This window comes from Panthera uncia, assembly GCF_023721935.1.
Source record: "Panthera uncia isolate 11264 chromosome C1 unlocalized genomic scaffold, Puncia_PCG_1.0 HiC_scaffold_3, whole genome shotgun sequence".
NCBI classification, from domain to species: Eukaryota; Metazoa; Chordata; class Mammalia; order Carnivora; family Felidae; genus Panthera; species Panthera uncia.
In genome coordinates this window covers 6,915,320-7,168,373 of record NW_026057584.1, presented here as the reverse complement: position 1 = coordinate 7,168,373, position 253,054 = coordinate 6,915,320, and the positions used below count along the sequence as shown (strand labels likewise).

The 253,054-nt window shown below is 49.9% G+C and overlaps 3 protein-coding genes and 2 non-coding genes across 12 annotated transcripts in view; all 5 read left to right on the top strand.

Moving 5' to 3' along the window:
- Positions 1–9,801: 9,801 nt before the first annotated feature.
- Positions 9,802–12,335, top strand: NEU2 (neuraminidase 2). Its single transcript, XM_049614466.1, is given in 2 exon segments — positions 9,802–10,002; positions 11,325–12,335. Coding segments are annotated over 2 exon segments (1,212 nt in total).
- A 15,544-nt stretch (positions 12,336–27,879) lies between these two features.
- Positions 27,880–149,175, top strand: INPP5D (inositol polyphosphate-5-phosphatase D). Of its 3 annotated transcripts, none has more exons than XM_049614660.1 (27): positions 27,880–28,234; positions 45,339–45,402; positions 81,220–81,370; positions 83,906–84,083; positions 87,526–87,666; positions 97,185–97,272; positions 101,287–101,367; positions 101,536–101,607; positions 102,553–102,676; positions 110,228–110,334; positions 112,490–112,592; positions 114,908–115,104; positions 115,561–115,678; positions 119,066–119,162; positions 119,668–119,806; positions 121,566–121,674; positions 121,861–121,949; positions 125,880–125,961; positions 129,716–129,805; positions 132,246–132,359; positions 133,901–133,983; positions 135,440–135,527; positions 137,909–138,058; positions 140,084–140,183; positions 142,373–142,639; positions 147,015–147,628; positions 148,492–149,175. In XM_049614660.1, the coding sequence occupies exons 1-27, from the start codon at positions 28,101–28,103 to the stop codon at positions 148,590–148,592; spliced, it is 3,681 nt and encodes a 1,226-aa protein (XP_049470617.1). In that variant the 5' UTR covers positions 27,880–28,100; the 3' UTR covers positions 148,593–149,175. The 3 variants fall into 3 exon arrangements, with proteins under 3 accessions (XP_049470617.1, XP_049470620.1, XP_049470618.1); XM_049614661.1 differs by having other exon boundaries at positions 27,881–28,234; positions 147,015–147,615; positions 148,492–148,579; XM_049614663.1 differs by lacking the exons at positions 112,490–112,592; positions 114,908–115,104.
- Positions 149,176–178,524: 29,349 nt separating this feature from the next.
- ATG16L1 (autophagy related 16 like 1) overlaps positions 178,525–253,054 on the top strand; it is a 76,994-nt gene continuing 2,464 nt past the window's right edge. For 2 of the 6 annotated variants that reach the window (XM_049614659.1, XM_049614657.1), the window contains exons 1-14: positions 212,031–212,117; positions 226,201–226,326; positions 230,573–230,633; positions 232,991–233,035; positions 234,695–234,888; positions 236,807–236,866; positions 238,955–239,031; positions 239,467–239,602; positions 240,629–240,713; positions 243,061–243,133; positions 245,278–245,415; positions 248,288–248,365; positions 249,984–250,007; positions 251,765–251,820. In XM_049614659.1, coding sequence (XP_049470616.1) covers positions 226,252–226,326; positions 230,573–230,633; positions 232,991–233,035; positions 234,695–234,888; positions 236,807–236,866; positions 238,955–239,031; positions 239,467–239,602; positions 240,629–240,713; positions 243,061–243,133; positions 245,278–245,415; positions 248,288–248,365; positions 249,984–250,007; positions 251,765–251,820 — 1,102 coding nt within the window. In that variant the 5' untranslated portion in view covers positions 212,031–212,117; positions 226,201–226,251. Of the gene's footprint in view, positions 178,832–182,280; positions 182,375–186,444; positions 186,551–187,280; positions 187,355–188,177; positions 188,430–192,634; positions 192,701–194,726; positions 194,814–195,469; positions 195,527–196,434; positions 196,538–199,609; positions 199,716–202,854; positions 202,926–203,663; positions 203,736–208,827; positions 208,949–209,219; positions 209,326–211,332; positions 211,483–211,622; positions 211,671–212,015; positions 212,118–212,894; positions 214,437–226,200; positions 226,327–230,572; positions 230,634–232,990; positions 233,036–234,694; positions 234,889–236,806; positions 236,867–238,954; positions 239,032–239,466; positions 239,603–240,628; positions 240,714–243,060; positions 243,134–245,277; positions 245,416–248,287; positions 248,366–249,983; positions 250,008–251,764; positions 251,821–253,054 lie in introns of those variants that run through there. The other 4 variants (XR_007454239.1, XM_049614655.1, XM_049614656.1 and 1 more) reach the window with 4 other exon arrangements.
- On the top strand, positions 197,474–197,748 carry LOC125912012 (small Cajal body-specific RNA 6). The gene has a single exon (XR_007454579.1). It is a non-coding gene; the product is annotated as a small Cajal body-specific RNA 6 (non-coding RNA).
- Positions 208,075–208,298, top strand: LOC125912013 (small Cajal body-specific RNA 6). The gene has a single exon (XR_007454581.1). It is a non-coding gene; the product is annotated as a small Cajal body-specific RNA 6 (non-coding RNA).

Genomic DNA, 253,054 nt, shown 5'->3' with positions numbered 1-253,054 from the left:
TGACTTCGGCTCAGGTCATGATCTCCCAGTTCATGGGTTCAAGCCCCACATCAGGCTCTGTGCTGACAGCTCAGAGCCTGGAGCCTGCTTCGGATTCTGTCTCTGCCCCTCCCCCACTAGTGCTCTGTCTCTCTCTTTCTTTCAAAAAAATAAATTTTAAAAAATGTTAAAAATTTTTAAAATACATTTGAAATGTATAAAGTCCTGATCAGGGAAAAGAACTGAGCAGAAGCATGAATAATTACCATGATATCTATTGACCACCTCTGGGCCAGGCTCTGTTCTAAGCACTTTACACGAATTAGTTTGTTTAATCATCACTACAGTCTTACGATGAGAGAGCCAGGTATACAGAAGTTCAGTAGCTTGCCCAAGGTCACATGAAATTTCCTGAACATACAGAAATGCTGGAAAAAAATATATATATTACATATATCATATTTGATCTCAAATACATATTTGATCTCAAAAGTAAGAAAGGTAAATCTCCAGGTGCCATAAATAAATAGGTAATTCTATATTTACCTATTTCTATTTCTATTTCTATTTCTATTTCTATTTCTATTTCTATTTACTAGCTGGTGAGCTAGTTTATTAGGGACTGTACAGACATAGCCAGGGTGTATGCTTGTTTTAAGTTCCCAGCAGTGAGGGCACAAGAATAAATACTCTGGACCTGAATACAGCAGAAAGTTTAGAAAGGAATTATGTCTCAGATGTAAAAAAGAAAAGAAGTCTCAGGCCATGGGTAGAAAGAGAATCGCTGAAAAGAAAATAGAGAACAAGCTGGGTTTGTACATGGGGTTAAAGCTTTTGCCACTTACAAAGTACAGATACTCTAAGACAGAAATTAAGAAAAAGTTGAGAAACTGTGAACCCTTAAGACTTAGGTTGAGACAACTGTGGGGAGGCATCCACAATCTGGGGCAATTCTGGGGGCATCTCCACCGCCACCCCCAAAAGATAATCCCCAATGAGGATGAGCTCATACATAAAAATTATAAAACATTTGGGGAAGACCAATATGAAGGAATAAATGAATATAAATGATTAAAACATTAGTGTAACAAATCATAAAACATTTGAGAAAGTCCAATATGAAGAAAAACGTTCCATAAAAATGAGAGTTGACATAGGAGGAGATGAAAACAATGGAATAATATAAAAAGCGACATTTAAAAAATAAGTCTGTTTCAAGTGCTTAAAGAGGTAAAGTAGTAAACTATATAAAACAAGAATAGGAAATTAATTTTTTTTAAATTAAGACTTCATTTTTTAGAGCAGTTTTAGATTCATAGCAAAATTGAGAGGAAGGTACAGAGATTTCTCATTTACCCCCTGTCCCCACCCGTGCACAGCCTCCCCCACTATCACCAACCCCACCAGAGTGGTATGTTTGTTACAATAAATGAATCTTCACAGACACATCATTATTATTCAAAGTCCATAGTTTACATTGGGGTTCACTCCTAATGGTGTACATTCTATGGGTTTGGATGAATATATAATGACATGTATCTATTATTTTGGTACATTACAGAGCATTTTCACTGCAGGAAAAAAAAATCATTTATGTTTCCCCTACTTACTCACCCCACCTCTACAATCCCTGGCAACCACTGATCTTTTTACTGTCACTATTGTTCTGCCTTTTCCAGAATGTCATAGACTTGGAATCACACAGTGTGGAGCCTTTTCAGATTGCCTTCCTTCACTTAGTAATACGCTTTATGTCTTTTCATGGTTTGATAGCTCATTTGTTTTTAGGGTGGAAGAAAATAATTTTAAAAAAAAGTAGTGTCAAAGAAGAACTAAATAGAAATTGTCGAAATATTAAAATGTTGCATTAAAAAATGCTTAGCTATGGAGAACCTGGCTGGCTCAGTCAGTAGAGCATGTGATTCTTGATCTCAAAGTTGTGAGTTTGAGCCCCATGTTGGGTCTAGAGATTACTTAAAAATAAAATCTTAAAAAAAAAAAACTTAGATAGACACAACTTTAGATTTGGTCATTTGAGCAATATATCTACCTTCTCTGGCCTCTGTAGCTCGTGTGCTTGTCTTTTCCCCCCAGATAGATAATCAGCACTTGGAGCTCTGGGACCTCATCCATGACCTCTCTTCATCTCCTCGGTCAGCATGGTGTTGGCTACATAGGATGTATTCGATGAATACTTTTGAACAGTTAATCAATTGATCCCTTGGAGTCAAATGTAAGTTAAATTTGAATGCTGAATCAAACCCATTTTTAAACTTTTTTAAAAAGTTTATTTATTTGTTTTGGGGGATGTAGGGCAGAGAGAGAGAGAGAGAATGAGAGAATCCCAAGCAGGCTCTGTGCAGTGAGCGCAGAGCCCATCACGGGGCTCAAACTCCCGAATCATGAGATAATGACCTGAGATGAAATCGCGTCGGACACTCAACCGACTGAGCCACCCAGGTGCCCCAAGCTCATTTCTATATGCCCCGGCATTTTCTCATGCATTACCTAATCTTTAAAACATGATTTAAAAAAAAATTTTTTTTAATGTTTATTTATTTTGGAGAGAGACAGAGACAGAGACAGAGTGTGAGTGGGGCAGAGAGAGAGGGAGACTCAGAATCCCAATCTGGGCTGTCAGCAACAGAGCGTAACGCAGGGCTCGAATTCATGAGACACGAGATGACCTGAGCTGCAGTCGGACGCTTAAGTGACTGAGCCACCCAGGTTCCCCTTTAAAACATGATTTTAATTAATTGGTACCTAATATTCCATTGTATGGATGGATAGCAGTTGCATTCACCAGTCACTATGCCTACGCTTATTAACCCACTTTTAAAACACCTCTTCCGTGGCCCAGTGAGTTAGCCAGAACACAAGAAGGACTTAGTAAAGGCATCAGCTTCAAGGTGATTCCCAGACTTCCCACACATGGGGTATGAGTCAGAGCTAGGAGGCTGGGTTTACTGGGCTTTTCACATAGGCTGGCCTTCGGGTGTGGCTCTTTTCAAAGAAAAATTCAAGGTCAGACCACGACTGTCTCTCTGAGAACACTGAGAGGGCTCTAGACCAGAGCAGGACAGGGAGCCCAGAACGTGCCATCCAGGGGACACCTCTGCTGTGAGGCAGCCAGAGAGAGCTGACCCCTGGGAGAGAACGTGCCAAGGTGTGGCTGCACCTGGCTCTGAGCTACCAGACCCGTCTGGAGCTCATGGTACCGTGAAAAGACTTTGTTCCGTGGACGGGAGGGGAACAGATGAGGAAGACCTCCCTCAGCCCCCCGTCCTAGACTGCAACAGAAAGCGCACCTTGAACCAGCTGGACTGCCTTCTGATTTTTCCAGCTCCTTCAGCCTCAGCCACACTGTCTGGTGGTGAGCTGAGGCGAGGTGGGTTATGCAGGTGGTGCCCGATGTACGACGGTTCAGCTTAGGATTTTTCAGCTTCGAGATGGTGTGAAAGCAGTATGCATTCAGTGAAAACCCTACATGGCGCTTGGAATTTGGCTCTTTTCCCGGGCTAGTGATGTGCAGCCAATCCTCTCTCGTGACGGCGGGTCGGCGGGGGCTCCTAGCCAGCCGGCGACCCCCAAGGTCAACGACTGGTACGCTGACAGCTGTTCTGTGCCCACAGAGCCGTCCTGTCACTTTCAGCACAGCATTCGATACATTACATGAGTTAAGCGACAGTTCATCACAAAATAGGCTTTGTGTTAGACGATTTTGCATTAGACGATTAGCCCAACTTGCGGGCTACTGGAAGCATTCTGAGCACGTTTAAGGTGGGCTAGGCCAAGCGAGGATGTTCAGTAGGTTAGGTGTATTAAATGCATTTTCAGTGTGTGGTGTTTTCAACTCCTGATGGGTTTATTGGGATGTAACCCCATTATAAGTTAAAGAAGCTCTGTATTTTCTGGCTGTGCACACGCGGATGACTCATCCTTCTGGGAATGAACTCACGGTCCATGAGTTAGGCTTGGGTATGGTGGGTGCAGAAGAAAAGGGCTCTTTGCCAGGTACTAGCACCTAGTGAGTCCTTGCCACATGCCGGATGCTGGGTTAAGAGATTTAAATGGGTTTATCTTGTATGATCTTCACGGCATTGGCCCTGCCCGGAAAGGTAGCCTCATCCGTTTGCTCAGTTGATGAGCACTGATGGAGCACCGATGGTATACCAGAAACTTCTCTCAATACTGGGTTGTAGTAGCAGATGAGGCATATAGTCTCTGCTCTCATGCAGCTTGGAATCTACTGTGATGTTTTTTCTACCATTTTTCAGAGGAGGAAACTGGGGTCCAAGAGGTCAAGAAAGCTGCCTTCCTTACCCAGCTGGCCCTCCAGAGCCAGAAAAGGAGCCGAGTCCGGCATGGCTCTAGCCTTTGCTCTTGCCCTCCCTGTACTTCCAAAGTGTCCCAGGCCTTGGGAAGCTTGGTTCCTGCTGGGCACACATTTTGCTCGTTGCAGCCATTTCAGAAGCAAGCTTGATTCAGGCTGTCCATGGCTCATTCTGATTCACTATGACTGTGCAGGGACCTGGACAGACTTCCTCCTGGTTAATGAGTACCAGCGTCCTAACTGGGCCAGGGCTGGGCCTGGAAACTGGCATCACCCTGGAGCACATTGGCAGATGAGTGGGTGACAGAAATAGGGCCTCCCTTAGATATATATAGGCACTGGCACAATAGAGGAGGCCCTGAGACTCGAGATGAGCCCAGAGGAACTCAGGAGCCCCACTGTTCTTCTAGAAGCTGGACTGCCACTGCCTCTGCTACATACTCTGACTTCCCACCGAGGCGCCAGGATCTGACTCGGAACACTCTCCAAAAGCTGACCAACAGCTTTTCTTGGAACTGACCTACCTGTTCCTTTGTTAACATAAGCAAGAGCTCTTCTGTGCAAGGTAATTATGAAGTGACAGCGATATGGAAATGTCTTAGACCATGGCAGTTCTAAAGAGCAGGACAGCTCATCACCCTCAACCCCCTGTCTTGGCACCCACTCTGTTCTTGGGGAGCCCAGAGTACCTGCCGGATGGGGGATAGATGTGGAGAAGGCTCTAGTTGGTCAGCTCAGGAAAACTCCTCATTCTGCCCCCAAGTTATATAGCTGGTCTGGACTTCGAGAAGGCAGCTCAGTGGTCCTATACTGGCATGGGAATCAAGAAAGCTCTTCTCAGCCCGGGGTAGGAATCCCAGCAATGCACTGGGCCCAGGCTGAGTTGTTGAACCCATTGGAAACAGAGTTTTCTTGGGAAAAGAAGCTGCTGGAACTTCGGTGTTGTGGTCTCCACATGCTTGCCTTGCTGGTGCTGTGGGCAATCCAGACGCGGGCAGCTTCCTGCTCTTTGGAGAGCTGGTATTTCAACATGGTAGCCGACAGGCAAACATTCCCCCCAAATCTAACCCCCAAGAACAAGGGCTATTCCCCTGGGAAAAGCTGCAGCGAGTGCCTCTTGTCTTGTTCCCAAAATTATTGGTTCTCTCTTATTACTAGAGGTTCCTGGAGGGCAGGGACCAGCACTTATCTGTTGATCTGTTTCCTGGCACCTAGAGGGTGCTCAGTGCACATCTAAGCTGCCAAGGTATCTTCCTGAAGTGGGCACATGGAGGCCTCTGGATGTGAAAGGCACCCATAAGGCTGTCCTCTCAACGAGAGAGAGGAGGCAGGCCGGACTGCTTGCGTTTTCTAGGAAAGCCTTTTCGATCTGAGTCTCAGCTATGGGTCCCATGACAGCAGAGCCCAGTGGTTAGGGGTGTGGGCTCTAGAATCTGGCAGCTCCAGGCTCGTACCTGGGGGGCCACCCACTCCAGGAGGTCACCTCCTGCCCCCCTGACTCCACTTCTCAGTTTCCCTACATCCTAGATGGCAGCACTAAAGCCAGCCTCTCGGGTTGGGTGGGGAGAAGTGAGCTTCCTTATGTAAGATGCTTTGCTCTGGGCCTGGGCCCCACAAGACCACAAGCCATGTCAGCCGCTGGTTCCTTTGTGGGACCATCTGAAATCACTGCAATTCAACCATTTTTGACCTACAGTGTGGTGGTTTCTCATGGCTCAGCCTGACATTGTCACTTCGCTGACTGCCTGGATGGTGGCATCTGAGGCTGGGTTATGCTGAGGCCCCCTCCCCTCCCCTCCCCCGAGGAGTCAGCCCCCGCTGGAGATGGAGGGGCCTGCATGGTCACCTCCTATAGCTCCCTTCTTGTCAAGTGGGGAGATGGAACCCAGGGAGGTAGGTTCTTGCCCAAAGATACACAAGGAGGGAGGGGACCTAGGACTAGAATCTGATTTTTTTACTCCTAATTCAGTTCTCTTCTCTCTATGTTGCTTTCAAGCTGCTGCCATGATATGGGAGCCAGAGCTGGGTCCAGATGGACCAGCTACCAACACGAGGTGCTATAAAACACCAGAAATGTCACGAGGTGCCGGAAGATGGCATTTTCCAGAACCCCTCCCAGAGTCAGTACTGCGGGGAGTTAGAAGTGTCTTTAGTCCCACCTCTGGCACTTAAGTGTTAGTGAGCTCAGTTTCCTCATCTGTACAATGGGATAAAAAAAGTGGCGATTTTGTAAGTGTGTCACGGGTATTAAATAAGTGAATATTTATAAATTGTATTGTAAATACTAAAATTTATAGGGGTGCCTGGGTGGCTCAGACGCTTGAGTGTCCAACTCTTGGTCTCAGTTCAGGTCATGATCCCACAGTTCTTGGGATCGAGCCCCATGTAGGGCTCTGCACCGATTCTCTCTCTCCCTCTCTCTGCTGCTACCCCTTGGCCCCCACCCACGTGCGTGTGCGCGTGAGCTCTCTCTCTTTAAATAAATAAATAAACTTAAAAAAATAAAATACAGTTTATAAATACAATTTACAAAAAAACTTTTTAAAATATAGCAGAACACTTAAAAGAGTGCCGGCCCTTCGTAAAGGCCGTGTAGGTGTTGGTTATGATGATTATGAAGACATTTTTGGATCGGTATTGTCGGTGGGTGTGCCAGTTCGGGCGGGTGCTGAGTTGCCAAAAATGAGACGAGCCCTCCAGATTCTCTTTTTCCTCCGCACCTGCCCTCCTGTGTCTGCTTTCGCTCAAAATACACATGGGGCAAAGACTTAGCCTAGCAGCCCCTAGGGGACAGGGTTAGCACAGGTCCACAGCCTCCCCCTCCATGCCAGGCTCTTTTCCCACAGGGGCGTGGCTTTCAGCCTCACAGGTTTTCAGAGGGCAAGGCATTGGTGGGGGCATTTGTGAGGTCAGGTACGGCCATCCCTGTCGAGTGCTCAGACAGGTCCTGGTCCTAGCGAGCACTATTGGTATTTGGCAATAAAGTTAAACCCTTCGCATCCTCACTAGAACACAAACTCCACCAGTCCACGGATTTATTTATTTATTTGTTTTTATTCACAAAGCATATTCACAAGTTTCTAGAACAATGCAGGGCCCAAGGTAGAAGCACAATAAATATTTGCTATTTGAATGGAAAAATTTGTCCCCACCCTAAAGGAGAGCAGACTCTAAGGAAGGTGTCTGGAAAACAGTGCAAACCTGGAAGCTTGTAACAAATTCATCTTCTGCAACCCCCCCCGCACCCCCCCCCCGCACCCTCAGCAACAGTTCCCTGGGGCCAAAAGAGGGACTTCCTAAAAAATAAATCGGGTTAGATCACTGCCTTGCCTAAACAAATCCGAAATCTTCCCATTGCCTCCAGGCTAAAATCCAACTCCGATGGTCAGTGAGCACCAGCTCAACCTCGTTAGTCATCCCGGAAATGCAAATCAAAACCACAGTGGGATGCTACTTAACCCCGGTAGGATGGCTGTTATCAAAAAGACACAATAACCAGTGTTGCATTGAGAGATTGGAATCTTGACCTGGCTGGTGGGAATGTAAAATGTTGCGGCTGATGTGGAAACAGTCAGGCAGTTAGTGTTACCATATGACCCAGCAATTCCACTCCTAGGTACATTACCCAAGATACACGCCCAATAAACTGTTGATCGGTTTTCTGGAGAACACTGTTTACCCTGCCTCTTTCTCCCCCATTTCATTTTTATTTTTAATCATATTTGATTCTTCCCCATCTACATTTCTTTTTTTTTTTTTAATTTTTTTTTTTAACATTTATTTTTGAGAGATAGAGACAGCGCGTGAGCAGGGGAAGGGCAGAGAGAGAGAGGGAGACACAGAATCTGAAGCGGGCTCCAGGCTCTGAGCTGTTCAGCACAGAGCCCAGACGCTCAAACCCACGAGCCTCGAGATCAGGACCTGAGCCGTGGGATGTCAGAGGCTTACCCAACTGAGCGCCCCGGGCGCCCCTCCCACCTACATTTCATAACAAAGTTTCAACGTAGCCACCCTTCTGTCTATTAAACTCCATGTTCCTGGATGACAGTTTCCAGGTCCAGATTTTACCATGAAGACTTACCTCTTCCGCTCACGTTTAGGCAATCACACATTTTTACCTTGTGCAGTGTTTGCCCTCATTAGTTTTATTTTGTTATTTTGGCCTAGCAATAATATTCATTGTGGATTGAATAGAATACCGGTAGATTGCACCCGTTTCTCAGAAACGTTGAATTAACTTTTAGAGAATCCCCGGACGTGGTAGGAAAGGGTGCAGAGGAGAGGCTGTGTGCTGCTTACTGCTCACCCCACTTTCCAGGCAGGGCTCCCCAGGAAGCAGGCTCCGAAATGGACAGGAGGTTTGTGGGGGCGCCTCCTGGGGTCAGCTTGGTGGAAGGCAAGTAGGAGCAGGCAGGAGAAGGGGGGCTGTGATGCCGTGTCTGGGAAGCCTCAGTGGAGCCCACGGGAGCCCTGGAGCTGGGCTGGTCCTTGAGAGCATCCCAGGTAGGACGAGGGAGCCAAGTCTTTACGTTCTGGGCAGGCTGGCTGGCAGGTGGAGCCCTTCCTGGGGTATGATCTCGGTTCTTTTCAGCTGCTGGCAGTCCTGTCCCTCCCCTGGGCTGACAGCTGAGGCCCATCTGTTCTGCAGCCAGCACTCCCTGAAGCTGGGGGTGAAGTCACCCTGAAGGGGGAACCAGGTGGCCCGGCACAGGGACCACTGTCACCCACCATCACCAAGTTACCTCCAGCTCTCCCTACCCTTTCTGGCCAAATACTTATTTTTTTTTTTTTCTTTTATTTTCTTATATGTCCGGAAGACCCTTCCAGCCCGGGTGGGGTGTCAGGAGCCTCTGTCTTCCATTGCCTGCACCCCCTCCCTGCCCCGGGGGCGGGGCGGGGAGCCCCCATGGTGGGTGCAACTGGGCCTCCCCTCAGGCAGCCTGGGGACGAGAGCCTTGAGAATGGAGCCTGGTTTTTTTCCCCACATTTTTTTTTTCTTTTTGCTAAGGCAACTTTCTAGGGCTCTGCAGTTATAAAAAAAAAACTCCCATGTGTCATTTTCTGGCAGCCGGACAGCTGCGGAGCGCCCCTCGCCAAGCACTCCTTTCCCACTCAAGGTTTAGCATTTGATTGATGAGTTGGGTTTGGGAAAAGCAGTTGAAGGTTATCACGAATCTGTTGTAAGGAGGTTTGTTAACTTATAATAAAAATACGGCACGGAATACTCTTTTCCGAAGACCTCGTCTCCCATGTCTCACGCATACACGGCTGCCAGGCCCTACGAGGGGCATGTGCACAGTTGGCAGAAAGGGTCTTGGAATGTCATAAAGGGGGATGAGCCCCCACTGGGAAGAAGGACAGGCCACCCCAACGTCGGGTGGCTTGCCCGCGGGGTGAGCAGCCCCTGCCTGGGAGGGTGGCCGTGGCCCCGTCTCAGGATGTGAATGCAAGAGACTCACCTGCCTGTCCTGTGCCCTCCCCCAAGCCCCATGGAGTCGTGCCCCATCCTGCAGAAGGAGAGAGTGTTCCAGTCAGGAGCCCATGCCTACAGGATCCCCGCTCTGCTGTATCTGCCTGAGCAGAAGACAGTGCTGGCCTTCGCGGAACAGCGGATAAGCAAGAAGGATGAGCACGCGGAGCTGATCGTCCTGCGCAGAGGAAGCTATGACGCATCCACCCATCAGGTCCAGGTAAGGCAGGGCGAGGCTACACGTGCTGGGAATCCAGGGGCCACGACATCCTTAGATGGCCGGCGTCTGGGGAACAGAGGGACAAGACACGCTGAATCCCAAGAGGGGCCCAGAGGCCCATCAGAGATGGGGCGGAGAAGGTGTCCCCAGTGAGGGTGACCCACATGGGGTCACCGTGAGCAAGTTCAGCTGGCCTGGCTGCTTCTGCTTTCTTGCATAACAGGACAAGTCGGACAGGGAAACTGATGTTCGGACAGCTCCCCGCATCCCTGAAAACCTGAGGGAGGGGTAGTTTAGTATCACATAACATGGGGGGCGGGGGGGGGAGTGTATCCTTTTAGTAAAATTAACCTGGGGAGCAAGGTAAAGGTTGGAACTTGTGTCTAGAGATTGCAGCACGTAGACCAAGTATTTAATTTTGATGAAGACACCCAAGGCTGGCTTATCACATTTGAAGGGGTTAATATACTATTATCATTATTCCATGGTCTTTATGACACAGTACCCAGCCAGAGCGTGGGGTCTGAAGCAGATGGACTTGGGTTCGAGTCCTGGTTCTGCCACCGATCAGAGGCATGGGCTTGGGCAACTCATCCATGCTGTCTAAGCCTCTCATTCCCCGGACGGGAGACGGAGCTGGTAACACCTGTCCCCCAGGAGTCAGGGATTAGTGCTAGACGACATAACAGACATCGTGCTCTGGGCACAGTGTCTACCCCTCGAACCGTTCACTGGTGGAGGGCTATTAATGGACGGAGATAGAGGGCAGAGCTGCTGCGGGTAGGCCACAGACTCAGGAACCGTGGAAACTCCTTGTGAGTCCTCGGTGTTGTGGTGCTATCCCTCCTAGGCTGCATTAATAGACTGTGATGTGTGGAAAGTGGGAGGTGATTGTCACATTCTGCCCCGTCATGGCCAGACTACTGGAGTTACTCTAAGGCTTTATTTTTCAAGAATGGGAAACTGGACCGGGCTGGTGAGTGGAAGGGACCGGGATGAACCTGGGAACGGCTGTGCCCCAATCCTCTTCGTATGCTGCGGTCTGGCACTCTGCGGGGGCTCTGCAACGTCTGTTGCTGGAAACGGCAGCGGTAGCCCCTCGAATGAACAGTGTGCCGCCGCGGAGGGAGTACGGAGGGGCCAGGCTCCCAGCGCTCCGGGGAGACGTTGCGCGGCCGTGGATGCGTGCTGCGTGACCTTTGACGTTTCTCCCGTGGGATGCGCCACCTGCCGGTCTCCCCGCACTGCAGTTCCTGTCACTGCCGCTGTCCCCGGCCATTTCAAAGTCGTTTTTCTCCTCCTTCCTGTCTCCTCACATTCAGTGGCACGCCCAGGAGGTGGTGGCCCAGGCCCAGCTGGAGGGCCACCGGTCCATGAACCCAAGCCCCTTGTACGACGAGAAGACAGGAACCCTCTTCCTCTTCTTCATCGCCATCCCGGGGCAGGTGTCCGAGCACCACCAGCTCCACACCAGGGTCAACGTGACACGGCTGTGCCAGGTCACCAGCCCCGACCACGGGAGGTCCTGGAGCCCCGCCCGAGACCTCACTGACCCCGCCATCGGCACAGCCCACAAGGAGTGGGCCACTTTTGCGGTGGGTCCGGGGCACTGCCTGCAGCTGCGCAACAGGACGCGGAGTCTGGTGGTGCCCGCCTACGCTTACCGGAACCTTCACCCCCACCGGCGGCCTTCGCCGTTTGCCTTCTGCTTGGTCAGCCATGACCACGGGCACACGTGGCAGAGAGGGAACTTCGTGGCCCAGGACACCGTGGAGTGTCAGGTGGCCGAAGTCGGGGGTGCAGAGCAGAGGGTCGTGTATCTGAACGCGAGGAGCCCCCTCAGAGCCAGGGTCCAGGCCGAGAGCACCAACGAGGGCCTCGACTTCAAGGAGGCCCAGCTAGTGGAGAAGCTCGTGGAGCCTCCGCACGGCTGCCAAGGGAGCATCGTCAGCTTTCCCGGCCCCGGGGTGGGGACGGACGCCTCGGACAGATGGCTGCTGTACACTCACCCCACCGACCCACGGCAGAGAGCCCACCTGGGCGCGTACCTCGGCAAGCCGCGCCCGGGCCCCGCGGCCTGGTCGGAGCCCGCCCTGCTGGCCACGGGCAGCTGCGCTTACTCAGACCTCCAGAGCATGGGCACCGGCCCTGACGGGTCACCGCAGTTCGGGTGTCTGTACGAATCGGACGATTACGAGGCGGTCATGTTCCTCGCGTTCACCCTGAAACAAGCCTTCCCAGCTGAGTTTTTGTCTTCGTGAGCCAGCTGTGTGCCATCCAGGAAGGACTCCCGCCGGCCTGGGGCCCCCTTTCCTCCTGAACACCCCGAGTGAGAGGCCCGTGGGTTTCCCTCTGGGCTCTGGGGGCCAGCTCTCGGCTCCCCTCACTGAAACCGTGTGCAGACGTCTGCCTCTTGGCTCTCTTCCTGCTTGGATGTTTCCGTCCTTCCGAGGGATTCGGTTTTCAATCAGAAGTCGAAGGAACTTGGCTTCCCACAGCCCCTCGACAGGGAAGATGGGGAGACGTCGCTCTGCATGGCTCAGCCTGCCTGTTGCCCCCCCAGCCCCGGCTTCCGTGCGGGTCCTGATAAATGGTCGAGTCCAGCCCATTTCTTCTTGGTAAACGCTCATCATGTTCCTGGGAGGAGACGGAGACAAAGATGCAAATTAGCAGAGGGGTGTGTGTGCATGTGAGTGTGCATGTGTGTGTGTGTGTGTGTGTGTGTGTGTGTGTGTGTTTGATGATGCTTTAGAGCAGACAGCATGGGAGACAGCTTTGCAGGGAGGTAAGGGGGGCTAGGAAAATTAAGGTAACTCCTCAAGCTGCCGTAGCAAATCAGTACAAACTTGGTGGCTTAAAACAACAGAAATTCATCCTCTGACCGTTCTGGAGGCCGGAAGTCCAAAATCAAGGTGTCAGCAGGACCTGGGGAGAACCCTTCCTTGCCCCTTCCGGCATCTGGTGACCCCAGGCAGCCCTCGGCTTACGGCTACCTCCCTTTAATGCCTCTGTCTTTGAATGGCTTTCTCCCCTTCCCCTGTGTTTTTCTCTCCATACCTGGGTAACCCAGGATGATCCTTCACTCAATTATATTTGCATAGACTCTTTCCCGAAGGATGCCACTTTCTCCGGTTCTGAGGGTTAGGACGTGGATCTATCTTTTGGAGCCACCACTCAACCTGCTACAGTCATCCATCCTAAGTTATTTTTGTACAGGTGATGTGGCTAAAGGTAGGAATGAAATTCAGACGAATCAGATAATTCAGAAGAGGGAAGTGGGCAAGAGGGGCTGGGCTGTCGGATGTGCGTCTGTGGCACAAAGCTGCTCCGGGGCGTTTAGCCTTTGCCATGACAGGTATGCCACCATGTGGAAAGAGAGAGGGTCAGGGGTGTGCTTGTGCAGATCTTGCTGTGTAGAAAGAGCAGGGAGAAGGCCGCTTCTGGTTGTCATGAGGGTGATAACCTGAGAGGGGGCCCGACCCGGGTGGAGGGGGCTGATGCTTCTTGTCATATGTCCCAAGTCCATTCGCCCCCTCCCCCCATCAGAGCCCCTCCTACTGATTGGATCAGTCTAATAGTTTGATGGCAGGGATCGATGACAACAGTCATGGATTCTTGCAACGGAGCCGAGTCTCCATGTGGCCAGGCAGTGGTTAAATGGAATTTTCACAGGGTAGGGAGCTGGAGGTGTGGCTTTTGTTCTGGGTGTTTCCTGGCCCTGGCCTCCTATCTGGGTGCTACTTCTCTGTGTGGGGTTTTGTGAAATCCGGCTGGAAGGATAAGGAGTTAGGGCCTGCTCGTTGCTGGGGTGGAAGGTAGAGCTCCTCTGCGTTGGGGATGTCACCTGCTGTCTTCTAAACCCTGCAAAGTTAGCTATGCAGAGGCCAGAAGCCTGGTCAGGAGAGCGAGGACAGGGCCACACAGGCCAGGAGCAGTGCACTAAGAGGTTAAGAGGTAGGGTGGTGCCACAGTGTGTTATTCAAATCAGGACACTTTTGAGAGTGAAAGGAGAATGTTATTAATAATTACACCAAGACAGTGGGCATCAGCCAGGACCGTCCCAGATAAACTGAGAGCTTTATTAGAGAAAGACCCACCGAGGATTGTGTCGGGAGCTGGCCTCTGCTAACTCCTCTGGAAAAGTCAATCATCTGCTAAGGGTCTTGAGATGAGTCGGGAATACGATAAGACATCCGGACACTGCCAAGCTCAGAAAATTATTCCCTTAGACTCTCTCCATTCACAGAAGTCAGTGGGTCTCCATTACAACTGCTTTTTAGAATTCCCTGGAAAGCTTATAAACTGTGGTGATGCCTGGGCTCCAGCCCTGACCAACTGATACAGAATCTCTGGTGGTGGCGTCCAGGGATGAGTATTTTTTTCAAAAGCTCCTCAAGTTATCCTAGTGAACATAAGGATCAAGAACTGCTAGCACAGATCTCTAAATTTCCTTCTACTTCTAAATGTATGCAAATATCAAAGTCTTCTGATTTGAGTGAAAAAAAGCAAAAGTTGATTTGGTTAAAGTCGGACTTATCCACTCATTGAAAAACACCACTAAGAGAGTGAAAAGAAAAGCCATAGATGGGGAGAAGATATTTATAACACACATGTCTGGCAAAGCACTTGTATCCAGAATCTATAAAGAGTCCCTACAAACCAATAAGAAAAAGACAATCCAACGAAAATGGGCAAAGGACTTGAACAGGCACTTCACAAAAGAGGATATCACAAAGGCTGCTAAACACGTTTGTCAGAGAAATGCAAATTAAAACTATGAGATACCCACCAGAATGACTATAGTGAAAAAGATGGACAACAGCAGGTATTGGCAAGGACGTGAAGCGACCGGAATTCTCATGCATTTCTGGAGGAAGCGTACCTGGTGTGACCACTTTGGAAAGCTGTTCAGTAGTATCTACTAAAACTGAACATGCAAATACTCTATGACCCAGCACTTCCTCTCTGCAGTACGTCTCTAAAAGACACGAATGCATATAGCTGCCAAGGACACGTGTTAAGAATGTTTCTGGCAGCTTTGTTCGTAAGAGTCCCAAAGGGGAAGCAATCCAAATGTCCGTCGATATCAGAATGGATAACTGAATTGGGCAATATTCGCGCAAAGGAATATTTCACGATAATAGAAGAATGAAGCACTGCTACACACGAGAGTGTAGGTGGTTTTCCAGACATTATATATTTGTGCAAATGAAGCCAGATTCAAGAGACTACATACTTGATGACTCTATTTATATGAAGTTCAGGAACACGCAAAACAAATCCGTGGTGTATAAGTCAGGAAGGTAGCTATTTCTGGAGGAGGATAGCTGTTCATGGGGAGCTAGGAGGAGTCTTCTGGGTGCTGGAAACATTCTACTATTTGATCTGATGCAGCGGAGGAGGGCTAATTCTCATGTGAGAATTCGATGAGCTGTACACACAAGATTTGTGTACCTTAAAAGTTCAACTGAATAGTGGATTTGCTAGTTAAACCTCCAAATCAGTATATTATATTGGGTTGTAATAAAACTTCGGAAATGAATTTTTTTAATTAAAAAAAAATTTTTTAATGCCTATTTTTTAGAGAGAGAGAGAGACAGAGCATGAGCGCCGGAGGGGCAGAGAGAGAGGGAGACACAGAATCCGAAGCAGGCTCCGGGCTCTGAGCTGTCAGCACAGAGCCCGATGCAGGGATCGAACTCACGAGCCATGAGATCATGACCTGAGCCGAAGTCGGACACCCAACCGACTGAGCCACCCAGGCGCCCCAGAAATGAATTTTTGTGATAAACTTTTTTAGGGGGAACCATTTTAGATTTACAGAAAATTTGCAAAGATAGTATGGAGTGTTCCCATATATCCCACACTCAGTTTTCCCTAGTGTTAACATCTTATGTAACTGTGGTACATGTATCAAAACTAAGAGATTAACGTTGATGCACTATTACTAAACTCTAGACTTCATCCGGGTTTCACCAGTGTTTCTACTAATGTCCTTTTTCTGTTCTTGGATCCAATCCAGGATACATTTAGTACATTTAGTGAAACTGAATTTTTACTATAATTTGTGTCCATGGAGACATACACGTATCCACAGACCGATACACAGCCCCTCCCCTTGCCGTGTGCGGCCGAGGAGACGAGAGGGCTTGGGGCACGTCCAGGGCGGTCGCCTCGGAAGGCCCAGAGCCTGGCCCCGCAGAGAGGGCAGGCAGGGTGGTCTGCTCGACCCAGTGGTGCCCGTAGAGAAGATCTGCCCCTCTCAGGAGAGACTCTGTCTCTGCACAGCGCGATGAGCTGGGGGCAGCACGATAGCCACAGAGAATTACTGGAACTTGTCCATTCTTAGAGGTAAGGCCACATGTGGTGAGACACAGCATGTTAGCCTGTAGAGACGGAAGTGAACTTGAAGTCTTTTAAGTCCAGCCTCCTCACTGAGGGACGGGAGGAGGTGACAGCAGGTTCGGTGAGGTCCGATGACTTCCTCAAGACCACACAGCCCGTGGCAGGGCCGGGAAAGCAAGTGGGTTTCTGACCCTTGACCAGTGTCCCCACCTCCGTGCTGAGTTGTCTCCATTGTCCCTGTCTGACCATGCAAGGAGTACAAAGGGGTCTGTGTGTCCAGATTCTGGGATGTGGAGCTCTGCTCGGCCTGTCTCTGGAGCCTGTGCCCTTGGTTAGCCCCGGGCGCAACGCCTCCCTCGCTGGCATTCCCTCGTGGCCTCACCAGGGAGGGCGGAGAGATGCCAGCCCGGGCGTCTGGGAAGGCAGCACCTCCTGCAGAGCCGAGAGGCGGCGGAGAGCTTGGTGCTCCAAGTCCCTGCTCTGCGCTGTGAGATTTTAGAGCCAGCACCACACCACCGCCCACACAAATCCCCATCCCGTGAAGAAGAAAGGAAGAAATCCAGTATTTAAATGTGATACTTTAATCACACTGCTCACAAGGTGAGAAAGCTGACTGTACTTTTGGCAAGGTGTTTCTTTTTCAAATTCCATTTTTGTACTGTTTTTAGGGGAGGATTTCAAGGGAATAGATGCCAACCATTTGGAAGTACAAAGAGGCAGGATAAAACCACCCGTAATCCCACTAGGCAGAGGCACATTTTCTTCTGGTCTTCTGTCTGTGAGATTTGCTGAGCTCGTGCTGCAGAATCAACGTGGGATGCTGCCTTTCCTCCCCACTTGACATTATACCCGAAGCGTTTCCCCCATGTCATATTCTTGCAAAAGACAATATGTCGAAGAAACGTACTGCGAACTATGCAATCATTCTTGGGTATTAGAAATTGAAGGTACTTTTACTTCTTTTCTGTTATAAAAACACTGAGATGAACATCTTTGTGAGTAAACCTCCGTCTTTATCTGTGATCATTCTGTAAACTGAATCCTCTAAGAGGAATTACTGAGTCGAAGATGAACGTGTGAAATCTCTCGAGATGTGTTGTTTGCAAATGTAAAGTGCAACTCTTCATTATGAATTAAAATGTCTTGAAATGGCCTTTTTCTTTTATATTCTTCATATTTTTATATTTGTATTCTGAGCTCCTGGAAAAACTGAATTAAGTCACGTATTTGTTCCTTAATTCGTAAGTCATGGTTCCTACTCTCTCCCTACATGGTCTATGATCTGGCTTAAAGACCAGTGGTAGACACACATACAGAAAATTCTAGAATCACAGAGGTAAGAAAGCCCTTCCCCGAATACTCTCTGGTCTAACTGTGTTCATCTGATGAAGGAAAAAGTCCTGGGAAGGGGGCATGACTTGCTCAGAGGCCCCTGTGTATCCCCCCACCTCCCTCCTGCTCTGGACCAGAAGTTCCAGGGTCCCAGCAAAAGCAGGTGGAATCCTGATGACTGTCAGTTCCTTTACTTTTCTTCGGGCCCAATGGGTCACTGGTTGAGCATGCAGGCCCTCCTTTCTGCCCAAGGACGTGCTAGGTCAGTGGGAGCTCAGTGACGGGTACCTGAGTCATGTTATTTCCCCGTGGGTAGCATTTTTCTCCTTTCTAGATCTTTTAATGAGAGCGTGGCTTTGTAACACCAGGGCTACCTGGTTTCCACCGAGAACCAAACTTCCAATGTGCTGACTACTTCTACTGTTTTCTTCTCTAATCCAGCCAGAAAACATGTATCGAGTACTCATTACTCAGGCACTGAGCTGATGGTAGAAAACAATAGTGAATGTCCCTTGAGGCCTGCCTGTGCACCAGGCATTATTCCAAGCCCTTTGCAGGTGTCCACTCATTTATTCCTCATCCCGATACTATAAGGCAGGTTACTATTATTGTCCCCATTTTACAGAGGAAGAAGCTGAGGCAGAGAAAGATGAAGCCCCTTGACCAGGATCGTACAAGCCGGTAAGTGGCTGAGCCAGGTGGTCAGGTTCCCGAGTCTGCCCTTGTCCTGCGTGGCCGAAGGGGAATGACAGCTGGGAAGGAGTTCAACCATGAACAAGTATCATAGCACAGAGCGAGAAATCCCAATGCAGAGTGCAAGTCCAGGAGGACAGGGGCTGTGTTCCCTGCTACATCGTGGGGTCTAAGATGGTGTCTGGGTGTATGGGAGCTCTCAGTCATTATGTGTTGAATGAGCGAATGAATGAATGAACGAACGAACACATCAAGGTACCAATGTGGTCATGCTGGAGCCCAGAGTGAGTATAGGGGATGAGACGATCAGGCAATTCCATGATGGGTCTTGAATGGCTTGGTACAACCTGCCAGGGAGCTAGCCTTTCATCCTGTGATAACAGAAAGGCATCAGGAGATCTGATCTGGAGGAGACGCAGACTCAGAGGTGCAGTTCAGAAAGAGCTTGGTAGAAATTTGGAGGACAGGGGCACCTGGGTGGCGCAGTCGGTTAAGCATCCGACTTCAGCCAGGTCACGATCTCGCGGTCCGTGAGTTCGAGCCCCGCATCGGGCTCTGGGCTGATGGCTCGGAGCCTGGAGCCTGCTTCAGATTCTGTGTCTCCCTCTCTCTCTGCCCCTCCCCCGTTCATGCTCTGTCTCTCTCTGTCCCAAAAATAAATTAAAAACGTTGAAAAAAAAATTAAAAAAAAAAAATTTGGAGGACAGAGTGAGAGATTGTGTGTGTGTGTGTGTGTGTGTGTGTGTGTTTGGGGGTCGGGGGATCCTGAAGGAGGACAGGCTAGCGACAGTCCTCTGGAAAAGTCCAGGGGGCAAATGATGTCAGGGTGAACGAAGCCAGGACCAGAGAGGCTGCATCGAAGGGAGTGGATATTCCGGAGGGTTCTACAGCTGGGTGATTCATCAGATGTAGGTGGTGAAAGGAGGGGGGGTGAAGACTTGGATTCTGGCTTGGGAGACTGGGTAGTTGGGTGACCACGTGGAAGAACAGGTTTTCACCGTAAAACTGGGAAACTCAGGTGAAGTAGGGCTTTAGTGCCCGTAAGAAAACCACCTGGGCAGCGGGAAGTGTGGACGAGGCTTAGGAATGACGTCAGGTCTGGAAAGGCAGATTTGGAAGCCCTCGTGGGGAAAGGGCCCTGGGAGAGCAGCAGACAGACAAAAGAGAAGGCCAGGAACAAAAGTGGGGAAGCAGCCGTGTATCAGGGGATGGGGATGAGACAGGCTGGGAGGGAGGAGCAGCAAGGCGGGGGGGGGGGGGGGGGGCAGCAGTCAGGGTTCCAGAAAGGCGGCACGCCACAGCGAGAATGTTGGGAGAGGGGAGCGATTGGAATTTGACAAGAGGTTTTCAGTGGGAATACAAGACGCTGTGACAGCAAGGACAGTTTATTCAAAAGGATCACCAGTGAAGGCACAGAATTGGGCAATACCCAGGCACGAAGGAAGCAGGTGGGGACTTGGCTCTCAGTCTCGGCTGCCCACTGGACTCGCCGGGGGTGTCCAGACCCTCCTGAGAGATTTCTTTTTAATTGGGCTGGTGTGGAGCCTTTCAAACGCACAGCCGAGGCTGGGAACCCTTGGCAGGGAGGGTTGTTGTTGATTTAAGATAGAAAAATTTTAAGCTTCCTTGTGGGACGAGGGGGAGGAGAGAGAGAGAAAATCTGGGGCGGGGGGGCAGGGTGCCTTCAGGAGCTGGTGTCCCAGCAAGGTGACACGGGAACCCAGAATGGTGAGGAGAGAGGCGGATGAAGATGCATTTGAAGGTGTCCTGGGAGGCCCAGCTACCTGGGCAGAAAAGTGAGGGGTTTCTTTTTTGATGGCTTCTGGCTTCTGGGTGAGCGGCTCTGAGGAGCGTGGGGAGGTGAGGTAGGCCAACGGGGAAAACGCTGGCTCTGGCCAGTGGGGAAGGCAGAGGGCATGTCTGCAAGAGCCTGGCCGCCATGCAGGTTGGGAGCTGGGCATCTGTCCAGGCCAAGCGGCCTGGTAAGGGGTTGTTCTGGGGAAGGTCAGCACCCCATCCGAGGGAAGAACCTGGCTGGAGGCTTTCAGGGAGGGGTGGCGGGAGGAGGGGGCGGGGAGAGGAGTTGAGGGTGGAGAGAGGCCCGTCATGGGGACAAGGGAAGGGGGGAAGGGTAAGGACTGAGGTCTGTGGAAGACAGAAGGGAGGGAGGCGGTGGTCTGAGGGGTAGAGCAAGGTCTGGAGGTCAAGATCTGGTTGTACACATTCCAGTAGCCACCGCTACAATGGACAGGCGTGGGAGTAGATGCCCCTGCAGACATGGAGTCAGGAGGGCTCCTACCAAGTCCCCAAAGGTGGGGCGGGAAAGAAGAAGGGACGAAGGGACACAGGTTAATTTGGTGAGCCCGCTTAGAGTTTTTGCAAATGCAGGATTTGCAATTGCAGGGGCTTTGTTCTACGGACAGCCAGGAGCCATCGGAGGATTTTCAGTTGGACGTGGCTAGACCAAAGCAAGGCTTTAGGAAGGTGACCCTGGAGGTTGTTTGCAGTCTGGATGGTAGCCCAGGGCTTGGGATTGCAGATTTGGGAGATGAGCTTGGCCACTACTACGAGGAGAACAGGGACCTGCAGACGGGAAGGGATTTGCAGGTCGACAGGTTCAACAAGCAGCCGAGGCCCCAGTGCCCCCTACCAGGTGGTCATCACACCATACTTGAGTTCCCGGGAAGAAATCTGGGGCACCTGGGCACCGGCTGGTTAAGCGTCTTCATTGCAGCTCAGGTCATGATCGCACGGTTCGTGAAATGGAGCCCTGTGCTGGGCTCTGCACAGCACGGAGCCTGCTTAGGATTCTCTCTCTCTCTCTCTCTCTCTCTCTCTCTCTCTTTCTCTCTCTCTCTCTCCTCCTCCTCCTCCTCCGCAATTTGCATGCATGCACTTTCTCTCTCTCAAAATAAATAAATAAACAAAAACAAAAAGAAACCTGGAGTGTTGAGTGTGAACCAAACTTCTGTTCTCCTCAAGGAACCTGTTCTAATTCTGAAACTCTTATGAGCAGGAGACCAGCACCCTTGCCTGGAACCCAGCTACTCCTTCACCTGTGCTACTCCCAACAATGGGGGCCCATGGGGCTTCCACAGACGATGCAGGGAAGCCTTTAGGTGAATGGAGCAAAGGCTCCGACCTAAGGATTCCAGAGTCCACACAGAATTTCAGTCTCATCCAACCCAAAGTGTGCAATGTGCATACTGGTTATGAGGTCAAGCAGACAAGAGCTAGAATCTCCGATCTGCCACTAACTTGCAGATGAATTATTTACTTAATGTCTCTGGTTCTCCATCTCTCTGCCAGTTAAACGGATTATCTCATTATAATGAGACCCCCTATGGGGTATCACGAGGAATGAATGAAGCAATTCATATGCCAAGAGCTTAGCACAGTGTCTCACACATAGTAGCTGGTAGATAGATATTAGCTTTTGTTATAATGCAGCAAATATTTAGTAGGTACTGCTGTGGACCAAATCGTTTCCCTTCTGAATTCACATGTTGGAGCCCTAACCCCTAGTGTGACTGTATTCGGAGATAGGGTTTTTAGGAGGTAAGTAAGGTTACATGAGTTCATCGAGATGGGGTCCAAATCCTAGAGGTTTGGTAGCCTTATAAGAAGAGGAAGAGTGGGGCGCCTGGGTGGCTCAGTCGGTTAAGCCTCTGACTTGGGCTCGGGTCGTGATCTCACAGTCGGTGAGTTAGGAGCCCCGCATCGGGCTCTGTGCTGACAGCTCAGAGCCTGGAGCCTGCTTCAGATTCTGTGTCTCCCTCTCTCTCTGCCCCTCCCCTGCTCTCTCTCTCTCTCAAAAATAAATAAACATTAAAAAATTTAAAAAAAAAATGAGGAAGAGAGAGAAAGTCTCCCACTCTCCCCCGTCTCGTACAGGCCACGTGAGGAGGAAGCGAGAAGGCAGCCATCTGCAAGCCAGGAAGAGGGTCCTCAGAGGGGCATTTCAGAGACGACGTTCACACAGCTTGGGGACCCCCTCGGGGAGCAGGGATACGGTCAAGAAATCCCAGGGCTTCCCAGCCGGGGGCCTCCGCGCAGGAGGAAGTTCACAAGACAAGAGCGGGCAGGAGATGCTGATGGGAATGAAGTTAGAACCAACAGCATGGGTTTGCTTTTGGTTTGGGCATTGGTGAAGAGCTCTGCTGGCCGTGGAGGCAAAGAGGAAGACCGACCGAACACGAAGCCGGGAAGGAGCTGACGTGTAGTCGCCACGGAAAGCTGATGGCTGTTGGCAGAAAATGCATTTGGGAAATGCAGCGACAGGCCCAGGCAAGGGAGGATCGGGAAGCGCTCGGGGCTGGGACAGAGGCTGGAGGTGACGTGGAGATGTCAAAATAGGTAAAAACGTGAAAAAAAATTTAAAGATAGAAGACGATATGGCATAATTAACCCCAAAGAAAAACGTGCACTGCCTTTGGACCCCTCGCCCTTCTGAGGATCTATATCCAGCAGACACACTGACTGGGATTTGTAATAACAAATATTGGAAACACTCTCAGGGGCCACCGGTAGGAGACTGGTACAATGCATGATGCTACGGCATATCATAGTATGCTAGCTTTTTTTCTTTTTTAAGTTTTTTTAAAAATGTATTTCTGGGAGAGCACAAGTGGGGGAGGGGCAGAGAGCGAGGGACAGAGGATCCGAAGCGGGCTCTTCGCTGACAGCAGCGAGCCCAGTGTGGGGCTTGAACTCACGAACCTCGAGATCCTGACCTGAGCCAAAGTCGGACGCTCAACCTACAGCCACCCCGGTGGCCCTAGTATGCTAGCTTTTCAAAGACTATGGTAGATACAAAAAAGCTCCACGAAATGTTCAGAAATATTGTGAAGTGAAAAAAGTAGGCTGTATGACAGGGTTAAAAGAAAAAAAAAAAAAGATGAGGCCTTGGTTCCTCTCTCTTCCTTATGCTTCCAGAGGGACATGTAACTGGGATGCAACCAGCCCAAAGCCAAGTTGTCCAGAAAGATTTCACGCAAAACTTCTGGAACCCTAGTTGTCTTTGTATTTATTTAATTTCTATTTACATAAAAGTAGCATGTGGTCCTAAAGGAAATCTGGGAAACTAGAAGGAGGAAAAAAAATCGCTCGTGGATATGCCACTTAACTCAGCACTCTTCAGATTCGGTGATTTCCCAGGATAAAGTTTTTTCCACAGCTGGATTCATGCTGTATCCTCAACTCGGTTTCCTGATTTTTTTTCCTTTTTTTTTTTTTAACTTACCATTGTATTTTGAATATGTCCCTGTGTCCTTAACAATCTTGGCAAAAGACACAAGTTATTTTTGTAGATGTGATTTTTCTCTCTTACCCAATTCTTCCCCCAAATCGAGCCCTATTCTCCTGGTTGCAGTTCAGGCCTATTTGATCTTCTGGCAAGGGGAGAGCTGCTCGCTGCCAGGCCTTTGGTATTCGAGGGAAATCCTTGAGCACAATGATGAACTCGGCCCCTGGACCCCTTGGGAAATAGCCTCCGTCCCTACGGCGTCGTTACTATGGGAACGGCAGAGGCGGGACTCTTGGAATGGAACAGCTCTCCCCACACAGGAACTCATGGATGGAGGCAAGAGTTGGAGGCTCCCCCTGGTGGTGGGGGGTCGCAAGGCTCAGAATCTGACCTATTTTCGGTTATTTTTAGTTGTAGGTAAAGAGCACTTTTATAGAATCCTCTCTTTCATACCAGGGTTGTTAAATCAGTGGCCAGCGTCAATGGCACTGGCGGCTGGCTGGGGCCCCCCAGGACTCTGTCGTCCAGCCACCGGTCAGGAGGGCCCCCTACGGGAGCCGTCTCATCAGAGAGCACCTGCCTCGCACCAGACCTTTCAGTGACTTCACAGACACTCTGTAGCAGAGGGATCTTGGGGCAGAGCTGGGGCTCAGATCCGGCCTTGCTCCTGGGTGTGTGCCTCGGGGTCTGATTTCCAGCCCTGAAATAGAATTACTCGAGACTGGAGGGGAAAATAGTGTGGGCGCGCCGTGAACGGAGACCCTGCCTTCCCACCCTTCGGGGTGCTCCGGACTCCGGGAGAAGCCCCGCCCAGCACTCAGAGGACTGCTGAGCAGAATTTATGTCTGCAGGGGCCTGGGGGGAGGATCTGGAAAAGCCACCCGAAGATGCCATAGCGGACGCGGAGCCGGGAGTCTGTGAGAAGGCAGGCAGGTGGAGCCAGGCACCCTGATAGTGCTCGAGAACCCACAGACGTGAAGCTGGGAGAGAGAGGGCCCAAGAAGGAGGCACCCTTCCTTCTCTGCAGAGGGTCGGGGGGATGATCCTTGCTATGTTTGGAGGTGTCTCAGCCCTCAGAAGATCTCTGCTGGGTCGTCGTCTTTCACTCTAGTGGAGAGTGAGCCCTTCCCCATCTTGATAAGTGTCCTTGACCTTTGATTTGGGAGGGGCCAATGGGGACAGGGTATATTCTCAGGGCAGAAGAGGGTGTCACTCTTTCCTGATGGGGGCGCTGACCCACTTGCCCTGGGCCCCCTGGCACTGGGAGCAACGCTGCTTGACCACAGGAGGCTCAGGCCTCCTTGTCCTATCCCGGTTTTCTGGGAATGGCTACCCCATCTCCTTCTTCAGCCCAAGATGCCTTTTTCTCAGGTCTGGGGGGGTGAGGGAAGTTCACTCCTGACGGCAGCTTTCAAACAGTTCCTTCTGTATTGGTCAGGGTTTTCCAGAGAAACACCACCAACAGGATGTGTGTGTGTATGTACATATATATGAGAGAGCTTTATTTTTAAGGAATTGTCTCATGTGATTACAGAAACTGACAAGTCCAGAATCTGCAGGGTGGGCTGGCAGGCTGGGGGGGGGGGGACTGCAATTCAAGCTGAAGGCAATCTGCTGACAGAATTCCCTCTTCTTATGGGAGCCTTGGTCTTTTTCTATAAAGGCCTTCAACTGATGAGGCCCACCCACCATATGGAGAGTAATCTGCTTTACTCAGAGTTTACGGATTTAAATACTAACCTTGGGGTGCCTGGCTGGCTCAGTTGGCAGAGCATGCAACTCTTGATCTTGGGGTTGTGGGTTTGAGCCCCACATTAGGTGCAGAGGCTGCTTAAAAAATAGAATCTAAAAAAATGTTTAAATAAAATAAATACTAATCTCATCTAAAAGTATCTTCACAGAGACATCTAGAATAATGGCCCAGCCAAGTTGCAGAAAATTGACTATCACGGCTCCCTCTGTTTTTGGTGACTCAGTGAGTCAACACTTCCTTCACTCCTTCATTCCTTTGCCCTCCAGTAGGAATCAGTGGGTGACTGTCTGCCCAGGCTGGTGGGCCGCGGGGAGCCCTGAGGTACAGCAAAGGGCTTCCGTGAACCCAAGACACTAAAAAACAGGATCTGAACAGGAAGCAAGAGCCTGGACGTCACAAAAGACCCTTCAGTGCACTGACTAGACACTGAACATATAGATAATTACCTCCTCTCTATCCCTTATACTAAATCTTCAATGATAAGTCACTGTACCTCCCGTGGGTGCATGAATTTTATAATACACATTTTTAGTGCATTGTTTATATAGACAGGGGCCCCGCAAAAAATATTCACCCAGGCCCCACCCGCCCGCCAAAAGGGCAGCCCTGGTCTAAGTGTCGTGGTTTTCCGAACAGGGCAGCAGAAGGGCAGGGGGACCAGGAAGCTGACCATGTCAGGTGGCTCAGGCAGCTGGGTTGGATGGAAGTAGAAATGGGATGGGCCTTCAAAATTAGGGAAATGCATGTGTCATGTATGTGTTCTGTGTGTCCAAGGGAAATCACAGGGGTAAAGGGCAAAGGTGGTCCCACTGGCCCCCCGACTCTGCTGAAAGGCAGGACTCGGTAGGGACAGAGGCCTGAGAGAGGGGGTGTGGGAAGCTGGAGAAAGTAGCAGGAAGGCAGTGATAAGTGCGAGTCTTGGACGTGGTGGAGGGTCTGGTCAAGGTACTAAGGGGTCAGGATTGCAGATGGATCCTTCTGATGGGCCCTAAAGAGACCAAGGGGCCTTGAGGCTGAGACCAAGGAGGAGGTTATTGGAGGGTCAGCAGGGAGGCAAGAAGGGTGCTAAATGGTGGTGATGGGAGCGTAGAGCTGGCTTCCAGAAGGCTGGAGTGTGGAGGCCAGCTCTTGTCCCCACGCCTAGCTCGGGGCCTGCCCAGAGGACCCTTGCTTCCTATGTCCTGAGAGTTTGGGAGTTGAGTTCTTAGTCCAGTGGGAGGAGCCGGGCAGGGTCAGAGGTCAGGGGAGAGGAAGCTCAGAGTGGCTTAGGGAGGTGGGAGTGAGGACTGGGGAGTTCACTGAGCTGGAGTTTCCAGAAGGAACGTCACCTGGAGCCCAGAGGCCACACTCTGGCCTCAGAATCAGGACATGCTTGTTCAGAATCACCTGCCGTGTGGAGGTCCATGCAGGTGGAGGTGCTAAGGGCTCATCAGCACAGGCGAGCTCCGTTAGGGGTTATTTCCTCAAGATAGAAAAGAGGAAACCTCAGCTGAGAGAAAGACGTCTGATCAGCTCCTGAAGCTGCGATGTAGAGCTGGGGGGCTCAGACGGAGGCTCACTGAGCTCGGGCCTCTGGAGGGGGTCTCTTGTCATGTCTTGGGGGGTGGGGCGAGGCCTGGGTGTGGGATGGGGGGGCACCACCGCCTTGTGCGATGGGTCAGCAGCGCCCCTTGACCCTGCTGGGCCTGACCCAAGGACGGAGTGCACCCCACGAGCGGACGTCTGCTTTGGAGCCCTCAGAATCTGCTGGTCCGGGATGGCGGCCCCATGGGGGCAGCTCTCCTTTGGGCCACCGGCAAGTGCAACCACGGCAGCCTGGAGGCGCTCCACTGGCCACCCCGACTCTCCTGGGATAAAGGGCACCGGAAGCCATGGTCTTCATCCTTGGCCAGGTGGTCAGCCTGGGGGGAAGTGTCATTTCCGAGCGTCCCGGAAAGACCCAGAGGGGAAAACCCAGCCCGCATTCTCTCTGTGCAGGGTCAACGTCCCCAAGCCCTCCACCCCCTTCGTGCGTGGCTAAGCTGGACCGCCACGGAGAACAGGGTTCCTTCACACCCACCGGCGCTTGGGGACGAGTGTAAACGTGTCACAGAGCTGTCACCTGGGCCCTTGGAGCCCTCCGGTGGTGTCCCTCAAGGTCCGTCCAGCACCCAAGGCTGTGTGGTGTCCTGAGTCTCTCACATTGGGAGGGGGCTCCACTGCGCCCCTCTCCCTCAATCTCGCCTGGCCCTGGGGGGCAGGCGGTGGTCCCAGCTGAGTAGCCCCTGGAGTAGGGTAAAGCCGAAGGCGAGGGATCCGGCCAGGGCGTGGCCATCCCACGTGAGCATCCAGACAGGCCTCCAGTGGCCACTGTCCTGGCCCGTCCACCTGCCGGGCCGCGCTTCTCCGGCAGCCGGCTGTGAGCCTCCTGACCCCGACGACGACCCAGCTGCCGCCCCGGGGAGGCCTTGGGGGGGCAGCGGGAGGGGCGGCCGGCGGGTGGGCGGGGTGGGAAGGTGGAGCGCGGCCTCCCCCGGCCGGTCTCCGCAATGAGGAAGTTCTCTGCCGCTGCTGGCTTCCTTTCCCTCGCTGAGCTCCTGAAACAGGAAGTCGGGCAGGGAGCTGGTGGCAGCAGCGGGGCAACTGAGAGGGGACCGACGGCGGCTCGCGGTGCGGGGGCCTCAGCTCCCCTCGGTGGCGTGTGGGTCCCGGGGTGGCCGCCCGCCCGGCCCGGGGAGGCCCGTGGCCGCCATGGTCCCCTGCTGGAACCATGGCAACATCACCCGCTCCAAGGCCGAGGAGCTGCTGTCCAGGACGGGCAAGGACGGGAGCTTCCTCGTGCGTGCCAGCGAGTCCATCTCCAAGGCCTACGCGCTCTGCGTGCTGTAAGTGCGCCGGGCCCACGGGAGGAGGCGCGGCCCGACGGGGGACAGGGTGGCTTCGGGTCACGGGATGCATGGGCCCGACTTGTGTGCTGCCCGGATTTGTTGATGGGTCCTGCTGAGGCCCCTGTGGGCCTGCGTGGCCTTGGAGCTCAGGTTTTTCAACGCCGGACCCCCCAGAGCCACTCTGGGCCTGGCCACACACGAGCGGCAGGGCCAGGGGCCGGGACGAGGGTCTCCAGGCTCTGGGAGGCAGGCGGGAGCTCGGGGCTCCAAGGTGGTGCCCTTGTTAGACAGCGGCTGGCTCAACTCAGGTGTGGGTCACAGGTGCCCAGCCCGGAGACCCCGGTGCAGACCTCTGGGGAGCAGGCCTGGCGAGCGGGGACCCTTCTGGCGCCTAGGCTTTGGGTCCCCGGAGGACGCCGTTGTTCGGGAGCCAGAATGTGGGGTGGGTTCGCTCAAGAAGGACCTTTCAGTTCACCTAGAAGTTGCATACGGGGCCCTGAGAGCAGAGGAAGTCACCATCACTGATGGGGAGAGCCTCTTCCCTCCTCACCCCGGCACCGGGCTGTGTCCCCCACCCATTTCGGCCACCCTCATCTACCCGCTTCACCTCACTCCCGGCTCCGGGAGATCGCCCAACGCTCCGGTTCTGTTAACAATGGAGGAACCAGCCACTTGCTGGAGGTTCCTTTTTAAAACACCCTTCTTGACCCATGTCTGAAGAAGGCCCTCAGCCCTGCAACCCTGGCATCTAAGCACCCCTGCATGGCCTAGGGCAGCACCAGGGCACAGCAGGGGACGGGCTGTCCCCCTGCACCTCTCAGGCAGCATCCCCGGGCTTGCAGGAAGTTCCCTGTGACCAGGCAGCAGGGAGGCAGGTCACTGAACACAGACCCGTTTTGAGCATTAAGCGTACATACTTGTCGGGGCGTTATCTCATTTCGTCCCCACGGCAACCTGAACCGCAGGTGCTGGTGTCACCCCCCTCCTTTGCAGTTGAGGAAACTGAGGCTCGGACAGGTTAAGCGATGGACGACGGTCGAAGCCAGGGCCATCTGACCCCAGAGGCTGCACCCAGGCCACCCCACTCCTCACCCTGTCAAGCTGTGAGCCTAGGTTCCGGGTGATACGGCAGGAGAAGCCAAGGTGTCTACGAGGATCAGCTGGGAGTATTAGAAAATGCTCCTAAACAGGCCTGAGTGTTGATGGCACCAGAGGCCCACCTCCCAAGGCCAGCTTCCCATGCCCCCCAGTCTCACACTCAGAGGAGGGGACCCAGGACCTCCCCACAGGCAGTGCCCCCGTGGGGACCCACCAACAGGGCCTGGGAAATAGTGGGGAGACTCCAAATTGACTCCGCTGGGCCTGCATGGACCGGTCTCCTGCCCCAGTGGGCGGCCGGTTCTGTTGGGTGTTCGCTGTGTGCTGAGCCCCCGCTGAGACCTTCCAGGGCTAACTGGTGCAGCAGCCCTCTGGTCAAGGGCCTCTGATTGTGCCCCGGCTGCAATGCAATCTCTGACTCCAAATGGGCAGCATGATGGAGGCCAGAGCCGGGGCTGAGTGGAGGCCTTGGGAGGCCTTGGGTCTCGTCCGATGACCCCTGAGTTTGCAAGTGAGCGGAAGGAGCTTTGAGAGGGTGAGGCCTATGTCTCCACTGCCCTTACTAGCTGGTGGCAGGCTGGGATCCAGGCCTGGTTTCCCATAGTCCTTCCTCCACTCCTCCTCCTGTCCCCTCTTCTGCATGGAGTGACTCTCAGAGCTGCAGAGAGTTCGGGGTCTGCATCTTAGGGAGGGCGTCCGTGGTGCCCAGCTGTCCACCGTCCTCTTCACCGAGGCCTGGACTTGTCATCAAGTTCCTGTCCTCGAAACCCTTTCAGGTCTAGACCCCAGGGCTTGGATTCTTCCCTGGGAACCCTGCCCTTCGGCCAGGCCCGGGGCTCCCCGAGCCCCTCTGCTTTTCAAGGGAAGCCATCCTGCCCGCAGGGTCAGGAGCCACTCCAGGCTGTGGGATGCCAGGGACCACCAAACTTTCCCCAAGCCTGTGAGACACAATCCTGCTGCCATCTTTCATTTTGCCAATGGAGGAGATTTAAAAATGAAAAACTGACTAAATGGGTGACAACTAACTGGACCTTCCAAAGGCTCATTTCATGGAAGAAAGCATCCTTTAACACTGAAAAGCAGGAAGAGTGTAGTCTTTAAAACAAAACAAAACAGGGGTGCCTGGGTGGCTCAGTTGGTTAAGCTTAGTCTGACTCTTGATTTCGGCTCAGGTCGTGATCTCATGGTTCGTGGGTTTGAGCCCTGCATCGGGCTCTCTGTGCTGGTAGCACAAAGCCTGCTTGGGATTCTCTGTCTCCCTCTCTGTCTGCCTCTCCCCTGCTCATGTTCTCTCTCTCTCTCTCTCTCTCTCTCTCTCTCTCAAAAATAAATAAACGTTAAAAACAAAACAAAAAACCAACCAAACAAAAAACAAAGCAAACACCAGTCCTTTAAATCGAATAGATTTAACCTCTTGGGAAACAAAGCCCACCATCCTTAGTTTTCTCTGTTCCCCGTGGCCCGGTGCAAACCTTGCCCCATGCCGTCCTGTCCACGGCCTGCGGGGTGAAAAGCAACTGGGCAAAATGTCCTCGGTTTCACAAGCGACAGGCTTCGCCCCTCTGCTGTCTCTCTGGAAGTCAGCTGGGAGTACGGGGACCCAGCTGGTGCAGGTGTGGGGTCAGGGCTCTCAAAGTGAGCCAGGACTGCAGGAGGAGACCACCAAGACTCCCCTCCTGCTCTAGAAATATCCACAGAAAGAGACCTCATGGCCCTGCGTGCGCAGGCCTCATTCTGCCTGTGCCCACTGCCTGGAGCCTGTCCCCAGTCCCCTCTGCTGAGTGAGGGGACAGCAGGGGGCCTCCAGCGGCTGGTTTAGGCAGCTGTGTTCGCAGCACCAGGAACTGGGTACAACCTCCCCAGTGGCCTTGGTGCTGAGGAAAGAGAACAGGATTTGACTATTTAAATGAAACGAAGAGGGGGGTGAGGAAGGCACCAAAAGACAAGGCTGCAATTCAGTGCCACCCACGTGATGAGAGCACACGTTCACCCCAGGCCTTGCAAACCCGCATTTCCTCCAGAGAGGTCAGCCCTACCGCCCACCTGCCACCGGGCAGGAAAGCTCAGGCCTCTCCTCAGCAGCTCAGAGAACCCCGCTTTAGGGAGGCCTGGAGGCCCGTCTTGGGCCCTGAGAGCCGGAGGGGGAAGGCCCCAGGCAGCTCTGCCGTCTTGGGGCAAGGGGGCTTGGAAACACAAGCGACAGTGTGCTCTTCTAGATGGGGCCTCTGTCGTGCTCACCTGACCACACTCAGTCCCACCGCAGGGGAAGCTGGAGGGGGCATCCGGCCCAGCTGGGATGGGCATACTAAGAGGCCATCTAGCTTGTGCCCTCCTCTCCGGCCAGGACAGCACCCCCACGTGGCACCCGTGCACCTGTTAGGTGCTTTATGCTACAGAAAAGAGATACATACCTTGGGGGGTGGGGGTCCCCCCGATGTAAGAGCCAGGAGTCAGCAGGGCCAGCCTCCCCTGGCTCAGGCCACACAGGCAGAACCAGAACAATGGCCCAGCGTGGTTGGGAACACAGTCTGCCCAGTGGGGTGGCGTTCCCACTGTGGCACACTAGAGTTGGCTTCCCTCCTGGAGGAGGGGCAGATGTGCGCTGCCTCGTCCAGCCAGCTGGGGGGCGGGGTGGGGGGGTGGGGAAGTAATCTCGGGTTCCTCAACACACAGCCTTCCCCGAGACGCCCGGGTCCACCCACGGCCTCCTTCCCGGGGACGGCGGCCAGGCAGCCTGGATTGTGGCCTCGTCAGCACAGCCCCAAAGATGAAGAAGCACAGGCAGGACATTCAGTCACCAAAAGCTCCCTCAGAGAAGGCCGCCTTCTCGTTAGGAAGTGTGACAGGCCAGTTGGGGTAGAGCAGGCCCTAAGCCTTGCTCCCCTCACAAAAGGTGGTTGCTAACCTGTTCTGCCTAAAAATGACCACGAGAGATTCACGAAGGCTAACTGTGTGCCAGGCTTTGTTCCAGGCTCTTTACGTGTATTAACTCACCGTCGCCAGCGACCTTCGGAGGAAGTCCTGTTATTATCCCCACTTTAGGGATGAGGAAACTGAGGCCCAGAGAGGTTAGGTAGCATGCCACATTTACCGATAAATGGCAGGGTCAGGACTTGAACTCAGGCCGTTCTCAGGAAGGAGAAACAGAGGGGAGCCAGCAAGCCTGGGGGTGTGTGGGATCGGGTAGGCCCGGAAAGGGGGGACACAGAGAAGGGACTTGGGAGGGCAGAAATGTCCAGGAGAGGCATAAAGCCATTTCCGGTGATGTGATCGCATGGATACAACCCCCTTTCCTCCAATTCGCTTCCAAAGTTTCAGTCAAGTTTGCACTGCTCACTGGTTATTTTTGTGCAATGCGAAGAAATACACTGGTTTTCGTAGCTGGTGTTGACAGAAAGTGGGGACCAATACTGGTCCAAACGGTAGCCTCTAGCCAGGCTGGAGGACCACGGGCTCTTGAAACCCAGTTTACGTCAGAGTTGGTCCAAGTGTTCTTTTTTCTTCTGAGTTTTCTTTCTGTGCGCAAGACGGGAGAGAGTGGAGCGCCTGTGAAGGCCTGTGCGTTCAATGGCTCACTGGTGTCTTCTGTGCACGGTGAGGGACTCACAACGACCTGGTGAAGCTGACGGTCTCCAGGCTTTCTGCGCCCGTGCCCAGCACACCAGGGCAGCTCTTCCAGAACCAGCGTAGGCTCTGGCTTTGGTGTGTTTTGCAAGCTGGCCTGCTTGGCGGGTTAACTTCACCTGGGCACAGACACTGGCGCCTCCCCGTCGAAGGGTCCGCTCTCCTGGAGCGTGAACCCAAACATGGTGGTGAAATGGCTGTGGTGCTCCTGGCCAGGCGTTCCTCGTTGCCCCGGAGATGGGGTCACAGGGGGTCTGCCCTTCCCGCCTCAATCCATGCCGTGCGACACAGTGCTTAGCGGACAGCCCTCCGGGATTGGCTGCGTTCGATGTGAGTTCTAGTGTTTGCGAGATGCTAACCTGCCTGTGCCCACCCAGCGTCCTCGCTGGTGAGGTGCCCACTCCTGGGGTTAATTTGTTTTTATTGAGGTATAATTCACATCCCACAAAATCACCCTTTGCACAGTGTACAATTCAGTGGTGTTTAGGACATCCTTAGCGTTGTGCAATTATCACCAGTGTCTAACTCCATCATCCCAAAAAGAAACCCTGTACCCACTGGCACTCACTCGGGATTTCCCCACCCTCCAACCCTTGGCAACCACTAATAGACTTTCTGACACTTGCCTGATCTGGATATTTTATGTGAATGGAATCATACAATATGCGGCCTTTGTGTCTGGCTTTTTCCACCCAGCATAATGCTTTTGGAGTTCAGCCCTGTTGTAGCATGATTACGGTTAAATAATAGTCTGTTGTGTGGCTAGGCCACATTTTAATCATCCATTTATCAGTTGGTGGACGTTGGGGTCGTTTTGGCTATTATGAGAAATGCTGCTGTGAACATTCATGTACAAGGTTTTTGTGGTTTGGTTTTGTTTTTAAAGTTTATTTATTGGGGCGCCTGGGCGGCTCAGGCGATTAAGCGTCTGACTTCGGCTCAGGTCATGGTCCCACGGTTGGTGGGTTCGAGCCCCGCGTCGGGCTCTGTGCTGACAGCTCCGAGCCTGGAGCCTGCTTCTGATTCTGTGCGTCCCTCGCTCTCTGCCCCTCCCCTTCTCGTGCTCATAAATAAATAAACATTTAAAAAAATTTTTAAGTTTATGTATTTATTTTGAGAGAGACAGAGACAGCACAAGTGAGGGAGGGGCAGAAGGGGGGGGCGGAGAGAGAGAATCACAAGCAGGCTCCACAATGTCAGCGCAGAGCCTGACGTGGGGCTCGAATGCACAAACCGCGCCCATGATCGTGACCTGAGCTGAAACCAAGAGTCAGGCACTTACCTGGGTGAGCCACCCAGGTGCCCCCATGTGCAAGGTTTTGTGTGAACACGTGTTTTCAATGGTCTTGGGTGGGATTGCTGGGTCAAATAGTAATGGTAGCTTTCTGTGGAACGGTCGCACTGTTTTCCACAGGAACTGCACCGTTTTATGTTCCCATCAGCCATGACTGTTCCACATTTTCACCAACCCCCGTTATTATCTTTTTGGTGATAATGATTCTGGTGGCTGTGAAGTGGCATCTTATTGTGACCTGGGGCTGCGTCTCCCTAAATGATTAACGACGTCGAGCTTCTTTTCGTGTTTATTGGCCATTTGTCTATCTTTTTTTTTTTTTTTAATGTTTTTATTTCTTTTTGAGACAGAGAGAGACAAGAGCACAAACGGGGGAGGGGCAGAGAGAGAGGGAGACACAGAATCTGAAGCAGGCTCCAGGGTCTGAGCCATCAGCACAGAGCCCGACATGGGGCTTGAACTCACAGACTGTGAGATCATGACCTGAGCCAAAGTCGGACGCCCGACCCACTGAGCCACCCAGGCGCCCCAGCCATTTGTCTATTTTATTTGGAGAAATGTCTCTTCAGATCCTTTGCCCATTTTAAAAGTCGGCCTATTTGTCTTTCTGTTGTTGTCATTGGATTACTGAGAGGGTAAAAATGGGAGAATGTGGGCAAAATGTGTGACCCAAGGCCAGGCACACATGGTCAACACCCACTAAACCCTGGCCGTTATTTTTTACAACTCATAAAGTGAGTAGTGACATTTCAGATGCAGAGGAGTATAGGGCCCCTCTGTGGAGAAAGTTCCACAGCAGAAGGAAAGAGAGCACCGGCAGAGTGACACTTCTAGAACTTCCTGGAGCCCTGTAGGAGCCTCCGGGAGACAGCGAGCTGTCATGTGGGGCCTCCTCAGAGGAAGTGCTCAAAAAGATAAGGCAGGAAGAGCACTTGAATGGCGCATGAGTGTCCAGTGGCCGCTGGGGCCAGGGTTGAGCTCCCGGAAGCCTGACAGAGAGAAGGGTCTGGGGCATGGATGCCAGGAAGAAGCACCAGGCAGATTGAAGATAAAATCAAGAAGGAATGGAGGCCGTCTTAAGAGGGATTAACTAGTTCCCATTTGGGAGGGAGCTACTGAGGGGACAAAAGTCCTAAGGCTCTGCAGAGGGAGCCAGCCCAGCATGTGGACGGGGTGGGGATCAGTGCAGGTGGCCGAAGCAGGCCCTGCCGGAGCAGAGTGGGTAGAATAAGCCTGCAGCTCTGGGGACCAGATCTTTCCTTTCTCCCGTGCTCATTTCATACCCCCGTTGTCCGTTAATTAGAAAAGCATTGTATCAGGGTGCCTGGGTGGCTCGGTCGGTTAAGCGTCCGACTTCGGCTCGGGTCATGATCTCACGGTCCGTGAGTTCGAGCCCCGCGTCGGGCTCTGTGCGGACAGCTCGGAGCCTGGAGCCTGTTTCAGATTCTGTGTCTCCCTCTCTCTCTGCCCCTCCCCTGTTCATGCTCTGTCTCTCTCTGTCTCAAAAATAAATAAACGTTAAAAAAAAAATTAAAAAAGAAAGAAAGAAAGAAAGAAAGAAAGAAAAGCATTGTATTAACAAGTACCAGGACCCAAACAATTTGGGTTCAACTACGTTTTAAAAATCACCCCAGACAGGGCTGGTCCCCAGAGCATCAGCTGCTCTGGCTTTGCACTCATAGCCAGGACCCTGCCCTCCAGAGTCTCGAGGCTTGTTGAGGCCATCACAGGCGTCAGTGACGATGCAGAAATAGATCTTCTGATAAACAGCGCAGTGTTCTTTCAAGTAACTTAAAAAAAAATAGTGTTAAGGGGAGCCTGGGTGGCTCAGTCATGTAAGCATCAGACTTCAGCTCAGGTCATGATCTGGCGGTTTGTGGGTTTGAGCCCCACATCGGGCTCTGCGCTGATGGTGTGGAGCCTGCTTGGGATTCTCTCTCTCTCTCTCTCTCTCTCTCTCTCTCTCAAAAGAAATAAATAAACTGGAAAAAAATCTTAAAAAAGTAGTATTAAGCATAATGTGCAAAGAGGTATAAAGAAAGAAAGTAATCACCCACCTATTGACAGACAAACGCGAATACTGCTAATTTGTACATGTACCTTCTCATTCTCTTTATTCCTCTTTCTCCAGGGATGTAGAAATCTCTGTAATATTATATCTAGCTATACGCACATAATTTTGGTCTGTGTTACATTAACATTCCTCAGTTGGTTAAAAATTTTCCTAAATATCATGTTTAGCGGGCGCCAAGATTCTAGCACAACATGTGCCACAATTGATGAAATGACTTGTGTGATATGGCATTTAAGTCGCCAGCAGTGTTTTATTGTTATAAATATGATGGTGATGGAGGTCTTTGTGCAGAATTGTGACGTTTCTGGGTATAGATTCCCAGAGGTGGAATTATTGGATCAAAGATAGAAATACTTTTTAGATTCTTGATACAGAAAGACCAACGGCTCTCCAGAATGTGGTTCCACTTTGTGCTCTGGTCGGCTGTACAAGAGAGTGCCTACCTCATTCCAGCGGCCGTGTGCTGAATCTTTGCTCCTAAAAAAACATTATTAGGTTGCAAGGTGAAAGGTGGTTAATACCTGTTCATTTCTCTTTGCATTTCTTGATTGCAGTCGTGGTAAACTTGTTTGACAGGTGCGTTGACCTTCATCATTCCTCTTCCGAGAATGGTCGGTCCATTCTCTCTGACATTTTGCTTTTGAAGCTGCCGTGTGGTTTTTCTGTTATCTGTTTGCATAAAGTCTTTGTATCACATTTGTTGCAAATATTTGCACTGTGGTTTCCCTTTAAACTTTGATTTTCTTGACATTCAGAGACTTTTCCCTTCTTTTTCCTTTGTGATTTTTTCTCTCTTTCTCCTTTGCTTTTAAATGTAGAGAGTCCCTCCGCTCAAGATATTCTGGGTTTTTTCTTTTTTTAGTGGGAGGCAGGAGGGTTAGGACAGGGCCTTTGGAACTTGATAGACTTGGGCTAAGGAGGACTCTGCCTGTCCAACCTCCAGCAAGTTGTCTAATTCCCCGGGCCCTTGGTTTCCTTATCTGAAAACCAGGCTAAGAATACCTTTTGGGGTGCCTGGGTGGCTCAGTCGGTTAAGCGTCCCACTTCAGCTCAGGTCATGATCTCACTTGTGAGTTCGAGCCCCGCATCAGGTTCTGTGCTGACAGCTCAGAGCCTGGGGCCTGCTTCAGATTCTGTGACCCTCTCTCTCTCTCTGCCCCTCCCCTGCTCATGCTCTGTCTCTCTCTGTCTCTCAAAAATTAAACGTTTAAAAAAAATTGTTTAAAGAATACCTATGTAGTAGTGTCATTTGGTGAATTGAATTTAAGTGTACATCACGTGCAAAGTATTTGGGAAAAACAGACGGAGAGATGATAAATTTTTCATTTTTGTATGTTTATTTATTTATTTTGAGAGGGGGGAGGGGCAGAAAGAAAGGGAAAGAGAGAATCCCAAGCAGGCCCCATGCTGTCAACACAGAGCCCAACACAGGGCTCAGTCTCACCGACTGTGAGATCATGACGAGCCGAGATCAAGCGTTGGATGCTAAACCGACTGAGCCACCCAGGTGCCCCCAGTTTTTTGTTTTTTGTTTTGTTTTGTTTTTTACATTTGACACTTCAATCTCTCTGGAATTAATTTAATGAGTAGCGTAAGCCAAGGATGTATGTGTATTTTTTTCAAGTAGCCAATCATCTTTCTCAAGAACTTTCACTGAATGATTTACTTCTTTTCCTTTTCTGATTCATCCTTCACTGTATAGTAAGTCTTATATATCTCTTTCTTGCCTGTTAACCCTGCTCTGCCTATTGTCTGTTTTCTTACATCACTATCATGCCAAATGCATCACCACAATTTTATAAACGATTTTATTTTAGGATTTGCACATCTATCGTTTTCAAGTATCCTTCCAGGCGAACCAGCTAATAATTTTGTCGAGTTGGGAAAAAAGACAGTTGCACCTTCAATTAGAATTCCATGAAATCCATAATATAACTTGCGAAAAGGGACATTTTAGTATTAGTCTTAATGACAAGTATAGCTACCCCTATTTAAAATTGTGTCATTTTCTTCATACAGATCCTTCATATTTCTTGTTATGATTACTTCTGATTACTTTACAATTTTGTTAGTTTTGTAAATGATAGCTTTTCCCCTGCAGTTACCCTTTTGTGGTAACTGAGAACATACAGGAAAGTTACAGTTTTCATGAATTCACCTTTTATTCTGTTACCTTACTCCTCCTGGTTTCAAATTGCTTTTCATTTGCTTCTCTTGGATTTTCTTGATGGACAATCCTGTTGTATGTAAATTGTGATCATTTTGTGGTCTACTGTCCAAATACTTATAACTCTGATTTAGATTTCATAATTTATTACATGGGCCAGTATTTCTAAAACACTGCAGCGGAGGGTATTGGGAAGAGAACATATCTACCTCAGGAAGTTCTGTGAGAATCAAACGTGACAGTTCCTGGAAAGAATTTGGTACAATACCTGCATGGAGTTAGCACTTGATAAAAGTTAGTTGTTGCTCGTTGTCACGTTAAACAAGGACCCATCTTTTCCTAGTTTTGTAAATAGTTTTGAATGACTAAGTATTGAATTTTATCAAGTGCCTTTTTAGTATCTATTGAGATAATACGTTGTTTCCCTTATTTCAGTATAATAGCTTAATTTTATAAAGTCCCTAACATTGGGGCGCCTGGGTGGCTCAGTCGGTTAAACATTTGACTTCGGCTCAGGTCATGATCTCATGGTTTGTGGGTTTGAGCCCCGCATCGGGCTCTGTGCTGACAGCTTGGAGCCTGGAGCCTGCTTTGGATTCTGTGTCTCCTTCTCTCTCTGCCCCTCCCCTGCTCACGTGCTGTCTCTCTCTCTCTCTCTCTCTCTCTCTCTCTCTCTGTCTTGCAAAAATAAATAAAATGTTAAAAAAAAAAACTTTTAATAAATAAATAAATAAGTAAAGTCCCTGACATTAACCATTTTTGCATGATTAAAATTAACTGGTTTTGATCATGACAACTTTTGATTGTATTCTGAATTATTTAGGATTTTTGTGTATATGTGCATAGGTGAGATCGATTTATGTGATTTGGGTCAGGTTGTGGCTTAAGAGTCATGTAAGTTTTATAAAATATGGAGACATTTATGTGGCATCATCATTATTTAAAAAAAGTTGGGCAGAGGTGCTTTTCCTCAGAGCCACTTATAGAGATCATTTTTATTTTTCATTTATTTTTTATTTTAAAAAATTATTTATTTTTTTAAATTTTATTTCTTATTTTTTAAAATTTACATCCAAATTAGTTAGCATATAGTGCAACAATGATTTCAGGAATAGATTCCTTAGTGCCCCTCCCCCATTTAGCCCATCCCCCCCTCCCACAACCCCTCCAGTAACCCTCAGTTTGTTCTCCATATTTATGAGTCTCTTCTGTTTTGTCCCCCTCCCTGTTTTTATATTGTTTTTGCTTCCCTTCCCTTATGTTCATCTGTTTTGTCTCTTAAAGTCCTCAGATGAGTGAAGTCATATAATTTTTGTCTTTCTCTGACTGACTAATTTCTCTTAGCATAATAGCCTCCAGTTCCATCCACGTAGTTGCCAATGGCAAGATTTCATTCTTTTTGCTTGCCGAGTAATACTCCATTGTATCTATATACCACATCTTCTTTATCCATTCATCCATCGATGGACATTTGGGCTCTTTCCATACTTTGGCTATCGTTGATAGTGCTGCTATAAACATGGGGGTGCATGTGTCCCTTTGAAACAGCACACCTGTATCCTGTGGATAAATGCCTAGTAGTGCAATTGCTGGGTTGTAGGATAGTTCTATTTTTAGTTTTTTGAGGAAGCTCCATCCTGTTTTCCAGAGTGGCTGCACCCGCTTGCATGCCCATAAAAAAATTTATTTTTAAGCAATCTCTACACCCAACTTGGGGCTTGAACTCATGATCCCAAGATCAAGAGTCATATGGTCTCCCAACTGAGCCAGCCAGGTGCCCCAGAGATAATTTTTAAATATTTCAGGTGCCTGGGTGGCTCAGTTGGTTAAGCGTCCGACTCGATTTCGGCTCACAGGTCATGGGATCAAGCCCCGCATCAGGATCTGTGCTGATAGCATGGAGCCTGCTTTGGATTCTCTCTCCTCTCTCTGCCCCTCCCCAACTTGCGTGCGTGTACTCTCTCTCTCTCTCAAAATAAATATGTAAACATTTTTTAAAAAAGTTTTTAAAAAAAAGCATCTGTGCTTTCAGAAACCCCTATTTATGCATGTATGAGGACAGAGATCCTTCTTGTCTCTTATCTTTCCTCCCTGTCTTTTCTTTCTGTACTGAATTTCTCGAGCTTTTCTTCCCCGGTAACATTCCCCAGGACACAAGCTGTTGTGGTATTTAGTGCTGACTCGTGAACTCCACGTTTTCCACTTCTGATCACTTTTCCTTTGTCTCCTGCTGCTCAGTTCTCACAACTGAATTTTCCCACACCAGCAATGCAATGGTGTGCTGAGTTCACAATCAGACTTCTCCAGAATGTCTTTTATTCTTTTCGCAGTGATTCTATGAAACATGGCGGTAACGCCTTTGAGTCCTTAGAAAAATGATGCCCTTGAGTGGCGATATGTTTTCATATGTCTGGTGGTTTTTCTTTTCTGACAAAGAACTGTCAGGAAATGTCGAGTCAGATTCTTTTGGAGATCAGAGTGGGTTTTTGCCCAAATCCTCTTACTAGCAAAAAAAAAAAAAAAAAAAAAAAAAAAGGACCAGCAAGGATGGGGGTGGGAGCCCTGATCCGAGATCTAGCTGATGGGGGTAAGTGATGAGGGGTGGTATGGCCTCAAGGATAGGTGGGCTTCCTCCCAGGGGTCTCATATAAGGAACAATTTGCTGGACCCCCAGACTGCTGGGGCAGGGTGCTCAGCAGACCCCCAACAGCACTCTGGCTGCCTCCCCTCTGCCTCTCACCCGGCCACCTGGCCTTCCCTCACCTTCTCTCTTCTGAACTAATGGCTTCTTATAATTCATCCATTTTCTTACTCTCTTTCTCTGGGATTCTTTGAGGTTCTGGTGGTGAACGGTGAACAAACACTGTTGGTTCCTAGGGCTGACACACATTTTCCCTTGTTTCTATACGGGTCCAAGTGGCTTTTTTGAACACAAGGTTTCCACCCCTTGTTCTCCCATCCCATCTTGTCTACAACACTTAAGCAAGAAAAACAAAACATGTACAAACAGCACTAGAAATTGAACTGATATGTAACAAGAGTTACAAAGGGACTTAAAAACAATTATAGGGCATGCTCAGCCAATCAGCAAAGCGGGACAGAGACACTCATGAGGTTCTTGAATTTTAGAGTTTGATTTCTGCCTCTTTCTCTTTCTCTCTCTTTCTCCCCCCATGGGGCTGGCCGTCGCAAAGGATGTTTCTGGGTATGCTCGTCAGTGTTTATTTGGCTAGGAATAGTCATACAGATATAGTCCTGTTTATCTGACAGAATAAAAGTGCTGTGATATTTCTTCCTACTTCTGTTTCCTTGTCCTCTTGCATTAAAAAAAATTTTTTATTTAATGTTTATTTATTTTTGAGAAAGAAAGAGACAGAGTGCGAGCAGGAGAGGGGCAGAGAGAGAGGGAGACACAGAGCCGGAAGCCGGCTCCAGGCTCTGAGCTGTCAGCACAGAGCCCAACGTGGGGCTTGAACTCACCAACCGCGAGATCATGACCTTAGCTGAGTTGGGCCTTCAACCGACTGAGCCACCCAGGTGCCCCTGCTTGTCCTCCTGCATTTACGTATAACTTCCCCAACCATATTGGGATTGATCAGGAAATGCCCTTCCCGGGAAGCATCTTCCCTCTTAGAACAGGATGGGCACCTGCCGTCACCTGGCAGCTGTTGGGAGTCATGCGGGAAATCTGCTGTAAGCCCCACGTCATCTGAGGTGGGACAGCCTCCTCCATACCCAGCCCGGCACCATCCCAACGTGGGTCTCCAGTGGGACTGTTCCTAACACATTCACCTTGAAATGCGACCTGCTCACTGGAAGGAGTAGCAGCCGAGGGCCTGTGTTAGCACCCTAAATTGTTACTGAATCACCCCAAAAGAGCTGGGAAGGGCTGGATGACGCAGCCAAGCACATTGTCTGGATTGCGTTCCCGTGTGGTCGTTGTCAAAGCTGATAGAGTCGTGGAATCTTCACTTGAAACATTTTACATGTGAGATTGTGCGTGTACATGTCGGTTCCACGTCTCTATGTGGAGATACGCTTGTATGTACACGTATATGTGTGTTGTGTGTGTGTACATGTGTGCATTTGTACAACGTTTGTGCATCTGGGACCAGAATGCGGTGTAGCGGCTGAGGAGTGAGGGAGACCAAGGAGTGCCCCCCTCTACCTGCTCGCGGAGCCCCCGGAGCCCCACGGCACGCAGTCTGGAACAACTCATCTCCTGTGGGCTGTGGGTGTGGCATGAGTGGTGGTGGTGGTGACGTTGTACATTTTCCCCACAAAGACCTGAAATGACCCGGCTCCGGGGTTGGCTTGTCTGGCCCTGTGCACTGGGGCTGCTGAGATATCAGTGTCTAAGGGGCAATGTCCTCTCTTCCTATCGGACTAGCTTCTGAATCCTGGTCTCTTTGAACAGCATGGAACTGAGTCTGTCTTTCCTAGAACTTCTCTGAAAAGGCCCTAACGGCTTGTCTGCCACACTTGATTAACTGAAGGGCCGTTCCGGTTCCGTGCAGCTGTCTGCGCCCCTCTCCTTGGGACCCTGTTCTTTTGCTTTAGGGGCTGGTGTTTGGGGCCTGCTGAACTTCTTGCACAAACCAGCTGCCCTCAGCCAAATGAGACTCTTCTGGCCCCGGTGTCATTTGCATATCTACTGGAGGAAGTGTCGCGAGAGAGCCAGCAGTGAAAGATAAGGGGGTAGCAGGGCGGAGCCACTCTTGGCATTTGTTGCTGGCTCTGCACAGGGGGCTGAGGCTGGAGGGGATGGCGACGGGGGGCTTGGACTGGGGTCCTGGGGCCGTCCTCCGTTTCTGGGACCTGTGTGGGAGGTGACGTGGCAGTGGCCTAGAGAGTCATCCCTGACATCTCTGACATAAGCCAGGTGCGCTGTCAGCTCAGGCTCTGGAGACAGGGTGCAGGTTGCTGAGAATTCAGAGATGAGACAAGACAGGAAAAGAAACTTCCCTGTGAGAACTGAACCAGGTGGAAGTGAAATTACGCAAAACAAATTCTCTAAAACTTTCTTGAAATATCCATTGGTTCAAAAGCCAAAAAAGATTGTAAAATTGACCACATAAAATCGTAAAACACAGCTAAAAAAAAAAAAAAAAAGTCCCATGAGCACTGTCAATGACAACTCCAAAATAGGGTAGCATCTATCAAAGTCTGGCAAATAAATAAACAAAAGATGGTCTTAAAAAATGTAATTCGCAGAAAATGTCAGTTTGTAAAAAGAAATTCGCAGAAAAAGAAAGACAACTATGAAACATAAGAGAACGCGTTCAACCTTCCTCATAAAGAAAGGCAGATTAAAGTAAGCGATCATTTTTCTTTCACCTCTCAGATTTGCAAAGATTGAAATGTCTGATAACAGCCAGTTGGCAGGGTGTGGGGAAACAGACATATCCGGTTAGCGGGAGAAAAAAGTGACACAGCCTCACGGGAAGGCAATCGGTAGTCCCTGTCTCAAAATCTAGAGCCCGTGTCCAGCTCTTCTCGTGCCGACCTCCCCACAACCGCTAGTAAATGTCAGCACGTGCAGGGTTTAGCGTGCTCCAGGCATGTTCAAATGCTTTTCAGGGGTGCCAGGTGGCCCAGTCGGCCAAGCATCTGACTCTTGATGTTGGCTCAGGTCATGATCTCACAGTTCGTGAGTTCAAGCCCCACATCGTGCTCCTTGGAGTTCTCTGTCTCTCCCGGCCACGTGCATGTGCTTTCTCGCTCTCCTAAATCAATAGGTAAACATTAAAAAATGAGAAGAAATGGGGTGCCTGGGTGGCTCAGTCGGTTGAGCGTCCGACTTCGGCTCAGGTCACGATCTCGTGGTCTGTGAGTTCGAGCCCCGCGTCGGGCTCTGTGCTGACAGCTCAGAGCCTGGAGCCTGTTTCAGATTCTATGTCTCCCTCTTCCTCTGACCCTCCCCTGTTCATGCTCTCTCTCTCTGTCTCAAAAATAAATAAATGTTAAAAAAAAAAAAATGAGAAGAAATGCTTTTCGTATGTTAACTCACTTAATCGACACAGCAACAGGTAGGTGTTGTTCCTGTCCCCGTTGTACTGACGGGGAGGCTGAATCTGTGACTTCACCAGTGCATGTGAGATATAGGCACAGAGATGATAAAAAGTTAAGAAGCAGCTACTCATCTCTCATCATAGGCTGGTCAAATAAATGATCACACAACCACATGGTAGAACATGAGTTGGGAAGAATTCTAAGATTTTTTTTTTTTTTTTTGGGTGAGAAAAGCAAATTTCAGAACAGCATGTATACTATGATATTATTTGCATTTAAAAAGACAGGGACATATAAGCTTGCATGTATGTTTAAAAGTTCCGGAATGGCTTACAAAAAGGAGTAGTAAATCTAAGAAGTGGGGCTCCACAGGAGCAGGAGAAGGAGACATTTATTTTTCATCCTTTACCTTTCTGCATGGTTTTAAATTTTTAAAAATCGGGGTATAATTTTAAGATCTAGTTACCCAACACGTATAAATGTTGAGCAGAGTGCCAGGCACCCAGGAGGGGCTGAGTAAGTGAAACTCCTGTAACGAAGCTGTGTCTTGATGGCGGATTCCTTTAAATCAGACCACGAAGCTGTCAAGCGCCAACATAAATCACGCGCAAAAGACCCCACTGCCTTTCTTCCTAAAGTGCCTTGGGTGTGGAGGGGGCGGGGAAGGGGGCTTGGTACAGGACTGCTCGATGTCAAGGCCGATCTCCACCTCGGTATGATCAGCTCCAAAGTTCAGAGACATCATGCCCAGATTCCTCCAGCCAGGTCAGGAATTCTCCAGAGAAATGAATTCTCTTGCGTGGGTTCTGATAAAGTCTTTGGTCTATTTCAGGTATCGGAATTGTGTTTACACGTACAGAATTCTGCCCAATGAAGATGATAAATTCACTGTCCAGGTAAGCCCTTTATCAACCTAGACACCTGGCCCTGCGTGGAGCCCGTGTTGGCAGAAGTAGGTGACAAAGAAGAAGAAGAAGAGAAGAAAAGCCTGTGCCCCAGACAGCCTGGACATGAGGGCCCGGCTGAGCCTCTTTCTCCCCCAGAAGTCTGTGGTTGGGGGTGGCTTAGTAGCTAAACTATGGCCCTGCAGAGTAACCCCGCTCCGTGACACGAGGAAGCAGGCCTGACAGACATTAACTTGTGTTCCTGAGTGCAAAGGAGAACGATGGTGAGGAAGGATGCCCAGAGACAGAGGAAGGGGACTGTGGCTTGTCAATTCTTTCCTTCAGGGAGCTCAGCTGAGTGAAGGTCAGTGGGCCAGGGAGGAGAGGAGGGGGAACTTCCAGGAGAACAGACCGTTTTTCCTGAGGGACTAGATGATTGCCCGGCGGGTTAGCGTGAGATGGTAACTTTCACTTCGCAGACGCCTGTTCTGCCCAAGGCTGATGCTCATGGCGCCAGGCTGCACCAGGTAAAGTCCAAGTGTGTAAAATTTGCCGTTAAATGTTAACAAAGAATCAGCTGCACAAGTCTTTCCAAGTCTGGAAAGACCACCCTACACATAGTTTGCATGACAAACACCACGGGCTCTGTGTGACCGCAGTGCATGACAACCAAGTGAGGTGGAGGCCAGGGGAGCTATTTTTATCTGGCTGTGTTAAGAGAGCATGGGGGTGGTCAGAACAAAGGAGGTGATGCTCTCAGTGTCCTCAGCAGGGACAGAGGAGTCACGCTCAGTTCTCGAGAGGCACCAACAAATGGGGTGCACCTGTGTGTGGAGCAGAGCGGAGGAATAGAGCAGGGCTGGGACACCGTGTCATGTAGGAGCAGCAACGGGGTCTGTGGGGTTTAGTTGAAAAGAAAGTAAAAGTGGAGGAAGAGAGGTGGGGCCCTATCGTTGATTCCAGAACGTGAAGGGAAGGATGCATTTTGTCCAGAACTAGATGCAGTTATGGAAACAGGGCTGGACTAGAGGGCAGGACAGCAGGCGAGTCCCTGGGGCACAGGTCACTGGAAATGTGTCAAGAGGGAGAAGCTGTGTGGAGTGGAGCACCTCTGGGGAGAAGCTGTGTGGAGTAGAACGCCTCTGGGGAGAAGCTGTGTGGAGTAGAGCGCCTCTGGGGAGAAGCTGTGTGGAGTAGAGCGCCTCTGGGAGCCTATTTACAGGGTCAAAGGAATCACTTCAATGAGCCACTTGTCAGAGAGTGATGTCCTAAGGGCATGCTTGAACCAACCCAGGGGGTTGTGAAGCTGCCTCCTCAGGCAGCTGGGGCTGTTTGATGCAGGGGCTTCTGGGAGATACAAGTTTGGGCTCACTCGGAATTACTCCACCCGGTAGAGGTCAGGCTGAGAGCCACTTTTGGCTTCTTCGTCCTTTCCACATGTGCACCTACACCAGTATCTGAAGAGTATCCATCTGAAGAGTTCTGGCTAGCCTGGGGTGTCCCCCTGTCTCAGCTTGGTCACCAGGGATGAATAGCACATCTAGTATAAGACTGTCCGTTCATGTCCCCGGCGGCCACTGACCGCTGGTACGGTTGTCTCTCATGTGGGCTCCTCGCCTGCAGGGTGAGGCCTCGGGGAGGCCCGTGTGGGGCGGGCAGTGGGCCTCAGCTGCCTCTACCACTTTACGTATGTCTAGGACCGTGTGAACTTTCCTGGCCGGGTTGGCATCCCTGACAGGTGGTTTGCTGAAAGGAGTCTACACTCTCTTAAGTTAAAAGTTGGTCAATGCTTTTGATCTTTTTTTCCCCTTGTGGTTTCTTCTTTTCCTTCAAAGGGCAGAAGACTTTAAATATGACTAGGCCTTAAGCTGGAAAAGACACAACTTTGTGGCTTCTTGTATATACAGCGCTACCCACGACGTGTAAACACGTATAGACTGCATCTAGTGTGCCCCGCCCCCCCCCCTCCACTCACCTTCACACCCTTGCTGCTGGGTGGCCTGTGTGGCTGTGCGTGGCGGGGTGGCAGGGCACCGAGGGAGAAGGCCTGGACTGGGACCAGAGGGTTTGGGGCCCTGCACCCGGGTGCAGCCTGCCGCGACTCAGCCCTTCTCTGTGGGTCCGCTCTTTCTCCCACCAACAGGTGCACTTCTCAGTTCCAGTCCCCAGAGGTAATCTGGGTGGCTCAGCCACCAACAGCTTTCTCTGCACAGGCCACTCGGGGGCCACGGGCCTGTGTGTGAACGGGCTGCCCGAGCCACTACCTGCCCCACAGTCAGAGTGTGAGGACAGAGGGTTACCTGAGGCCACGCTCAGCCAGGGCGATGGGCGGGCAGGTTCCCTAGAAGAGCTGGGGCCCTGCTGGACACGTGTGCTCCCGACCCCGGCACCGGGCCTGCGACCTCTTTGGTGGCCAACAGCAGGTAACCAGGGTGCGGGGATCTGTGAGGATGGGCAGCCTGTGGAAGCTTCCACGCCTAAGGATACACCTTCCTACAGAAAGACAACACCTTACCGAAATAACGAGAGTAGCTGGCTGCTGAGGAGCTAGTTAAAGCACGTGCCCCATGAGGCCAAGTCAGAGACTCGACGGGGCCTCAGTCCTCGGTCCTCGCCAACTGCCGCTTATTTTAGCTCTGGTTCCTCTTTTTGTGTCGAGGCAAAACCTCATACTCTTTTCTGAGCTGAGCCACAGTTTCTAAATAACTCATTCCTTACACCTGAGTCTGCTCAGTGCCACCAGAATGTGAGGCTCCTAAAATAAGAATCGGGCCTGAAAAACTTGGCCAAGTGAAGCGGCAAAGGCTTTACTGGCTTTCTCATGTTAATTGCGTCCGCTCTTCTCCTGGGGCTTCTGTCTTTTTGGCAAAACCAAAGGGCCACTCCTGGTCCGTCCATCCGTCCGTTCTTTGTAGAGGGACCTCATGATGAGTGCATCGTGACCCGCAGGAGGAAGCAATCCTGGCCCTCTGTGACCTTGCTCTCTCTCCACCTTTCTCAGGCTTCCAGATAATCAGAGAGGGGAGGGAAGGATGTAAACTAACTTCGTTCAACGCCCCCCCCACCCCCACCCCTGCTGTTAAGTACGAATGTGGCTGACGCGTACAGACGGTGGAGCTCAGACCCGGGTCTCCACCCCAACAGTGTGTCCAGACCTGGCTGGGTGTTGGCCCCCTGGGAAGGGTGGACTCTGGCAAGGGAGGATGAGGAGGCAGGGCCATGTGGCCTCTCAGAGAGAGAGGCCTCTCTTCCTTCCCAGTGTTGTTGATGACACTGGTCGTCACTGGCATTTGGGCCTTGTGGCGAATCAATGAGGCACCTGGCACTGAGGCAGGAAAGCATAAAACGTGTAGAACACCCACCCGGGTGACCGGCTGACATGGGGGAGCCATCACCTCCGCCACTGCTGTCTTTATTGGCTGAGAGGAAACCAACGTAAGTCAGTCCTACCTCATGCTCAGGTGAGGGAGGGAAGGAAACATGGAGGAAATGAGATGGAAAGATGGGGGGAGAAAGGCAATGGAGAGACAGGGAAGAAGGAAAGAGAAATGAATGAGAAAAAGAGGAAGAGGAAGAAAAAAGGAAGGAAGGGGGAGGAGTAGAGGTGGGTGAGGGTGGGGGGCTGTTTTGACAGAAGACAGCGTGGAAATAGGTGTGGAGCAGAGCCAGCAGAGAAAGGGGAGGTGGGGAGAAGGGGAGGCGGTATTCTAGAAGATTCTAGGCAAGTGCCTAGGGGTGGTGGGAAGGGGGCAGATCTTGTGGTGACCAGTCTCTCTCTGCTCTGCTCCTTGGGCTGTGGATTTCTGTGTCTCGGTTACCTCAGGGGCCCGTAGAATTGTCACGGAGTTGTTCAACACCGTCTCTGCCCCCCAGGGCCTGAGAACCTTCTGGTCCTCAGGGGTGGGCAGTGCTGAGAGCCCTGTGTGAGGCCAGAGGAAGGCACACCAGCTCAGCCCCTCACGCCTGAGTTTCCCAGGCCCAGAGCTTGGGTTTCCTGTAAAGCCCAAACTCCTTTTCTGACTTGGAAAGGGAAGTGACACTCCTCTGAGGAGCATTGACTCCAGAATGACCTGTCAGGCCCCTGTGGCTTTTAAAATGGCCCTCCTCCGTGGGAGATTACGGACAAGTTTGAAGCAGCACGAGTGGCCCTAATGGGCCAGCCTGAGCGTGAGCAAGGGGAGAGAGGAGGCTCACGACATGGCTCGTAAATGGCTGCCCAAAGCCAGCACCACAGTCGAAGTCCACACAGTCCTTTCAGCTGTGTTCCTACAACCCCTCACCTTTGCCCTTGTTCTGACATCCTTCCTACCGAGAAGAATAAAGCAGAAAATAAAAACGGCCCCTGGTCCCCGTCACATCAGTGTTTGCGGTGAACTTCCTGTCTTTTCTTTTTTTTTTTTTTTTTTAATTTTTTTTTTCAACGTTTTTTATTTATTTTTGGGACAGAGAGAGACAGAGCATGAATGGGGGAGGGGCAGAGAGAGAGGGAGACACAGAATCGGAAACAGGCTCCAGGCTCCGAGCCATCAGCCCAGAGCCTGACGCGGGGCTCGAACTCACGGACCGCGAGATCGTGACCTGGCTGAAGTCGGACGCTTAACCGACTGCGCCACCCAGGCGCCCCGAACTTCCTGTCTTTTCTCATGGTTGAGACTGTATCCAGGATATGGACTGTTTAAGACAGGAACACGCACGAGTTTTAACGCAAGTTTAAGTGAAGACAGAATGAATTTGAAACTCTGCCTCATAGACTCTTTCGGTCTTCTTTCCTGATTTAGAAGAAAAAGCCCAGTGGCTCAAGCCATTCGGGTGAGAGGCTCATGACTCAGTTCCTGGTCCCTGACAGTGGCTGTCATGTTGCTCTGGGCAGTGTGGCTTTTGGAGACAGAAAACAAAACAACTTTCTAAAAGTTGTTCATTCGTCACAGTGTCCCGGAGGGTAAACGGTTGAGCCATTGTTATTAAGTTCAGGAAGAGGGTGGTAGCTGTTATTGTTCTGAGTGGTCACCAAGTGCAGTAAAGATTCCGTCTGAGCTGCTGGGCGAAGGATGTGGCTCTAACACACATTTCCTGACATTGCACAACGAGAGGGAGCAGAGAAGGTGCAGGCAGCAAAAGACACCCCGGGGCCATGCAGAGGGCAGTGGGCCTGGTGGGGGCCCAGCAGTCCCTTCAGGCCTTGAAGGCCACATTCTAGAAGCCTGCATTTCTTTACATTGAATTGAATTGGCTTGAACTGAATCGAATTGAATTTATTTTGTGGATTTTTAAAATTTTGCTTGCTGCAGAACACAGGCCAGTTTTCTAAGCTTCTGAACATCTCAAAACGTCCCCAGTTGCCTTTACACTCAAGAGGAAATTTGATGGAGATAAAATTTTTTGAGGACCAAGGTTTTTTCTCAAAATCCTACAGAGGTACCCTTCCAGTGCCTTCAGAAAATAGCCCCCAGTGCAAAACCCAAGGCCATCCTGGGGCTGGTTCCATTATGGGGAATCCGTTTTTTCTAATTTCTCTGCTTGGAAGCTGGTGTGAATTGTTTTCTACCCTTGTCGTTTTCCTTTCGTCAGTAGTTCCTGGAATGTGTTCAGCCTGTGTGCTCTGCAAATTTGAGTCTGTCTTTGGCTCAGACTTCTCTCCTGTTTGGTCTTTGAATAAGCTTTTTTGCCAGCTCTTCTGACTTCTGTTTGTCACATCTACTTCTACGTGACTGTCTTTATCTTCTTTACGCACCCCCCTCTCCCTGTCCCCAGACATCTTGTCCTGTCCCTGCCTCTCGTGCCCTAAGCCTTCTGGTCCACCTTGCCCCCCGAGATGGGCCCGTTTCCTCTTTGTTGCCCAAAGCAAAGCTCCCACAGGGCCATCCCCAGCTGTGGCTGGCAGGCTTGGGCACGGGGATGGGACGCAATTGTAACCAGTGGAATGTGAAGGGAAGTGTTCTGTGGGGCTTCTGGGAAAGGTTGATTTGTCTTAGAGACACAAAGACGAAATGGTCCCCTTTCTCCTTTCAGAAGCTGTCATAGTGTGTGGTAGCTGGGGCTTTTGCCCCACCCCCCACCCCTTGCACCCAAGAGGCAGCTGGAGAGAGAGGCCAATACGCAGAGGAAAGAGCAGAAAGATGAAATGCACCTGAGGCCACCATCCCCCATGATGCCATTAAATGAACTGAACGCAATTAGCCAACCTGGTCACCGCCCTGCCTCCAGTCTTTCTTTCTGTTCAAGTAACTGAATTAGGGCCTTCCGTCACCTGCAGCCAGAAGTGTCCTAACATGCAAAGGTTCGGGCTCCCTAAGGGGAATTTCAAAGCAGAAAACGAAAATTTTAAATTGAACATCCAGTTTCACTGCCCCAAAAGCCCACAAGCCCACGACATGTCCCATGTGGTCTCTGCCTTTCCGCTGTCCTTAGCTGCCGCCTGCACCGTGTTCCTGGACTCACTCCCCAACCCTCCCCCCAAATATTGCCCGTGACGCACCTCCATGCCAAACATCCTGGCGTTCAGTGTCCCCTTCTCCAGCTGTAACCACAAAAAAAAGCACAGAAACCAATCCGTATCTTAGCAGCTTCTGCCCTGGGAAGGCTCCTCAGTTGCTGCTTACAGCAAATGGGTTAGCCCCTCCTCTGGACTTTGCCTTTCAAGATGAGATCCTGGGTCTAGCTGTGGCATATGCAAGAGGCCACTTAGTGTTACCCAACAGAAGGGAGTCTTTCCTCTAAGAAAATACCTCACCTGAGAGGCCTGCCCTGACGACTCCATAAAAATACCTACCCGCACCCCCGTCCCCATATCTTGCTATATCTTCCATATGGCGCTTGTAACTACCTGACTTTATATACTTCTCACCTGATTCATGTATTGTCTGTCCCAGAACTGTCTCTGCCATGCAGTGGCCACTTGGTAAATATTTATGGAATGAATGAATTCTCTGCCACCCTTGAGAATACAGAAAGAGCTACATACTTCAGTCACAACTTGTTTTGCCCTAGCCGCACTCAGCAGTCCTAAATTGGGTCTCCACGGGATCCGCTTTATCTGTTGACTACTCACTCCTGTTTTTCGTGCCCTGTTTCTCGTTGCCTTCAGAATGCCAATTTCCTCTGCATTCTGGGCAGGGGCCTCTGTCCCACAGTCTCCGTTTGGCTGCCGCTCCCTCCCATGTGGATTAGAAGTTCACCATTGAGTTTTTCATTTTGCTGCAAGCCTGCCTTATCTGGCTCATCTCCCTCTTTTAACTGGCCTTGTCATTTGTTGCTTTTTCCCTTCGTCCTCTTCTTGTGGGTTTTCACTCCTGGGTATTAAAGGCCCCGCCTTCTACATTTGTGTGAGGACATCAGATGCTTCCCAGGGTGTTTTCCTAGTTTCTGCCGCAGCATTTTCAGAGAAGGCTCCTTCCCGTCTTCTTCCCTCTACCCTCTGTTTCTTCTTCTGAAATACTGGGATAAAGGCAGTATGTGTCTCTTAGGCAGATTTCCAGGGTGGAGGGAGATGGTTTATGTGAGGCACGCAGTGCAGTGTTGGATATATGTGTGACTCCATGAATGATCGATTTACAACAACAAGGAACGGGGGAGAGAAGCAAGGAGGCCAGTCAGCTAAGCAACCCCCAGGCAGACACCCAGGCCTGCCAAGGGTTAAGGATGCCAGCTGCAGGGGAGGCAGAAAGTCCAGACATTTGGGGACACAGAAGACTCAGCAGTCCTGGGATTGGTACACGACAGTCAGAGGGGCTTGGGAAGAAGTGTGAGTGGCCAGGCATCCTGACTGGCCAGATTACTGCCCAGGAGCAGAGAGGAGAGGGAGGCACCAAGTTTGGGCTTCTCTGTCCTGTCTGGAAGGGGACCTGTTCGAGAACTGTGATTGGCCTAGGCCTGCTCATTCCCAGCTTTGAAGCAGTAGGGAAGACAGAAGGAGGGGGTCAGGGCAGGGGCTGGTGGCTGGGGTCCCCACTAGGCAGCTCTCAGAGAGCCTTGAGGATACCGGAGAGGTCAGAGGGAGGGTCCTCTCACTCCCCCTGGGTCCTACCTCATCGTCCCTTCTCACCACTGCCCCCCATCGATTGAGCCCTTCTTGAAGCCAGCCACTTGACATACGTTCTTTAGTTTAATCCTGGAAGGGAGTATCATTATCATTATTCTCACTTTAAATACAAGGAAACCAAGGGGCTGATATTATTTGCTTGGTTCACACAAGTAGTCAGCGACAGGATAAGGCTGTTATTTGACCGGCCATGCTCTGGCTCTGGCCAGGCCACCCTCCCTCTCTTCTTAGCTCGGCTCTTAGTCACTAAGGCACCCTGCAGCCTGGGCCTCCGGCTGGAAGGTAAGCGCCAGACTGAGTCTGCTGCTGCCACCATGCTTGACTGTCGGCCTTTGGTTTCCCAACCACTGGAGTTTGGCCCTAGCAATGGAACCAGCTGTGAGTTGTATGGCATCTGAGCCTTTAACCTTCTTGAAGGAGGCTCGAGATGACCCTACTTTTAAGCCGAGTCCAGTCAGCTCTATAGCCATATCTCCTGACCATATTCCTTAATGACTTGTCATTCCAGAATGACTTAGCTCAGAGAGGCCCCATTTGTACATCTGCCTGTTCACGCAGCAACTTCTGGTTGGGCGCTGGGGGTACAATAGTTAGCCAACTTCCTAGGCATTGTTTCTGCCCTTATGGAACAGATGTTCACCCTAGAGACTGATGACAAGCAATCATCAAGATTGTCCCCTGGACCGAGATCTATACCGCTTGAAGTAGAGGTGTTTCAGGTGTTTCTGTAGCAAAAGGAGCCCGCCCCAAATGGGAGGAGATGAACGACCCAACCAATGCCCCTAAAATATCATCACTCCCTCTTCTGTGCTGCCATAGCACTCCCCCTTTTCCCGCTACCGTGCCCTCTCCGTGTGGGTGGTCCTCAGCTCTGTTGTCTGTCCCCCCCCCCCCCCCCCCCCCCCCCCCCCCCGCGGGGGGGGGCCTCCCCTGTGTTGTTGTCCCCCCCCCCCCCCCCCGCTCTGGTGAACCGTGGGTGCCTCACGAACATGTGTGAGGGCTCATTTGGTTCTGTGCTGCCCTAGAGCCTGGCACAAGACAGAAGGTTCATAAGCATTTGTCCAACAAAAGGCCCGTTTGGACTCAGCTTGAAAATGGTGCCTCTGTTTACCACTCAGGGCTCACAAAACCTCTGGAGGTTAATCTTAATCCCCCCATTTCTTGGCAGAGGTGTGCCCTGCTTTGAGCAACCACAAGAAGGAAAAATCCAAATTTCTTCCTAAGTATTGAATGACTTAATAGATAATCCGTTAGTCATTTTTACAAAGAAATTCACCATAAGAGAGTAGGAAGATCTCAAAGTCCCTTCATTTCTTCTCCTCCTGACAGTCCAAGTCAAGAGACCCTCAGTGCCTGCCCATCTCTCCGCCACACTTATGCTCCTTCATGACTTGGGGGGAAAGTTTCTGAAGTTTTGAAATGAAGAAATGTGTTTTCCAAAATCCAGTATCTCTGGCAAATATATATACTCTTAAGACCCTAAGAAGAGGCCTTAGTACCTCATACTGGGACAAGGAGAGGACACAGGGACACAGTCCCAGGCTTTCAGGAGGGAAACCAGACATTCAAACAAGTAGATTTCAAGGTTACTCAGAAGTCTGCAAGAAAAACCATTGACTGCTTGGGAAACCGGACGACAGAATGGCTCTCTCTTTGTGGGAAGGCATCAAGGAGGTAGTAAAGATAGTTACTTCTACCAATACCAAGCTCCTTCCTGCCCCAGGATCTTTGCACTTGCCCTGCCCTCTGCCTGTGACTCTGTCCCTCTAGATTACCATGTAGCTAACTGCCCCAAAGTTACTCCCAGGTCTTCCTGTCTAAAGTCATGCCCTGCCCTGACAATCATTCTATTTATACCCCTTTCTTCATAGCCCTGATCACTGTCAGCAACCGTATTAGTTTCCTTTTGCTGCTGTAACAAAAACTGCAAATGTAGTGATTTAAAAACAACACAAATGTGGGACGCCTGGCTGGCTCAGTCGGTAGGGCATGTGACTCTAAATCTTGGGGTTGTAAGTGGGAGTCCCTCGTTGGGTGTAGAGATTACTTAAAACTAAAATCTTTAGGGGCACCTGGGTGCTCTGGCTCAGTCGGTTAAGCATCTGGCTCTTGATTTCGGCTCAGGTCATGATCTCACAGTTTGTGGGATCAAGCCCTGCATCAGGCTCTGTGCTTACAGCATGGAGCCCGCTTGGGATTTTCTCTCTCCCACTCTCTCTCTGCCCCTCCTCTGCTCACACACACACTCTCTCTCAAAATAAATAAATAAGCATCATAAAAAATAAAATATTAAAAAAAAACATAACACATATGTATTATTTTACAGTTCTAGGGGCTGCTAGCCTGAAATGGGTCTCACTGGGCTAAAATCAAGGTATTGGCTGGACTGTGGTCCTTTCTGGAGACGTAGGGGGAAATCTCTCTTCTTGCCTTTTCCAATTGCTGGGGGCCACCTGCCCTTCTTGGCTCACAGCCCATTTTCCCATCTTCAGCGTCAGCAGCAGCCAGTCAAGCCTTCCTCCCCATGCCATGTCTCTGGTTCTGACTCTCCTACCTCCCTCTGTCCCTTCTGAGGACCCTTGGAATTTGACTGGGCCCACCTGAATAGTTCAGGACACTATCCTTATCTCAAGGTCAGTACATCAGCGACCTTAATTCCTTCTGCATCTTAATCGCCCCCCCCCCCCGCCCCAATGCCATGCAAGAAAAGCTATCTATGGGATTCAGGGGTCCGGGATCCGGACATGGCCTTCTTTGGCGGGTTGTTGTTCAGCCCACCCCAGTGACTGTCTTTGTTATTTACCAACTCCCCTGTTTGTCCTCTGTCTCCACCATGAGGATATGAAACCCACAGGGGAGCTAAGACCTTGGCCAGCTTGCTCACCACTGTATCCCCAGCTCTTAGAAGAGTGCGTAGCACATAGGCGGTTCACCATAAACATTTGCTAAATGGCTGAATGAAGGGGTCAATTTGTAACATGAGTGTGGGAGGAGACGCCTGCATTTCTTCACCTCTCAGTGGAGGGGAGTGGGGTAGGGACCATCAAAGGCCTCTGTGCTCTAAAAGTCTACGATTCCTTCTGTATCAATGACCTCAACCAAGGTTTAGGAGAAGGGGTGCTCGGAGCAGCTGTTTCATAATCTGTTCCGGGGTGTGGCGGCACACCGGGTGTGGCAGGCGGTGGGTCTGGGACAAAGTGAAGGCAGCAGGGGAGTTTGGGGGCGAGCAGCGGAGTTCATTAGGGAGCTGCCCCAGGCGGCGTTTCCCCCAGCCAGCTCCTCTCCAGGCTGAGGACTCAGAGTCTGTCTGCCAGCTGTCATTTCTGTCTCCCCCGGAGCACCTTGAGAGCTTCACAAAGAGAAAATGAAGCAAGCTGGAAAGAAGACCATCTCAGGGACCTGTAATTAAGGATAAAAATATCCCTCCTCGCCTCCCAGGAGCGGAGAAACAGAGAATGCCCCCGTCCCGGGGACCCGGGGAACCATGTGGGGTTTGGAAAGATCATGATTAGCACAGGTTGTGGGTATGGATGAGCTTGTACAATTAGAAACGCCACCTATATCCGAGCAGTGCCGAGCAGTTAACATGTGGTTAACTTCCTGACGGGGAGGACTGAAGCGTGAGGCATGTTAAGTACAGAACCTTTGCTTGAGGAGGAGACAAAAGGGGAACTGGACACAGGGAAGGAGAAGATGGGCTTCCTTCTCTGCAAGCGTCAGAGGGAAATGGCGATTCCGAAGGCGAATGTCGAATACTGGGGGTGGAGGGGGACGAAGAGACCCCCGGCAGCACCCCCACCTTCCCCGGCCTCCCGGCCCATCAGTCTTGAGCTGGACTGAGCCAGGCTGTGGAGCCCATGACTGTCCTGGGCCCGCAGGTGCCCCCACCCCAGCCCCCTGCCCCCCTCAGCCCCACCCATGCTTCCCACCTAAAGGACGTACCCCTGCTGGCGCGGGTGAACACATTTGGACCCCGTGGTGAAAATGGTTATGCAGGCAGGAGCGGAAAGGTAAATCAGGAGCACGTCCTGAGAGCGATGTCTTCCTGTCTTCCTGCTTACACAGCCCGGCTAGGACCACTCGATCACTCTGTCGGCTAACTTTTCTTTCTTTGCATTCAGAAGGATTACTGCGGACCAATGTGTGTTATCTTCTGCTTTTGCTCTTAGCAAAGTAGTAAGTGACGGTGAGGAAGTTCAAACCGAAAATACTAAGCAGAAATGAAATCCCCTGCCCCTGAGCCATGCCTTGCTTCCTGGGAAACTGTCCGTGTAAATGTGTTTCTCTAAAATGTAACTTTAGAAGCTGTGACACATTTGCCGTCTTAAAAATAGTCTTAAAAGTACTTTGAGTGCTCATTAACGCCCTCTTTAAATGGTGACACTCCTCCCATACGTGGGGGAGAGATTTGCAAAAATTTGGCAACGATGGTGTTGTGCCCGGTCAGCTAGAGCAAACACAATTTTAAGTGTGCTCTGATTCCCTTTAAAAGTGGAAGTGGTCAAAAGGTGCACACTTTCGGTTATAAAATAAGTAAGTCGTGGGGAGCGACGTATAGCATAGTAGCTCTAGCTAATAGGACTGTACTGTCCCTTTGAACATTGCAAAAAGTAAGTATATGGCAAAAGCTCTGATTACAGGGGGGGAAATTGTAACTGTGGTGCTGAATGTCAACTAGACACGTGGTGATCATTTTGCAACACATATGCTTATATCGACTCATCATGTTGTACACCTGAGCTAACATGTTGTATGTGAGTTCCAGCTCAATGTTTTTCTTTATTTTTGAGAGAGGGCGCAAGTGAGTGAGGGGCAGAGAGAGAGGGAGAAAGAGAGAAGAACCCCATGAGAGAGAGGGAGAGAGAGAGAGAGGGAAAGAAAGAGAGAGAATCCCATTTAGGCTCCCCACTGTCAGCAAGGAGCCCGATGCGGGGCTCGAACTCGCGAACCGTGTGATCATGACCTGAGCCGAGTCGGATACTTAACTGACTGAGCCACCCGGGCGCCCCTCAATTTTTTTAATGTAAAAAAGAGTTTATTGGAAATGTTGCCTAGGAACAGGTCAGTGATATTGCTGGTAGTAATAAGAGCATCATTGCTTGAAGCCCTTATGCCATCAGGAGCTCCTGCTACTGTCAGTCCTGAGGCAGCCTCAGGCCACACTCCCTTTGGCCAAAGAATGTTCTCACTAGTGCCTCCCGAGTGCCCTTCCTCTGCCTCCGCCCCATTCGCCCTGTGCCGTCCCCTGGTTCCCTCCCTGGTAGAGCCCAAGAGGTTCTCTAGCTCTGGGGAATGAGGCAACCGCTGGCCCCAGGAGGACATAAAGTATTTGGGTTGCAGCTGGTCTGAACGGAGATGTGCAAAGTGAGAAATGCACACCAGATTTCAAACACTTAGTACAAAAAAAGAAAATTGAAAATTTTAAGAGACAAAGAAAAGAATAATATATCTCATAATGATTTTTTTTATTGCAGATTGAAATCCTCCTATTTTGCTCTCTTGGGTTGAATATATGCATCAACTTAATTTTACTTAATTTTTTAAAACCTTTTTTTAACTTTTTTTTTTTTTTTTGTAATCTCTGTGCCCAATGTGGGGCTCAAACTCACAACCCTGAGATCCAGAGTTGCATGCACCACGTAAAATTCTTTTTTTTTTTTTTTTTTTTTTTTTAGAAAGAGAGAGAGAGAATCCCACAAGGGGCAGAGGGAGAGAGATAGAGGGAGGGAGAGAGAGAAGCGTGGCTTACCCAAAGTGGGGCTCCAACTCATGAACTGTGAGATCATGACCTGAGCCAAACTCAGATGCTTAATGACTGAGCCACCCAGGTGCCCTTAAATTTATTTTCAGTGTAAATAAATTCTTTTTAATGTAACTACTAGAAAATTTAAAATCGTATATAAGGCTCGAGTTGTATTTCTATTGGAGAGCCCAGAGCGTGGGCCAAAGACCAGCATCACCTGGGAGCTTATTAGAAATGCAGAGCATCAGGCCCAGAGCTACTGATTCAGAAGCAGCATTTAAACAAGATCCTCAAGCGACAGCCAAGTGTGAAGACCATGTGTGTGGGGGGGAGGGGGGGATGGCAGTTGGTCTCACACGTGACGGGAGGGAGGGCAAATCACCAGTATCTGAGAGCACAGATAGCGCCTGGGCCCATGAGGATGGCTGAACCACCGAGAATGCGTCCAACAGGTCACATGGTCAGAGATACACACAAGGGCGTTCACTGCAGCCATCCCTGCAAGCAGGGGACCAGGGAGAATCGCAGACAACCTGACTGTGATTAATAGGGAACCGATACGTGAATTGTGGCCTGGCCAGTGGAAGATTTTGCAGTTATTTGAAAAATTAAGGCAGAGTTGTGTACAGTAAGCTGGAAATCTCTCCAAAATGTTAAAAAAGTTGCAGGATGATATGTATTCGAGTACAATTGCTTTGTTAGGTGATAGATTATATACACAAAGCTACACATGCATCAGAATAACAGGAAAGATGTCTGAGAAACTGTTAACGGTGGAACGAGAAGGGGGATTTTCGGGCCATGGGGGGGTGGTTACCAACAAGAGAAAGGAATTCTACTTTCCAATTTACACCCGTTAGTACCATTTTAATTTTTTTTTTTTTAACCATGGCTGAGGTGGAACTCCCGTAATCATTATTTTTCTTTTTAATATTTCACTTCTTGCCTTTATTTAAAAATTATTACTACAGGAAATGGGATCGTCTCAGAAAATCTGGGGCTGAGGTTGCTGTAGCTTGGGGTCCCAAACGGGAGTCCCCATAGAGGTTGGGGAAAGACAGCCTGAGACCTGATTGAGGAAGGGCTTGAATGCTGGGCTGGGGAGGTCAGAGACCGTTCTGTGGGTAGGAGGGAGTCATGGAGGGTTGTTTGTAACTGATGTGAAATTCCCATCACGCGAAATTAACTGTTTTGAAATGAACAATCCTGGGGCGCCTGGGTGGCTCAGTCGGTTAAGCGGCCGACTTCGGCCCAGGTCATGATCTCGCGGTCTGTGAGTTCGAGCCCCGCGTCGGGCTCTGTGCTGACAGCTCAGAGCCTGGAGCCTGTTTCAGATTCTGTGTCTTCCTCTCTCTGACCCTCCCCTGTTCATGCTTTGTCTCTCTCTGTCTCAAAAATAATTAAACGCTAAAAAAAAAAAAAAAAAAATTGAAATGAACAATCCTGTGGCATCTGGTACATTCACAATGCTGCATGACCACCACCTCTGTCTAGTTCCTGGACATTTTCATCATTCCAGCATAAAACCCCAGACACATAGAGTAACCATTTGAAAGTGAGTTGTTGTTTTTTAAATTACCATTTATTCCTTACGCCCGTTTCCCCGACATCAAGACCCTTGTAGGGAAGTGCTCCTGTTCTCTTTCCTTCCCGTTCTTTCTCGTTTTCCTGCCCTTTTTTTCTTGTTTTCTTTTTCAACCCAAATGAAATGTGAATATACCTTTTAAAAGTGTTCAGACAAGGGTGCCTGGGTGGCTCAGTCAGTTAAGCGTCTGATGTCGGCTCAGGTTGTGGTCTCATGATTCGTGAGTCCGAGCCCAGCATCGAACTCAGCATCCATGCTGACAGTGCGAAGCCTACTTGGGAGTCTCTCTCTCTCCCTCTCTCTCTGCACCCCCCCCCCATCTCAAAATAAATAATAATTAAAAAAAATACTTAAAATCGTTCAGACAAAACAGAAGCACAGAGAGTAGAAAGCAAAATTCTGCCCTCATCATCGCCATACCCCTCTCTCCTCTGTGGGGGTAACCATTGCCAATGATGTGGTGTGCATTTACATAGAGATATGAGCTTGTACAAATATATAGCTTTTTAAAAAATAAATGGGATGATGTGGGCCGCCTGGGTAGCTCAGTCCGTTAAGCATCCGACTTTGGCTCAGGTCATGATCTCATGGTTCATGGGTTCCAACCCCGCGACAGGCTCTGTGCTGACAGCTTCTCAGAGCCCAGAGCCTGCTTCAGATTCCCTCTGTCCCTCTCTCTCTCTGCTTCTCCCTCACGGTCTCTTTTTCAAAATAAATAAATAAACATTAAAGAAAATAAATGAGGATAAACATTTTTTCCTATGTTCACTGACCATTCATATTTCTTTTCCTGTAATTGCCTATTTATAGTTTGTCAGTTCTTTTTCCTTTTAAAAAATCCTTCTGGTTAAAAAAAAAAAACTCTTTATATGTTTTGCATATTAATTTTTGGGTTAGTTAGTTATGATGTAAATATTTTCTCCCAACCTGTCATGTTTTAAAAACTTTGTTTGCGGTTCATTTGTCATGCGGAATTTTAACCACTTTTATGCAGTCACATGTTTTCACTTATGCATTCTGCATTTTGTGAATTATTCATTTCAATATTATTTATCCAGGGAAAATACTAGTTTTTCCTAACAGTTTCATGATAAGCTTTTTTTAAAAGTTTATTAATTATTTTGAGAAAGAGCGCGCATGTGAGCATGAGTGGGGGAGGGGCAGAGAGAGACAGAGAGAGAGAGAGAGAGAGAGAGAGAGAGAGAATCTCAAGCAGGCTCCACGCTGTCAGCACAGAGCCCAATGCAGGGTTTGAACCCACGAACTCTGAGATCATAACCTGAGCCGAAACCAAGAGTCGGATGCTTCACTGACTGAGCCTCCCAGGTGCCCCCATGATAAACTTTTATGTTTATCTCTTTATTTTTACACTTGATATAAAACAGGGCCAGTAACCCCACCCTCCGAATGGATAGCCGTACCGTATGTTAGACAGTATTCACCCCACCATCTTATTACACACTAAGTCCCACATCCCGCCAAAATGCTTTTGGGCTCTTCCTTCGGATGCGCGGACTGACGAATCTATTCTTGCCCTCGTTCCACCCCGTCCGCGTGACGTGGCTTTGCTGTCTGTGCTCCCATCCGGTGGGCTAAGTTCCTATTTATCGCGCTTGTTTTTATTCCTTGGGGGTTTCCGTACATTTTCTTTCCCAGATGAATTGTCTAATCAGCTTGCAAAGTTCTTTTGAAAAATCCGTTGGCGTTTTCATGTAATTACATTGAGTGTATAGCTTAATTAGAAAATAATTCGTACCTTTCCACTACTGAGTCCTTCTATCTGAGAGCGTAGCCCCTCTTCCGTTTGTTCAGGTTTCCTTTTATGTCCGTTTTGTGCTGTCTTTTATAATTTCTCACTGTAGTTCTTACGCCTTATGTTCTTACATGTAATGTAGTTCGGTTACCTTGGCAGACAGAATCCGTCCTCTTCCGTGATTTCCCGAGTGGGCCTTGTTGATGTCTAGGGAAGTTATGGTGCCTGTAGGGTGCCCTGACCTATGTTTCTGCATTGTCTCGTGGGTTTTCCTTTCTTTAATGTGTCCTTTGGCCCCTCTAGGGACACGATCTTGTTGTCTGCAAATAAGGCTAGACTTGTCTCTCCTTTTCCATGGCTAATTGTGGGGGGAGGGGAACTGTTCTGGTTGCTCTCTGCTGGGGGGACCCGCGGTGCGGTCATAGCCAGCAATGGCAGAGTGGTACTACTCGTCTCGTTTGTGATTTCCGAGGACGTTTTTGCTCCAGATGGAGGGTGCAAATCAAAGACAAGGAATAAAAAGGGGGAGGCGGAGGGGAGGGTATCAGCCACACAGTGCCCAAACCGGAAAAACGCAGCGGATGGGAAGCTCAGCTAAGCAGGGCCGGGTGGTCGGTGCCCAATGGCCTTCCGTCTGACTCGCCCACTGCCTCAGATCACGGAGCTCTGCTTTCACCTGCTTCTGTCTGGCACCCAGCAAATCTGAGAAGCCGGAGGGCTTGGAGGTGGCCACACGTTGGTGAGCCCGCCACGGGGATCCTAATCTGAATCACTGGTGTAAACGAGGAGGAGAGCCCAAGAGCACCAGAGGCCATGCCCAGGCGGATGGGGGTGTGCTCTCACCCCGGTCCGTATTCCTCCACGTAGCTCTCGACAAAACATCATGCAAGAATATCACAATATGTTTTATTGGAACTATGTATGTTATATCGAAGATCACAGACTGGCACACAGCCCCTGCTGTGTTGGATTTAGTGTTCTCCTTGCCTGACGTATGTTTTTAAAAATTATGAACCAGCTAAAAGCAGTTTTAGGAATTCTGAGATTTCATAAAATATTCTGAATTTTTCACTTTCCTTGAAAAACTTGAAGATCTGGTAAGCTTAGACCTGTCTTACCCCACGGTAAGCTTCCGCCTTTTAATGAGGCATTTCTCTTTGACGTGACAAGGTCCCCACCTCTCCCTACTGCCTCACTTCCCAGCCTATTCCACTTGTTTATACCGGCTGCCTGGCCTCAGTAGGCAGCGGAGCTGTGACCTCTATCAGATACAACCAACGATCTAATTCTTTAGGCTAGCAAACCTACATCAGCCTTCTGTGTAAATAAAGTAAGAGGGGCGCCTGGGTGGCGCAGTCGGTTAAGCGTCCGACTTCAGCTCAGGTCACGATCTCGCGGTCCATGAGTTCGAGCCCCGCGTCGGGCTCTGGGCTGACGGCTCGGAGCCTGGAGCCTGCTTCCGATTCTGTGTCTCCTTCTCTCTCTGCCCCTCCCCCCTTCATGCTCTGTCTCTCTCTGTCTCAAAAATAAATAAACGTCAAAAAAAAAAAAATAAAATAAGAAAAACAGGTTCACCTGACCTGGTCTGGTCCCAGCAGACTCCTGCTGGCTCCCAGGATCGCTCCTTGCTCTGGCATGTCTTACCAACCATGCCGATAGTAATCTGATCTAGAATCTTGCCCAAAATGAACACAAAGCTCACTCAACTGTAATCTACAGAAGAACCCGCCTGACCCATTGTGAAAATCACAACTGGCCTGGCCTGCCCGCAGGCATCTGGCCTTCCTCTCTGCCCTTCCCGCCAGCTGGTCAGTACTGTGTGGTTGACTTCCCACCCCGATTGCACTTCCTCCCCTGGGGGAGGCTTGGATTCTGCAGAAGCAGGTATGGCTGTGTTCCCCGTTTCCGTCTGGGGCTTCGGACCCGTGACGTACAGGTGCTCATATCGGTCCCTCAGAGCCAGCGGGAGCCTGCACACGGTGACTTTCGGTTCCTCTGCAGAGCATATGTTTACCCTAGGCTGCCCATTCACTGCTGTTTACCTAACCTGAGCCTCTTACCCCCCAGAAAGGGGGCTCTGGAGGGTTCATTCATCCCTGCATCTGGCCGACCAGAACATTTTGCCACTGTCCTTTGTAGACAGTCTCACCTCCCCAGCAGGCAGGTGGGAAGCTTCCTGATTTGATCTGGATCTCTATCGTCTTTAAGGGAAAAAGTGCTCTTCCTCACTGAAAGGTCACCCCCCACCTCTACATCCCCCTGCACCCAGTGAATCACCAGCCATCTTGTGTCAACGATATTGTTTCCTGATCCAGTGTTGCTTCCAGAGGTTGGGGCCGTGCGGCGCAAAAGGCAGGTGTGTCCGTGAGGCCTCTAGGAATTGAAGGGATGATTTTGCCAAAGCTGTAAATGTCGCCGGGGCCCATGCAGTGGCAAAGACGACAGGTTCTCCAGGGAAGAAGACAAGATGCCGTTTTGCAGTGCTGGCCAATTCCTGTGGTGTAAATACGCTCACCGTGACCTCACCATAGTGGCCACATGTAATACCCAGCTCTTGGGGTTCTGGAAAAATTGGGCTTTGGGCCAGTATGAGTTGGCACAAGCTGGCACGAGATTATAAATGTATACCTGCTCCTGCCCTGGCCGAGTATGCGTGCCTCTGGGACAGTCGACGTCTTTATTAGAGACTCCCGTGGCTTGTTAGGGGTCAGCCAGATTAATAATCACTTCTGCTTTACTTAAAGTCCTTTTAATCCCCAAACCCTTATTTATACGTTATTTTAACTCAGTTTCACCCATTCCTTTTTATCATATTTGGGGAAGATATTTGTTTTTCTTTTTTTTTTTGAGAGAGAGAGACCCACACACACAGACTGTGAGCAGGGGAAGGGCAGAGAGAGAATCCCAAACGGGTTTCATGCTGTTAGCGCAGAGCCCAGGGAGGGGCTCGATCACAACCTGATCTGAGATCAAGAGTAGCACACTTAACTGACTGAGCCACCCAGGCGCCCCACTTCCCTTGAATATTCTGAAGTTCTGGCAACTTTAGGCCCATGTCACCCCACAGGGATGTAATTGGAGCTACACGAAGCTGGTCCCTTCAAAGGGACATTTTTCCATTGTGCCACAGTCCCCACCTCTCCCTAGCGCCTCCCACCCTGCCTGCTTCGCTCACATCAGGCTTCAGATTTTGTGTTTTTACCTACAGGCCATATTGCTTTGTGACTAACAGTTACTTCCCCTTGCCCCTTTCCCTCTCCACTTGACCAAGAGAAAAACAGACACAGAAGGTTTAGGTAATTAATTCAGGTCAAATCAGAAAGGCCACAACACAGCAAAGAACCCATCTTTCGCTATCAGGCGTCACGATCAAAACCGCAGTGCATTCTCGCTATAAAGTAATGTCTTGCCAACGGCTTGGGTCCCTTCTGTCCCCATATGCACCTGCATACCCTTCCTTTAATAGGCATCCACTTGAGTGGGTTGTCTTTTTGTTTGACTATGCTCCTGTGAAACGTATATTGTCGTTCGTGTACAATTTTAATTTGCTGAGACGATATCATAGCGCTCAGTCTATTTTCTACTTTCTTCACCAAAGGATCTTCTTAAGACCCTTCCATGTTGCCTCTGGCTGCTGTGTGACTCCTCACATGCACTGGGACTGCACTTTACCTCGTCTACTCTCCCAATGCTGGGCACCCAGATCTCTGCCGCCGCCGAAGTTGTGATGGCCATCCAAATAGGTGGCCCACGGCGACGCTCGGGGCATATGCCCAGGGGTGAAAATGCTGTGTCATAGACTATACACATGCTTACAGTTGCGTCTGATGGTTCTGCAGAACTGGCGGGCTACCTGGATCCTTTACATAACACAGACGTGGAGGGAGGGGTAGAGGGAGAGGGGGCTGTTAAATATATATTATCCGTTAGTAAATAAGGCCTTTTGGATGGAGTTCAAAACAGACTTGCCTCGGGGCGCCTGGGTGGTTCAGTTGGTTGAGGGCTGACTCTTGATCTCAACTAAGGTCATGATCTCGCGGTTTGTGAGATTGAGCCCCAACCTCTCTTGGGATTCTCTCTCAACCTCTCTCTCTGCCCCTCCCCAACTTGCATGCTTGTGCTCTCTCTCTTTCTGTCTCTCTCTCTCAAAATAAATAAAGAATCTTTAAAAACAAAAAACAACCAGACTTGCCTCCTACCAAAGGTACCAGAACACACAGGCAGAGAAACTGGAGGGTAGCCCCCTTTCGGAGTGCAAGAGCACAGAGCCTGGAGTAAGGGACCTGAGACCTGGTTCAAGTCCTGGTGCTGCCTCTTACGAGCCAAGTCACTTGGCCCTTCTGAGCCTCAGTTTCTTCCTCTGCAAAGTGGGAAGGCCAACAGAAACTTAAGGAAAGTTGTTTGGGTACTTGAAACATAGTCATCCTTCCTTCCTTCATTCTCAGCCCTGAAGTAAATACGTGATGCGTTTTGTCACCCAAATGCTGAGTTTCTGAGTGCGCTCAGTCTCATCAGGGCATTGAGTCTAACTGACTTGGGGACTCACGGGACCAGAGGCCCAGCTACCAAGAGGGTTTTGGACTAGTCTGCGCAGAAGGCAAGGCAGGGTGTACAGGAGAGTGCACTGAGCCCCAGGGAGGGGAGGAGGGAGGGAGCAGGGAGGGATGGTGGTGGTCCTCATGGGCAGCCATGTTTGGGGGGGGAGAGGAAGCTAAGGGCTTCAGGTCTGATCAGTTCCTCCATTAAGTGGTGGGGGAGGGGGCAGGGTTCCAAATTCTTTGCTGTTGGCCGGGGGCCTGGGTGCAGGGCGTGAGGGAGAATCCTTGGATCGGCTGTCGAGGGAGGGCTCAAGATGGACAAGGACCCGGTTAGGGAGTTGAGCCTTACAGGTCACATTCTCCCAGAAGTACACCCTGAGCTTGAGGACCAGTGATGCACTAGAGAAGAGCTCCCAGGAGAAGCCTGGAAGGCAGTGGGAGATGCAGGAGAGAGAAGGGGTGAAGCCAAGTGGTGCGGGTAAAGCCTGAGACCCAGCCTGATCCGCTAAGAGCTCTGGAGTGTGAGTTACATCTTGGGTGTTGTCCCACACGGAGGCGAGGAGCTGGGCTTTTGACACCCACCCCAAGCACATGTCAGCCACCTTGGGTGGGCACAGGGAACACAGAGCTCCCCAGTCTCTCCCGAATCTCCGTGTGAGTGAGGTGGCTCCAGCCCCCAAACGGAATTGTCTGAGGTTGCAGAGTCAGGCCTTCAGCAGCAAAGCACAGAGCCCCCAGGAGAGTGGGGACGGGAGCAGAGTGGTGAAGGGATCCTGGGAGAACGGGGCAGGACACCAATAGCGTTCCGTTTAAGGACCTAGCTGTGATCGGAAACCATAATTTGTATTCACGCAAATACTTTGCGCGAGCCACTCCCTCTGCCTGCCATGATGTCCCCCTCTCTTCGCCTCATCAACTGCCATCCACCCTTTGCACGCCAGCCCAAGTGTTGTTTCTTTGAGAAATAATTCCTGACCCGCCAGACAAAGTCTCTTTGTACGATCCTCCCAGGGCACCATGGTCTTCTCACAGCCTCTGCACCTTGGAATTATTTACTTGTTTATTGTACCATATCTCACTTCTTTGCCAGACTGTGGACAAGACCAGCACTGGGTCTGTGTTGGTCCCTGGTGAAAGCCTGCGGCCAAGTCCTGGGTGGGGCCCATGGCAAGAGGTTAACAAATGTGTGTGAGTGCTGCCTGCTGGCTCCACGAGCTTCCTGGCTCTGGTTTACTCCAGTCGTGCTCAGGTACAGAAGGTGGTTGGGTTGCTGATCCTGGACAGCGGCTTGGATGGGCAGGGCCTGCAGACGTGTGGGGCGGGGGTGGGGGTGGTCCCATGGCGCTAGGAGCTCTCGTGGCCACAGAGGGCTGCAGGCTTGTTGGAAAGATGGTGGAGCCCAGAGGGGCCTGAAGGCCTGCGCAGAGGACAAGCTTGGAGGCTGGAGAGCAGACATTGTGGGAATGAGGGCATGAACTGAAGGAGTCGTCCCTGTGGCAGGTCCTGGTGATAAAATAAGTTGTGTCACAGTGGGCAATTGACCGAATCTCTTGGACGTTCAGCTTCCTCCTGGGTAAGTGGAGATAATTCTGCCCTGAAGTTTCAATAAAAGGAAGACTCTCAGGAAAAGTTCATTCTTCCCTTCAAGCTTGTATCTGTCAGTGTTTGCTGCGTAACAAACTCAGAAAAAAATCTCAGCAGTTCACAACAAGAAACATTTCTTTTCCGGTCCTGGGCCTGCAGGTCAGCTGGTTGGCTGATCTAAGCTGGGATCTCCCGGACTCAGCTACGCTGGGCTGGACTCCACGTTTCTGATCAGCTCCGGGTCTGTTCCTCATGCCTGTATCCTTAGCCCACGCTGAAGGGCCAGAGGCTCCCTAGGGCATGTCATCTCATGGCAGATTGCAGGGGTCCAGGGCGGGCAAGCAGAACCCCACATTGCCCATTAAGCCCTGAGCTTGGAACTGGCACTTTTGCCTACATTGCATTGGCCAAAGCAGGTCATGTGGCCAAATCCAACATCGGTGGGCAAAGAAGTAAATTCTTCCCACTGTAGTGCAAGGTGTTGCAAGATGCCATGATGAGGGGTGTGGCTGTGAAATTCTGTAGCAGGGAAGGGCCATTCAGCCTCAGCCCTCCTTCCCAAGTAGAGTGAAGTCCGGGCTTCGGTTTATGTGAGATCCTAGAGAAAGCATGAAACCTTTCCCACAGGGCCTGGCAGCCTAACTGGGATGTTGGGTATGATGCATAGTTTCTAGCTGTCAACTGTGACTATTGACAAAGGACCCAGCCTTTCCCAGCGTCTGCACTGTGGGCCTGAAGTCCCCAGATGGGGATTCCCCCATCGAAACACCCAGACCACATGCTGGCAGGCAGAGCGTTGTCATTGCCTGACCCCTGGCCCCGACTGTGGTGGCACCTACGGAGACCTCAGACGACGCATCTCAGAACTGTCATTTCAGAACCAGCCAGAGGCACCGCGTTACCATTCAAGCTGCAGCTCCTTTGATGTGAGAGGTTCAAAGCACTTTATAAGCTGTTCGAGTCTGCGAGGAGAGCGTGGGGCTTACTCCCCCTGCACAGATATCAGAGAGCGAGAGGCAGAGATTTGGGACCTCATGATCTCAAATCCCAGTGGGGATGCCAGCTCACGCGCGATAAAGCTGAAAGAGCTGCTGAACGCCTGGTGGGCGAGGGCTGTTGACCCGACACCCGGGGCTTCCCCGGCGGGAGAGTGCAGTGGGCAGGGCCGTTGGCTGTGTCGGTGAGGGCGCGGGGCAGTCTGGGAGGGGGCTGGCTGCTACAGAAGCGGGAGCCGGGAACCGAGAGGCGGAGGGTTCCCAGCCTGAGGAAGGGGCATGGGTTGAGAAATGGAGATGTTGGCTCGGAGCACCGGGGAGGGATGTGGATTTAGAAGTAAGTGCAGACTGGCAGGGAGCAGAACTCATGCCAAGTCGTTCTGGGAAGTCTGCCCAAGACAAGGCAAGAGGAGAGCCAAAGAACCCAGCTTCAGGAAGTGGGGACAGGTTAGAACAAGGTAGATGGGAGACCCCAGCTTGATGGCCGGGAGTGAGACAGAGCCCCCCACCCCATGCAGTTCTGGGCTCACCGGACCCGGTGGGCAGCCTGGTGCCCGCCTGGGAGCTGGGGGTGAGCACGGCGTGAGCTGGGAGCCGTGCGCCCTGCTGGCTGCAGCTGGTGGGTGGGGCTGGGGCAGGCTTGGCCGTCCGCCCTTTTCTTCCTTTGAGCTTCTTGCCTCCTCACAGAGCTGCCACATGTGAGACCGAACCAGCCTCGTGTTGGCTTTCATGCTTTCGGCGCCTTCAGACATGTGATCGGGGGGGGGGGGGGGGTGCCACGGGGCAGGTCCATCGGAGACAGAACCGTGCCCACGGGTTACAGATGCCAGCCTCCCCACCCCCATCGCCGCCCACCACAGCTCGGAGGGCAGGCCCGCTGCCACCCAGGATATGAGCTTCTCCCACCCGCGGGGTTTCATACCACCCAGCCCGCCCATCGCGCCGCTGGGGGCTGAAGTGTGCCAGAGGATCTCCAGCCACCTGGTCCCACCCCGAGTTGGCAGCTCCCTGTGTCTGCTCTCCTCCTTCCTGTCTAGCTAGAAAGTCCGTGACACCCCCCCCCTCCTCTCTCTTGTCTTGAAACTTTCCCTTGGGTGCCGTTCTTCCAACAGCGTCACCCATACAAGTCGCTTACCCACTCTGAGTCTGTTTTCTCAGCTGTCAAATGGGGCAACGGCACCCACCTGTGATATTAGGTATACTGCAAATTAGACAACATACCTAACATAGCTGGCCCGGTTTCGGTTTCTTCCCTTTGGGGAGGGTGGGGTCGTCACCCCAGAGAGGTTCCAGGAGACCCCTCAGAGGGACCCCGCCCCTGCCCCTGGCGTAGGACGACGGCAGGCAACGGTGTTCTTGCTACCACGAACTTACCTTCTGTCTCCCGGGGCCAACGCCTGGACTGTTCACGGCTCCTAAACGAGGAAAGGTGGCGTAGAGCCTCCCTCCCCTCCAAGTGCTCCCACAGCTCCACCCTCCAAGCCCCTTGAACTCACAACACCAGGCTGTTTACAAAACATGGCAGCTCCAGGGGCGCCCGGGTGGCTCAGTCAGTTAAGCAGAGGACTTTGGCTCCGGTCGTGATCTCACGGTTCCGTGGGTTCGGGTCTGTGGGTTCAAGCCCCACGCCGGGCTCTGTGCTGACAGCTCAGAGCCTGGAGCCTGTTTCAGATTCTGAGTGTGTGTCTCTCTCTCTGCTCTTCCCCTGCTTGTGCTCTGTCTCTCTCTCTCTCTCTCTCTCTCTCTCAAAAATAAGTAAACGTTAACAAAAATTAAACAAATAAAACTTGGCGGCTCCAGCTTCTTGCAGCCTGACTGCCAGAAAGTGGCGCCTCTGAAAGGTCCCACAAATAGTTCTGAGACCCTCGAAGACCCCTCAGTGTGCCCTCCGCCGGCACCGAGCATTGTCCCTTTCTCCTTCATGCGCTCCCGCTTGTGAGGGGCTGTGGCAGGGGAGACCCTTGGAGAAGTTTGTGCTGCCCTTTGGGTACCCCGAGGTCACCAGGGTCCCTGCCCCTGCCTCTGTCCGCTCGTGCCGGGTGACCCCCTGTGGTTGTCTTTCTATTCTTGGTATGTTAGTATTATTACAGTTCTGAGCGTCAAAGATGTTTCCAAGATGTAGTTTTTGTACACAAGCCTCCAGAAACGTTTTTATCCAACTTTTTCAAAATCTGGCACTCTTAGACAAGATGCCTTGTAAACCCCTCTCCTCTGTGTGTGTCTGCTTGTGTGCACGTGTGTGTGTTAAATGGGCTAGGTTACAAAAACAGATTTTAAAAACTATTTAATTACTGCATAGAGCTCAAAAAAGCGTTTACAGGTGACCAAGGTGCAGAGTAAGATAAATTAATCTTTTTTTTTAATTTTTTTTTTTTACATTTTATTTATTTTTGAGAGAGAGAGAGAGAGAGAGAGAGAGACAGAGCACAAGTGGGGGAGGGGCAGAGAGAGAGAGAGAGACAGAATCTGAAGCAGGCTCCAGGCTCTGAGCTGTCAGCACAGAGCCCAATGTGGGGCTCGAACCCACGAACCGTGAGATCATGACCTGAGCCGAAGTCAGTTGCTTAACTGACTGAGCCACCCAGGCGCCCCGATAAATTAATCTTAAGATAAGTTGTAAAGTTACCATCCTTCCCTTTATTTATTTTTTTAAGTTTATTTCTTTATTTTGAGAGACTGAGAGAGAGACAGAGAACACCGAGGAGGGGCAGAGACAGAGGGAGAGAGAGAGAGAGAGTCCCAAGCAGGCTCCACACCATCAGCACAGAGCCCGACACGGGGCTCAATCCCAGGAACCGTGGGATCACGACCTGAGCGGAGGTGAAGCGTAGGTAGTGTTATGGACTGAGCCACCCAGGCGCCACACAAAGTTACTATCTTTGCCTTTAAAATTACTCACTATGTTATGAGGGTACATTTTGGGCCACTTGTACACCCCATTCGTCTCCAGATGCTCCCGGCTGGTCTTTAGCGTCTGTGCGTGCTTGCCTGAATCTCCTGTTACTGTGGTGGTTGGCAAACAGTGACGATTTCCATCATTCCTTCAGCAGTTATTAACTGGCATTCTCCTGTGAGGAAGAGCGTTTCCGTCTCATTTGTTTCCATCAGAATAGACTCACCAATTGCGTGTTTATTCCATGAATTATAATTATTGTTAGTGTTCATTTTGCTGCTCAAACGGAGCTCAGATAATCCTCTTTGTTTTCTGAGCATTTCCTTATTTTCTGGGACAACGGATGCCCCAGGTCTATCGCAAACCCTTTCTGCCGGGCCCTGGAATCGGCCTTCTCTCCTGGGAGCCCGGCTCTTTTTAGCGCTGAGTGGTGTTTCGCGACCGAGACCTGAGCTCTGGGTTTACTGACTGCAACTGTGGCATCTGTCGTTGCCTCCAGGCTGCGTCAGCAGACAGAGCTGGGACGCGTGTGGGTACACATGCACACTCACACGGGCATCAGTGTTTACCTGTAAACAGGTGAACTCGCCCGGAGTTCACCCTGATACGTCCCTGTCCAATACGACACTACAGAGTTCATTCTAGCCTGACTCCTTTGACAGTGAGAAGCCCCGCTCCCCTGTCTCTGTATTTCTCGCCCTTTGTCCGTTTCCCCGTGCGTAGCTCTGTGCCCCTGGGCCCCCGTCAGACTTCCTTCTAAGGTCCCAGCCACTTCCTTGTCCCACCTGTGTCTTCTGCCTGCTGATCCCCTCCTTGGCCCCAGGCCCCAAAGCCCTGCTGGCCCTGGCCCCTTGAAAGGGAGAGCAGGGAAAGGAAGCAAACCCATCAATATGGTTTTTTTTAAGTTTCTTCATTTATTTTGAGTGAGAGAGATAACACAAGTAGAGGAGGAACGGGGGGGGGGGGGGGAAAGAAGAGAGAGAGAGAGAGAGAGACTCCCCAAACAGGCTCTACACTGTCAACACGGAGCCCGATGCGGGGCTCAAACTCACGAACTGTGAGATCATGACCTGAGCAGAAATCAAGAGTCAGACGCTTAACCAACTGAGCTGCTCAGGTGCCCTCTGATGATTATGTCTTTTTATTTTATTTTATTTTATTTTATTTTTGTTTTGTTTTAACGTTTATTTATTTTTGAGACAGAGAGAGAGCATGAACAGGGGAGGGGCAGAGAGAGAGGGAGACACAGAACCGGAAGCAGGCTCCAGGCTCTGAGCTGTCAGCACAGAGCCTGACACAGGGCTCGAACTCACAGACCGAGAGATCATGACCTGAGCCGAAGTTGGACGCTCAACCGACTGAGCCACCCAGGCCCCCCTGATGATTATGTCTTAAAGAGAAGAAAAGGGGCACCTGGGTGGCTCAGTGAGTTAAGCCTCCGACTTCAGCTCAGGTCATGATCTCGCGGTCTGTGAGTTCGAGCCCCGCGTCGGGCTCTGTGCTGACAGCTCGGAGCCTGGAGCCTGCTTCGGGTTCTGTGTCTCCCTCTCTCTCTGCCCATTCTCTGCTCATGCTCTGTCTCTCTCTCTCTCTCTCTCTCTCTCTCTCAAAAATAAATAAGCATTAAAAAAAAATTAAAGAGAAGAATAAAAGGGGAGGGAGGGAAGGGCAGGGCTGACTGGTTTTTAAGGAGACACATCCTGGGGTCCCTCCTAGGCCATATAGTTGAAGAGGGATTTCTAGATCTGAAGTTGGCCTCCAAAGCTCTTCCCAAACAGGACTATCCCCTCCTTTTTCCTCATTAAGGGACACTGACATCAACCAAGTTACTAAAACCAGAGATCTGGAGCGTCCTTCCTGGCCCCTTGTCCCTCACCGACCCCTCCCTGGCTGCTCCAGGCACAGCTCTGGCTCCATCCTGGCCCCTGGCCCTCCACCACACCTTCCCCGTTTAAGCACCAGAGTGGGTCTGCTAGGCTCCCCGCCCTGCAGACTCTATCCTGCCCTACACTAACTAGCCAAACTGACATTTTCAAAAATGTGAATCTGATCAAGTACACACACACACACACTTTTAAATGTCTTTAGTGGCTCCAAATCAATTTTAGAACAAAATCCAAACTCTGCAAAGCCCCAAAGGTTTCTCTGCTTCCTCCTTCTTCACCCAAGTTGGGGTCTGCAATTCTTAGGAAGAGGTTTTGAGAGAGAGAAGGTTGTAAAGGATTGAGAACAACCCCGAGGGCAGAAGGAAGCCAAGGAGAGAAAACAGAGGGGAGGCAGAGGCGGTGGCCAAAGGGAGGTGGGTCCCAGCTGCAGCTGGCAGCAGAGGGGACAGCGGTGTCCAGCCCCTGCTGAGCTCCTCTCTGAGTAGACGAAACACTGCTGGACCTCAGAGGTCAGGAGGTGATGCCCCAGAAACGGAGGCTGGGACTGGGCTCCATTGGCATGGTGCCTCAGGGGATGTGCGGGAGCCCCGGGTCTGGGGGGCCACGAGGCCTGGGCTGAATCCAGCCCTGCCCCCACTGCCCCTCTGAGGCCTCCAACGCCTCTCCAGCCTCCAAGGGAAAATGGGGACAACAGTGACACCGGCCTCCCCACAGCCCTCCCGGCCCCTTCTTCACAGCAGCCAAACGGTATCGTCGCCTGCTCAAGAACCTCTAGTGACTTTCTCCCTGAACTTAAATGAAATGCTTTGCTGTAGTGGGATAACGAACACGGCCTGGGGCTTCTTCCCCTGCTCCATAGTACTTTCTCGTCCTCTGCACGGTGACTGCATATGCTTGTTAATTTAAAGCGATTGTATATGCTTGTTAATTGGCGGAAGCTTGAGGAGGGGGCCCCTAGCAGCAGCGGCTTCCTGGCTCCCCGTCGGATCCCACTCTGCTCCCTGTGCTGGCTTCCTCCTGTGTGTTAGGGCTCTTTCGGTTCCCCATTTAGAGATCCCAGACAGTGCTGAAGTTAAAGTTACCCCCTGGGAAAGTTTAGCCCATCCAGCGCTCTGGCCTCCCTGCCCTGCTCGCCCTTCCTCCGGAGGGTGTCTGAAAGTCGCAGTTATTTCTGGACATACCACATTTCTCAGAGTGCACAGCCCTGAGTCTCCAACAGACTGGATGTACAGCTGCCCTTTGTCGTAAAGACCCTGGAGGTGGTCTCTTCCTGAGCCCTGGGGCTGGGGCTGGCCCTCTTCCCTTGCTGTACCTTCCCCAGGAGCACTGTACCTGGGTGAGCTCAGGGGCCAGGTGGTGGGGGAAGAGGCCTTTCCCTGCAAGGCCCAGCCTGGCAACCCGCATCTCTCTTTCCTTCTGCAACTTTTCAAACTTGAGGCCTGTTTTATGCCATGAGCACATCTCCCCAAACAGAGGTGGGGCGGGTCATTACCCTTGAAGGGGCTTCAGGGACTGTTTGAGGCTGAGCCAAGCAGGGTCCCTTTCCTTCTAGGACTTAGAAACTTGTGGGGAGGCAGGCATCGCTGGGTGTGGGGACGAGGGCTTTGTGGAAATGCTAGTGCTGGAAAGTGCCTAGAACATTCCAGAGACGAGATTGTAACGGAGACAGAAGAGACCGGTGTTTTGTTTCACCGTCTGAACTACCCCCTACCATATTTTTTCCTGTGTGACTTTTGTTGATGAACATAAATTCATGTCCGTTCTGTCGATCCCACAAATCCCGAGAGGCGCCTGTCTGCTCTGTGCCCACACGCCGTAAGTTGACAGGCTGACCTAGCGCGGGAGATGCTTCGCTCTTTGCATTTTCAAAGTCAAGCTGGTATGTGCTCTAGGTGTCTGCCGAAGAGAGAAGGAACTCACTCCTGGTGGCAGGGGAGTCGCCACAGAGCGGAAAGCCGGCCATCCATTGGCAGTATCCTGGGGAGGGTCTATAATCACGTGGGGCTCACGCTCTCAGGGCAAGTCTAACGTGGGGCTTCAGGGTTTCTCTGTTTCAAAATGACTCGATAAATCTGCTCAGGAAGGCAGTGGCTGCGGAATGCGGAACGAAGTCTGGAGGCCCCAACAGTCAAGGATGGAGGGCAGCCCCCCTTCCCGGAAAGCGCGGCCGGTTCCCTCTGCCCTTGCGAGCGAGCACTGCCTTCCCACTGCTTCCCTGGGGGCCCACCCCACCGCCTGCATGTGCCGAGGCTCTCCCGGTAGAGCCCACCTTCGCTCCCTCCCCAGCCCTGGTTTCCAGCTGGTGGAGGGGAGGCACAGCCACGTGAGGGTGCAGGACGGCCTGTCCTGGCCACAGAGGGCCGCAGCTCCTGCCGGACAGCCCTCTTGGGGTTCCTACACCTGCCCCACTTCGTGGGTGGTGCCACAGGGCGGCAGCTGCTCCCCTGTTGCTGGCTCCGGAAGGCTGTACCCCTCTCATTGGTATCCCTGAACCCCCATCCACTAAATTCTCCCCCAAGGCCCTGATGTCACGTGACATCCGGCTCCTGCCAGGACCTGAATGATACATACAACAGACTTCTTGTCAGCATTTGTATGTGCAAGTGGTTGGAAAGGCAGCACTTTTGAGGGAGGGCTGTGGTCCTGGGTGGTGAGAGGGGGGAGACCTCTCCACTGCCAACACCGCCCCACCCTGTTTCTTCGCATCCCCCTGCCCCGGACCCACATCGGGTCCTCTCTGACCATCTCTCCTGGCTCCAGATACCCGGCTCCTACCCCGACTCCACCAGAGCAAGTCCACAGGGTACGTGGTAATGTGGATATGAACGTGACCTGGCCTCTATCCCCGAGGGACCTCAGTGTTCCTGCTGGCCCATGGTCAGCGCCCTGTTCACCTGGAAGCCCCGACAGCTGGCTCCCTGCTCCTGTCATTGACTTGACAGTGTTTGCTAGGTGGCCCCCAAGTCTGGCTCTCCTCTGAGCAGCCCCATCCCCTTGCTGGCCACACCACCCCACCCTCTTGGCCACCCTACCTGAGTGGAGAGCCTTTCTAGGTCCGGCTGAGGAGCAGGAAGGCCACAGCTGGGCTGCTCCTTTCTGTGCCTGCCAGGTGGGGACGCCCACCTCCTGTCTGCACTGCACTCCTCACCCCTGCATCCCACCCTCAGCCTGGGCCAGCTCAGGAGCTTATATAATCCTGGGCACCCTGACCTTTTTCTCTTCCTGTTGCTGTTCTAGAATGTGCTTTGAACATAAGTTATTCCAGGAGTCTCTGCGAACCCCTTCAAATCTCAGTGCCAAGAGCAAATACTGATGAGAACAGTTCCTCCTCCGGAGAGACCCTGACTTTGGCCTAATTGGCATCCTGCCATCCACGTTTCCTCCGCGTCTGTGCTGCCTGTTGAGACAGGCTGCTCCCTGTTGACCCACACGTGCACAGCGTGTCTTCACTCCGCGTGGGATCTGCTGCATGTAGACCTGCCCCCTGGCGAGCGCCCCATGCCTTTCCTGGCTGCTTCCCTCTCAGGAGTGGTGGGGGAGGTGCAGGAAGGCATCCCCTCCCCCCAGGAAGCAGTGCCTTTCAGTGACCATTCACTGGCTTGCGCACCGGTCCCCGAAGACAGTCCTTGAGGCCTGGGCTCAACCTTCACCATCTACCTTCCTGGGTTTGCCAGGCCCTGGCTCCCTGGCCTCCGTGAACCGTCCAAACACAGGCAGGGTCCGGCATGTCTCTCCCGCCAACAGCACTCTGCATCTGCTTCTGGCTGCCTGGTCCTCCCGCCTGCCTCCTGCCTCACGGGATCTGTAGGGATTAGATTCATGTTAGGGGGCCCTGTTCCTCTGCATGCTTAAGACACTGTATTTCATCAGTTCTAAGACGCTTATTTTCTCACACTGAACATTTCTGAAATAAAACGTGTCCATGCTTAATGGCGGATCATAGTTTACGCGTTAGCCTTTTTAGGGCTATGTGTAATAACGTGGGTCTTAGCATCGATGCCTCTTAAGTCCCACCTCCAGCGTGCCCCCCTCAGACACACATTCCTGGCAGAGAACCCCCTTCCACACTCAAGTATGAGCCGTTTCCCTTTGGCTTTCTTTGGTGGTTTCATATCCTTGTTCCGTACGCCTAAAAGCTTGTCGTCCATTAGCTGCAAATTCTTTGGCAAGGTGACGCTCACCACGGCTGCTTTAATGGAAGCGAGTTCATCGATCTTGCGTCATGTCAGATTATTGTTGCTATTCTGCTCATTTTTGGTTTTGAACCTATTCTTGTTGCTTTTGAGAAGGTCTGCTGCTCAGAGATCTCTGGTTCCATAATGTTTGAAAGAGACTGCTTAACATGGGGCTTTGTGACAATAGGGAATTTATTGAAGATAATCTTTAAAAAAAAAACCTTTGTTAAACTATAAATTTACTAACTGGCTTAAAAAGCACAGTCACACACACATAGCCTCACGTACAGATTTACACGTGTGTGGTGCAAATGCACAAACGAATACGCTTGGAGAGACAGAGAGGCCAAGTGGAGAGCCGAGGGGAAAATCAGGTGGATTCTTGTTGAAGGCAAATGCATGCACTACGGCATGGGGTTAACCACCAGGAGCAGGGCCTCAGGGACAGGTCTGAGTCCTGGTCTGTTCCCAGAGGTCTGGGTCTTTCCCGGTCTGGGTCATGCTGCTTCGTTTGCTATCCCAATCCCACTTACCTATAGCCCTTCGTGAAGACCTCCAGTCCAAGCAGCCACCCCCAGCCTCCCACGTCAGTCCCAACCATGCTGGAGTAATGGGTACCTGACTTGGAGGTGGGCAAGTCAGGACGGTCCGGCCACGCTAAGCCAGACCCCCTGCGTTCGCCCACCTGGCAGGCTTTCCATCCCCCACCCTATTGTCCTGTTGGCCTTCCTTCCCACCTGTGGTCAGTCCCAGCCCCTTCAGCAAGAAGGCTGCTGGCAGCCCCCAGGGGAGCATTTGGACCTCTGGTTTCAAACTCCAGTGATGGCACCTTCTCAGCTTATTGTAAAATTCCATGACTGCCAGCGGGCGCCTGGGTGGTACAGTCGGTTAAGCACCCGATTCTTGATTTCATCTCAGGTCACGATTTCACGGTTCATGAGATCGAGCCCGACATCAGGCACTGCGCTGACAGCATGAACCCTGCTTGAGATTCTCTCTTTCCCTCTCTCTATGCCCCTCCCCTGCTTGTGTGCACTCTCTGCCAATATAAATAAATAAACATTTTGAAAATAAATAAATAAAATTACATGACTGCCGTGGACAAGATGGGTGTTATGAAAACGCAGGTGAACTTAGTGTTAGGACCCAGATGGCTGTGCTCTGACTCCAGGGAAGCCCCGCCCAGAAAGGGGCGTCCTTTTGTATCATCCCTGTGCCCACCAACAGCCTGGTCCCTTTCCCCTGTCCAGCTGCACCAGGCTCACTGCTCCTCCCCAGAGCCCGGCTACATCTCCCTCTTCCACCCAGGGCAGCAACCCCACTCAACCGCTTCTTGGCTGGATCCGGAACACCCGGCCTCACACTGTCCACGTTTGCTCTCTGTGCCAGAGGGAGGGAGAAGTCCAAGATGCCTCTGGGTTTCTGGCTATGCCAGTGGGGACATGATGCTGCCATTCCTTGAGACAGAGAGCACGAGGAGAGGCAGGCAAGGTACTGGACAGGAAGGGTGGACAGGACTTGGGGACACGGTGGGTTAGGAGGGTAGGGTACTGCATTCAAGAGAAGGTGAGTCTCCTTGTGGTTCTCACATCCAGCCCTGCCGCCTGATAGCTTCTTGGTATGGGCGGGGCCTCAGTGGGTGGGGCCTCCATTAGCCATGCTGGCTGCCCAAGGCCCACCTTGAATTTTTTGCTGGAGCCACTGTAAAAGCAAGAGGAAGGAGACCTGGCCCCAGGGCATTTGAACAGCACTGCAGAATCACCTGCTGGCTCTTCTGTCATCAGCAACAGAGATATAAATCAGGGAAAGATACTGTGCTGCCTCACCATTTTTCTGAGTTTTGATAAAACAGAATTTTAACAAATGAAAATATTAAAATTAAAGCAAAACTTGCCAGAATAGATTGCCTTGTGTTTAAAGATAAATTATCTTGTGGGGGGGGGGGGGGACGGTGAGAGGAAATAAAAAAAATTCCCCCACAAAACACATATACACACAGTCTAGAAAAACTTATTCCCATGTATTAAAAGTAGGTCTCAGGTGCCTGGACATCTCAGTTGGTTGAGCATCCGACTTTGGCTCAGGTCATGATCTCATGGTTTGTGGGTTTGAGCCCCACATTGGGCTCTGTGCTGACAGCTAGGAGCCCGAAGCCTGCTTCAGATTCTGTGTCTCCCTCTCTCTCTGCCCCTCCCTCACTCACACTCTGTCTTTCTCTCTCTCAAAAAAAAAAAAAAAAAAATTAAATTAAATTAAATTTAAAAAAAGTAGGTCTCTTGGGGTTTGGGACTACAGGTGAGTTCTTTTTTTAAAAAAGTCTGTATTTTCTAATTTTGCCATAATGAAAATGTATTACTTGTATAACCAAATGCTTTTTAAAATAAAAGTTAAAAAAAAAACAAAGAAAAAGAATCTTTAAAACTGTCCTATTTGTGCCTTTTGCAGACTGGCTCTTGGGGCTGCTGGTTCCAGGATGTGAGGGTGTGGGCGTGGTGGACAGACACTGCGTGGGAGCCCAGGGCTTTTTCTGGATCGAGGTCACTCCCTCGGCCTTGTTGGTCTCTGCTACAGGTGGCCTTTGTGGTTAGGTGATGTCCCAGCCAGTTCAAATGTGTTTCTGTTTGGGGTTCTGTCCTCAGGCATCCGAAGGTGTCCCCATGAGGTTCTTCACCAAGCTGGACCAGCTCATCGAGTTTTACAAGAAAGAAAACATGGGTCTGGTCACCCACCTGCAGTATCCAGTGCCCCTGGAGGAGGAGGACGCAGGTGATGAGCCAGAGGAGGACACAGGTAGGAAGGGGTGGAAGGGAAGGCAGGAGGGGGACAGGGAGCCTCTAAGCACTATGGGGGGAAAGCCCTGGGATGTTTCTTTCACTACAAAGCCTTGTAGATTAAGTGAGTCTGATTATCAGAAGGGGAGAGGGTGACGTGGTGGCTAAGGACGAGCTAGCAAGGTAGCTCTGGGGTCAGACAGACCTGGGTCAAACTTCCTGTTCCCCAGCTTCATAGCTGTGTGACCTTGGGCAAACTACTTAACCTCTCTGAACCACAGACTTCTCTTAAAGAGACAGTAAAAATAATATGTACCTGTCAGGGTGTCACCAAATGAGTCAATGAATGTAGCACACAGTAAGCACTCAATATATGCAGCTATCATCCTCATCAAAATAACTAGCTGCATTTCACTGTAAAGAGAATGGATGAGGAAATACTTGTAACTAACTGGAAGGCCTGTGAGAGAGGTGTTTCTTTATATCATCTCTAAAAGGAAAAAACAGTAGAGCCCCTAAAAAGTCTGTGAGAGTCAGGCCTCCCCTTAAAACCGTGGAGGGCCACAGACCAGTCAAACAGGAGCCCGGCAGAGGACCCTGCAGCACAGAACCCCACCTGGACGGCACCCTTTTCGCCTCAAAAGTTCGCTTTCTGGGGCGCCTGTTCAGCTTAGTCAGTTAAGCGTCCGACTCTTGATTTCAGCTCAGGTCATGATCTCACGGTTTGTGGGTTTGAGCCCCACACTGGGCTCTGCACTGACAGTGTGGAGCCTGCTTGGGATTCTCAGTCCCTCTCTCTCTGCCCCTCCCCTGCTTGTGCACTCTCTCTCTCTCTCTCTCTCTCTCTCAAAATAAATAAATAAACGTTTAAAAAAAAAAAATTACTTCCTAAAAGAAAACCTGAGGTAAGTAACTGAGCCCCTCAACTGGTCAGGATTCCTCCTAAGTCCCAGGGCCTGGAAACAGGTCCCCTGGACTTGCCCCCCCTAAGAGGGGGTAGGTTAGACCAGAGATGCTGAGGTCCCTGGGCTGGCTCCCACCCTGTCCCTGCAGGCTGCTGCCCGCCATGTGCTGGGCGCCCTTTTCACCCCACTCCCACAGGCTGGCTTGTGGGCCACAGGCCCATCTTCCTCCTGACTTCCTGGGGACCCACTCTGAGTGGTTGCGTAGTTCATAGGCCGCCTCAGCAGAAGATAAACTCTGAGGAGCAGAGTTCTCTGTGGAGGAGGCGAGGGCCAGGCAGAGTGTTGGAAAAGGACCGAAGCTCCGTGGAGACTGAGACGAGGCCCAGGCAGCCCGTGTCCCTTCTCACCTCCCTCCGCTGAGTAAGAGGTGCCCTCATCTGAAATAGCCCCAGATGACGTGTTCCCGGGTGAGTCCAGGGTCACTCACCTGCTCCGTGCCACGGCCACATGTCCCCCCGCTGTCCCCAAGGCCTCGGCCTTGATGCTGAGAAGCCGTCCTGCAGAAATGCCCTTCACACGCTGGTGTCCTCACTCCCCGCACACCTTGATGGCTTTCCGGGGATGGCCGTCTGGAGAAAGACCCCGGCACCCTCACTAGCAGCTGGGAAGAGAAACCCGGTCTCGTGACGGCTGGCTTCACTTCCCCAAAGGAGGCACAGTTGTGGGCTTGAACCCAAGCAGTGTGGCAGTCACCCCCTCCGCCCAGTCCAGGGGTCTGATTTGGCTCAGGTCTCAAGGTGCTGCCAGTCCCCCAGGGCTCAAAACGCACTCATATCACCGCAAGAACCCCAGGCCACGGAGATTGTGACCAGCTCATCCTTTAAAGATAATGTCCCCGGGGCAGCCCTGTGGCAGGGGGCCCTGGTGTGGCCATTCGATGTGGGAGGAGGCCCCAGACAGGAGGTCTTGGACCCAAGGGGCTCGGATCCCTCGTCCATTTGTGCTGTACACAGGAGAGCAGTTCCCCTGAGGGTGAATGTGCAGGAGTCCTTTCTCCCAGGCCAAATTCAAGTTGTTTGTTTTATACTTCAGTTCTCTGGGTGAAGGAGGCCCTCGCTTTCTTTATTTGTCTCCTAGGGCATGGTGGGGAGAGAAGGAGCAGCAGAAGCTGGAGGGAAAGCAGAGGAAGGGAGGCCGGGGTGGGAGAGAGAGGAGCCGGGCCTGCTTGCTCCCCACCCTTGCGCCTCCTGTCTGGGGAACTGGGCCTGTGCCCCATCCAGGGCCCCTGCCTCAGCCCTGAAAGCTGGCCTTCCCGCTGAGGCTGCTGGCTCCACCTGTCCAAGGCCAGCAGCCCTGCCCAGTGCCCAGCTGGCAGGTGTTTGCTGAGCGCCTCAATGGGCCAACCTAGCCGCACGGCCAAAGACTTCTAAGACCGGGCCCCTGCCATCAGCAGGCCCCCCATCTAGTCAGGGAGCAGAGACAGAGGGGACCACGCAGGCACAGATGGGGTCTGTAACTGGGCGCAGCGGCCTGGACCCCCTCCCCGACACGGGAGGGGTCACTACGCCAGAGACCCTCTGTAGCGGGGGGTGACCCTGAGAGAAGCGAGTGCTCAGACCAAATGGCGTTCCTGCTCTTCTCTTGAGTAGAAGGTGTCCTGTCCCCTCCTGAGCTGCCACCGAGAAACATCCCCTTACCTGCCGGGCTATGTGAGGCCAAGGAGGCCCCTGCTTCCAGTGAGAATCCGAGAGCCACCGAGGATTGGAAAAGCTGGTCGAGCCTTTCCGAGCTATTGTTTCAGCGACTGCAGAGCATAGACACTAGTGGGTGAGTCCCTCCACCACGTGGCTCGCGTCTCAGAGGCCCGCCTCTGTCCCCACCACGCCCGGCTGCCTGGCAGGAGCTGGTTATGGACGGACGAGCGGTCCTCCGCTGCAGAGGCCTGGTCCAGATGTCAGGGGCCTATGCTGTGATCCCCTGCCCGGGGCTCGCCGTGAACCTCACGTGGCATCCTCTTGCCTCACAAATATCGCAACTGCCGTGGGGTCCATGGAGTCCGATGGGCCACAGAGGGTTCACTGTAGGCTGGACCTGTGTGAGTGGCCCTTTCCTGCTCTGGGCCCAGCTCCGAGGGGGCCACCTTGGTCACCCGTACATCGGCCAGATCAGTGTCTCTGTGTATGGTATGGGCTGTGATCTACACCGCACGCCTCTCCTTTCTCTGTGGGACATGCAGTCATTCTAATTCTTTAGAATCTCCTTGATCTGAGTCCAGGCTCCCGGGATCTTGTCCCGTATGTAGGCCCACACTGGCTCCTACGGGTCCGTGTCGATGAGATCCTGCAGCTTCCTTGCTGTGTCCTCCTGTGTCTCTCTTAGCAGGCCCAACACTTCCCCTGCTGGATGGTAGCAAGTGGGGGTATCACGTGGGAGGGGTGGGAGTTGTCTTACAGACCACAGGCCCTTGAGTACAAGACCGGCCAGGGCGGGTGGCCTTAACAGGAGGGAGCTCTCTGAGGGGAAAGATGCCCCAGTGCCCAGCACATTGCCTGGCACGGAGGAGGACTGCCCAGGTGGTGCTGAATGAGCTAATAAGTTAGTACGCGGTGACTTCCATGCATTAAGAACCTTAAAAATATGTTTTTTTCTTTGTTTCTTTGTGAGAAAAAGGCCCCCTCGAAGAATATCGAGGGGCTGATGCAGGGCTAATTAGCTTCAGGGCTAATGCAATCTCTCTAGCCTGAAGGATCAGTGAGGACAGCTCTCCCACCATCCGATTTGGCAAAATACAGAGGAAATGCCTGAAAGTACACACGAGCCGCCTGGTTGCTAAGCTACCTGGTGTTGTTATATTTCCACTTTGAATACCCCTGGATTCTTCTGTAGGCCCACCAGGTCACATCCTGTGTGCACTCCTTGAATGACTTGTGTTGCCCCTGAAATAGCTAAATCCCCAATGTTTTCAACCTGTCGAGGTGTTATCACCACTACTCCCTCCTTGTGTGCACATAACAACTACTTAGTAAACCATTCCGTATAGAGCCATCGTGCAGTTTCCACGAGGGTCTGTTTCTCTACAGGGTTAGATGCTAAATGGACTGAGCTCCTTGGGGAAATAGGCTCCCGACTCCCTGGCATGTCCTGGTCAGTCCCTCCTCTCTAGGGACAGGTGCTCTCTGGGGCCGCCCGGCACAGTGACACAGGATGAGGTGTGCAGCCTCGAGAGAGAGGGCAGGGGGCGGCTGGGGGCTTGTGTGCTCTCTGTTTCTGCTCCTCAGCTAACACATGGCAGTGGGGCCCTCCTCACACTTCTGCTGGGAGCTGGGGATGAGTAAACGGAGCACAGTGGTGGGACCATGGAAGCAGTGACACAGGGCTTGTCCTCTGTGCTCTTCTGGGTCGTGGAAGACTGAGATTCTGCCTTGTGTTTTAAAGTCAGTCTGTTTTAGGGCGCTTGGGTGGCTCAGTCGGTTGAGTGTCCGACTTCGGCTCAGGTCATGATCTCGCGGTCCATGAGTTCAAGCCCCGCGCCGGGCTCTGTGCTGACAGCTCAGAGCCTGGAGCCTGCTTCAGATTCTGTGTCTCCTTCTCTCTCTGCTCCTCCCCCACTCTCGCTTTGTCCCTGTCTCTCTCTCAAAAACAAAATAAACATTAAAAAAGTAAATAATAAAGTCAGTTTGTTTTGCATGGAAAATAGCTTTTTACATGAAGGACTGCCTTTTGATTATTCTTCGCTATAAGACAGCCTGCACAGTCTTTTGTGCAAGTTAATTAGATCTAATCAGGCCATAGTTAATAGTTATTATGAGACTGCTGAGTGAAATCAGGCTTCTCTGATAAACAGAGTTCGCATCTTTATGTGAACACTTTCCTACAGCGAACGTCCTAACAAATACAGCTTCCTATAACAAGCACTCGTGGTCTCAGAATTATGAGTCAGTAGTCTTTGGAACCGTTAAAATACGTACCTTACTGCCGTGGGAGTGACTTTGTCCTTTTCAGAGACAGACTCAGGCAGAAACTGGATTTTTATGATGTCAAGACCCAGAATGAGTGTAGATTAACCTTCAATGGGATGACAGCCGGTGTGTAAATAGTTGCTGACTTCTCACTCTCAGTCAGTCCGAATGGCCAATGGGCAAGGGCCTTTCCCGTCTTAAGAGCAACAGCTTTCCAGTCTTTCAAAGATCCTGTGGAAAACACCTGTGACCTCTAGCACCAACCTGATTATATGTCAAGGCTGGAACAAAGATTTTTAAAGCTTGTAATAATTTTTTCACACAGGCAGATCAACAACCTTTAGTCTCAGTTTGCTCATTTGTAAAATAGGAATAATAATAATAATAATAATAATAATAATAATAACTGCCTCCTAACATTGGTTTGGAGACTAACAGGGAAATGGGGCATTAAGTGCTTAGCAGAGTGAGTGCTATGTTACGCCCAGGAAATATTTGCTGTGATTATGATTTTAATCATTACAGGAACAAAGACTCTAAAGTAACCCAGGGCGGGGGCAGGGGGGTGGCAGGAGGGGGAATGTGCTGGGAGAGAGGATACAGAGGGACCATTAGATTCACGTGAAGGACCTGGTGCCACACAGCCTGGGCCCTGCCTCTGCTGGGCCGTCATGCACGGTGAGCGAGTCCTGCCTGCATGTGCGTCGCCCAGAGATTGAGGGGCTTGGAGCCAGACCCGGGAGGGCGAGGGCAGGGCACTGAGCCGGGCACCCTATTCCCAGCCCATCACTCACCACCGCGACTTCCCCTTGGAGCCCAGCACAGCTCAGAACATCCTAAACACAGAGCTCCAGGTGGCCTTTGACCGTGAATTTGGAGTTGGGAGGTGAGCTAGAACCATTTGCCAGCTCTACACTAAGCATCACTCAGCCCCCAGGTGCTGTCTTTAAAGGTAAAGGAGGTAGGGAAACAAGTCAGTTGTACATTTTCCAGTTGTTTTGTCTCCTTTTTAAAGGATAAACATGTTTATGGAAATGTTTATTTCCAACCAGTATCACTTCCTTCCAAGTATGGGCTTGGGAAAAAGCTTTTATGGCAGGGTGAAGAGGCATCCTCCCTTGCCCACCCTTAAACTTGCCCAGACCTGCTTCTCGACCCTTTCCCTGAGACCAGGGGAACCATCCAGGAGCGTACACGTGTTCTGAAGGACGGCATCTCGGCCGAGACGCAGAGAATGATTTCTTCCTTTACGGTTGGTCTTTGCAGCTAAAGGAACAGAAGCAGCATGTTTCTCTTTCTATTATTTTCAGGCTTCCCGAAGAGCATCTTAAAGCCATCCAAGATTATTTAACCACACAGCTCGCCCTGGATTCTGACTTTGTGAAGACAGGCTCCAACAGCCTCCCTCATTTGAAGAAACTGACCATGTTCCTCTGCAAGGAGCTCTATGGGTAATGGTTCCGTGGGTGTGGCCATCCCCCAGGGGCGGGGACAGTGGGGACAGTCCCGGGGGAAGAGGTTCAGCTCATTAGAGTGAGCCGGGCTCTCCGCCTGGCTGTCCAAATACCTCAGCTGTACTCAGAATAATAGGGCAGAGTTGGCAGAGGTTAGAAACCTTTGTGGTTGTTTCAAGGTTTTGTTTTCATGGTATTTAAACTGTGGCTTTTTTTTTTCTTTTTAACTGAAGTTAATTTGAGGCCAGTTGCTGTGGGAAGGGGTGAGTGGGAGCCCTTTCACACTTGCTCAGGATCCAGCAGTAAGACTTTTGCACTGGCCCTCCTTGCTGCAGCCAGCACCTCGGACAAGCACAAAAGGGCTCTGAGAGGAAAGAAATTAAAGTCAGCCAATCTTCTGCATGGGTGGGGACGGCCCAGGGTCGCCAGTTTGTTTTTTTTTTAAGGGAGCCAGGTCTCCAAAGCTTTCATTCTCCAATATTGAATTCATTGAATGACCAATTGGGAAAAATTCTGATTTTTTTTAGATTTTGAAAATTTTATGGTTTAACTTAATGTTAAAATTAACTTCAAGCTTCAGTACATTTTAATTGTTAGAAGCACAAAATTAAGGCTGCTGTGCTATCTGAAGAATTGACAGAGGGCTATTTTAAATACTTGGGGAAAAAAAAACCCCAGAAAATACCATTCACAAGAAATCATAAGGAGCCAAAACAATCCCATTTTAAGTGAAGGGTCAACATTTTGGTGGGAAAAATGGCATTTCATGTGGGTGAGGCTTTTTCGGCCTATACCATTTCCTGTGTATTTTATTATAAACTTACAGCAGCTCCAGAACTCTCTGGTCAATTTCTCTGCTGCCATATCCATCTTAGCTTAGCTAATATGCCAAAAAGAATCTTTCATCATCAGTAATCAAATTGAACTTTCCTCCGAAAGGCTCTTAAAAGCACAGTCAGTACATTCGGGAAATTTAACAAATAATTTTCTTTGACAAATGGAGCACACTCATCAGATCGGCCAGTCGGGTTTTGTTTCAGTGAATTGGCTTTCAACTCATGTAGTTTCAGCCAAGTGGACCTAGAACCATTTTTATAGATTTGCTTGGAGAGGTATTTTTCCACTTGATACTGTTGTTATAAATCATGTCTCACTAGGAAACACACACACGTGCGCGCGCGCACACACACACACACACACACACACACACACACACACACACGGCACTTTTTCTTTGTAAGAGACACAGATTCATGATGACTGGGAACAAGCTTTTATTTCTGTTCCAGAGGAGATCCTGTTCTTTGCTGCTTCCTTGTGTGGGAGGAAGTACATCTCCAAGTCTCTCCGCTGGCTCCCCCACCCCACCCCAGTCACTTCTACACCTTCCCCACCTCACTGCCACCTGCACTTTCCTGGATCTCGGTCGCCTCCCTTTCTGGACACAGCAACTTCCCCGGCGTGCCTGCCTCTCTGTGCTGGTGGGAAAGCTTCCTTGGGCTTCCTGCTTTCCCCGTCTCTCTTCACTGAACACTTAACTTCCAGCTAGAATTAGAGACACTGTGATGTATCTCACTGCACACCTGTCTGTCTTCACCCTCAGAGGCAAAAGCATTGGAAGACTTGGTTAACTGGGGGATGGAATTTTAGAAAATCTTACATAGAAGCAAAGTTATGTTTCCCCTTCCACACCTCTGAATGTGTGGGTTTCAAACTGCTTTGTCTGGAACAGGTCTTCAGTTCATTCATTCTGTCAGTCAATCATTTACTTAACCAATGTGTGTGGAGGGCCCCCCTCTGAACTTCTGGGTACTAGGATCCAGTAAAAACACAGTGCACAAGCCTTCTGTTCTTTGAGACCTTGTTGGAGCTGACGTCTCAGGAGCACCATAGTAGACTAAGTCTGTAAACAAAGATAATTTTAAGAAGCATTGTGACAAAATAAAACAGGTAAAAGTGACAGAGACATTGGGTGGGAGGGTGTCAGTGTCCTTTGGGGGTTAAGGAGGCCTCTCTGAGGTGGTGATAGAGCTGGGACCTTGGTGACAAGGGGCAGTTAGCCACCCAGCAATTTCGTGGAGGGATGTCATGAAGAAAGGTCCCGAGGCAGGAATGAGGCCAGCCTGCGAGGAACAGAAAGTCTGTGTGGCTGGAGCACAATGAGGGAAGGAAAGTGTTAGCGGCAGAGGCTGGGGACAGGCGGGTATGGGGTGGGCCAGACACAGGATGAATTTGAGTTCAGTCTGAATTTTAGATACATCACAAATATGTTTTTAGTGTAAGTATATGCCATGCAGTGCTGGGATATACTTATACTAGTAGATTATCCATTATTTATCTGAAATTCAAATTCAACGGGATCTCCTGCGTCTTATCTGGCGGCGTTAGGCAGGAGCCACAGCAGGTACACCTCACAAGACTCTCGAGGTCTTACAGGATTGTGCCATGATCTGAGTTCCGGCCGCGGAGAATGGATCTCAGGAGGCTGACACGAAGCAGGAGAGCAGTTCCAAGCTCAGGGGCTGTGATGCGAGGGCAGTTCATGAGAAGGGAAGGCGGGGATGTGTCTGGGTTGCTTCCTGCTGAGTCCCGGGGTTTGGGACAATGCCTGGCACATGGAAATGGCTGATAGATGTTAGTTCAGTATGATGACCCTGCACGTGGGGGTGTGCAGGCACTGACAGCAGTGTGACCTGGGGCATGTGTGGATGCTGGGGCTGGTATACATTTGCTGCCTGTTTGGATGCAGGATCGGGGGAGAGGAACGGAGGGCGACCCCTAGATTTTTGGTGTGAGCAGCTGAGTGGGTGGGGATGCCAGTTACTAAAAGTGGAGGTTGAGGAGGAGGGTGTGGAGCTGGCGGGGGCGGGGGGACCTTTCTCAAGCTGCAGTGGGCTTGAAGCACTATTAGGCATCCCGCCAGCTGAACCACCAACCTTGGAGTTATGCCAGAAGCTTAGAACCCGGGAGACCTCAGGGCGGGATCTACATTTGGGACTCATTAGCGTGCAGTTGGCACTTAAAGCCTTAAAGAGACAGGTGGGGTGAGGTCACCACAGGGGGAAGGTGAATGGAGGAGAAGGGGACCCAGGTTGGACGTTTAGATGTGGGGTATAGGAAGGAGGAGCCGGAAGAGGGACTGAGTGAGGGTAGCACCGAAGATGACTGGGTCCATCCACTCAGACGGCCTGGCCCGACAGGAATGTCCCTAAGTGGGAAGGTGACAGAGAACTGAGGAGTGAGAAACAGGGCCAGAGCCTCCCCTGCAAAACGTCATGCTGAGTGTGCGCGTCTGAACGTCAGCGGCACAAGGGCTCGAGGGCGATTTGTGACCCCAAGTTAGATTCCCTAGAACCAGACAGAAACTTTTCCAGAGAAAAAAAGAATAGAGAACAACGTCACCAGAGTCTGGAAATATTTGGTAATGCTTAAAATGGAGAAATGAGAAGAACTCCAAGTGGAATTTTAAAGCAAAATGTCCAAGTGTGGAAGAGGGTATTTTATCTATTAATGAGAGCGGGGTTAAGATTTTAATAGACAAATAAACCCGAAACAAAAATACGTCACCCGCATTACAACTGCTTCATTGGAGGCCTTAAAAATAAACCCATAGTTTTCCAATCAAATCTGAAAATTAAATCACAAAACAGCAGAATGTCAGGGAAGTATATATAGAAAACACGGGAGAGCTAACTAAGCTTATAGAAAGAATGTGTGATAAAAAATTGTGATAGTCTTTGGAAAGAGGGCATTCATAGAGATTCAACTTAGAGCTGGTAGGATGGGCTCTCGAAGAAGCAGGAAAAAACAACGCATAATCAATGGCTAAGTATATAAAAGAAAAAAGTATTCCCAGGCTTATAAAGGACCTAAATCCAGGTATTGAGAAGGCTCATAAAGATCCAATTAGCAGAACAACCAAATAGCACCATCTAAATCTCTCTCTCTCTTTTTTTTTTTTTTTTTAACATTTATTTATTTTTTGAGAGAGACAGACCATGAGCAGGGGAGGGGCAGAGAGGGAGGAAGACACAGAATCCGAAGCAGGCTCCAGGCTCTGAGCTGTCAGCACAGAGCCTGACGTGGGGCTTGAACTCATGGACTGTGAGATCATGACCTGAGCTGAAGTCAGATGCTTAACCGACTAAGCCACCCAGGTGCCTCTCTCTCTCTCTCTCTTTTTTAATGTTTATTTATTTTTGAGAGAGAGACAGAGATAGAGACAGAGCGTGAGCCGAGAAGGGGCAGAGAGAGAGAGAGGGAGACACAGAATCCGAAGCAGGCTCCAGGCTCTGAGGTGTCAGCACAGAGCCTGACGTGGGGATCAAACCCACGAACCGAACCGTGAGATCATGACCTGAGCTGAAGCCCCACACTTAACCGGCTGAGCCACCCAGGCGTCCCTAAATCTCTTCTTACAAAATTTCCAAACTACAAGGGAAGATGAATTCAGAAAGTAAATAATTATAAACAGCACCCTTACTTTAAAAAATGGCAATATGTAATATCATTCCCACTGCCTGATAATACAATATAAATTCTGAAGCAGTATCTCCAAGGAGAAGATCACTGACCTGGAATTAACGGAACATAGATGTCATTCAAGAGCACAGGGAGTCAGGGTGCCTGGGTGGCTCAGTCCGTTGCACGCCCGACTCTTAACTTCGGCTCGGGTCATGGTGTCACAGTTTGTGGGTTTGAGCCCCGTGTCGGGCTCTGCACTGACAGCACGGAGCCTTCTTGGGATTCTCTCTCTCTCTTTCTTTCTCTCTGCCCCTCCCCTGCAAAATAGATAAATAAGCTTAAAAATAAAAAGAGCACGGGGAGTCTTTGCAGATTTTAAAACCTTGTAAAAATGTTCTAATCACATGTGTTTCCTTTAAAAAGGATCTGAGAATTTTTTTCCCAGAAATCTTAGAGTGCTGGTGGTCCTAAAAATAAGAGCCCAGCAGCTTACTGAGCAGCTGGATATGAATACACCCAAAGCAAAAGTGTTCATTCTGTACTCCCAGAACACAACATGACAAAAATAGAAATAAATAAGAAGACTAGCCACAACCACCCAACCATCTGCACACTTTCAGATAGCCTCTTAAATCACAGCCAAATTAAGGAAAGAACCAACACAAGGGGTACCCTTTATGGGTAGTGTGGGGGCACTGAGTAATCAGACCACCGCGTAGGAGAACTCTGTGTGGCACAGCCAAAGCACTACTTGGAGGAAAAGCCATAGCTTTAGATGCTCTGTTAGGAAAAAGGGGGTAGGATGAGTCAAACACACAAACTGAATCCAGACTGTGAGTCTCTTGAAGGTTATCGTGGGTCAAGTCCTAATAGCCTTGCTATTTCCCACATCCAACAAAGTACCAGAAACATGTGTTTACTCGGTGCTCATGAACGGAGATTGAATGAGTGCCGAGTATGTGTCATGCACTGTTCCAGGGATGGAGACACAGCAGTGACCCACACAGAGTCTTTTAAGAGGTCTCTGTCTAGCAAATAAACAATAACAACAACTGTTAGAGGGGGTATGGTCAAAATAAAATCAGAAATAAATTAGGAAAACAGTCAGTTACCATTTTAAATATTAGATGGGCGCCTGGGTGGATCAGTCGGTTGAGCATCCGATTTCAGCTCGTGATCTCCCAGGTCTTGGGTTGGGTTTGAGCCCCACCTTTGTGCTGACAGCTCAGAGCCTGGATCCTGCTTCGGATTGTGTGTCTCCCTCTTTCTCTGCCCCTCCCCCACTCGCTCACGTGCATGCTCTCTCTCTCAAAAGTAAATAAACATTAAACAAATTAAAAAAAAAAATTGGAAGCATAAGAGACTTAGTAATCGGCATTAAAGATTTGCAAATCAAGAATACAGTGCACGGGGATGGGACGCCTGGGCGGCTCAGTCCATTGAGTCCGACTTTGGCACCACTAAACGAGAGAGGGGAAGTGTCCATGAGCTGCAGTGACAGCTCAGATCCTGCTTCAGATTCTGTGTCTCCCCCTCTCTCTGCCCCTCCCCTGCCCACACTGTCTGTCTCTCTCTGTCAAAAATAAATAAACATTAAAAAGGAAAGAAAAAATTTTTTTAATTAAAAAAGAACATGATACACATTGACATGGCTACAGATCTTCATATTATAGTTTAAATGGAACAAATATTTTACATACAATATGAAACATAAAAATTACCATGCGTGCCCTCCTTTGAAATTTCAAGAAGCAAATGATGACCATAATCTATAAATTATTCCTGAATGGCAAAAATCACCTAATTCAGTCTTCAAGAAAAATACAGTAGTCAAGATAGCAGCCTGAAATAAAACAGTATCCATTTATTAATATAAATGTTTAACATTTCAGTAATGTTTTAGTATATATAATTTAGTAATATGAAGAATGGAGGCTTCGATAAAGAGCTCACTTCAAAGAAAAGTCAACATAAAACACCATCATTTAGTAGATTAAAAGATGAAAGAATCATTTGCATAGGTATCCTAACAGATGTGTGATTTTTAAAAAGTCATTTCTGGGGTGCCTGGGTGGCTCAACCCGGTTGAGCATCCAGCTCTTGATTTTGACTCAGGTCACAATCCCAGGGTTGTGGGATCAAGCCCCAAGTCTGCCTCTTCTCTGAGCTTGGGCCTGCTTGAGATTCTCTCCTTCTCTCTCTCTCACTCTCTCTCCCCCTCTGCCCCTCTCCCCCACTCACTCTCTCTGTTAAAAAAAAAAAAAGTCATTTCTAATTTTAAAGCATTTTACAAATGGAATAGAGGGGTACTTCCTTAGTAATGCAATAGGTGTCAATGTAAAACCAATTACACTCGACAGGGAAACAGTAAAATCATTCTATTAAACATTCTAACAAAAGAGAGGCACCTGGGTGGCTCAGTCAGCTAAGCGTCCAACTTTGCTGACTTTGCCGACTTTGGCTCAGGTCATGATCTCACAGTTTGAGTTCAAGCCTCGCATCAGTCTATCAGCCTGTCAGTGCAGAGCCTGCTTTGGATCCTCTGTCCCCCTCTCTCTGCCCCTCCCCTGCTTGTGCTTTCCCCAAAATAAATAAATACTAAAAAAAAAAAAATTTTTTTTAACAGAAGAAAAAGGTGCCCTTTATCATCTGGTTTCATGTTGTATGGGAAATTTTGGCCAAAGTAAGATGAGAAAAAGAAGGGACCCTAACCAACACTCCTAGACACATCTGGGAGCCAGTCAGATTTGTCAAGATTTTACAGTTTAAAAATAGAAGGAAAACCAGCATCATTCTTAGAAAACCCTAAGGATTCAGCTTGTGTATGTGTATTTGTGTTTTTAGGAAAACATTTTTAAAAAGGAGAACCATAAGGGACATCTGTTTGACGTTAAAACATGTTCAGAATTAGTGCCTTGGAAATTTTTTTATTTTAACCCAGAATTCTTGTATGAAAATGATAGTTTAAAGGGAAAGCTGCTGGGGCACCTGGGTGGCTCAGTGGGTTAAGCCTCTTCCTCTTGATTTCTGCTCAGGTCGTGATCTCATGGTGGTGGGAGGTGGGATCCAGCCCCATGTCAGGCTCCACTTGAGATTCTCTCCCTCTGTCTCTGCCCCTCCCCTGCTCACGTGCGCTCTCTCTCAAAACAAATACATAAAGATTAAAGATAAATAAAGGGAAGACTGCTGCATGAACAGATGAATGAACTCTGGCGGAGGGGTTGGGGAAACCCAGAACCTGCCTGCCCAGCCTTCCCCTCTCTCTGCTTTGCTAGTCAGTTCCCTCCACACCCTTCCTGGTCCCTGGAGTAGACCCACTTGTGATGCCTTCGAAACCAGCAGGTTAAAACACCATCCCCGAAACTGTGAGACGTTGTAAATCTGCCACCTTGGCATTGCCTGGTACACATGCGGAGCTCTGGATTTGTAGTTAAATGAATGATACGGAGCCTGGAAACAAATCCTACCATATTCTAGAAGAGCTTATATGCTCGATGAGCCCAAAAGAAGTATGTAAAACAGAGCAAGTGTTGTTGAGTGAAAGTGAATAGTAATACGGAGAAAGATGAACCTAGTTCCACCCCATATTTAAAAAAAAAAAAAAAAATCTAGATGAGGTAAGGAATTAAAAAATATAATATCGACAAGAAAAACCCGTATGTAATGTAACTTAAAAAAAAAGCAAGTAAGAAACCAAATTAAAATGAGCTAATAATTGCTTACTAGTAAATACTGATGATAAATTTTTAACTAAGGGAAGCAAAGAGTTACCAAGGAAAAGATGAAAAATAGAACTACAAAAAATTATAAAGCACTTTGCAATGAAATCCAACCTGCCCAGGATGAAAATAACAGAATGGGGAAAAAAGTGCAACATCCAGATTAAATAAAAAGCAAAGCGGTATGTAACGTTTATACCAACGTCCAAAAATTCTGGCAAAATTCCCAACAGAAAACTGACAAAGGACACAAACAATTTATACAAAAAGAAATACAAAAAGAAAAACCAACTATGTAGAAATATATTTAATGACAATAAATTAAAGGTATACAATCAATGCATCAATATTGAAATGCAGTGTTATATCCACTAAACGAGAGAGGGGAAGAAAATCCTAGAATGAGGACAGCACGTCAAATGGGCAAGCTCAGACAGTGTCCATGGCCCGTGATGGGTACCATCACTCAAAGGCTTAGCAATACTGCTCAAGAGACACAATCTCTGCTTATCATCAAGTTTAATTGAAAATAAGAAAAGAAAGGTTATGGGAACAAAGCTGTTCAGAGCAGCCTTTATTTGTAATCGCCAAGATCTCAAAATAACCCAAGTATCTAGCAATTCATTTTGGCACGTTTACTCGATAGAATATTTCAACACCATTAGAAGTTAAACATGTAAAGACATAAAGTTTGGGGTGAAATAAGGGAGAACTAGAACTCAGAATTGTCTGCCGCTGTGCTTAAAACAATGTGAAAACAATAGAAAAAGACAGGAGCAAAGAATGGGTAGGAGTTGTCAAGGAATTAGACAATGAAAAAAATCTCTCCAGGCGTCCGTCTCGGGGGCGGGGAGGGGATTTGAACTAGAAGGCGCAGAAGACTGCTAGCACCGGAAGCCCCTGGGGCACGCATTTAAAATGCAGATTCGGGACCAAATCGGGTTGGGGCCCAGAAATTTGCATTTTTAACACCCAGGTGTGTTTGCAATTCTTCTAAACACTCGAGGTTGGGAACCAGGGATTACTAAGTGATTTCATAGTAGTTTCGCGATCCTAGATTTGAATTATCCACAGCCTGTGAGTATGGCTAACCAGAGGTAAATCAGATCTACGGATCTACGCATTGCGACTCGGGTTTGGCCCAGGGTGGGAGACAGGATGGGAAGAGTGGGGGTCTTGGTGGGGGGAGGGGGGCCAGCACTGGCAGGCCTGGATCTTTGCCCAGGCTTGTCTTTTGCCAGACTGGGTGTGGCCATGCCTCTGGCTGGATCCTTCCAAGCCTTCCCTGGGTCCTCACTAATCCCTGACCTTCACCTTGTCTCCTGCTCCCAGCGAAATCACCCGGACCCTCCCCTCCCTGGAGTCTCTGCAGAGGCTGTTTGACCAGCAGCTCTCCCCTGGCCTCCGTCCACGGCCTCAGGTAAAGGCTCTGGGGTTGGAAAGAAGAGATTGATAAACTGGGGTGGAGGTGAGGGGTGTGGGGGGGTAAGGTAGCCCGAGTCCCCAGGGCTCAGAAGGGAGCCCCCCATCCACTCACGCCCTGAGTTGGCTGGGGGACCAGAGCATGGGGTGGCCGGTGGGGGTGGGAGATTCAGGACCCTGTACCACCAGTAAGGCATTTCCCTGCTGCCTGATTTTGACTTGAGTGAAGATTCCAAATTACATACTCAGCAGAACTGCCTGTTAGTGTTGAATAAGGGAGCACGGCACGGCCTTTTCTCATCATTGTTCATCGGAAACTATTAGAAAGAAAAACACGGGGTGCCTAGATGCTTGATCCTGCCTCTTGCCCCTTAAGGTGAAGATGCTCCCTGCCCCCATCCACACACAGGCTCACAGACTCGCAGGAGCCAAGGCCAAGTCATCTAGGGAGCAAAGATCTACATATTGAAAGATGTTACCAGCAGAGTTAAAAAGCAAAAGCAGCATCTCCAGAGAAAGGACTTGCAACAAATATAAGGGACAAAGGATTAATATGTTTAAAAAAAAAAAGAAAGAAAGAAAAACTTCTTACAAATAAGTAAAAACAACCCTATTTTTAAAATGGGGAGAGGTTATAAAAAAAGGCTTTCTCACTAAAGAGGGGTGGGAGTGACCAATATATATACAAAAACTTGTTTAGCCTTACCTCATTTGTAACTGGCAAATGACATTCATAACCTTGCCTATCAGATGAGCAAAAAGTTGATTGGTGAAGTCAGGGCTTGGCCGGGCTTTTGGGGTCAGGGACTCATGGGTTCATTGCTGTGCAGTTGGGAGGAGAAATGGGGTTTCTGAAACATTGTTTATCTGCAACGACCATGTTAATTGCATACATCCTTAAAGCACCCCGTTCTATATACAGGCAGCTGTCTTAGGGGAAAAAAGCAAATGGCAAAACAATCTATAAACTCCGAGGTACATCTATATGTGGAAATCAGACCAGAAGGATTTATACCCAAAGGGCTATTCTAGTCACCCCCAGGGGGGATGGACCGAGGGAGAATGGGGTAGGCCAAGAGGGACTTTAGGTTTGACCGTACTGTTTGCTAAGAGGTTTTTTTACTGAGAAAATGTATATGTGCTATTTACACAGCTTAAGAATTCACCAGAAATTTAAAAAGGTGATTTTGCTTTCCTCGAAGTGAAGGATGATACGTTAATTTCTGGGAAAGTAAAAGCAAATCCAGGTAAAACAGGGGCCCTGCCAGACCCTCACATTTACATAGTTCGAACCGAAGACCATGCCCACATTTTTGAAATGGACCAGAAGAGGTAGAGGCCCCCAGGCAGTTAAGGTGACAACAGCCAAGCTGGGGTGCTGCAGGACAGAGCTGGGACAGGATGGAGAGAAACCTCAGATGAGGTTGGAGAGAGGGGTTCTCCTTCCCACTCTCCCTTATGAGACCCTGACCCACAAAGAAATGCAGAGGTGGTTCTTGCCTTCAGAAGTTCACAAATGGAGGAGGAAGTTCCAAGGCTGCCAGCAGTAGAGGAAAGAACACTCAGAAACAGATGAGCTCAACATCTGACGTGCCCCTGGTGGCCTTTCGTTTCCTTATCTGTGCAATGGGTATAGCGTGTCTGATACTGCAGGGTTTTTGAAGGAGTAAGTGAAATGTTTGTGCGAGATCACATGACACTAGGCCCTTCTCCTTGGGTAGGCGAGACCTGCTAGGGACCCCTGGACCCCTGTGTGGAATTTAGTTGAGAACTGATGGGAGGTGCAATGTTACCAAAATGACTGCGGACTTCAGGGTTAGGAGAGACCTAGCTTTGCCCGGTGTGAGAAGGGAGAGTCGTTAACCCTGGAACCCACATCCTCCCTTTAAAAGGGCAACTAAAAAGCAAAGTAAAATAACTGGGCCAGTTTATGGGAACCCGCAGGTATCACTCAGACCAATTCGCTCACTTCTAGGCTAAGCTGTGAATTATGTCCTCAGCCTTGACGTTCGTGACATTTGGGGCCAGGTGATTCTTGGTTGTGGGGGACTGTCCTGTGTATTGTAGGATGTTAACGCCTTCTTGTTTCTACTGACCAGATGCCATTAGCATCCCCCAGTTGTGACAACCCAACATGTCTCCAGACATTTCAAATGTCCCTTGGGGGGCAAGATCACCACCAGCTGAGAAACACTGGGCTAGATCTACTTTAAAGTCTCAGGTCTATACTGGCTGTGTGACCTCGGACAAGTTGACTCACCAACTGTGACTCAATTTCCCGTCCACAAAACAAGGGTTAGAAGAATCGATTCATGCTAGGATTAGATGAATGGATGCGTTTAAAGTGTGCTTGGCAGCAGCAGAACTCCTCAGATTCTCCCGTATGTTCTGCGGGCTGGGACCCACAAGTGCAGGCATCATGCTAATCCCTTCAGTCCTGAGAACCAACCCCCAGTTTGTCAATAGCTTTGTTTACACTCGGTAAGTTTCTGCCAAGCCTGCCTCATAAGACACAGGAGAGGGGAAGAAGACAGCAGCCTAAATCCACAAGGTGACTGCCCCGGGAAGCCAGCGGGTCATTCCAAGTGCCCAAGAAGGAGAGGAGGAGGTCAAATCTGTTATCTTTTAAATTTTTTATGAGAAAAACAACCCGGAACAAAGGGATCCTGAATTGTCCCTCTGCTGATCAGCTGGTCTGCAACACCCCACCTGAGGCCCCTCCACCCCACCCCACCTGAGGCTTGACCTTGAGCTTTGTTAAGGAGCAGGGCAAAACCAAAAGAGAATTGTCGACAAATAGGATGTGTTTGAGGTGTTGACAAAGTCCTGAGCGTTGTGGGGGGTGATGAGGGTGGTTGGGGGCAGTTGTGATGGCCATGGTGGGGGTGGTAGCCGAGGTGATGGGACAGGTAGTACACTAAAGTGGGGGGGTGGAATTGGATGTCAAACAAAAGTGTAGGGTGGCTGACTTCCTACGCAAGGGGTGAGGTGAAGGGATTTCACCTGGTTGGCAATAACCGTCGGTCCACTCCATACACACGTCTGATTTTCTCCTCCAGCTTCTGGAAGGCAGGGATGGTATCATTAATTCCACCTGTGTGACTGCACATCTGGCTCAGAGTAGATGCTTTGTAAATGTCGGTTCTGGGAATAAACGCTTGAGACCGTGGATTTGGTCTCAAGAAGGTCATGGATTCAAGTCCCGCCCTGCCATTCACTGGCTGTGTGACTTCAGACAAGGAACTTCGGCTCTCTGGGCCTCCTGTACGTGTTGACCAACTTCATGGAGCATCTTCTATGGCCAGGTGCTAGTCCTGCATGCCATGCTCATGGCCCCAGTTCTCACAGAGCTCCCGTTCTGGCAGGGAAAACACAAGGAACAGATGAATGACCTAGGTGATTGATATGGAAGCAAGCAGAGTGATTTGATAGAGGATGGTCATCGTTAGCTAGTGTGGTCCACGAACACCCCTTTGTGGATCTGAGACCTGAGTGAGGAGGTGGTCCTCCCAGGTGACCCCCACATCTCTGGGAATTCCTCGGGGAGTGTAGCTCAAGGACACGCGCAGGTCACAGGTGAGGAGGAGAGTGGCTGGGGGTGAAGGGTCACCATACAGAGCCTCAGAGGGCAGGCTAAGGAGTTCAAATAATTTTCTCCCAGTGGTGGGTTTTAAGCAGTGAGATGGCTATATTTTGGAAGTAGAGGAGGAACACCAATGCTGTAGATGTAGGGGGAACCAAGGTAACCATCAAGGCCAATCCCAGGATGTTTTTTGAGCAACTTGAGTGGCTGAGGTGACAGGACATTGGAGAAGCAGAGGAAGGTTTATTTTTTGGCGACGCCAATGCTGAGATGATGCTGCATAGCTGATGTTCTTGTCTGCGAAGGGGGGTGATAGCACTTGGGGGGTTGGCGGGGAGAGCAAAATGAGAGAGAGCGTGGAAAGGGCCCAGCGGAACGCCTCTGGATGGTGACACTGTGACTGCTGTCCCTACCTGCTCTTTCCCTCAGGCGCCTGGTGAGGCCAATCCAGTCAACATGGTGGCCAAGCTCAGCCAACTGACGAGCCTCCTGTCCTCCATTGAAGACAAGGTATTAGGACATCCCGGGATGCAGCTTCTCTGGGCTTCTCTTTGGTCCTCTCTTCGCTTAGAGAATGCCCCCGTGTGCATGCTCTGTGCTCCCTTTCACTCTGTCCCCAAAGACGCTGCTTTCCCTGTGCCCCCCAACCTGAAGAGCCTTATGCATTCATGCCCACAGGTCAAGGCCTTGCTGCATGAAGGCACTGAGTCTCCCCATCGACGTTCCCTCATCCCTCCGGTCACCTTTGAGGTGAGTGGATGTGCCCTTGTATTCCAGGAAGCCGGGGGCCGTTCTGGTCCCTGTGGAAGGACAGCCTTTTGGCTCAGCAGTATGAAGGCAAGGAGCCCGACACTGAGAGTGCTGGTTGGCAGGGCCACGTGTGGAGCTGGTACCCAGACAGGTGTGCGAACCCCCTTCAGGGAAGGCTCCCCAGGGGAGAGCTCCTCAGCCCAAGATGCTTTAAACTGTATCTTCCAACTCATGGCAGTAAGTGACATCAAAAAGGGGCCCCCAAAACTGGCAGCAAAGTAGTGCCTCAAGAGAAGAGCAGGAAAACATACAATTTCCATGATTTCCCCGAGCGTGACTTACATAGAACCTCCGAGCTCAGATACAGAAATTTGTTTTTCTTAACGATCCACACAGATTCTGGTGCAGCCAGCCCAGCCCTGGTCCCACATTCCAAAACACAGGACGAGATGCGCCCCAAAGGCCCTTTCTGGCCCTGATGATAGTTCTGTATTTCCATCTCCAGCTTCTGAGCATGCCTAGGCAATTGTCTTTTTCCTAATTGTCATCAGTAAATGTTAAATTGTTGGTTGTAACAAGGCCCAGGAGCTTAAATCTGTTGTGAACATCCTTTCTGGGAATAGATGACGCATCAGATTAATGAGTGTTGTCAAATTAAGCAGTGAAATGAATCAGTTTCCGGTAGTTCACCTGTTCCCTCTGCCAAACCTGTTGGCAGAGCAGCTGATGTGCACACGACGCTCGCCAGGTTCTCGGGGGCTGCCCGCAGAAACACGGACTGGGGCTCTGGGGCGAGGGACGCTGGGAGGTAGGAGCCCAATGGCACCGACGGGACACCAGGGCTGGAGCGGCCAAGGGCTGTGCAACCCCATGGACGAAGGGCTCACAGGCTCCGGGAGAGTCTGGAGAGAGAGAGGGTGACCCACGTCTCCCCTCTCCTTGCAGGTAAAGTCAGAATCCCTGGGGATTCCTCAGAAGCTGCAGCTCAAAGTCGACGTGGAGTCTGGGAAACTGATAATTAAGAAGTCCAAGGACGGTTCTGAGGACAAGTTCTACAGCCACAATAAGAGTAAGACCCCCTCCCACACCCGTGACTCTCCCCTTCTGCAGGTGCCGTTACCCCTGGCCGGTCAGTAGCGGACCGCCAGAGAGGAAGTCCCACCAGGCACGCCCACCCCTGTGCCAGGATGCTCACCACCCCTCACCCTGCCTGTGGGTCCCCCGCCCAGCTCCGAGGCCCACCTCGCATGTGCCTCCTTCACGAGGCCCTCCGTCTGTTCCACTGCCTTCCACCAAAGCCTGGGGAAGGGAACTTACATGCTCGGTGCCGGGCGGGGGACGGGGGGCACTTCTTTGTGAACGTGCACTTCCCCACTAGGAGCCAGGCTGTTGCAAAAGGCCACGGCACGGTCCCCGTACAGAGCCCTGCACATGGAAGGGTTGCCGGACCAGTCAGCGTCTTTTAGCGTAGCGTAGACTGAGACCCAGTTTAGCATGTGCTCAAGCATGTGGGTCCTGGAACTAAACTGCCTAAATTCATATGCCAGCTCTGCCACTCAGCAGCTGTGTGACCCTGGACGCTTCGCCCAACTGCTCTGGGCCTGAGTGAGCATCAGCGGAGATGGCAGGCGCAGCATCTCATGGCATGTTTCACACGGATCTCTAGACTTACCCGTCAAGAACACTCACCTGAGCTGTCTCTTCAGATGGCAGATATTTGGCTCGACAGCCAAGCCCTACAGAACATCCCCCAGAGTCCCCTACAGCTGGGCCTGCAGACTGGCAGGAAGGGAGATTCTATGTTCAGTGCTGGCTTGGTGCCAGACTGCTGGGCACAAGGGGACAGAGAGGAGTGAGGGTAGATCAAGGCCCTGCCACTTGCTAGTGATACCATGTTGGCCTGGTTACTTATGGCCTCTGTGCCTCATTTTCCTCATCTGTGAAATGGCAATAATAGTAATAGTAATAACAATAATGGATTTCTCCTAGGTTTGTTATGCGGAGTAGATGAGCTGAGGCATTTGAGAGCACCTCCTTTGTGCCCAGCAGCAGCACCGGCCCCATGGCAAAGTGCCCAGGCAGAGGCCGGGGGAGAGAGGTCAACCCCACGTGGGCCTACTCCGGCCTGCAACCTCTTGCTCCTATCTGGGCTGTGGCACCAAGGTCCAAGGGATGCTCTCAGGGCAGCAGGTGGGGTGGGAGTCTGGGGACCAGTCCCATGCAGGAAGTGGGGTGCAGGGAGGGGAAGAGCGTAGATGGTACAGGGGAGACGGTAGAAGCCCAGCCTTGGATCCCAGCTTGGCCGCTCGTGACCTCGGTCTAGTGCCTCTCTCCGTGTGCTCTTGTCATAAGGATACACATCCTGTGGGGCTGCCACAAGTCTTAAAGAGATCAACTTAGAGTAAGTAGTAGGTGCTCGTGAAAACACCGTGGCTGTTCTAATCATCCTTCCAAGGTAAGGCAGAAGATGGAGAGGGCAGGATGCAGCAGTAAGGAAAGACCAGGAAAAGAAAGTCCCTAGACACGGGGGTGTCGTGACACAGACACAGACACGGGCTGTCAAGGTCATGCAGGGTGGAGGTCACGGTGTTGAGGCAGGGCCAGAGACGTGGGGCGTATGAGGGTTTGAATAGGATTGGGCTGTGTTGAAAGTGATCCATAGAGCCGTACTTTAGAGCATGCTTCCTTCCCTCTCACCTGTCACAGAGAATGAGTTACAGCTGAAAGGGGTGGACCCAGCTTAAGAAAATGAAGTCTGAGATGAGGGAAGAGGGTGTCACAGTGCCTGACTGCTGTAAAGATCTCGAATTTCTGGACTTGAGGGTTCTGGGAAGCACTGTTCACCCTTGTCAGTTTAATTCAGTGGACGTTTTTCCTTGGAGTATCTTCCACGGACCAGTCCCGAGTATAGTCCTCCCTCAAAGATGTAGCAGTTTAGAAGGAAAGTTGACTTGTGAGCACGTATTAGAATGTGTGTCAGATGCGAGGTTAGCCTGGAAGGACAATTGATTAGCTCTGTTGTGGGATACATAGGGAGGCTTCATACTACAGATGGCTCTGTCTAGGGCTTTGAAGGATGAATAGGAGTTCACCAAGCATAAGGTAGGAGAGGGCACTAGGACTGAGTGGCATATGTCGGAGTAGGGTGTTAGGGAAATCTCATGTTACTTGTGGCCCCAAGGGGAGGAGCAGTGGGGCATGGGGTCCCAGATGTGGACAGGGCCCTGAATGCCAAAGTAAAAGTTGGAGACGTTCTGTGGAACGGAGAGCACTGATGGATGGGTTGACCTCCTAGAGGGGTGAATATACCCCTTTGTGGGATTATGGGCGGTGTGAGAGTTGCCGTCAGATCAGGGATGGGTGAAAGAGCCAAGCTGGAGAAGAGCGGCCCTGGGAAAACCCAGCTTGTGTCGAGATGCACTGTTACAGTGGAGGTTAATGAGCCTTTGAAGGAGAAGCATGGATGCCCAGAGCCTGCCGGCCCAGACTGCCTGCGGGCCGCACCTACCTGGTCCCTGTCCTCTCAGTCCGTGGAGCCCAGCTCACCCTCTGTTACGGCATCTGTCACATCAGGACACAATTACTTGTTCACAAGTTCCCTCCCCTAAGTGGGCCAAGTCCCTATCTTACACCCTCTGAAATCCTGCACAGGACCAGGTACCCAGCAGGTGCATAGTCAGGGATTGCCAATTGACTGAGGCGCTTGCAATGTTGCTCATAAATTCCCACCCCCCACGCCCGCCCACCAGAAAAATGTGGTCTCCACAGAGGCCAGGAAGTGGGGCTTTTTTGTTTACTGCTAAATCCCCAGAGTTTACAGCCGCACTTCCACAGAGTAAGTGATTGATAAATACATACTGAGTGAATCCCTGAGTGAGTGAATGAACAAATGAGTTCAAGACCATTGCGGTAACACAGTCCATGGGGCCGCGTGTTTAGGGACTTGTCTATAACTGGCACCGGAGGCGGGTGCTTCAGCAGTGAGGAGCTCTGGGTAGACGGGATTCACATACTGTGTCTGCATCCTTGCTCCACAGCTTGATAGTGGCTTGACCTTGAATAGTGGCTTCACCACTCACACTCCGTGCCCATAGCCATGAAACGAATTCCTGTGGGGTCATTGTGAGCGCTGGTGGGATAAGGCATGTCTTCAGCCAGTCCTGGCACAGTTTCCAATCGTGGTTCTGTAAAGTGCTGATCATTTGAAGGAAATCTTCGACTGCAGGTGTTGGAGCTTCCTTGCCCTGCTCCAGTCACCATGTTCATGGGTAGCTTTGGCATTGAGCTCTTCTGTGCATAGGAAAAGCCAGTTGCTGTATGAGGAAACCATAATGTATTCACTCACTGAGCAGTTATTAGGTGTATTATGTGTCAGGTGCTGGGGATGCAAAGGTGAATAACGGGGGGTCCTCGTTCTTAGGGAGGTTCCATGCAAGTAAGGGTCGAGGAGAAAATTACCAAGTACACAAATATATAAGCCAGTAAGGCGTCAGGGAGTGATAAGCTCTAGGCTGGGAATGTAAGTAGGACGATAGGACAATGATGGAGAGGTGCCATTTGAGCTGCCACCTGAGTGTCAAGAAGATGCTGGCCGTGCAAACACCATGGACAGCGGCCCTTGAGCAGAGTTTCCAAGATGGGAGCAAGCTTGGCGTGTGCGAAGGCTGGAGTGGCTAGAGCACAGATGGTGCAGAGATCGGGCACCTATCCTGGGCTTGGTGAGCCGGGGTATGTTCTAAGGGCAGTGAGCCGCTGTTAGGAGATTGGAAGCAAGGGAGTAGTGTGATCCCATTTAAGATGAACTCTGGCTGCTGTGCTAAAAGTAGATTGTGGGAGACAGGGAGACAGACCAATTAGGAGGCCTTGACAGTCACCAGACAGTTGCCGTGGTGGTGGCTTGACATGTTGAAAGATGGACGTGGGGAATGTTTTGAAGGTAGAACTGCTCACACCTGCTCATGGGTGGATGTAGAGGGGCAAAGAAGAGAACCACAAAGAGCTTCTGGTTTTATTTAACTAGGTGTGGGGACAAGTGGGCCACATACCAGGCCTGGTAGAGTACTAATCCTGATCGAGCGAGATGTCCCATCTTGGAAGCAGCCACACAATCCTGCATATGGATGTCAAGGAAAACCAGGAGTTTGGAAGGAAGGAGACATGGCCTCATAGTAGCGGATTAGGAAGAGTCTGAGGGTGTCCCACTTGGTAGCAGTGGGAGTCACACCATGGGATATTTACGGTGCCGACAAGGCTGATGGGATTTCTTTTTTTTTTTTTTTTTTTTTAATGTTTATTTTTGAGACAGAGAGAGACAGAGCATGAACGGGGGAGGGGCAGAGAGAGAGGGAGACACAGAATCGGAAGCAGGCTCCAGGCTCTGAGCCATCAGCCCAGAGCCCGACGCGGGGCTCGAACCCACGGACCGCAAGATCGTGACCTGAGCTGAAGTCGGGCGCTTAACCGACTGAGCCACCCAGGCGCCCCAAGGCTGATGGGATTTCTGAGCATACAGGACATCCACGATTTCCCTTGGGTGGGATTTCTGTCAAGATGGCCGTTGAACATACACATTTGTCAGTTCCCTCCTAAAAGCAAAACTCGCGGGGACAAAGAGACCAGGTGAGAAAATGATGGCAACAAAATTCTAAGTGCTGAAAAACAGATGGATAATGATAACCAACTTATAGGAACCAAAACTCAATTTTAAGCATGTAGTAGGAAAAACTGAGACACCTGACTCATACCACAGAACCCACAAAGGGTACAGGAATTGATACTGTGAGGGGCCCCTAGAAGTGGGGGTGAAGGTGAGATTATAAACATCAGGATTGGAAGAAAATCTCTCTTAAAAGAGTTAGACCCACCAGATCTTTCTCCATTCCTCACAGCCTCCCCTCCAGGTCCCCTCACTCATTAGAAGACTGGATGTTAGTTCTCCAGAGAAGGTAAAGGCTGGGGGGACACCAGGCCTGGTAAGGGCCGAGGAACCCACTGGAAACACAGGACTAAATAGCAGTTACTTCTGAATGTTGATCCCACAGCCTTCATCCCTGCCTCGCCCGGATGCTGCCAGCCAGGTCTACACGCTATGGGCAGGAGGTTGAAAGATTCTTCTCTGGAGCACATGACCAGCCCAGGGGCAAAAATCAAGAGGTTTCCCCATGAGTCAGCCCATGAGACCACCCAGTACAGAAGCCCAGTGTGACTCTGTCGCTGTTGGAAGACACAGCCAAGAATCACCAGACATTGAAGGGAAGCCTGGGATGGGCAGTGAGACTCAAGGCAAAAATAAGCAAAAAGACCAAAAACTTGGAGAGAGCAAATTATGAAGTTTGAAAGAAATTGGACCATGAAACAAGAACAGAGTGCTATTTTAAAAGGAACGTCCAGAGAAAAAAGTAGAAGGAGGAAGGAAGAGAGGGGAAGACGATAAGGAAGCGGAAATTAAAACATTACAGCAGAAAGTTTTAAAAATAAAAACAGAATGGAAGGGTAAAATGATAAAGTTGAGGAAGGCTCCCAGAAGTAGAACAAAAGAACAAAGTGAGGGGAAAATAGAAGAGAAGAGCTTATTTAAAATTAGACCAGTCCAAGATGTCCAACACCAAAATAAGTCAGGAAGAGAAAATGGAAACAATGAGAAAAATTCTCAGAGCTGAACACCAGTTTCCAAATTGAAAATGGCCCACAAAGTGCCCAGCATAGCAGAGGAAATTTGTTCCACCTTAAGGCGCACACAGCATTGGAAATTCTTAACATTCGTGTCAAAGAAAAGATCCTAAAATCTTCAAGGTAATAGATTACAGACTGTGTCAGGGCTCCCCTCAAGTCTATCTCTGGGTTCAGGGTCTCACTAGGAGAACTTCCAGGACTCAGCATAAAGTCATACAGCTGTGATTTATTACAGTGAAAGGATTCAAAGCAAAATCAGCAAAAGGAAAGGGCACATGGGAAGAATTCCATGGGGAAACCGAGCACAGGCTTCCAGGAGTCCTCTCCCAATACAAGTCACAAAGGGCACGCTTAATTACTCCCCCAGTGAGTTGTGACTATACATGTGAAATGTCGTCTACCAGAGAAGCTCATTAGAAAGTCAGCACTCAGGATTTTTACTGGCGACTGGTCACATAGGCACCCTCTCTGCCTGGCACATACCCAAATTCTAGACTTCCAGGAGGAAAGCGGATGTTCAGTGTAAACCATACTGTTTTAGAAACAGTTTGGGGATAGTGAGCTGCTCTTATCAGTCAGGAGATGCTGGGACCCTTCCCAAAACCATGTTCCCAGATGCCCTTCAACCACCACCTTGCAAGCATCTTTCCAAGGATGGTGGTCAGGCCTCCCAGGTTAACTCTTCTGCAGACAGGTATATCCAAATGACTTGGAGTTTCTCAGCAGCAGTGCCCAAAACTAGACATGACAGAGCAAGTTCTCCAAAGGGAGAGTCCTGAGGAAAATTATTCTGAAGTGTGAAGGTAGGGTTTTCAGGCATACCAGGCCTCCAAAAGTTATTACCCATTCCCTTTTCTTGGAAAACTTTTAGAGATGTTGCTCTACCAAAACTTGGGCATAAAGCAAGAAAGAGAAAGACGTGATAGCTGAGAAATGGGATCCAGTACAAGAGAGACAAGTGAATGAATTCCTGAATGATGGAGAGGGAAGTTCTAAGGTAATGGCTATGCATGAGGCTTAGAGGTCCCCAGCCCAGAGAAGAGAGGGCCCAGAGGCTCTGGGAGAGGCTTTCCCAGGATGGCAAACCTGTTGAAAGTGTTTAATTACAGGAAAAAGAGAGTTACATACTAGGAGGGTTAGGACCAATGGAAGAAAAAAAACATGGCAATTATTAACTCCAGGAAAAACAAAGTTGTGTAGGAAAAGGAAAGCAGTGGAGGTTTATCTGTCAATAGCCCTTCCATAGTCCTAATAATACACTGAGTACTTACTTGGCCAAAATTACTGGAAGATGAGGAGGGGACTGAAATTACGCATTAGTAGGGGGAGAGGAGTGTGAGAAGGGAGACAGGTTGAAAGAGATCTAAACCTTCATCTTCTGTAGTGGGAAGTCGATATGTAATAGGAAATATCTAAAACTGAAACACCAAGAAGTAATATAAGCATGTTATTTAGAGACAGTAAAATTCCCAAAGAATCCATTAAGGGAGTTGAACGTGGCTGCCTGTTGGTAGGAGGACATTGGAGGGAGGTGGGGTTGGGGGGATACTAATGTTTGTAAAAAATCTTGTAGAACGATTTGAGTCTTGGTTGTTGATAGAAGTGAACAATTTTAGTTTAGACACAAACTAAAAGCAAAGCAAAAGAAGGAAGGAATGGAGGTAGGAGGAGAGAAAGCAAAGGAGGAACATGAAAAGGTGACAGTTCACACTGTCTCTGCTCTGGCCAGGCTGCCTCTTGCTTGTACAAAGCACCACCCTTCTCAAGCATGAGCCCTTGTCCAGAAGAACAGCCAGGAGCAAAGGGATCTAGGAGATTAGGCATAAATTTGGTGCTCACCTGGGGATGGGAGGTCAGGATTGTTGATCAGGTGGCAGAATATAGTGTAGACTCTACATATTGTGTGATAAGTAGATGAGTGAATAAATTAACTTTCATTTCTCTTAAGTCCTGCAGCTCATCAAGTCTCAGAAGTTTCTGAACAAGTTGGTGATTTTGGTGGAAACTGAGAAGGAGAAGACCTTGCGGAAGGAATATGTTTTTGCTGATTCCAAAGTGAGTGATGACAAACTACTTAGATGGGTCAGGAGGGGAGTGAGGGACATGTTGTCTTTTGAGGCTTGCTTGTGCCTGGAAATGTGCACCATTAGCTCACTTGGTTCTCACAGCCCCCTTCCCACCTGGGAAAACCAGTCCCGGGGAGATTGGGACACGTCCCAGGTCTGCTGGGATTTGAACAGCTTGCCCCCGAGGGGGCGCGTCCTTGATCACTTGTGCCTTATCCCACCCTGAGCCCCACTGGGAGACATTTTCTCTTCTCTGAGCTGGACTCAGAAGCCCTCTGGGGCACCTCAGATTTAACTCCAAATACCAGCCAGCACTCCTTCCGTGTCTGCATTTTGCCCCACTCTGCAGGAGTGAGACGTCCCACCAGGACTGGCTCCTGGAACAGGAGGTGGTGCCGGCTGATGGAAATCCTCAGGGTCTTTGGGCATTGCGGGGGGCCTCTGTGTAGCCAGAGTCCGGCTTCTCTATGATCTGATCCCTCTGCTACGACATGGCAGCCAGGGACTGAAACCCTCCACGTCGGCCTTACTGTTCATCCGTTACTATATGGCTCATGTGAGGCAGGGCGCAAAGCGCTCTAATCACATCAGATTGTTGGCTGACTGTGTGTTAGCACCACGGGAAGACTGAGGGACAAGGGCTCCCAGCTTAGCTTACCAAGTGCCAGGACCTGGCTTCTTTCACCTGCCCCATGGATGAAGTGGCAGGGGTGGGCTGGTGGGAGGCCAGTGGGAGGCCCGAAGGTGCCCAGAGCTGGCTGAGAGGGTGGGAAGAACTCAGAGGCATGACAGTGAAGGGGCAGGGGGGGAGGTGGAGAGAAAGAACTCGTGGCTGGGCGTCATTCTGCATACGGGGACATAGATCCCAAAACCAATTCTGCCCGTTGCTGCAAGCTCAGGATTGAGACACAGCAGTAAACTGAGGCACCAAATTTGGAGCCATTCGTACGTAACTGAAGACAGGATTCCATAATGACAGTCCTCACAACGTCCTTGTGAGCTGGTTTCTTCAGAAGTGATTACCTGGGATTTGCAATTATTAGGTTGAATCGAATGAAATTGCCATCTCTGTAGGTGTGAAACAGGCACATATTGGTAATTTCATATGGTACAACCTGAAATATGTGTGTGTGTGCTTTTTCAGCCTGCCCTTGACGGCACGCTCTGAGAGAGCTGCGCTGCTTTGTCCCCTGCTGTATACCCAGGTACCCGGGACAACTCAGTGAAGACTATGAAGGAGACTCTGACAGCTTTCATCTGTTCTTTTCTTGTTAGCTTCCTTGATCTAAATTTTCATTCATTAAATACGTAGTCTATTCTCGGGGTGCCTGGGTGGCTCAGTCGGTTAAGCATCTGACTTTGGCTCAACTCACGATCTTGTGGTTTGTGAGTTCGAGCCCCACGTTGGGGCTCTGCTGTCTGTTGTTTCTGCTGTCAGCACAGAACCCGCTCAGGATCCTCTGTGCCCCTCTCTCTGCCCCTTCTCCGGCTGATTCTCTCTCTGTCTCCCTAAATAAAGAAATAAACTGGAAAACAAGCAAATAAATAAGTAATCTATTCTCATTGGTGGAAAAATAACAAATAAGCAAAACATTTAAAATGAAAACACACCTGTGCTACTAGTAGACTTTGGACTCTGTCTTTCTGGATGGTTTTTGTTTGTGTTTTTATAAAAATGCAACAGTGCTATTCATACGGTTTCGTCAACTGACTTTTCCCACCTAACAATATAGTTTGGACATCTATGCTTGTTGAGAAAGTATTTCTGCACCAAAACTTGTAAACCCTACGGTATTCTATCTGGCATGTGGATGACTCATAATAGGATTATTAATTTGCTTCCTAGGATTGGACACTGAGGTCGTTTCTAATTTTTTCTGTGTTGAAGTGCGCGCTACGGTCCCCATGACACAGTTGGGTCTTTGCACAGTTCCTGGTGGTTCTTAGAGTCAGGCCCTTGCCGAGGAATGGCGGTCAGAAGCCACTTCCTTGAGACTTTGGACCCACATTTCCAGATTGCTCTCCCGCAAGTCCGTACTGATTTGCGCCCCTCTCAGTTTTCTTGAAGCTGACCAAGCCCTTTGAAAGTGTAATGTGCAGGGAGGTGGAGGCCTTTCTGAGTCTGTCTGCCCTTCCATCCCTAGAAGAGAGAAGGCTTCTGTCAGCTTCTCCAGCAGATGAAGAATAAGCACTCGGAGCAGGCGGAGCCGGACATGATCACCATCTTCATCGGCACCTGGAACATGGGTGGGTCCACATGCCCCCCACCCCCATCCGCTCCCTCCCATCCCCTCCCTCTGGGCTCTGCGTTGCTGCCTCGGGCATCTGCAGACGGGTGGGGGACACCTGTCCTCCTCCCGCCCCCACTCCCCAGCCCATCTACGCAGCCTCCTTTCTAGGGAATTGTGGACTTTTCCCTAGACAATGGATGAGAGAAATGAGCTCTGGGATTCTCATGCCCCAAGAGCAGCTGGGCTGGGTTACCTGGCACGTCTAAGCTGGAAAGTGTTAGGGAAACTGCCTATATGGGTGATGGGGCTCTTGGGCACCTGCCAGCCTTAGGCAGCTCGCCAGGGGGCCTCGGGCCTGGGAGAGAGAACTCCCTTGTCAGATTTACTGAGAGAGGAAGAGAGAGCTCTGACGCCCAATTGCATTTGAATTTCATATAAACGGCACAGTTTTTTAGTATTGGTATCTAGGTAGAAATAAATACATACTAAATATATATTATGGTAAATATATACTATATGTATTTATATATGGATACATATTATATGTTAATATATATTATACCGAATATAGGTTGTACCAGGTAGTGGAAGTATTCAGCTAGAAATAAGTACTAAATATACACCAAATATATAGTTATAACCATGTACTGTATACTTATATATTAATATATATACACTAAATATATCACACTAAATGTATACTAATTACTTAGTGTAAGTATTCAGCTAGAAATAAGTACTAAATATGCACCAAATATATATATATATATATACATATACATATATATATATACACATATATATATATATACACATATATATATATTTACTAACCATGTACTATATACTTAAATACTAATACATATTTATATACTAAATATATCACACTAAATATAAGTCATACTAATTATTTAGTGTAAGTTTTCAGCTAGAGAAAAACTAAGTAGGTACAGGATGTCTAGTCAATTTTGAATTTTAGTTGAACAGATATTGCCTGGGACAGACTTCCTCTAAAAGTTATCTGTTGTTTGTCTGATATTTTAATTTAATTGGGTGTCTCTCCTCCCCGCACTGTCCAGAGCGGAGTCAGCCTCCGCCATCTGACACGGCTAGTAGTCACCTAGCAGTGTCCTCTGGGAGGAGTAGGGTGAGTGGCAGCCCTTCATGGAGGGACAGGAAGTGATCTGGAAACGAGAACGTAATTTGCTAGTCCTGGACTGTCGGCTGAGTGGAGAGTGGGCTAGTCTTCCAACAGGGAAGTCAGGAGAGCCGCTGACCCTGATTCCACAAGCCACCAGGCCTTCATGCCCAGATTTTTTTCCAGGGCCAGAGTAGCCCTGAAGTAGAACTCTGGCCCATGCCTGGGGACCTTTGTCCTCTTCTGTCCTCTCTAGTATTTCTTGCTGGCTGCCTGATTCTATCAGCTCTCCACTCGGGTTTGTGCATGCGGGTACGCTGTCCCTCTTGTGTTTCCTCTGTGAGCATGGAGGTCTTAGATTTGGCTGGACGTGGTTAAGCCCATCCTGTTCCCAACTGGAGGGAGTGCCCTTCACACAGAAGACAGTGTGGAAGGAGCTGGCTGGCTGGCTGGGTGGGTGGGAGGCTTTCCCCAAGCAGAGACCACCGGCCCCGGGGTCTACAGTCCCACCACGAACCATAGCAGAGAGCAGAATGATGGCAGTCAGGTTACGTCGGTTCTTGGCACTTGTGAGCCAAGAGGGTTATCTCCTTGGGGGAAAAGTTTACTCAATCTTGAAGGGGGTTTCGAGGAGAAATGTCTTTCATCGTTTCTTTATTGAGTTGCTTTGACTCATTTTTTGAAATGAAAATGGAGGAGGTCTCCACACTCTTCCTGTTTCTTTGGCTCTTAGTTTTCAGCCGAGATGTCTCTGTTTTGCGAGGAAGTCCCTGTTGTCTCCCAACCCTGGGCTAAAAGCCCCTATCCCAAACCTGCCAGCCTGCTGGGCTGTCATTGCCAATGGAATGTACATTGCTCAAGGACTGTCTCAGTCACTAAGTTAGCCCCAAAGACTAGGACGGTGTTTGACATCTTGTGCCACTCGTTCAAGGCACCATATGGCATCTTCAGGTACTAGTTCTCATCTTTAAAAGTTCATGTTATCTTTACAAAGAAACGTTACTGCACTCTGACCCTACCTGACATCCTGGGAACAATTAGTACCTCATTCTCTATCTACAGTACTTTGTTGGGTGACCCAAATGGTTTTCAGTGACTGTGTGAACTTCCTGCCCTGCATACTTCCCCCACCTGTGTTTTGAATTCTCCTGATGTGCCTTTGACTCACTTGGTGTTGGGTTTTGCTGTTGAAGGTAACGCCCCCCCTCCCAAGAAGATCACGTCCTGGTTTCTCTCCAAGGGGCAGGGAAAGACTCGGGATGATTCTGCCGATTACATCCCCCATGACATCTACGTGATCGGCACCCAGGAGGACCCCCTGGGAGAGAAGGAGTGGCTGGAGATACTCAGACACTCCCTGCAAGAAATCACCAGCATGACTTTTAAAACAGTGAGCACCTGGCCAGGGCGCTGGGTGGGACTCAGGGGCAGTGGGCTTTGCGAGGCTGGCCAGGAGCATCTCAGAGGCAAGGGTGGGCTCAGCCTGTCTCCTCTCTCAATTTCCAAAGATGCCTGAATGTTCCTTGGTCGTTCTCCACCACCACCGCTACCTTCCAGGGCCAGAGAGGGGCACCTGTTCTGAAATTGGGGTCCGTGGGCGTTGCTGCAAATCACTAGCACGTCCCTTCTTCCCTGCCCCTGCTTGTAGGTCACTCTTGCTTCACTGAAATCTTACCAGTCCTGGTTCTTCATCTATGTTGCACCTGCAAGGCATCATTAGGAGGCTAGCTTGGGGGTCCTAGACAGGTTCCCTGCACCTCGGGAGTGAGGGCTGGGTGGGAATCCCTTGCCGGGTGGTCAAGCACCATGCCCGGGCCAAGGGTCACCATGTTGTGCTCCCCTCCAGGTTGCCATCCACACCCTCTGGAATATCCGAATCGTGGTGCTGGCCAAGCCGGAGCATGAGAACCGCATCAGTCACATCTGCACCGACAACGTGAAGACGGGCATCGCCAACACGCTGGGTGAGCAGGGAGGGGCCGCGCTCCCCCGCTGCGTGTCCCCAGCTCCACTCGTGTGCCCATCCCGTCCCCACCAACGGCGACATCCCTGGGTGGAAAACTGAGCCTCACTTCCTGGGATCCCCTCGGTCCCGGGCAGCCGGAATGGTTGGTTCCTCCAGCCTAAGCCCATCTGGGGTCTACCCCAGAGCTGCTGGGGATCTGGCCAAAATGCAGGCTCTGACTTAGCAGGTCTCAGGCGGAGCCTGACATTCTGAGTTTCCAGCCAGCTCCCAAGTGGTGTCACGCTGCTGGCCCCACAGACCCCCACCTTGAGAGTCCAGGACCTAGGACAGGGCTTGATGGACTTGCTGTAAAGGGCCAGATAGCAGATGTTTTAGGCTCTATGGGTCCGTGCTGCTCCTTACCCCTGCAGCCGCGACACAAAAGAAACTGTGGGTAGCACGAACTTGAATGGGAGTAGCTGTGTTCCAGAAAGCTTTGCCTACAGACACAGGTCGGGGCTCAATTTGGCTCACAGGCTTTTAAACAAATTTTTTATTCCTACATTTTTTTGAAATTTTTTTGACGATTTTCATTTTTGAGAGACAGAGACAGAGCACGAGCGGGGGAGGGGCAGAGAGAGGGAGACACAGAATCCGAAGCAGGCGCCAGGCTCTGAGTGGTCAGTACAGAGCCCAACGCAGGACTCCAGTCCACAAACCGTGACATCATGACCTGAGCTGAAGACGGACGCTTAACCGACTGAGCCACCCAGGTGCCCCTCTTATTACTATTTTTTTTTTTTTTTGAGAGACAGAGAGAGTGTGAGTGGGGGAGGGGCAGAGAGAGAGGGGGAGACACAGAATGTGAAGCAGGCTCCAGGCTCTGAGCTGTCAGCACAGAGCCCGACGCGGGGCTCCAGCCCACAAGCTGTGAGATCATGACCTGAGCCGAAGTCGGACGCTTAACCGACTGAGCCATCCAGGCACCCCTGCCCACGGGCTTTATGTTGTCAACCCCTGGTGTAGTTCTAGAAGGACTCAGGTTGGATGTGGAAATGCTGGTTTTAGCGGTGAGCCTGTGGGGACCCGTCAGGGCACCTCAGAGAATTGAATTAAGAGCCGGGGACTTCAGGAGTGTGTTTGTGAGTGTGAGTCTTCGTGTGGGTGTGTATGTGAGTACTGTGAGTATGTAAAGGTGTGAGTCTGTGTGTGTCTATATGTACGAGTCTACCTGTGCAAGTCTGAGTACGTGTGTATGAGTGTACATGCGGGTCTATATGTGTAAGTCTGTGCTTGAGTGTGCGTGCAAGTCTGCGTGTTCGAGTCCGAGTCCGTGTGAGTCTGTGTGTGTGAGTGCTCACGCAGGTCTGTTCACAAGTGCACGTGTGAGTCTGTCGGTGAGTGTGTGTGGGCAGGTGCACCCACGAGGGCCGTGGGTGGAGTTGAGGGCAAGGCTAGTGGTTTCTGGTGGTTGGAGTCAGGGACAGGACAGAGTCCCAGAGACAACAGGATGTTGAGAGCTCTCTCGGCTTTTCTGCTGACAAACCGCAAGCTGCCCGTGTCCACACCCACTTGCCCCCTTCCTTCCTGTCTCTGTAGCTGCCCTGTCAAAGCCCACGCCCTTCTGCTGCCCAGGAACCTGTCTTTCCTTGCTGCATCCTGCCTGGGCTGCCCGTCTCCCTTCCCCGGCCCCTTCCCAACAGCACGTAAGGTGCTCGGACCCCCTGCTGCAAGATAAAACCACACCTCAGCCAGACCTCGCCTCCGGCTGCTGCCCCAGCTCTCATTCATCACTACAGAGCTGACACCGTGTCCCCCAGTGCGGTGCTATGCGCTGGGCAAGTGACCACGCAGATAGCAGCCTGCTTGCATGGATAGACAGACAGTAAGATGGTTTCTAGGAGTAAGCGTGCACAGGGCAAGGTGCACAGGGCAGTGAGGCCCCAGTTCTACTTGAGATGGGGGTGGGTCCAGGGGTCTCTCTGAGAAGGACTCAAGTCCCGGGGGTAAGGAAGGATCAGTATGGGTAGTGTTCACACAGCAGGAAAAGTGAAGCAAAGGCCCTGAGGCCCCTGGGCCGCAGCTCTAGTGGATGTCGGGGGGCAAGGCCAGAGAGGGAGGTATGAGGTCTGGGCAGAGTCCGAGTTTCGTGGCCATCAGCGGGTAGCTTGGAGGCCAAGGCATTCCTATGCACCAGCTCCTCCCTTCCTCCCCCAACCCTGGGGCTGGCCTCTACTCTCTCTACTGCTCCCCTCAAATGGCTCCCAGCCATGGTTAACATGGGGCAGAGCTCGGGGAATGCTGGTTGGCTAATGCTGGTGGACGTTACCTTAGAAGAACTAAGGCCTTTTTGAGAACGTACATGTTCATGGCCAAGAGCTAACTGCTTTATGAGTATTATCCCATTTAAGATAAATGCCCTGTGGGGACAAGGACTGTCGTTGGACCCATTCAAAAGATGCTGGAGGCTACGGTGACATTTCTTAACCTGTCCCTAGCACAATGGCAGGAAAGTGATGAGCAGGGATTTAAGCCCAGGCCACATTGCAGGATGGGGAGAAAGCTGGAAAGAGAGGCTCCCTGGGGGGCAGGGGAGCTGGGGCACCCATCGTGGCCAGGGCAGACCCCGGTCCAGAGGAGGCAGGGCGCAGGATCTCTGAGGTTCTTCAACTTGGGCTCCAGCCAGCGCTGTCCAGCCCAGTCAGAAGGTGAGCTGTGTAGGTTGTTATGAATTTGCTAGGAGCCACATTCAAGAAAGTAAAAGGAAACGGGTGAAGTCGGTTTTAGTTAGCATTTTATCAAACCTCATTCACTCAAAATATTACCATTTCTGGGCACCTGGGTGGCTCAGTCGGTTATGTGTCCGACTCTCAGTTTCGGCTCAGGTCGTGATCTCTGGACTTCATGGGTTCGAGCCCCATATCGGGTTCTGCATTGGCAGCATGGAGCCTGCTTGGGATTCTCTCTCTCTCCCTGTTTCTCTGCCCCTCCCCAACTTGGCTGTCTCTCTCAAAATAAATAAATAAACTTAAAAATATATATATTACCATTTCCATAGATAGTCAATATGAAAATTAGTAATTATTTTATATTTTTCTTTTTTTTAATTCTTTTTTAAGTTTTATTTATTTGAGAGAGGGAAAGAGAGAGAGAACAAGTGGGCGAGAAGCAGAGAGGAGGAGAGACAGAATCCCAAGCAGGGTCTGCACCACCAGCACAGAGCCCGACGCGGGGCTCGAACTCACAGACCGTGAGATCGTGACCTGAGCCGACGTCGGACGCTTAACCGACTGAGCCACCCAAGCGCCCCTCTCCCTCTTTATTAAGAACATTGCTTCACCTTGATTTCCCGCCACTTGGTAAACTTGCCTGTGTGACTGACTTCTTCCCTCTCCCCTCCCTTTAGGGAACAAGGGAGCCGTGGGGGTGTCATTTATGTTCAACGGAACCTCCTTGGGCTTTGTTAACAGCCATTTGACTTCTGGAAGCGAAAAGAAACTCAGGTAATGGAGCTCCTTTCCCGGGCGGTCCAGGCAGACCTCACATCCCTAAACACCAGAACTACTGTTCAGCCCTCGGCTTTTCCCGTAACTGTGGCACAGGAGTGACCTCTCGTGTGGGTGAATTTTGTCGGGAGGATGGAACACACATTTCCTTATGTCATTCATCTGATAGATGCCTAAATCCTGCTCCATTTCTAAAGGGAAAAACCTCATCCGGGCATCCTTACAGATCAAAGCCCCTGTGGCTCATTTGGCCCAGGCGCAAAGACAGCTATTTAGAATAATCATGATTCCAATTCCCTGCTAAATGGATGCTCCGGGAGGCCCCCTGCCATGTGTTCCCATTTCTGCCTGAAAGGCCCTTTGCATCTTGGCTGTGGTTCACTTCAGCAGGGGCCGGAGAGTTAAGGCTCCGTCCCCCCAAGCTCCCTCTGATTTCCTGCTACAGTGGTGACATAAGGGACCAACGGTCTCATGCTACATGGCTGCTTTTTCACTTAAATAGGCGAAACCAAAACTATATGAACATTCTCCGGTTTCTGGCTCTGGGAGACAAAAAACTGAGTCCTTTTAACATCACTCACCGCTTTACGCACCTCTTCTGGCTTGGTGATCTGAACTACCGTGTGGACCTTCCCACCTGGGTAAGGAGCTGCCCACCTGGGGAAAGAACTGTCCACCGGGGGGAGGGGCCACCCGCCTGGGAAGGAGCTGCCCATCTGGGGAAGGAGTGGTTCACCTGGGGAAAGGGCCATCCACCTGGGGAAGGAGCTGCCCACCTGGGGCTGGGGCTGGGGCTTCATGGGACAGAGGCTCCCTTGAGTTAGCTGAGGGCATGGGGCCATGGAGGCACAGACTGAGCTGGGCCAAGGCAACTACTCCCCTTCTGGGACTCAACACTGTTCTGCTGTTCTGTCTTGGAACCCCTGCCTTTCTTTACACTTTACCTCTGCTCGCACTTAGTTCCCACACAACTGCCCCAGCCGTTCTGGTCCTCCAGTGGCTCGGCCCAGATCTCCAGGAACCGTTAAGGTCTGAGGAGACCAGCACAATTTTCTGCCTAGATGTTGGTCACTGGCCAGCTAAGGAAGAAGTTACTTACGTTGGATGCCCAGGCACGGTCCACTGAGCAGTGGTCAGAAGGGCCACCTAACACAGACATGCCTCGCTCGCTCAGGCAGAGCAAAGTGTTCTCTGGGAAGGTGGGGGGTGCAGGCCTGGGCGCAGAGCTGTGCAGTGTGCCCAGAGACCTTGGTTACAGCTTGAACGTCCCTGCCAGGGATGGAGAACCTTCATACCACATCCTGTGAGGGCAGAAGCTGAGAGGCAAGAACCCTGGGGCACCAACAGGCTAAGAAATAGCCTGGAGTCAGTTTCTGACCAGTGGGAGTTGGGATTGAGCCCAGACCTTCTCACTCCTCTTCCCCTGTGTTTCCCCAAGCATCTCGCCTCTCCCTCTTGCTGCCCCAGTGGCTCGGCAGAGACTGAGGAGGAACTGAGGGTCTGTTTATGCCCCTTATGTCCCCACCACTTCCTCCCTCGTGGCAGATGGGAGAGGACTAGGCAGGAACCCCACAGATTTCCTCACCGGGAGATCTGCCAAGGGCATTCTCCAGAGCAGAGGTAACAGTCTGGGGAGAAAGGACGGCTGGATTCCATCCCACTGATGCCACGCTGACTCTTGGGAGTCCAGGCCCGGATCAGGGAGTCCTGATGCCCACAGATTCAGGGGCTGGGGTTTCAACTCCTTCCACGGCCTCACAGCAAGCTGCCTCGGTTCCCATAGACAGCAAGGGAAACATACCTACCTGCTAATGAAGTGTTAACAAAAAGAATACTAAAAGCCCGTGTGAAAAAGTAAAATGTCCCCCTGCAAATTTGGAACGGCCAAAGCTTGTATTATCAGGTTGACAGTTAACTACTTTTGTAGAGTTTTCCTTATAAAACAGTTGAGTGCCAGGGGCACCTGGGTGGCTCAGTCGGTTAAGTGTCTGACTCTTGATTTCAACTCAGATCATGATCTCGCGGTTCGTGAGCTTGAGCCCCACATCGGGCTCTGTGCTGATAGCACGGAGTCTGCTTGGGATTCTCTCTCCCTCTCTGTCTCCCCCTCTGTCTCCCTCTCTGTCTGCCCCTCCCCCACTCGTGCTCTTGCGTGCACACGCGCTCGCTATCTCTCTCTCTCTCTCTCTCTCTCTCTCTCTCTCTCTCTCTCTGTCTCAAAATAAATAAACGTTTTAAAAAAGCAAAAAACAGTTGAGTGCTAAGGAAAGCCAACCGGGCTGCCGCAGGACCAGGGTCTGGTGCAGAGTCCGCGGCTCCAGGCAGGTGAGTGGTGATGGGCCTCCTCCTGTTTGGGACGGGGGGCGTCTCACCAGTGGCCTGGCTGTGTCCTTGCTCCAGGAGGCAGAAACCATTGTCCAGAAGATCAAGCAGCAGCAGTACGCAGACCTCCTGTCCCACGACCAGCTGCTGATGGAGAGGAAGGAGCAGAAAGTCTTCCTGCACTTTGGTAAGAGCTGCGGCGCTCTGTTCCTGGGCCCTCTCCAGCCATCGCCGTCTCCCCTTTTCCCGGAATATCCTCCCGGGGTTGGGGGTGGGGTGGGGTGCGGGGAAGGACTATGCCTGGAGAGGAAGGCAGTGTGGCCAGATGTGAAACAGGGATCACAGCAGAAACCAAGGTTTTGTTTGATTTCAGAGGAGGAAGAAATCACATTCGCACCCACCTACCGTTTTGAAAGACTGACTCGGGACAAATATGCCTACACTAAGCAGAAAGCCACAGGGGTGAGTGAGTTCTCTTCACAGACGTCACCCTGACCCTCCATCACCACCCCCTTGCACATCTCTACCCTCTTGTGTCCGTTCCCACAAAGACGAGCAGGAAACCGTTGAGCATCCTCGTCCACTAGGCAACAGGAAAAAAAGGAAAATTAGCAATCACGTGTTGATTGGCATCACTGAGCAAAAACCTCTTCTAAGGAGAGGCTGGGCAGCCACACTTGCCCATGACGGGGAACCGGACTTGTGACACTGAGGATTTACCTTCTGTCCAGATAGTCTAAGATTCTGAGAGGGTTTAAAGTATTTCTATAACTGAGTCCTGAAGCTCTTTCTAAAGTTCTGTGATCAAATCTATTTGCTCATCTGCCAAGTGAATCATCAGTAAACAAGCTTCTTTGCTGCAGGACTTATCAGAGCCTTTACAGGTTTGTGAGCATTGTGGTTCTCCACAGTGAAATTTGTGTGCCAAACTCAATTGGTCATGGCCAATTATGTTATGAGGCCCCTCGTGTTCCAAGGAATGGTGTTTCACGGAAGATGTAATAAAACCTTCATTCGTTCTTGCTCAACAGATACTTACTGATGACCTGTGATGGGCTAGGCACTCTCCTAGGTGGTAGGAGATCAAAGATGATGAGACAACACACAGCGACTAACCAGAGATAGAACATGATGTTGCCGAATGCACAGAGGAGCAGTCAGGGAAGGACGTGACCTACCGGGCAAGGAAAGATCAGGAGAGGCTTCTCAAAAGGGCCCGGGGGTGGTGCCTGAGGGACGGCTTGGATTTCCAAAGTGGACAGGACAAGGGATGAGGCTTATCATTTCCATCTGAAAGAATTGCTGGGACAGACAGGGAGACAGGAAATTCTGGCACCCATCACCTTCTGGGTCCTGACCGAGGGAAGCCAGCGCCCTGGCCAGGCCCTGAGGGGTTACAGGTGCGGAATGGCGTGTTTCCCAGTTTCTGGGGTTACTGGAGACCTAAGGAAATGGAGAGCAGTTCAGAATGTTGCCAGAGGGCTCGGGGCAAGAGGAGAACTTCAAGGGGGAGGGTGATGCCAAAACAAAGTAGGAGCCAATGGAGGAAACTAGACGGAGGACGAGAGGAGATCCAAGTCCGCTACCAGGAATGAGGCCGAGACCCCCAGGGCAAGACACCTGCTGTGCACCTGCAGCCCCCTAGCACTGTCAGGGCAGGTCCATGGGGACGTGGGGGGGCAGTGAGGCTGTGTCCAGGTTGACTCGAGCATGCGGAGAAAGAGACGGGGGTGTAGCTGGGGTGAGGGAGGTCCTAGATGCCAAGTTAAGGCTTTAATCTGTTTGACGGGCATCAGGAAGCCACTGAAAGTTCTGCCGGGGGCTGGCAGCATGGCAGTTATCTACAGCACAGGCCGGTCTGCCTCTGTGTAGAGGATGAGGATACAGGGAACCAGCGAGGAGGCCGTATGGTCCTTCCAGCTGAGCAACCAGGGCCTGAGTCAGAATCGGGAACAGACCATGAAAAGCAAGAGGAAAGAAAGGACGTGTTGGCAGATCTGATTGCCATTGATAGAAATGAAAATCAGAAGGCAGAGCAGGCTCAGAGGGGTAAATAGAGCTTGTCTTCAGATTTAGTGTGTGATATTAGCCGACGATCTCAGAGGAAACCTCTAGAAGACAGTTGAGAATAGTAGATGACGCTGGAGACACAAGGACTGGGTCATAGATTGGGGGGTTGTGCCCGCAGAGAACATGGGCACAGCCGTGGGGGTGGGTGAGTTGTCGGGGAGTAAGTGAAGGATGCAAAGAGGATAGCCATGGGCAGGTTTGGGGGCCATCCATGTGCGAAGGCGAGAGGAGGAAGCAGACACAAGGAAGGAGATGGGACATGAGTGCTCGCGTAGGTGGCCAGAGGACCAGCCAGGCATCTCAGCACCACAGAAGCCGGGGGTGAGAGACTGTCAAGGATCGGTGGTGGCCAGTGTGGAGTGTGAGTCTGGGAGAGCATGTGCCCTGCACGTGAACCATGCCCGAGGAGCTGGCTTTGTGGCCCAGAAGGTTTACTGGACTTGAAAAACAGTTTGCAGAGTCTTGGAGGTGAAATCCAGACTTCAGGAGGATGAGGGTCGCTTTTCACCAAGTGGGTGCAGAGGACTCTGGTGACGCTTTCCAGAAATGCAGCTCTCTGGGCCTCATCCCCAGAGGCTCTGATGCAAGAGCCCTGGGGCAGGCCCCGCCTTCTGTATCTTTGTAAAGTTCCGCTAGTCATTCTTGAGGCAGCCAGTGCTGAGGACTGTAATGCTAAAAGGAAAAGTGTGGCAGCATCTAGGAAACTAATCTACCCTGTGATCTGGTAATTCCCACTTTGGAGTAGTACATTTGTTTGTCAAGAGGAAGATACAGGAATGTTTATTGCAGCTTTGTTCACAATGTCCAAAAACTGGGAACAGCCCTATTTCTGTCAATAGTAGAGTAGATAAATGCCGTATATACATACAATGGAATACAACCAGAGCAGTGCAGCAAATAAACTTCTACAGACAACAATATAGGTGAAAGAAGCCAGACATCAAATGATACATACGAGTGAATCCATTTATAAGTTCAAGCTTAAGCAAAATTAATCAGAGGCATTAGTCACCATAACGTTCACCTCTACAAGGTGGTGGTATGGATACAGAGGCACATGAGGGAACCTTTTGAGATGATGGAGATTTTCTAGATCTTGATCTGGGTTGTGGTTAAATGGGTGTGTACAAATATAAAAATTCCTCAAGCTGTATACTTGAGGTTAGTACCCTTTACCGTGTGTAAGTTGTACCTCAAGTTTAAAAAACTAAATGGGTGGTCCAAAAGTAGATGCAATGAGAATAGAACCCTCTTGAAAGAAAGTTGATAAAAAGAGGAAAGTAATTGAAAGAGATGGCAGGGGTAGGCTCTTTTATGATGAGTACCTTTACATTTATAGGCAGAGCAGAGGGGCGCCTGGGTGGCTCAGTCGGTTGGGCGACCGACCTCGGCTCAAGTCATGATCTCGCAGTTTGTGGGTTCGAGCCCCGCGTGGGGCTCTGTGCTGACAGCTCAGAGCCTGGAGCCTGCTTCGGATTCTGTGTCTCCCACCTCTCTCTAACCCTCCCCTGCTCACGCTCTGTGTCGGTCTCTCAATAATAAATAAACATAAAAAAAATTAAAAAAAAATATAGGCAGAGCAGAAAGGGCTAGAACTTAAAGGGATAAAGGATATTGCCAATATGCCTTGTCTATCACACCCAGTGAGCATCTCGCTTGCCAGTGTAGCCTGGGAGAGGGCTTGTCTTAATACATTTTGTTTGACTGATTGGATGGTTACATGGATATGCAGATGGGTGGATGGATATGTGAATGAGTAGGTAGGTGGGTGGATGGGTAGATGGGCAGGTAGTTGGGTGAATAAGTAGGTGGCTGACTGACGGGATAAGTAGAGAGGTGGATGGCTGTGTGAAAGGATGGATGGATGGATGGATAAGTAGATGCTTGGCTGGCTGGATAAGTAGATAGGTGTGTGAATGGGAGGGGTGGCTGGAGTGTGTTATTAAAGTAAGGAGCTGGAGAAGATAAGCAGAGACAGGGTTGAAAGTACCCATGTGTGGGGTTCATCTGAGCCAGAAAAAAAAGAGAAGATAAAAACAGAAAATTCTGAAATAATGCGGAGGATAGGTATGAGCACATGGCCAAGTGAGTCGATCTTCCAAAGCAGGAATCCAAGGCGTCTGACAGTGTGGGGGCAGCAGTGGACTCAGGACTTAAGGCAAATGAAAAGGCTTGAAGGCCACCCATGGGGAAAATCTATAAAGCTCCAACAGCACATGAGTTCAAGGATTACAGAGGCCACATGTTAATCTTTTCTTTTACTGACTTACCTATTAAATAAACTAGCAGACATCTCACAAAACTCGTGACTGTGATTTACAGATGAAATACAACCTGCCTTCCTGGTGTGACCGAGTCCTCTGGAAGTCTTACCCCCTGGTGCATGTGGTCTGTCAGTCCTACGGTGAGTGACAAGCTGGGAGCTTCGGCTCCCTGAAACTAACGGGCTGCAGTCCGTCTCTCTGAAATGGGAGAAGTCCCTGCAGCCCTGGTCAGGTGACCCGAAGGAGCTGACGTATCCTCTCGTGTCTCAGGCTGCAGCATGACAAGTGTCTTCTGATTTGGGAAACACCAGAATTAAGGAGCCCCTCTTAAAAGAAATCCAGACTTGGGGCGCCTGGGTGGCTCAGTCGGTTAAGCGGCCGACTTCGGCTCAGGTCATGATCTCACGGTCCGTGAGTTCGAGCCCCGCGTCGGGCTCTGTGCTGACAGCTCAGAGCCTGGAGCCTGTTTCAGATTCTGTGTCTCCCTCTCTCTGACCCTCCCCCATTCATGCTCTGTCTCTCTCTGTCTCAAAAATAAATAAACGTTAAAAAAAAATTTTTTTTTTAAAGAAATCCAGACTTGTTCTGAAAACGCGTTAGGTTTGAACCACATGAAAGTGGTATTTTTGTAGGTCAGAAATAGTCAACTATTGGAAATTCATATGGTTCAACCTAACATATACCATGGGTATATGCGTATGTATTTATGGAGATTTAAAGATAAATTGAGTTAAATTGATGAGAAAGTTATAATATGCAATATTAAAATAAATATGAAAAAGTTAGCAAAACAATTCAATAATTATTGACTCTACAAGTTTAAGATATACTGAAGGAATTCTTAATTGCTTGAGTGCTCATTCTTAAAAGCTACCTCTTAATTCCCATTATTTGGAACTCTTCTGCACTGTGTACTTAGAAATTCAGAGCAGGGGCGTCTGGGTGGCTCCGTCAGTTAAGCGTCTGACTCTTGGTTTCGGCTCAGGTCATGATCTCACAGTTTCGTGAATTCGAGCCCCATGCCGGGCTTTGTGCTGACAGCTCAGAGCTTGGAGACTGCTTCGGCTTCTGTGTCTCCCTCTCTCTCTCTCTCTGCCCCTCTCCCACTCACGTTCTCTCTCAGAATAAATACAAAATAAATTTTAAAAATTCAGAGCAGAACTACCTTGAACACTTTACTCACTGACCATTATGATATTATTTTTGAAACATTGCAGATTTTCAGGCAGTGACATCCAAAGGAGGGCCATCCTTGTTCCCATCCCAAGTCACTGGCCTGAGACCCCTGGTGGACTGTTCATGACCTCACCCCTACCCTACCCACCAAAGGGAGGTTCTTGCTGCTGCCCAGTGGCCACCTTTGTGGCTCCCATCCTCTCTCTGGGGACCAGCAAACACCCATGTTTAAGTCCGATCCCAACAGGTTGAATTGATTTCCATTCCTTTTTTTTTTTTTTTTTTTTGGTCCATGCCTCCTGATGCCCAGAGGGGAGCAAAGCGACTACCCTGGGAAGGAATGCACCCCACAGTCCCCTAGCACCTGAGCTCTGTCTCCCAGAAATGACTTCACTAGACAAACTTCACACCTTTAGGTGTGCAGAAAACATCCCACCCCCATAGCCACAGCCAAAGAATTATTCCGCGCTCAAGACCAATGAAGACTCCTATCCCACCCATTGGCAATCATCCCATTTCTCAGTGGTGCCTCTTTTCCACATCCTGCAACTCCATGAGTCCTGCCAATCCTTGTCTCTAGGAAGATGCCACCATCTGCCTTATTCAGCAGGTCTCTGCGGCGATTCAGGAGAAAGTGCTGGCTTGTAGCATTACTGCTCTTTGAAGCTCTTTAAGCTTGGCGTCCAAAAAACTCCATAGTGGAGGTTTTTAGGAAAACGGAGGGAGATTGGTCTGGAAGTGGCATTGAGGAGCAAAGGGGACACACCTTCCCACTTTCTGGACCCACATATGGGGGACAAAGCAGACAAACAGCCCTTAGTTGAGACGCTGTGGTATTTTCCGAGGAAGGACCAGGTATAGAATGTGATGGGAAAGTTGAAGACGTAGGGAATTTTGCTAATGATATTTCACTGAATGCCGGAGGGTGCGGAGGAAGAGTTTAATGATTTGGGGGTGAGCAAGAAATTAGGAGAGAGAAGGGAATGAATGTCCAGAGCTCAGGAAATGGGGGTCAGCTGGGAGCTTGAGTCTTATGGTGATTAACATAAATAAGATGTATCAGTTAATCTGCTGCGTAACAAACTACCCTAAAACTTGACAGCTTACAGTTCTCTGGGCTGGACTTGGGACTGTTCATCTCTGCTCTCTTTGGTGTTGGGCGGGCGCACTCAGGCCAGGAGCCCACCCAAACTGGGGGTTGGTTGGCCGGTTAGCTAGCTGTCAACAGGGGCGATGGTGGTAACTCGGCTGTGTTCATCACCCAACAGGCTAGTCCAGGCTTCTTCCTGGTCCCAGGGGTCCCAGATGTGGAAGAACTTTTCGAGTCTCTGCTTGTTTCTCTGCTTGTACATTTCCTAATGTCCCGCTGGCCAAAAGAAGCCACAAAGCCAAGCCCAGACTCACTGTGGGAGGGGGGCATACAGTATGTGGTTACAGAGAGGCCACCCAGGTAACCATCGCCCTCCCAGTTTTCGGGGCACAGGCATCATACTGCTAGTGTTGTTCTGCTTGATACGTATGTAAATATTAAAAATGCTGGTCTACCCTCTAACTTGTCGCTGGAACACCCCACGCTCGTCCTGATTCCCCCGCCTCCCTGCTTCACACAGCACTGGACCCTCCCTGACTTCTTCCTGTCTACATCCAAATGTGACTTAGGCTGGCGCCCTCCCTACCTTTTCCCTTCTGTCTCAGAGAAGGGGTGTCCTCCCCCTCTCCTGGCCCCTCTCTTCCATCCCTTCTTCCTTCCCCAGACCAGTACCCCCGCCTTCCTCCTTGTTCTCTTCTTTCATTCTGTCTCGTTGTTTCAACTGTCTTTCTGATGGTTGTTAGCAAGTGAGCATGATTTTCCATGTTTGGTAGCCATCCATATTTCTTTCGGAATTTTCTGCCCGTGTCCTTTGGTTGGTTGAAGGGTGAGGTGTTTCCCTTTGTCTTGCTGATTTATAAACACTTTATAGGAAAGGATGTAAATCGCCTTCCTGCCTTCTTGGTCCCCTGTGCTATTTCTCTTTGCCCATTACTGGCCGGTGTAGCTTGGGCCTCCTGCACGCCTCCCCTGCGGAGCCCAAACGTCCTCATGGCTTCTGCTTCCACCTCACATCGTGACTCCAGACCTAAAGATAAATCTCCAGCCTTGAGTACCCAGCTGGACAGCTCCACGTGGCTCTGTTATAAGCACTTAGAACTCGGTATTTCTAGAGCTGTGTTCTTTCCCTTACGCCCTCCAAACATGCCTCACTGCATTCCCTCCAAGCGCCATGTTGCTTAAAAGAGTTGTCTACGCTCTGTCTACACTGCACGTTCCACTGTCTCCCAAACCTACGAGGCATTGTGGGATGGGGGAAGGCACCAAGTCAGTTGCCGATGAGCTCGGTGACCTGAATCCCCATCCCACACTGGGCCGTGAGCTCATCGGTGCAACAAAGTGCTGAGACCAGAAAAGTCTGAACGCTCCACGATCTATTTAAAAACTCGTGTGTCTCGAGGAAAAACTAGCACAGGCACATTTTTGCCACGGAGGAGAGAGTGTCACCCACTTCCACTGAGACTTTTGAGCGTGGTTGTGGAAGGCCAGTGGACTAATAGGCATAAAATCATGAAATTTCTGGAGGCTTCCATAAGTACAAGTTGATTTCTACCATGGGTTTGACCTCCTTGGTTTGACCAGAAAGGAATTCTCCTTCCCTGCTCAGAAATTCCTTCCCTCCCCTGCAGGCAGCACCAGCGACATCATGACAAGTGACCACAGCCCTGTTTTTGCCACATTTGAGGCAGGAGTCACCTCCCAGTTTGTCTCCAAGAACGGTAAGTGGTGGATGGTGTCCGTCCCTCTGTCGTCCGCGATGACAAGAGGCTTCGGGCGCTCATCTTCTGATTGCAGCAGTCTGTTGTCCGTGGTAGATGGGGGCTCATCCTTCCAGACGAGTCCACAGTCCACGTCAGGCCGTATCATGGTTTCAGTGCAGAGCATTTGCTTGTTCTCTTTGGCAGATACGTCAGCTTTCTGAGCCTCGGTTTGAATCCAGTCCTTAAAACTGAGTAAACGAGGGGCACCTGGGTGGCTCATTCAGTTAAGCCGCCAAGTCTGTCTCTTGGTTTCGGCTCCGGTCATGATCCCACGGTTCGTGGGTTTGGGCCCCCATTGGGCTCTGTGCTGACAGCCTGGAGCCTGCTTGACGTTTTCTCTCTCCCTCTCTCCCTGCCCCTCCCCTGCTTACTTTCTCCCTCAGATAAATAAATAAACTTAAAATGTTTTTTAAAATAAAATTTAAAAAGTTGAGTAAGTGAATGTTTTTCCAAGGTGTGGCATGTCCACCACCAAAGGCCATTCCGGGTGGGCCACGGATGAACATTCGAGAGTAATGCGTTTATTTTGACATGTTTTGCATCTGTCTCTTCTGTGTAAAGGCAAGCCACGCTGGTTTTTCATTCAGTCTCGTGGTGTCCTTTCTTACTTAAACATGTTTGCCTAAGTTTAAACAGTGAGTCTATTTAAAGAAAATATTAAGTCAGCATTCACGTGGGTGCACGGTGGGCGGAGACAGTGAACATTGTAAGGATGGGATGTGGTGACTGAGTTTGGGAAATGCTAGAGTAAATAATACTTAGATCTGCAGGTAAATTTTCAAGTAATCCAGCTCAGCCCGGCTCACCAGGCCACCGTCATCCCAGCAGGGGTCTGGTGTTCTCTGTGGTGCATCCAGCCTGGGCCTGGGTGACTGGGGAGCCATGTTGTCACCTCCTCTGTAACCCTCCCCCACCCCTCTTCTGTGGTCAGCAGACAGTCCGGGTTAATTTAGGACGGTTGAGTGGGGGGTTCAACGCAGGTAGGAAAAGCCTGTATTACTGTGTGTCCGTGCCATGAAGGATGTGGGCGCGACTGGAGTACTGTCTTTCTGGGACACTCGTCTCCATGCTGTTGGGTCTAACATCTATTCTAGCAGTGTGCCCTCCCCTCTCCACACAGTCTTAATCCACCACCCTGTCTCCATGCTAGCTCTGAGCACTGTCTTTCCAGAACCTTCCATCTCTCCCAGGCCTCTCACCCATCTCCCATCTCTCTGAGTTCCTGCAGCTTTGATGGGGTGGCTGACGCCATCACACCCTCGGTGAGGACCCTCATCACATCATCGGTATCAGGCTTGCCTTCCCTCCACTGGCACCCAGTACACAGAAGACACAAATGCCCATGACCTGGATTGAGCATAGGTTGACTCTTCCTAAGCAGAGCCTGGTCTAGATGCTGTGGGATTTAAGAACATAAAAGAAAGCTGAGTGAAATAAGCCAGAGAGAAAAAGTACCATAGGTGTATGCTATCACCTCCACGCGGGATCTTGGAAGAAACCGCCAGTTTCGTAGAAACAGTAGCAGGGTGGTTGCCAGGGGCTGAAGGGAGCGGGAAATGGGGAGATGGAGGTCAAAAGGTCCAGACTTTCAGTTACAAGATGAGTAAATTCTGGGGAGCTAATAGCATGATGACTACAGGTAATAATACAGTATTGTAAACTGGAGATTTGCTGGGAGTAGATCTGAAGCATTCTCACCACACACACACACACACACACACACACACAAACCAGTTAATTATGTGGGTGACGGATGTGTGAATTGTCTTGATCTTGGTAAGCATTTCACAGCGTATATGTGTATCAAAGCATCACGCTGTACCCTTTGAATATGCACAATCACATTTGCCAGTTATTCCTCAATAAAGCTGGGGGAAAAGGAATAGAAAGGAAAGAAGGGCGCACGGGCGGGACAGTGGACCGGGATGTCTGTCCTTGCTCTCGGGTGGCTCAGAATTTACACGGAAGGATGGAACTTGTTCAAAGCCAGCCTGAGGACACTTGCAAACACAATCCCCTCCGTGAGTGCCATGAGGAGCCAACTGTGGATGAGGGTAAAGAAGGAGTGGAGGGAGGTCAGCCAGAGGCAGAAAGAGCAGGTAGCCCTTGCTACCCGGACCGAGAAACGACACAGATTTGGGTATCGACCAGAGCCTTTATACAAGCTCTCTTTGCCAGAACAAATGGGGAGACTGAGGCACTGAGGCTAAGGGCGTCGGGCTCTTGGCTCCTTGAAGTCTTTGCTCTTCCCACCCTGCTCTCCGCACATCAGAGAGGGTGTTCCCACCGTTGCCGTTGCTCAGCGCATGTGGTGGGATTCAGGGAAATCTCTCCTTCACCTGGACCTCACCTTCTCTGGGCACATTGTGGAGCCACATCTCTTTGTCACCTGTTCCAGGCCCCGGGACCGTCGACAGCCAAGGGCAGATCGAGTTTCTCAGGTGCTTTGCCACGCTGAAGACCAAGTCCCAGACCAAGTTCTACCTGGAGTTCCACTCAAGCTGCTTAGAGAGTAAGTGGGTGCCGAGCTGCTACCTGTTGGCCGTGCAGGCAGGACTCTTTTTCTTAGGTGCCTTTTCATTGGTGGCGCCTCGCCACTCTTCTCTCTGGGAAGGATTCACAGATGGGCCTCACGGGGGTCTGCAGGGGGAGCGTTGGAGTCTGTGGTTACTGTGGGGGCACCCCCCGGCGGCTTGTGATCCTGCCGTTGTGGCCTCAGAGGCAGGGACAGTCACTGAAACACTGACCCGTCGTCAGCCCTTGGAGGTGACCAGGCCGCTGGCTCCTCTCCTTGCCCCTCGAGTGTAGCCCCCGAGGGTCCCTCCCCTCCCCAAGCTGGGGCTCTGACTCAACCCGAGGGTCCTGGGTGGAGGTCCAGAGCTCGTGGAGGCCAGTGCCGGGCCTGACCAGCCGCTGGTAGCCACCTGTCCTTCCTTCCGGAGTCCTCTGCTCCTTTGTACACGACGGGCATCTTTCTCAGGTGTTCTGGAGCATCCACAAGCAAGCGAGAGACGGACGGCCTGCTCCCAGCCAGCAGCAGTTAGCGCAAACTGTGTTTAGCAAACACCATTTCCGGGTGACATTTCTAGGCATATTGTCTAAAGCTGTTTTGAGGCAAGCTCTGTGTGGTTTCTAGCTCCCCTCGCCGAGATGGTCTGGAGTGGGGGGAGGGGGGCAGAATCAACTCCATCGAAGGAGGCATTTTGGGACAGGATGACGGCTGCTTCCAGAAATCCAGAAGAGGAGTTGCCCCACTCCCCTCCCTTCCTTCTCCCACTCAGCCCGGGCTCAGTCTTGCTGACAGACCTGCCTTCTCCGCGAAGTTTCCAGGTCCCGAGTCACCAAGCAGGGGCAAGGCACCTCCAAAAATGATGAGGATTTTTGTGCGGGTGTTTTTAATAAACTATCGAGACATTTGCATACATTTCTATGGAAACAGCATATTAGGAAGCTTAAATTAGCATTTCGAAAGGCTGCTATCTTGAGTGGCGTGGGACAAGCTGTCATGTTTCCTAATCTCCTTGCCTGTGATGTGATGATTTCTTTGTTGCCTGGTTTGTTGCAAAAAAAGGAGCTGAAAAGGAGGGAAGTCTCTGAGTTTTTCCTAAAAATAATCCAACCGTGTTGGCAAATGACCATCCCCTGCATCAAAACAGAATCCCCCACAAGCCTGACTCTGAAGCAGTGCTATGGCCCCTACAGATGAAAGAGGGAGAATATGGGGCACCTGGGTGGCTCAGTCGGTTAAGCGTCTGACTTCAGCTCAGGTCACGATCTCACGGTCCGTGAGTTCGAGCCCTGCATCGGGCTCTGTGCTAACAGCCCAGAACCTGGAGCCTGCTTCTGATTCTGTGTCTCCCTCTCTCTCTGCTCCTCCCCGGTTCATGCTCTGTCTCTCTCTGTCTCAAAAATAAATAAACGTTAAAAAAAATTTTTTTTTAAAAAAAGAAAGAGGGAGAATATCTTCCTCGGTCTGGGTGGGGCGACCCTAGGAGTCTTCTCTGTCTGGCTCTTGTTTGTTCTTTGAAAACCAGCCTTCTTGTCCTCTGTCAGGTTTTGTTAAGAGTCAGGAGGGAGAAAATGAAGAAGGAAGCGAGGGGGAGTTGGTGGTGAAGTTTGGCGAGACCCTTCCAAAGGTAAGTCAAGAACACGATGTAGCCGGGGAGAACTTGGCATTCGCCAGCCCCTGTGGCCCCAGCATTCCTTAATGGATCACGGAAGAGATCCAGAGATGGATTTGTCTGACCATGTGACTTTACAAAGAAGGAAACTGAGGCAGATCCCAGAGAGGCTGGTTCACAGCCACACAGCTGCAATGACAGGCCCCAGGCCCCGAGGTCCTGATCCTCCTGCAGTGGCCTTTCACCTGCTCAGCCCAGCTTGGGGGATCAAGTGAAGGGGCAGAGAGGAGTTCATTGCTCCTACCTGAACGCCGGGTTCGGAAAGAGCTTGACGTGTCCATGGCCCCGTGATAGCAGAGGGTGGAATTGAAAACACATAGACCGACCGTACTGGCAACACGTTCCTCTTTCTTATAGAAAAAAAAAATTGGTGTTCTACCTGGGATCCAGAAAAGCTTTTGTGACGTTGAGTTGACGGTGGCCACGTCTGGGTGTTCACGCTGGGTGCGCGGCGGAGTAGGACCTTGTGGGGTTTTCTGTCACATAATGAGGAAAGGGTATGCAGAGGGGAGTTCAGGCCAGGCAGATCTGTTGTATGCGGCAAGAGTCCCAGGGGCTCTCCTGGAAGGTTCCCTCAGAGGTGACGCCCAAGGTGAGCTTTACAAGATGGCCTTAAACAGGCGGAAGGACCCATCCTCTCCTAAGGCTTGAGTGGGACATGGGCAGTTTTGGGGGGCTGTTGATTGGAACCCGTTCTTGGGCCACATCACAGAGTCTCCTAATTGGGGAGCACTTCTGATCGGGGTCCTCCACAAGGCCATAGCTGTCAAAAGTCTTCATACTGGGGCTGTTTTCAGGTACCTGAATCCCTGTGGCTTAGGTCTCCAAGGTGACATCCTGCCTCAGCCACCCACCGGACCCTTCCGTTCCTCCCCTCCCGGCTGCCCCACATGGCAACCAAATGGCCCATCTCCTCCTTCGGTCAAGTTGTGAAAGATGCCAGCGTCCCCATCCATATAACACATGTACCCCCGTCTGGTTCAGGGGACTCCAGGGTACCCTGGCCCTACATCCTCACTGCTACCAAGACCTGCTCTTCCTCCTGCCTCTGTCCCTCCTCTCCACCTCACTGCCACCTCCCTCAGGGTCTCCATCCCACCCGCCTCCTTGCTGAGGCATCCTGAAGCCTGATGGAACTTTCTGGAATGCCTGTCTGGTCCTGGCATTCCCCCTCTTTATCTAGTTGGCTCCCAGCCCCCTCCTCACTCTCCAGCTTCACCCACTGCCCCACAGCACCTAAGGGGCCCCCTGACCCTCCACCCATCCCTGTCACCTGACGGCACCCTCTCTGTACCCTCTATAATCCCACCAGGGCACCCTGACAGAAGCTCCCTGCGCTCTACCGTCACTCCCACCACGATGATCATGTCCTCTGGGAGTCAGCTCTAACCCTGTCCCCTTCTCTGTGCAGCTGAAGCCCATTATCTCTGACCCCGAGTACCTGCTGGACCAGCACATCCTGATTAGCATTAAGTCCTCTGACAGCGACGAATCATATGGTAAGGGTCCCTGGAAAGGTTGCTGCACCTGCTGTTAGCCGGTGGCCTCTCATGTAAGGGAGGCACTGGCATCTCCGTTCCAGAAAGCCCACCTCCCGCTCCCCATCCTGCTCTCCTGTCCCCCCTCTCCTCCTCCCAGGGCTGCCGGAGGGACAGTTACTGGTAACTCACCCTTCCTGCCTTGTCGGGCTTCTGGGAGGAATAACCAGTAGCCACAGCTCCTCTCGTTTATGGAGTCTTTCCTGTGTCAAGAGTCTGTGGCAGGTGCTTTGCAGGCATCATTTAATCCTGACAAGACCTTATAAAGCACGTACTATTCTGTCAATCAGTAGGTGAGTAAACTGAGGCTCAGAGAGCTTAAGGGACTTGCCTAAGTCACAGGTAGAAACTGGCTGAGCCCAAATTTGAGCCCATGTCTGTCTGGCGTTGGTCAGTGCCCATACTGGGCAGACACCAACTAGAGCGACGTCATCTTCTATGACATTTTCTTCAGCCAGTGCGTGGCTCCAGCCCAATGTCAGGTTCGAACTCCATACACTCATTGTGGTTAGAACACAGGGATAAGAGGGGCAGGTGGCCAGAGCGAGGCTGGAGGCAGGAGCCAGATCAAGCAGCTCCTTGCAAGAGGCAGACAAAAATGAATCCTGGTCCCAGGAGGGTGTTCAGTTTTCAATGGAAGGAATTTGAAGGTGTTCAAATGCTAATCAGGGGCAGTCAGGAAACAAAGAGGCCGAAGACACAAGGGTGTCTATGTGTTGGTGGCCTACTGTCCAGGCTCGCCAAAAGCCCTGGAACGTAGGTACAATGGCTACCTTAGCTGCAGAGGTGAGGAAATGAAGTGACCTGTCCAAGGTTACTTGTCCTTGGCCACTGAGTGACTTTGACAGGCTACCGTGTGACCTTGGACTTGAACCCCGGCAACTCAGCTCCAGAATCCTGGCCCTTCACCCCCTCCTAGCACAGCACTGGACAGAGGGTCCCAGAGCCAGGCAGGGGTGGCCAGAGCCTGAGGATTGTACCGGCCCTGGATGGGGGATCCCCTATCCATCATGTTGGGGCAAAGAGAACAGATCCATGTGGAGTCAGAATGTTTGAAGTTTTGGTGGTAGCACACAGGAGCACAGGAAGGATGGTTCCGTTTTCTTGTTCAAATACTGTCTTCTTCCTTTGTTTCTGCCTCTTGGTATTCACACAAACAGCATATCGTAATAATAATGGGAAAAAAAAGCCAGCCCACAGTCTCATTCCCCACAACGGGAACCATGTTTATTTTGGTCTCATACTTCTATCCTCATACATAGGCATGCATAGATTTCTATATTTACAACCACCACAGAGGTGCCATTTTTAATTTTCTTTCTCCCCCAGTGATAGACCTGTCAGATGATACACGTTTTCGTGATCATCCTCCTGTACGGCCTTCACGACGGCTGCATTTAATGGCTTAATGATATCCCATGGGTTTGCTGTTGATTATTCCTGGCCGTGTTCTCAATAATGCTGAGACGGATGTCTTTGTGAACATTTTTGATCCTCCTTCAGCCACATTTTTATTCTTTCGAATCCTCTCTTTAGGATAAGTTCCCACGTGTGCCGGGTCAAAGGGCACAAATACGTTGGTGATTCTTGACACTCGTTATCAAACTGATTGCTGTAAAAAAAAGTCTTGCCACGTTGACCTCGCCATGTCCAAGGGTACGGGTTTCCCCAGATCCTTGCTGGTTCTGGGGATTCTTTTGCTTCCTTCCATCTTGTACTAATTTCCTGTCTGTAAGAGAGTCCCTTAGGGCTGTCTTAATTTGCATTTTTGATGGCAGGGAAGACTGAACTAGTTTCCATTTATTGAAATTAACCAGTTACAATTCTTTTTGTGTGAAATACCTGGTTGAGTTATATGCCCAGTTACCTGCTGGGATTTGATTTTGAGGAGTTCCTTGTGGGGTTCACGAAGCCATCGGTCTCTTTCACATTTTCCTTTCTGTCTCTGTGCAGAAGTTTTAAGCTTTTATATCTTCTTACCTGTCGGTCTGTTTTGTCATTTCTTACATTGCCTCAAGCCCTAGGAAGTTATCATTCGCTCCCGCAATCAGATTAGTGGTTAAGTCTGCTTGTCTGCTGGATTTTCTAGGATTTAATTCTTTTTTTTTTTTTTTTTTTTTTACATCAACTAATCCACGTGGAGTTCATTCCACTATAAGGTTTGAAATGTTTTTCCCAAATTGCTGAGGCGTTGTTCTAAAAGCTTTATTCGATAATGCCCACCTTGGACATTGTTTCGAAGGATCATCTTTGGACGGTGGAGTTAATCTCCAGGCTGAATGCGTGGTGTTTCTCCCGTGAAATGCCTCTTGACATGACTGTTGTTCTCCCCACCTGCCCAGGCGAAGGCTGCATCGCTTTACGGTTAGAGGCCACGGAAACTCTGCTCCCCATCTACACGCCTCTCACCCACCACGGAGAGATGACAGGCCACTTCCGGGGGGAGATTAAGCTGCAGACGTCCCAGGGCAAGACAAGGGAAAAGCTCTATGGTGAGTGGGCACGAGCCCTCCCCTGCTCACTCTTCAGTGCTGCTGGCTTAGGGACAGGAAAGACATTTCTCTCCCCTCAGCCATTGCGTGTTCTCTCTGCTGTGGCCTCAGAACAGAAATCCAGCATCACAAGGGATGTCAGAGACCATCTGGCCCGATTCTTAACTGACTCAAGAATGTCCCTACAGAACCGCAACATCCCACGGCCGCACGTCTTCGTTCCCTGACCCCAGTCACCTTCCATCTGTAAGGATGGGAAGCTCGTGAATTTTCCAGATGCTCTGCTGCTCTTGTCTCCTGTTAGTCTTTTAGGCCTTGTCACTCCCAGTTAGCACCTCTACCAGAAAGACCAAGATTATACAATAAACCTGCCTGATTCTGAATAGTTCTTTCCAGGCTGCAGCTCACACATACATACCTACGTAGCTACGCCCTGCCCTCATGGTGCCGGCCAGGGCTTCTGGGCCTTCCAGATTGCTGTCACACACCCTGTGCGCTAAAAAGCGGCCCCATCCTCGTACTTGGCACATTTCCTTGGCTTTTCCCTACCTAGGCCCCACCCACCGCCCAAAACAGCCCCATCTTCTCCTCTGTTCCTTGGCAGGGTCCCCCAGCACCTCTTCCAGCTTGACCTCAACTCTTTGTGTCCTGCAAAACGACACTTGCTTCTTTCTGCTGGCCGTCAGGAGGACATGTTTCTCGTGGCTCTCAGAAAGGACACTGTGCAGCCATGCTTGGGAACAAATGCTCATTGACAGTGTTTCTTCACCCCACGTGATGTCCCAGCCTTGGGGAGTCCTCTCCTGTCTGTCCCCAGAGGAGACTCCGCTGATTCCCTTTAGGGAATTGTAGATGCCTCATCTCTAGATAAGAATTGTCACCGCTCCTCTGGGGAATATTGAAACGCGGCCAAGAGACCTTAATAGCCGGGAACACGAGGACGTTTCTAGACTCAAATCTGTAATTTTCTCAGAATCCTTCCCCAAAATTTTAAACTTGGAAACTAGCGTGTAGAGTCCTCAGTAGTATCCATCACATTAAAACCTCTCTGCTTGAAATAACAAATGATTTGAGGGATACAGAGCTGCTCAAAATGTGTCAATCAAGCATTTCTTGCTTCCCACACAAACAACAGGTGGTTTTTCCTTCCTTTTGCCTTTAATTCCTACTCAAAAGCACTCTAACAACAATGCCTAAAATGAGTTGGACTTTAACTTGATGCTGGATAATGTGGGAAACGATGGTCTTCTGAATGTCATCCCGTTAATGCCTTGCAGTAGCCCCGACAGCCCGCTTTCGTCCTTGTGTGGTAGATGGGGAAACTGAGGCGCAGAGAAGTTCAGTGTTTGGCTGAAGGTCATATATCTAGCAGGCGCCTAGCCCAGGGTGAGAGTACAGGTTCACAGGGTGCTAAGGTGGAATCCATAAACACCACGGGGGCCTGAGTCTCACATGGATAGTGAGAGCAGGACTCACCGTGTGTAGACGGTCAGCACTCCCTGCTTCTGGGAGGGCTCTGGGCCCCCAGGGGTACTATCTCCTGTGGATGGGGCTCCCTCTTCTGCCCTGTGGGAGCTCCTTTCTCCAGCAGAACCACAGGCTGGGGGGAGAGGGACTTGCCTCCTGTGCAAGCACAAGCCAGAGTCCGAAAGGAAGATGGCGTCCCAGTTCCCCTTTAGACGAGCTTGGCTTTGGTCTCGGATGCTCTTACGGAGCCACCTTGTTAATGTTTGTTTCATTCGGATCTGCCAAGAAATGTTTCCCTGCCCCTTGTGAGACCAATAAGTTGGACATGTCACATGACAAGACAACTCTGGGTGTGGACTCTTCTCCCCGTGGAGCGGGGGCACGCATCCTTCTTCGATCACTGAACTCATGTGAGGCCTCAGAATCTTGCTTGGCCCACCTCCCAGACAGCCACGGTTGACTGTCCCGCGTCGGCTGCCAATGGAAACTTCTATACCATCCTGGCCCATGCTGGGCGCTCTGGCCCTCACGTGCTGTTTGCTGTATCTCACCCTGCAGACTTTGTGAAGACTGAGCGAGATGAGTCCAGCGGGCCCAAGTCCCTGAAGAGCCTCACCAGCCATGACCCCATGAAGCAGTGGGAACCTGCCGCCAACAGGTAGAACAGGGGGGGTTGCCAGGGCTTCCCCACCAACTAATGTGATTATGCAGACCCAGGACCCAGGGGAGGGTGAGTGGAGCACAGAGAAACCAGGGACCGGGAGGGAATGAGAGCTCTGGCCAGGGAGAGGCGTTTTCCGGCTGTCAGCCCCGGGCAGGTGGGTATGCCTATCTGTGTGCGGCCTAGGAGACGCTTCTGTGTCAGAGAGCAGTGGACTTCACTGACATTGGCCGAGCCCTTGGCGTGTGTCAGAGTCCAGAGAAATCGAGGCAAAGTAGGTGAGCCCCTGATTTGGGAACTCCCGGCCTAGCAGCAAGATGCCCAGTCCAGGGGGAAGCCACTGCAGAGGTGACTGTGGGGAATGGTTCCCGCGTCTCCTGGGGACCCGTGACAGCAGCGGCTCTGTGGTCAAAAAACCCATCCTGTTGCTAAGGGGAAAACAATCACCGAGGAAAGTGCACACAGGTTGCTCTTGGCAGAGCCTGGACTGGGAATCAGACATTAAAGTCTATGTGACCAGGGGACAGGAGTCCCCACTGGCAGGGCCGCCTCAGCTCACTGCTGGGGTCCCGAGTCCTAGCATCAAGCCAGACGGCGTCGTCATGGTCCCTGTGCCCGCTTGCCTGCTGAGGGGGCGAAGCCGTGCCGGTTAGCCAACGCGAAATCCCAGACGCCGCTGCAGAGCCCGGCTTAGTCCCCTCCTTCGGGCCCCCAGACCACTGTCCCTCCGGCCCTTGTCCTCGCACCTGCCCCACCCATGCACCAGGTCTCCCCTCTCCCAGCCAGTCCCTCGCCCACTTGCAACTTCTGACCCTCAGAGCCATATAATGTTCCCTTTCGATCTTTTTCTTCCAATGTTATCCCATCAATGAATGTATCCTAACTCTCAGATGTCTGTTTGGTTCCAGAATCAGGATCAGTGAGGGTCAACAAATTCTTTTTCCATTTCGCTAGTATTAGAACTAACGCTTCTCCTTCTTCTTTTTTTTAATTTTTAATGTTTATTTATTCTTGAGGGAGAGAGAGAGAGAGAGAGAGAGAGGGAGACAGCCTGTGTGGGGGAGGGGCACAGAGAGAGGGAGACACAGAATCTGAAACAGGCTCCAGGCTCCAAGCTGTCAGCACAGATCCCGACGTGGGACTCGAACTCAGGAACCATGAGATCATGACCTGAGCCAGAGTCGGAGGCTTAACTGACTGAGCCACCCAGGCGCCCCGAACTAATGCTTCTTAAATAGGCATTGACGGATGGGGAAGAGATAGACTGAGGCTGGTTGAGCAGATGAGAGCTGGGGAGCCTTGCTCGTAACCCGTATACTCAGCTCTCTACTAGTTGGTTCTCATAAGAGCGCTCTCTCACAAGGAAGGACGACACTCTTGTCGCCGAGGGGCAGCACGGTGTGTGTGTCTCCCAGGGTCACCTCAGCCAGTTCAGTGTTCAGCCCTCCACAGTGTTGAGCTGACTCCCCCTGACAGTCGAGGTTCCGGCCTTGACTTCTGTGACCTCCCGCCTATCGTTCCAAATGCCTGCACGGCCGTCCCCATCCTGATGTCTCACGCAGTGGTACAAACCAACACATTCCAGATGGAGCCAGCCGTTCATTTACCACCCCCTCCGCATCCCCCCCCCACAGCCTGACCTCGCCAGCCTCTTATCCATTCTCCCCACCTGCTCACAGCCCTTCAGGACTATGAAGCCCCTCCTACCAGGGCCTCCCCCCCGTCTCCCCTCCCTTCCTTACCTGCCTCCTCAGATAGGTCTTCTCTGCTCACCCTGTGCCCGGTTCATCCCAGCCCTCCAGCTAGTCTGTCTCTGCCTCCTTTGTTTCCCTCAGACTTCAGCACTACGTGAACACCGTGTTTCTTAGTCACTGTGTTTTTGTTTTCTTGCCTGTCAGACGTGGATTTTATGAGAACAGAGACTGGCTGCTCTGTTCACACCCATATTACCTTCTGGCCCAGGGCCTGGTACTTACTAAGCACTCCGTAACTATTTTGCTGTAGGAATGAATGAATGAATGAATGAATGAATGAATGAATGAATGCATCCACTGTCCAAAGAGTGAAGGAATCGCGGAGGACCTGGGGTCCCCGAGGGACATCAGAGGATGCTGGCCTCATGGGGTGCTGACCTGGAGAAGGGAAGGGAGCCCTGGGGTGTGACTTTGGGTGTTTTTCCCCTCCAGGGTCCCTCCATGCAGTGGCTCCAGCATCACGGAAATCATCAACCCCAACTACATGGGGGTGGTGCCCTTCGGACACATGAAACAGTCCTTGTCCCCTGACCAGCAGCCCACAGCCTGGAGCTATGACCAGCCACTAAAGGACTCATCCCTGGGGCCTGGAAGGGGAGAGAGCCCCCCAACACCACCGTCCCAGGCACCCGTATCACCGAAGAAGTTTTCGTCCTCCACAACAACCCGGGTCCCCTGCCCCAGGACACAGGAGTCAAGGTGAGCGTCCTCTTCATCAAGTCCTCTCCCTTCCCTGGGTTTTCATCACCGGGAAACCTGACCCTAGAATAGAAGCTGCATGAAGCTAGGGTTGTGTGTCCACTTTGGTCATCGACTCGTCCTCAGGGCCTAGAACACAGTAGGCACTCAATAAATGCCTATGAAATCGCCATGTCCTACCCTATTGGTATAAATTGGAAAGACTTAAAAAAAAATAGAACATTTTTTAAGATAGTGCCCCAAAAAACAACTTCCCGTAAAAACTACATTTATTGGAAAATATGTTTCTATCACCAGTGAGCCTTCATGCAACCTCTCAAGGAACAGGTGGGGATTTCTGAGTTCCCCTGCTTTTTCAGCCACAAGGGTCCTGTTCCCATCCACAACTTTTCCATCTCTCCTTTTGAGGCCAGTAAGAAAAAGCAGTAGCTATGGGGTGGGGGGTGGGGGCATGGATTTTGAAGGGTGGGAGGGCAGCCGGCCTGCAGAAGGAGTTTGGCCAAAAAACTTTGGGAAAGGCCAGGAGCCCAGAGAAAGCTGGCCTGCATCTAGAACTGGGCCAGGAGGACAGAGCCAGGAGGAGCTCAGGCCAGGCAGCCAAATCTCCATCCGCTTCTCACTTGTGCCACGTCACACGTGAACCCATCCTTTAGCACCTCATGGAAATGCCAGAGAGGGAGCCCTACGAGTTTTCCAGTAAGCACAGGATGATCGGGAAATTAAAAGTGCAGATCCCGATCAACGATGATTGGAGATGTACAAAATATCATGAGCACCGTCTTTCCTTGGTCACTGTCTTGGTAGTGACTTCAGGGGGCTGCTTCTGGACCTCTCTTCCCCTCTGAGGTCCTCTGTTCCTCAATGGTTTCTTCCATCATTTATGAGCAGCCAGGGAAGGGACCGTCGTCACACATCATCGTTCTTACTCAGCACACCTCGTCTGGCAGGAGCCTCCTTTGGATTGAGGGGTACTTTACAGGTTTGCTTCTCAAGCATTTTTGCTAAAAACAAATTGGACAGATGCACAGAGGGGAGGAGGACGTGATAGGACAGGAGCAGTCGCGAGGCCTCTGAGCCTCACCCTGTCTCTCTGTGGCCCTAGTCTTCAGGGTTTGTTGATAATATTTTCGGACTGTGGTCATCCTGTAAGAGCCTTGGAAGAGGTTTCTCCCTGGGAAATGGAAACAAAAGCCACCGTTTGATGGGTGCTAAGGTCCCTCTGTGGCAGCCCTGATTCTTTAAGTGTAATGATTTTAAGTTGCCAAAGTCAGTGTATCTTTGTACTTAACAACTTGAACACAGCACACAGCCTGGAACTGGGTGGGGACGTATTCTCTTTGGTTCCACGGGTGACAGCTTCAGAACGGGCACATCTGTAGGGAAGGGGTCCCCAGGGTGGGGTTCTAAGCTCACTTCGCACAACCGAGGTGATTCTAGGCAAGAAGCCAGCAGCTCCCATGCCTGGCGGCAACCCTCTCCACTACTCAGACCCCCGGCTCAACCTGAGTGAAAGGCTGGAGGGGGGGGTGTCCCCAGAACCCTCTGTTCCCTGCCACCTCCACCCCACACCCAGGTGGAGCGAACAGCCGTTTCCGTTTGCTCAAGACTGTCCCCATTTCAGCACTGGGAACCCATGTCTCAGGGAACTCTTGAATCCTGGGCAAGCTGGGACATATCTCTGGGCTGAAGTCGTGTGGTGAGGAAGGGGGGCCTGTGTCAGACCCTGCTCAGTGCTTCGCTTTAGAAAGGAAGATTCTGGAATCTGACAAGTGGGGTTATTTTGCCCCCTGGATATTGGTTCACTCATTCCACAGCCATGGCCTCCTCTGGAACTTGGTTTCTTGTAACCTGTGGTCAGGGAAATAAGACTTTTTGAATTTCTTGTGGTTTTCCCCAGTCACCCTGCCCCCACCAGACCCCTCTCTCGGAGTGACAAGAGCCCCCTCAGGTGGAAGTCTTAACTTGCCCCCTGCTCTCTTCCCGGCCCTGCCCCTGATCCTCCTGTCTGTCATTTCAGTTGCCAGGAATCAGGCCATGCATTTTTCTTTCAGCTTCTTGACTCTATCGGAAACGTCTGGTCGATGCTGCTTGTACCTTCCTGCACCTTCCTCCCTGCACCCATTCATAGCCAAGATCTTTGAGGATCCAGCAGGGGTACAGAGGGTGGCCTGACGTGGTGGGGCAGCTTTCAAAGTCTTTGTTCAAGGCCCAACAATTCTGATTATGCAACTGCTTCTAGGTCTTTGCAAAGAGTAATGAGCAAAAACCCCAAGTCAACAGTCAAGCCCCCTTTGGCATGTCCCCGAGGCTCGCCTCCCCCACACCCGTGGCCTCTCGTCTCATGAGGACCCATGTGAGGGTGACATCTCGCCTCTGTCCCTGGAGCCCACGCCTATTCCCTGAAGAGCCTATTAGCCTTGGCCTTTCCGCGACTTTGGAACAGTGTTTCAGTGCACATTCCATCAGTAAGAGGCATCGCGGCCTCAACACTTCATTGGTTTCCTAGGGACCTGCTTGTTCACGACAGCTTCCCCTTTTTGCAGAAAGCAGAACCCAGAACACCCCCCCCCCCCCCCCCTCCCGGAGACTGTGCTGTTGGCCAGAAAGTAAAACGTGTTCCCATTCCTGATTATAATTCACTCAGCAGGAAATCACCTCGAGTCAAAGCAGCAACAATTCAGGAAACACATCAACACAGGCAGCTCTTAACCTCCTTGCGGTTGCAACCGGGAGTATCTGCACTGCCCAGTGTCAGACGGGCCTGTCCGCTTGCCCGGCGCTGGCCCACGTCTCCCCCGGTTCCCTCTGAGTTTCCGCACGGCCACCCATTTTTCTTTCCCTCTTTGAGGGAAGGAAACCACACTCACCAGGAGCTCTCCAGGGAGAGAGGGCTGTGTGGTTGGGAAGAATGCTGTGCTCATTGGGAGCATCGGTCCCCTGAGCACAGATTTTTGTCTGGTTCGTGGCCCCCTCCTGTGCCTGAGGCAGCATCCCACACACTGGGGGCCCCTGCTGTCTGTTAAACGGAACTCCTTGAGCTGGGGCCCTGGAGCAGCACAGATAGGTCGCTGAGGGGGTGCGGTCCCCCGCAGGCTTCTGTTCTGAGGGTCTGAACAGAATTTGCTAGAGACAACATAGAGGCTGTGGGGTTCTTATGAGGGGAGTCCAGGAAAGGAGGTCCGTTAGCTGCTGTGAGGGGCGGGGGTGTGGAGGGCAGGCTTCTCTGACAAGGACTGAAGAGGTGCCTTTGACATTGATGGTGCCGTAGAAGTGAACTCCTTCTTCCCTTTCTCCTATGAAACCTTCAGCGAAGCCCCCACCTTGCTCCCTAGTGCTCCAGTGTGAGCAGTGAAAAGGTCTAAGGCAAGAGGTGAGCTTACCTGTGAGATCGTCAACAGATGAGCAACACGGCACCGTCTCCTCTCATTTTTAGATTTGTTTAATTGAAATGAAATGCCCATTACAAAATTAACATTTTTTTAAAAAGAATAGAAATACTCAATTTTGGTGGCGCCCAGGCTCGTGAGTTTGGGCCCCTTTGCATTCTGTGCTGGACAGCTCGGAACCTGGAGCCTGCTTCAGGTTCTGTGTTTCCCTCTCTCTCTGCCCTTCCCCCACTTGCATTCTATCTCTCTCAAAAACAGACATTTAAAAAAATTTATTTTAACGTTAAAAAAATAATCAATTTTTTTTCTCATCGCAGTCAAAATTGAAGGAAATCTTTTATATGAAACTCCAGGAAAATCATTGCTAGATGCTTCTTTTTCTTTCTTTTTTTCAATTTTATTTAAGTTCTAGCTTAACATTTAGTGCAATACTGGCTGCAGGACTGGAATTCAGTGATTCATCACTTATGTATAATACCCAGTGCTCAAGACTGTGCCCTCCTCAATACCCACCGCCCATTTAGCCCATTCCTTGCCCTCAGATTAACCATTTTATTGTTTATCTGTTTTTTATGTTTTATTTTTGAGAGAGAGAGAGCTCACGCGAGCAGGGGAAAGGGAAAAGTTGAAAGGGAGAGAGGGAGAAAGGGAATCCCGGGCAGGCTCTTTGCTGCCAGCTCAGAACCCAGTGTGGGCTGGAACCCACCAACCTTGAAATCATGACCTGAGCCAAGAGTTGGAGGCTGAACCGACTGAGCCACTCAGGCATCCCCCAAATTAACCATTTGAAAATGAACAGTTGCGCTCGCTTCGGCAGCACATATACTAAAGTGAACATTTCGGGGGCATTCAGAACAATCACAAAGTTGGGCAACCATCACCTCCATCCGGCTCCAAACGTTTTGATCCCCGCAAAAGAAAACCCCGTCGGAATTAAGCAGCCATTGTTCACACGTGCTTCTCTGTGTCTCCTCTCTGCCACCCTTCAGGCCCTGCGACATGGGCAAGAACTCAGCAGAACCTTCCCCTCAGGAGGACCCGCAGCTGACCAAGCCTGAGATGTTTGAGAACCCGCTTTATGGGTCTGTGAGTTCTTTCCCTAAGCTGCTTCCCAGGAAAGAGCAGGAATCGCCCAAAATGCTGAGGAAGGAGCCGCCGCCCTGCCCGGACCCGGGAATCTTGTCGCCCAGCATCCTGCTCCCCAAAGCCCAGGAGGCGGAGGGCACCAAGGGGACAGGCAAGCCCGCGCCCGCGCCCTTCCTCAGCCCCACGCCCCGGCTCCGCTCCTTCACCTGCTCGTCCTCCGCGGAGAGCCGGCCCGCGGGCGGGGACAAGAGCCAGGGCAAGGCCAAGGCCCCCGCCAGCTCCCAAGCCCCGGTGCCGGCCAAGAGGCCCATCAAGCCTTCCAGGTCCGAACTGAGCCAGCAGACCCCACCCGCGCCGGCGCAGCGGCCGCCCCTCCCGGTCAAGAGCCCCGCCGTCCTGCACCTGCAGCACTCCAAGGGCCGCGACTACCGCGAGAACGCCGAGCTGCCCCACCACGGCAAGCACCGGCCCGAGGACGCGCCGCTCGGCCGGACGGCCATGCAGGTGCGCGGTGAGGGTGCGTGTACGCATGCGCGCGAGACGGCGGCCGTGCCTGGGGGCGTGCCCAGGGAGGGAGAGTGGGGGGGGGGTCCCCGGCCCCCCTGTGCCTGGGGGCGTGCCCAGGGGTGCCTGTGCATGCCTGTGATAAGACAGCAGGCCCCTGTTCAGATCTCAGAATTTGAACCCAGACCTCCAGTGCCTGCTCCAACACTAAAAGGGCTAAATAAGGCGCTGGGGACAAACTCTCTGAGCCCTCCTGTGTCTGGCCTTCAGGAACTCGGGCTCCACTAACACAAAGACCCCGGATCGTTTACATTTCACGGTCACCATCATTAGTGTTAGTACTTAAATGTTTCCCAGTATTTTGGAGACTTCAGATGCGCTGTCCCCTTCCTTCCTATAAAATTGTTTGGTTTTTTTTTTGTTTTTTGGTTTTTTTTTTGAGCAAAACTAATAGTGGTTAAGAACTACCTCAGGAGCCAGACTGTCTTGGGTTTGGATCCCAGCTCTCCCACTTTCTGGCTCTGTGCCCTGAGCCTCAGTTTACTCATCTGTAAAAGGGGGCTATTAATGGAATCTGCCTCATAGGTTTATAGGGAGGGTTGCATTTTATTATATGTTATTACTATGTTATAATTTACATATTAACTATATATTATACATTACATATTATTTCTTCCGTATACTATAATCACATATGCATATAACATGTGCACATATATTAGAAATCAATTACATAAAACAGTGTGTTGGCTCTTTGTAGCACCATGTTAAAGGAAGCCTGATCTAGCCCACCTTGTGTAAGGACGTGGGCACCTTCAGTTAGATCTGGCCTGGTGGAGATTTTGGCACTGAGAGTCTTCTGTTCTTGTCCCACAGTAAAGCCCCTGGTGAACTGCCAGCGAGACAGGAGCCCAGAGGAACAGCGTGAAGCCACTCGGACCCTCTCTCAGGACCCCCTGTTGACTCCTCCTACCTAGCTTCCTGTGCAAGGCTTACTATTTTTCAGGAGAGGGCCTAGCTTCTGTGTGGTCACAGAGTGCTCTGGCTGTGAAACTTGGCACCAAATGCTAAGGTTGGAAGGGAAAGTGTACTTGGGCCCCCAGCTTGATCTTGGTACTTGGGACCCATGAGCCTTGTTCCGGTCATCATTTTGAAGAAAGGAACTAAAGCGCTGATTTGCAGGTGGAGATATAAAATAATAATAATAATATTAATATTAATAATAATAATGGCTACATGTATGGAGCACTCACCACATGCTAGGTACTGTGCTAAGTGCTTTACAAACATAAGTTGTGTCTTCTTCAGCCAACCGAAACCACATCCCAGACCCCCAGTTCAAAACAGTGTGTTCTGAGTGGTTTGGACAAAGCATTAAAAATTAAGGCCAGTGCCTTCCTGGAGCGAGACAGGGCTTGGCCTTTAGGGAGCTGAAGAGTGAGTGGTTAATTTAGGGTACAACAAACCTGGCCTTGTCTAGCTTCGGTGATGCCCACTGCTTTCGCTAAAGCCCTGGGGGGTCCAGCAGAGCTGGCGCCGAGGGAAGGGATCTCAGTTCTTCAGTCGGAAAGGGAAGGAAAATCAGCTCCTACTCTACAGTGGAGACATCCGGCTTCCACCTGTGCTGGAGACGCCCAGGCCCTCCTCGAGGTGGGCAGCTATCACCAGGCGGTGGGCTGAGCCAATCCCCCCAGCACTTATCTCATTGTGCTAAGAGAAAAGTCTCTGCCGTCGTTCCCAAAGCCGAGCTCTCCTGCCTGGCTGCCAAGCGAGGGTGATCCTCTCTGTTCCAGCTCTCAGGACAGCGTAGCCATCTCCTCCCGAACTCCGTGGCTTTTGGCTCTGCTTCCTTGGTTACTGGGAGGGTAGGTTGGTGACGTCTTTTCTTGTGTTGCTTTTTTGACATACAGAATTAGTGTAGGAAACCGAATCCAGAAGCGTGAGTACAGGAGAATGGGTACGCACCCCACGTCCCCGTGTGTGTCAGTCTGTGTGACCAATAAATTGTGCCTTTCTCACTCAGATCCCATCTGTGTGGCATTTTTTCCTGACATTCAGCCACAGAGATGCTCCTAGGCTGCTGGGGCTGCAGAGCGGCCGGCACGGGAGGAGAGGAGGTTGAGGTTCATGGTGGTGAGGGGCACTCATTACCCTGACTAGAGGGGACTTTGTAGCACCGGGTTGAAGTTGGGCAGAGACCAGTAGATGTTACACGGCTTTGTGGATTCCAGGCCCCGGGCAGCCGGCCAGCTTCACCAGTGTCTCCCCCCCCCCCCCCCCCCCCCCACGGACACACCACCACCACCTGCTGTCCTGCAGCCGCCAGGTCCTGCTGGCTCTTGTAAGTGTTCGTGGCTGAGCTCCAGAGACCGTGAACACATGTAAACAGTCCCCAGGTTGTGGGCCTCCAGCTCCCTGCATTCAGGGAGGGCCAGTGTGGGTGCGCTTGACCCACCCCACCCCCTTTCCAGGGTGCTCTGGCCCAGGGCTGCTGTCCCCACCACCTCAGGCTACCCAGCCTCTGCTCAGGTCCACAGACACCAGGCCTGGAGCTGGAAGGAGTGGTGTTCTCAGCAGCCGTGGAGCTAACCATTTGCTGCCCTGCACCCATGGAGCGGGAAAGCCTATCCCAGCTGTATCTCCTCCCTGCAGTCAGATGGGAACCCCTCGCCCTGCAGGCTCACTTCCTGCTCCTCACACAGAAACACCAGAGTCCCCAGGTACTAGCCTTTGACTCGATAGGCCAAGGGCCAAGGTGGAAGGACAGCTGGAGACACCCAGGCATCCTTTAGGGCAACCCCCCCGTCTAGCCATCACCCCACGGCTGAGGACCTGGGCATGATACCTGTGGCTCCTGGGGACCCACTGGCTGCCCGGATGGGTGGGCCTTCCGCAAGCCACCTGTAGCTGCCCACTCAGAGGAAGAGCATAGACCTGGAGCTTCCACCCCCACCCAGGATGGACGTCCAGGCCCTCCCCACCATTTCTGAGGCTTTCCAGGGGAAATGAGTTGAGGACCAGCAGTGGGGGGTGTGCTTTGGACTCCCCATCATCTTTGTGTTCTAGCCGCTGCCTGAGCAAGTGCGATGCCCCTCACGCGTCTCCCCCAAGTTCCGCCACAGGCTGTGCGAGCACCAACCAGGCTCTGTCAGCTGATGGGTAACAGAGGCCACTGATGTCTGGGACTGGAAACTGAAACGTAAGCTTCACCCTTGTCCTCCCGGCCACTCGGCCCTGCACACCCCCCACCCCACCCCAGGGTCCCTGACCATCTTCTCCCTGGGCTCTGTCCTGCCACCGCTTTGGGGGACCACTCCAGCCAGAGTTCTCTGCCGCGTCTGCCGTGCTCCCAAACAGCCGACCCCCGTCCTCTGGCAGGATGATCGGGGACCCAGAAATTCCCACCTCTTGGTCACTTGAGTAATTGACCTGTGTTTAGCTTCAGCTAGCCTTCACCAGGCTCCCTAACCGAGAAGACAGGTTGATTAACACGCTTTCCTACAAGGGTGCCCCTACCCCGAAGATGCATTCTGTCGCCCTCTGTGATGGCAGAAGTTGCTCCAGCCGTCATTGTTGAAGAAGCAAAATTTTCCTTCCTTGTGTGATTGTGTGAAAGCTGGTTCAAATGGCAGAGTTTATGCTGACGGGAAGGTATAATCGCAATGGATATTCTCCAATGGCAGTTCACACCCAGCATCGCCACCCCCAGCGGCTCCGTGCCAACCCCCCTTCCCGACCCCCCTGGCGGGGAGGGGGTCAGCCACACTGCTCCTCCTTGTTCCTGGGTTTCCGTTCTTTTTCCATGCCATTTTTTTCCACCTCGATAAGAGGGAAGTTAGTGAGTCATTCAGAAAAGCTCTCTCCCACAGCTACCTTCCCTAACCCCAGCCTACAGGTCCTCATCTTCGCTGGTCCTTAAAATAGCTCCTTTCTCTCTGCAAACTAATTTCCATGGAGATCCAGCCATCTGAAGGCCTAGGAGGCTTCTGCAAGGCAGCAAACGCAATGGAAAGAGACCTTTATAATGCAAATGCCTGGTCTCACCCCCACAGAAAACCCCACCCACAGTCCAAGAGGGACATCTCCCACCTAAAAAGATCTCGTTTTGGGAAATCTGCACTGCTCCGGAACGACACTGGCAGGTTGTTTCCTGTTCTTTGCTGATTGAGACCCCTCTTCTCAGGTCACCGCAGACCCGTCTGTGCACTGGACTCATCTGTGAGTGCTTACATGCTACGTGTGCACAGCTCATGGCCTGCCTTCGTTCCCCCAGCCACATAGGTGTTGGTGGCATGTGCAGGGCCTCGGGGGTCAGCACGCTTATTAAAGGGGACCTCAAGGGGGAGGGGTGGTCAGACAGAATGGAGTTTAAATGTCTTTCGTTTCCTAAAAATATAATCTCATACTGGGCCTTAGCCTTTCTGAACCTCGGTTTCCTTGTCCATAAAATGGGGAGAAGGACGCCATCTGCATGGTGAAGTTGTGCAGATTCGTGAGCTCAGCTCTGCAGAGACTCAGGGCCCGCCCTGGTGTGGGTTTCACTGAACATTAACATTAGCCTCTCCCTCTTTCTAGGAGACCAGACAGTGGTATGGGAGGGCTCTGGAGAGATCACACTGGGGAAGCAGGCCGCAATCAGGGGGGTTGCTGAGCTGGGCTTCTTGGGACTATAGGAATGTCCTAGAAGGCGGTGGGTAAAGGCCTCCAACATCTGGGCAAGAGAATGACTAGACAAGCAAGGCGGGGGGTAGGGAAGCCTTGAGAACAGGGGGCTGGCTGGGGCCAGTTGGGCTAGATGAAGTCAAGGAAGGGCTAGTCGAGGCCAGGGCTCTGGTTGGATTGCTTTGGCTACACAGACCAGAGTCACTCAGACCGCCTAAGCCAGTGGAACAGGCCTCAAGGACACGAGGACGTCCCTGTGCGGGCACCCAGCCATACCTCACAGGGCCACCCTCCTTTCCATCTGGGACATGTTGGCAGTCCCAGTGGCCGCATAGCCTGTGCCGTTCTGGATCGCCCCGTCCCGTGGAAGACTGCTCCAGCCCTTCTGTTTCTCTCTCATTTGGCTTCTTCCTCCTTCCCTAACCAAGTGAATGAGTCACAGCCCATGCTTCATCCTGCAGGCACTGGGGTCCACAGGGACTCAAGCAGACAGTGACATGCTGCTCATGTGTTGAGGCAGGTCAAGGACAGAGTAGAGCAAGTGAGGCTCCTGGGAGTAAAAGGTCAGGGGCATTCACTCTCAGCTGGCCACCTGAGCTTGCACCACCTGAATGTAGCGCCCCAGCGCCGGTCTTGCCTCTGCCCGGCCCCGGCCTTCAGAGCGGGGAAGGGGGGGGGGGGTGGGCAGGGGGGGGGGGGGGGTGTGAGCACTGCCCGTGGATGCCAGGAGGAGTGATGGTCGGCAGTGCTCCAAACTGCGGCCCCAGCAGGGGCCCCGGGGAGGAGAGGGAAGGGGTGGAGAGGCAGGCAGGAGAGGCTGTCCTTGGAATTCTGTGGAGTCATGTTTTAGTGCATGGGATGTCAATAGAATGTTCACGTCTAATTTTGAGCATATCCCCAGACACGGTTTGTCTTGCTTCAGTTATTTTACAAACCAGCTTGCGGGATGGGCAGTGACTAAGAGCACAGACTCTGGAGCCAGAGTGCCTACATGTGCCCCAAATGGGCCAGGCTCCATGCCAGGCTGGGAGGACCCCCAAAGAATAAGGCAGGGCTCCCAGCTTCGAGCAGAGGCCCGTTTGCGGGCTAACAGCTATATTACCATGTGGTAAGAGGTGTGTGGACAACAGACCCGTGCTCTGAATTTCCTTCAGGAGTTAGCTGGGGAAACATTTTGCGACTTAGCACTTAGAAAGGCCATTACCACGGTGGTGAGGGTCTCGGGCTCTGGGGTCACACCGCATGACCTTGACTAAGCGCTTCACCTGGCATCGCCTCCTTTTCCCCACCTGCAAAAAGAGAGTGATGTCATGCACTCGGGCTGTCGTTGTGAGGGCGGAGAGACCTAACCGTGACGAATCAACCGTGGCCACGTGCGAACCCTCAACGAACGTCTGCTGTAGCCCGAGTGATGATCTGACAAAAGCAGGGTAGGTCTTCGTGTTTCCATTTCAGCCTCGGCTGCCAGAAAGCCCGCTTGTGTGGAAGCTGCCGAGTTTTTGCCCCTCACGACCGCTTCTCCCGGTGACTCCTTCAATCCCGGGTTCTTGGGCCAGGTCCTGGCTCCGGATCTGACGAACTGCATGGCTTTGGCCTGGTCACTCCCAGGGCCACACGTGTCCGTGACACCTGGGACAGGAGAGCTAGTGGCCTGGGCCCGTCAGCACTTGGGATTCTGCGTCTCCCTCTCTCCCTGCCCCTCTCCCACTCATGCTGTCTCTGTCTCCCTCTCAAAAATAAATGAACTTAAAAAAAAAAAAAAGATAAGGGCCGCTCACCCTAGAGCAGGTTCTCAGCCGTGGCAGCACTGACACTTGGGGCCAAATCAATGTTGTGGGGCCGTCCTGGGCGTTGGAGGTGTTTAGCGGCATCCCTGGCCTCTGCCCACCGGATGCCAGGACACCCCGCCCCCTCCCCAACGCTGCTAAATGTCCCAGTGCGTGACGGGGGAGGGGCAGAATCATCCCCGGAAGTGAATAACTCCCGTACCACACTTCCCCTGAGAAAGTTATTCCTTCTGGGGAAGATAAGGACACACTTCCTCACACCCAAAAACAGCCAAAAGCAGCAGACCCGGAAGGAGGCTCTCCCCACACATCTGCAGAAATATCACCAGGCCAGTTAGGCTCCTCCCGTTTCAAGGGACAAAGGTGTGGGGGTCGCCTCAGGGGATGGGGTCCGGCACCAGGGTGTCTGGAAAGCGAGGAGGTTTCACAGCCGTGCCTGGAGGGAGCAGGAACGGCCGTCGGGGTCCGAGCCCCCTGTGAGCCCAGGGTCAGCCCCGGGGCCCCAGTCCTGAGATGCCATCGGATGCCAGCCACCGTATTCACCACTCTGCTGCTTCTTGTCTCTGCTTGGCCCACGGTCCTAGCCCTCGCTCCGTATGTCCTACGTCTAACACTTCCAAGAGCTTCATTTGGGGTCCGCTAATGTCCACCTGTCTTATTAGTCTGGGTTCCCCAGAAACAGTCTTTGTGACAAAGTAGGGAATTAAGACCAAGAAGGGAAGGAAGCCAATGAGGGACGCCCTGGGAGCAGGCGGCCCCTGCGGCCAGGTGGGACTTATTCCGTGGGCCCCACGCCTGCATCATCCCACCAGAGGAGAGAGCTGGGGGCTTTCACCCCAGCTCCCCTGAGCCTCGGTGAAGGGCCGCCTCTGGAGGTGTTAATTCCTCAGCTCTTCTGGCCCGCGGCGGCCAGAGCGTCATGGTGGGGCACCAACGTACCTGCTCCACCAGCTCCACTCCAACCAGAGTGCCCGCTGGCCTCTCCTGTTTGTACTCTGTGCTTTCGGGCTGGTACTCCTGAGTGCTCAGAGACACTGTCTGAAGAGAGACTTAGCGTACGTGTGTCCCGAATAATATAACGAGAGGCTGAATACACAGACAGGGGTCAGACCATACGTAGAACTAGAACTCTGACCCGCAAGCTGCCAGGAAGCCAAGCCGTCCTCCACAGTCACCGGCCCAGGGGGGCAGCCTGCGGTCTCTTTGTGACAGTCCAGCCAGCCAATCAACAGCATCTCTAACAACTGGCCCCAAATAGCCAGGATTCGATTAATAACCAAGAGCTTCCCTAATTTTTGTGCCTGCTTCCAACTTAGGACCAACCAGAGAGCCAAATATGGCCCCCACAACCAGTCCCGTAGCCACTCGCTTCTAGTTAGCCCGTCTCCAAGCTTCCCTGGGCCCCAGGCTCCCATCGGGGCACACCGCAGACCCCCCATTTCCCCTGTGAGCTCCCCGACTCCCCTGCCTGCCTTTGAGGCTCTGCGGCAAGGCAGGGACCGTGGCTGTCTCCCTCGCTCTAGCAAATTCTGAGTAGATGGCCTTGGTCTTTCTCATTTGATCGGTCTTCACTTATTTCTACAGTTAGTCTGTCTCAAATAATTCACACTAAAAATGTATGGGTTTTTTTGTCAGAGAGAGAGGGCACACAAGTTGGGGAGGGGCAGAGGAAGGGAGGGAGGGAGAGAGAGAGAGACGGAGAGAGAATCTTAATCAGGTTCCATGCTCAGCACAGAGCCTGATGCGGGGCTTGATCCCATGACCCTGGGATCATGACCTGAGCTGAAATCAAGAGCCAGACGCCCAACCAACTGAGCCACCCAGGGTTTTTAAAATCTGATACTAAAATTTAACTGGGTATCCTGAATTTTATTTGGCAACCCTAGGGATGTTCCATCTATCTGAGGAGCCCATGAAGACTCCAAGACCCCATCCCCCAGAGCAGGAGGACTACTGTGCTTCCACAGCTGGAATGAGGCACTTCAAATCTCTCAGGTACAAGTCTGTAGCAAGCAAAGAGGAGTAATAGGAAATAACACTCACTGCAGACTGGATTGTAAGTTCTGGTTTCCCATCAAAGAGAACCAAATCAAAGCTAAGGGAGTGCTTGTTTTAGGGTAGAATTCTTTTTGTTCGTTTGTTTTTAAATTATTTATTTTGAGAGGGAGACAGAGACAGAGACAGAGATCGTGTGCACACACGAGCAGAGGAGGGGCAGAGAGAGAGGTGGAGAGAGAGGATCCCAAGCAGGCTCCATGCTGTTGGCACGCATAGACCAACATCGGGCACAATCCTGTGAACCATGAGACCGTTACCTGAGCCAAGGTCAAAAGCCAGACTCTCAACCAACGGAGCCACCCAGATGCCCCTAGGGTAGAATTGTTAAGCATTAGATGAAAATTGAGAAAAGTATATATCCCCTGTCAAAGCTCTGTTTCACTCACGGGGCGCCTGGGTGGCTCAGTCGGTTGAGCATCTGACTTCGGCTCAGGTCATGAGCTCACAGTCCGTGGGTTCGGGCCCCGCGTCGGGCTCTGTGCTGACAGCTCAGAGCCTGGAGCCTGTTTCCAATCCTGTGCCTCCCTCTCTCTCTGCCCCTCCCCCAGTCTCACTTTGTTTCACTCTCTCAAAAATAAAAAAAATAAAAAAAGCTCTATTTCACTCTTAAGCTAGCTGTGTTACTTTGGTCAAGTTATTCCACACCTCAGGAGGGACAGGATTTGCAGTGAGTTTAGCCACACCACCTGCCTCAAAAACTAACCGAAACAGTCCTCCTCCCCAGAGGAACAGAATAGAATTCTGAGAATCCACAATTTATCATTCCCAATGTCCAGCACCTTCTGCAAGACGGATTTATATAAAAAGAATCTGCAATACGTGACCTATCTCAAAAGAAAAGATAAGCAGCAGAGATCAATCCCATTCCATAAATTAGAATTAGTAAAGAGGGGCGCCTGGGTGGCTGAGCGTGGAGCCTGCTTAAGATTCTTTCTTTCTCTCTCTCTTTCTCCCTCCCTCTGCTCCTCTCCCCCACTCTCTCTCTCTCTCTCTTTTTCTAAAACAAACAAACAAACAAACAAACAAAACAAAACAAAACAAAATGGGGCGCCTGGGTGGCTCAGTCGGTTGAGCATCTGACTTCAGCTCAGGTCATGATCTCATGGTCTGTGAGTTCGAGCCCTCCATCGGTCTCTGTGCTAACAGCTCAGAGCCTGAAGCGTGCTTCAGATTCTGTGTCTCCTTCTCTCTCTGCCCTTCCCCTACTTGCACTCTGTCTCTCTCTCTTGCTCAAAATAAATAAATAAATAAATAAATAAATATTTTAAAAAATTAGCAAAGACATTAAAGCACCTATGAAACTATACCCAAGGACCTTAGGAAAAATACTCCTAAGAGGTGCCTGGGTGGCTCAGTGGGTTAAGCGTCTGACCTCAGCTCAGGCCATGATCTCCCTGTTCCCGAGTTCAAGCCCCATGTTGGGCTATGTGCTGACAGCTCAGAGCCTGGAGCCTGCTTCACATTCTGTGTCTCCCTCTCTCTCTGCCCCTTCCCTGCTTGTGCTCTCTCTCTCTCTCTCTGTCTGAAAAATAAACAGACATTAAAAAAATTTTTTTTAAGAAAAATATTCTTGAAATACATAGATAAAATCTCAGCAGAGAAATAGACATTTTTTTTAAAAAAGTCAACCCAGAATTCTAGTCCTTGTGAGAAGATCCTTCAAGAATTAAGGTGAAATAGGGGTGCCTGGGTGGTTCAGTCAGTTAAGTGTCTTACTCTTGGTTTCAGTTCAGGTCATGATCTTACAGTTTTCGTGGGTTCAAGCCATGAGTTGGGCTCTGTGCTGGCAGCACAGAGTCTGCTTGGGATTCTTCTCTGTCTCCCTCTCTCTCTGCTCCTCCCTTGGTCATGTTCTCTCTGTCTCTCACAAAACAAATAAGTAAACTTAAAAAAAAATGCATTAAGGTGAAATAAAGTCATTTTCAGATAATAGAAAACTTTGCTCTCCGATCTACCACCAAAAAAAGGATAAAGGAATTTCTTCAGGCTGATGGGTTATAACGATAGGTAGAAGCTCGGATCTTCAAGAAGGAAAATAAAGCATCGGAAGTGATAATATGAGGATAAATAGAAAAGACCCTCCTTCTCTTTTAATTTCTTTAAAATACGACTGCGTAAAGCAATGATTACAAGGATTTTATCGTAGTGGTTGCAGTGAGTGTCATAAAGAATAGAAGAGGGTGGAAAATGAAGCTATATGCTTGCAAATTTTAGACATTATACTTGACATGGGACAATATTAATTCTGAATAGACTGTGAAGGGCTAAAGACACGTATTTGCATCTCGAGAGTCACCACCAAAGAAGGGGGTTCTTGGGGAACTTCTTCCAGTGGTCTCTGGTCCCACCTCTGTATTCCCTCCATACATCTGGCTTTTTGACCCTTTGCTGTCCCATGCTGAACGCTGCCCTGATTTCTTTGCTCTACAAAACAGCACTGCTGCAAGTCCACAAGTAAGACGGAGTTCAGTGAAACTGTAAGACATCGGATGGTTGGTCCATCACAGAACATCCTGGCCAACAACTTACAAATAACTATGAGACATGTTTGTTCTTTTTGTTTTTAAGTTCATTGATGTATTTTGAGAGAGAGAGAAAGAGAGCAGGGAAGGGCAGAGAGAGAGGGAGAAAGGGAATCCCAAGCAGGTTCCACTCTGTCAGCATGGAACCTGATGCAGGGCTCGATCCCACGGACCGTCAGATCGTGACCCGAGCCGAAATCAAGAGTCGGGCACTTAACCCACTGAGCCACCCAGGCGGCCCTAGACAGGTTTGTTCTTACAAGTCTTCAGTTACCCGGCCACCAGCAATTTTTCCCTGATCTCCTTTCGCCGGGACCCCCTGCCCCCACACTTGCCCTCCACGATCTTCCCACTTTGTCCTATTGGGTAACATGTTCTGCATCTCGTTCAAAGCCCATCCCGGCCATGCCTTGGGGGTCAGCACCTCATAGTAGGCATGATCCTCCAAGATGTTCTGCTACAGAAAAGTAGTTTCCTCTCTGAAAAACTCCAGTACTAGCTTTTAAACCCATTTTCCTTCCTTCCTACATACAGATAACACTGTAGAGCTGTCTCCTGGCTCCCTTCTCTAGTAAACGGAGCAAATGAGCTCCAGCGCAAACCTGCATCATCCACTCATCCAGGTCCTGAGCCAAACAAGTGCCTTAGAAGCATCAAAGCTCACCCTTACTGGCTATTGGTACTGAAGTGTCCCCTCTGGGATCCCACTCCCCGTCTGGCTTATTTGCTCATCCAAAATATCAATTTATGAAGCACCGCCTACGCGTTGGGCACCCAGTGTTTGTTACATACACAGCCCTCCCTAAGAAGGGCTTTTCAGAAGCCTCCTTAGAAAATTAAAAAAAAAAAATCCTAGTATCTGCTATTTCTCTGTATCATCTCCTTGTTACTGGTAAACACAGGGCCACCTGAAAGCCAGCTTAAAACGCCCAAATCTGACTGTGAAAACTTTGTGCCAGCCATCTCTTGCCATGTAACACAGCACCCCCAAACCCAGTGGCTTTGAACAACACTCATTTTGCACACAAATTTGCAATTTGGTCAGGGCTGGTTGGAAACAGCTGGTCTCAGCTCCCATCACCGTTACTGGGTGAGCTTGAAGGCCGGGGGCCAGAACCATTGGAAGTTCATTCGTTCACAGGCCTGGTGGCTGATGCTGGCTGTCGGCTGGGACCTCAGTGGTGTGGGAACGGCTATGGCCCAGGCTCTGAATTGCTGTGCTGCATTCCAGGTGAGGCGAGCCCACATTCCAGGAGGGAACCAGGCTTCACCTTCTGTTGGGGGAAGTGTCAAAGAACTCACTTTTTTGTTTTTGTTTTTAATTTTTAAAACCTTTATTTATGTTTGAGAGAGAGAGAGACAGAGTGCAAGCGGGGGAAGAACAGAAAGAGAGGGAGACGCAGAATCCAAAGCAGGCTCCAGGCTCCGAGCTCTCAGCACAGAGCCCGACACGGGGCTCAAACCCACAAACCGTGAGATCATGGCCTGAGCTGAAATCGGAAGCTCAGCCGACTGAGCCACCCAGGTGCCCCTTGTTTTTGTTTGGAGAGAGAGTGCACAGGCAGTAGAGGGAGAGAATCTCAGGACCCTGAGGTCACGGCCTGAGCTGAAACCGAGAGTTGAACGCTTCAACAACAGGGCCCCCCAGGTGCCCCTCACAGACATGTTTAAAACCCCACAGCCTTGAGAAGAAATGTTGCTGATAACTGGGCCGCATAATCCACAGGAAGCCTCTTAACATCCTCCTTGCCAGTTCTCCCCACAGATCAGGGCATCCTGCTGCTTCTCTCCTCCCCTCCCCCTCCTCCCCTCCCCCTCCTCCCACCAGGACTGACGCCCAGTCTTCCTCACTCTGCTCTCTGCAATTCCTCTTACACCAAGCTACACTTAGACGCTCATGTTTTCCCTTTCCCTGTAACCCGCCTCTGGCAATTTCCTCAATGGAACCAACGAAGTCTTCCCGCCTCGGGAAGGGGGGAGGAGTTATCTTAGGTAGTCACCTTTAGTATTTTTCATGCTAACCCTTGAACAACACAGGTTTGAACTGCAGGAGTCCACTTCTACGTGGATTTTATTTTATTTTTTTAATTTTTTTTACATTTATTTATTTTTGAGAGACAGAGAGAGAGCATAAGCAGGGGAGGGGCAGAGAGAGAGGGAGACACAGAATCCGAAGCAGGCTCCAAGCTGTCAGCACAGAGCCCAACGCGGGGCTCGAACCCACGAACCGTGAGATCCTGACCTGAGCCAAAGTCGGACGCTTAACTGACTGAGCCACCCAGGCGCCCCTACGTGGATTTTATTTTTATACAGAATATACTGCAAATGTATTTTCTCCTATGATTTTTAATATCATTTTCTTTCCTCTAGCTTACGTTATTGTAAGAGGACAGTAGGTAAGACATGTACACAACAGAGATTAATCGGTTGTTTATGTTATCAGTAAGGCTATTCTTAGTTGAGTTTTAAGGGAGCCAAAAGTTATCCGCCGATTTTTGACTGCATGAGGGGGTTTCGTGCTGTCACCTCCTGCATTCATTGTTCAAGGTCAGCTGTATATATTTGTGTGTGTGTGTGTGTGTGTGTGTGTGTGTGTGTGTGTATATGTTTTAAAGTGAATCCAAGAGTTCACACAGGAATTGTATTTCCAGTTAAGCCAGTAATTGGGATAGACTGGACCTCTTTGTGAGCACATAGCTGTGAATATAAATGGATACACCTGAACGTATAGGGAAAAGGGCACGCTCAAGGGATACCTTAAATGAGACCCTGTTTACAGAGACTCGGGCAGAGTGGACAGAGCCAGCAAGGGTATTGAGGCACCCAGGGACCAGCCACAGCAAGAAGATACTACCTCCCTTAGACCACTTGCTATCTAAGGCAGTGAGAGTTAGAGTCAGAAAGAGGGGTCCCTGCTAGAAGCTGTAGCCATAAAAGAAACCAGGAAGAGCAGAGAAGGGCATGGCTTAAAGGCACCCCTCCCTCCCTTTTTTCCTTCTCTCTTTTTAAAGTTTTATTTATTTATTTTAAGAGAGAGCGAGCAGGAGAGGGGCAGAGGGAGAGAATCCCAAGCAGGCTCTACGTGCAGAGCGTGATGCGGGGCTTAATCTCAGGCACCATGAGATCATGACCTGAGCTGAAATGGAGAGTCAGACGCTTAACCAGCTGAGCCCCCCAGGCGCCCCTCTCCTCTTTTATCCCGCGCTGGTTCTTCCATTGCCCAAGCCCAAAGCAGAGGCCAGAAGGCAAGGAAGCTCGGGCAGCGACACTGTCCGTAGGGGGGTCAGCCTCTGGATAGGGAACACACCGAGAAGCGCAAAGAATGGAGGAGGTGAGCGGACAACGGCACCAAAATCAGCAGCAAAATCCGCTACAAAAATGGATAAGATCACCTTTTGCCAGCAACTCTTCCAAACTAGACATACATTGGGAGTAAAAGATGGTGGGGGGGCACATATTTAAACAATTAATAAAAATAGACAGTGACAGTAATTGGCATGACAGCCGCTCTTAATTACATGAGCTAATGGAGTGGGATTCTTGGCATGACTTACTCCAAAGTAATTTATATTTGGCTTGGAAAGCAGAATGGTTTTTATAACAGATTTTCCTAATTATGTTTTGCTTCTGTTAATACGAGGATTTGATTCCTCAAGTAAATACCACCTGATCACAAAGCGGGACGGCTCAAAAGCACACTGAGCACCAGGTGGAAGACAGCCTGGGGTTTCACAATTTGCTACAAACGGCGCAGAAGTAAATGGCAGGTTTTGCTTTGGTTTCCCAGGAGCTGCTCTCTCCAGCTGGTTTGCAGAAGCGTGAAGGGCAGCTACTGTGTCTCAGGCTTCTTCTGGATCCCCCCCCCCCCGCCAAAATAATAACACTCGAAGTTTGCCATGGGTGAGGATCGCCTGCCCAACCTGCAAGAATGCATGTTCCCAGGCCCACCAGAGTGCAGGGTTCCCTTGGTACTGATGGTGCCTAGGAATCTGAATTTCAGTGGGGAGCTGCTGTTCAAACTGCTGCACATAGTCATGCGCAAAGGAAGCAAAGTGGTGTAATAAAGCAGGGGAATGGTTTGGGGTCAGAGCTGGGTTCAAATCCCAACTTTGCCATTGATTAGTTGAGACCAGTTTCCTTCTCCTTCATTTGCGAAAAGGATGATAAATATACATGAGTAAATATACATAAATATACATATGCTTGGAAGTGATAAATGAGAAGTGAAAGTCATGATTAATACATCATGGTGCTCACTGTTTGTACCCAGAAGCTTCCTGATTGAGCCTTTCTCAAGATAATTGGGTTCTGGGAGTCCTACCTTGCAAGACCCATGAGGACGGCACCTATAGGGTGTGACGGATCTGATGGCCAGGGCTGTGTCCTTGCATTCAACGGACATCACTGAGACAGCCTATTTCATACATTTCAGAGTTTTCGAGGCTCACTCTTTCCTTGTTTCCACTCAGGAAATTATTATTCATCCCGCAGCATACGGACAACAGGTTTTTGCCCAATCGCTCTTGCTGCTGGCATTATACCATCCAACAATATGGTGTTAACAAAAAATATTAAAACTAGCCATCTTAGATTTTTGGTTCTGGTTCATAAAGTAACATAATGAAAGGGAAAATCTTTCGCACAGTCCCGATGGTGCAGAACCATTTAGAAATGATTCTAAATATAGATTCCCAGATGACAGAAGGGTTGTTTTATGTCATTCTGTGATTTCTTTTTCACAGCATGTTCTATGTGCTGGCATAAAAGATTTTAATGAAGTCAGAATGCTAAATTTAAGTGAACCTTTGCTCTCGTTCATTGCAAAATACAGCTCGTTGCCATTTAATTGGCTGTGCGTCTTGGCATCAGACCCACAAGCACCAAAACAAGAATCAGACCTCATAATGCAACTGTCTTGATTGTGCCCAGATCCTCTAACTACCACTGTGGGACTTTCCTGATCTTTTATGTAACTGACCTTCAGTGAATACATGCAAAAAAGAGTTTCCAATTGTTCCTCTTAAATCACCTTAATTGGACATGAGTATGTGATCATCTATGACTTGAATAGTTTACATAATCTAACTACTAATCCTTGATGATATATGATAAGCTCCAATTTTTTTGGTCAATAAACAGCCTATGAATACTGCGTATTTTGGGGAATAAATTTACACCGCAAGCTGTTCAAAGCAAGCCATTCAAAACGTTCACTTATAACTTAGGGACAACATCGACAGTAACCTGTTAGTGACTATAATATCTGAAGTGGCTCCGCCAGAACCATTCTTCCCAACTTAGGAGTGCATAAAAATCACTCGAGGAACCCGCTTCAAAATGCAGGTTTGGGGGCCACTCACAGAGAATCTGATTCAGTAGCCCTTAGGGACAGGGCCAGGTGAAACCAGCCACATGCATTTTAGTCAACTTCCCAGGTGATGCTGATGTAGCTGCTTGGCTGATGTAGCAAGTCCATTTGTCCTGGGGGACCTGCCCATTCCCTCACCTGGGGGCAGACTCCAAAACTTGGCATCCTCTCAGCACCGGGCTGGAGGCAGGTGTGTGTCTAGGATTAAGGACCGTCCTTCGGCTCTCTTGAACTTCTCTTGGCCTGGCCACATGACAGTCTAATCACAAACAGGGTAAATTTACGAACATCTAGCGGGTTACCTATCTCAGGATTGCTAAGAGAGGTTCTAATACCAGTTGCCTTTAAGGCCAAATAAAAATACACAGTCATACGCGTTCTTTGCTTGATCCTCACTACTCAGTAGGGTGAGTCTTGCCCATATTTTATAGAGAAGGAAACTGAGGTTCAGGGAGGTCATGGCACTTGGCCAAGTCCACAGAAGAAAGGTGGAGAACCAAGTCTCCAAACTGTCTTCAGCCTTCAAATGCATGCTTTCCAACTCCTTGTCAAGCGTTCGGTTGTACTGCTAGGATACGTAGAGGTGGGTTAAGCATTTTACAGAAAAAATAAGCTAATTACCTCTCGGAATTAATTTTCTATGCAAGAGGAGACTGTTCTGCATTCGCAGAACAGCAGTGACACAGGAAATGATCAAAATTCTAAGAAAACTTTCCTTCAGTCTCTATCTTCAGACCTTTTACAATGCTTCCATCTTTTGGTTAGGAGTGAAAATAGAAAAGCAAGTTGAGTCCTGGTTTGCCTCACATTTTCAAACCCACTATCAGTGGCCCGGGGTGATGGAACCGCATCCCGGCGGGATCAGAAGAGTAATCCTCACAAACCTACCTCTAGAATTTCCCTTCGTCTTTTGCAGTTTGCATGATTTTGTAGTTTTGACGGTCTGCTCCGACTGCCACGACAAAACACCATACTGTTCAGTTTCCGGTGAGAGCCCACTTCCTGGTCCCCAGGCGGCCAGTTTTCTCAATGTCTGCACGTGCATGGCAAGAGAGAGGGAAAGAGATCTCTATCCTCTTCCTCTTTCTATAAGGCCAACATTCCTATTGGATTAGGGCCCCACACTTATGACCTCATTTAACTTTGTCTCCTGAAAGCCCTGTGTCCAATTATAGTCACATTGGGGGGTTAGGGATTCAGCACACAAATTTTGGGGACGACCCAAGTCAGCTGATAGGAGATGGAGTCAGTCATTTTCCAGGAAAGCAACTTTGGAAAGGTGCAAGTGGGAAGCTTTTCCTAAATGAAGACAGAAAGTCCTGTCTGAGAAGGTACCCTTCCAACCCTTTGGTGGAGAAAGGGATGGTGTAACAGGAAGTCAACATGTGGGGTTTCCAGCCCTTAGGCAGAGCATGAGAAAATTCAGAACTCTGAATCTGGTTCCATAGTGTCTCAGGCAGAGTTCTATGCAAATGTGTACATAATGGTACATTTCCCGGAGAGGTTTGTTTTAACCTCGAAGGCTTCCCTGCTGGTTTTTGGACATATCGGGCAAGCTCTGGCCTTAGAGCTGCCTTGGGCCGGGTTCCCTAGAAGCAGAGCCTGAGACTGGGGTTCTCGTGCAAGGGATTTATTGAGGAAATGCTCTCAATCCAAGCATCAGGAGAGGCATTGAGGGCAGCAGGATAGGTCAAAGAAGTTAGGCAGAACTGTAGTTTCAGAAGAAGTCAAGCCTAAGCCTGTCCCCTGGGCAGCTTGGGAAGGGATGTACATCACACCATGGAGATTGTCCTGTGCAGAGGTTAGGGCACTGGACACCTATGCCGCCTCCTGTCAGTCAGTCATTGGCCACCTCCCAGGCATCTCTAGGAAGGGAGGTCAGCCTATGGCAATCCTCCAGAGAAGGGGACGAGTGTGAGCCTTTAACAGCCAACAGCCACTACAACAGGGGGCCGGGGGCACAGGCTGCTACAGAGCATTGGGTGTCCTCCAACTGCACCTGCTACGGAGCCTGCCCTAGCTGGGCCCTCTGCCTGAATGCTCTCCCCCTAGATAACCTCTTAGCTAACTCCTTCACCTCTTTAAGGTCTTTGCTAAAATCTAACCTTCTCAGGGCGCCTGGGTGGCTCCGTTGGTTAAGTGTCCAACTTCAGCTTAGGTCACGATCCTGTGGTCCGTGGGTTTGAGCCCTGCATCTGGCACTGTGCTGACAGCTCAGAGCCTGGAACCTGCTTTGGATTCTGTGTCTCCCTCTCTCTCTGCCCCTCTGCTGCTCGTGTTCTGTCTTATTTAATTAATGTTTAATTAAACAAACATTAAAACATTTAAAAAACGAAATCTAACCTTCTCAATGAGGTCTATCCTGGCCACCCTCTCGACATGCAAACTGTACCCCTGCCCCCCACCATCATCCTTACTCTGCTCAACTTTTTCTTTTTGGCCATAGCTCCCATTGCCCACACGCATACATAATTTGCTTCTTTCACATGCCCAGGTTTTTTTGGCTTGTCTCTCCCCATTAGAATGGAGACTCTTTAAGGAAAGAAATACAGGTCTAGCCATCGCACCTAGAATAGTGCCTGGCACATATTAGGCATTTAATAAATTCTTGCTGAATTCACTAATTAAGTCTCAAAGGGGCCCTGACCCAAAGAAAGGAGGCAGTCAAGAGCCTAAGGAAGGAGATGATATACAAGGGCTCTAGCCAACCCACTGGGCATGTAGGCCCTATACCTCTATACCTCTCCACCCACTGGGACCTACAGGAGGGGTACCCCGACTTCCAGGAATACATGGATGATATCATTTTTGGGTCCAAATGAATGTAAAGTCACCATTACAATATGCTCTGGGTCCCGCCCAACACAGCTGCTGAGCTGGAGGACTTCAGCTTCTACTCACCCTTCTGAAATTACTTGGTTTTCACTCTCCCTCAGAAGTTGCAACTTGGGGAGTGCCTGGGTAGTTGAGTGTCTGACTTCGACTCAGGTCATGATCTTGTGGTTCATGAGTTTGAGCCCCACATCGGACTCTGTGCTGTCAGTGCAGACCGTGCTTCGGATCCTCTGTCTCCCTCTCTCTGCCCCTCTGCTGCTCTCTCTCTGTCTCTCTCTCTCTCAAAAATAAATAAACCTTAAAAAAAAAAAGAAGTTGCATCTTGGGAAAACTGTGGTCCCCCTGATAGTACCTTACTTAGCAGAACTTCTCATTCAAAGATAAGACAATGCCTCATAAACAGGAAATGAAGAATTTTCACACCTTCCTGGGAGGATGCTTACCAAGGTTAAGTGACCAGGCCAATAGCCACGTTCTATCTGCCTGATAAAAAAAAAGCTATCTTGGACAAATCCTGAAAAATATATATAAAAAAAAAAATCAAATCTTTCCAGCCTTCCCCCCAAAGAACACATAGGTAATTGTCTACCCCTAGCCTGGGCAAAAGGGGCAAAGAATTTAGACAGATATTACCCAAAGAGGATGGATGATGAATAGAGGAATTGATGAGAAAATGTTTAATGTTACCAAAGAAATGCAAAGTAAAACAACAGTTGGATGCGATTATCATCTATCAAACTGAGAAGATTTTTTTTTTCTATTGTACTACCCAAACTGGTGAAGATGTGGTCACAACGAACATTCTGCAGCACGGGTGGAAGGTACAGTGGTGAAGGCTGATGGAAAGTGCGTGGCCAGCTGTTTTTAGAGACTTTGCTATCTTCATCATCTTTAACCTACTAGAGTCAGAGCCCTGCTGGAAGCCTGTTCGGTAGAATCTGAAATTCAGATGGTGGAAGGCAGGGAGGCCTTCTGAAACCAGCCATTTGGGTTTCTAGCAGGACTAAAATGGCAGGAAGAGAAAGGGAGAGAAGCAGATTACTTGCGTGAGTGGGCAATAGAGTCCCTAAACGTTTTCTTTGGCCTCACTTTCTATCACAAGGACAACTTTCTTTTCTTTTCTCTTCTCTCTTCTCTTCTCTTCTCTTCTCTTCTCTTCTTTCCTTTTCTTTTCTTTCCTTTCCCTTTGCTTTTCTTTTCTTAATTCTATTAGGAAATTATACTTTTGGGCACCTGGGTGGCTTAGTCGGTTAAGCGTCTGACTTCGGCTGAGGTCACGATCTCACAGTTCGTGAGTTCAAACCCTGCATGGGCTCTACACTGACAGCTCGGAGCCTGGAGCCTGCTTCAGATTCTGTGTGTCTCCCTCTCTCTCTGCCTCTCCCCTGCTCACACTCTCTTCTCTCCCTCTCCAAAACAAATAAACATTAAAAAAAAGAAAGAAAAGAAATCATACTTCCGGGAGCTCCTGGGTGGCTCAGTCGGTTAAGCATCGGACTCTTGATTTTGGCTCAGGTCATGATCTCATGGTCTGGAGTAGAGCCCTGTGCTGGGCTCTGTGTTGGGCAAGAAGCCTGTTTAAGATTCTCTCTCTCCCTCTCTCTCTGCCCACCCCCCTTGTGCTCACTCTCTCTCTCTTAAGGAAAAAAAAAAGAAATTGTACTTCTGGTGACAAACATGTTTTCAGGTCTCTCAGACATTTTATAAATCCTCAGACAATTGTGTGACCAAAAGGTCATTTGCTCTGTCAAAAACATTCTATTTACTCAGGCTGAAATGCCATTTGTACACATTTTCTTCATATAACTTGACTTTGCCTCTGAGTCAGATAATAGAGCTGAATCCAGCATCAAAATATGTAAACCCTTCCACCTGAGATGCAGACGTCAGCCAGGGCAGAGACGGGCTTCAGAAAGCATGGTGCGTGAGGGCATCGTTTCGAGTGAGGGTGTGTGCGTGTGTGCACAAGGACAACTTTTGTCACGTTTACCCTGTGGCCCAACAAATACAGGAATTTAGTCTTATAATTGGAATTGTTGGTTTTGTGTACTTTTGACAGCTGAATCATGTTTCCCATAGTTCTGGAAACTTCTCTCTGCACATGGCTCTTTGTAACCTGGAGCCATGTTAATAACTATTTTATTTTCAAAATTCAATAATTCAAAATTCAAAATTCTCCCCCAAAAAACATTTTCTAAAGTCTCTTCATATTCTTTCTCTTCGAACTTCACTCACTAAAAATCAACCAAAATTGGAGTTTTTTCTGTCTCCACTAGAATAGACTCATCAACAATGGATAGTTTATTTTTCAGGGAAAACATTCACTGATTAAAAAAAAAAATAGCTTGGGGCGCCTGGGTGGCTCAGTCAGTTGGGCGGCTGACTACAGCTCAGGTCATGATCTCACGGTCTGTGAGTTTGAGCCCCCCATTGGGCTCTGTGCTGACAGCTGAGCAAGCTGGAGCCTGCTTCAGATTCTGTGTCTCCCTCTCTCTCTACCCATTCCCTGCTTGCTCTCTGTCTCTCTTTCTCTCTCTCTCAAAAATAAGAAACATTAAAAAAAATTTTTTTTTAAATAGCTTTAGGGGCGCCTGGGTGGCTCGTCCGACTTCAGCTCAGGTCATGATCTCACGGTTTGTGAGTTCGAGCCCCACATCGGGCTCTGTGCTGACAGCCCAGAGCTTGAAGCCTGCTTCGGATTCTGTGTCTCCCTCTCTCTCTGTTCCTCCCCAGCTTGTGCTCTCTGTCTCTCTCTCAATAATAAATAAACTTAAAAAAAGAAATTATTAAAAAAATAGCTTTAGCCCATGAAACAGGCACTCACCCAAAATACAATTTAAGCTTTTGTTTTTTAATTTTTAGCAGGAAAGCTGCTTACAAGGTTGCTGGCAACTTTCAGTTTTTGAAGGTGGTGCTTCTGTAGCAAAAGATTTCCCTTATTACTTCCTAAAAATATCCACCCAGACTTCATTTACTTTGGAAAAATTAATAGAAATGCCCTGTTTAGTCCCCGGAAGGTAAAGCAAATCCCTGTCCATCCATCTTAAGGATGCTGTGAAATCACCACAAATGGGAATACGGACTGCTGGGGGGAGGGGTGGAGAAGGTTGCACTCACTTGGATGCAGGAGACCTGCCCTCTTGGCCTTGTGAGAGAGAGGTCACCTGGGGTGTGGCAGGAAGGACAGGTCCCCCTCCCCCACACACTGCAGCATGAAAGGCCATCACCTCCGTGGTCATGGTCACGAATCAGGGCCTGAGAAAGGGCACAGAGAGGCCCCTCTCCCTCGGTCCCAGAGTCTTTCCCTGAGGGTTTCCTGCCCTAAAGTTCTAAATTTCCCTTTTAGTCAAGGTTCTTTGCTTACAAGGAAGAGAAACTAGCTGCCGATGGAGAGCTGACGAAGAGCACGCCCTGGTGGTGGGAACAGGGCTGTCCCGCAGAGGGCTGCCCCACCCTGGGCCCTGCTCTCTCCAGACGCCTCCTTTGCCCACCTCTTCCTTGCTCCTGTCCACAGACGGATCTTCTGCCCATTCCTGCTCTCCCTGGCTTTGCTTTGTCTTGGCCTGGCTGCTCAGGCCTCTGAAGCCCAGCTCCCCACTCTAGGACCCCTGGAAGAGGAATTTGGCCCAGCTTGGGTCAAATGGCCATTGCTGGTCCAAAGAGCTGAAGGTCCAGTCACATGGTAGAACCTTAGCCACCAGAGCCATGATGTTATCAGAGGAAAAAGAAAAGTGGACTTGGGAGGGACAGGACACCCCCTCTGAATGTCTACAGCAGAAGTGGTAGCTCCTTCCCTCCCCAGTCTTCTCCTGGTATTTGGGTTCCATCACCACCTCCTCTGGTTCCAGGAGCAGCACATGACGAGGAGGACTTGATGTAAGATATTTATTGAGGGAGATGCCTCTGGGGGAAGATGGGAAGGTCACAGGACAAGGCTGGTTCTCTCCGAGATGTCTGCTCAGGCTGCAATAACAAGATACCATAGACTGGAGGGCTTAAATAATAGACATTTATTTCTCATAGTTCTGGAGTCTGGGAAGTCCAAGATCAAGCTTCCAGAGGTTCTATGTCTGGCAAGAGCCTTCTTCCTAATTTGCAGACAACCGTGGGGAAAGAGCGATCATCTCTCAGGTGTCCCCTCCTAAAGGGCACTCATCCCACTTATGAGGGCCCCACCCTCATAACCTAATCACCTCCCAAAGACCTCCAAATACCATCACACTTGGGGTTAGGGCTTTACCATGTGAATTTCAGGAGGATACATTCAGTCCGTGACCGTGCTCTGGAGGCAAAGTCGGAAGAGGAGTCTCCCATGGCTCAGGAGCTGCCCTGCCTCAGTACCCCTGCAGTGTTTGGTCACCGGCCGGGGCATCCGTGGGTAGTGCGGACACAGTTTGGACGTGCTGGTGGGTTCAGAGTGCAGCAGCTGGGGCCGTTAGTAGATTACATTTCCCCAGTAGGAGAGCTGAGAGGCACAAGTTCAAAGGCCAGCACACAGGCCCTTCTTGAGTTTAAAATGCAAAAACTACTTAGCTTGAAGGCTGTACAAAAACAGGTGACGAGCCGGATGTGGCCCGCGGGCCATATTTTGCTGATCCTTGGTTTAAGTTACAGATTAAGGTTTCTGTTGCTCGCAGCTGAAATCCTCCCAACTTCCACAAGAGGTAAGTACGGCTGACACCAGAACGCTGATGTAAGGCTGCTTGCCGTTCTAATTCCCAGTGTAAATTCATTCTTGACACTCAGGCTTACAAATACGCAGACCATGCCTCGCTTTACTTCTTGCATAACTCGAGGGTAAAGTAACAGGTGTGGAGTGGGGGGTGGGGCTTCTGTAAGAGACCTGCAAGGGGAAAGGTACTCTTAGAGTTTACCAAGGCACGGGAGCCTCACTGGCAGGAATCAAAAGCTGACTGTTAGATGCTTCCCTGCTACCCCAATCCCAAACACAGCAGAGGGGTCACTTACTCTTGCCTCCAACGCGCACACACACACACACACACACACACACACTAAATGAGGATACAGAGCTGAGAATGGTTGAAAAACAGCCTTCACGGGGATGGAGGTCAAGTTGGGCCCCAAGGAGATGGGGCTTTGAGAGAAAAGAGGTAAAGAGAATGAAAGAAACTGGAAGGAGGGAGGGAGAGAGAGACAGAGACAGAGGGAAAGAGAGTGAGACAGAGAGAGATTGTGGAAGAGAGGGTGTGGGCCACTTTGCCCACCAGGGTGTGATCAAACGGTGCATCCCCAAGGTCTAGGGCAGGGCCCAGGCCCACGGGAGATCTCGGAGGCAAGCTGGAAAGACCAGAGGAGCCATTCCCGAACCTCTACCTCCATGCAGACTCTGTAAGAGCTGGACTGGATCACTTGAACCTGTCAGGAAGGATGATGGAATGTTTTCCAAGATCCTACATGGACTTCACGGGCTAGATCATTCTGCCCTGGACTGGACTGCCCCACACACCCCCGGAAACAAGGGCTGTGCTGGAATTACCCAGGGAGTTGGAGAAGCCATTTATCCATGTGCAGGCTTTGACAAGATTAAGGGAGCTTTGCAATTTCACTGTGGGGAAGCTTAAGAGACAGAGGCCCAATGCACACGTTGGGATAGAAAAATTTGCTTATCGGAAAGAAGAGGTTCAGGACAAAAAAGCTGGAACCCGTATGCGTCACACACCACAGCGTGGCCAGTCCTGTGCCCCATCTCTGTTGGACACTGTGTCCCTGGCTCGTTCCTTCTTATTTGGGGCTCTGCCTCCCGGAGGTGAAGTGCCTGGGCATTCAGATTTGCAGAGCAAACCCAACAGACTGCTGTTTCAACTTTAGACCTTTTTAAAGACAAAAGATCCATTCGATACCTCAGCAAAGAGCCATATCTCGTGACATGCAGGATTTACTTATTTACTTAGAATCGTACTCCACCGCTGCCTGCTTTCTCTGTGGTTCTACTGCGATGTTGGTAGGCGCTCCGCAGAGTTATTAATACCCCGTGAGTCACTCCAACAGTGCTGCTTGAAATGGTGTCCCTTCACTTTCCGTTGAGGGGGAAGAGAAAATAGTTCTAACATATGGCAACAGTATTTTCCCATATTCCAGGTCTATTCTATTATTTCTAACTGTAACTTCTGGGTTATTAAGATTTTCTCTCACCGGCAGATACTATTACTTAGAACATAGCTTAACTCACTCAAAAGTTTAGGAGATCTCAGATCTAGACCCTCTTCCCCAATAAGTCTGGAAATAGGATGCCGATTAACACGAAAAGTGCATGGTGAGAAGAGAAAGGTGTTTGTCAAGATTGTAAAAGGGAAAACCCTCCCTTAGTGCCCACCTTGTGTGTGTGTGTGTGTGGCGGGGGGAGTACCATTTTGCCTGCCCGGCCCTAGTTTTTTCTTGGGCTTGCCTTGTGTATTAATCAGGATTCTTGGATGGCAAGTGGAAATAAAAACCCAATATAAACCAGCTTTAGTGAAATGCGGTACTGTATTGGCTCAAGTAACTGGACTGGGAGGAGAATAGGGCTGGGCTAGTTTCAGGAGTGGCTGGAACCAGGGACTCCAATGGCATCAACATTCTTGGTTTCTTGTCTCCTCTTCCCCTTCTGATTGCCCCAGTTGTTTTTTTTTTTTTTTTTTTTTTCAGATTAAACTTTTCATGAGACACAGCCACTAGCGGATCCTGATGAATATCCTCAGACTTTCTACCCAAAGGAGAAAAGGGGCCCTCTCTCCCAGATCCAGGTAAAAAATTCCTGTGGAGGACAGTGATTGGCAGGGATTTCTATGCCCATTCCTGGGATCGATTTGTGGTGTGGAGGGGCAGGGAAATACCATGGATGTAGTCAGGAGGGCAGAATGTGTTCATAAAAGAAGAGGGGGCTGGGCAGTCTGAACAGAAGATGTGTCCTATATCTTCCTTCCTCTGAGAACTGTCCCTTTCCTTCTGTCCAGAGGGAGGCATCCTGGAAGGCTGCCCCATCAATCATTAGACATGGGCACCTGCTAGTCCACCAGCGTCCTTCCCCAGGAGTTTAGAACTGGGGCTCGGAGGAGCCAGCGCAGTCTGTGGCTTGCTTGTACCGAGAGGCTGTTGGAAGGGACATTTCTTCACTTCCAGTGGGAGGGTGGGGGTGGGGCAAGGAGCTGGGGCACCAGACAAGGGGAAAAGGAAGCGGCAACTTACACAGGGAAGTAGACACCAAGGGCTGGGCATTATGATGGGATTTGCATCCTGGTTCCAGGGTTCCTGGTGTCCAGCCACATCCGTGGTGCCAACTCAATGCAACACCCTTTCCCTTAAGGAAGCACAAATTGCATTTCTATCGCTTGTAATTAAAAGCACTCTGATCTCCATCTTACCCTAAAAACCAGCTACAACCCTGATGCGTTGACATATGGCACAACAGCATGATTAAACACACACGTGTGTGTGCATGTGTGTGTGTGTGTGGAGGGGGGGGTCTGGCATCAGTTTTCCTCGAATGAATCCAAATTCTGCCTCGTACTAACTCCGTGACATCGCACAAGCCACTTGACCTCTCTGTGTGTCAGTTTCCGCACCTGTAAAAGGAAATATTAACAGCACCTGCGATCGTGTAGGGTGGGGAAAGGAATGTTAAACCGTGTAGAGCACAGTGCCTGGCACGCAAAAACCACTCAATATTAGCTGTTATTCACAGTAGGGGACAGTAGGGCACAGTAGGGCAGGAGTGTCTGGGAGAAATGTAATCATCTCTTTGAAGATCAAAGAAGCAAGCCACGGGAGAGTAACTTCCCACAAACACACTCTCTAGCCAGGGATCATATTCCCAGCTTGTTAGATGTGCCATGTTGAAACGACCAGCCACCATTCCAGATGCTTGGCTGCCAATATAGACGAGGGATAAATTTGTCCTAAGAAAATTGAGCTTTGCTGGAAAGCTCGTATTGGAGTATGAGGATGATACTCACCTCAGACACTGTCATATTTAAAATATGATATCTGAGTGTCAACATATAGAGAGAGTAGATGACCAGACCCGCATGTGGCTTAGTCTGGGTACAGAATCTAGAAATTCCTTATAATGACGTTTTCCTGCAGTGTCCATACATAGGCAAACACAAGCAACACATGTCTATAAGGGAGCATGATTATTGTCATAAAAAAGGCGGTATTTGGAGGGATCATCAGTATGTCTGAAAACCTATGTTGGCTGGCTTCTTAGCCATCTTTTGGTTTACTCTAGAAGCTACTATGTCCATACAGTAGACAGTTAACACAGTAGCATGGGTAACTTAGCTTACTTTCACTTTTAGTGATCTAATTTGGGGAAGAGCTGGAAAGGAGTGGAAATAAAGAATCAACAGTGTTTCGTTTTAATGACGATTATATTTTAGAAAAGAGTAAGAGCAAGAAGGAAAAAGAACGGGAGAGAGTCAGATCTCCCCGGCACTGCCTTCTGGCCAGCCCACTTTTACTTTTATTCCTTACAGTTGGAAATAATGCACCTTCACATCTCCCTTCCTGAAGAGTGAGCCCTGTGAGATCAGGATCCAAGCCTGGGCTGTCTGTCCCCCACATAGGACTCACCTCTGTGGCTGACCCACACTAGGACCCAACTGTTTGCACTTGCTGATTGAGAGATAAAGGGGATCAGAAAGGCCTAGAGGGGAAGGACAAGAGTAAAGAGGACAGTTGTCTGAAAGTTGGACTTGGAAGTCCTCAGGATTGGGGCAGCACTAGACGACCTCCCAGGTGAGGTGTACAGGCTGATGGTTAAGGTGAAAGTCTCTGGGAAGGTTTTTTATTTTTGTTTTTGTTTTAATGTTTTTTGTTTATTTTTGAGAGAGAGAGAGAGAGAGGGAGAGAATGAGTGGAGGAGGGGCAGAGAGAGAGAGAGGGAGACACAGAATCCGAAGCAGGCTCCAGGCTCTGAGCTGTCAGCACAGAGCCCAACGGGACTCGAACCCACGAGTCTCGAGATTATGATCCGAGCCGAAGTCAGGCACTTAACCGACTGAGCCATGCAGGCGCCCCTGCGGGAAGTTTTTAACAGTGGAAATGCTGTTACATGAAGTCTAGTTGTACTTTCCTTCGGTGATACTAAACCTTACACAAAGAAAGTTCTTCGGTGAATGATGCCTCTTCCATTCCGTGAGCAAATATGCGCTGCTTAACACACGACGACAAGAATCTTGGGATGTTTGACGTACACCTTGAGGAAGAAATGGTTTTGTACACATGTGTTCATTTCTATAACTTTTTCTTGCATACGAAGTACAGGTGTAATGTGGAATAATTAGAAAACACATAAGACATAGAAAAAACATAATAAAACAAAAAATGTGTCAACTATACTCAAAGAAAAAACAAAAACACCAGCAATGCCACTGCCCAGAGCTAGTACTCTCAGCATTTTCATGTATTCCACTCAACGATTAAACAGCAGTTACTGAGCACCGAATACATAACAAGCTTCCTGCTCTTGCTGGCTATGATGTTGAGCAAAAAGAGACACAGCTCTTGCCTCAAAGGTTACAGTCTGGAAGACACGCCTTCGTCAAGTAATGATATAAATATATATATCATTATATTAAAAAGCTCCAACTGTGATCACTGCTATAAAGGAGAAGTGCGTGTGTAGGGAGACCTGACCTGGTTGTGAAGGTCTGTTATTGGAAGTTTGGGGCAGTGATTACTGAGCTGAGGATTAACTCCTAGGAATCAACTCAGAGAAATCAGAAGGGAAGAGTGTGCATAACACGAGCGCCATAAATCCAAAGGCCCTCCTGTGGGAGGAAGTATGGTGAACGGCAGGCTGAAGTGTGTACCAGATAAAGCTGGTGAGTTAGGGAGAGGGCACACCTAGCAGAGCTTAGTATCCTTAGTTTAGAAATTATACCTTCTGCGCATTTGACAAGTTTTGCCTGTGAGGAGCCAGGGATGCATTTATTTTACACAGAGCGGATTTATACCATACACTGTTTTTATCAGGAACTTTTTTTAAAGTTTCTTTCTTTTGAGAGAGAAAGAGGTGCATGCATGCATGATCAGAAGGAGGGACAGGGAGAGGAGAGAGAATCCCAAGCAGGCTCCGCACTCTCAGAGCAGAGCCCGACTCAGAGCTCGATTCCACGAACTGTGAGATCATGACCTGAGCCAAAATCAAGAGCCAGACGCTTAACCAACTGAGCCACCCAGGTGTCCCAGGGACATTTTTTTGAACAATAAATATACACTTATTTAACCCAGCTCTTGTTGTTGAAAATACAGATCATTTCTTATTTTCCAGTTATGAACAATGCTGTGAAAGATGTTTTTATATATGGACATTTGTCCAAATATGTAACACAAATTTCTACAAGTGGAATTGCCGTTTCTGCAAATTGTTAACATGTTTTGATGATAATCTTATCTGGAAAATAAGCACATTTAACTGTCAAGATTTGATGCTTTGTGATGCTATGGTCTTTTGAGGTTAGTACCACTGTTACATTTGGAGGCATTTTTGGTGACTTTCAAAAAACTGCTCTCTCATTTTCCTCAGTATGTGAGAAAGTTCCTTCTATTTCTGCTTCTTCCTTGTCCTTTCCACAAATTCAGATCACTCAGTGCTGACTGCCAATGAAGTATCTCTAACAAGGCTGTAGAAGCCTGACTGAGCTACTCCCGGGCTCCACAGGAAAGGCTTTTTTATCTGTCTCTGAAGGAGCTTCCACTGGACTTAAGACATTGGAAGAGAAGCCCGGTTCTGATACTCCTTTCCTCTCCCCTGGCCTCCTATTTTGTCCAATTCCATTTCATGCAGTAAATTCACTAACTTGTTAAAGGCAAATGAAGCTCAGACGATTCTATTACAGACCATTTCCATTCTGAGTTGACAGATGCCATCTTCTCAAGAAACTGTCTTCCACTGACCATTTTCAGTATCTACTGGCAAACTGGCCTTTTCCTCTTGTTTACATTCCGCACCCTTAGATTATCTTCTAAGAACCCATTTACTGTTAGATCATAGATAATTTCTAGGCTTCTAATCTTTAACATAGCCAATCTATTTACATTTTTCTTTAACCGTTCTTTGCATTCCATGTCTTCGTTGTAAAAAAAAAAAAAAAAAAAAAAAAAAAAGTTCCCAAGGGCAACGGGACACGCTTGCTAAAGTATAGCGCAGCCAGACTTTGGGTAGGCCTTGGAAGATACCGGCGGTCTAGGTGAAGTTAGGCTTGCAATATACCAGGTACAGTACGGTGCACACTGCATTACATAGGTTATTCCTTTTAATCCTCACGGCAACCCTGTGAGGTAGATATCAGCAGGGTCCCCGTTTTACAGATTAAGAAATTGAGGCTTAGCGAGGTTGCCGCTCATCTACAGTCACTCAGCTACTAAGTGGGGAGTGGCTCCCACTCCTGCTTGTAAACGACGCGATGAAGAAAAGGGAGGCAGGCCAAGAAAAATATAAATCGCGGGGCGGGGGGGAGGCAGAGAAGTTAACTTAAACTGGCGGGCGGCACCCTCCCGGTCTCCTTCCCGCCCGCAGCTGAACTTCCAGCGTAGCCCGCACGCCTCCCAGCGGCCGCTTCCCTGCTCCCTGCTCTTCCGGCCTCGGGAGGGCGTCAATACCCAGCGCCTCGCGCCGCCAGCGGCCTCGCGCGTGCGTGTGGCGTAAGGCGTCGGGTGAGGAGGCGGGTCTTCCGGCCCAGATTCAAACCATTTCCTGCAGGAGCCGGAAGACCGTCCCGGACGGCGTTCGGGGCGGCCTGTGTGTGGAAGCGAGCTCTGGGCCGCCGGCCTTCCCGCGCCGGCTAGTCGCCCCATGCCGCGGGCTGCGGCCGCCAGCCCCCGCTCGCATTGGCGGTGCTGAGGCGCCGGGGCGACAGCGCGCGAAATGTCGTCGGGCCTCCGCGCCGCCGACTTCCCCCGCTGGAAGCGCCACATTTCGGAGGAGCTGAGGCGGCGGGACCGGCTGCAGAGGCAGGCATTTGAAGAGATCATCCTGCAGTGTGAGCGGCGGGCGGGTGCGGGGAGGGGGCGGGCGGGGCCCCACAAGAGCCGGCGGGAAGCCGAGGCCGAGCCCTGGCGACGCCCGCGCGCCTTGTGGCCGCCCCAACCCTTTTTTGGATCTTATTCTCTTTCACTGTAGACGGTTTCCCTACTAAACTGTGTGTTCTCCAGGGGCAGGCACCGTTCGTGCTTGTGCTTGGAAATCCAGCAGCCGCGCTTTGTGTACTTGAATAGGCTCCGGAAACGGCCCGTCTCGGGCCTCGTGTTATGAAACGGTCACCGACTTTAAGCCTTAACTCGCACAACTAATGTCCTCTTAGTGTAATGAAATGTTCAGCCTTGGAGTCCTCAGACCTCTTGTCTTTACTCCACCTCGGTGTTCTTTAACTGTTACAGGGTTTGAGTCTTACTGTTTAGGTGGGACGTTGTAGTCTTTACTATTACTGAAAACCTCAATATGAAAGAGGTGGATTCCTCCTCTCTCCACCCCTCTGCAATTTGAGGACAAAAGTGTTTGTACCCTTAGATGAGCCCTAATGAGCATTTCTTTGCCCCCTTCCCAAATTTACCTAACTGATGACACATTTGGGGGAAGAAATGGGCCCTTTTCAGTCCTATGGTTCCATCTGCCCTTTGGAGAAAAGTCTGGAGTTAATGTCGATGATGAGGTTCAAAGCAATAGAGGTATTGAATTCTGACTGTGCTAAATCAGTGGTTCCCTATCTTATGTGCATGTTGGTATGACGTGGATCTTTTAAGAATTAAAAAGCCCAGACCGATTAAATTGCCGTATTTAGGGTGGGACAGGGGTATGAGTGGTTTTTGGTGCTCCCCAAGTATTTCTAATACATGGGCTAGTTTGAGTGCTGTGGTAAATATGTGGTATGTGTTATTTCACTTTATCTTCTTGAAAGTTCTATGAGGCAGGTCCTAGTGTTGCCTTAGGAAACCCAGGCTAAGAGAGATTAAGTATTTCTTTGGGGAGGCATGCAGATTCGTGTTGGAGTCTGGATTTGAACACGGATGTGATGGGTCCTAACTTTTGCATTAAAAAAAAATTTTTTTTTTTAATGTTTATTTATTTTTGAGAGAGTGAGACAGAGCATGAACGAGGGAGAAACAGAGAGAGAGGGAGACACAGAATCTGAAGCAGGCTCCAGGTTCTGGGCTGTTAGCACAGAGCCCGACGCAGGGCTCGAACTCACGAACCATGAGATCGTGACCTGAGCGGGTCAGATGCTTAACCGACTGAACTACCCAGGAGCCCCTGCATTTTGTTTTTCTCACTGGAGCCCCCAAGAAATGACCCTTCCTTGCTTTCGCTGAATCCACCCTCTTAAAAAAGATGGGAAGGAAAGAGAGGTGATGTGCTGTTGTGCGAATTCCTTTTACTCTAAGAGATGTGGCTGCCAGAAGCACAGGAAACCCTTCCAACTCAAACGCACATGGGTTACATAAATTCAGGTGGTCAGGTATTTATTGAATGCTTAATCTTAAAAGCTAACACGTACCGAAAGTCACATTGGACTGGAAGTCTGACTCCACACCTTGCTGAACTTTTCACTTACCTTTCTGGGTCTGGTTTGCTGCATCTATAAAATGCAGGTGAAGCTTGCCCTGTCTGCTTCATAAAAACCGTGTGTGTGAGTGCTTTGAAAGCCATCTACATAACAGCCCGTAAACAGAAGTTGCTTGTAATTGTACTGACAGAGATCGAATGGTTTTTCTGCATTGAAAATGGACATTTTGATGGGGTGGGGGGGATGTAGGAGGAAAGTCGGAAGGAGACCATCCTGGAGAGGGAACCCATCATTAAATAGCTGTAGTCAGTAGCGCATGCCTGAGGGGCTAGGAGCCCCGACTGAGATGAGAGGTAGTTAGAGGGCTGGAGAGCAAGACAACCTTTGCCTGTTAAGTTTTTCTCTTTGACATTTGGGAGGTCACTTCCAGTTTGCCTGTGGAACACCTTCCACTCCTTCTTGCCTTCCCAGGCCAGTCAAGTTCAGTTCCTGCCCGAGCCTAAAGAGAAAGATGAAAAGGGACTGTAGGGACAGGTGGCAGCTCTCCCTCAGCTGGATCCTTCTCTTTAGTGTGAAGAACTTTCAAGCAGGATCCCTCTGGAATGCCTCCTGTCCTTTTTAAGACCTGACTATCCCAGGGCACCCAGCTCTGGTGTGACACTTTAAAGACCTTATTAGAGCCCTTTGATGTGCGTGAACACCCAAGGTTGCAATCATATTTCCATGTTCTGTTGAACTGATGGATGAAATTAATGTAGACCAAGAGTATTTCTGTTTCTGTCCAGGAGTTCCATTTTCCACATGTAAAGGAGAAGTGGGGCTCAAGACTCTTTTAGAAGAAAGATAAGCCCTTCCGACAGGAGTACTCACTGGCACGAACCCTATCGAAATTTTGTTCTAGAGCGGTTCTGATCTCACACTTGTAGGATTTGTGACAACCCCCATCAAATGTAGCTATTCTGCAAGTGTCCCATGATCAATCTCTTGTTCTGCTCAGTGCCCCTTCCCCTCTTGCTAGTCCCCGTGGACTGTCATTCCTAACTACTTGTCATTTGAATTCCTGCGCCATGCTTCCTGTCACTTTTGTTACTTTTCAGAAAGAAAACTCAGTTTCTCTCTTAAGTTCTCCACTCATGTGTTCTTGACACGTTAGCATCTTGCAGCCAGTCGCCTGAGCAAGGAATTTCAGGATAATCTTTGACTTCTTACTAGTAAATCTCCATTCATGTCACTGCCTGCTTTTCAAATCTGTTAATTCACCACTGCCAGTAAGAAAAGGTCTGAGTTTTTCATTCTGCTCGTTCATGTGTTGGCTGGCTCCAAGTTTTCATTTCTAGCCACTTAACCAGATAACTGCCTGCCCTCCTGCCTGGACTCCACCATCTTCACCCGTAAAACCATCCAGGCAAATGAGGGAAGATCACTCTTCTGTTCCCTTTTATGCTTGACCCTCTGTTATACTTGAGCTCCTTGAGGTCAAGGACTTTTCATAGTTGTATCTCTAGTGCCCAGATCTAAAAATTAAATTTTCCAAATGTAATAATACAGTAAAGCTGTTTCACATTGCTTAGAGGTGTGTAACGTGTCATTTTTCCATTGTATTTGGTTGTGGTTTTTGTCTCGCTTTATTTTTTTACTCCTATGATTAAAAACAGGTAAGTGGGGGACATTCTTGCAGCGAAGTTTCCACGGGTTCCTTTGACTGGGTTGCTCATGCTTAGGCCAAGAATCATCGAAGGAGCGTATGTTCCTGGGTTTTGAACGGTTGCTATCATTGCTGTCAAAGTGCAGTACCTAGGACTTTGAGGCCTCTTGAAAATGAAACCTATCTAGTCTTCTGGTTGTTTTTTTGGTCCAGATCTTTATAGGATAATAAGTAGTAATAAGGTGTGCACCGTTAAAAATTTTTTTCTTCTCTTTTTTAACAGATAACAAGTTGCTAGAAAAGTCAGATCTTCATTCAGTGCTGGCCCATAAGCTACAAGCTGAAAAGCATGACGTCCCCAACAGGCATGAGATAAGGTATTTTGGAACTGTCCTGTATCGCTTGTGTCTCTTCAGCAGAAACGTGTCTCTGTTTAGTTGTCACTGCTCGTTTAGAGGCGAACAGAATACCGCGTCTGTGCTCCAGTTTGTGTCTGCTCCTTTCAAATACGAACTTCTGAAGCCAAGTACCTAAAATTCTTTTCTGAAGGTGTATGCCCACCCAGAAGGCTTAGCAGTAGGTGCTGTGAGCTTGAGAAGTTGCTCAAGGCAGGTAACTGTGCCAATTCCTTCTTCAGCCTCGGGGTCCACTTTTTCTGAGTAATCACATCAGTAAGCATTCTTGAGCAGATTTACACGAATCTTGTTAATACTGGATTATATCCTGGTGCATAAACATATAAAGTGCTTCGTATATAGAACAGGTCTATTTGATCCTTTTTATTTTGGTGGATTTCAACATATTTTAGTAGAGTGTGAAATTAAGCTAGCTGGTGGCAACAAGCTTTTTTTTTTTTTTTTTTTTTTTTTAAGAAAGATTAGGAGAAACCTGCATTTTAACAGAAAGGGTAAGTTGTTTCATTAAACATGCAAATATGTGTTCATAATGGGAAGTTTGATATGTTTACTTGGGTTATTCATGTAAACTGTATTTCTTTTTGGGGGGTATGGTCCAAGAAAATCTAATAGCTAGACTTAAGCAAAAGCAGTTTACCATAGAATCATTCTGTAGTGTTATTATCTTTTCCATGTTTATCACATTTGCATATTACATATGAGAGTTTGTATGGGAATAGTTCCCATTATTGCTCTAAAATCTATATACTTTTTTGCCTATCCGTTAACATTTACCAACAAAAACACGTTGGTAGTAATTCAGCGATTTTTTTTTTAAACCCAGAAATGTGAGGTGTGGCTGAATTTATTTATCTCTGTAGCTAAATCTGCTGTATAACCATCTGCCATCCATGTTTCCTCATTTCACAAGATGGTCTCCCAGCACACCAGAGTGGGCAAGAGGAACAGATGGCCCAGCCCAGGGTTTGTCCTTGCTTAATAATAAATTCAAGAGATCCTGCCTGACTGTGGCTGGGGTGGGGGGTGGGGGGCGGGCGTGAGGGGAGGGGGGCCTACTGTAGTATTTAAAATATTAGTTGCAGTGTTCTGGTCAATTTTAGGTGTAGAAAATGCCATTTTACCTTTTTCATCTAAATTCAGTCAACTGAAAACTTGTAATACTTTGTTTCTATGTAGTTAGATTCTGGGTGATTATACTTTATTCTTTATTGGTCAGCCAAGCTTATTTGTTTGGAAAGGTGCAATAAACAAATACACAGTAATTCTTTTGACTATCACTGGAGTGGTAATTTAGTTGGAGGTCCTTCCTTTCCTACAAACTTGAGCCCCTAATCAGGCCTCTCCTCCTGACCGCCTTGTTTCTATTAATGGTGTTCTTATTTTCCACAAGTCATCTATGATTCCTTTTTCCCTCAGTATCCTGCCCCTCCTTGTTGGTAGTCACCCACTCAGGCATGCTCATTTTTCACTCACAGCCTCTTAATGCATCTGTCCCTTCATCCGGTGGGGAGACTAGCTCAAGGGGTGTTTGATGGTGTCGTAAGGGTGTTTGCAGAAGATGGGCCTGGTTGTTTCCTTCTGCCTTCTGGCTCCTTAAGTTCTGCCTGTCTCATCCTAGTTATTCTTAAAACGCTACTGCCCATGCTTAAAAAGCTTTATCTGGATCAATTATCTGTGTCTCTTCTGAAGTGTTTTAATCCCTTTGCTTTCTGAATAGGTTAACATTAAACTCCTCAGCCCAGAAATCGTTCAGTCCTGTCTTTGTGTGTGTGTGTGCTTCCTGGACCGCAGCATCTGGCAGAATTGTTAGAAATGCAGAATCTTGGGCCCCCGACCAGACTTCCCGTTTCAGAAACTTGGGGGTGCAGGGATGAGGGTGGTAAGGCCCACCATAATCTGTAATTAGGTGATCCTGAGAACTACTGCTTTAGACCATGGCTGCCCAGGAGTCCTTGTCAGCTAGCTGCGTCACCTGAGGGGTACAATGAGTGGCCTGATGCTAGCGTCCTAGAAGAAGGGGCTAGTTTTACATTTGCGTATTGCCCATTGCTTTGCATTAAAATAAGAGGATTTAGTACAAATAATTTCTAGTCTTTCTGCCTAGTTTAGGATGGTTTCTTGTAAAGCGTTCCACTTTCTAATCTCTTGGCTTCGACTTCATGGGCTAAAATTGGGGAAGGATTAAGTTGCCTCAAAGGATGAGGTATTAGGATGTGCTTAGAACATGTGATAGAAATAGCTTTAGACATCAAGGGTAAAGTGAGGAGGGACTGTCATGCTCCTGCTCCCTTTTCCCTCTGGTTTGTTACAGGGCAGACAGAGGAGGCTGTTCTCCCCCCTCCCTTTGGGTGCTGGTGTCCTACTTTTCCAGCATCTTCCTCTTCTCCATCTTGTGCTTTTCCTGGGTGATGGTTTAAACGTCTGACTATCATCTGATGGTTCTCATCTGTAGCTGCAACGGAGACCCCAGCCCTGAACTGGAAGCCCACAGTTCAGTCATCTGCTGTTTCTGAGAGAGGATGTAAACCCTTGTGAAGTCTCCAAAACCACATTGACCCTGAGAGAATCTGAACTCAGTTCTTCGGTTTCAGACATAATCTGTTTGCTGACAGCTTCTACTTGCTCTCTTTGAGCTTGGACCTCTTTACGTGACGTGCAGACTCTGACACCCGGTTTCCACTCCACACACCAGCTTGGGTGTCCAAACCGCACTCTTCAGGCCTCCCCCGAAGCCTGCTTCCCCCCGAGTCCTAACCATCTCAGTAGGTGGCACCTGTGTTTCATCAGTTGCTCCCAACGCCTTGGAGTCCTCATTGACTGCGGTCTTTCTCGTAGACTCCACAGCCAAGTCCAAGGCAAATCCAAGGACTCTCTTCGGAAAGGATCTAGGATCTGACCACCTCTCACTCCCTCCGCTGCTACCACCTCGACGTGAGCTGGCCTGTGTAACAGCCTGCTAACTGATCTCCCTGTTTCTACCCCTGCCCCCCTGCAGTCAGCAACCATAGCTGTGCTTTTAAAGCATACGTTACTCTTCTGTTCACAGCACGACAGTGGCTTCCAGTCATGCCTAGGAAAAGTCAAGGTCCGAAGAGGGGCCTGGGAGGCACTGCGTGATGGCCCCACCTCCTCCCTGACCGTCTTCTCTACCCTCCTGCACGCGGGGCTCCTCTCACACTCTCCCGAGTGCACCAGTTGTGCCGCTGCCTCCGAGCCTTTCCAACACTTGACGTTTCTTCTGTGCGTCAGGCTCCAGCCCCTGGGGGCTGCATTGCTTGCTCCTCACTTCTTTCTAGTCTGCAGTCATGTGTCGCCTCCCAGAAGCCTTCGAGTGCCCTATATAGAACAGGACCCCTGTTGCTGTGTTCCCCTCTTTACCCTTAGTTTCTCTTCACATCTGACCATCTGACTTCATGTATTTACTTGTCTGTTGTCTGCTCTTAACTGGTTATCAGTTGCACAAGGGGGCGCCTGGGTGGCTCAGTCAAGCATCCAACTTCGGCTCAGGTCATAATCTCGGGGTTCGTGGGTTCAAGCCCTGCATCGGGCTCAGTGCTGACAGCTCAGAGCCTGGAGCCTGCTTCGGATTCTGTGTCTCCCTCTCTCTCTGCCCCTCCCCTGCTCACGGTCTGTTTCTCTCTCTCAAAAAAATTCTTCACTTGCATGAGAGCAAAGCTTTGTGTTCACTTCCTTCTTCCAGCTCTAAGGTCTGTGCCTGGCATAAATGGACCTTGTCTTCTCCATATTTACCTAAACTTCATCTGGAACCCATGCTTTGTTCCTGACACAACCAGTGTTTGGGTTGTGGCTGGTTTATTTTACCAAGTGTCTCATGTTTCCTGCCTTCTAGAACTCCATTGCTTGGAGGAACTGAACTGCTTTACTGGCTACGTTGTCACGTGCAGGTTTGAAATTCTGAAGTTACTGTTCACTGCCTGATCGAAGAGGTTTGAGGTCTGATTTTTTTTTTTTTTTTTTCCTTTCCTCTCTTTTTTGCACGTTCTCTTCGTCTTCCTGGTTTGGGGATTTAGTCCTGGCCACGACGGTGCATGGAATGATAGTCAGCTACAAGAAATGGCCCAGCTGAGGATTAAACACCAAGAAGAACTGACTGAATTACACAAGAAACGTGGGGAGGTACCGATAGCCGCTCCCCATCTGTCTTCTGCTCTGTGCGGGCCCTGTGGTGGGGGAACAGGTGGGCAGGCACACTAGAATTAGCAGCCATCCCAGCTGCCTGTGGCATCGGCCTGTCTCTGAGAACGCAGCATCAGGAAAGGTGAGGTCTTCCCCTCCACCAGCAGAAGGGTGAGCCCGTGGGATAGCTGCTGGTTGCCACACTCACAGGTGACATGACAGGTAGAAGTGGAGAAACCTCGGAGGAAAGAGCTTGCTGCTTGTTCTACCGAAGGTCTAATACCTTCCTAAAGCATTTGAGAGTGAACCCTGCAATTTCAGAAAAGTTCATTAGAAAGAAGGAAAAAGTTCTGGGCTGTGTTTATCCTGGGTGGTGGTCTGATGGCAAATTGTAAAAAGAAAAAGTTATCAGTTCAGCTCAGTTGATCATTTTATCAGGTGAAGGGTTTGAAAAGGTGGCCAGCAGGGGTGGGGGGTGCAGACAGGTGTCCTCAGAGGGAACCTGTAACACTTCTCGTCTGCCCACGGCTGCTGTCGGCAGGAGGGGAGCCCACATCGTTCCCATGCGTGTCCCCATTGACTCCTCTGCTCCTCGCTGCCACCTAGCTCGTTTCTTCTTGGTGCCTGGGCCCAATCCCACGGGCATCTTTTCTAGAGTAACCCACCGTTGTTTAGTTTCCAGCTGAGGTCCTGAAATCTCTCACTGATGAAAGTGTTCTTTCCTCCCCAGTTAGCTCAGTTGGTGATTGACCTGAATAACCAAATGCAGCAGAAGGACAGGGAGATGCAGATGAATGAAGCAAAGTGAGTAGAGGCGACCCTTCTGGGACTGGTCATGGGTTGCACTTGTCCTTTTACTGTCGGCCGGTGGGCGGGGCCGGGGGTGATGGCTGGTGGATGGGAGCCACACCGGGCTCAGCAAGAGTGTCATTTCTGTGCATGCACAGCCTACCTGCTCTAAGGGAGACAAAGGCAAGGACAGTGCCCTCCGTCTCCCAGGTTCCCAGCACACCCCTGGGAAGTACCCTTGGCCCTTGGGAGTGTTCCTGAAGCATTCATGGCTCTCCCTGTGGGCACTGCATATGGCAGCCGGTGTCTTCTGTGGTGGAGATGCGGCCAGCATATGTGAGTGTGTGGCCCTTGGGAACAGGGATGAGTTTGTGGGCAGGACTATTCTTGATCAGGGAGAAGCCTGGGATTCCCAGTCCTAGGACGTTTGAGCTGGAGGGGAGCCTGTCTTTCATCTGTGTCTTTTTCCCTTTCTCTGCAGACAGGGGTCTCCAGAGGTTTAGAAAGGCATCTTTGCTCCATGAATGATAGAATCAATAGAATGTGCAGAATTTCCAGCCTCCTCTTAAGCCCCCACTTGAGGCATCAAAGCTCCCTCTGGGGATCCTGCTTTTGTAGTCATTCATCATCTGGATGAATTTCACCCTACATATCTCCTCTCCTAATGGGCTTGTCCTGGAAACCACTGGGGCTGGGCTGGGCTAAGTAAGAGTCCTCCGTGGCACCAGGTGTGCCGGCTGAGGTGATTGTTGGCGGCCCGTGCTCACGTACCTGGCCAGGGTCTCCGGCACAGGGCTCTCGCGTGGTGCCATTCCTCCTCTCCGTGTCCTGCTTTCAGAATTGCAGAGTGCTTGCAGACCATCTCTGACCTGGAGACGGAGTGCCAAGAACTGCGTGGTAAGCTTCAGGACCTCGAAAGAGCCAACCAGACCCTGAAGGATGAGTATGATGCCCTGCAGATCACGTTTACTGCCTTGGAGGAGAAACTGAGGAAAACTACTGAAGAGAACCAGGAGCTGGTCACCAGATGGATGGCCGAGAAAGCCCAGGAAGCCAACCGCCTCAATGCAGAGAATGAGAAGGATTCAAGGTGAGACATCAGTCCACTGTTAGTGGTTTCCGTTTTTGGGGACGTAGAGCCTAGTTCTCTGAAAACAAAAAAACCTAAACCTGTAGCTCTGACGATGGGGGACAGGATGAGACAGTCAGAAAACACTATAGTCAAATTAGAAGTAGCGGTGGTGGATATGGAAGAGATTTGCATTTATAAGAACACTTTTGTGGCTGAGCAGAGGATTACCTTCCAGAAGGGTTTTTGGCCTGTACAGTTTTTGCCAGTTTCTTTCAGTTTTCTAGGAGAAAAGCTGATTCATTCATTCTTTCTTTTTTTTTTTTTTTAAATGTTTATATTTGAGAGACAAGAGTGTGAGCAAGGGAGGGACAGAGAGAGGGAGACACAGAATCCGAAGCAGGCTCCAGGCTCTGAGCCGTCAGCACAGAGCCCGATGCAGGCCTTGAACTCATGAACCATGAGATCGTGACCTGAGCCAAAGTTGGATGCTTAGCCAACTGAGCCACCCAGGAGCCCCAGAAAAGCCAGTTCTTGAACAGTGTAAGGTAAAGCAGAATTCAAAAAAGATTGGAGTTTCCCCCACCCCTAACTTCATAAAACTGTCCAGACCCATACGAGGTTCTTGCTAGTATACAAGAGGGGTACGATCTAATCTCGCATGAATATAGATGGGAAATTCCAAAGTCTCAAATTTCACTAGTACTTTTTTTTTTCCCACTAGGATTTATCCCAGGAATGAAAAGATGGTTCATTAGGAGATCAATTAAGTCTATCACCTTGCATGGTAAACAGTATGACCACTTTAGTAGATCCCCAAAATGCCGTTTGTTCAGACTCAGTTCCCAGTCCTGATAAAAACCCTTAAACTTGGAACAGAAGCTTTTAATAAAAACACCTGTCTGCAGCCAGTAGCTGATGGTGTACTTAACGGGGAAGCCTCCCATCTCAGACCCCAGGAGTCCGTCTCAGTGGAGGGAAATGTGTGTTGAAAATTCCCACAGAGTCCCTAACACATCAGAACCAGGACACGGAACGCAAGGTGCTAGAAGCAGCGGGTGGGGGTGGGAGAGGGGTCATGCTGATCCACCTAGAAAGCCTAAGAAAATCCCCCGAGAAAAACTAGCACTTAGTGTTCACCAGAGCTTGGAACATACGATTTTAAAGCCCTGGGTCAGTAGTTTAGAATTTGAAAAGATTGTTGCCGTTAATAATCTAAAAGAATGAAAATAGGAAAAGGTCTTAAAGAGTAATAGTGATAGTTACTCCTACCAAATAACATATTCAGGTAGTTTTCAGAATCTATGTAAAAACTGAAACCATGAGGTAGAAGTAAAAAACCCTGGTTATCTGCTGTTGTATGAAAAATTCCTAAGTAGTATGAGGACTTTCTAAACATTAAAAGTAACAGAAAAAGTGGACTGTGTAAAATTTTCAGATTTCTTAAAGTCAGAGAACACAAAAGCAACCAATGGGACATGTGATTGTCAAGTAAATCTCCTGATATGGAATTGGATTAGGGAGTAGGCGAGCCCTTGCACAGGTGGGAAGTGCAGGGGGTTCGCAAAAGCACGAGCGCATGTGGTCCGTCCATCTGGCCCCCACGGGCTTGGGAAGGAGACGAAAAGCGCCTTCACGTTGCTCATGGCGAGCCCGTTCCACCACCTTCCGAAGGGCACCCGGGCAGGACCTGAAAAGTGTTCCCACTTTTTGGGCTTCATCCTAAGCTGGTACAGAGACTTGGTCACGGATGTTGTTTTGTGACGGCACATTACTCATAGTGAAGAAGCACTAGAGCCCTTGGGGGAGAAATAAATAGGGATATTTTCCTCCAGTGGGATTTTACAAAGTCATCTAAAAATACATGTTTTAGGAATACTTAGTGATGTGAGAAAATGGATAAAATTAATGCAACTAAAAATAGGATGGGAAATGTTTTCATAGAACATCTGAAATTTGAATGAAATCAGATGATTGAAAGGAATTATGTTGTTAATGGTGTTTAGTTCTGGGTGGTGAGAATGTAGCTTTTGTTTTCTCATTTTATACTTTTCTGTATTTTCTAACTTTAAGTTTCTGTTGCATTAAGAAAATTGAGCTGTCCTTTTGGATTCTGTCTCATATACTTTTTTTTTTCCTGTAAGATTTTATTTTATTTTTATTTCGTTTTTATTTTTTATTTTTAAAATTTTTTTTTAAATTTTAACTTGTTTTATTTTTTATTTTTTAAAAATTTACATCCAAATTAGTTAGCATATAGTGCAACAGTGATTTTGTAAGATTTTATTTTTAAGTAATATGTACAACCAGCATGGGCAACGTGAGGCTTGAACTTACAACCCCAAGATCAAGAGTCACATGCCCTGCGACTGAGTGAGCCAGGTGCCCCCGTGTTCACTTTAAGTAAAATAGCTCGGCCTCTGCTGTGGAGTCCTTAGGCAGCTTCAGGGTGGTGAGCTCCCCTGGGATGCCTGGAAGTCATAGTGTTGTGTGTTGAACACCTGCCCAGGGAGAGGCAGGCAGGATGTGGAGCTGGTCATCACAGCGGATGGGAGAATAATACAGACTTGCGGTTGAGAGTGGGATGAGAGCATGTTACATGTGTGCTCTAGTTCCTTCCTTTGGAATGTCCTCCTGCGGATATGCTGTCGGGGTTATTACCATCTGATTGCGTAGGCAGGGCCCGGGCATTCTTTTCATTACTTTGCTCAGACTTTACTCCTTAGAAACTTTCCCTCCTTCCTGCCAATCCCCAGGTTAGATGTCCTCCTCCTAGCAGCCTTTGTTTACCTGATAGCGTGGCCCATTCCATGTTCTGACGTAGCTGTTCATGCTCTGCCGAGGTCTGTCCTCATGGTCAGGCACAGCGGCTGCCGTGTCACACACACTCGGGGAGTATCCAAGAAGGACGTTTCTTTTTGGCTCCTCTAATGAAGGCCGGGCTGCTGGTGTTCTCTCCTCCCTGTGACCCTCAGTCTGTCCTATGTCCCTTGCTTGCAGCAGGTGCCTTTCCAGTAGAGGAGGGTCACACACCCCACCCTGACATCCCAGTTTCCCTCAAAGATATCTCTTCCAGCGAAGAAGAAATTATTAAAGTTTGTCATTTGTCCTGTTCTCGTCTTCCAGGTAGAAAATCAAGAGTGTGATGCACTTTCTTAAGCTGCAGCCTCATCCCTTCCCAAGATTCGGATATGCTACCTAGGGAACTTTTCCCCGTTTTGAGAATTAGCGCTGTGATCGAAGCTTTACAAAAAGTTTCAGCAGAATTCTTGGCTGGGGCTTGATAGCAGTGCTAGAATTCTGCATTGGGGCATCTCCACATAAAGGGTAAAAACCACAAGAGATGAACTTGCCGTGGAAAAGAAAACGAGGCCAAGGTTAAAGGTTAGGGAGATCTTGAATTTAGGACTTGGGGAAAGACAAGAATTGTTCTGAGAAGAGGAAATAGTGGACTCAGCTGCTGACCACATTAAATTTTGTCTGCAGCCGAGACGTCTTGTGTCCAGCCCTGGTCAGTTGAAGCCATGTGCGTTCTGACAGTTCAAGAATCTCCTACCTCCGTTTCCTTATCTGTAAAATACTGCTTAATTTCAAAGCATTGTTAACGATTAAATGAGTTAAAACCTGGAAGTAATAATACCAAGCCAAGCAGAAGTAAATTCTAAGTAAATCTTAACTGTTACCATTCATGCTCTGGGTACATTGCTGCAGAAAGCCAGCTCTAGACCACCACTAACCCTGGATAAACCTGGTGTGCCTTTATGTCCTGAGAGGCCCTGGGTCATGACAGGCAGGCTTCTCCCTTGCTAGTTCATTCACTGCTTTCTCTAAGAACATAATCCCTCTTCTGGGCTTTGCTCTGGAATCCCTTAAGATATGGTTCCTTACTGATGTTACTGGTGTGGGCTTGGGACTGTGGTAGCTTTGCCCAGGGCAGTTATGTTACTGTATTTTATTTTTGAGTTTATTTTGAGAGGGAGAGCGAGAACCCCAAGCAGACCCTACACTGTCAGTGCAGAAGAGCCCGACGCAGGGTTCGAGAACCGTCAGATCGTGACATGAGCTGAAAAGAGACGCTGAACAGACTGAGCTGCCCAGGTGCCCCCAGGGCAGTTATTTTAAATGTGCTGGATATTCAGATGTGTTATTGGAGCTAGAAGTTTATTGAGAGCCGAAACCCCATGCTTTCTTCAAGCAGATATAACCAGTGGGCTTTGTTTTAATAGGCGGCGGCAAGCCCGGCTGCAGAAAGAGCTTGCAGAAGCGGCGAAGGAACCTCTACCCGTTGAACAGTAAGTAGAGATATTCCCGTCAAAACTGTGCTGTTAGTAATTTGATTCACTCTTTTAAAATGACTTTGTAGTGTTTTTATTTCTGTAAAACCGTGTTATGGATTAGTGGAAAGAAAACTAAAAGGTTTAAGGGAGCAGATAAAAACCTACTCGTTCCCTCCCAGGAGACACCTCTAGTGTGTGCTCCTCATCAGCCATGAGCGTGAGGTCTGACTTCCCTCACTCTGAACAGGTGACTGCTGCCTGCCTGCTGCTTTCCTCTCGACACTTTGATCCATTTTCTACCCCTCGTCGGGCCTGTTGCCCTGTATTGCCGGGCTGGGGTTCTATCTCTTGCTCTCCATTCTTGGTTGGTGACTCCTGTAGGAGAAAGGTGTTCATACTGAGGCCCTGCTTTAGATTTAGAATATGTACATTTTTCTGTACTCCCAGATGTGGAAAATAAATCTGCAGTGTATTTTCCTGAAACTACAAAAAAATGATTGACCTAGAAATGACAGCTTTTCCAGAAACTACAAAAAATGATTGACCTAGAAATGACAGCTTATGGAAGCTGTTTATGCTGCCTCCTGATTGCAGCATAAAGAGGTGGCTGGGCGTGACACGACTCTGGTCCCGCATACTGCCCAGGATCTCACAGAACAGAGCTGAGCAAACCTAACCTAGGGGTGTCTGACCATAGAGGCCTGTTCTTAGTCTCTGTGCTTCCCACTCAGTAGGATTTCTGGGTCAAAGGCCGTGTCTATCTTTGAAGGGTTTCGATTACCAGTTGCCACATCCTGGTGTTTTCTTAGGGCCCTGGGCCTTTGCACCGTCTGAGTGTCCTCACGTTGTAGTATCTGAAAGTATTCACATAGGGTCAGCTCACGTTTGCTGCTCTGTTGTCGCCCTTGTGTGAACACGAGTGACTCCCCCAACCCACAACCTCGAAGAAAAGAAAGGCCAGCCTTGTTCTCTTTCTTCAGGCCTGCCTTTGGTCTCCCGACATCCCTGCCAAGACTGGGGTCAGTTGCATGGAGTCCTAAAATCAATAGCCAAGGAAAATGAATTTACTTTGACTTGGTCTAATTTGCTTGGTAACAAGTATATATTTACATAATCCAGATAATTAATCATGGAAAAATCTTGCTTTCAAGTTCTAAGGAGTCCAAATATTAGGTGATAAAGTCTTAGGTTGTTAGGTTTTATTACTTCTCCGTGAAGATTGCAACTCGGCAGGAGGTCATTAAGACCAAAATAATTACTTGCCTTCCCCTGAACCAGGAAGGGGAAGGGGAGGGGAGTGCCTTCCAGAGGCACTTTGTATCCAGTGGAATAAACAACAGTGCCTTTCTGTGGTTTGATTATCTTGTGGGACATGCGATGGACTGACTCCCAAGATGTCGGAAGGACCAAGTGTTTGAACACAACCACAAAATACCCAGAGTCAAAAATGAATTGGGTTTAGATTTTGCTTTCCTGTTTTTTAGTATGAAAGCACTATTTGAACCCGATAGTAACGCAGCCGCTGATTTCATTGCTCTTCCAGTAGTCCTTCGTGTCCCCCTGGGCCTCCTCCCTACACTGCCCTTTTCTTTCTTGTACTCCATACCTGCCCCGGCCGTCCTCTGTGCCGCTCAGTCCATCTCACGGGACTGTATCGGGAGCACTGCAGTTCAGTGTGCGGGAGCCCTGCAGCTGTGAGCCAGACTTCTGGAAAGACTGTCCCTTGGCACGCCGTGTCATTACAGACTTACTAAACCATTGTCGTTGCCTGCTGAGTGAGAGCTACGTTCACACCTCACAGGATCAAAATATCGCTTTTCAAGTTATTTCCAGCTGCAATTCTGGATTTGATTTCAGCAGGTTAAATGTTCCTCTTAGTATGTTCAGAGTGTGGCCGCCCCTGGTCCTCCAGATAACCCTTGGCCGTCTCCGAGGCGCACAGGCCGTGAATAGGCGATGGTGACGACATTCGTAGAGCGGACTCGCCTCGGAGCTCCTGGTGAGCAGAATCAAAGACTCGGCCCCTTGCCTTTCTTTCCAGGGATGATGACATTGAAGTCATCGTGGATGAAACCTCTGATCACGCCGAGGAGACTTCTCCTGTGCGAGCCATCAGCAGAGCGGCCACGTAAGTGGATGGGGTGGGCCGGGAGAGGAGAGCTCGAGCCACAGTCTGACAGTACATTTGTGGCCGGGACATGAGCAGCCTGATGCATCCAGGGCCCTCGCTGGAGCGCCCGGCCCCCCGTCCTAGGCATGGAGCGTGCGGGCTCCTGAGTGTCCCCGTCTTCCTCAGGTCACCTCTTAATGGGAGACAAGCTGTCCCTTCGTGCTGCCACTAGCTGTGAGGGGAGGCAGAAAAGAGTGTAGTGGTTTTCTGCAGGAGGGACAGGGACACCTTGTTGGGCAGATCAGACTGTTTACTTCTTACTTGGGTTCCAGGATTTTTTCTCTTTGCTAGAGCAAGACTGAAAGGGTGGGGATTGGTTATTTACAGACCCCTTGAGGTCAGATTAACTGTGTCCTTGTCTAAAGCACGATTTCCAGGACAGTTAACTTAATGTGTGGGAACCTTGTTTCTTTTAAAACTTGGAATCTAGGTCCTCCCTCCTGCCTTCCCACTGTTTCTGGTGGTTTGCTCCTCTGAAGGGTTTCTCAGCTGGGGTTTGGGGACTCCATGGGAAACATACTCCCAGATGTCTATTTTTGTGGACTGTGTTTTATTGATGAATGATTTGGGCAAAATGTTTCTAAGGTTTAAACCTATGCTCCCCTCCTCTTTAGTAAGCGACTCTCGCAGCCTGCTGGAGGCCTTCTGGATTCTATCACTAATATCTTTGGGTAGGTTAGAAAACCTTCACCTTTCCTTGTTAAATGTGTGTGGATATTCATAAGTATTATTTAGGATTTATCACCATTTTAAATGTACACCAAAATTTCAGTGGTGCTGAGATGCCTTAATTTCAGCTTTTCACTTAGCTTCTTCCTTTTCTCCTCTGTTTTCTTTATCTTACTCCCGCTGCGTGCTGATCTCTGGCCTTTCCTTTAGTCTGTCCGAGTCTCCCCTTTTGGGACATCACTCTTCTGATGCTGCCAGGTGAAAATACTACCCTCTCTTGGCCCGGCATGCGAGCGTGGCTCCTTGATAATCGTAATCGTGCTGATCACCGCTTCACCATCCCCCACCGCCCACCCCTCCCCGCCATGGTCGGATGTGCATGTGCACCCAGGCCGCTGTGCATGCTCCTAGGAGCGCTTCACCCTTTTGAGCAGGCGCTAGGTTGAGCTCTTTACCCAGCAGTCACGCTCTCATCCCTCTCTCCTTTGGCATGCATTCGACTCCTCCTTGGCCACGGTGTACGTTGAGGGTGATTATAAGTAGGCATAGATGTCACTTTGAAGTCATCTTACAAAAATACAGATGAGCTCCCTCTGAGCGGGCAGTTACAGTATGTTGAAAACGTTTCGTAGCAGCTTATTGACTGGGAAGCAATAGTTTGGGATTGCTTTTCGGTGTTGGGTTTTGGAGTCCATGAGTTAGCAAGCCGGAGAGTACAGGTATGTGCTGGAGATCTGTCCGGGTGTCATTTGGGTGAGGGTGCTTCTGATCGGGTGCATCACTCTGTGGTTTGGAGAGTCTAGGAGGGAGAAGAAGCTACTGCCAAAAGTCGTCTGTGAAGCCCTTCTGGGCGTTTGGTGGACATTAAACCCTGTGCAGTCCTAATAGTTTCCTTTATGTTACTTCTTAGGAGGCGCTCTGTCTCTTCCTTTCCAGTTCCCCAGGATAACGTGGATACTCATCCTGGTTCTAGTAAAGAAGTGAGGGTGCCAACGACCGCCATATGTGTGTTTGTAAGTATGGTTTAACCCCACTCCCAGCAAGCTTTGTATGGTAACAGAGCCTGACAGTTAAAGGATCCATTCTGTGCTGCAGCTAAGTTTCCTACCATCGTATTTGTAGCAATGGCGAGCTCTTACGCCTGTTGGCTCTGTCTGAAGGAAGGGATTGATACATTTTGCTTAGGTTCAGGGGGCAGGATTTATTGTAACCATTCTCTAATGTAGGACTGGCTGAGAGAAATTGGTAACATGAGAGATGGGAAAAGGGAGAAGTGATTAGGGTTGGTGAGAAGTTACAGTCATGCAAGTAATTGTCGTCACCAGTTGGTTTCCATCTAGAGTGGAGATTCTGGTCAGTAGTCTGTTTTAGAAGGTTGATAAGGGCAGCTATTTGCTTCATGACTCTGCCCAAACCCGTGTGACTTGCGATTGTTAGGAGGAGTAAGGTTGGAAGCAGGAGACTGTCCTGGGCAGAGGCCACTATAGCCGGACTGTCAGCTGGAGTTCAGAGCTGGGTGCTAGTACCGAGGAGTAATTAGGTCCCCACTGGGGTGATTGAGCAGCACTGGGCCCAGCTTGGAGAAACACAGAGTACCTGGCTCAGGGCCAGCAGGCAGGAGGCTGGTGGGGACTGAAAGGCAGAGCAGGGCCCAGGTAGCTGGGCTGACTCTTGGATTGCATGGGGTGAGTTAGAGGAGCTCGCTTTCAGGGTAGAGAAAGACTCGCTGTCAAAATGGGATGAAATTTATATGGGGGAAACTTTCAGTTCCAGGCATAAGGAGGAACTCGGGAGGTTTCCACACCGCAAACTGGTTGAGTGGTTTAACCACCTTGTATGTTGTCAAGGGAGTCTCCCTCTCGATGAGGAGTTGAACTGAGACAGTCAAGACCCCTTCGGTTTCTCCTCCACCCCTGCGATTCCCTGACAGGCCCTAGGCACCCTGCGGAGGTCAGTGATGATTGGTAAAAGGTCTGATTGCACTAAACATCACAGCCCCTTCCCTGCCCTCACCTCCCAGCAGCCCATTGTTTCCTCCTGTCACATTTAAGTCCTGTGTACGGGGTAATGGAGCAGCTGATAGTTTGGGATTCTGTCAGTGTGTGTTTCTGAGAGTGAACAGTTCACAGCTGACAAATATCCGACAGAACCAGCCGTGCAGGAGATTGAAGAGTGGCAGCTATGGGTGTGATGGTGCATGATCTCAAGTTTTCAATCTGAGACCTCCCAAGTAGAAAGCATAAAGAAGGAAAAGGAAGGGAGTCACATGGAGGCAAAAAAGGTTGGTCCCCCTACAGCTTTTCAGCAATTCAGAAGGGCTGAGGTGGGGGTGTCATCACCAGGGAGAATAATAGTAAGACAGTAATAAAGTGATGTTTCTGTCGCCATCACATAATGGTCATGTTTCTGATAATATTTCAAGCATCTTTTTCAGTCCCAAGCAAATGTGACAGATTCTGTCTTCCCAAAATGATGTTTTCGGCAAGTGATTAATGACTTGGCTTATTGGTTGGTTGGTTGGTTGATTGGTTTGAAGTTTATTCATTTATTTTGAGAGACAGAGGGGGAGGGGCAGAGAGCGAGAATCCCAAGGAGGCTTGGTGCTCAGTACAGAGCCCGACGCTGGGCTTGATCTCACGACCCACACGATCGTGATCTGAGTGAGTCCATATCAAGAGTCAGATTTTTTTTTTTTTTTTTTTTTTTTTTTGGGACAGAGAGAGACAGAGCATGAACGGGGGAGGGGCAGAGAGAGAGGGAGACACAGAATCGGAAACAGGCTCCAGGCTCCGAGCCATCAGCCCAGAGCCTGACGCGGGGCTCGAACTCACGGACCGCGAGATCGTGACCTGGCTGAAGTCGGACGCTTAACCGACTGCGCCACCCAGGCGCCCCAAGAGTCAGATTTTTAATTGACTGAGCCACCCAGGCACCTCAGTGATCTACTACTTGTGATCCGTGTTTTCCAGTCTTTTTTTTCCCCCTTTTAATTATAGAGATTTTCAAATCCAGAAAAAGAACTTCCGGTACCATCATCTGTCAGGCAGCTCTAGTTAGCCATGTTTGCCAGTCTTACTCTCTCGCCCACACACTTTACCGGAGCACTTCAAAGCAGATTGCAGACATCGTAGTTCATCCACAAAGGTTGCAGCATCTGTAGTCCTTTAAGAGAGGTTTTAGTGAATCTTCTCATATTCTTTTCTCCCATCTTAGGAGAGGATGCTTTCTACTCCGCTTCCCTTCCCATCCTGAACACAGAAAACATGCCACCTTTTCAGATTATTTGTTCTAGTTTGAATGCCAGTCTCAAAAATTTCCCTGTGAAGAATTTAAATTCTCCCAAAGTAACACCTATTTTATTGAAGGCCTTCTCGAGGTCAGGCACGGTCCTAGGTCACAAAACCTGCGGAAGTCTTTTCCTGTATGTGGGCAAACCGAGGCTTCGGGAAGCTAAGAAACTTGGCCGAAGTCACCCTGCTAGTACACATTAGAGAGCCATGTTTCCAGAACTGAATAGAATCCCCCTGTTACACTGATGTGTGTTGTAGCAGCAGGAATGGCATCCACTCGTATCAGGACTCCATGTTCAGATTACTCCTACTAGGAAAACCATAAAGGCTTTTTTTTTTTTTAAATCATGAGAAGTCATGCTGTACTTCCACTAGATAAAGAGTTTAGTATGTGGCGTTAATATAATCTGGACCAAAAAAGAGGCAGTTAAATCAGAGGCTTACTTTTAGGCTATGAAGGTCATAGAATATAGATTGAAATTGCATTTTTCTTAAGAAGAAATAAAATTAAGGCAAAGACAAACTTTAGGCGGTGAATCTACACAGATTTTGATTCCTTTTTAAGAAGGTTGCTCTCTATTTAAAAAATGGAACTGTAACTTACAAGAATAAAATGGTAGCAGAGTCTCGGGGAACCCTAGGCTAGGAATCCAAGTTAGTTTATGAGTGATCTCTTTTATTTATGGATAAATGTCTAACACCTTTGGTTAGGCATCCAGAATGTTCGTTTGTATTGGGCTCGCTCTTCTCGAGAATGACAGTGATTGGGGTTGAAGCAGGGTGCTTGTCTTGCAGGACGCTCATGATGGGGAAGTCAACGCTGTGCAGTTCAGTCCGGGCTCCCGGTTGCTGGCCACAGGAGGCATGGATCGGAGAGTTAAGCTTTGGGAAGTGTTTGGAGGTGAGACCTGAAGAGTGAGAGAGGGAGGCTGTGTTGGGGACATCTGGTTGACCTTGCTTTCAGGCAATCTTTGAATTTTTTATCTTCTTAAAATATACAGTATTTTCTGTAAGGGATCATCTGACCAAAGCAGCATTACCATCTCAGACATTACAGCCAAGTGGCCATTGGCTCTGAGTTTTTAAGTAGTGACTACAAAATGCTGTTAAGTTACAGATACGTTCGTGTTTGCATTTTCTCAGATACGTACTAGAATATTTTCCAAGATAGCACAGGTTTTAGAAGGAAAATAAAAAGTCTTAAAGTTTTAGACTTTATAATTAAACTACGCATTGAGCTAAAGTGTGTGCATTTAATAACACAAGTGGCCTTGGCCTGGGGAAAATGACTGAGGTCATATCTAAGCTTGGGAAGAAAAAGAGGGGTGTATCTCCCAGGAAGAAATGTATTTAACGAGCAGCTTATCATCAAGAGCCCAAAGATCAACACCCAGTCTCTTTGATTAGACCTTGTTTCCGAAGTGACCTCTGAGTACTCAGAAATGCAGTGGCGTTAGAACAGGAAATGGGGCTTAATGAAACCATCTCTTAGACTTCTGAAGCTGGGGATAGCTCAATTTCAGCATTTTGAGATTTAGTTAGCTACTCCTGGGTTTTTTTAAAATAAAGCAAGGTCAAGGGATAAGGCTGAAGGTGTTAGTAAGAACCAGTTTGTCAAGTTTCTGCAGTTGTAGCACACGCACGCTCGCTGTCCAGCAGTGAGTAGCTCCAGGATGCCCTGGTCTCTATCATTTCCCCCGATCCTCACAACAGCCCTGTGCAGTTTGAAAGGTACGTGTCGCCCCTACTTGACAAGACGAAAACAGGAAGACTCAGAGACCCTACTTGATTTGCGTTGTTGGTTTACATGGCTGATAACTGATCGGTGAGGCAAGGGAGGGGCACAACTGGGACCTGACCTGGGTCCTGTGACTGCGGAGCCCTCGCTCTTCCCACTGCGGCCTCCCTTTAGCTGTAGAACTGCTAAGCCTGTGTTGCTGCTTTTAGTGTGTTTAGAGCAAGAGCAAACTACTGATCCCTTTGGTTATAACAGATTATCAATAAAGCACCAAACTTGTGTGCTCTGCCCCCCCACAAGAAAGTGACTCTGATTAAATTCCTGGCAGTTACAGCTATTTGAAGGCCATCAAGATTTGTGCCGTTTTACCCAGAAACACCTTATGAATGATAATTGCGGGAACTGTTGGGAAGACAACAGTAAAGCCATAGAGTAATAATGGAAATTTTATGAGATTTGGTTTTTTAAAATCTTAGGTAGATAGCTGTTTTTTGTTCTTAATTTTTTTATGTGTATTTATTTTTGAGAGCAAGAGACAGAGTGCGAGTGGGGGAGGGGCAGAGAGCGAGGGAGACAGAGAATCCGAAGCAGGCGCCAGGCTCTGAGCTGTCAGCACAGGGCCTGATGCGGGGCTCAAACCCACGAACTGTGAGATCGTGACCTGAGCCAAAGTCGGATGTCCAACTGAGCCACCCAGGCACCTCAGGAGTCTGTTTTGATTGTGCCTTGTGATTAAATAAAAATCACCCTAGAAATATTTTTTACTTCTGAGTCAATAAAAGCACCTATAAGAAAATGAGAACCAACCTTTAGTAACAGTGTTACATTTTTGCTGCCGAAGAGGAAGTAAATGCTAATGGAAATTATGAAATAGTTTGAGGGGGTCCTGTTTTTTACCCTTTTAGAATATCAGAATAACTGCAGTTTCTGCCCAGTAGGAACATTTGTCCTTGCTCATTCTATAAAAAGCACAAGCTCCATTGGGAATTATTTATATAAATACTGTTGACATAGCGTCCCTTGGTGTCTTCTAGATAAAAGAGCTTTGGTAAGGTCTTTTTGGTCATTTGAGATCATGTAGAATAGCATTTATTGATCCTTTCTTACATTTTGGCCTGTGTCAACTGCCAGAGAAGTAGACCCATATCTTGGGCATAAGCCAAAGAGATATTTCTTAGAATTTACAGTAATATTTTTATAAAGATCTAATCTAAATAAAGACCTTAATTAGTGGATGTTGGCCTCTTTTTGACTTTTGAAAATCTAATGAAAGCTAGGATCAATAAAAGGCATTAAATGTGCTATACAGGTATTTTGCAGACAAATTCAGAAGGAGGGATTCGCAAAGCCCTCAGTAATCCTGACCCTAAATATTTGACAGCTCCAGACGAGTATTTATATCATAGTTTTTACCAGTTAGAGAAAAGGCTGTTCTTTGTAATGTTCCCTATTTTGTGCTCCCCTTTTATGAATTTGATTTGAATGGTTCCCTAATTGTTTCTCTGGACTTGTCATCGTTAAGCTGCTCTTTAAAAAAGGAACTTAGTCACATCATCTTGAGACTCGTACTCTTACGAGTTTGTGCCTGCATCATTAAAGTTTCTGCGTGGGTGGCCAGAGCTGTGTGAAAGCAGGACCCGGGCACGTGGCTGGGCCTGTTGGTGAAGGCGGCTGGGGAGAGGGGAGCATTGACAGGCAGTGGGATTGCCAGAATCTTAGGTTCCCGGAGACAGAGTAAGCATAAGGACAAATTCCAGAAACTCCAGACTAGCTTTACTGGCATTCTGAGGACTAGCCAGTTACACAGAACTAAAAAAAGAAATTCTTTTCAGATCCGAATGAGAATTATCACATGGATCCTGAAAATTTAGTGGTCAGCTTCTACAGAAGTGATAGCTCAATTGACGCGAATACTGATCAGACCCAAAGACGTATTTATCTGAATTAGAAACATCTTACTCAGAAGTACCAGAACTAAAACTCAGTCTCTAGGTACATTGACATGTCTTTAAAATTCCCGCATCTACCCCTTTGTAAAGGGAATTAATGACTCTGAATTTCTTGAAAAGACCAACCGAATGCATGCGAACTGCTAAGCTCTGCGTCCATGTACACGTGCATCGTCCTTCCAGCTGACTAGCTGTGTTTTTGTCCTGCTATTCTTAGACTCTGCGTCAGTGCAGGAAAGCTGCTGTTATGAGCCTGTAATTGGTTTCCATTGTGTTTCAGGTGCCCCATTGTAACTTCAGTATTGGCTTTACTCTTTCTTTCATTTCTTTCCTCAATCTTTCTTTTTTTCCAGATAAATGTGAGTTCAAGGGCTCCCTGTCTGGCAGTAATGCAGGAATTACAAGCATTGAATTTGACAGTGCTGTAAGTATCTAGTATCCGGGGAAATGGGTGAGTTTAGAAGGTCTTAGAAAAAATGTAAGACATCTGGTTCTTGGAGTTTAACTCAAATGGTTTGTCTGCTGTTCTCTATCTTAAGTGATATCAGTGATAGGTCAGGATGCAGGTAGATTATCAGTTCTTTGCTGGCTGTGACTATGATGAAGATGCGGGGGTGGGGGGTGGGGGGGAGGTGTCAGGTCTGCTGTGCCCCAGCCCGTCATTGTCTCTGCAGACTTGATAAAGGCCGTGGCTGAAGTCCCAGCGGTGGAGGGGAGAGGGGGTCTGGCCAGATGTATCAGAGATGCGTGGGTCTCCGAGGAGAGTAGTTAGGAGATTGAGGGAGGGGAGAGCCAGGGCCTCTGGGCTCTGCAGCTTGGACAGTGTGTAGAGAGCATTGGTATTTGGGGTTACTGAAGGGGGGGTGGGGGCACTAGTGAACTCAAGAGGACAAGTTCCAGGCTGAGCTGGAGGGTCTGCAGCATTCTGATGGGATGGGATTGAGCAGACTCAGGAGAAAAGTGGATTTACCAAAATTGGTGGGTTGACAGAATACTGGGGATAATGGTTGGTATTCCACATCAGGTGTGCAGCTTTTAGGCATCTGAACCTTTCCTGGACCTGATTCTTGGGGAATTTGTATTGTGTGGACTGAGATCTTCTAATTCGTCTAAAATTTGTCTCCCCCCCCCCCCCCCCCCCCACTCTCCCTCATTCCCATAGGGATCTTACCTCTTAGCAGCTTCAAATGATTTTGCAAGTCGAATCTGGACTGTGGATGATTATCGGTTACGGGTAAGACTCAATTAAGAAAGCTAATATAATCTCCAAACTTCCATGAGGTTTTCCAGGGACAAAATGTAGGAAATGGCAGGTTGATTAATGAGGAGAATCGTGTTTTCCTGAAAATCATACTTGATTCCCTCTGCCCTTTTCCCTTTCTCCCTTGGGAAAATTTACATTTCCACATTATGTTCTTTCTTAGTCCAAGATTCAGTTTCAGAATATTTGCAGCAGGAAACCCTCACATTTCACATGAAAGTCTCCGTGTTCCTGTTCAGAACAGGTGCCTTGGGTACGTGTCACTTTTAGCTGACCTTCAGCTATCCTGACACCATTGTATAAATTGTGTTTGTTATGGGCTCTAAAACTTAATAATCACTTCACAGAGTATAGCTGAAAGTAGGACGTAGGAATGCATATGGATGCATTTAGGACAGTGATCATAACCAGGCTGGGAGATAGGTGTGAGAGAGAGGGAGAAGGACAGGGTTGGACGTGGAGGGGTTTGCCCTGGAACCCAGAGTTGCCAAGAAGTTGCTTGGCCTCCACAACAAAGACCAAAACTTGATGGTTCTATCACTTTTGTTCTTTTTTTTTTTTTTTTTTTTTTTTTTTTTTTTTTTTTTTTTTTTTTTAAGTTTATTTATATTTGAGAGAGAGTGAGAGAGGACAAGCAGGGGAGGGACAGAGAGAGAGGGAGACAGAGCCCGATGCAGGGCCTGATCCCACGAACCGTGAGATCATGAGCCGAAACGAAGAGTCAGACGCTCAACTGACGGAGCCACCCCGGCGCCCCTGTCTCGCTTTTGTTCTAATGAAAACAAGTAGCTTAATTTGGAGACGTGCTGTCTTTCTTCTTAAGCTTGAAGCAGTTTTCACATGAGCTCATGAAAGGCTGTTGACAGGTAAGGTGGAGGATGCACTTTTTATGAAGAAAAAGGCTTGATTCAAGCTTTCGTATGTCAGCCCCCACGAAAAGTAGGACATGATGTTAAAACCTCAAGATAAATCGCAGAGAGGTGGGGAGCTGCTGCAGAATGGTCCATTGGGTAGGTGCCGGTCGTCTGATTTGAAGACGCAGCCACGCGGCGGGAAGAATCTTCAGAAATGCACGGTTACCGTATCACGCAGGCTGTCCGTTTTCTTGAAGGAGCTGTATGGAAAATCCCCAGTACTAGATGGTAGTCGGGACCTCCCGGGAGAGAATTCGTCATTCTCAGTTGGAAGAAGACCCAAGGCTGCACGTGTGAAGTGTGGGATGTGCAGGTGACAGAGATGACGTTCCCTTGTGAAAGCTGGAGAGCTTTCAGGCATGTTCTCGACTGAATGGAAGAACAGGGAGGTGGGCAGCTGGGCGCCTGTGGACGGGGCTGGACTCTGCTCAAGCAGTGCTCACTGCCGTTCAGGCGTTTGAACAAGCTTTTAGTTCAGGCCCTATAGTTCTGCCCCCTCAACGCGGCCTAGCCTGTTCTCGTGGCAGCATTGTAATCCACACACCGTGTGCTCTACTCTGTTCCCTGTCGATCACTTACTGGACATTTGGGACAGGGTTGAATACCTCTGGAGTCCTTAATTTGCCTAAAGGAAAAGGGATCTCTTCTGGAGTGGCTCTTACGTGTTAGGCCCAGCACTGAGATATGTTATATACATTACTGCTTTTTAACTGCCAGGGGCACAAGGTGAGGTGAGTAGGTATGTGAGGAAACTGAGGCTCAGGTAGGCCCACAAAATTGCCTAAGGTCACACAGTTAACAGATGAGAAGATGCGAGTTGGAACTGAAGCCTGTACTCTTCTCTGTGTTTGATTGACCTGGATTATTCTAGTACCTCCGGAGACTGAGGTATAGCAAAACTGTCTAAGAGTGAAGAGGGACATAGAGTCTTCCTTACATTGTAGGCCCTTGAGGAGAAAAGCAAACGGTTGAGTTGTCAGCCAGGTGCGTGGGATGATATTTTTCATTGGTGGAAGAGTTCTGCTCAGGTGGGCGCAAATAAGAAAGGGACTTGGAGGCAGGAGCTAGACCTGGAAGACAGAGGTCACAATGTTGGCACACTCTTTTCAAGTGAGCTAGCTTACGGAGGTGGGCTGGGTCTCACTGGAGAGATGCTCACGGTGCTGGGGCACCAAGCCTAAGCTGGGGTTGCTGACAGGTTGGGGAGCTGGTGCCAGGATGGTCGCCTCCTTTGCCGAGCTAGCTGGCTTTGAGGGCCTCCGGTCAGCTCTCGGTAAATGTGTCGTGAAGATCGGGAGGCCTTTTTAAAGATTGTCTGTGCCCAGCAAAACCACATGAAACTCTTAACCACGCTCCAGGAAATAACGGGCCCCCTGTTGTAGGAGGTTTGGGCTTCTACATAGATAGACCCTAGTTAACAGAAGATATCGGAAGACGTGAATGGAGGGGGCCCCACGTTCTGAAATTCAGGATCCAGGCCTTGGTCGGTCGGTATCTCCTTAGCTTTTATGATAAGGGAATGGTCTTTAGGAGAGACCAGAATGCAGGGAGCAATTGGTTGAGTGTTTGCTGTAAAATCCTTGTAGCAAGGGTATCCTAGAAACAGCCTGGTATTGAAAGGAGTCCATGACAGAGGACTCCCTTGAATCAAGCAGATGTTTTAGACCCCCTTAAAAATCCGGAAGGCCAGTGCAAAACTCAAATGTGACTTGAGCAAATGGATTTGAAGAACCCGCCTGTTCACTTCCCTAATGTTGACGTGGGAAAGTAACCACAGTGACAGGACTGGCTTTGTTTCAGGACCTCCCTTCTCAAGGTGTGCATTTTTCTGGGGTCCGGTGCCGGCTTGATTGCGAGTCCGCCCTGAGGCACAGAGGCGCCTGGCAGAGCCCTTGCTCTGAGGGAGGCTCAGGCTGCTGTGACATCTGAACCCACTGCCCCATCTCTTAGGAGTCCCTGTTGAGAAGAGGATGATAAAAGCTAAAAGTGTTAAAATTAATGAAAAACATCAAAAACACTGAAAGGATAAAAATTTTACGTAAAACTGATCCATTTAAGAGAAGGACGTTTTAAATTATGCAAAAGAGCAAATGCTGTAGGAAGCTACATTCCATACCCCGGAGAGCATGGAGATGTGGCCTGTCAGCTGGATTTCCTCCAGGAACGAGGCTTGCAGCGGGCCAGACTTGGCCAACCTACGTATGAAGAGCCAGGAAGTAACAGTATCCCTTTTCTTTCTTCGAGGAGTCCGTGAGTTTTATTCCGGGAAATTAGGGGAAAGCTGTGTGCTCGTAGCCATTCGTTGCAGCATCGTTTGCGATGACCTCGCGACTTGTAAAGTGATTCTAACCGTCCCGTGTAACCGTGAGCACTCTTCGGGGGGTGCAGAAGGGATGAGCGCCAGGGCCCCCGGCCGTGGGGCCTTGTGCTTAGGTCACCTTGTTTGGTCCTTACCCGGACAGCGTGAGGAAGAGGGTGGTCTCCCGGCTGTTCCGGCCCCCGGGTGCTCAAAGCCAAAGCGTTGTGACCCCAAAGCCCGTGCACCTTCAGCTGTCACGTGAGAAACTGCTTGCACTATGATGTGAAAAGAGCAGTGGGTAAACTTCTAGGAGTACTTCGACATGAAATAGAAGAGAGTATTACGAACGTGGAGTTCACAAAAATGGGCGCGCTCACACAGCCCATTCGTGAGCAGGGTCTCCAGTGTTGGCGAGCTGTGATTTTACTTCTGTAGTAAGAAGGAAATCAGCGAATGTGCCCTAAACTTTGGGTACTTTGTTGAAATAGTTCTTTGCTAAGAACTTAATTTCCGTGGTGTGAGGAGGACCTTCCCGAGTGTTTTGTCTCCCCACGATTCGTACAGACGGGATGGTGTGTGCCGAGTGGCGCCGTCGCTCCTGAACCGTAGTGAATGGAAGCCTCGTTGCTGGAGTTGTCTTGATCTTACGAGCAGGATCCGTGGGAGGTTTTTACACAGCCGCAGCCACAGCACAGCTGCCCCCTGGCTGGCAGCAGTCGTACGATGCCGTTCCAGCCAAAGAGTGGGAGAGCGGAGTCTTGGAATCCGTGCCAGCTTCTCCCTTCCTGAGGGAGGAGGACGCGCGGGCCTGCGTCTTCTGTTCCTGGGCTGAAGTGGCGCCGCTCCGCTGAGCAGGGAGGGAAGATTGGTTTGAAAAATTCCAGCACGAAACGCGTAACACAAAACTGAGATCTCCTCCTTGGGAGTTGGGGTTGAAACCCAGTAAGTTAGTTACCAGTTGTAGTAAGTATATTAAAGCTTTTCTTTTCTTCTTTTTTCTTTATTAGATGGTTAGGAAAAAAAAAAAAAAAAACCAATGAATACCCAGTGAGCCTTTGACAGTTTGTACACATAAGCATGTTGGCCCACACTGAAAAGAGGTCAGCGATGAGTTGTGAACAGTCAGACTCCCCGGCTCCCCTCCCCTAACCCTTGGCCTCCCGTGGGGCTCCGATAGTGCTGTGATGGGTAGGGGGGCTGCTGGCCCTAGGTGAGGCCTCAGTTCTGTGCTCCGTGGCCGGCACCGACAGCCAGCCACAAAGGGGTTTGATTGTCGGGAGTGCTGGTGTGTGTGGTTCCCAGCTGACTTTTCAAGCCGAGACCTCTGATTGAAAAAAACCCCCAGGGGTTTTAATTGTTTATTTAAAGAGTCCTGATGTTTCCTTTTGTAAATTATGCCTGCAGGGAACCTGTCTGTTCTGACTTTAAATAGGGTCTGGACTTTCAGAGGCACTGGGTAAAACCCAGGCTTTTAGAATTTTGTAATTTGATATAAGCCAGCTTTACAGAAAAGCTACGAGAGTACTGCGGACTCGTGGCATCTGTCCCAGGGCTTATGTCAAAAAGGTACTCCAGCTGCCTGTCCCATTGTTTTGAAGATGGAGGCGTGTGTGACGTTTGCGCTGCTTTTGTTTTGTCTTGGAATGTGCTGGGAGATTTCTCCTCTTCCTCTGGATACCTCACCCCTGGGCAGCGCCGAAAGACAGACTCTCTGGATGTTTTGCCGCACTCCATGACGTATCCTTTGGTCTGAGTCTTCCTGACCAGATCTCTGGGTGTTTTGAGGAGCTGGCTCTCCCGACGTGGTGCGTGTGTCCCCCAAGGCTCACCCCTGCTGTGTTCTCTCCCCTAGCACACGCTCACAGGACACAGCGGCAAAGTGCTGTCTGCCAAGTTCCTGCTGGACAATGCGCGCATTGTTTCCGGAAGTCATGACCGGACCCTCAAGCTCTGGGATCTCCGCAGCAAAGTCTGTGAGGAAATCAGTCTCTCTGAATATATGTACCATTAGACGTTAACCGCGAGGTGTTTGTTTCCACCCGAAAGCCTGCGTTTAGTGTGATACAGTTTGAATTGCAAGTCCGGTTGCGTACTCAGAGTGGCGTTGAGGTAGTGACAGCTTTTCACGTTTGAGATTTTGTTTAAATGAGGAGCTCCGGCTAGCTGGGGCGAGAGGGCAGCGCTGCTGTGCGCCCGGCCACCGAGGGGCCGCTGCCTGATCGCTAACGTATGGTTTTCCTACAGGCATAAAGACCGTGTTTGCGGGATCCAGCTGCAATGATATCGTCTGCACAGAGCAGTGTGTGATGAGTGGACACTTCGACAAGAAAATTCGTTTCTGGGACATCCGGTATAAAACCCGAGAGCTCGGTGGAGGCGGCTGAGGGGAGGGTCTGTCTGTGGTGGAACTCTGGTGATGTTTTGTGTCCGGGTTGTGCTTTTTAAAGTCCCTGCAAGTGGCGGAAATGAGCTCCGAGTGCGCCCTTACCGTAATAGTTCCGTAATTCTTTACCATGAGGCAGACCGTTGCGTTCAGCGGTCACTTGTGAGCGAGCCCTGTGCACTCACCGGGCCCTTCACCAAGTGCCGCGTAAGCGAAGACGGACAGTTAGGTGCTTTAAAGCTGACACGCGAGCCTGCAGTGTTCTGAAGTAGGGCTGGGCACCTCCGTCCAAGGATGTGAGGAAACACCGGTCGGGACGCGTCTGGAGCAGTGAGCAGGCGTCACGTGGCAGAAAAGCTCACGGACAGACTCTCCAGAGAGGACAGCGGGACGGCCTCGTGCGGCTGAGACGGCAGTTCGGGCTGTGGGCAGACAGGACCAGCAGGTGGTGGGTCGGGAGCAGATCGGTGTTTGTAAATGACTTGACCCTCTGAGCCATCGGGTGTTTGAGGGAGGACTGCTCCTCATGCGCACGAGTGAGCAGACGGTGCTAGCGCTGTCTGGACGGTGTCCCGGGAACGGGGACCTCCTCCAGCAGCGTGGGAGGCAGGCAGGGGAGTGGATTTGAGGGAGAATCTGCATTTGGGGGGTGAGGAAGGGGAGAGTTGAAGCCACGCGGGGAACAATCGACAGATGCTGTGTTCAGATAAGGACGTGACGTTTGTGCTTTCCAAGGGACATTTGGGTAAACCGGAGCAGAATTTTTGGGAGACCTTGGATGGGAGGGGAACGAGTCCTCGCGGGAGGACTCCAAAGACGTGAGGACAGAGTTACTCAGTGGTGGCCCGTGAAACAGGAGACCGCGTTTTAGGGAGCCACCGAGGCAGCGTGGTCACAGATGGGGAGGGAGCCGGAGGGTCCTGTCGTTGGGCCACGGGTGGGGGAGCAGAGGAGTCTGAGGGCGAGGGGAGTCCGGTGGGACGAGGCCGGGAGGTTAGGAGGGAGGTCGCTACTGGTCCCAGTGAATGCAGGACAGTTGTGGAGGGTGGAGACGAGGAGCCTGTGCTTCTAGATGATGCTTAGGAAGGCCTGGCGTGAAGCTGGCACCTCCTGGGCAGCCCTTCCAAGTTGTATTCATACCCCCTGGTTAGCCTCTTTGAACCTGAAACATGGCGTGTTAGTGTCGAACTGGGTATCGGGAATCTCCTGGTCCACCCGCTGATTGGACAGGTGAAGACAGACCCTGAGGTGCAGGGAAGGGCACCGGCTTGCCTCCAGCCACATGTTTAGCGACGATGAGATCAACACTGTTACTTAGCGTGGGTTTGGGGTAGGACATCATTTCATTGAAAGCTTACGCCAAAGTGACTACGGAAGGGTCCACACCTCCTTTGGCTGTATCACCCGACAGGGCCTTGCAGGATTGCCGTTCACAGCCCTGGCCGGGGACTCCGCCCTGGAGTCCAGCTCCACACCTGGAATCACGCAGCCGGACTCGGGGGTCCCGGAGCCGAACTTTGTAAGGCAGGGAGCCCGTGAGAGGCCACACATGCGTCCACGCACAGTACAGCATCCCAGACCCACCAGAGCAAGTTTCTGAGCCCTTGGGTTCGGCAAAGTGTTATCACTGAAAGAGCCTTAAATACACGATAGCCCTGCTCGGTTTGTGCCGATCCGGAGCTCTGATTGGCACTCACGTCGTCCCCCAAATGAGCAAGGAAACGAGTTCTTCCCAGATTCAGAGTTCTGGTACTTAAAATATTACTGTAGAATTTACTGACAGAAAAAATAACAAAAGCAGCCACTGAGGCGATTTCTATAAGGTTGGAACACATTCGCTGTCCTTGAAGAGTACCGCGGTCCAGTCGAATTATCTTCTCCCCACTTCTCCGTGGAGCACGGCATCCTGGTGAAAATGGGCAAGTTCTGACACTTCTGTGTCCCGTTTTCTCAGACTTCCCTTCCCTTTTGTAGATCGGAGAGCATCGTCCGGGAGATGGAGCTGCTGGGCAAGGTCACTGCCCTGGACTTAAACCCGGAGAGAACCGAACTCCTCAGCTGCTCTCGCGATGATCTTCTAAAAATCATCGATCTGCGAGTAAACGCCGTCAGACAGACGTTTAGGTAACTGGACCCGTTGGTTTGGGTTGCATTTGAATCTTGCCAGTTTCCTGGGGGGTCACGTGAACACCAGAGGCCCTGGCCCTGCTCGTAAGTCCCGAGTGCGGTGAGCTCTTGGGGTAACAGTGCTTTGTTGGTTGCAGCGCCCCTGGGTTCAAGTGCGGCTCTGATTGGACCAGAGTTGTGTTCAGGTGAGTGGTGGCGCTGCTCCCGCCTCGCCCCTCGCCCCACCCCCCACCCAGTGCATCCCCAGGGGGCCTTTGCACACCCTCTCACCCTGAGGGAGTGTCCAAGAGTGACCTGTAAGCTCATCACTAGGGGTCATTATCACCGTCTCCTTCCTTTCTGGTGTCCTGAGAACTGTTTGAAGGCTTCCGGGGAGGGTGGGCGCCTCCCCGGGACAGCGCCGGGCAGGCTCTCTGGAGAAGGGCAGCCCCCTTGCCTAGCTCTGGCTCTGCCCGTGTGGCGCTTCTCCCGCAGGACGCTGAATCGGGGGTGGGCGGTTGACACCTTACCTGGTCTTCCGTGTTCTCTAGCCCCGACGGTGGTTACGTGGCAGCGGGCTCGGCTGAGGGCTCCCTCTACGTCTGGAGCGTGCTCTCGGGGAAAGTGGAGAAGGTCCTTTCAAAGCAGCATGGGTAAGGTGAACCCTGTTAACCCCCTGCGGTCGTGAGCAGGTCCTGTGACTTCATCCCAGGGGTCCTTTCCTCTTCGGGCACGGACCTGAGTCAGCCCTGTGAGGGCAGCGTGCGCTCGCTTGCTCTGCCGTGAGCTGGGTCGGTGGAGAGAAGCTGGGGCCGTTTGTGCAGTACAGAGGAGGTCGGCGTTGTGCTTATTGGTGTCACGGGCTGTTTCGGTTAGAGCCATTCGAGTGGTGGCTGCCGGAGAGAGGTTGGGGAGACAGTCTGCCTTCCTCATTAACTGGCCCCTCCTCTCCGCCTCTCCTCCCTTCTCAGCCCCTTTGCACAGGAAACTGACTGTTTGTAAACACTGATTTTCGCGTGCTATTTTTCAGTCTTCCCCCGGCCTCCTTTCTGTCTTAGCTTTGTTCTCCACCCAAGCTCGCTGCTAGTGAGACACCGGGCTTTCCTCCGTCACCACCTCTCTCCGCCCCCAAGAGCAGTGGCCACTGCCCGCCCCTCAGCCCCCTGAGGCTCTCGTATGAGGGTACGAGCTGCCCCCTTGGGGTAGTAGCCTTGATAAGGCCTGGCTCCTTTCATTCCTAAACCGCTTCCGAAAATACAACGCAGGGTTCCTTCGGGTTTTTTGGCACGTTAGTAAGGGCCTGCCTGTGAGTGGGAGCAATACTGCCAAGTAAACCAGGCCCTGGAAAAGGCCTTGCTCCCTGAACGTGAAGGGGACCTAGTGTTCAGTTCACCGAGATCTCACACATGTTCCGACCTCTCCCTTTGAAGCTCGTCCATCAATGCGGTGGCGTGGTCCCCCTCCGGCTCCCACGTGGTCAGTGTGGACAAAGGAAGCAAAGCTGTGCTGTGGTCAGAATATTGATGGCACCTCCTCGAGAGAGAGCAGAGCCGAAGCCGGAGACGCACGCAGGCTCCCGCAGCTCTGTCCTGGCGGGGGGTGCGTTGGGTGTAGCTTTGACCGCCAGTGGAGAGCCCGAGCCACGTGGCGCAGTGGCTTCCTTTGCACGGGATTTCCGAGGATTTGGGCTGAGGTCTCTACGGCCTGAAGGAATAACAGTGCGAGAACCTGACCCTGTAGTCACTTAGCAGAGGTGCGGGTTCTTGCCCTGATTCGGTGGGAAACACTACTGGCTCTGATCTTCCATACCTCAGTGGGGGGAGCGGGGACACCTACCGGTTTCCTCGCAGGCCGGCAGTGCCGGGAACACCCCACACGCCTGGGGTCGGTTCTCCCTCCAGGCTTTCTCCCGACCTTCTACGGTTGGTTCTGGCCGAATGCATGTCCTGTCACCCTGGGGTCATTTTCCTGGTGAACTCGCTTTAATCATTGGATTAACAGAAACCCAAACAGGATTACCCCTGTCCTCGGCTGCGGGGGCTGCCCTGATTTCTGAGGAGACAGGACTGTGGTCCCTCCCCGTTGGTCTGTGTCATTATTACGAGGCTCTTACTCTGATCTCATCTGATTACTGTTGGAATTTCCTTAGCTCTCCCAAACTGTTCTTAGAAAGCCTCTGTTCTTCAAAGCTTCGGGCGTCCTTTCTCCCCAACAGTGCTATATACTAATTTCTCAGTCAAGAGATAAATCCCAACTTGGTTAAAAAATACTTTTTGGAGGCGGGAGAGGAAGGGTGCAAACCTTCTTCCAGGAAAGTGTGCTGCAGGGGCAGAGTGTATTCCTGTGTCCGTCTGTAGACTCCCAGAAAGTGGGTGCACGCCACCTTCCAGGGGTGCCTCGCTTCTACCCGCGGGTGACGAGGGATTGGAGGCCTCGAATGTATTCGCCTGGAGCCGGTAGTTCCAGGTCACTGCCCTTTTGCCAAGCCTACGTGCAATAGCCCCTCGGTGCTTTAGTGCGAGAAGCCCATTCCAAGAAGCATGGGAATGTCATCTTTAGGTTTCAGGAGTTATGATCAAGGCCGGGGGCAACTGGCCTGTGGCTTTCTTTTTTGTTTGTTTGTTTGTTTTTTTACACATTTATCCTTAGCATTTTACCTGTGTATATCATTTTAGTTTTTGAGTGACTGAAACACCAATACGTTTATCACCTTTTCATTTGCACTTTATACTTTTCCTTCTGCACTTGTTCTCTGGACAGCTGTGGGTGACGAGAGCTGGAGCTGGGTGAGGAGGGGGGCCGCCGCCGTCCTCCCTCTTTCCCCGGCCCTCCTCCCCCCATTTCAGCTTGCTCCAAGAGCTCAAGGGGAGGTGGAATTCATAGGCCAGGGCGCAGCTGTTATTTATTTAATTATGTTGCCCAACAGAACTTGATTGTAAATAAAAAAAGAAATCTGTTCTATACTTTTCAAACTCTGTGTCTCTTGGTGGTTATTTTATTCTCTTCTGTCCTTAAGAGAAAAAGCTGTTTATCTCTTTTCCTGGTGTTCGTTCATTTGTAAATAACAGCTAGTATTCTTCTGGAATCTCTCCTTGTCATTCAGCATTTAAGCCCAAATTGCCACTGCCTGAAAACCAGCATTCCAGTTTCACGTCACACGTAAGTCTTAACCCGACAAAAGGACTCCTGCATCTGGGCATCTGTCCTTCCGAGAGCCCAGCGTGCCGACGAAACTCCCGCTGTCAGCTCAGTGCTGTGGCAGATGTGAGCCTCCAGTTCCTCACCGGAGACCTTGCCTGTAGGATTGGTGACGAGCTATACCTGTCTCCTGTTGGTCTCTGGCCTCTTCTTTGCTGAAGGGGCAGGAGTTACCTCACAGAGGAGTGATTTGTTCGTGGGCACTCTGGTCTCTAGCAAGCGGCCTAGTGCTAGGACGAGTCCTGATGTTCTGGAACCCTCCCCGAGAGACCGCTGTCCGGTTCGCTTACTGCTGCATTTACTGAGGGGCCTGCCAAAGTCCATTTAGCCCAGCAGCTGGGCTTGGGATTCCATCACGATCTGAAGTCTCAGAGGCAGCCGGCAGCCTCCAAAGAGCTGAGAGAGCCCTTTGTAGCTCTTTGTACTCACTTTCGAGGAGGTGAGTCATTCTCAGCAGAGGCCTCAAGTAAGCATTGCAGTAGCCTCCGCTTACCCTGTTTTCTTTGAACTTGCAGGGAAGCTTGGCTGCTCTCTACTTTGAACAGAGATGCTTCAGTTTGAGGTCCGTCCGCACTGCGAAGCTCTCTTCGGGTCCCTTGACTGCCAGGGCTGAGCTGTTCAGTGTGCGGGCACCCACTGCAGTGGAATAGGATTTGCACCCAGTTCACGGTCCTGATGCTCCCATCTGTCAGATCTGGGGCCCTGCCCCACTGCTGCGGCTTCTGCTGGCAGGGGTGTGGGGTGGGCGCAGTTTTCCCATTTCCCAGGTGAGTCCGGGTGGTCGGAGCTGGTACGCTTCTGTGGAAGCGGTGTCGGCTTTGACCCGGACATTAACATATCTCAGAAGTTGATCGTTTTGACATATTTTTTGGATGAACTTCTGTTCCGTAGGTCGTTTCCCCAAATAGTGTGATAAATCAAGCTCGGTGCCTTACTCGTAAAGCACGTACTGTGTACACGCTAGTCTTTGTCCTAGAAATCTTGCAAAGCCCCTCTTCGTCTTTCACCTTTCACGTCGTGGCTCACAGATTTTGTATGGATGCCGGCGTGAGTGGGCGAAGCTGCTCTCAGCTGGGAGGGGCCTGCCTGCCCCCAGGGGTGAGCTGCTTGGGAAGTTCCAGATTGCTGAGTGTACCAGGGTCTTCACATGCGTAGCACAACCGTGCTCTTAGAGAACTGGAAGTTTTGAAAGGTGCACTTGAAACTCCTCACCCTTGTGGGCGCCGGGAGAGAGAGCAGCCATGATGAAACGCCCCACACACGAAACCACAAGCGTTTCTGGATTTCTGCGAGATCTTGGGTGGTCATCAGGAGCCTGTGGCTCTCAGATTCTGTGATCTTCCAACCGCATCCCGTGTCACGAGTCGGGGCGTTTCACAGCTTGGCAAGAAGCTGTTCTAGGGTCCTGACCCCTAGCGGGCGCCATTGTCTGCAACCTGCCTGCTCCTCCAGGCCCGCGGTGCGGGGCTGAGCCCAGATGGCCCCAGGCCTTTACTCCACTACGTCTTGCCTCTTGTGCCCTACTGTAATTCCCACTTGCTAGAAATCCCAAATTTGCAAGCCAATAATAAACTTTGGAAATCTTGAGTTAAGTGAAATGTACCCATTTGTTAGAAAATGGAGGGAAATTGGTGCAATCCAGTAAGATTGGTCTCTGATCAAAAAAATTATTCTTAACCTGCTTCATCTCGGCAAAATTTGATTTTCGTACCTCAGGAAGCTCTGGGTTTCATAGCACAGCCCGACTGGTTTCTGTCTGTGCCTCCCAACCCCTCCCTGTCTTCCTTCCAGATACTTTTTCCATACTGTTTGTGCTCTAGCTGGGCTGTGCTCCTCGAACACTCCCCGTCTCTCTCAATTCTGCCCAGGGCTATGCGGCCCTCATCTGGCCCTGACTGACTGGCACAGGGCACAGTGAAGACACCCACATCGGGGTGGATCCAGAACCTGATGAGGCTAGAAGTCCCGGTGCCCCTCCCCTTGCCCGTGTCCACCCCCCCCCCCCCCCCCCCGCAGCTTTGCCGGAATATTTGACAGCAAACTTAAAGCATGTCATTTTCCCCATAAATCAGCATGCATCATCCCAAGCTAACCAGGACACTGTGCCGTAAGTTACACCTCGAAGAATTAACGGGAACTCCGTGTCCCTGACTATCCAATCTATATTCGAATTTTCCTGATTGTTTCAACAATGGGTTTCTTACGATTGGCTTGTTTGGATCAGGATCCAGTTAGCTTTCACTGCATAACAAACTACCTTAAAAAGTAATGGCCTGAAACAACCATTATTTCTTCCGATTCTGTGAGAGGGCTGGGCTGGCCCAGTTGAGGATGAATAGTAGAGGGTGGCCTCACGTCTGGCGGGCAGCTAGGAGAACACGGATGACGCACCAAGCATGCATGCGTCAGTGTGCAAGCACTTGTCACTCTGCCTGGGTCGCCTTTGTCACATCCCATTGGCCAGAGCAGATGGCACAGGCATCTGCCTGAGTGTGGGGCGCCGCATGGGGACAGGAAAGGGAATTGATTGTCCACAGTAAGGCCACATTCTGTTCTCCTCTTCGGTCTTTTTTATTCTAGAACAGTATCTGTTGCAGACTTCTTTCTATGCCGCATGCTGGATTTGGTTGACTTTGCTCATAGGGGCAGTACGTGTGTCCCACGTGGGAACAAGCAGCCCTGCATGTCGCTGTGTCCCAGGCTCCTGTGGATTTGCTCTGGCCCTAGATGTGGAGAGGAGAGCAGGTGAATTTGGGCTCTGGGCTTCCTTTTCCCAGAGAAACAGACTTAGGAAACCACAGTTATGCTTGTAAGTCAGGCCAGGCAGCACGCAGGCTGGACACAGTCTGGTTTCTGGTCGGGAATCAGAAGTGTGTTGATCCCTAGAGGACACGCCCAGATGGTTCCAAGAGCCTGTGAGTAAAGTCTCAGGAGCAGCCGTATCCTGGACCCCCAGGCAGTGCTTGGCACAGTGGGCACTTGGTCACGTTTTTATTTAGTAGGATTGAGTCAGCAAAAAGCAAACCAGACAGCCCCAAAGGGGGGCCAAAGGGACAAGAGAGGAGGAGGGATGGAGAGTAGTTAAAATCTAGGAATAAACCACAGAGGAAGTGGAAGTGTTGTGTAGAAGCTGTTGTGTGCAGGTAGGTGTAGGTTTGGGGTCACAGTGCAAAATGTGTACTGTTTTTAGATGTATTGAAATTCACATAAAATGAGCCGTTTTAAAGCGGATTCACAGTGGACAACCACCACCCCTAATTCCAACCAAAAAAAAGGGGCATTTTTGAAACCAGGTTCGTGTCTTTTTTCCAAACGCTTTTGATCTAGAGCAGTTGATCTACCTGAAGAAAAGTGTGCGCCCTTGTCTCAGCTCAGGTTGCTTTAAGGAAACACCACAGACCAGCTCAGACGGCTCAGGCAACAGATACTCCTTTCTCCCACTTCTGGAGGCGGGAAGTCTGAGGTCAAGGCACCGACAAGGTGGGTTCCGTCCTGCAGCCTTAGCTTGCAGGTCACTGCCGTGCACCGCGTGCTCGCCTGACCTCCTGCTGCACTTGCAGAGTGGAGAGTGGGTGTCTCTTACAAGAATGCTAATCCTGTCAGATCAGGGCCCCACCCTCATGGCCTCATCCAACCCTGATCACCTCCCAGCGCCCCATCACACAGGGTCGGGGGTGGACACAAACTCAATCCATAACAGTACTCCCCTCGGAAAGGCGTCTTCCTCCGTGCGATCTGCGTCACGAGGAAGCTGCTCAGTTTGTGGTCGGCTCCAAAATCTTGTGTTGAGGCAGCTTCATGACCCCTGAAGGACCCTCTGGTGTTGGGACCCACGTGGCGTGGTCAGGGTGAAGAAGCCCCCGAGGCACATGTCATTGGCCTCTCGTGGGAGAGGACAAAGGGAAGTGTTGGCCAGGATCCCCCTGCCTCCACTCTGCACGGGACTCTCCTTCTGTAGGACTCACCTGCACATTCGATGCATCTCCCCAACTCTGCAAGTCAGGAGTCTGTAGGTGGCAGGCCGAGGCCCAGCTACCTCCCCAAGGTCGCAGTGGACCCATCCGTAGGCCACAGAGCCCAGGACTCCAGTCTGGAGTCTCACATGTCTCCTTTACATGGAAACCTGGAGCGCCAGGTACCATTCCCTACATGACGCCTCAGCACAGACATTCGAAATCTGCGTAAGGGTGGGCCCCCGGCATGGTGAGAGGGTTTCGATGCCCATGAGGAATGACCATCTGTGTCCTGATCATGAAAGAGTCACACGTAGAAGATACTGGATTAACTTGCAGCAATGAAGAGAGGTGGAAGGGAAGCTGAGTCCTTCCTAACAATTTCCCCATGGGTCACACACAGTTTGAAAGAAAGGTGGTAATGATTTCCCCATCCCTGGAAGCATTCAGCCACTTCTTATTGTGGATATAGAGTAGAACCAAGCTAGGGGTGGAGTGTGGCCTACATCCTTTTTTTTTTTTTTTTTAATTTATTTTGAGAGAGAGCAAGCAGGGGAGGGGCGGAGAGAGAGGGGGTGAGAGAATCCCAAGCAGGCTCCACACTGTCAGCACAGAGGCTGATGCAAGGCTTGAACTGACGAACCACGAGATCATGACCTGAGCCGAAACCAAGAGTCGGACGTTCAACCGACTGAACCACCCAGGTGCCCCTGGACTACGTTCTTTTCCGAGGTGTCTGCCCAAACCCACAGGATTCCATTTATGGTTTCAGATGCCCTAAACCAGCCTGACCTAGAACAGCTGTCTGTTCTTTAGGTCAGTTGACCAAGAGGTGCATGTTGGAATTAAGGTGGCTTTTAAAAGCTCTTGATTCCCTGGCAGTCTTCGTAAATACAGTAGACCCCAGTCTTCTCAGGTCCTCTCTGCTTCGGTGAAACCAAGGCAATGAGGACACAAGGTTTTCATGTTGTAGTTGACGTTTAGCGGAGTATGCCAGCGTTCCTTGCACACGCGCCCTCGTAAAACCCTAACACGATAACCTAGCCCCAAAGCCCATAAGCTTCTTAAGCTGAACATCCCCAGCCTGGTGCTGCGTCTGGTACTGGGAGGGGAAGCCCAGGGCTTGTAGCTTCGTGGCACCGGATGCCGACTCCAGAGAAGCTGGCATTGCTGTCGCCAGTGGTTCCCAGACGGCGAGCGTTCAAAGAGCAGTCAGGTTCCAAAATAACTAGAGAAAGGTTGACAACTTTTTCTTTGGGCCAAGTAAGGATGTTTTTTTTCTGAACTACCATCTACTCTAATCTTTATTTTATAAGAGAGAGGACATTTTGTTCTTATGCTTAGCAGCTGCATTCTGAAACATTTATGAGTGAAGTGTCATGATGTCTGCATTTTACTTTCAAAGGGTTCCAAAGGAACAAGCAATAGACAGGTGGAGCACACACAGGGAAGTGTTCGTTGTCAGAGCCCAGTGTTGACTGTGTGGGTGTTGCTTGTATTATTCCAGCTTTTCCCTACATTGTAAACAATAGGTTTCAGAAAAACGCAAAACTCATGGCAGATCAGTGGTTGCCGGGGACTGGGGAGGTTGGTGGAGAAGTTGATTGAAATAGGGGCCAGGGAACTTCTGGGGGTGATGGCAATGTTCTGTCTTGACCATAGGGGTAGTTAAGCTCCTCAAACTGCACACTTTAAAATGGGCAGACTTGGGGCAACTGGGTGGCTCAGTCGGTTAAGCGTCCAACTTTGGCTCGGGTCATGATCTCGTGGTTTGTGGGTTCGAGCCCTGCATTGGGCTCTGTGCTGACAGCTCAGAGCCTGGAGCCTGCTTCAGATTCTGTGTCTCCCTCTCTCCCTGCCCTTCCTCAGCTCGTGCTGTCTCTCTCTGTCTCTCAAAAATGAATAAACATTAAAAAAAAAATTTTTTTAATGGGCAGATTTACTTGTCTGTAAAGAATGCCTCAATAAAGAGAGAGAGAAAGGACATTTTAATATCCAAAAGCTGAGAACTTCATAACCTTAGGATAATTTACATTGAATGCATTTGGCTCCATGACAAAACTTACAACAGCGCCCTTCTTTTTCTCATTTTTCTGCCAAGCAGAGAAAAATTCATCACAGACCAGAGACTGGGAACGACTACCAGAGACGCCATTTCCCAACAAATGAGGTCTGGTATCCGGCCCACCCCCAGTTTTTCCCACCTGCCAGGCGTCGGCAGGTCAGCAACTGAAGTCTGCCGATCTGCACCCTCCCAGCAGCCTGGTGCTAAGAGAACGGGCGTCCCAAGAGCACCCACAGCTGCAGGCGGGTCCCAGGTGCTGCGGCCACCGCTCAGGGCAGCCCTTGCCTTTCTCTTATGTGCGTGGTTTTTTGTTGTTGTTTTTTTTTAATTTTTTTTTTTTTTTTTTTACGTTTATTTATTTTTGAGACAGAGCATGAACAGGGGAGGGGCAGAGAGAGAGAGGGAGACACAGAATCTGAAACAGGCTCCAGGCTCTGAGCTGTCAGCACAGAGCCTGACGCGGGGCTCGAACTCACAGACTGCGAGATCATGACCTGAGCCAAAGTCGGACGCTTAACCGACCAAGCCACCCAGCCGCCCCTGTGTGCGTGTTTTTAAGGGGAAAAAAAAAAATCAGAGATTCTTTTAAATTTATGACAATGTTATATTTTAACCATTCCGCTATGGGAGAAGTAAATGACTCTTGGAGAAAAAATTTTTAAAACAGGTGAAACCTAACATACCCACCACACACAGACCACTGTTAGTTCCTTATACGTATCCTTTCAGATTCTGCATATTAAACATGCATATGTGTGTATACACATATAGGCACAAGTTTGCATAGGTGCATAGGTGTGTATTTGCAAGGTGTGATCATATTACGCATGCCATCCTATAATCTTCTTTGTGCAGTCACTAGCTCCCCCTTTTTATTCCAGATATTTCCGTCTTACCTGCCACCTAGACCATATCCAGATTTTCCCAGTAGACCCAAAATGTCCTGTAGATCCGGTTTTTCCAATTGGAGATATGCAGTCTGGGACCACACGTTGCATCTGGAGGTTGGGTCCCTTACGTTTTTTGATCTAGTACCTCCCTTTTCTGTGACATTGACTCATGAAAGACATCAGCCACTTTTCCATTCATCTAGTCACTCTCTCGTGCCATCTAGCTCGTTCCTCTCTTCCCTGCATTTCTATAAACTAGAAGTGATGTCTGAAGGCTTAATGGATTCCAGTTAACCCAAGGTGACACGTGACATCTGGTCGGCATCATTGCCAATTCTGAGATTGACCATGGAGCCTGCCTGGTCCCCCCAGTACTGTGAGGCTTGCACCTTGTGATAAGCCCAGGATCCAAATGCCATCACTTTGGTGCTATAGGAGCAGCCATTTCCCCATCACCTCTTCACCCGAGGCCTTTGACTCCAATGAATAATTGTCTGAGTCAATCATTTCATCAGTATTTGATAGTAACTTTCACCATCATTCAGCCACGGTAAGGCCAACAGATCAGGAGACAACGGCCACTGAAAAGATAATCTGTTACAGTTCCCAAAAGGAGGGGACAGCCCATGCCACGTGGGGCCACATGGGGAAGCACCAGATTCCGTCAGGGGGCAGAGGGATGGAGGGGAAAACATGGGCAAGAGTCTCTGTGGTTTCCCCAGGAAAGAGCTGATGAGGCAAGATATGTGGGTTGAAGATTGGGAGAGTTTGAATAACTTCTTCCGGCTCTTTAGTGATGGGCTCTCTCCAGTGTCTGAATCCTGGTCTGGGGATAATTAGGGCAGGGCAGTAGTAGCTCAGTGTGAGAGCCTGACCAGGGAGGAAAGGAGGCCTCCAAGGTGTGTGGGCTCTGAATTGGTTACTTTGCGTATGAAAGGCTGCCTCTAGGAAAGGGCTAGCAGTCTCCAGGGGCCGCAGAGCCCCAGATGGCAAGGCAACAGAAATAGGGAAAATATGGGGCACCTGGCTTGCTCAGAAGAACAGGTGACTCTTGATCGAGGGGTTGTGAAGGGTTGTGAGTTTGAGCTCCACAATGACTGTAGAGATTACATACATACCTACATACATACATACTAAAATACAGAAAATCAAAAGGCATGGCTGGCTAATGGAATCACAGTTTGTCAAATGATGTTTTTCTAATTCTGTCATTCCTTTTGCCAGCTACTGCTGGCATTCCTCTGGTTTAAAAAAAAAAAAAAAAAAAAAAAAAAGCTTTCCCCCTTAGAAATTTAAAAAGTTTCTGCCAGCTATTACACTGTTGCAATCCAGAGACTCATCGATGGGCTGCTTCAAGGCTAGTGAGATCCCTCTTCTAAGTGCTGGAGATGGGATAGGTAGTCGGAAGTCTCTATCCCCCCTGGAGCATGCATTCCAGGAATGATGGGGCTGGGGACAGACAGGAAAACAAGGCACACAGATTCTCCTGTATGTGAGACAGTGATAAGTGACAAGAAAAATAATGCAGAGAAGGCTGCAAGTTCTGGGCGACCTGGTACATTACAGGCTGTGGGGTGAATGGGGTGACATTGAAGTAAAGACCCAAAGGAAGTGGCTCTCTGTGAGAGGAGTGTTCCAGAACAGGAAACAGTTAAGCGCAAAGGCCCTGTGGCAGCTTTAGAGAAAAGTGAAGAGACCAGTAGGCCGGAGAAGTGGGTGAGGTAGTGAGAAATAAGCCCGTGTCAGCCCACTCAAGGGAGGGATGTGGAGACTCAGCGCACAGGGAAGTGAAGTGAAGTGAAGTAGTCTGATTGGGGCAAATGTTCATTCCCTCCTCCCTTTGTTCTTTGGCGCGTGTTCTTTGGCCTCTGGAAATAAGCGCTCAAAAGGGAGAGGGGAAGAAGAAGCAAGAAGTGAAGTGTGTAAGGGTTTGGGACTCCTTTGGGGGGGGGGGGGGGTTTGTACATACTTCCAATAGGTTATAAACCTGTTAACTAGACAGTGTAGCTTTTATTTGGTATTTCTGAAAATGAGTCATCTCCCTTCTCACAAGAGGTAACAGGGGAGCAAATCTGGGAGGGCCTTGCAGGCATTGTCCAGGCAGAGGGGGAGCCCCCGGAATGTTTCCATAGATGCTAACACCCCAAAGTGTTAGAACATGCTTTTTGCTTAGACTTGGCTTCATTCCCGGACACAAGGTCAAGTCCAATAGGTAAATGTGTCTGCAGTGTCCCATGTGTTCATTCCCTGAGTGTTCTTGTGAGCAGCTGTCGTTCTAGGCACCGGGAACGCAGAGGTGAGGGAAACAACAGGATGGGTGCCTGCCCTCCTGGAGCCAAGAGTCAAGTGAGGGAAGAAAGATCATAAAATAACCACACAAGCATCAAATGCAGCTGTGCCTCCAGCCCAGCCCCGGAAGTTGGGGAAGGCTCCCCGGACGATGGGACTCCTCACTTACAGCACGAAGGGTGAAATGAGTCAGCAAGTTGAAGACAGAAGAAGAGGATTGTTCTTTTTTTTTTTTTTTTAATTTTTTAACGTTTATTCATTTTTTGATAGAGACAGAGCAGAGCGTGAGTGGGGGAGGGGCAGAGAGAGAGGCAGACACAGAATCCAAAGCAGGTTCCAGGCTCTGAACTGACAGCACAGAGCCTGACGCGGGGCTCGAACCCACGGACTGTGAGATCACGACCTGAGCCGAAGGCGGACGCCCAACTGACTGAGCCACCCAGGTGCCCCGAGAAGAGGATTGTTCCAGGCAAAAAAGAACAGTGGGGGTGGGGAAGTGGGGGGAAATGTGGTACAGGACAATGTGGAAAGCAGGTAGAGATTTCAACATGGTGCCCGTGTCCTGACAACAGTGGGAGATACTAAACGGAGGGGACAGGTCAGGGTTTGGGAGGCCCCTCTTCCACTGCAGACAAGGAGCCGGAGGCTGGACATGGAGGTAGTCAGACGGCAGGAGACATTATGGTCCAAGGAAGCAGAGGGGTTGGTGTGGACTCAGGAGGAGGCTCTGGGGATGAGAAGATGTGGACAGATTCCAGAGACAAGGGGGGAGGTGGGGTGCAGGTGGGGAGAGGAACAGACAAGACTGGGGACAATAATCAGGAGGGCAAGGGGTGGAGGGGAGGCACCCATCTGGTCTGGCTTGAATAACACCAGGATTCGGCTTGAGGTTGACATTTCTCCTTGACCTTTTTGTTTCTATCCCCACGCCCAAGGTTGCATTAGCCACCTGCTGAGTTTAATCAAGTTTGTTGAGCACTCGAAAATCCCCTGTCCTGGTGATACTGGGGGTGAAGGGCTAATCAGTCTATTTCCAGAACCCAAAGAGGGTTAGGATAAAAAGCAGCTTTTCCTGAGCTATCCACCCCCGCACCACGCCTTCCCCACTGGCGCTCCTGCACCTGTGAGCCCCTCTGGACGGAGACTTGTGCCTTTGCCTAATGCTTAGAACTGCTGAAACCATCAATTCGCCGGTCTCAACCCTAATCCCTTCTCCACCCTGCTCCTTAAATGGGATTTGGCTTCTAGACACTGAGACCTGGGTGTGGGCACCCTCCCCAAGTTCCCTACAAATTCCCCACGCACATCAGCCAGGGGCCTCGGTGGGGTCATCTGGTTACACAGAGCCAGGGCCGGCTGCTCACCCCAGAGGGACAGAGCCCTTCTCCTCGCCTCCCGGGCCCATCTGGCTGCACAAGGTACATGACCATCCCCAGCACAAGGCTTCTCGGAAACTCGGGGCAAGCACAGGGAAGAGCAAGGGTCAGGACGATGGGCATTTTCATGTGGTCGGTCTGTCCCAGGTTTGCCTTCTCCGTGTGGTTTCAGGGACTTTGCTTGCTAAAGAGGCTCAGTTCACTGAGTTCCGGACAGCTAAGATGGCTTTTCCACTGTGCGTAAAGCTGGGGAGCAGTGAGAGAACAGGATAGGAAAACAGCTGAGTATGAGTTGCTGGGCAGAACTTCTGGGGACTTGGGGCACCTGGGTGTCTAAGTCAGTTGGGCGTCTGACTTCGGCTCAGGTCATGATCTCACAGTTTGTGGGTTCGAGCCCCGCGTCGGGCTCTGTGCTGACAGCTCAGAACCTGGAGCCTACTTCGGATTCTGTGTCTCCTCCTCTCTCCGCCCCTCCCATGCTCATGCTTTATCTCTCTATCAAAAAATGAATAAACGTTAAAAAAAAATTTAAAAAAAAAGAACTTCTGGGGACTTGACATAGTTTGAAAATAATATTTGTGAAGTGGTTATCTAGTGGTCTTCAGGAACTTTCTCTATTCTAATTACCATAAGACATCGTGAGGATAGAATTTTAAATCCAACCTGGCTAAGTGTTATGATACCAAAGGCTAATCAGGAAGTAAAACCTTCTCATTGGAATCTAGCTGGGCTTCTGAGTGAGGTTTTCTAAGAAATGTTTGAGGCTTATCAAGAAAAATAAAACACATGTTTTTAAAAAAGCACACCACCGTGTAATAGAAACTAGACAAAGACCTTATTTAATCAAACATGGATATTCAAGCAGATCCAAAGAAATGTCTAATGGATCCACAGCATCTCACAAGTTGGTTTTATACCAAGAATGTCCTTGACTGTATATTGAGGATCATTTTACCTTTCCCCAGCCCTCTAACACCTGACTTACATCCCACGGTGGAAGAAGCTTCCAGGATAACATGGCGGCCAGCGGGAAGACCGGCAAGGCTGCACCAAACCATGTTATCTTCAAGAAGATCTCCCGGGACAAATCGGTAAGTGGTACAGAAGGGAGCAACTTGATGCAATTTTTTTTAAAGGAGCCTTTTCAAGAATAGACACGGGGATGGGGATACCTGGCCAGCTTAGTAGAGCATGCGACTCTTGAACTTGTGGTTGTGAGTTCAAGCTTCACGTTGGGTGTAGAGATTACTCAAAAAAGAAAAAAGAAAACAAAAAGAATAGACACAATCAACATCAAAACCCTGTGAGGTTGAGGAAGCTCTGTGTCTATTTTCTGTCTCTACGGGTGACAATGAGATATGAATGAATGAGTGAATTGTACAAATACAACTTCTTTTCAGTCTCATCAAGAATTTAGTCCTGAGACCTGTCATTTTCTCCTCATCTCTCAGTCCCCACCCCTTACCCCCCATTTTACTTGGCTGGCCTTGAACCAATGACTTAAATTTTAAACACTATCTTAAAGGGAAGACTGATGGATGGTCTACACCACAGCCTCCATGGACGGGGTCTCCTTGTTCCACCTGATGGCTTCTTAGGGGCCAGCAATCTAGCTCGGCACCGTCCAATTCAAGCTGCAAATGTTATTTTAAAGTTTCTAGCAGCCACATTTATAAAAAAGAAGAAACAGAGGGAATTGATTTTCATATATACTTTTATTTAACCCGATATAGCCAAAAAACTATCATTTCAACATGCAAATGATATCAAAATTAATTGATGACATTTTACATTCACTTTCTAAGTCTCTGAAGTCTGGTATGCATTCTACATTTATAGCACATGTCAGTTTGGAATGATTTTCCAAGTGTCCAGGAGCCCCCTGTAACTAGTCGCCACTGCACTGGACGGTGTAGATCTAGATCATTCTTCTAGTTGACTTCCGAGGGTTTCCCGCGGAAGTGGTTGAGAATTTTCCTTTCAAAGGCTCTTGATACAGTTGGATCAGTCCACTCTTTAAACAATTTTTTTTTTTTTTTTTTTTTGGGACAGAGAGAGACAGAGCATGAATGGGGGAGGGGCAGAGAGAGAGGGAGACACAGAATCGGAAACAGGCTCCAGGCTCCGAGCCATCAGCCCAGAGCCCGATGCGGGGCTCGAACCCACGGACCGTGAGATCGTGACCTGGCTGAAGTCGGACGCTTAACCGACTGCGCCACCCAGGCGCCCCAGGATCAGTCCACTCTTTACTCAAGCAGCTTAGACCTGGAGACTGGTTCTGACGCTGAGTCTATGTGCAGCACACAGAGAATCATCATCACTGGCCCAAGTAGACGCTTAGCCAGCACATGCGGTTCTGAGATCAGGTGCTCCAGGGACTTCTCAGCGCTCTATTTTCTGTGCTTTGTAAAACTGAACTTTGGATTTTTCCTTTAGGGTTTATCAAATGTTAAGCCTCCCTGGGCCCAAAGGAAACTCTCTGACCCTCATAGTGCAACACAAGAGAAAGAGGTTTGCACAGGGCACTCTGCCCTTTCTGCTCCCAGCTGAGGAACTCCACTGTGGGGTGATAGATAATTTGGGGACTCCTCAACCATTTATTCTCCAAACTCTTTCCCACTTGTGTCTTCCCAACTTCTGGCAGAAGAAGAGAGAAACCACTCCTGCTGGGCCATATGTTTTTCCCACTATTTTATTCCCCACACCTAGATAGACATCCTTTGAACCGAGAAATTTAGAATTTTTGTGTGTGTGGGCAAATCTATCAATTAATGTCTCGCATATTAGGATTATTCCAATTGCAGGCTCTGTATGGCCCCAGGCAGCGTGCACCAGGAGCCCTGGGCCCATTTCTCTGTGATTCTCTCCACTCTGCCCTCTTCTGTGGTCTTCATCCTCCAGCTGGTGGCAAGATGGCTGCCCTAGCTCCAGCCATCTCATCCTCACTTCCTTCCTGAGAAAGGAAAAGACTGTTGCCTTCCTGGTGTCTCTTCTTAAGAGTGGGAACATATTTTCCCAGTAGCCTCCAGCAGACTTCTGTCATATCTGATTGGTCAAAACTGGCTCACATGCCCACCCTAAACCAATCCTGAGCCAAAGGAATTGGATGATCATCATTGGATCAGGCCAGTCAAGAATTATCCTCTGGGGCTGGCCTCCTCTTAGCCTGGGCCCCATGGGGATGGTGAACCCTGAATGCAGTTGGCGACTTCTGTCCAGGAAGAAGGGCACATGGGTCTGCTGGTTGAGCAAACAACATGTCGGCTGCACCTCTGCATTGTTCGGCCCCACTTCCCTACCTGCTCCTGTCCCTTCCCCCACTCCCTTTCCAGTTGCAGCAGAACACATGCCTTTGCTCCCATCCAAGGTTCATGCTGTTTACACGTACGTCTCTTGGTCCACCTCCTCCTTAGAGTCTTACCATCAGCTTCCCTCTCTACCAGTACTTTGTCTGAACGTAAAAGCAAGGATGGACCTCGTGCATATTTTAAAAACGTTTTTTTAATGTTTATTTATTTTTGAAGGAGAGAGACAGAGCATGAGCGGGGGAGGGGCAGAGAGGGAGACACAGACTCTGAAGCAGGCTCCAGGCTCTGAGCTGTCAACGCAGAGCCAGATGTGGGGCTCAGACTCACAAACTATGAGATCATGACCCGGGCCGAAGCCCGATGCTTAGCCGACTGAGCTACCCGGGCGCCCCCGGACCTCAGGTGTATTAAAGACAGCAACCAACAAACTCCCCTTAACCTACCACCTTTCCAGCTCCTCTTCCTCCAAGCTAAAGCTTGAAAAAGAAGAAAACACACTCTCTCCATCCACCTTCTCTCTTCCCTCCTCCCTGCCTCAGTCAGCTGCCCAACTGGCTCTCCTCTCGTCCATCCATTCTCCACTTTGATGCCAATGTCATCTCTTCTATAAAATGGGGCTAATTCCTGTCTCATAGAGCAGTTGTGGGGATTCAGTGAAATACTGTAGTCAGTGCTTAGCTTGGCACCTGGGACATGATAAGCACCGAAATGCTATTCAGTCTTTCGTCCTGCTTAAAATGCTTCAACAGCTTTAAGGTTGGAACCATCAGCCTGCATCCCCATTTGGTGGCCCTTCACCTGCAGATGAAACCATTGGTTCCAGAAGCATTCTCTTGGTTCTGGGCTTTGTATACACTAATGTTTGTTTTGTCCAGAACACATCCTCACACCATCCTTCCCAGCCACCTGACTATGCAGTCCTTCGGGTGTTTCATCAATAATACAAATAACTTAGAAGGCACGGGGATTCACTCCAGAGTATCTGATGTGAGGGAGTAGATCTAGGAGATGATTGAATGCCAACAAATTATTTTGGGTGGTTCATGGAAATAAAAATATGAATTTAAGGGGCTTAGGGATGAAAGGGGGCTAGGAAGGGTGCGTGAACTCACTCATTGGGGCCCTTAGCAAATGCTGATCAGATCCCTGCAGTGTATCAGATACTGTGGCAGAAACCTTGACGGCTGAAAGGTGAAAGAATTCTTACCATTAAGGCACTCACAACCCTGTGGCTTAGAGCAGTGCGCTTTGATGAACACAACCTATGTGCTTCCATAAAGGGGGTTGGCAGAGACCTTCACTACCAGGGGCATGGAAACAGACAGCAAGAGGACCAAAACCATGGTCATTGCCCCCCAACTCCCCACACCCTCTTTCTCAGGGCATGGGTTCAGGTTTTCCCATACAGGAGCTCATCTGGTAGGATTTCAGGGATTACGGAACTCCTCCTGCCTCTTTACTCCGTTCAGAAATTCCTCTAATGAGGAGGGGAAACTGGTTCATTCAACAGCCAGCTGTAAGAGGCTTAAGTGTTGGGAGGAGACTCATGTGCATAAGCATAACTTTCCACGGAAGTATTATCAGTGAATTCAACAAGGTTACCTGGATGATCTCAGACCTGGGATGTCAGACCTGGGTTTCCCAGACCTCCAGGCTCTGGGAAAAGGTGGGAGAATGGGGACCATCCAAGGGGGTGGGAAGAATCCCTTGGAGCAGATTTATGGGGCTGAAGAAAGAGCACACCTTGCCTGCAATCCATAGTCTCTGCCCACAGCCAAGCAGGGAGAGAGTGGGTGATGGGCAAGCTGCAGGGCCAGGCAGCAGCTCAAGATGAATCAAAATGTGCCAGCTGTTGTGGGGCCAGGGGTTTTGTTTGTTTGGTTTTGGTTATTTTGTTTTGTTGTTGTTTTGTTTTTTTTTGTTTTCTTTTGTTTTTTTTTTTTTTCGGTTGTTGCTGATTTTTAACATGAACGCTTTAGTGCTTTAGTGTTCTTTGGCCACTTGGAATCCACATGTGTTCTTCCCACAGGTGACCATCTACCTGGGGAAGAGAGACTATATAGACGATGTTGACCAAATAGAGCCTGTGGGTAAGTTGAGTTTGGAGTAAGATTGTAATTAAAAAAAAAAATTTTTTTTTAACATTTATTCATTTTTGAAGACAGACAGAGACACATTGTGAGTAGGGGAGGGGCAGAGAGAGAGGAAGACACAGATTCCGAAGCAGGCTCCAGGCTCTGAGCTGTCAGCACAGAGCCCAACACGGGGCTTGAACCCACAAACCGCAAGATCATGACCTGAGCCGAAGTCGGAAGCTCAACTAACAGCCCCCCAGGCGCCCCAAGATTGTAATTTTAATGATGGTTTTCCTTTAAGTCATCAGACAACTGCTAGTTTTGTATTTCTTTCAAATCAGTTCAAATCAGCTTTGCTAATAATCTAATTGTAGGAATGCAAATTAAAACATGAGGTGCAATGCTGATTAGAAACAATTACAGAGCGTGGGGGAGACAAAGGACTCATTTCTAGAATATATAAAGAAACTCAACAGTAAGAACAACAAAATCCAATTAGAATTATGCACAAAGGGGTGCCTGGGTGGCTTAGTCAGTTAAGCATCCGACTCTTGATTTTGGCTCAGGTCCTAATCTCATGGTTCGTGATTTGGAGCCCAGAGTCGGGCTCTGAGCTGACAGGCAGAGCCTGCTTGGGGTTCTCTCTCTCCCTCTCTCTCTGCCTCTCCCCTGCTCACTCACTCACTCTCTCTCTGTCTCAAAAATAAATAATCTTAAAAACAATAGAGTAAAACTGTACATAAAACAAAGAAAACACACAAAAAACATGAAAAGCAGTTCATCAGAGAAGATGTATGTATGGCAAAAAAGAACACGGAAAAATGTTCAACATCATTAGCCACTAGGGAAATGCAAATTAAAGCACGGTGAGTTGAAATATCATTATACACCTGTCAGGATGGCTAAAATTAAAAATGGCAACCATACCAAACGGTGGTGAGGATACTGGGAACTGGATCACTCATACATCGCTGGCCGGGATGTAAAGGGGAACAGCTCCTCCGGAAAATAGTTTTGGGGTTTCTTTAAAACTTAAACATACACTTACCAGATGACCCAGCAATTGCATTCCGGGCACTCATCCCAGAGAAACAAAAACTCACGTCTACACAAAAACCTGTCCACGATTGTTTATAGCAGCTTTATGTGTGACAGCTCCAAGCTGGAAGGAACCAAAATGTCTCTCAATATGTGAAGAAGGGTAAGCAAGCTGCTGTACATTCATACCGTGAAATTCTACTCGGCAATGAGAAAGAATGAGCCGCTGATACACGCCACAGCTTATGGCTCTCAAGGGCGTTGTGCTGAGCGGGAAGAGCCAGTCTCAAAGGCTATATACCGTGTGATTTCACTTATATAACAATCTAGAGATGGCCAAATTATAGAAATGATAAACTGATGAGTAGTTCCCCGGGGACAGAGGATGGAGGGGGAGGGGATGATCCAAGAGATTGCTCTATGGTGGGGGGAACCTCTTTTTATCGATTGCAGTGGTGGTTACACAAAACTCCACATGAGATAAAATGACTTTAGAACTGTACACACACTGTATCCTGTACCCATGTCAGCTTCCTGGTTTCGATATTGCAGGACGGTTATCTAAGATGTAACCACTGGAAGAGACCGAACGAAGGATACGCAGGGACTCTCTGTGCTATCTTTGCAACTTCCTGCGAATCTATAATTATTTCAAGTAAAATAGCTATTTTTAAAAAGACTGTTAAAAAAAAAAAAAAAAAAACAACCCTGGCATTTTTAGGCACTTGAGGATGAGAATGTCCCTCAGCAGAACATTTTCTGGAAGGTCATTTGGCAATATGTCATCAAAAGCCAAATCCGGTTCTACCATTGATAGATCAAAGATGTATGTAGTAACGATGGTCCTCGAAATACTCGTTATAATGGGGAAAACTGGAAACAACTTAAATGCCCTAACAAGAGGGGGTTAATTAAATAATTTATGGTGCATCCATTCAATGAAGCAATAGCAATGTATAGTCATTAGAATGATTAGTACATTGTGTGTGTGTGTGTGTGTGTGTGTAAGAATAGATGTTTGCAATATATAGTTGCATGAGAAAACCAGTTAACCGAATAGTATATAGAGTGGGATCTCAATTTTTCAGTAAAATCATCCATATAAGTGTATGTACATCTGGAAAAAAAACCTGTGCCGATATCTTGACAATGGGTATCTCTGAATGGTGGAAATTTGGGTGACTTTGTTCGCTCTTTGCTTAAGTCTCCTTTCTGATTTTCCTATAATGAACATGGATTACTGTGTAACTAAAGAACCACAGATAAATATATAAAGAAGGCCTCTGGTCTCTTTCATCTTGTCCACCCTCATTATCCTTTTCCTTCCCGTGTAGATGGTGTCGTGTTGGTGGATCCTGCACTTGTGAAGGGAAAGAAAGGTGAGGCGGGCTTCTTGAACTCTGAGGACCTGGTCTGGTCTGGTCTTGGCTGGCTCTGGGGGCGGAGGGTCGGGGAGCCCGCTGGCGCTCTCTCACACCCATCGCTGCCAGGCCCTGTCGCCCACACTCCCCGGTATAATCTTCAGGACCCTGTCCTGTTCACATCAGAGCTCATTGTCCTCATTTCCCACACGAAGGTAAAGACCCAAGGGAGTCACTTGTTCAGGGTGGCAGGACAGGTAAACGGTGGACGGAGCGTGGAGAGCAGGTCTGTGGGCTCCATCAGCTCTGTGGTCACCCTGTGCCTTGTGGCTCTCTGCTGGAGGCAAACTCAGGAGGGAAATTGATGGGAAATTGAGCCCTGCTGGAAGGCTCATTTTTTTAAATGCTGACTGTGGTGGTTCTGAACCACAGCATCACAGCATCCCTGAAGATGTCTGGCAGCTGTGGTGTGTGTGGCAAGTAATTTGGTGCTAATAACAGTTGTGTGAACTAAATTAGGGCAGACCCCAGTTCTCCTTATGATAACGTTACTGACTCTGTTCCATTGTGAATACGCTTTTTTAGAGTGGTTGCTACTGGCAACTACAAGGCGTCATTCCCACCCCTGGATGTGACCACGGAAGCACGTCAGAGGTGGGGCCATCAGCACCCAGGGGTCATGGCAGAAATGGGGTTGAAAACCACCCCTTCTGCTGTCTCTGACTTCCTCCTGGGTATCCTGCTTCCCTCTGGCACCAGGAGGATCCTGGTTTGAGCCCTGACAGCCCACACCCTTGGCCAGAGAAGGCCTCCCGCTCTGAGGGAAAGCACTGTCCAGTGAGGGAGGCATAACGCCCAGGCATCTCTGGGCACCTTCTCTTACAAACACTGGATGAGGGACAGGCAAGTGATCATTGGCTCTTCTGAGCTTAGTGGGGAGGACACAGACAAAATCTGCAACCGATGACTTCTAGGACTTGGGGGCACCACTTCTGATATGCTTCCTGTTCAAGAATAATGAGCTTTGCATGCTTTTATTTACCCCATTAAAGACTGTTGTAAATAGTCCTCCCTCAAAACGTATAGTTTTTATATAATCCATTTTGGTTCACTGGAGGCACAGATTATATCTGTTTGATTAACCTGAATTTGCAGAAGTTTTGGCTTAGAGAATGCTTGATGGGTTTCTGAACAATGTGAAAGAAGCGTTTCTGGGATCTGGTTTCATCTGTCCTCTTGGTCCATAAGGCCCTGGCCAGCGCCTCTGGCAGGCCCCTGTCTGGCACAGGTCTGTTTTGCTCCCTAGTGCTGTTTCCCTCTGCTTATCACCTTCATTCTCAACTCCATGCAGACATCCTGTCCCCAGAAGCCCAGCGACCTCGCACCTCCTGAGGTCCCTGAGCAGGCGGGTCAAGAGGAGGGGGTGATAGGGTGGAGGACACAGGGGAGCCTGAAGGCAAAACAGGCGGTTCATGGAAGGTGCCTCTGTGTCCTCTGACATACACTTTAGAGTAATTACCACAAGCCCCAGGGAAGGTGCTGGATCTGCAGAAACAGGTGGGTGCTGTGGTTCTAGATGCTAATGGGTGGATGTCGGTGGCTGCCCCACACCCACTCAGCCAGGCACAGGCACCACGCCAGTGGGACAAGCCCATCCTCCTCTTGTCTCCCTTCCAGTGTATGTCTCTCTGACCTGCGCCTTCCGGTACGGCCAGGAAGACATCGATGTGATTGGCCTGACCTTCCGCAGGGACCTGTACTTCTCCCAGGTCCAAGTGTTCCCTCCTGTGGGGGCCGCGGGGGCCCCCACAAAGCTTCAGGAGAGCCTGATGAAGAAGCTGGGGGAGAACACATACCCCTTCCTGCTCACGGTGGGTGACTCCTCTCCCCTCTCCCCTCTCCCCTCTCCCCTCTCCCCTCTCCCCTCTCCCCTGCCCCGGCTCCTTCACCTTCCAGTGCAACCAGGAGCGAAGGAGGAGGGGACAGAGTAATGACTTCACATTTGTGGGCCTTCAAATTGCATCCTTGGAGGAAATTCTAGATTGCACGGGCTGTGATTGTCTTTTTTTTAAGTCCTTGAAAATAGCCTCTCAGCCTTTGAAGGCACCATTTCAACCCACGGTTTAAATATTTCCCTTCATCTGACCAGCTAATTACACGGGCACGTTATTCCCTCACTTGCTGATCTATAAAAAGAAAGAAGTGCCCCTCGTTTGGCCTGGACTCGTTCTAGACGTGAAAGGGCTCCCTGCAGGATGGGAGAGCTTACTGAAGTCGGAAGTCGTCTGTACCCTTGACCGCTGTTCAGTGGTCACGGCAGATGAGTGGCTCCACCTCTCCTGGGGCTTTGTCCCACCTGGTGAGACCTGGTGACCCACGGTGCCAGCCTGCGTGCCTCTGAAGACTTGGGCGTGAACTCAGTACAGCCAAAGCAGCTACTGCCGTCCCTATGAGCGTGTCTGTGTGTCTTACGATTATCTATTGCTCCAAAGTTACACGGCTCAGCCTCGAAAGGGAAGGGAAATTCTGACACATGCTGCAACGCGAACGAACCTTGAAAACATCAGACTAAGTGAAAGAAGCCAGACACAAAAGGACAGACTGTATGATTCCACCGACAGGAAAGGCCTGGAGCAGTCAGATTAATAGAGACAGAACATAGAATGGCAGGTGCCAGGGAATGGGGCGGGGGGAGGGGGAAGGAATCAGTGTTGACCGGGTACAGGGTTTCAGTTTGGGACAAGAGGAATGTTCTGGAGACGGATGGTGGGGATTATTGCAGAACAAGGTTGGATGAACTTCATGCCAATAAACTATACACTTAAAATGTTTAAGTTTTACATTATGCATTTTACCACAACCTTTTTTTTTTTTAATCACTTAAAAAAAAAAAGTTTTGTGGTCGTGCATGTCCTCATGATCTTGTACTGGGAGTTTGAAGTGACGTAACTTTTTTTTTTTTAATGTTTGTTTGTTTGTTTATTTTTGAGACAGAGACGGAAACAGAGACAGAGACAGAGAGACAGAGCACGAGCAGGGGAGGGGCAGAGAGAGAGGGAGACACTGAATCTGAAGCGGGCTCCAGGCTCCGAGCGGTCAGCACAGAGCCCGACGTGGGGCTTGAACTTATGAACCGCAAGATCATGACCTGAGCCGAAGTCAGACACTCAACCGACTGAGCCACTCGGTCGTCCCTGAATTGCCATAACTTTTCAGAGATAACAAGCCAGCATGTATCAAGAACCTTTAAAATGTGATTTTGACCTGATGGTTCCCTTTCTAGCAGCATAGCCTCTGGACTTAATTAGAGAAAATTGTGCTAAGGTAGATGAAGAAGGAGGTTTATTGTAGCATTGTTTATCATGGCAAAAAAAAAAAGCAAAGCACCATTTCATGAAGGGCCAGCCTGTGAAGGGGGCCGGCGAAATTAAATGTGGTGTTAACAAAGCCCCAGAAACAGTGGTGCAGAGCTCGCACATAGAAAAACGGTCATAACGCATTCTGAGTAGGGCTAGGGTGGCGATGTGAGCAAAGCAGAGGACAGGACGTGTGCATCATTGGCCTCATTTCTGTAGAGCACACATCTGCATACGTGTTTGTGGGCAAGGGTGCCCATAGGACGCTTGCAAGTTTGTGTCTGTGATGTTATTCCGGGTGACCACGGTGTTTCTGTTTGTTTGTTTTTGTGGTTTTTGCTTGCTCGTCATCGTCTTCCAGTTTTTGTACATTGAGTGCATATTACACGTGGAAGAACCCCCTCTGAACAAAATGATTTGTTTCTTCCCACAGTTTCCTGACTACTTGCCCTGTTCAGTGATGCTGCAGCCTGCTCCACAAGATACGGGGAAGGTTAGTTCAAAAAGAAATGCCATGGATTCATTCCTTCAAAAGACTTTATATATATATATATATATATATATATATATATATATTTTTTTTTGTATTTATATGAGAGGGGAGGGACAGAGAGAGAGTGGGGAAGAGACAGTCCCAAGCAGGCTACACTGCTACCAGCACAGAGCCCAACGTGGGGCTCCATCCTATGAATGGTGAGATCGTGACCAGGGCCGAAATCGAGAGTCGGACGCTTCACCCACTGAGCCACCCAGGTGCCCCTCAAAAGACTTTTAAAAATAGCCATATATTGTGGAAAATTTCAAATAGATACAGAAGTAGAGAGACATTCTAATGAATCTGGCCACTGCACTGCAAGGGGCTGGATGGGTCAAGCATGAGCTCCAAAGGAAGAGAGAAGCAAAGGGGCTGAGTGTGTATAAGGAGGAGTGGCCAGGGAGCTCTAAGTGGTGGGCAGAGGCTCTAAGCCTTGAAGGAGGGTGGTGAGGACAGGAGGCGAGAGTGAAAGGTGCCAGGACCCAGGGATTACAGGCCCTGAAATCGGAGGTGTCACGAGCGAGAGGGCTAGACAGGAGTGAAGTGAAGACCAGAGTGGCGAGGCTGATCCCGGAGTACAGAGGGGCACGGTGACAGACGCCACAATCTGGGCAGGGATTTCCGATGTGGGGATCTTGCCCCACTGGTGGTTTGTGAAATCGGTGCAGTGAACCAGAAGGAACATTTGAGAAAAATCGAATAGAATGAAGTAGGATAAAATGGGGAATCTGCACAAACCTCAGTGTTACTTCCCGAGCCATTTCACACACGCATGTCTGTTTACTGGGCCACATTACAAACTTTGCTTCTTACCGTGGGGGTGGCCTGAAACATTTGAAAGCCACTGGTCCAGGAAAACCCAGATGTGGGTGGCCAAGATGGAGGAAGACGAGGTCACTAAATCAGAGTGGGGGATCCTGTGCCAACCCAAGTGCTCCCTCTACTCCATCCCAGCAGCAGGGCTGTGGGCATGAGCTGGGCCCATGGAGGCCCGGGAGGGGAGCGGCTGCACGGCCGAGGGCCTCGGGGCCCTAGAGCTGGGGAGACCCTGGAGCTGGAACGGCAAGAACACCAAGGAGTTTGTCAAATATAAAAAAGAGGGAGACAGGCTTGAAGCGTTCGGGTAGAAGGAACAGCATGTGTCCAGGGTGGACCAGAGTGAGGGCTTGGCTTGTATAGGCAGCATCTTTAACGAAGTGGGTGCAGGCAGAGCGAGGAGGGACGGAGAGGGCTCGGTCATGCCACTAAGCAGTGCCGGCGTGATGGTGGGTAGTGGTGCCGGTGTGTTTGCGACCTAGATTTCAGACTCGCCACGATTCCACAGCTGCAGAGCCAATGAGGCTGTGGCTGGTATGCCACCATCAACGCAGCTGGCCTCGTGCCCTTTCTCCCTCCGGGCAGTGGGTGAGGGCGGTGCGGCCCCCATGCCCCCCACGAGTGATAATGTGCAGAGACGAGCAGGCTGGCGGGGGGGGCCCATGCGGCTGGGGGTGGAAGGTGTGGGGGGACGCTTTTGCTTTACCCACGCAACATACCGTTAGGTAGTTCATTTCAACGTTAGCAGACTTTGCTCCAAATTCCATTTCCAGCTTCTCAGCACAAGTTGGAAGAGCCGCCAGCACCAGACCCCCCGGTCCAGCCTGGCCATTGACCGTGCCCCTCCCTGCCCCCCTCCCCCACCCTGGGCCGGGCGTTGGTGGCGGCATGGGCCGTCGAGGGCCTTCTGTTGCTCCGTGAGCACCTGAGTCTGGCCCCCACTGTAGGTAGTGTGACACACATGCAGGGTCACATCTAGAGGGACAACTAAATGGGGGGGGTGGACACCATACATGATCACCTTGGGGGCTTGGGGACCACGGTGTGCTTCTCGTGCTGATGTCATTATTTCCTTACACGGTGAATCTCTCCTCACTGGGGCAGCCCCAAAAACGACATGGCGAAGATAGAAAGAGAAGGTGGCACATAACATCCCGTGGGCAGTGTGACCCCAGCCCCCAGGAAGGGAGGTGCTGACTCAGGCCTTGTCTCTTCTCTTGCCCCCTGCAGTGCTGTGGGGTCGACTTTGAGGTCAAAGCATTCGCCAGAGACAGCACAGAGGACGAGGAGGACAAAGTGCCCAGGAAGTAAGAGTGTAGCTGTGGGAGGAGGGGTGGTGCTGGGGACGGGGGGCAAGGAACTAGGGTAGAAAACCACCCCTTGCTTTGGCTCCGTGAACAGGAGCTCTCCCCACAGGGCTGCGTGGCCAGGCAGTCAGGAAAGACTGTCTACGCAAGGGGCGGGTCAGTGGCTGATCATTTGAGGGGTGATGGAGAGGAGTTAGCAACCTCAGGGGTTCACATAAGCCTCTGAAAGACTCCAGATTCCCCCTCCCTCCCTCCCTCCGTTCCTTCTTCCTTCCTTTCTTTTTAAGTTTATTTATTTTGAGAAAGAGAGCGCACATAAGCGAGAGTGGGAGAGGGGCAGAGAGAGAGGGAGAGCTCTGTCAGCCGAGAGCCTGACGCGGGGCTTGAACTCACAACCTGTGAAATCATGACCTGAGCCCGAATCTTCATCCGCAGGAGCTCCGTGCGTTTACTGATCCGCAAAGTACAGCACGCGCCCCTGAAGATGGGCCCCCAGCCCCAAGCAGAGGCCGCCTGGCAGTTCTTCATGTCCGACAAGCCCTTGCACCTCGCGGTCTCCCTTGACAAAGAGGTGAGCAGGTGACAAAGAGGTGTGTCCCGTGTGGGAGCAGGCCTGGGGGACAGGCCCCGGGCCCCCGTCTGCTGTGAGTGTGTGGCACGCGATCTTGTTTCTAGGCACAGTTAAAGCACCAGCATTTGTGAGCAGTTGGCATTTTTCATAATTTGGAGCTCGTGGAGGTGACCCTTAGAATAGCGTCCTGCTGGCCACATTCCCCTATACCGCCAGTCCTGACCAACTCGGGAAAGGGGTGGTGGTCTCCACATCCCCCTGCCCCAGACTCTTTTTCGCCCCCTCTGCCCCCACGGGCCTCATTTACCAGTGTAGCACCAGTGGGTGCAGCTTTGCAAATGGTTTACTTCCCCTGGGAAATTTAAGTTTCAACATCATGAGGAAGGGGTGGCTGAATCACGTGAATGTCATCACTCAAGTATGTCACAGTGGAAAAGGGCAAAGAAGCACCAGCCAAGGCCGTCTCTGGTCCTCTGGTTGCCAAGAGCTGGGCACACACATGGGCAAAAGCTCAACATACTGCGTGGTGTGTGTGTGTGTGTGTGTGCGTTGTGTGTGCACGCGCATTCCCATGTGTGCGCATGTATGTCCAGGTGTGCCCACCTGGGCCTAGATCATGTGGGGAGCATTGCGGACGGGAGTTTGGCTACTGGGCTCCCAGTGATTCCCAGTCACTGCACTCATCCTGCCCCAAAATGGCCTTATAATTCCGCTCAGGACCCCCACGGCCACCTCTGCCGTGACCCTCAGACCCTCTGCACTGGGTGTTCCAGGCGGGAATACCCTCGCTCCCCTCCACGTTGGTCACCATAGTCTTCCTCAGTTTATGCCACACGCAAGGCAGGCTGTGTTCTGGACTATCACCAAAGGAAACATGTTGCTGTCACTTTATCTTCCTTGAAAGTGTGGGAGCTCAGTCACTTTTACACTAGTTAAAGGGTTGAGATAAACCTAGAAAAAGCCATGAGATTAAAGATACCACCACCCTCTGTTCCTTTTTTCTGACTTGCCTGCTGACTTTTACAGATCTATTTCCATGGGGAATCCATTACTGTGACCATTACTGTGACCAACAACACCGACAAGACCGTGAAGAAGATTAAAGCATTAGGTAGGACCCTCTTCTCAAAACGAGAGGGTAGTGTCTTCTAGAACTTCTCAGTCTGGTCCTATTTCCCAAAGGTCTCTCCTCTGGTTGGATAAGGACTTCCTGGGTTTTTGGAACTGCCTGTTTATCTATTGTCACGGACAGCAGGGACTTGCTGGAGGCGAGACCTTCAGCATCACCTCCTGAAACCTTGTGTCTGCTTTAGGGCTGTCTTTTGTCTTGAAACAATGTCCCTGACAGGCCATCTTCCATTTTTCCATGCCATGCCTTCCTGGAGGAGCCCCTTGCCAGATCTCCGGGGAAGGCATGGAGTTTTCTCTCTCGGATCAGAAGGAATTTTTGTTGGTAGATACCGCACAGCGCAGTGGGCAAAGCACTAGACTGACAGCCAGAGGCCTGATTTGTGGTCTCAAGCCGTGTGAGTCCTCTCTGAATCCCAGCTGACATCCACGGCCCTGATTCCTGGTCTACCTGCCTGGATTTCATGAGGCTGCAGGGACTGGTCACACTGGATGTGCTTCGTGAACAGCAAAGCCCTACCGTCTCTGCTGCTGTTGCAACACCACGAGGTGATGACCACGCCTGGCCTCATGCTACCAGCAGGGCGCCTCCTGCCTGCTGTTCTACACACCTCTTCAGCTCAGAGGGCATCAAAGTGCAGGGGATGGTCTGATGTCATGGTCTTACAGGGGCTACGTAAAAAAGACACAGCAGAATGGCCAGGGAGGGTGACCTGTAAGCTCACTGCTAACTCAAACCCCCAGTGACTAAGTTAGACGCAGAGTGTGGATTTTCAATGCTAAATGGGGCGAGTTCCAGGAAAATCAGAATGGTTGATCGCTCGTGTCATACATACACCACTTTCCTCTGTGTTTGTGTGTCCATCATCAGTAAGGAGGTTCAGGAGTTTTGATGAATGCATACTAAGGAATTATAGAGTTTTCCCAATACGAATATGAATGCTCACAGCTTTGTTTTATGTTGGTTATTTTGTCTGCATTTAGTCTTTGTGGGACCTGGAGTTATTTAGCATCTTTTGTGTGTAGTATCCAACATAGTGTTCCACAAAGCAGCAGGATTGAGAAAGTATCATTTGATCCTTTATTTTTTGTTTTGTTTTTTTAATTTATTTTTTATTTTTGAAGTTTATTTATTTATTTTGAGAGAGAAAGAGAGCATGTGTGAGTGGGGGGAGGGCACAGGTGGGGGGGGAGAGAGAGAATCCCAAGCAAGCTCTGCGCTAACAGTACAGAGCCTGACACGGACCTCGAACTCATGAACAGTGAGATCATGACGTGAGCCGAAATCGAGTTGGATGCTTAACAGACTGAGCCACTCAGGCAGCCCCATATCACTTGATACTTTGATTTTAAATTGTTTCTCAAAGTTTTATGGATTCTAACATCGAAGCCATTAATTTTTGAAAGAAGGTTGAATTTTCTGAAGCAAGATGTTAGTAGCTTTAAAAAATTTTTTTCATGTGTTTTTTTTTTTAATTTTTTTTATTTTGAGAGAGAGAGCAGGACAGTGGCAGAGAGAGAGAGAGGGAGAGACAGAATCCCAAGCAGGCTGTCCGCTGTCAGCGAAGAGCCCGATGCAGGGCTCAGTCTCACAAACTGAGATCATGACCTGAGCCCAAATCAAGAGCCAGACGCTTAACCAACTGAGCCACCGGGGGTCCCCTTTAGTAGCTTTTTATATGCTGGGTACTGTGCTTAGTGCTTCACGCAAATTGTTTCTTTTAATCCTCAAATTTGGTTTTAACAGAGATTAAAAATTATCTTTTTGATCATCACAACAACCATGTAAGTTAGATACAATTATCTCCCCCATTTTGCTGATGGGGAAATTGAGGCTTAGACGAGCTAAGTAACTCACCCTGCGGCTCATGGCTAAGCTGGGATTTGAGCCCAAGTAGTCTGGCTCCGGAGCCTACCTTCCTGTCAGTCTTATGCTGCCGGCAGGTGGTTTCTAGCTTGAACAACTAGAAGGAGGCGCTCATTAAATAAGATAGTGTTGGAAAAAGGTGGGTTTGGAGACAGAGCAATTGGTGAGTTCCAGAACACTTGGAAGGATACCCAGGGGTATGCTGTGGGCTCTGCAGAGAGGGGTCTCCCAAGAGGTGCCATTTGAAGGAGGCTGGCCCATGGCTGGGAGCTGCCACAGAGCAGGTGATTGGTGAACAGAAGTGTCCTGAGCACAGAACCCAGAAACCTCAGCCTTAAAGCCGAGCCTGAGAAGTACAGTCCAAGAGCCACTGGAGAGGGAAACCAACCGTGTCCCCCACAGGCTCCATGCACATGTGCGGAGGACCCCACGTCGAATCACCACCCCTGTCCCTCCTTTGCAGTGGAACAAGTGGCCAACGTGGTTCTCTACTCGAGTGATTATTACACCAAGCCGGTTGCCGAGGAGGAAACACAGTGAGTCGCTTGTTGGGTTTCTACTTCCTGGACAGCTCAGGCTTCTTTGTCAAGTTCCCCTTTCATTCACGCTGAAGAGGGAAGTAGGATGCTTCGCTTCCTTCCTTTTGTCTCACTTCAAGGGCTGCAAAGAAAGTTCCATTCTCACTCACAAGAGTTCTGCGAGGTCTCGCTCACAAGGGATGATGGAAAGGAGAGGAATAAAGATCCAAATGTCCAAGTGGGAAGAGGTGGGACTTTCTGTTGATCCTTGGAATACGTTGGTAGGAATTTGGATCCTATTTCTGCCCCCAGAGCAGATAAGCAAATGATCTCTCAGCTCAAGCGAGGGTTCTCTGTGTTTTGATCTTCAGCTCAATTTGAAAATGTGGTACCAGTGACAGCCGGTTCCAATGATAGATCAGTTCTGAGCCCGGCATCGTGAATCATTTCTCTCCCTTCATTAGAATCAGAAACAGATGAGAATCCTGTGATGGGGTCTTCATGCTGGAGCGAGAGACCTGCCCGGTTTTGCTCCCCGCTTTTCATTCCCACACAGGCCACTGGGGTGACGCCTCCCCCAGAGCGTGTCGCTTGGGCGGGTCTGTTCCTCTTTGTCTTGCTGGTGTGTCTAAGCACCGTTGTATGCAAAAAATATTACCAGAGTTACAGGAAGGGGACTGGTGAGGAAAGACAGACTGATTCAGCAAGAGAACATGACGTCAAGTTTAAAAGACAACTTTGGAATAAACTATTACTCAAAGCAGATCTGGCCTCAGGTTTAAATATAGATCCAGAGGGGAGGGAGGAGGAAAAAGCTGTAAATCGCCAGCTGCTCCCTTGGTGCTGGGCTGGTGGGGCCTGTTCTCCTTTGCAGGTGCGTCCTCGTACATCCTCGCGTCCTGGAGTCCCCCGGGCTCACCTTTGGCACATGCTCAATGATAAGAGGAGAAAATGGCCCCTGGCCGAGTTTTTCTCTCAGAGAGCCCATTATCTGGTCTTCTTCTCAGCAATTCGGTGCATTTTGGAGCAAATGATTCCCAGGAAACTGGCCATCATTCTAGGCCCCCCCCTCCCCCCCACCAAGGGTGGGAGGCAGGGAGACTGAAAAACCTGGGCCGGATGGTGCCCACGGGTCTCTGACTAGAAGCCACTCAGAAGGCTGTAGAGCCTGAGTCACCATCCCTGAACCCTGGGGCACCCAGGACCCTGGGGGCCGACTCCTGGGATGTGTTTTCGGGGCCCCTCTCTGCCTTCTCCTGGCTGGGTACAAGGATGGAGGGTGTGCCAGGAGCACTGACACAGGCTGCGGGCTGGCCGGGCCCTGCGGCCGCGTGACCGCTCTTGGGCATAGGCCTGGTGTGCGCCATGCGGGTGAATGGCAGAGCCAGTCCTGCAGCCTCAGTTCCACATTCTCGCTCCATGAGCCAGGGATGCTCCAGACCCCTTGCTGCTGTGTCCCCAGCTCCATCCCCGACCTGCAGACCCACGGTTTGTCATGGGCTCCCTGTGTCTGTCAGATGCTGAGAAACTTACCACCCGGCCAGTGACAGGGAAGCTCTGGGAGAGACAGAGCACGTGTGCCTTGAATCCAAACCAGTCCAGTCTGCGGGGCTCACAGAGGGCCGCACCGCGCCCTCCTCAGCGATCCATTCCCCTGGACACGTGCCACACCTCCTGGTGTGGTCCCTGAACCTTGTGCTAGTCAGTCTCATTTAACCCCACAAAATACTCCAGAAATTCAGTGACTCAGAACAGGATGAGGAAGGAATGTCCTAATGTTGCTGGCGGCCTTTTTTTTTTTTTTTAATGTTTATTTATTTTTGAGAGAGAGAGAGACAGAGCACAAGCAGGGAAGGGGCAGTGAGAGGGAGACACAGAATCCGAAGCAGGCTCCAGGCTCTGAGCTGTCAGCACAGAGCCTGACGTGGGCTCGAACTCAGGGACCACGAGATCACGACCTGAGCCGAAGTCGGACGCTTAGCCGACTGAGCCACCCAGGCGCCCCAACTGCTAGCCCATTTTGAGCTGCCATAATGCTTGTTGTAAAGCAAGTGCTCAGATACCTGAACCGTCTTCCCTGTGGGTTGCAGGGAACTTGGATCCGATGGTTGCTTCATGACCATAAGAACAGTTGGCCAAATATCCTGTCTTTCTTCCTGCAGAGAGAAAGTGCTACCAAATAGCACTCTGACCACGAGACTGACACTGTTGCCCTTGCTGGCCAGCAACCGTGAGAGAAGGGGGATCGCCCTGGATGGGAAGATCAAGCACGAGGACACGAACCTGGCATCCAGCACCATGTGAGTCCTTGTAGCTCAGGAGACGGGCCCCTGGGACTCAGTGCAGGGGTGGTGCCCGTCTGCCTCCCTCCTCATCTCACCCCGTGGTCTCACAGGCCCACGTGTGGCATGATGGCTGTCCAGCTCCACTGCGTCCAGTCTGGGCCACCCTGGGCAGATTACGCGAGCTGAGAACCTCAGTTTTCCTGTCTTTGCGGTGGGGGGTGCTGCCTTTCCTCCTGGAGAGGTTTAGGATGATTATGGGAGACAATCCATGGACAGTGTGGTGCTTGGGATGCAGTGAGTGTTCCAGAAATGTCAGCCGTTCCCTTCTAAAAGTATCACTCGCTAGTGTGGCGCCCTTCGCATATAATAAACTTCGTAATGCAGTTGGCCGCACGAATGACGGAAATGTCATTTATTCATTTCTACCAGGAAAGGTAAAGAACAGGAAGTGCTGGTAGCTACAGATGTCAATTAAATTTAAATGAAGTTCACTGATCTGCTGACCCCAACTCAAAGAACCGCTGGCTGCATTCAGCCAGCGGATCTAGCAAAACCAAGAGTGAAGCTTCAAGGTCAACTCTCCACTGCCACTTCTGGCCATCTTTGGAGGCTTCCACTCCCAGAGCATGTCTGTTGGGGAGCCCTGAGTGTTTGGGCAGAGCCACGGCCGAGGCTCAAGGCCCACTGGCTGCCGTCCCCCGTGTGGCGCGCTGGGGCTCCCTCCATGGCCCCAGCAGGCCACCTCCAAGGTGATGCCATCGGGCAGAGGATCGCCTGTTTGACCTCCATGACCCCATAGCTCAGTAGCACATGTTCTCTGAGACAACAGTGGGGTCACCAGACATTTGGCAGAAAGCAGCATCACAGGAGTCAAAGGATTTTCTGAGGGTACTTTGCCGAGTTGGTATGTTGGATTCTCAGGCGCTTTGGTGAAGGTCTAGGAGACTGACGCTAGGTCAACTTATTCCAGGGTGTGTGATCACCACATCAGCAATGGCACGCCGCCTTTGTGAAAATGTTTTAGGGTTCACGGGCTATTTCACAAACATGTAAGTCGTCCACACTTTTGTGTGGAAGGTGAGTTTATACTCATTTTTTGAATAAGGAAATTGAAGTTCAGCCAGAAGGGAGCAGCTTGACTAAGGTCACCTGGTCAGTTGATGACACAGCAAAGTCCACCCCTAAACCTGAGTCCTTTACTTACCCCCACCTTCAGGGCTGTCTTCCAGGGCTCTGGAAAGCGACAACCACAGCAGAACCCAGATTAACCAATCTGTGTGTGTGTGTGTGTGTGTGTGTGTGTGTGTGTGTGTGTGTGTGAGAGAGAGAGAGAGAGAGAGAGAGAGAGAGACAGATAGACAGACAGACAGAGACAGGGAGAGACAGACACAGAGACAGAGATAGAGAGACTAGGGGGGAGCAGACAGCCTAACGCATTCAAGGAAAATGGCAGGGGAGAGAGTCTGCAGGATATTCTCAGGCATGAGACGAAGCACATTCTCTTCCCCAGCTATTTGACCCCATTCAGTACAAGTCAGAGAGTCAGTCCTGGCAACGGGGTAGGGTCTCAGGCTTGTATCCCTTTTTGCCCCCTTTGGTGGCAACCTCTCTCTATTGAGTGACCACATCCACGGTTCCAGACAAAGGCATTTGCCCTCCGCAAGGAGCTCCAGGCACTAATGAGCCGATGGAGTCTTCAGGGGGCATCACGGCTCTGGGAGCAACGTCCAAGGTGCATCCCATCACGTGAGATGGATCCCTGGGCTGGGGTCTTTGGGCCCAGAACGTGCCCTGCACTCTCTCAGACCCTTCTCACACCTGTCAGCACAACCATTCCCCCTGCGTTCTGCCTCAAGCCTTCAGCTTTCTTGGCCACGTTATCTATTGTCATTCACACTGTTCCAGTTAGCATGTCATGATGTTTTTCAGACCATAACTCCTGTGACTGGGCATCCGGGAATACTTAATGTCCCCACATCAGACCAATGAGACGATAATCTGTGTTGCTGATGCCCAGCACGGTGCCTATCAGACAGCAGGAGCTCCGCACCTGATAGTAGAACCTGGAATGAGTTTCCATTGAGGAAAGTTAGATGGCACTGTCTCTGGGGCACACGCGATGGCCCCACGCACCGCGTTCACTCGATATTGCTTCAACACGGTGCTGGGTGCTGTGGACACAGGACCAGAGCACAAAGGAGAGAGACCCAAGCTGCTTGGTGGGTGTCCAGGAAGACTTCACAAAGGAGGCTCAACTTCAACTTGAGATCTTAGAGAGCAGAGGAGGAAGGCATTATGTTTGGCAAGGTGGGCACATGGGAGACGCTGAGGCATAGCAGGGCCTGAGGTGGCAAAAGCAGGCAAGGCCAGCCCCCAGACTGCCTCCCAGGCCATGCTAGGACTTGACCCTGGGAGAGCTCTCTGGCTGCAGGGTGGCTGAGAGCTCAGGGAAGGAGCCTGGCCTGTGGGAGGTAAGTTACTGAGATAATATAGGCAGGAAAGGTCAATGAGGGACTCGTTGGTTGGCCCAAGGAGGGACTCGGTAGATGGCAGGTGGGGCAGAGGGAGGAGCCGAGGAGAACAGGGGTTTCTGGCTGATAAGCCGGTGGATGAGCATCAGTGGAGACAGAGCAGGGAGAACCAGGAAGCACACTGTGGCCTCTGAACGTCCAGGGGGAAAATGCCAGGCTACAATGCAGGAAAGGAATCCCCTTCCCTGAGTAAGGAAAGTTCTAGGACTTTGACAGCTGATTGAGTTCACCGGTTCCTTGAGAAGATGCCCCCCTTGTAATAGGCTTGTATGGAGGTGAGGGCTTTGTTCATCCATCCGGCTCTTGCTTTCTGCTGCTGCACTACATCCTTCCCCTTTTCCCTTCTGTTTGAGCAGACTGAAGGAGGGCATAGACCGGACTGTCCTGGGCATCCTGGTGTCTTACCACATCAAGGTGAAGCTCACGGTGTCAGGGTGAGTGTCCAAGATGCGACGCTGTCTGCTGTCGTGGCCTTTCCCGGTCTGAACTGACCCTTCCTTGAATGATTGATTAGGGGCCAGAAAGTAAGAAAGGTTTGCAGATTCAATCGCTGACCAAGTAGAGGTTTGGACAGATCCTACCCGTCTGGCTGTCAATTCTGTCTGATATGACAGCACGTGGAAAAAAGTAGAAAAGCGAACTACGAAGGACGTGCCCTGTTAGTACTGCTTGGCAAAAGTGAGCGTGGAATGCTCACGCGGTGGAAGTTGATATGCAAAAAAGGGAAATAAGTTTAGCACTATGTTGCCCTGCAGGAGGGAATGGCCACTGCAGACACACTCCGGGCAGATCTTCATGCCTGCATCTCAGGAGGCAACCATCCATAATGGGAACACCTTTCCTTCCTCCCCAGCATGTAATCACAGGATTTGGGAGTCTCCTTCTCATAATGAGAGCACAGATACCTCAGATTTCTGGAGAACTGATTTTCCTTTTTTTTTTTTTTTAAATTTAAATTTTATTTATTTATTTTTAATTAATTTACTTTGAGGGGGCACCTGGGTGGTTCAGTCAGTTACACATCTGACTTCAGCTCAGATCATGATCTCATGGTTCATGAGTTCGAGCCCTCATCGGGCTGTGTGCTGACAGCTCAGAGCCTGGAGTCTTCTTCGGATTCTGTGTCTCCCTCTCTCTCTGCCTTTCCCCCTGCTCGCACTCTTTCTCTCTCTCTCTGTCTCTCAAAAATAATAAATACACGTTAAACATTTTTTATTTACTTTGAGAGACAGAGAGAGAGAGAGAGAGCTAGGGAGGGGCAGAGAGACACAGAGAGAGAGAATCCCAAGCAGGCTCCACACTGTCAGTGTGGAGCCTATTCAGGACTCGAACTCACGAACCACGAGATCATGACCTGAGCTGAAATCTAGAGTCAGATGCTCGACCTACTGAGCCACCCAGGCAGCACCCTCCCCCCTCCCTTTTTTTAATGAGATGAACTTCTATTTAAAAAATCTCATCAAAAGGAAAAACTTTGAATTCTCCTTTTCCTTTCGAAATCTATTGCCAAAGGCTCTGGCCTTTCACCTTGCCATCACCTTTCGCTTGCCATCAAAGGCAAGTCCGGGCATATTTTCCATAAATCTAAGTCGATAAAGAGCTGCCCAAACGTTGCTTCGGACAACAAGATAGAGCATGGGTTGATTTCACAAATTTTGTTACTACGGTGTCCATATGTGTAGTGTTTTTCAAAGTGTGTAGCATTTTCTTTGATTTTCTCTGAGAGGATCTAAAGCATTCAACAGAGTTTCTTTTAGCAGTCAAGATAAGTGAATAACAGGTATTTCGCAATGACCTTTGTGGTTTATTCTCGAACATCAGGGCTTGGACCCAAGTGATTCCTCTTTTTCGCTAATCCGCCTGAGAAAGAGATGAAAACACAAGTAGAGAGGATTAGTTGAGTTGCCTGTTACGGGGACGCAGGATCCCTAACCTACGGGTAGGTTGTGAGTGAGGAGCGTGCCTGGGACAGGTCCACCGCTGAATAATGGGAAATAAGGTCACGTTACCATTGGGACAGTCACCAGCCCTGTTTGCTTTTGTGTTTTCTAGCCTTCTTGGAGAGCTGACCTCTAGGTAAGCCTCGTCACCTTCCTTCCCTGCCCGATTCCCAGGATATCGCAGGGGACCAAATCTGAGGTTCAAAACAGTAGCAGTGAAATCCGGTTTATTGGCAGTTATGCTCAGAGGTGTTATGAAATGATGCCCACTTGCCTTTAGGATGCATCATGTGAACCTTGCCTCGTCGGTGTGAGGCTGGGGATATTTCCCCCCGAGACTGCAAGCCGGGCCTCCCCTGGGCAGGGACACATAGCTACACACACACTCAGAGAGCTGGCGTGCTCCAGGCCACTGCCTTTGTGTCTGTGTGTCTGTGTGTAACACAAAAGCTGACCATTTTAACCATTTGGTTTTATTTTATTATTTATTTATTTACTTAGGCATTTATTTTTTAATGTTCATTTTTGAGGGGGGGAGGGGCAGAGAGAGAAAGGCGGAGAGACCCAGAATCCCAAGCAGAATCACAGCCCCATGTGGGACCTGACCTCACGGCCTGGAAGATCACCACCTGAGCCAAAGTGGGATGCTTAACCGACCGAGCCCCCCAGGCGCCCCTCATTGTACCCATTTTAAAATGTACAATTCAGTGGCATCGAGGACCTTCAGAATGTTGTGCCATGGCTACCACTATCTGTCTCCTTCATATTTTTACCACCCAAAAAGGAAACCCCAGACCTGTTAAGTGGGCTCTCCCATTTCCCCCTTTTCCTGGTCCCTGGCCACCCCCAATCTTCCTCCCTCTATGGACTTGCCTACTCTGGGTATTTCCTAAACGGAATCAGACGGTATTCGTCCCTCTGTGGCTGGCTCCTGTCGCTGAGTGTCATGGTTTCGCCGTTCATCTGTGAGGTAGCCCGTGTCAGTGTTTCATTCGTTTTGTGGCTGAGCAATATTCCACTGTGTGGGTGGACCACGTTTTGTTCATCTGTTCATCAGCGGGTGGACATTTGGGTGGTTTCCGCCTTCTGGGTGTTGTGAATGGTAACAGTTACCTTTTATAAATCGTGTCCACAGAGGCAGGGTAAGGGATGTTTGAGGCAGGCACTGACCTTACATAGTCCTTCCCTCAGACCCTTACCATCTCCATCCCTCGCACGGGACCCAGGGTACATCTTTCCTCCCAGACCTCACCTGTACTGGGGACTGACGAGAGTGGCCTTATAAACAGATGGGCTTTGATGGAAGCTGGCAGGGGGAGGCCGTGGGTCCTGGGTGAAGCAAGGAGAGACCCTCGTTTTTTGTCACCCTTTCCTTTCCATTCTTCCTTGGTCCAGATTTCCCTTCTGTTCTCCTTCCTGACTCCTTTCCTCCCTTCTTTTTGTATAAATTCCAAGTCTTCCCGAAGCCTTTCAGCTTCTGGAATTTGGAGGGCCCTACTCATCTCTGTTCTCTCTAGCAAGCGACTATGTGACTGTTAATGTGGAGTTAACATTTAAAAAGTCGTGTATGGTTTTGCCAGATTTTTTCCAAAACCATCCTTTCTCCAGGATTTCACCTCTCCTCTCCCCACGACATCATGTCACTGAAACTAGAAGGAGGGATGGGGAGCCTACAAATCCTAGCTGTCTCTGCCAGGCCTAAGTGAACTTTCTGGACCACATTCCAGGGAATACATTTAAGATTCCTACTTGACCACTTCCTGATTTCTGGTTTGTTTTGTTTCGAATCACGCTGAATCCTCTGCCAGCTGGGAATCTCTGCAGCCACAGCTCTTCTCCACGTGATTTGTAATAGTGCACGTGTTCTCACCTATCTGCATTCTTTTTTTCTAGTGAAGTGGCCTCTGAGGTGCCTTTCCGCCTCATGCACCCCCGGCCCGAGGACCCAGGTCAGTCACACGTTGTCGTGGTTTTCTCTAACCGTTTACTGTTTGCAGATTTCTTATTTATCCATTGGTAGTCATTCCTGATCGAGTCTCTGGGTGTCTCTGGGCGTAGGTACAACAGGTGATGGTTTGCCATCCTCAAGGTGCCCCGGGCCAGCCCACAGGGGAGGATTTATCCCCTCAGCCATGAGCCATGGCCTGTCTACCTTCAGTTAGAACGCAGAGGACAGGGCATCCCTCCTCTTGGACATGGGCTCTCTTGTTGGGTTGGGTCAGGAATGATTTATTTTTATTATTATTATTATTTTGTTAACATTTATTTATTGTTGAGAGACAGAGACAGAGCACGAGCAGGGAAGGGACAGAGAGAGAGCCAGACACAGAATCTGAAGCAGGTTTCAGGCTCTGAGCTGTCAGCACAGATCCCGATGTAGGGCTTGAACCCACAAACCATGAGATCATGAGCTGAAGTCGGATGCTTAACCAACTGAGCCACTCAGGCGCCCTGATCAGGAATGATTTAAAAGCAGAAGCTCAAGTGGGAATAGAACCTGACTGAGATTGAAAGAAAACGTAGGCAAAAAACGCATTTAAGAGGCTGAGACTTTTGCATTTCATGGGAAAACATTAACAGGCATTTAAGATGCCTGACGAGTATTTTGGACAGTGATTTTTGACAGGATTATCGTGAGAGCACTGAAAATACTAGAAAAGAGTGTCAGGCCGAGTTCCTGACACCTTGGCTCTCCTTTGAATTGCAAATCTGTTGGCTCTTGTATGGCTGTCTGAAGAAAACGAAGCCAGGGTTGTACGACTCTGTGAATATACTAAAAACCACTGGAGTGTGCATGTAAGTCGGTCAATTGTGTGGTATAGGAATTAGATCTCAACACGGCTCTTTTAAAGGAAGTAAACGGAGCAGCAAACAGCACACAGGCGCGAGCTCAGAAATTCTGGGGGAAAATTCTCCACTGTGTTAACGTTAAGGTGGCTGAGTTGGCAGGAAAGGAAAATAGACTTGGGTGAATGAGAACGCTCCCTAGTTAGAGCAACAAAGAATATTTTAAGTAAAAGTGTTATAAACAGGGCCGCCTGGCTGGCTCATTCGGTAGAGCGTACGACTCATGATCTTGGGGATGTGAGTTCACGCACCACGCTGGGTGTAGAAATTACTAAACAAACAAACAAACAAACAAAAGTGGTATAAACAAGGAAGATTTATTTTTCTTACACTTTC

Excerpts from the sequence above, each read along its gene's own strand:
- INPP5D (XM_049614660.1), top strand. The coding sequence starts at position 28,101 with ATGGTCCCCTGCTGGAACCATGGCAACATCACCCGCTCCAAGGCCGAG. Across the intron at positions 102,677-110,227 it reads GTTCTACAGCCACAATAAGA|TCCTGCAGCTCATCAAGTCT; the intron begins GTAAGACCCCCT and ends ATTTCTCTTAAG. Across the intron at positions 121,950-125,879 it reads CTAAGCAGAAAGCCACAGGG|ATGAAATACAACCTGCCTTC; the intron begins GTGAGTGAGTTC and ends TGTGATTTACAG.